Source organism: Stegostoma tigrinum, chromosome 6 (genome assembly GCF_030684315.1).
Source record: "Stegostoma tigrinum isolate sSteTig4 chromosome 6, sSteTig4.hap1, whole genome shotgun sequence".
Lineage (NCBI taxonomy): Eukaryota > Metazoa > Chordata > Chondrichthyes > Orectolobiformes > Stegostomatidae > Stegostoma > Stegostoma tigrinum.
The window spans coordinates 29,807,688-30,096,045 of NC_081359.1; the positions used below are offsets into that span (position 1 = coordinate 29,807,688).

Sequence of the window (288,358 nt, forward strand, 5' to 3'; positions counted from 1 at the left end):
TCCATTGCAACAGACCCCAGAGTTTAAAAACCAGGCAGGAAAACACACTGACACTTCATCAGAGGCTGCACTGAGAATGTTACCCAGCATGCTTACAAAACATCATGAAACAACAAACCAGTTTGGCGAGCCAACCAACCTCAATAGTTACACAATGCTTATGAGGTTCAATGAATGTACAACAGAAACACCTTTTCATAAAGGAAAATGCATGAGATTGAATTCTGAAGCATATCTTTCCATTCTTGCATTTCATCAGCCTATTATCCTTAACAATAACCATTTAGCTGTATCCCAAAAGGCAGTCTGCTTCCACGCTTGTTTCCTAATGTTCATCTTACTGTTATTCATTGATGATCGTTTAACAATGAAGCAAAAAACAATTATTTAGAATGAACTGTATTTCACCTTTTAAAGAGCAGAGAAAAATTAAGACAACAATGCTATAAAGATGTTATCTATCATTTCCAGAGGGCCACTTCAAAATTTCACTCATGAGTGGCTTTCTCAACTAACAGTAATTCACATCAGTGGAGTTGATGGAGTAGCAAGTTGCCCTGAAAGAAGATGGGTGAATTTCACTAAAGTGCAGAGAAAAAAATAGAAGATGCTAAATTAATCATGTTCCAACCTACGTGTTCCATTCTTTTTGAGACACTCAAGAACATATAAAATATTCAGGGGCGACTTTGGGGGTGAAAGCAAGGAAAGTTACAAAAGCTGTTTGAATGAGCAAAGTATTTTTGGCTTCCCATATCTGCAAAGACCTGGGAATTAACAGGGAAATGGGAATGCAAGATCAGTGGAATGATTACAAACAGCACAATGCCCTGTTAAAGATAGCACATATCATTATCTCTAGCACACACACATTACTTCTGTCCAAATGACTGAGTAAAAGAAACTGCGTATCCAGAACCTGAATTGAAGTTTATCAAATGTCACTTGTTCTGTTTGTGGATTTTCTTCTGTGCTCATGCACCTTGAGCTGGCATGGACGTCACAAATCGCTCTTTAGAGTACATCACCACTTGAAAGGTACTGAAATTGTGAGCAATAATTTAAGACAATTCTCTGGTATGAATGCAATATATATCCAGATTTTCTTTTTGGAAGAGTTTGTCTTAATGCTGATGATTTATTAACTATTGCGCGCATTTCTGTTATTTATAAGACAGTTCAGACATAGGAATTACGCATAACGGTGGCTCAGTGGTTAGCACTGCTGCCTCTCAGCACCAGGGAACCAGGTTCAATTCCAGCCTCGGACGACTGTCTGTGTGGAGTTTGCACGTTTACCCCATGTCTGCATGGGTTTCCTCCCAGAGTCCAAAGATGTGCAGGCTGGGTGGATTGGCCATGTTAAATTGACCGTAATGTGTAGATTAGATGGGTTATAGAGGGCTGGGCGTGAGTGGGATGCTCCGAGGGTCACTGTGGACTTGTTGGGCCGAAGGGCCTGTTTCCACACGGTAGGGATGCTATGATTTCTATGATTACATATTTTCCCCATATTTCTACCTTGCTCCCACCCCCACATCACACCTATGCAAAAGCAGCATGTAGGAAATAAGTAGCCTGACTACTGCCAATTCTTCTCTCGTCACCTGCAAGGACTTGCACACATAGGTCATGGTGCCACATAACTTGGTCTTCCATTCTTAATCCCACAAAAAGCCTCATCGATACATTTTGCATTCTCAGGCCATACAGCGAAGAATGCAAATTAGGAACTTGATCTAAAGACAGTTGGAGCAAACAGCCCATTTATTGCCCTTGCTATAAACACCTTCAGAAAAAATAGTTATGGTTTTCAAATCTACTTAATAAATGAAGAATGCCCAATAATGTTACAATCATCCTTGTACAGGAAGAAAATAAATTGGTTCAGCAATTTATTTGTGGGAGGGTATGTGCCAGATTTCAATATTTGTTAGTGAACTCTTTAGTTATATCTGGTATAGTCTGACAATGTACTTTATAAATAAAACGTGGCTTTTCAATAGTTACAAACTCCAAATCTATCGAGTGCCGCAGCACTATAAACCGACCGTCCTGCTCCAGGCTCTCAAAACAACTAAAAGCCAGCCAACTCCAGTCAACATTCCAGCCTATGCACCACCCTTCAATTATACAACCAATGCCATTTACCTCTCCTTCACATACCTTTACTTACCTAGCTTCCAAACATTTCCCATGTCATCCAAAGAGCCACTTCCAATCCTATACGTTTTTAATACTATCTCTCCATATACTGAGAATTTTTTTCACGGTGATAGGCAAGAATTCAGTACAATCGACAAGTAGCATGAGAAAGAGCAGGGAGACAAAGCTCAAATAAAAGTCATAGACGTAGGGAATTGGATAACACTTTGAATTAGTATGAACTTATTACAGACAATTATAACATTCAACTCATTTAATACAATTTGATATGAACTGCGATTTTCTTAATACTGGATTATAATAAAAGCTCCTCCAGCATAGTATTACAGTAATATTGAGTGGGCGTTTAAAGCCGTGTAGTATGTGAGCTGAAAGGTTTGGAAAAAATATAGCTGACCCAGAAAGTATTTAATTCTTGAAATTGCCAGGTCTATTAAGGGCTCAATTAAATAATTGCTGGCTATGAAATGTTCCAGAGTTTTGATTTTAATTAGTTGCACTCTTGATAAATTAGAAAAGCAAAAGAAATCATTAATTTATTCAAAATTGACAATGTAATTTTAACTATAGCTGTGGCAAGAATTTATAATACAACATTAGTTAACAGATGTGAGCATTGCAAATGCAGCACAAAATCATTTGTTAATATTCCTTTTTAAAGTGAAAATATTCTCCAACCAAATATTTATGTAGACTCAAAACAATTCAAGGAGTGTTTCTTTTTTAATTGAAGAAATGCACTATTCTAAAACTGTATTCTTTATTTAGACAACAATTAAGTGAATGGGAGCAGATTCAAATACCCTCTTTACATTCACCTCTAGTTCAACGTTCTTGGTGGTATTGTACTAATTACTTTCATAGAATTAAACTGTCAACATGTACTCCTTCCATCACATACATGCAACATTGCATTGACAGATACGCACAACTTTAATTAACCGATCTAACATACATTGCATGAGTGCTGTGGCGAAAGTGTGTGATCAAGTTCTGGACAGTTGGCAGAATGGAATGGCCAACAGAAGCATTTCATTCCATATATGGGAAAGGGGGCAGAGGATGGAGGCATTGAAAGCATGGTGTCCATCACCTTGTCTAAAAATTCCTGCAATGAGATCTCAATGACAGCAGTCATAGAGGTGTTTAAATAGATTATTTGTTGCGAGGAAAAATCATAATATTTCAACCAATCTTGATGTATTAAAAAATGATTTAGGACTGGCTAAGTTAATTTCAATGGATAAGGAAGGGAGATTTGCATTTATTTAACACATTTCAAACATTCAGGGCACCTGAAAGAACTTCATAATCTATTAATTCCTTTTTGTAGTATATTTCTGCAGGCCAACAGATCAATAGCCCCCCAATTAAATAACATCGATATAAATGAACAGATTTTTAAAACATGTGATGCTAGTTGAGAAGTTAATGTCAAAGTTACTTCCCCATTCTGCAAGCATAGTTAGAGAAACATCCTTCATCCAGGCAAAGCAGCTCATGGGACTGGTGTTTAAATGCTTCTTTGAACAAACCGGTAATCCGTTGAAGTGCCACCCCAGACTACAAGTTCAAGCTCTGAAGGTGGAATTCGACTTTTCAAGCACAACTTTTCGACTCTTCAGTCAAGCTAATATACCAAAAGAAAGCCAGATTGGGCAGCTGGCTGTTGAAGCAACGATCCTCATTAGGAATCAGCTGTTTGGATGCATTCTATGAAAAGAAACACAGATTCACAGATTCATAGAAAGAGCTCCCAATTTGTCTTAATTCTTTAAGCAATGAGAATGACATTAGTTTGGTGATATTAAAAACAGAAAATGTTTGAAATTCAAAACAGGTCTGGTCATATTTGTGTAAAGAGAAACAGAATTAATAGTTCAGGTCTAATAAACCAGCACTTCGATTTCATTTCAAACTTCCAACTTGTGCAGAGCTTTGCCTTTATATTAGGTGGCATTAATCAGAGTTTCCAATGGTCAAATCTAGCACAGAACATCCCTGAAGCATCTCATACGGCAGCTTTGGAATTGGAACAATTTTTCCTAATTTAGAAAGCAAATTGCGCCATTACAATTCAAGTGAATACATTTGTCACTAAAATTCTCAAGGAAAGCATCAGAGGTTGGCATGCCATTTATGTTTGGTAGGAACATTAGTTTCCTATTTTTGAGCTATTCCATGTATTTGCATTCAGTGTCATGACAAGTACAAACGACTAATGAACAAAATCTCTCAATTCTCTTTACCTGTAGAACTGGACGGAACACTAATTCTGAAGGCTCTATGCCCAAAACGACAGCTTTCTTGCTCCTCTGATGCTGCTTGGCCTGCTGTGTTCATCCAGCTCTACACCTTGTTGTCTCAGATTCTCCAGCATCTGCAGCTCCTACTGTCTCTGGAAAACTAATTCCTGTCAGTTTTCTGATACATCACAAACATATCCTGAATTCTTCATACCACATCTACAAAGTGACTTCTGCTTTAAGATTACTGTGAAGCTCTACAAATCACTGTCTTTCAAATAGAGGTCTGAAAAGACTCATGAAGTAGTAACTTATACATCAAATTTACAATAACAATCAGCAATGTGACCAGAATCAAAACGTTGCTTCATTTGTTCAGTATTAGAATACATGTTCTCAGCCTGCATGCGTAAAAATGTAATAAGAAAACTCTGAATGCTTAACTTGAAACTAACAAAATGAATTAGAGGAAGATTGCGGGATAGATACAGGCGAAGGCTGAAATTAGATCCAGTTAATGGTTAGATCATAGAGCAAGAAGAAAACACCACGGTGAGTATGGGGTTGAAATGGGAATGGAAAAGCAGAGGCAAAATATCAAATGACTGTAACATCAGGATCATGTTTGCAAGCAGCTGTTTAGACAGAATAGGAAAATACAGGAAGTACCAAGCAAGGGATAGTTTTCCAATACAGCACAGACTAGCTAGTAATTAATGAGAGGCTAGATTAGACAAAGTATATGTGAATCGCTCTTTCACTGAGTGATAGCGTATTTATGGCTAGAGGAAATAGTATGGTACAAAAAATAGCAAAGTACTGGGGACATTAGAGATCTGAAATAAAAACAGATAATGCTGCAGAAACTCAGATCAGACAGCATCTGCAGAGACAGAAACAGAGTTTTGAAAGGGAGTCAGACTGGATTTGAAATATCAACTGTTTCTGTCTTCACAGATGCTGCCTGACCTGCTCAGTTTCTCCAAAACATTTTTTCTCAATTTCTTTTTTAAATTGATAGCCCCAATATTACTTTCCTCCCAAATATCAAGCTCAATGCCTTCTACTTTTATGGAAACAAGCTTTATATTTATTATACATCCAGATGATGAAAACAAATACAATATTCTACTAACGCCATTATTAGAATCATGGCCACGTTTAACAATGGGCTGAAAGAAAGGAAATTTACTCGCTCATTTTGGTTCTTAAAAAAACAAGAATATTCACTTTATAAAGTAACATGCTACCACCACTCATGTCCAGTTTCAGATATCCTTAATTTGGTGACCTGCAATTTACAAAGGTAACATCACTCATACGTGTCTATTTCTCCAAGGTCGAGCAGCACTGAAAAATCATTATTTTGACAGCAGGTCCAATTCTTCCTATTGAGAAAAAGTGAAAATTGAAAGTTAGGTATGACAAACAGCAAGTTGAAACACATTAAAGCAAAACAAAATCACTCAACATGGCTAACTTTGACAACAGGCTAGTGCATCCCCAATTCTGTTGGAGTGTGTACTAAGTGGCATATAACTTACAGTCAAAGAGTCATACTGCACGGAAACAGCCCCTTCGGCCCAACTTGTTCATACTGATCCAGTTTCGTAAACTGAACCAGTCTCATTTGCTTCCGTTTGGCCCATATCTCTCTAAACCTTTGCTATCCATGTTCTTGTGCAAATGTCTTTTAAATGCTGTAATTTTACACACCTCTACCATTTCGTCTTGCAAGTCATTCCATATACATACCACTTTTTGTCTGAAAAAGTTGCCCCTTGGGCTCCTTTTAATTGTTTCCCATTCACCTTAAAGCTTACGTTTGGACTTCCCCTCCCTGAAGGAAAGATCTTGGTCATTCATCTTATTTATGCACCTTATGAATTTATAAACCTCTATAAGGTCACCCCTCAGCCTCCTATGCTCCAGGAGAAAATGCCACACTCTACACAGCCTCTCCTTAGAACTCAAAACAGCCTCTGTAACATCCCTGTAAGTCTTTTTTGCACTATTTCCAGTTTACTAACATTCTTAAAGAACATAAAGGTCTCCAGAATTCTACACATTACTCCAAACTTAGCCGTTAACAAAGTTTTGTACAGTGGTAACATGTCCCAACTCCTGTACTCAGTGCTCGGACCAATGTAGGTAAGTGTGCCAGTCACCACCTTCACCACCTTGTCTATCTGTGATGCCACTTCCAACTAACTCTGTACCTGAGCCCCTAGGTCTCTTTGTTCCTAGGGTCCTGCCAGTAGCTGCTCATTCCTTGGCAGATGATCCCCTGCTACCCTGTCAGCTTTACAATTTGAATGCAATTGAGAATATTTGGCCCTTTGCTGTATTTTGTCATATCATTTTCTCCCATTCACAACCTGTTTTATTCTGGGGTCAGTTTTATTATGCTTTTCTTTTCCATTGCCTTTTCATAGCTTCGCTGATCAGATCAATGAATGTCATCAAAATCACATCTGGGTGGTCGGTCTGAATGATGCAAGAATACGCTACCCAAAAAAAAAAAGAGTCCTACAAGTTTTTACATTGCAGGTCACTTAGGGTAAACACTGCAGCCACTGATCCTTGTGAAGACAAGCATTAAATGTTGATTCATCTTGCTTTAATGACATTCCAACATGAACTGACAACACAGTATGTTCAGAGAAAGATCACAGGTACAGTTGCACAAGGTTCCCCAACCACCAATGACAACACAAACAGACAACTCTAAGGGCATCAATGGCAATCTTAGACAGTGTCTGTTGTGAGGTTAATTTGAGAGTTCAAACCAGAGAAGAGTCTTTCAAAATTAGTGGTCTCCCATTCAAGTCTGAGATACAGACTTCTTTATAGAGTCGCTAGCCTGTGGAATTCTCTGTGGATTCCACAACAGTGGAGGCTGGTCATTACACACGTTAAAGGTTGAGTTAGTTAGATTTTCGATCAGTTTGGGATTCAATGGGGAGCAGATAGGAAAATGAAGTTGGAGTCACAATAAGACAAACTGTGATATTAATCAAATGACAGACAAGGCTCAAGGGGTCAAGTAGCCTTTTCCTAATCCTAATTCTTGCATTTAACCTCTTCAGCCATAAAAGATAACCCACAGAAGACAACAAAGTCACTTACATGCTCAAATGTTAATGCTCAAATTTACCATCTCCACCATCCAAGTGAAAAGCACTGGCGATCTGAAACAAAGATGGAAAACTGAGGAAGCGCCCAGTAAGACACCATACACCTGCAGAGAGAAGAGACAAGCTAACGTTTCAGTTGTAGAACAACTCAGAAAGTGAAGCTAAATAATGGAAGCAGATTGAAACTTTCAGAACAAGGATTGTACAATCTGGAGCAAAGATATATTTCTGTAAACAAACTGGATGAACTGAAAACAGCAGGAATGAATTAAATGTTTAGAGCATAATCTCAGTTTTCTAATGGATACCAACATTTAGTTATTAAAGAGAAAGTTCTAAATAAATCAGAAGTTTATTTTTTATAATGGCAAAAGTTAAGGAACAACAGAAAACAGTAGCAACTCCATTAGCTTAAGCTTTCCATTAACCTAACTCTCAGCTCACTCCATTCACCTCCTAACCATTTTGCTCACTTAGCTACATTGGCTCCTAGTTCACCAAAACCTCGGTTTTAAAATTCTAATTTTTGGTTTCAAAGACTTCCAAAGTTTCAGCCTTCTGTACTTCAAAGTTTCTCTAGCCCTACAATTTCTGCAATCCTCCAAAACTGGCCTTTCATGTATGCGCTTTTTAAATCACGATGCAATTGGTAACCATTGCTTCCACTGCCAGAGCCCTAAATTCTGATATTCCCTCATCAATCCCTTTCACCTTTTCACTAGTTTGTTGACCTTCAAGTTGCTCCTTAAAAACTTCTTCTTGTACCATATTTTGGTCATGTGTTGAAGGTGATCCCTTAAGTGGCTCAGTGTCAAATTACATAAGAACATAAAAACTAGGAGCAGGAGTAGGCCATCTGGCCTCTCGAGCCTGCCTTGCCATTTAATAAGATCATGGCTGATCTTTTTGAGGCTCAGCTCCACTGACCCACCCACTCACCATAACCCTTAATTCCTTTACTGTTCAAATATTTATCTAGCCTTGCCTTAAAAACATTCAGCGAGGTAGCTTCAAACACTCCACTGGGCAGGGAATTCTACAGATTCACAACCCTTTGGGTGAAGAAATTCCTCCTGACCTCAGTTCTACATCTGCTTCCCTTCATTTTGAGGCAATGCCCCCCCTAGCCCTAGTTTTACCTGCTAGTGGAAACAAACTCCCTGCCTCCACATTATCAATTTCCTTCATAATCTTACATGTTTCGATAAGACCTCCCCTCCTTCTTCTAAATTCCAATGAGTATAATTCCAGATTCCTCAGTCTCTCCTCATAATCCCACCCCCTCAACTCTGGAATCAACCAAGCAAATCTCCTCTGTACCCCCTTCAGTGCGAGTATATCTCTTCTCAAGTAAAGAGACCAAAACTGCACACAGTACTGCCCAGGTGTGGCCTCAGCAGGACCCTATACAGCTGCAGCAAAGCCTCCCTGTTTTTAAACTCCATCCCTCGAGTAATGGCAGACAAAATTCCATTTGCCTTTTTAATTACCAGCTGCACCTGCAATCCCACCTTCAGGTGATTCATGCACAAGGACACCAAGCCCCTTTGCACAGCAGCATGCTGCAATTTTTTTACCATTTAAAACAAGGTCCATTTTGCTGTTATTCCTACCAAAATGGATGACCTCACACTTATCAACTTTGTACTCCATCTGCCAGACCATTGCCCACTCACTTAGACTATCTGTACCCCTCTGCAAACTTTCAGTGTCTTCTGCACACTTTGCTCTACCATTCACCTTAGTGTCATCTGCAAGTTTTGACACACCACACTTAGTCCCCAATTCCAAATCATCTATGTAAATTGTAAACAATTTCGGTCCCAATACTGATCCCTGAGGCACACCACTAGCCACTAACCACCAACCAGAAAAAAAACACCCATTTACCCCTACTCTTTGCTTTCTACTGGTCAGCCAATCCTCTATCCATGCCACTCCACTACCTGTAATACCGTGCAACTTTATCTTCTGTAACAACCTTTGGTGTGACACCTTGTCAAATGCCTTCTGGAATTATATTTGATAACATTTCTAAGTTGAGTCTTGGAAAACTTTGTATAAACATTAAATGTTGAAACAAAACAGCAGCACATTACTGAATATAAACTGAAAATCAACCATGACCAAACAAAACTATGACAATACTTAACAGCACAAAAATATTTACATTAGACTGTCCTTCAAAACTAAATTAATGCTGTCATTATTTCCTTAATTAAACTTACTACTAGGTAAAAAAGAGTAGTTTGCCATTTTGTCTGGCTTGCATGGCATTAGAAGGTCAAGCAAGAGGTTGCGCCACTGGCTTTTAATACACAAGTTCATAAATGATGTCCCACTGCACAATGAGTTTACTTAAACCTTGATGGAGCAGTCAACCCATTGGATCACAACCGGTGAGGGAAATTCAGTCACCCAGATTGCCCTTATATAAAAATCAACACCAGTTTCCATAAGAGGTTTCAAAAAACATGTCAACAAGAGAATGCTAGATGACCCTCAGGAGATTTTATGGCAAACAAAATCATAAGGTCAGCATATTCTGGGAAAATAACGGCTACATTAATATGCACATTCATTGTCAGATGCATATCCCAGCTTCTGCAGCTTGCACATTGGCACAAATTGCTGGACAGATTATTATATCCAAGAAAATAACAGCTCAATTATGTTCACTGATCTTTTAAAAAAATATCGGTAACCTAAAATTGAACATCTGTTGACGTTAGGATGAGTACTCAAGGCAAGGACCATTTTAAGGGGCATGTTTTTTCCTGTAATGCCACTCAATTTCCCCAGCCCAGAAAGAAAACAATTGAAATATGTACAGCTGCCCATACTGGCAATAAATTGCTTGAGATTTTTAAAAAAGATATCTTTTATCTGTCAGAATCCAATTTCTCACCTCTTTATTTCTCTTTCTCTACTTGATTTGACACCAATCCATTATTTTTGCTCCGATATTTTTCTAGTTTGTTTCTCTATTCTTAAATCTTATCAGCTAAGGAGGTAGTGACCTATGGGACCACTAGTCCAAGGTCCCAAATGTCCAGTAGACCTTGTCATATTGTCATCAGATTACAGTTCCAGCAATTTGTGGTGCAAAAGATTTGAGGTGAAGGGTCAGGAAAAAGATATTAAAATAGGGAATGTTCCAGTCAATTAGAGGCCGTTATATGCATATATTTAACATAAAACACTGTAATATAGCCTCCTGCACTGCCACAATGATGCCACCCGAAGGTTGCAGGAACAGCAACTCATATTCCGCCTGGGAACCCTGCAGCCATACGGTATCAATGTGGACTTCACCAGTTTCAAAATCTCCCCTTCCCCTACTGCATCCCTAAACCAGCCCAGTTCGTCCCCTCCCCCCACTGCACCACACAACCAGCCCAGCTCTTCCCCCCCACCCACTGCATCCCAAAACCAGTCCAACCCGTCTCTGCCTCCCTAACCGGTTCTTCCTCTCACCCATCCCTTCCTCCCACCCCAAGCCGCACCCCCAGCTACCTACTAACCTCATCCCACCTCCTTGACCTGTCCGTCTTCCCTGGACTGACCTATTCCCTCCCTACCTCCCCACCTACACTCTCTCCACCTATCTTCTTTACTCTCCATCTTCGGTCCGCCTCCCCCTCTCTCCCTATTTATTCCAGTTCCCTCTCCCCATCCCCCTCTCTGATGAAGGGTCTAGGCCCGAAACGTCAGCTTTTGTGCTCCTGAGATGCTGCTTGGCCTGTTGTGCTCATCCAGCCTCACATTTTATTATCTTGTAATATACTGGTATTTGACCACAACAGATTGTAGGCTACAATAAACTAGTTTTCAAGTTAAATATGCAAACTACAGCCTCCAGTGAGAATATACTTTTTATCTGCTTTACAAAACATTATTGCTTCACTACTTATTACAAATGATCATGCCACCAACTCTGGTTAGAACCGCTTGCAATTGTAACTGCACATGAGCCTTCTCCAGACAATGCAATAGACAGCAAGAAGGTCATCTAGCAAACATTATACAGTTACTGTAATGTTTATTTTTCAATTTCATTGACATGTGTAACACTGTTAGCACCATAAAAAGGGAAGCTAGATATGTCTGAGGAGACAACATTTAATTAATTCGATTTTGTTTGAGCACACATTAAAACAAACAAATCCTTTTAGCCTTAACAAGGAGATGTATGGGGATGTAAATCTCTCAGCAAAAATGTGCTCATTATCGACAACAGTGATCTATGAGTTCATGACAGAACAGTCACTACTGATGTCTACCAGCACTTCATACTTCCAATTTCTGGTAATTAAGTCATGACATCCTTGTTAGGATCTCTAATTGCTGCTAGCTAATTAAACCAACTGACATCTTATGCTGAAAGGCAGGGTGACAGAGCAGGAGCAATTTTTAGCACAAGTTTTAATTACAACTTGCCTCAACAATGTAATGATACTGATTGAAGGCGAGGTACAATATCAGCACAGGTACAATGAAAGCCTTTTAACAGGGACAACTCCGCACTGAACAAATGTTTTCTTCTGTAAAATAACTTCCATGAAGAAAGCGCCTCTAACAGTAAGTTGAAGACCAAGTGACAAAACATAAGCTAGCCTATGTTTGTCACTTTAGGTAAAATCAAGAAAGGGTGTGACGCACTTTGACATAACATTTGTTGTTAAATGTCCTAAATATTTTACTAGAATTGGTTAGCAAAAAGAGGTGATATCATATCATTCTCAAAACATTTTAAAAAGTCATAATTGTCTGATTTGCTCAAGACATCATGAGTATTTCAAATTGAAGGATAAACCTCTTGAAATGATTTCCATATAATGAAATATAAATTGAATTTATTTGCACATACTAACAATAAGCAAACAAAACGCAACAAAAGCTGCACCCAAACACCAAAAAATGCTATTGGGTCTTATTTGACACCATTACATGAATCATCCATCCGGTAAGTGAGCAAAATTAAAAATTTAAATGCTGGGTTCCACTTCATAGATGCCACTGTCTTGGAATTCAACGCTTTAGAAAAATATTAGTACGAAGGAGATTCAGTTTAACTTCTGCTATTTATGGCGTGACTTCTCCACAATTGTGGATGAAGTTTATATGGATTACTTTGTATCAACAGTTTACATGCTTTAATACAGATCATACGAAATCTGTATTGTAAACATAATACCTGCAAACACATTCCCCCAAGGTCACAGTGACATCATTCTATAGATTATGGTGACTATCATGCTCATGGATGTTTTTAAAGTTAAGGCTTGGTGAGATGCACAGTTTGGCTAAGCCACACGCCATAGTACCCAAGAAACCAAGGCGTAGAGCTGGATGAACACAGCAGGCCAAGCAGCTTCAGAGGAGCAAGAAGGCTGCCCTTTCGGGCCTAGACCCTTCTTCAGAAATGTCAGCCTTCCTGCTTCTCTGATGCTGCTTGGCCTGCTGTGTTCATCCAGATCTACACCTTGGTTATCCCCATACGCAATAAACCTCTTGCTTTCCAATCGGAAGCAGATCATTTCCACTAATCAGTTTTTGTGCCTCTACATTACTTTCTGATGTCTTTGAAAAAAAAATCTATCCGTGGATTCCTCTTTGCCACCATCTATCTGCTGCCCATTGGCGATGCCTTTCAAATATGTGGCATTAGTTTCAATCAAATGCTGCTAAGATGCAGCTCTGTTACTATTTTTAAAGCTCATTTGTTCATTGTGTTGTTAGATCACCTGTTTCTCGTATGTTCCTGTATAAGCCAAGTTTTCCTCCAGTTAATTGTTTGTGACCATGTGCAGCCAGTCAGAAACTCAGTACCTTCATCAGCATATTTAATGTCTACCTTCCACTCTTTACCAAACCAATGTACACAACTTCAGCATTGCACTTGACCCCAATGTGAGCTTCCGATCTTTATCATTTCCATAAGAGTGCCCAATTCCTGTTCCATCACAACTGTGACTCAAGGCATATCACTTTGTCGTTTAAGAAGGGCGAATGCAGAAAACCAGGGAATTAAGGACTAGTTAGCTTAATATCTGTGGTAGAGAAATTGATGGAGTTTATAATCAAAAAATGGGTAGCTGAACACATTGAAATTTCCAGTCAATCATCAAGAGCCAGCATGGATTCATGACCGGTAGGTCACACCTGACAAAACTCATAGCATTTTTAGAAGACGTGTCTGAGGTAGTGCATGGGAAATGTCTATGGATTTTGTTTATATACGCTTCTAGAAAGCATTTGATAAATCTCACGTGAGACTGTTAATTAAAGGAGAAGCCTGCAGAATTGAGAGCAAATTACTTCTGTGGCTGGGAAATAAGTGCAATGGCAGATGACAGAAAGTACAGAGGCATTCAAATTGAGCAGGTTCAGCACCCTTTTCTGGAGTCGCGACAGCTTTCCTCGCCTCTCTCTCGCCTTCTGAACACCCTTGAGGACAAAGAACCTCTTGATGTTCTCCTTCATCATCTCCGACCAGTTGCCCGGAGACTCAAAGAGGGGTTTCACGGTTCTCCAACCAGCATACTCCCTCTTAAGCTCCTCGATGTTCTCTGGGGTCAACAGAGTCGTGTTGAGCTTCCACGTCCCCTTGCCAGCCGGCTGGTCGTCCTGTAAGTGACAGTCAGCCAGCAGGAGGCAGTGGTAAGAGAAGAACACTGGCTCGACCCCGGTGGACCTGACCGAGAACGTCCGTGACACAAATAGGAAGTCTATCCTTGAGCGAATAGACCCGTCTGGCCGCGACCAGGTGTACCTCCGCTGTGCTCCGTCTGCAGGGCTGCTGAAGACGTCGAGCAGCTTGGCGTCCTTCACCATGCCCATCAGGAATCTGGATGAGACGTCCAGTTGACTCCCCCCACCCGCTGTCCCCACGCCGGATCTTCCATCTGCATCGATGATGCAGTTGAAGTCTCAGCCTAGGCTGACCGGCCTGGACGTAGCCAGCAGGGGTGGAAGCTGCTGCAGGACGGCCAAACGCTCACTCCGTACCGCTGGGGCGTACACGTTCATCAGCCTCAGGGGAGCGTTCCTGTAGGTGACGTCAGCCACGAGGAGGTACCCCCCCACCACCTCCTGAACTTGAGAGATGGTGAAGTCGCGCCCCCGCAGCAGAATAGCCAGGCCCGAGGAGCGACCATCGTTACCCCCCGACCAGATTGAAGGCCCATAGGTCCAGGCGTCGGGCCATTTCCCGTACCTGCCGAGGTGCGGTATCCCGTACTCCTGCAGAAACAGGAGGTCTGCCTTGACGGTGGTCAAGTAGGCCAACGTGGACACACATCTTGCAGTGGACTTGACGCTGCGCACACTAATGCTTGCAACTCATACCCCCATTGTGGGCAGTGACCGCAGTACCCTCCCCAAGTCCAAGGTCCAGCCCCTCCATCTGTCCCTTCATGCCCATTGCCCGGGCTAACTCCTGGACGCTCTCCGGGCTCAAGAAACCGTCCGTGCTGCCTTCTGGGTGGCATCCCCCCGTCGGGGGTACGGAGGCAGGAGAGTCCGTCTCTGAGTCAGGCTGGGGACGCGCTGTTTCCTCCTTCCCACCTGGAAGTTGTCGGAGGGAGCCTCAGGACGCCTCCCATCACCTGGAAGTGGGGTGCTGCTTTGCTTCTCCATTGAGATCTTTAGTTTCTGCTTCGGGTGGGCCCTCTCCGAATCTTCCTCGTCAGAGGAGCTCTTATACCACCCCCTGTAGCTGCCTCTTCCTGCCTGATGGTTGTGGTTCCTGGGCCCGCCGACGCACCTTCCTCCTCACTTTCCGGACCGTCGTCCATTCCCCTAGGTCGCCTGTCGCTGCCTCCATCGAATCCGGGTTGTTGAGGGGGGGAGTGGAGCCTGGAGGGGTGCTTTGCTGACCTCGGGCCCATCCTGCGGGGCTGGGCCCAGCTGGGCCCTCCTGCACATTAGTGGGGTTGTTGCAGGGCCCTGGTGCCTTCCTCTCCTCCGGAGGAAGGGCTGGCCCTGCATTGCCCCTGCCGGCGACCTGGGCGTAGGTGTTCCCCCGCCGCGGGCATGCCCTATAGAGGTGGCCCGCTTCCCCGCAAAGGTTGCAGCTTTTTTCTGGTGGGCAATCGTTTGCAAGGTGTCCCTCCTCCGTGCAGTTCCTGCAGATGGTGGCTTTGCAGTCGACCGCCACGTGATCTGACCTACCACAGGAACGACAGACTTTAGGTTGCCCTTCGTAGGTCAGGTAGCCCTTGCTCCCGCCGATTGCGAAGCTGGACGGTGGGTGTACTATGTTCCCGTCCACGCCCATCCTCAGCGTCACCTTGACCTGCCTCTTACTGGTCCAGATGCCAAAGGGGTCCATGATGTCAGTTAGGTCCCATTCCACCTTCACTTACCTTCCAAGGAAGGTCAGGACATCAACTGCTGGCACATGCGGGTTGTATGTGTACAATCACCATACGGCTCCCCTGCGCTGGCATCACGAACAGCGGTCGATAGAGAGAGGGGGCCCTCACCTCCTTTCTCCTTGAAAACCTCCAGGAAGCGCTCGCAAAGCTTGGCACTCCTGAAGGTTACATCGTAAAAACCTCCTCCGGAGAAATCCCGCAGGCAGTAAATGTCCGCAGCAGCGGACCCACAACAGTCCAACAGGACCCTCTTCACGAAGAAGGTGCAGTCCACAGGTGCACCTTCATCCACCTTCTTTACAGAAACACGGATGTTCCGGACCCCCTGACCTGGGGCACGAGCACTTGCCGCAGCCATCGTTGCAGGTTGGCTGCTCCCCTAAACCAGCGTTAGGCCAAAGCCAGCATTAAGACCCACCGGTTGCAAGGGTGCACAGCCAACCTGACGTCTTCCTTCCACCTCCAACACAGCGCTCTCCTCCTCTCAGTCCACAAGAGAGTGGGTCTTTATTTTGTTCCAGATGTAAGCTGGTTCACTGAGCTGGAAGGTTTTTTGCCAGATGTTTCATCACCATTCAAGGTAACATCATCAGTGAACCTCCAGTGAAGTGCTGGTATTATGTCCCGCTTTCTATTTATCTGTTTAGGTTTCCTTGGGTTGGTGATGTCATTTCCTCTGTTGGTGGTCATTTCCTGTACTTTTTTTCAGACGGTGGTAGATGGGCTCCAAATCAAATGTGTTTGTTGATGGAGTTCTGGTTGGAATGCCATGCTTCTAGGAATTCCTAGATATTCTCAGAGATATTAGGAAGCAATTCTACATACAAACTGTGGTAGATGTTTGGAATTCTCTTAGCAAATGGCAGTGGATGCTGGATCAGTTGTTGATTTTAAATATGATATAAGCTTCTGTTAAGCAAAGGCACTCAGAGATATGGGCCAAGGCAAGACATTTGGAGTTAGACCATGATCAGCCACGTCTGATCAAATGGAGTAAGAGGTTCAGCAGCCTATTCTCATTTCTAAGAGATAATGGGAACTGCAGATGCTGGAGAATCCAAGATAATAAAGTGTGAAGCTGGATGAACACAGCAGGCCAAGCAGCATCTCAGGAGCACAAAAGCTGACATTTCGGGCCTAGACCCTTCATCAGAGAGGGGTATGGGGTGAGGGTTCTGGAATAAATAGGGAGAGGGGGAGGCGGACCGAAGATGGAGAGAAAAGAAGATAGGTGGAGAGGAGAGTAGAGTATAGGTGGGGAGGTCGGGAGGGGATAGGTCAGTCCAGGGAAGACTGACAGGTCAAGGAGGTGGGATGAGGTTAGTAGGTAGGAAATGGAGGTGCGGCTTTGGGAGAGAGGAGGGGATGGGTGAGAGGAAGAACAGGTTAAGGAGTCAGAGGCAGGCTGGGCTGGTTTTGGGATGCAGTGGGGGGAGGGGAAGAGCTGGGCTGGTTGTGAGATGCAGTGGAGGGGAGGGGACGAACTGGTGCAGCTGGGGGAGGGGATGAACTGGTCATTTCTATATTCCTTACACATGACCAGCAAAACCCATTAGCCATGCTCTTGTCACCCTAATAATGAACATTCCAGTATTTTGGCTAGTGATTCATCCTTAATGCCCAAGTCTGTTAATTTCCAGCTCAGCCACAACTTAGCTGTCCATATCTTATTCTGTACTTTCACTTTCCTTGCTCATTACATTGGATCCTGGATCCCCAACACCTTGAATTCATGCTTGAACACCATAATGGTTGCTCCATCTCTGAAAGCTTCTCTGAGGTTATAGCCCATTGATAAATTTTCTCCAATTCTGGTCTCTTCCGCATTCCTTTAACTTCAGCATTGATATTCGTGTGTCGAGTTACCCAGGGTCCAGAATTCCTTCCCTGAACCTCTTTACCATTCTCCACAAATTTGATGAGCTTGAGGGACCGTGCTCTTCCTAGTGCTTCCTTCTTGGATTCGGGATCAACTTTGTGAAAATAGGATGCATGGTTTTTAATTACACACCCATGTAAGCCATTTGATAAAGAATAAATCATTTTTACTTAGTTCACTATCCAAAACTTTCGGTATGTAGGAACATTAGGGCTGTTCTTGTTGGCAGGAAAATTGTGTCGTGTGATTCCCATCAAATGAATGAACATTACTATAAACTGCTTCATGTGCTTTTAAGTGGGAATAATGGTTATGATTGATTTCATCAGGAGATTTGTATTTGGACTGATTTTTCCTGGTAACACCTTAATTTTTTTTCTTAAAATGTGATTATAATTACTGCTTGGTGTAATTATTCTCAAGATCAATAGAATTTTGTCTTGCTGTGACTTCTAAAAGACTGGAAAATCGAAGGTTTTCAAGGAGATCTGTAGCTCAAGTTGCGGGTGTTGAGGTTGGTTGACTTGCCGAGCTGGTTTGTTGTTCCGCAGACCTTTCATTACCGTGCTTGGTAACATCCTCAATGCAGCCTCTGACGAAGCGTCGGTGTGTTTTCCTGTCTGATTTTTAAAGTCTGGGGTCCATTGCGATGGATTGCCTCACTTCTGGGTTTCCTCCGTAATGGAATGTATAGGGGGTCGAGTTCAACATGTTTATTAATAGCCTGTTCTGTGGAGTGCCATGCTCCCAGGAATTCTTGTGCTTGTCTCTGCCTAGCCTGTCTCAGGATCTTGGTGTTGTCCCATTCGAAGTCATGGTTCTCCTTGTCCATGTGATTGAGATGAGTGAGTATTAGAAGGAAACTAACAAGAGCACATGAGCACCAACTGGCTACAAAAAGACACGACCAATCCTCCCTCATCTCAAGACGCTATGTATTGGTAAAGACAACCAGTTAGCCTCTCATAACTTCTCATGATGTACTTGTATAATCAAGGCATATGCTGGATCAACATGTTAGTTTTCAAGATTAGAGTCTCCTGTTTTGTTCTGGTTCTCTAATCTTGACCCAATTTGACAATAGAATTATGTAAATAATCTAACAAGATTAGACAAAAACTTTTTTAAAACAAAATCACAGTGTTGAATATTTAATTCAAAAACTATAATATAGCACAGATGTTGAAAGCTTTGAAATAACCAAACTTTGCTAATGCAGTTGTCACTGTTTGTAATGTGTTCATCACAAGCCAGGAATCCTGCAGTGAGTAAATGGTGTCCTGACTTCCCAAAGCCTGTCCACCATCTACATGACATAACTCAGGAGTGTATTGAAATATTCCTCATCAAAAAATACTGCAGTTCTGGAAATCAAACAAGAATTAGAATTGGTTGGGAAAAACTCACCAGGTCTGGCAGCATCTATAGAAAGAAAGCTGAGTTAGTGCTTTGAATCCAGTGACCCTTCTTCAGAACAGATATTTCCACATGCCCAGATAACTGCAGATCAACAAGACTTAAACAATTTGACAGTGTCAAGGCACTGCTTAATTAGCATCACATCCATAAACATTCACCACCTCCACTACGCTTGCTCAGTAGCAGCAGTGTCTAACATCTCAAGAAGCCCTGCAGAAATTCACCAATATTCCTTTGAAACCTTCCAAACCCACGACAATTATTGTCTGGAAGGATAAGGGATTTAAGGGAACATCATAACTTGCAAGTTCTCCACCAAACCACGTGCAATCCTGACTTGGAAATATATCACCATTCCTTCAGCGTTGCCGAGTCAAAATCCAGGAAATTCCTCCCTCATGGCATTGTGTGTTGACTTGCAGCACATGGACTTCAGAGGTTAAGAAGGTAGCTCACTACCATCTTCCAAGGGCAACTAGGGGCAGGTAATAAATGTTGGCCCAACTAGCGATGCCTATATCACATGAATTAATTTTAAAAGCGGCAGTTGGCTATATTGGGTCTGTTATGCTAAACATTTTGAATTACCCTGGAAGTCATTTACTATGCGTTCAGTAAAACTGATAAATTTTAATGATCCATCTTACAGCCACTGCATTTCACAAGCTGTATTGACAGCGGTAAAATGAACATAAATACTTACAAATTACCCAAATGAAATCAGAATTAATACTGACTGTGTTGCAACATTATTTGGTCAAATCTAATCAATTGAAAAAATCTTTTTCTAAGTTGCTGGTAAAGTTTCTTCAGAAGCTTGAAAAAAAAGTTACTTAATTTTGAAACTGTTATATCAGAATTAATTCTCCAATCTATTCAATACACAAGTTAAGAAATTATAGATTGATGAAACACAGTCAGCCTAACATTGGATCATTTACTTTCAGTAAATCAGCTTCGATTTGCAATGACATTAATACCTCACTCACTTCAGAAGCTCAGAAAACATTCTAAGATAAATGCAGTGATAACGGGAACTGCAGATGCTGGAGAATCCAAGATAATAAAATATGAGGCTGGATGAACACAGCAGGCCCAGCAGCATCTCAGGAGCACAAAAGCTGACGTTTCGGGCCTAGACCCTTCATCAGAGAAGGGGATGGCGGGAGGGAACTGGAATAAATAGGGAGAGAGGGGGAGGCGGACCGAAGATGGAGAGTAAAGAAGATAGGTGGAGAGAGTGTAGGTGGGGAGGTAGGGAGGGGATAGGTCAGTCCAGGGAAGACGGACAGGTCAAGGAGGTGGGATGAGGTTAGTGGGTAGCTGGGGGTGCGGCTTGGGGTGGGAGGAAGGGATGGGTGAGAGGAAGAACCGGTTAGGGAGGCAGAGACAGGTTGGACTGGTTTTGGGATGCAGTGGGTGGGGGGGGAACAGCAACTCAGATTCCGCCTGGGAACCCTGCAGCCATATGGTATCAATGTGGACTTCACCAGTTTCAAAATCTCCCCTTCCCCTACTGCATCCCTAAACCAGCCCAGTTCATCCCCTCCCCCCACTGCACCACACAACCAGCCCAGCTCTTCCCCCCCACCCACTGCATCCCAAAACCAGTCCAACCTGTCTCTGCCTCCCTAACCGGTTCTTCCTCTCACCCATCCCTTCCTCCCACCCCAAGCCGCACCCCCAGCTACCCACTAACCTCATCCCACCTCCTTGACCTGTCCGTCTTCCCTGGACTGACCTATCCCCTCCCTACCTCCCCACCTACACTCTCTCCACCTGTCTTCTTTACTCTCCATCTTCGGTCCGCCTCCCCCTCTCTCTCCCTATTTATTCCAGTTCCCTCTCCCCATCCCCCTCTCTGATGAAGGGTCTAGGCCCGAAACGTCAGCTTTTGTGCTCCTGAGATGCTGCTTGGCCTGCTGTGTTCATCCAGCCTCAAATTTTATTATGCTTGAGGGTGATCTCAACTTCATTTGAGAATGTATGTTTATGTAGTAAGGTATACATCAAATACAATCAGCATTTTTAGTGAATTCCTCAGAGTTAGAAGATGATCATTTTGACAAAAACATGCAAAACAGGACTGTATCACAAGTCACGTCAAAGTTCCTTGAAAGATTTTGAGAAGATTTGACTTCATTACCTATTCTGATGCAGGAAGGCTGTCGTGGAACATTGCAGTCATCTGCAATCCTACCGCAAACTTTGTTCAGAACTCAAACTACTTGTGAAAAATATCACAACCATGAACTTCGACACAACTAGCTACTCTCAAGCCAGTGCATATATATTAACGTTTGCCAGTAACAGGCCAACACTTTACATTCAAAAAGCTGCCAACAAAAAAATGGTACCATTGCTATCACTACTTGTTTGGGAAAAGTAACTAAAGTCAAAGAATGAAATCCTCATGGTACGCAAATTCCTTCCATCAAATTAATAGCTTGCGTAAGTTCTTTTTACAATTAAAAGTAATTCTAATTGGTAATAGCATTGTCAGACAGAATGCATCCGAAGAAATTTGTGCTATTCAGGCCAAGAAATGTTCTCATGAAAACACCACCAGTTATTAACCAATCATACAGTGCGAAAAACTTCTGAGGAAGGGTCACCAGACCTGAAGCATGAACTCTGATTCCTCTTCACAGATGCTACGCTTTTCCAGGAACCACTGTTTTTGTTTGATTTACAGCATCTGTAGTTCTTTCAGTTTTTAATATGAAAAGGTTGTTCTTTACCACAGTATTCTTGCAAATGTTCTGATGAACATAAGACAAAAAGCTTTGGGAGAATATATCATTTATCAGCAAAACGTTCGTTTTGTTCTACCATATATCTATCTTCGATTTAGATGATTTGAATTAGCTTTGTAGGTTGTTATTTTTTGTTACAAAAAATATTGCCTGAAGAATAGATCAGATCAATAGTGGATGAAAACTATAATAAGTGAGGTTGGTGGTCTTCCGTCATGGCTGTTATTGGCCTGAAACTTTAAACTCTATTTCTTTCTCCACCAATGCTTTCTGCCCTGCTGTGTGTTTTCAGCATTGTTTTTTATTTCAGAATCCATCATGCCCAGCATTTTGCTTTCAACTCACCACTACAAGATAGGCAAACATGGTGGTTTAGTGGCAATGCCACTGGACTAGCAATCCAGAGTCACAGGTTAATACCCCCAGGGACACAGCACTAAAAACTACAATAGCACACATTAGAATTTGAAGTCAATTAAAACTGCAATTTATCGAAGTTGAAATCGAAAGCTATCATCCATTGGCAGGAAAAATCTTCTGGTTCATGGATACTATTTGGGGAAGGTAAATTGGCCATACTTACCTGATCTGGCCTACATGCAAACACAAATCCACAGCAATGTGACTGACACTTAAATACCCTCTGAAATGACTTAGCAAGGCACTCATTGCTGAGCACTGCTTAAGAGCAATTAGGGACGGGCACTAAAGGTTGGCCTTCCCAGAAACATCCACTTCCTTTGAAAGTCGTCTTAAAAATGAAAGCAAAGCAATGGTAAACAACTATTTGATTAAGTTAATTTTCAATTTTTTCTACATATTTCTATTTTTGCATTTTAATTTGCTTCTTTTTTTAATGGGTTGAAAAGCCAAGGAGAGAAGAGGGGTACTTAATGTTTCCCATGTATCTGTCTCCTATTTATAAAAGAAGCTGGCCACCAACTTCAAAAAAATCTCAGAAACCACTGCAGATTTTAGGCTTAAAATTAGAAGAAGGGAGGAGAAAAGAAGAGCAAGAGAAAGGTAGAGAAGTGGTAGCAACAGATTGGTTTGTATTCTCCAAATCAGAGCAAAAAACTTGAATTGCTCAAAAACTACAAACTGTCGTATTTATAGCAACTAAAACAGGGAGGAATTAATGGAGAAAACAAGATAATGTATCCTGCACAAAAACAATATGTATACACCAGATTCAAATGAATTGCTGTGCCTCATATCTTATGTACTGTTGCCACTAAAACCACTGAGTATCTCAGTTTTATCACCGTATTGCAGAGAACTTTAATGCTCTTTCACCTAACCAGCTTGCTCCTCTAATGTGCATTAAAGGCTTCCAATCTTTGAAACAAAATCTATGCCAAAGCAGTGCAATCCTACATCACTCATTTGTTATTTATTTTGGTGTTCCATGCAGATCATGATGCCATTAAAAGATACACACTAAACTCAAGCTCCAACAACTATATTTCAGAGTGATTAAACAATTCCTTTATTATAGGGGGCGGTACAGTGGCACGGTGGCTCAGTGGTCAGCACTGCTGCCTCACAGCATCAGGAACCCGGGTTCGATTCTACCCAAAGGCTGTGTAGAGTTTACACATTCTCCCCGTGTCTGTGTGCGTTTCCTCCAGGTGCTCTGGCTTCCAACCACCGTCCAAAGATGTTCAGGCTAGGGTGGATTAGCCATGGGAAATTGTCCAGAGTTCAGGGCCGTGTAGATTAGGTGGCATGCTCTGAGGTTCGGTGTGGACTTGTTGGGCTGAAGGGCCTGTTCCCAACCTGTAGGGATTCTATGATACCTATTTTAAAAAAACATTTCCACAGTTAGTGTCAAGGTGACATATCAAATTGTTGTAAAATAACATTAAACTAAAGCACTAATACATCTATCAATAAGTAGCACATGACTAAATACAGGTGTGGAGCATATCTTACATATATTCAAAATGCAATGCTCACCCATGATGGGTGTCTTCCTTCCAAAGGTTTAAAGCCACAGACATTGGGGTTTAAAACAAAACTCCTCATCCATCATTATTAATCTCACACATTACAGATATCTCATCCATTCATCTTGCAGACACAAATTAGCAATCCAAGAGTTTTAACAAATGAGCCTCTAAACATAAACTTATTAGGTCATATATTTTTACTGCACACTGCGCTGTGATCTCCACAGAATTGCTCTTGTCTATGTGTGCTTTCTTGTTTCAGGTTATTGATGAAAGTGAACTAATCACATTTTTTTAAAATGTTGTCTTTGGGGAGAAGTGCTTTAAGTCGATGCAGGAACTAAACTGCGGAATGAATCCATGCTATCAAATGCCAAGTAATTTCTGTTCAACCACAAAAAAAATTTTCGCACTCAATATTCGTAATTATGCCCATACTTAATATTAAAAAAGCGGCAGCACAATTTCTTTGAATGTTCTATTTGTTATGACCTCCACAGACACTTGAAATTTAAAGAGAAATTTAAGCATGCACCAACTACCTGACGAGCCTTGCTACAAAATACTGCATTTTTAAACAAAAATAAGCTTCACCACATATATTTTGTTTTTAAAAAAGAGCAAAGCAAGTGCAGCGAACTTGCAATTGTTGTTTGTGGAAATGCTCCTTCCTGTTTAGGTCTTATAAGACACATTCTAGGGGTGCTTTGCATGCAATACTGGCGTACTACCTCAAAGCTCTGGAGAATTAATAGCAAGGTGCCTTGGCAAGATCCTACAAACCTAGTGTCAAGAAAGATGGTTCAACAGCAGACCCTCTCCCAAGCCACATCACCCAGCATCAAGGTACTAATCACTCCGAAACAGCTTTGCTGGGTGAGACAAGCCATTCACATGCCTGACGCCAGAATTCCAAAGCAAATGCTCGACCCAGAACTTGATCGTGGCAAGATACTGCGAGGACAGTGCAAACACCTTGAAGGACTGCTAAGCTTCCTGAAGAGGTCAAGCAGAGCAGAGTCCGCTGGCTTGTAGCTGGCAAAGATAAAGAAATCTCATTTGAGAAGACTTTGAACATAACTAAAGAGGTTGTCAGCAATGTAGAAGCAAAGTTGAGGCACAATACAGATTGCACAAACCTCTGGGCAACCGATTTACCCAACCTTTCAAGCAGCACTTGTCCCATATGTGGTAGAGTCTGCAGAATGCACCGTGAATTTATTAGACTTCTCAGAATCAATCAAACCAAAGGAACCAATTTACTCAGGATCAGGGATGACTGAAAAAGAGAGAGAAATTGTAACTTCAATTCTTATGAAACTACATTACGACACTGTGAATTTACATTTGTAAACAATAAAGCAAAATAAGTTTACCAATTTCGTCAAAAATCAAAACTTTTGCCACAAGAAATATATCTCATTGTCCTTAAGAAACTGCAGATTTGTAGATTTTACTGTCTTCTTGTACATGGATGCTTGTGTCCTTAGTTACTAATAAGAACCTTTTTTGGGCACAGGCCAAATTACCACTTTTTGATCAATTAAAAAAAAATTTTGACTTCCAAGTTTTTTTATTCAATAAAAACAAAATTGGTAACCATTTATAATGTGGCAAAGATGACAGGTAGCCAAAATGACTGTAGAAATCAACAAAGAATGATGAAAATAAAAAATGGAGAATGGAAGAAAATTAGCAAGACAAATGAAAACTGAAGTTTATACAAGCTTATAGAAAGGAAAAGGGGGCTATAAAAGTCTCTCCTTACAACATAAGATGTGATATCATCCCCACAGCTTTGCACATCCAGTTAATAGTTGAAAGAGTGACACATCAGGATTTCATGCATTAAGGTGTTTACTGTAACAATAGCGTAAACACATGATTAATTGAACAACACTTTGGTAGGCAACTTACTCTTAAACAAAATAACTGAATACTCCGTTTTTATTATTAACCCAGCCAAACACTTCACAGGGATACACTATAGTAACTTTTTATATTTTAGGGTGTCATGTAAGTAAACATTTACCTTTACTTCTAGTTTAAATTTACTAAAAAGCCTGTTTAGAGCCTATGATGAGAAAAAGATCACCACACCCAAAAAGGGTTTAAAATATGTAACTTGTTACTAACAACAGAGGTGCAAGAATAAAAGCAAAAAATAAATTCCATTTCTCTCAATCGGTAACATGATTCACAAAAACGTAGTATGCAGGTAGAGTGTATAAATTAGGAAGGCAAACAGAATGTTGGTCTAAGTGTAAAAGTAAGGAAGTTTCGCCTGTTGTGTTGGGCTCAGAAGAGACTGTACCTATGGTACCGTGTTAACAATTTGGTTTTGTTAGTCATGAAGAAAGTGGCACAGCGAGGTCCACTGATTGCTGGGATGAATGGGTAGTCTTATAAGCAAAGCGTTTGAATCCACGCTTATTGAAGATTAGAAGAATGACACATGACCTTACTGAAATATACAAAATTCTCAGGAAGCTTTTTCCTTGAGATATCTAGAACTGTGAGCAGAGTTTAAAAATAAGGAGTTATCCATTTAAAACAGATGAGGAGAAATTTCCTCTTTTACAGTTATTCCCCAGGCAACAGCAGAAGTCAAGTCATTCAGTCAAAGCTGAGTTAGACATGTTTTGATGGACAAGAAAGCCATGAGCCAGATCAATTAGTAAAACAGCTTACTACTGCTTTGTTCTCACAAAGTTGCAATTTTTTATCTCAAGCTACCTGCCTTGACAGGACTTTTGCTGATCTGAATTTGTCCTTTGGGAGCTTAGAAACAATGATCCAACTCAAGGTTTGGATTTAATGAATGAATCCAAAATCATTCAATGAATCCAAATTTGAAGCACTCATGAATCTAAGACCTGCAGAATTATGAAGTACAAAAGATTGATCAGAGTAACCCAGCCATCTCGTCCAAATAAGAAGTCATTCCCACAAAAGCAAATCTTGTATTAGCATCGTAGCTCCAATAGCATTAACTCCAATATTGCCATCCAAAATTGAGTTTTTGGCCAGTTCGGTTGCTGGTTGGATACGGCCAGTTTTCTCTCCCTGCTATCCAACATTTACTGTCTGTGTTTTGGGTGGGTGAGGGTAGGGCGGGGGGGAGGGGGGCGTGTAGGGGTCTGAAATGGACGATGACAATGCTCAAGTAATATTTCCCCACCATTGTAATTAGGGTGTTACATACAGCCAGAACACTGATGATTTGATTGATTCTGACATTTGCTCATTTTGCTAACAGGGGTCCAAATTTTAATACTCTTTTCATGAAATGCAGGAACTGCTGGCTACGTGGCAACATTATTGCCCACTCCAACTGTTCCGAGCAATGTAGTAGTAAGCCACCATCTTAACTGCTGCAATCTACATGGATTACCAGTTCTCAGAATTGTGTTGATTCAAAAAAAACGAGTGACTTGCCAGGCCAATTCGGAAGCAATTTAAAAATCGACTATGTTGTATCTTGGAAGCTATGCATGGGCATCAGCAGGGAAAGGTGGCATAAAAACCGAAAGAGCTGTGGATGCTGAAAATCAGGAACAAAAACAAAGTTGCTGGAATTGAGGAAGGATCACCGAACCCAAAACGTTAACTCTGTTCCTCCCTTCGCAAAGGAGACAGTTTTTCTTCCCGACAGGATATTGAACTTTCTCTGCTTTTTATGGCAATCTGGTTGTATCATGGCAAGGGTTTTTAAATGCCATTTTTATTTAAAATAACAGAATTTAAATTCTCCTCCTGTCATGTCGGGCTAGCTCAGCTCTGGATTGTAGTCCAGTAACATGACAACAATACAACCATATCAACATGTGCCAATGTTAATAAGATCCTTGTAAATGAGTGAAATCAGCTCCTTTTCAAGATAGAGAAGATGAAAGGTGGTCCTGGTCAAACTGCCTATGTGCAATTTTTATGTTGTGAAGAGGTCTGCCAATTCCCCTGTATTTGCAAACTTTCTTGGGTATGGGCACCCATAAACCTACGCATTAATCCAGTATTTTGTCTCAGTAAGCAAATTAAATAGCAAAGTCAAAATTTTATTGATAAAATGGTGGGTGATCACATTGCTGACACTCATCACATTATCATGGCAACGACAGACAAACAAACAAATAAGCAGGAAGAGGCACTTCAAGAAGCCAAAGAAATCTGAAGAGAAACAAATTTCTGATGTTATCCGCCAAATCCTTGATCCACGAATAATTAAATGCTTACCATAATTTTTAATAGTTTACTACAAAAAGCAAAAGTAGTTGATTATGTACCACCTACCACTAGCTACCAATGCAAAACTCTAGCCAGATAATCTCAAAATTTGTGAAAACCTATACATATTTAGGTAACCCAATTTACATTCCTATACTAACACTCAAACACGAGTTGAGTGTTCATATTTTCAAGAAGCTAGTGCCCTAAGTCCAACACTTATAACCCAGCGACCCTGTGAAAACCATCTTACATAATATGCTTGCTTATGCTAACCAAGTTAATACAAGGCTTAATATAATAGCTGAAAACAAAAATCAGACAGCAAGTTGGAAAATGCAAACTAGTAATTATATTGCAACATTTATTTGTAATTATAAATCCGACAAATTTGCACATATGCATTTTCCTTGTACTGCTGGTGAATCTGTGTACAAGTTAAAAGTTGCAATTCACCTATCTGCAATTAAACGCACAAATGATATTTATAGTTCAATCAGAAATAACATCAAAGAGATCACAGATATCTTGATCTATGAATTTAACTGCAGATCATTTAATCCAATTTTACTACTAAATGACTGCCATTAAATCTTAAAACTGAATGATGCAGAACCACGTAGAATGTGTCAGAACAAAAAGTAACACTTGCTCCTTATAAATTTACAGATGACACCAGACTCCAATATAAAAAGTCTATTTCTGTTGTGTAAATAATACTGATGTTCAAAACTGTCAAATCATCACAATCCTGCAATTTTCAAAGAGTGTTTTACAAAATCAATTTGAAGATTGTGATTATTAACCACTAAATGTTTTGATTAATAAATTTAGTCTCCTAAGCAGTGAGTTACCCAAACATGAGTGTAAATTTTTTTGAATTTTAATTGTGATTGGGTCTACCACATAGGCCTAATTTAGCCAGAGGTGAACTAGTACTAAGGGTTAGTTAGACTGAAGTAAGCAATCCCTGGGTGGGTATGGGGGTAAAATAGGTGTCTTCTCTTTAAAAGCTACATGCAAGACAGCACAAACCAAAGCGAGCATAAAGGGGGTTGTCATAATAAAGAATGAAAACAAAGCAAATCAAATTTTTCACAATTAACTTACGAACAAAGCTGACAGGTTTGGTGCTGAGCATTTTCATTTCTTTGCTCAAATGTGGTTATCCGTCCTCTTTTATGCAAATGTGATGTGACAGGAGATGCTGGGAGCACTCAACCAAACATATCGTACACAACAGGGGCTGAAGTCTTGCAGCCAGACTAGCGGATTAAGTGCAGTGAATACTGTTGGACAAATGACTTGAGCAATGGCGAAGAGCTCATAAAGAGATTTCCTAAAATCCAGGGGAGGAGTGCAACAATCCAATTAACATTGCCTTGATCTAAGCTAATTCTAAACAATGGAAAAGTGACACTTAGTCACTGAAAAAATACTTGGAGGATCTGGCATTTACATACAAACTGAAAATTATCACTAGGTGCCAGTTTCTAAATTTGCTCCCTATGGAATACAAAGTAAAAGACACTACGAACTAAATGTAGAACTCAATAAAAAGTAATGAGCTCATATAAAACATGGACTGCTACAGGCTTACGTAAAACACTAGCTTTCACTTGACAGAAATAAAGTCTCCAAACGCAAGTGTACCACAGTAATTCAGCTTAAGAGGCGGGTACAATAACATTTAAGACATTTGAGCAGGTACATGAATAGGAAAGGTTTATGGGAATATGAGCCAAATGCAGGAAAATGGAACTAGTTTGGTTTCGGAAACCTGGTTGGCATGGATAATTTGGGTCTAAGGGCCTGTTTATGTGCTAAACAACTCCATGATCAACCATTTCATGGAGGAGAAAAATTAGAGGATGATGTAAAAATGCTATGACAGAATAGAATCCCTACAATGTGAAAACAGGCCCTTTGACCCAACAAGACCACACAAACCCTCAGAGCACCCCAAAATCTAAACAACACGGGCAGTTTAGCATGACCAATCTAACTAGCCTGCACAACTTTGGACCATGGGAGGAAACCAGAGCACCCAGAGGAAACCCACACAGGCACGGGGAGAATGTGCTAACTCCACACAGACACACCTGAGAGTGGAACCAAAACAGTATGTCCCTGGTGCTGTGAGGTAACAGTGCTAACCACTGAGCCACCATGCCGCACCTATATAATGACACCTATTAAATGGCACCAATGCAAAGATACAAGCCTAATTGAAATGTGCAACAGAACTCAGAGACAGTTGTACAAACTATATGCCATTTGACCTAAACTGATCACTTTGATTGAAAAATAAACAGCATAAGGGTACGATCTATCTTTAGCCGCCATGGATTTTACAAATTGCAGAGACGCTGGCTGGGCCAGTGGATGTTCCACAAGAAAATATTCTCTGAAAATGGTACTATTAAAGCATGACCAATATCCAAATAATAGGGATTGCTGCACAGTCAAACTTTGCATAAAATGCATAGAAACGGAAAACTCAGTTGGTCTATGCTAATGCACATGTTCTACACAAAACATTCTCTCCTTCAGTATATGTTCCCACTCTGATCGCTCCTCCCTTGTACATCTGAATTTGGCTTGTACCTTTTACAGATGCGCAAAACTTATTATACCATTCATAAAACCATCAGTTCTTTCATTTGAAAGATCTTAAACCAGATGCTAGGAAAATCATCTGTTCATTGATGTTTTCTCATGGCAATTTGATGCAATGTTCCTATTCTGCAACACTTGTACGAAGATTGCACATTTATCTTTGAATGAGTTTTTTTGATTCAAGCTGTCCCGTTTCTGTGGCTTTTTCTTGACGCCTGCTTTTGAAATTTAGGAAAACGTCCTGTAAAAGCAAAGCTTTAGAATTACATTGAAATTACATGGCATTTGACTCAACTGATCAATAAATTTGAAAAATGAAGGCAATTGTACCATGTATCTGAATTCTCTCTCAAATCTTGACTTTTGTTCATTTATCGTCTTTATACTTCAGGCACAGAGTGGGTCTAATGCCACGTGGTTTGATGGAGAATGCATTTACAAAAGCAGTGGTTGCAACCTGGTCCAGATTTGAAGTGACAGGGATCCCAGCAAATTTTAAGGGTGGGAATGTGCTTTTGAACTCTGTTGGTGCCTACCGATGTAATTGGTAAAGGGAAGTCACGGTGTATCAGGGATGCACTGTTATTTTTTAAAATCAACGAAGTATGTTAGTGTCGGATAATTCGTGCCTCTTCTTGCTCGCAAAGGGGTTCTGGTTGCAATTCATATATGCCAGCGATTAATTTCAACAAGTTCACCACTCTTCCTCTCCTCCGTTTCTTCCATCACCTTTAACCTCTGCTCCTCCACCCAAGGTCTTGTGTCTCACCAATATCTAGCATCAGATACCTGAGCAGAGTTTGATTACTGAAGAGTATTGGTGTCTGGAGAAATCACCTTATCCAATAGACATCTCTTTCAGGGCTTCAACAGATAAACAAAAAGCAAATGAAAATTAAATGATGTGGAATCAAGTTCAAATACAAAGGGTATCAACAAATTAGATTTAACAGATTAGTGTGGAATAGACTGCCTCGAAAGGTAATGAAGGCTGATAAAATAAAATTTTAAGAAATAGAACTAGTATTTAGCATAACAATCACTTCAGAGATTGTTTATTCTGTTTTTAAAAGCTGGGACTAACCTGAGAGCCGAAAAGTCTAACGCTCTTAAGTGGAACAAAATCAGTAAATCCCTACAGTGTGGAAACAAGCCCTTCAGCCCAACAAGTCCAAAACGGCCCTCACAGCTTTGCACCCAGGCCCATCTCCCAATAACCCACCTAATCTATACACCACTGAACACAAGGGCAATTTAGCATACCAATCCACCTAGGCTGCACATCTTTGGAGTGTGGGAGGGAACCAGCGCACCCGAAGGAAACCCACACAGACACAGGGAGAAGAAGCAAACTCCTCACAGTCACCCAAGGGTGGAACTGAAACTGGGTTCCTCGCGCTGTGAGGCAGAAGTGCTAACCACCAAGCCGTAAAATTGTAAAATGTCAAAGCTTGACGAATCAGTTTACGAGAATAAGTCAACAAAACACATTTGTAGGTATATGACTCTACTTAAAATATATCAATTATATGCCATTTTGTATTGCACATTAAAAAAAGGAGAACTGGTGGTACTATAACTATCTTTGAAGACAAACAAGACCACAATGCACACAAGGCTAAATGCAAATTAGGGTCTGATAATCATGACCCTTAACCAAGATCAGAATTCAAAAACAATCTGGACGTCATCCAGCTTAGTCAAGTTACAAAACTCAATCAACGTAAGTTTGGACATTGAGTCAAACTCTACATTGCTATTGTGCATCAAGTATTAAAACTAAATTTTCATGGAAAGGTCAGCAGGACAAACAGGACAAAGAATAAACACCCACAGGGGAGAAGCTGTTTCATTCATACTCTCTCATACTGACTAACCAAGAGGAAACCCAAATAAATGTTTTAATTTTAGCAATGTAACTCTTACCTATCCTGGAAACAGTCAGCACTGGCGCTCAGTCTCAGATTCCTGTCACCATCTGAACATTTCATACAAATTTCATGATGCATAAAACATACCTGCAAAAATAAAAACGGCAGTCAACTCATGTTTGTATTAAGCTCTTGAATGGGGAGAAGCACAAAAAATGAGTAATTGACACACTGTAAAAAAAAACTACCTTAGTTCTCCTTGTGCTAAAGAAATACTGAGAGTATCTTTAAACTGACTGATGAGGAATTATTTGAGGCACGTTTGGATCTGGGGTTGGAGGGAACCAGGAGAGGGGGAAGGCAAGAATTGATCCCTAAAATAAAAGGCAAAAGACATAAGTTTCTTTTCTTTGTAAAGGAATCAAAAAAAGAGTTTGAGATAAAGGTCAAGCAATAAAATGGGCACAAAAAGGATCTCTTCTGATATCTAGTTCCAATCTACCTATGCTGACTGGTCACTTTCCTTAAATTCTAGCAACTTTACAGTACAGCAAATCTTGGACCTGTTGCAGAAACAAATACAATTTACTATTCAGAGACCAAAATAGCATGATTTTACGTAAGGCTTCATTGGATCAAGCATCATTGCACAAGTATCTGCATGCCAGGTCATACCAATGTTTGAATTCCTATTACTTTCCTTACATTCACAAGCATTCTCTTAGCATTTCTGACGGTACTCACTGGATAACAAAACCTGGAACCTCAACTTATTTTCTCTCTCAAGCAAAACTCAACTCCACAGCATAGACTGTAAATCTCTATTGGAATATTGTTGGTTCATGGATATCAACTGTGCACTGAATAAATTCATGTCATCACTGGCCATTTTCCAATCCTTTACGATGCTTCACCCCTGTAACAATGGCCAAGTCATTTTAATCCATAACAGCTTTGTTTCTATTTTCAAGTTCCCATCGTTCTTCACAAAAATATTAGCAAAAAGCTTCTTCTTGAAGTTGTTGGATCTATTTTTCTACTTGCATAGCTTCACACATCTTTTCTCAACACTTTTTCGCAAAGAAAAAAGACACAAGTATTTCTGCAATAACACATGCTTCACTAACCTGAGTTGGCTGTAACATGACTGATTAATAGTTGACGCTGTCTGGATGACGCAAACTTTCTACTGTACAGTATAGTGATTTTCTATAGTGATTTCCCTATAACATGATTTTATTTTGCATGACATCATACAAGAGCACAACTATTGTGTTACAGGAGAAATACACAAATCTCGGAGCAACTGATTTTAGTAGTTATGGCAAAGAGGAACCTTACAGATAGCAGCTGAACGAAAGCCGGCCTTGCTCCTGCTGCCCTTACCTCTTCTAGTCTACATGGAATACTAGAACCATAGTAACATGATTCACTCCTAACTAGTCTCTGAAATGGCCTAGCAGGTCAGTTATCAAAAGTTCACCACCACCTTTAAAAATGCAACTATGGATTAGCAATAAAATTGCGGGCTTGCTTGCAATGTTCACATTGTGAAAGCAGAGGTTTTTCCTCCTGAGTCCCTGAGCCACTTTGATGCACTCAACAATGTTTGTTGGGTCTCCAGTGGTTGTCTGGGAAACAGTAGCGAGTATAGTAATTTGTGGTTCCAAGCATCCGCTTTTTTTATTACAACTTGATGAATTCTTATCCTCGCTAAGATGCATTGGTTAGAAGAGGAAAGCAATTTTTGCAGATTGGAAAAGTCAGCCCAATGCAGTATACCATGTCTTATAATGGCTGAGACAGCAATCTGCTTATTTAAAGATCTATTGCAATTACTTTCCATATAGAATAATCGGTTACTTCAAGGTAACCTCTGCAAGACTTCACGCAGCACTTTATTTTGAAAGTCATTCATTGTGGACCCAAGACTCCTTGAAGGTATCTCATGGACAAAGGCAAATAACAGTTACGAAGTTAGTGACAGCGCAAAGCAGTCATCATTAAAACATCCAGTGGGAAGTCAATGAAATAAAGAATAGATATTGGAAATAGTTTAGAATTTCCCCAAACCAGTCAACTGATTGTGTAAATGCTTTGTGTTACAAAAATACGCAGTGTTTCCTAAACAGTAACAGTGACAAGATTAAAATAATACACAAAATAACCGTTACTTTTTTTTGTGCGTTTCTATCCAAATTTATGGCATGATCACCAGTAGACAACATTCTTCCCTTAAATGAGCCTGATAAAATGCTTCTGAAAACAGTATCTGTCAAAATGCTGTGTATTTTCAGTATTTTACATTTTTATCATATCTAAGTCCTAGGTCTCACTTTACCGAGCACCTCTTAGATAGAAATTTTAAACATGCAAACTTAACGTCTGTGACACTGTGGTTAGCACTATTGTAACACAATAGCAGAGACCTGGGTTCAATTCCAGCCTTGGGCGCCTGGGTGGAGTTTGCATGTTTTTCCTGTATCTGCATGGGTTTCCACTAACTTCCTCCCAAAGTCAAAACAAATGCAGGTTAGGTGGATTGGCCATGTTTAAAAATTGCCCTATAGTGTCCACAGATGTGCAGGTTAGGTGGGTTAGCGCTGGTAAAAATTCCATGTGGGGTTTATGGGGATGGGGAGAGAGGGTAGGTCTGGGTAGGATGCTCTTCAGAGAGTTGGTGCAAACTCAGTGGGCCAAATGGCCTCTTTCTGTATTGCAGGGATTCAATTATTCTATTTCTCGGAAATATTTGCAGAAGCAAGACGTGTGTCGCCATGACAAATAAAAACCTGTTCACTGCAGCAGATAACCACACAGTAAGCCAAGTGAAACAACTAACAAGTAAAATTAAGAAATCCAACAAGTTGTTCCAGTACAGGAATGCTGATAAGTTTCTCCCACTACATTCGTTAACACGAATCGTTGACACTCATTGCTACTCTAACGTCAAAGTTATTGCTACTGGTTGAATAACAAAAAGTTAGCCAAATCTTATAACACATTGAAGTTCCACAAAGTAACAAAAGACAATGCGCATTAAGCAGTAGAATTGTACTTACCATCACCCCTTTGCTGCAAAGGAAACTTTCTTAAGTTAAAAGAAATTGAATTGGTCAAAGCTCTTTTGTGACTGATTTTGGTGGGGATTTGGAATGGTCTGTGTTTTTACATGTAACCAATTCTCTTTTATATTACATAGTTTTTTTTTCTTTTTATATATATTAGACCATTCCATTTCTTTATTTTTTTTAAACGTGTCAGAAGTCAAAAAGACTTTTGACAGAGCTGTTGTACAATGAATGTTTAAAATCAACCCTCAAGTAAAATACATACACAAATCCAACAGAAGAAAACCAAGGCTAATACATAGTAAAGCCTAAAACAAACTATGCAAAATAAAGGTATACATAACTTTTAACAAACAAGAGCACTTTTCAGTACTTCGCAAATTCTCTGCTTTATCGCAAAGCTTAGAATGTCTCAGTTTTTCAAAACATCCACGGAGATTCAATGTCAACTTTCATTCCATAACAACATGGAACCAATTATAGTAGTTACATTGAAATGTTCTTAGTTTGGTCAGATCATATGACCAAATCAGTAAATTACAGATAAAGTCTTGGTATCCTTGTTAGGCCAAGTTCAATGAACATCTGTATACCAAGTTTCACAAAATGAATTTTTAAAAAATGAATTACATACATGCCTCCTGCTGCAACTAAAGCCGTAATTTCATTTCACTTCTTCCAATTGGGTACAGTAGCTCTGTAATGAGTTGCTAACACTCTACCCCAAACAGTGCTTCTGAACTATTACAGGTAATTCACTACAATCTTTAGTACATTAGTTTTTCTTTTTAAAAAATCACATTATGATTTAGAATGCAGACAGCATAGCTTTCTGTAAGTAAACATTGGTCGCTCTTTGATCATCTTCGCCATGAACGTGGTTCGTTATCATCTTCTTCATCATCATCATCTTGGAGCAATAAGTCATCAATCAAAGGCTCTTCCTGAAACTGAGTAGAAATTCTTCCATTAAAATAAAGTAAATTTCACTTAGAAGTGGTACATACCAATGAACTGCAACAATAACTGATACGTATGATGTAATTCATGTATATTAAGACTTTTTTCAATTATATTGAGACTTTTTTCCAAATCTCCAATGAGAAAGCACATTCCAGGAGCATGCAGAATTTTTTTTATTTACAATCCCTTCGAAGGTTCCCTCAAAATCTCATACCATACTGACTTGGCACACATAGTTGTTCCTGGGTCAAAATCCTGAACTCCACAACTGCCTATACTCCCACGTGACAACTAAAAGCCGTATGAGACATTGGTGTTTCAGCTATAAAAGATATTGTTGGTATTTGATTTCCAAAGCAACAAAGGCAATGAAAACTGACCTGCACATGAAAATCAAACACCACAGTTTGCCAACTTGAGGCCTTTGCTACTTGAGAACAGTGATGGTTGATAAAACACAAATTCCATTGATTCTTAACTGCCCTTTGGGCAATTAGGGATGGGCAACAAATGCTGGCCTAGCCAGAGATGGCCGCATTATATAAATGAATAAAGAAAAAAAAATGTTGAACAGTTCATATGCCAGGCACACAACTACATTAAACACACAAAGCTAAGACTAAATTGAAGTAATTGTCTGCACTCTGATTCAAAGGTTTTTTTAAATAATTCATTATCTTGTGCAACAGTACTGTGTTTTGCAAAGGTTATGCTCACTTCATTTAAAAAGGAATATGGCCAAATATTGAACCATCTGACAGATAGTTGACATTTCAATTAGATTTTGCAAAAAACAAGTGGTTTGTTAATATAGAATTTGTTGAAGTCTGAAGCTTGCTTGGTCTATTTGACGCAATAGATTTTCTTTGCAAAGATCACAATATGATTTGCTAATGTAGTTTCAAAGAAGCTATCAGCAAAACCATCTCTAAAACTTGCTTTCGTTCTTCCTGAAATTAATATTGCTGAATGGCAAAACCCCATGTTAAGTTGGGTAAAGTTTTTTCCTGATTTAACGTCCTGGTAAGTGTTAGTTAATGAAATTACTTAAATACATGAAATGCATTCTTGGATCCTTATGCGCCATATGAATTAAACCATGAGGAAACAGTCAAAAAGGTGGTATGTCGTTAATCTGACAACAGCTAGCAACATCAAGGTAATAATCAATTCTGTATGACACCGAGGAGCCATTGCAAAACCTGAGCTAATTGGGGAATTCAAAAGATAAACTCCCTTAAGGTCAGAGTCAAGCGTGACAACAGTTTCACAACAAGGCAGTGATTGAAAGATGAGGGAGAAGTAAAAGTGAATGTCGTTGAGGCGTGCAGAAATTGATCCCACACAATACTGGCTACGGACAGTGTACGGAAGGAAAGGGTGTGGTGGCAAGAATGAATCTTCCCATAATGACCACACAGGAAGAAAAAACATTGATCTAGACAGTCTCTGCTGATCGCTGGACAAGTTAAGAGTGGAACTAAGGGAGGGTAGCCCCATTAAGATAGAGAATGGAGTACAAATGCTAAAAGATATGACACAGTCAAACATGTTAAAGGCTGCAGAGGAGTCACGGACTAACAATAAAAATCACTGAAGTCCTAGTGGGCCACTGGAATGCCTTCTCATTAAAGAGAGATAACTGGTAGTGTCTTAACCTGAGGGTCACAATATCTCATGAAAGGAGAGAAGTTGAGGACAGTCTTTCATGGCAACCCCAGCTGGTACAGAAAATGAATGCACAGCGCTGATGTCACTCTGCATTGCAGCCAGAAATCGCTACACTTTGTCCAAAATTAAAATACAAGCTCAAAATAGTCCTTTGATTGCCTCTTTGTGCTGTCTACCTTCTGTCCTTGGTTACAGTGTTCTTTAACTCCCAAGTCTCCAACCAAATTTTTGATCAACTGCTCTAATATCTCTTTCTGTAGGGCAATTTTTTTTATTGCTGATATTTTGTCCTGTTAAAACACCTTAATAAATTTTACTGTGTTGGAGCTTTGCTGCATTTGAAAATATAAGAACTATGGCTGTGCACTTCTCTGTCACACTTCTCCCAAGTTTCTCTAGAGGCTGTATTTCTCGACTGTGTACTTGTCTTTCAATTTATCTTGTTCCCCCATTCACTCATCAGCAGATGAGAGTGCCATTCACACAGGCATCACAGGTCAGCTAAGAATGTGTACATACAGGGCAACCTAATGCAGTACTGTCATGTAGAGCTGTCTTAAGTTCTACTCGCATTTTATCCTCACTAAACGTAATCAAACAGCAAATTCAAAACAGTGACTCTAAAAGTGAAAGCAGAATTATTCTAATAGAATATGTACCTCCTCTTCATCTGCCTCCACATCCTCAGGTTCAGTAGTTGCGGTGGCAGCTCCAGGCTTAAACCATGCAAGTTGAAGGTCCTGTCCTTTGAAGCGAATTCCATGTAAAGCAGCCTAAAATCCACATTGCACAAAGAAAAGTCATACCCTCAACAAAAACTACTTCAAAATGCAAGATGACTAATTCTAATTACATAGGTTATATAATAAGTTCTTGGAATAAATATTCCAAGTTAATCAGGATCTCCAAAGTACCAGAAACAAGGATGGTCTTAGTAAATGGCATATTGATTGAATATGCAAAGCATACTGTACAATACAAACTATAACAAATTGTTTACTGCTCTAACCATCTGGAGAATTAAATGCAAATACAACTAGTTGGCCACTAAAACTGAATGCTGCTAAAAAAAATCCTAGAGAATGCAGTTGATATTTCAGAAGCTGAACTAAGTAGGTAAAGGCATTCTATTCCCCTTTTTTTCAAACTCATTTTGACACTTATAAAGAACATATAGGTTATTAAACCAAAATATGCTAAAGGAAAGAGAAATTTCCAAGAGACAAGAAGTGCACTTCCTCCATCCAATATGCAGACACAGAGGGAGGCCCACTGAAGGAAACAAAAATACTGAGCTATTTATTACAGAAAGCAGAAAGATGATCCAAAAGTTGGGAATATCCTATTTTTATCTTTGTGGTAATCAATGTACCTACTTCTGATAAATTTGTAATTATGTTCAGTAATATTAGGCTAGAAGCTGCATTTTATCAATTTTATATTCATGGGAGTCAATGGCCAGTGGTGTTAATGCTAAACTATTCATTCAGAGACCAAGTAATGTTACAGGGATCAATCCTGCCACAGCAGATGATTGAATTTGAATTCAATAGACATCTGAAATGAAGTACTGAATGATTACCATGAAAGTGTTGTTGTTTGTTGGAAGAAAAATGCCTTTTTGCTAATGTCCTTTAGGTAAGGAAACTACCATCCTTACCCTGTCTGGCCTACATGTGGCATCTGACCCACAGCAATTTAGGTGGCTCTTAACTTCCCTTTGGGCAATTAGTGATGGGCAATAAATGTTAGCCTAGCCAAAGACATTCACATCCCACGAATGAATTTTAACTAAATGTCCGTGGTAGAATAGCAACAAAGCCATTAAGAATTTAAAAGTAATCACAAATTTGTTTGTCCATAGCTAATATTATGTAGATTGACCGTCCGGCTGCAGAATTTTTAATTTTTTTTTATTCGCTCGTGGGATGTGTGTGTCACTAGCTGAGCCAACATTTATTACCATCCCTAATTGCCCTACATCGTCAAAACCAAACATGGAATGCAGTGTGATTCATCAGGGATAAGAAACTAGTTCTGAGGAGAGACTGAGATACATGCATTAATTCAGCTGGAGCAGAAAGGCATGCAGGAGATTCGGAAAGTACTAAGAAACATTATTCAACGTCTTGATACCGAGTTCTTCAGATCCCAGAACATTTTTTTTTAAATAAACATTGTGTATTCTATTTCTACTTGTACTCAAATATGAGCATATATAGATTCAAGTCTGTATATCTGGATATGGAGGGCTGTTATGGCACTGTGGTAATGTCCTCAGCTCTGAGGTGGGAGACCCAGGTTCAAGTCTGACCTGCTCCAGGGACGTGTGTAGTAACATCTCTGAATAGATTTATGAAAAAAAACTGCACCCGGATAGCAGTAACTGTTGAAAGTAAAAACATACTTTGAATCTAGTACAAAGGAACCACATCAAAAAAATCATATTTACAATTCATTGACCTAGTAAAACAAATGTTAAAGCAATTTAAAGAGTAAAAAATTAAAAATCATGATTTTATTCTTTCTTGTTATTTGAAGACTAAGACTTGTAAGGGCATCTAAGTATAAAACAAAATTTGTAAAGCCTGAAGAGAAAAAAAAAACAGGAAAAAAAACCTGCAAAATGCAACGATTATGGAGGAAGAAAGCTAGCTTTAATGTTTCAGGTCAGAGATTACTCCTTAGATTTGCAAATGTCACAGATGAATAACTTGCAAGGAGGAACAGATTCAGGGAAAAGGGTGCAAGGGATGATTAATGGCAAAAGTGATAATGGTCTGATAAAAGAGAAATTAACAATACTAAAGACCTAGAGGATGTGCAAGTAGTTACAGCAGAAAGCAAGTAGTACAGCCAAGAAAAGAATCACCTCCATTTTATTGTGGAGGGGAGGGGAGGGGACGAGAAATGAAAAGCGAGTTCAAGGCATGAAGAATCTAGTAAGCCTACACCAATAATCAACCTACAATTTTCTGTCAAATGCTGAAAGCAGTAGTGCACTCATCCTACATTATCGATACCTTCTGTTTGGAACAAAATGGGAAGTGTGACCAATGTCTGAACTTGTAAAACGTGACCAGTGTCTGTTAGAAAGATAAAGTGTTCTTCTTGAACTTATCCGAAGTTTCCAGTCAATTGCTATTTCAATTATCCACAGCACTGTTTCACATAAGTTCAAGAAAGGATTCTTCCAGACAGAGTTTCCCTTTAGGTGCAATCACTTGTTCCGGTACCAATTTAAGCATTTATCATGAATCTGGTGTTTGTGTGCGTGTTCAGCAAACTTGTGCCGGTTTAATCGAGTGCCAGTTAAAACAAAGTTTGCTGTACTGTTAGATTTTATTTACATACTACTCAAACAAGTAAAATCTTCCATGAACCAGTAGAATCCGCTAACATTTTCATCATGCATTTTTTGGCAGAAAATTTTCCTTGACACATTTAGAACATAGAACATAGAAAAGTACAGCACAGTACAGGCCCTTCGGCCCATGGCGTTGTGCCATGGATTAATTCTAATCCAAACATAAAATAACCCAACCTATATTCCCCTCAATTCACTGCTGTCCATGTGCATATCCAGCAGTCGCTTAAATGACTCTGCTTCCACGACTACCACTGGCAAAGTATTCCATGCACTCACAACTCTCTGGGTGAAGAACCTCCCTCTGACGTCTCCTCTATACCTTCCTCCTAACACCTTAAAACTATGACCCTCATAGTAGTCAATCTTGCCCTGGGGAAAAGTCTCTGGCTATCGATTCTATCCATGCCTCTCATAATTTCTGCGTTGAACTGCCTCAGTTTTAATACTGCTAAAAATGATTTAACATGGAAAAAATATTTAAACTGGACTGCCACACATGAATAAAATAATGTGTTACGGACTTCTGAGCAACATCGTAGTTTGTTGGAATGCAGTTTTAAAGTTAAACTAAGACAGAATTAAAACATGCCTAATATTGGGAAATAATAAGTGTGAAGCTGGATGAACACAGCAGGCCAAGCAGCATCTCAGGAGCACAAAAGCTGACGTTTCGGGACTAGACCCTTCGTCAGAGAGGGGGATGGGGTGAGGGTTCTTGAATAAATAGGGAGAGAGGGGGTGGCGGTCCGAAGATGGAGAGAAAAGAAGATAGGTGGATATTGGAAAGTCCCCACTAATGTTGTTCTACCACTCCAAAAAAAAACTCAATATCGTTCTTTTCTTGAAGGCCACCAGCACATGCATTTAGTGAAAATTCATCAAGGTAACTACATGGGAAGAGAACAGATTGGTTTCTGGCCTGCATCAGAATGGGGGCCAAATACTTTTGTGCTGGTAAGGCAAATTTTGGTACTATACCAATAACTTGAATACTTTTTTTCTTTCCACTTGGTATTTCTTGCATTCTGACCTGAATATTTATTTGCAGGTGCCACATACTTCTGTACTGAGCACTAGGAGTGAATATTGGTCAATGCGGTGCCAATCGAATTGACAGCATTGTCCAGGATTGGGTCAAGCTTCTTGAATGTTGTTGTTCATTCATCCAGACAAGTGGGGAGTATTCCATCACACACTTGACTTGTGCCATGCAGATGCTGGACCGGCCTCAAGGTTCAAAAGGGAGTCACTTGCTGCATTCTTCCTGGTCTCTGAATGCTCTTATAGCCACAGCATTTATATGACCAGCCCAGTTCAGTTTTGTAGAGTACAATATATAAAGTGGAGAATCAGCTGTACACAAACAAGGTGCTAAGGCTCTGCATTGTCCGATGTAATCAGAATGTGGCCGGATGGAGCAATGGATTCAGTCATAAATTTGCTTTACAGTGGAAAGTGGAAACAACGTCTTCAATTTTCAGTGTCCAGCTGGAGAAAATTTTAAGCCATCGAGGATGGTACCAGACATGTAGTTTAATTGACTGGAACATTACACTTTTTTTAAAGAATGCAGGTGAGCAGATATTATGAACACAATTTCTGAATAAGCAACACTACTATGGGGAGCAAACTGAATTAATCAAGCAGAGGAATTTTTAAAAAGCTGGCATCCTACTCTCCTCCCACAGTGATACATCAGAATGAACTAAACCAATTTGCAAAAGATTGCATATCAAATTAAACTAATTTTTGAAATACATGAATGCCACTTGAGTTACCGTCCTAGCTACAAAAAACAAGAAAAAAGAATGGTGCCTCCTTCATCCCAATATTTACAAAATCTGTGCACACAACCCTGAAACTATATTTTGAGGTATTTTACTGCAACTAGAAAATACAGAGCAATAAATTAACATTAAAAATTTGGAGTAAAAAAATACTGAAAACCAAAATCTTAAGTTAAAGCAAAAGCGAAGCAAATCAACATTGACATATTAGCAGAATACCAGTACTGTTGGTACAGTCATAAGATTTATCATGCAATAAAGACTAGTGAGAGAAATGCAGAAATAAGTACACTTTTAATGACAATAGTGGAATATCACACTCCCCAGGTACAAATTTTGAATTTTCAAGTTTAAGCTTGTAGTAAATTTGATAAGACCCTGCTGTACATACACTTATGTATTTCTCAGACCACACCTTGAATAGACTACAAATGAACTCTGTCCAGCAAAGTTGGCATTCCTGTATTACAACACAACCCTATCACACAACCAAACAATAACATAATCCAAATGGAGCAATAAAGGATTGATACGCAAAGATTCAAGAAACCACTCATATTATTCTAGTGTACACCAAAAATAAAGTCACCCTCCAATTTATTAAAGAAGCATTCACACCTTGCTGCTAAAAATGTTCACATGTTAGCCATGCAACAGATTCTGGAGAATCTAAATGAATACATGATAGTAACTTAGAAAAAACAGTTTATAATTTCCACCATCTTTTCTAAACTGAAATGATACCTTACTACTCAAGTTTCATGGCTATAAACCATCACAAACAATGAACTACACAATGCTAAGGGAGGATATGTAATAGTGAAACTGGATGAGCTCACTAAATTGCCATGCATGTGCATTCACTGTCTGAGATCTATTCATAAAATGAGTGATCAATTTAAAGATTAGGCAGCTCACTTTCACACACAAAGTAATCTTATATTTACATTATTAAAAATCATTTACTTACAGCCTCTGCCTCTGCCCTTGTCTTGTAAGTAATAACTGCATGGCGAGAGCAGTCATCAATCTGACAATCCTCAATTTCACCAAATTGCTTAAAAAAGAGAAATAAAGTCTTTAACTATTAAAATTTCAAATGCTGATTTTATAGTCACATTTTCAGCCTATTTATTCAAGGTAACTAAATATGGAAATGTATTCATGAGAAATAAATATGCTGCTGGACATAAACTGAAAACCTGCATCCAGTGAAATACTGCACTTGAATAAGATTTTAAAATAACTCAACTGAATAAAAAGGGGGCTCATACATGACTCTAATTAGCACACACTATGCAATAGTGACATATTTCACCACAGACATATATAAGATACATGGATACAAATTTCTTTACACTAGGCTTTTTGACAAGTATTGGCTTCTAGGCTATAGAAAGCACCCGCTGGAAAGGATGGGCTGTAGTGCATTTGACTGGAGATTGCAACATTCAATACAGGTTCTTAAAAGAATTCTTAACAGACAGCAGCTTGTCATAAATGTTTAAATCATGAAGGCGACACAGAAGGCTCCCACAATGACAGATTATATTCATACAGCATTTGAAAATAGTATAAAGCTCCAAGGTACTTCAAAAGAGCAATATCAAGCAAAATTTGACAGTGAATCACATAAGGATATGTTAGGGCAGATGGAAGATGGAATAAAATCTTAGTCAAAATGGTAGATATTAAAGGAGAGTTTTAAAGCTAGACAGGAAATAAAGAGAGATTTAGGAAATGAATTCTAGAACTTGGGGTGAGGCAACCGAGTGAAGTCAAATCAGGAAGTGCTCCTTTTCACTGCATTCAATCAGACCATACAAGTTTAATGCACAGGAGGCCACTTGTCTATCATATGAACCCCCACCACAAGATCAAGACAAAAATCAATTCCATTTTCATCTGAGATAATGGGAACTGCAGATGCTGGAGAATCCAAGATAACAAAGTGTGGAGCTGGATGAACACAGCAGGCCAAGCAGCATCTCAGGAGCACAAAAGCTGACGTGTCGGGCCTAGACCCTTCATCAGAGAGGGTGAAGGGTCTAGGTCCGAAACGTCAGCTTTTGTGGTCCTGAGATGCTGCTTGGCCTGCTGTGTTCATCCAGCCTCACATTTTATTATCCATTTTCATCTTCCCTCTTTACTGCCACGCAGCTTCTTCTCCTTCCATTGTTTATGTCTGTTGTTACACTTTCTGACTTTGGCTATCTGCGGTAGCAGTAACGGATTAACTGAGCACACCATAAAAACTTGCTTTGTCAAATATAATTAACTAACATTTATTATTTATACCCTAATGTTGGAATTTAAATTGTACCAACTCACTTTCTGCAATCAAAATTTCTGAAGGTGATAATGCAGAAAATATACTTTGAACAAGTTCATGCCACCAGCGAGTATATGTAGCTTGGTACAAATGTTTTAAAACAGCCTCCTTTCAATAAGTTGGCTTTGATAGAAGAGGCCCTACATATTTATTCCCAATTTTCCTGGTTGAGGCTCCTCTGAAGTCTTAAAAGTTCAGAATTTACATAAAGAGACTACCCAAGACAGCAGTGTGGCTTCATTTATTTATCTCCCAATTGCAGATTAAGTTAGGCATCCTATCAGTCATTAATGGGGCTATCAGGCGGACTGCTCCAGAACCCACATACTTTTTTCATGATCTTACGGGATCAGGCTGCCAACAGCTGGAACAGCATTTATTGCCAACCTTAGCGGCCCTCAAGACAGCGATGGTAAGCTGCTTTCTTGAAGTGCTGCAGTTCATTTGCTCTAAGTACATCCACAATGCCATGAGGGAGGGAATTCCATTGAAAAAGCAATGAGATTCCCTAAGTCTGGATGGTAAATGGTCGGGAGAGGAACTTGCAGGAGATGGTGTTCCTCTGTTTTTGCTACCGTTATTCTACCACGTGATGGTGATGGTAAACGTGACTATAGGAAGGGATGTCTACACAGGCTTCATAAATTTCTATAGTGCATCTTGTAGATACAAATTATTGCTGTTACTCTACTTTGGTGGTGGAGTATAAATGTTTGTAGATGTGCCAATCAAATGGACTGCTTTTTCCTAAATAGTGTTAAGGTTCTTCAATTGTTTTATGAGCAGTGCTCACCCTGGGCAAGCGGGGTATGTTCCATCACAGTCCTGACTTGCACGTTGTATATGGTGGACAGGCTTGGCGGAGTCAGGGCATGAGTTACTCAAAGGTGGGTTCCTTTTCTCTGACCTCCTCTTCTGTTTATTTACCCATATAGAAAATCTATTTATATGGCTACTCCAGTCAATTTTCTGGTCAACGATAACACCCAGGATGTTGATTGTGGGGGGATTCAGTCATGATAATGCCAGTGAATGTCAAGGAATGCTGCCTAAGAAGCCTTAAAAGGCAAAGTGTGAGACACAAAACTTGAGACTCCTAAGTTACCTTAAAAAAAATCTATTTTGTAGAATAGTTTATGGCTCAACAGACCAAAAAGAGAAACAAAAACAAACTTTAGGGATTTCAGTCACGATTCTTGAAGCTATCCTCGACTGACAAAGCCAACTCTTGAGAGAGAATTAATTTTGAGAATAAAGCCAAGTCCTTTCGACAGGACTGGTTAGAAACTTGAAGTACTGTTGAATCAATATTTCTCACTCATGGAAGGAATAAACACAGTAGGAATAAGACACCAAGTATTATTTCATGGAAGTAACTTCAGAGGGATTTATATATAGTGTCAAACTGATAACACAAGAGCGGGAGCAGAACTTATTCTACGCACAAAATCCTTATTGGGGAGGTGGTGTTTTTTGTATGTGCGTGCATGTGGGCGCCAAGTGTGAAAAGGAAGACTTCAATTTCCTGAGTGGCACCACGTGTCAGAGACAACACGGACATTTCTATGTTGCATAGATATACTAATTTAATGGCGATCAGTGATTTAATGCTTTCGAAGAAACATGCTTTAACAATAAATGATTCTGAAAAATAATTTACTAGATACATTGTTATAAGCCAATTGTTCAGTTTCTGTATAACTGTGAACAGCAGCTACAGAACACCTCTGGAATATCAAAGATCTATTAGTGCTAGTAAAGATGGAGCATTGCAAATCACACAAATGGGCTTGACGATTGAAATGCCCTTTCCTTATTTTGTATAAGGAATCTGTAACTGCGTGCCAACAAAAACAGACCAAGAACATTACAATCAAGATATGTATGACAGTTTCTTGCAACTAATTCACCATCTACATTGATGCTGCAGGAAAATCCCTCAAGAGGCACACGTGAAATCCGTATTCTTGCATCAACCACAGAATTGTTCCAGTGTTGAAGGAGGCCATTTCATTCAATGTAACCACAGTGGCACTCTGAATGAGTATCGACTTAGTGCCATTCACCTGTCTTTTCAAGACAAGCCTTATATTGTTTCCATCCACAGTAACTGACTGCCTTCTTGAAAGCACTGATTGAACTTGCCTCCATCAAACTTCTAGGCTGCATATTCCAGAACATAACACTCAAAAACAATTTGTCCCAGTGTATTTGCTTCTTTTGCAGATGACTTTAGACCTGTGCCCTTTAGTTCTTGATCCTTTCATGACAGCTTTTTCAAAAATATGTGCCTTTGGCAACCTATCCAGCATGACATGTTATCTAGTACTTGACGCTAACAGTTATTTTTAAATGACCAAAGAAGTTTGAATGCACCAGATACATTTTTGCCAGAAGCAGGGTAGAAGGTGGCATTAATAGAACATTAATATCTTGCGACACAACACCCAATAGCAGACATAAATCTGAGGCAACACCCAGAGTTGGCAAGAGCATGAACAGACCATATAGCCCATCAAGCCTGCTGTCATTCAACGAAATCGTGACTGATTTTGGGCTTCAATTCAATTTTCCCACCAATTTCTACATATCAGTCTCCTCTCTGAAGCACCAAAAATGTATTAAGCAAGCCTTAAATGCATTCAATGATGAAGCATCCACACATCATCTGGGGTGGAGAATTCCAAAGATTAACATCTGAGTGAAGTAATTTCTCCACCTCACAGTCCAAAATGATCATTCCCTTGCCCTGGCACTGCATCTGTGTTTTATTTTGCCCAACCAGCAGAAACACTCTGTCCGTGACTATTCCATCAAACCCACTGGAATCTTGGGTTTTACAAGCTTTAAGAGTACCCTGATTTTTTTTTCTAAACTCTGAAGAGTACAGGCCCAACTCACTCAGACTCCCATCGTGGAATCACCTTCCAGGAGCCAATGATGAATTTAGTGAACCTTCACTCTACCACCTCCAATTTAAATATACTTTTCCTCAATTAGAGATAAAACTGACACGCCATTCGAGGCATGATCTCACCGTAGCCCTGTAGATTTGTAGCAAGACTTTAATATTTCTGTTCTCCAAACCTCTTGCAATCAAGGCCAAATGCCACTTTATTTTTAATTGCTTGCTGTACCAGTCAGTGCTTACAATTTTCCACGTTACACTTTACTTCTCAAATAGGTTGCTGGAGAAAAATTAAGCGCCAAGATATGTCAAAAAATCCTGCATGCCTAACTTCACAGCAGCAACGAAGACCAGAGAGCAGATTCTGAGGAAAGGGAAAATAACTCTCACACAGGATAATATGCAAATGATACTGCGTGCAAGAAAACTACCTAATCTAAGAATAAATTCTCGTAAATGCTGTTACAGTGGTTATGTAGGCAAAAATCTAGAGATGCTGTGATAAATCACCACAGTCAATAGGCTTTGTAAAACCTGTCTTCATAACCTATACTTGGTTCCTAACAGGTGCTCCTTAATCTAAGACTCATTTTACCAATCTCAACCAAATATAGCTGGAAGAGGAAAAAAATCTGACTGATGCAGTAGGGAGTATGTGTTCGATTTATGTGATACTAAGACATGAATGACATCCTACTGCGTAATCCTATACTCTTTTGGTCATGATCAAACACATGGACAAGTGAATAAGATCAGTCTGTATCAGCATAACTTCTAACGTGCTAAATGAATTAAAATATACCAAAAGTACATACTGCAAAATGTGGCAGGACTTCATCTTGGTCACTTTCTGAAAATCCAGATATATTCAATGATTTTGGGCGATGGTCCACGACAGAATGAAAAGGTGCACCCCGGCCTCGTCCACGATGCCCTCTACCGCGACCTCGATGTCCTCCTCGTCCCCTAGAGTGGTGTCCTCTTCCACGAACTGCGGAAAGGATCCCGCGTTTGGCAGCCTGCAACATGAGTGTCAACGCATTACATAATAAGACATAATGTAGCAAGTTTAATGTTGATTATGAAAACTATAGCGCATTACAAAAACTCAGATCCTGTTTTGCAAACAAGGGAACTCTTCAAAAACATTAGAACTGTTGAGAATTCGGCAGAGCCCAAAGCGTGAAGTTAAACAAAAGAACTGCAGACACTGGAGATCTGAAACAAAAACAGAAATTGCTGGTGAAACTCAAAGTCTTGCAATAGCTACAGGACAACGCAGAGTTAAGTTTGCTGACCCTTCAATAGAACTGGGGTTATGCGACCAATTTCAGTTTTTGTTTCAGAACTGGGGACAACTGGAGCAGCAAGAAAATCTTAGGCTAGCTAAACAAAAAGTGTCAGGAAAAAAAAAATTTATTTTTCGTATCAACGCAAATGGAATGCTGCATTTACGTTATTTGTCCGAATTTATTTAAGCATGCACAGAAGTGGACATATTTTCCAAAAAATTTAATAACTATTTTTCCTCAATTTAGGCACAAAGTCAGTAATTAACCATTGTGTGGGAGGAAAACATTTGGCTGACGCTTCAATGAAATGTTTATCAGTCATGCACAAATAGGTAAATCAGCAGAAAATAACTGATTCAGATTACTTGCTGCAAAATTAAATGCTCTATTAACAATCCAATCGACATCAAATGCAAATAGAAAAGAAACGGAAATATAAAGGATGCAGTTTTATTGTAATAAAAGCCAAAAGAACTGTGAATGCTGTAAATCAGGAAGAAAAACAAAGGTATTGGAAAAGCCCAACAGGTCTGGCAACATTTGTGAAGGGGAAAAAAAAAAGTTAAAGTTTCAGGTCCAGTGACAATTCCTCAGAACAGGTCAGTTCTGATGAAGGGTCACAGGACGTGAAACGTAAACTCTGTTTTTACCTTCACAGATGCTGCCAGACCTGCAGGGCTTTCCAGCAACTTTGTTTTTGTTGCAGTTCTATTATGTATAAGCATCACGAATGAGGCGCAAGCATTTCAAAATTGTGCTCAGATGTTAAATTTCACAACAGTATCAGTTTGTCAGATTCACAGTACGTATGTTTAAATGTTGTAGTCATACCAGCAGAGAAAAGAATAGAAAACAAGTATTATAACAAAGTGTGAAGCTGGATGAACACAGCTCTGATGAAGGGTCTAGGCCCAAAACGTCAGTTTTTGTGCTCCTGAGATGCTGCTTGGCCTGCTGTGTTCATCCAGCTTCACACTTTGTTATCTTGGATTCTCCAGCATCTGCAGTTCCCATTATCACAGAAAACAAGCATTATATGGTTTTCGAATGATCATTTGGAACTGGCAGACAATGCTGCCATCTCCTGTTAATCTTGGTCAGTGCTGCCAGTTTCCTGTTTTTACTTTTATACCAATTCATGGTTTGAGACTGGCGACATGGTGATTGTGATGTCAGCAACGAATTCTATACCCAACAAAGCAAGCAGAGCTTGTCGTTGAATGTTAAGCATAACACCGTGAAGCCTCATCTTAGCAACTTTAATTCGGCCTCAGAAGCTTGTAGTTTACATATACTGATTTCATGCAATAACAATACTGGATGCGTATATAACTGCATGAACTTTCGGAGTATTCCTTTGACCAGGCATTTTGCCAAATGCGTAAGAACATTTCGGCAAATTGTCAACCAACAGTAAGCAAATGAGCTTGACTTGGAAGTGTTTGTGTTTTATTCAAAGGAAGCCTTAAGGCTAACTTTATAAGAATCGTAAATCAGACTGAGAAATGCAAACTCCAATCCAAATGAATGAAGTTTTTGAGTTGTACAGGTTGGAAACATACTTATATATCAGTATGAACATGAATGCATGCAATTTCTTAATACCTCAGAATTACTGTTGTTATTATTATTCCTACCTCTAGCTGAAGCTCATTGTACTTTTTTCGAAGTCCAGTGACATCTTCTCCAGCCTGTACTTTCTTATACAAGTCCAACTCCGTGTCTAGTAGTTCTCTTTGCATCTAATGAAAGAAAAATTCAGTATTTGCTTAAATCCAAGTAACTGTCTAACTGCAGAACTGTAACTCACTTATTAACCTATGCAGAATTCAAAATTAAGTGGCAAATGAGTCAAAACATGAAAAATTTGAAACAAGATCTGAAGTTTAATTATGCTTTACTTTGGTTATTCAGTTTATCCATAGGCATTCTAGTGAAAAAGAAGGTTCAGCGTTGGGCAGAACTGTCATGACAATGTTCCCTGGTGAGTTTTCTACAGGTTTCTGTGGAAATGTTCAAGGAGTGAACATTATGATGAATAGTTGTTTGGATTGTGGGGGTGGGAGAGTCAGATAAGAATGCACAGCAGCTAAATTTACCAATGACACCAAGACAGATAGCCAAGTTAAGCTGTCGATAGGTTGCAGAAAGTGCATAAACAGACATAGGCAGGTTAAGTGACTGAGCAGGATGTTGGCAGATGGGCTAGGATGTGAGCAAATGTGAACTTGCCCATTATGACAGAAAGGGTGGAAAATCAATCCATCGTTTAAATGAAACAAGATAGTCGCTGGTGGTGATCAAAGTTAATACACAGGTAGAATAAATAATTAGTAAGATAAATGTAATGCTGTCATTTACTGCAAGGAAAATGAACGTAAAAGTAGGGAAGTTTGAATGCATTTGTACAGGGCTTATGAAACCACAGCTGGAGTGCTCTGTAGCAGTTTTGTTCGCCTTATTGAAGGAAGGATGCAAAAGCTTTGGAAACAGTTCACTCAACTCACTCCACGTGACAGAAGTTTAACAAATTAAGCCTGCACACATCAGAGTTTAGAAGAATAAGAGATGATCTTCCCGAAACACAGAAGATCCTGAGGGTACTGGATAGGGGAGATACCAGCAGTATGCATCCTCTTATGGGGAGACTAAAGATCTCCCATCTTAAGACTCAGATTTTTTTTTCCTTCAGGGTTCCTTAAGGCATTCTCTTTCTCCAAAGATAGTGGAGGCTAAATCAAATGTATTCAAGACAGAATTATATAGGGTCTTAACAGACAAGAGTGTCAAGGACTTTGATCTGCAGACAGGAAAATGGAGGTGAGATCACAGATCAGCCATGATTTTATTGAATGGACTAGTAGCCTGGAAAGGCAGAATAACCCACTCCTGCAAATACACTATTATACTTTAAATCAAAATTCTCAACTCGTAAGACATTCAAAAAGAATTCATTAGTTCATAGGTCAGCGCAACATCGAGGGCCGAAGGGCCTGTTCTGCGCTGTAGTGCTCTATGTTCTATTAAACTTTTTAAACTGTTAACATTATTTCATTTTTGAAAACCAAAAATTTGTTATCTAATAACAGGACATTCAAAACGGCATCAAATTAAATACAATACCTGTGCTTTGGTTTTTACTGTTTTGGGAGCAGTAGAGCCTGTTCCACTTGCTTTGAGTTCATCTTGTAGTTTGGTTATACTCTTGGTTAAGGCTTGCAATGTTTTCATAATTTCGGTTTTGTCTTCTGATTTCATCTTTTTGTTTTTCTCCAGCTTTGATATCAAAATCTAAATATTGATTCAAACAGTTAAGAAACTGAGTACCCTGGATCCAACTTTCGCAGAGAGGACACGTTTTATTAAAAACATGGCAGAGATTCTCAACATTACAAACACTCATACTCATGAATAAACTCCACCTGAATCATACTGGGACCCAAGTCCTGGCAAAGCGTGTAACTAAAGCTGTGGGAGGTGAGTTCAGTTGCGTGAAAATTGTGAAAGAAGTTAAAGAGGGGAGAGCTCAGCAGAAGTTATTGAAGTTTCCAGAACAAGTAACAGGACAAAGAATATGGAAAAGGTCAGGAACCTAATTTCAGGCACAGCAGATGAGGGGATAACTTTGAGAAGGAGGGCAGTCAATGCCGGGCTGAGGGTGTTGTATTAAATGCATGAAACATGATAAATGAATTTGCAGCACAGATTGAGACTGGCAGGTATGATGTTGGGGTTATCACAGAGACAAGGGGTTAGGTCTGAGAACTAAATATCCAAGGACACATATTCTATTTAAAGGACAGACAAATGGGCAGAGTTGTCTTGTTAGTAAGAAATGAAATTGAATGGATTAGAAGTAGTAAAATGGAGTCAGAATGTGCAGTGTTTGGGAACAGCAAAAGGGAAAAAGAAAAGACTCTGAAGGAAGTTGCGTACAAGCTTCCGAGCAGTGGTCAGGATGCGGAAAAGAAAAGAAAAATCGGGAGACAGTACCTTTGCAACTTGTTTTTTCTATTAGAAAAATCATGGAGTCTTAAGTATGCAGGTGGATCGGCAAAATCGTGTTGATGGTGAGTCTCAAGAAAAGAAATTCATGGAGTGTCTACAAGGTGGTTTCTTTAGAGTAGCTTGCGGTATAGCACACTAGGAATCAGGCAATTCTGGATTTCCTGATGTGTAATTTGATCAGGGGGCTTAAGATGAAGGCATGCCAAGTGGGCAATGACAATAATATGACAGAATTCACCTTACAATTGAGGGAGAAGCTGGAATCACGTGTAACAGCATTTCAAATGAGTAAAGTTTACTGCAAAGACATGAAGGAGCAACTGACCAGAGCTGATTAAAACAGGGGCCTAGTACGGAAAAGGGTGGAACAGCAATGCTAAGCATTACCAAGGGTATTCAAGAGACACAACAGAAACTCAAACCAAGGTAAAAGAAACATACTCAGGAAAGGACAAGGTCACCAAAGCTGACAAGGGAAGACAGGAGCAGCGTAAAAGAGGAAAGAAAAAGCAAACAATGTGGTGAAGATTATTGGGAAGACAGATTACTAAGAAGCCTTTAAAAATAGCAGTAAAGGGGTGGGGGGGGGGGGGGGGGAATGAAATATTACAATAGGCTAGCTGGTAATGTCAGATATTTAAAACACTTGCAATCATCCCTAAAATCTAAGAGCCAACAGTGGACACTGGACCACTGGACACTGAGCCTGGAGAAGTAATAATGGTCCACAAACAAATGTTAAATAAGCAATTTGCATCAGTTTTCACAGTGGAAAACACTACCAGGATACCAGAACTTCAATGGAGTCACGAAGAATAGTTCAGCATAATGGCCATCACTCGGGGATGGGGGGGGGGGGGGGGGGGGGGGGGGGGGAAGGTGCGAGGGAAGCTGAAAAATCCAAGGTGGACAAATCACTTGGACCAGATGGACTACACCCAAGAGTTCTGAAGGTGATTGCTGAGGAGATTTTTTAAGAGGCATTGGTGGTAATCTCACAGGAATCACTGGAGTAGGGAGGACACCAGAAGACTGGAAAATGGCTAATATAACACCTGTTTAAGAAGCAAGAGAGGCCCAAGACTGGAAACAGTAGGCTATTTAGACTAATCTCAGTCATTGGTAAGATTTGAGAGCCAATTATTAAAAATGAAATTAGTGTACTTGGAAGTCCATGGTAAAATAGGGCTGAGTCAACGCAGCTTCATCAAGGGGTGGGGTCGTGCATGACAAATCTGTTAGAATTATTTGAGGAAATAATCAGCAAGTTAAACAAAGAAAACCAGTGTACATGATCTATTTGGATTTCCAGAAAGCTTTCAACAAGGTTCGGCACAGGAGGCAGCTAAAGATGCCCATGGTGTTATGGGTAAGGTACTGGCATAGATAGAGGATTGGCTGACTAGCCGAAGGCAGAGACTAAGGATAAAGAGGACTTTTTCAGGATGGCAGCTGGTGTCTAGTGGAGTTCCACAGGGTTTGTGTGTTGGGACCAGAACCATTCACGTTACACGTTAAATGATCCAGACGTTGCTAAGATAGTCGAAGAAAAAGGCAGTATCAGGGATGGTGGCAGCTCCGAAAGGACATGGACAAGGTGGGAGAGAGGGCAAAGAAGTGGCAAATGGAATACAATGTGAGGAGGTGTGAGGTTATGCACTTTGGTTGGAAGAAGAGGTGAAGATTACTTTCTACATGGGGAAAGTCTTCAGAAATCTGAAGCACAAAAGGGACTTGGCAGTCCTAGTTCAGATCTCTTCAGGTGAACATGCAACTTCGGGTGGCATTTAGGAAGGCAAATGCAATGTTAGCATTCATTTCAAGAGGTCTACAATGCAAAAGCAAGATACAGCCTCAATAGTACATAAGGCTCTGGTCATACTGCTTTTAGCATATTGACAGCAGTTTTGGGCCCAGTATCTATGGAAGGATGTTGCAGTTGGTTGGCTCGCCAAGCTGGTTCGTTATTCTGCAGGCGTTTCATTTCCATGCTTGGTAACATCCGCAGCGCAGCCTCTGATGAAGTGTCGGTGTGCTTTCCTGCCTGGTTTTTAAACTCTGGGGTCCGTTGCAATGGATTGCCTCACTTTTGGGTTTCCTCCATGGTGGAACGTATACGGGGTCGAGTTCAAAGTGTTTATTAATAGCATGTTTCGTCAAGTGCCATGCTTCCAGGGATTCTTGTGCCTGTCTCTGCTTTGCTTGTCCCAGGATTTTGGTATTGTCCCAGTCGAAGTCGTGGCTCTCCTTGTCCATGCGGATTGAGATGAGTGAGTATTGGTAGTGTCTTTTTGTAGCCAGTTGGAGTTCATGTATTTTTGTTGTCAGTTTCCTTCCTGTTTGTCACATGTAGTGTTTCTCGCTGTCTCTGCAGGGGATCTTGTAGATGACATTGGTCCTGTCCATGGCAGGGAGTGGGTCTTTAGTTTGGGTGAGCACTTGTCGTAGGGTTGTGGGCCACGATGGTGCCCTGCAGTCATTGAGGTCTTGTGTTGAGTTCTGATGTGTTCCTGATGTAGGGTAGCGTAATGAGTGTGTCGGGGCATGCAGAATCTTTCTAATGCTGTTCCTGTAGGCATCTCCTGACCCAGATCTTTGGATATCCATTATCCTTGAACACTTGGAAGAGGTATTCCTCCTCCTCTTGGTGCAGTTCCATGTTGCTGCAGTGTGTGGTTGCCCTTTTAAAAAGCATTCGCACACAGCTTCGTTTGTGTGTTGGGATGCCGTCTGGGCATCAGAGTGGCACAGAAGCCCACATCAACCCTACGACAACTGCTCACCCGAACTAAAGACCCACTCCCTGCAAAGGACAGGACCAATGTCATCTCACAGTCTCTGCAGGGGATCTTGTAGAAACACTACAATCGGACAAACAAGAAAGAAACCAACAATAAGAGTACATGAACACCAACTGGCTACAAAATGACATGACCAATACTCACTCATCTCAATCCACATGGACAAGGAAAACCACCACTTCAACTGGGACAATGCCAAAATCCTGGGGCAGTCTAGACAGAGACGTGCACGAGAATTCCTGGAAGCATGGCACTCCACGAACATGCTATTAATAAACACATTGAATCGACCCCGTATACACTCCACCACAGAGGAAAGCCAGAAGTGAAGCAATCCATTGCAACAGACCCCAGAGTTTAAAAAACAGGCGGGGAAACACACTGACACTTCATTCAAGACTGCACTAAGGATGTTACCAAGTACGGTAACGAAATGTCTGTGGAACAACAACCAGCTTGGCGGGCCAACCAACCTCAACACCCACAACCAGAGTGACAGATCTACTCCAAAACCTTAAGGAAGAATGTGATGTTGGCAGGGTGCAGAGGTGGTTTACAAGCATGATCCAGGGGATGAAGAGCTTGTCACATAAGGAGCAATTGGGAACTCTGGGTCTGTACTCCACGGAGTTTAGAAGTTTAGATGTGTATTAGAAGGACGAGGGGGGACCTCATTGAAACTTACAGAACACAGTGGGGCCTGGATACCATGGACATGGAAGATGTTTCCACTAGTAGGTGAGACTAAGACACAAAGACATAGCTCAAGGGTGAAGGGATGCCACTTTAGAAGTGAAAAAAAGGATAAATTTCTTTAGCCAGAAGGTGGTTAATCTGTGCAATTCGTTGCTGCATAAGGGCTACGGAGGCAATGTCATTGACTTTATTTAAGGCAGAGACAGATAGGTTCTTGATCAATGAGGACATCAAAGGTTACGAGTAAAAGGCAAGAGAATGGGGTTGAGAAATATGAGTCTTGATTGAATGGAGGAGGAGATTCTATGGGCTCAACGGCCAAATTGTGCACTATATCCTCTCGTCTCATGGAATGTGATCCCAGGCATGGGTGCAACTTTAAAGACTTCACGTCTGCATGTTTTCTGTATTAACAAATAGCTATTTTATAATGTGTCCTGTACTGCGATCCAGGCTTCACTTGATCAGACTACTCACGGTTTCCTGATTTTGCACGTCTACATATTCAGTTTATTTAACTTTTAAGAAGTCACTGCATAATTTTAATGAGCTGGCAACAATGAACTGGCATATTGAGTTACTAGTATGAGACCTTTCATTGGATGGGATTAATTTTGTTATCATATCTTTACATCAGAGTTTGGTAAGTGGACAATGAGAAAATAAATGGTTAGACCTGTAACTTTGATTAATCTGCTCATTTTATTCTGAAAATTAGAGGGTTTAAATCGAAATCAAGTAATGGGGCCCAGGACCTTCAAAGCTCCATAAAGGATTTGAATTACTAGACAGCTATGACACTAATTGTGTTTCTCAAAGATGATGTAATTAAGTCAGTATTTAAGTGCCAATCAAACATAAATGATGTTTAAGTGATGCACCTCAACAGGGGTTAGATATGCATTAGCCAAATGGCATGTGTGGTACAGTAGTAATATCTCTGCCCTTGAACCAGGATGCCATCTCTCCAAAGATGCTCAATAAAATTTCTTAACAGGTTGATTAGAAAATATCTATGTATTAGCTGAACAGACAAAGCATGTGATGTGGAACCTTGCAATTATCTATCAAAGTGAACAGTTTTGACAAAATTTCACGAAATATTCATTTATTTAAACATTCTACTGTTCTAACAAGGCAAGAGAAGTAACTCCTCGGATTTATTGTTAAAAATCACATATGGATTCGTCTCCCAATCTGATTCATATAATAACACAAGAAACCAAAAAAGAGGCTTAAACAACCAAATGTTTAATTGAATTTCATATTTTTGCTTTTGCTCCTGACTTCCTTGGCAGAAATGGCATATCTTAGAATTCACTCCTGCTACTTCAATATTATTTTTGATGTCTGAACTTTGGGTGCCAGAAAGGCAAAATAAAATTTTATTTTAACTGGACACCAGAAAAACCCTTTATGTCTCAGTTGGACCTGCCTGACTGATAGTAACTTTTCCAGAGATTGGTAAACACTGAATCCCACCCATCTAGAATCTGGAACAAACTCAAGAATTTATCACAATGGCAAGAAACCTGCTTCTCAGTGAGAAAGCTGCCATCTAAAGCAATGACCCTATTTAAAACACCAGTGACTAGTAGGGGTCTCCAGAAATGTCTCTTTCCATTTGTAAAGATTTGGCAATAGAATTTACGTTCGAAGAGTGGAATGTTATTCTTGTCAGCAGGACCAATACTACACATTACTGTATGCCGAAGAACATGGTGAATAAAAAAGATTCACGGGATTAAGTTTATAATCAATTTGGGGGTAAAGAAAATAGGGCACTTGCTGCAGTACAAAAGAAAATGGTCCTTTCAAAAAGACAGTGATTTAATGCCATTAAGAATTTTGTTCCCTTTACTGTCCAGATGGAGTTAAAGAGCACAGTGTAAATATTTCAGAAAGATACAGACTCAAGCAATTTGATTGAGGTCTATTAAAAAAAATGAAGGGAATTAGATTAGATTCCCTACAGTACGGAAACAGGCCCTTCGGCCCAACAAGTTCATACCGCCCCTTGAAGCATCCCACCCAGATCAATCCCCTATAACCCACACACCCCTGAACACTATGGGCAATTTGGCATGGCCGATCCACCTAGCCTGCACATCTTTGGACTGTGGGAGGAAACCGGAGCACCCGGCAGAAGCCCACGCAGTCACGGGGAGAATGTACAAACTCTGCACAGACAGTCGCCCAAGGCTGGAATCGAACCTGGGTCCCTGGTGCTGTGAGGTTGCAGTGCTAAGCACTGAGACACCGTGCCACCCTAGGTCTGGAATGTTGAATGAAAGATGAATGCTCAAGCAACAAGTGGCTTATTGTCAACGATGTACACCACGGAAACAGAGCATTCGTCCACACTGACCAGATATCCTAAATTAAACCAGTCTTATTTGCCAGCATTTGGCCCATATCCCTCTGAACCCTTCCTAATCATCTACTTATCGGGTGCCTTTTAAATGTTGTAAATATACCAGCCTCCACCACTTCCTCCAGCAGCTTGTTTCATACACACACCACTCTGTGTGATAAAGTTGCCCCTTAGATCCCTTAAGTACTTTATTCCTAGCAATTAGTAAAACGTTGGAACGCATTATTAGCATGTGAAATGCGACTGTGTGACTACACAATTTAGGGTGTTGAGAATTTCCTGCACAAGACACTGAATGCATCATAGATGAGGTCTGAAATGAAGAAATGTGGTTAGTGTGCAGCGCTAGACTAGTACTGATTTGCTAGAGGGATCGGATAGAGATTTTTCATACACCCCAACTGCCTTCACACAGAGCGCTTTGGACTTCTGATCTGGTTTCCCATTCCTTTTATACATGTGTATTTCCTGTAATTACATAGGAAGAAGTGTTTTGGCACGATGCATATAGCACCATGGCTTTATCCATCCAACACTTTTGTACATCCCTGCAACAACTTCAGTACATCATTATATATGTAAATGGAAATTCATCTGTCCTGAAAGCCTATTATTCTGCATACAGCAACTGACTGATCATAGCCAGGTTGCACATGCTTAACGCGTAATTATCCACTCAAGAGGCAGTTCACAGGGACACTGGTGCCACAAAATAGGCATAAATTAATGAAAACATATCATGTAATTTTTTTGATATACAGGTAAAAAGGACTACATGTGTATTGACAAACTACATTCCCTTGTAGAAGTGGAGGATTGCACAGACAGAAGTATCTCAGCACTGAAAAGAATGATCAAAAGCACAGAGAGCAGAGTTTCAACAGATTGATCTCAGAAAACTAAAAATAGATGCAAGACTAAATACCTTTTGTGTTTCAATGTGCTTTTCTAAAATTTCTCGTTTCTTTTTCCGCACATCCTGCTGAAGTCTAAGTGTATCCTGTAAAATGATACAATAAGTTTAAAACCATAAAGGGCTGAAACATAAGCATGGACAAAAACAATACTCCAAAGTGAGGTCGATAAGGAAAAGGTGGGCATTTTTTTGAGAATTGGTTGGGTGTGTGGTGGGTGTGCAATAGGCAACTATTTTGGAAAATGTTTTTAAACATACATTTTAAGTCACGTTTAGAAGCAGGTTACCATATACAATGTGGTCCTTAGGTTCTAATGTTACTTTCATAACATTACTCAGTAGTTTAAGTCATCTTAAGGAAAAATGCTTAGCTGTTCAAGCTAGTAGTGTACCCCCAAAATGGGAAGTCTAAATCAGACTGTGCCATTTCTCAATGTGTTCTCTTTCCAAAGGAAACCTCTACTTTCTGAGCCACTAAAGCAATGTTGTCCAGATATAATTTCCATTCACGTGGCAGATATTAACTTGGCATAAGCCAGAAATAAAATGAAGACAGTTCCAGCTTCACTTAGAAAAACTTCAATTCACATTGTTTTAACGTGGAGATTAAATAGGGGCAGGACACCATAGATCACTGCATATGAGTAAGCATGACGTGCAAGGCAACCCCATTTTTCCAGTGTCAAAAGTCAAGCTTTTGCAATTACTTGAGTACAAGTCAAATTCCCTTCTCCGTTTAAAAAAAAACACTCTACTCTCATTGGTAGTCAAATTTCAATTTTTCATCTCGGAACTTCGTTTTTATTTACCTTCTAATGTAGGTCAGTGCACTGATTATGCAGCGAGCAGTTATGAAGAACACACCCAGAAGTTTCCTAGACATACAGCACCAGACACGCAATACAGAAATGGGTATACCAAGAAAAGGAATGAAGTACAAAGTGGCTTTTCAAGTCAGAAGTTGCAATATTCACTAATTTGTCAACTAAATGTGCTCCCAAAAAGCTACTGCTGGAAGGGAAGGAGAAGGAGGAATCAGCCCTGAAAAAAAAAGTTCAAGGCCAAATGCGAAATAAGAACTGGGTCCAGCTTCTGGCCTGATCTGGATCACAAATAAATGCAATGTTATCACCAAAAACCATTAAGTGGGTTAAATCAAACAAACAGTCTCTCAGAGCTTTCTTCAACTATTTCAAGTAATTGTCTGAAGAAACTAAACAGTTTAGTGTGGTCGCAGAAGATCAAGACTACTCAGACTGCCAAAAGGACCTGTTTCCAACTTTTCATTACTACAGCAATGACTACCCAATATGTCACACTGGCAACATGGATGAAATGTCCATGAATTTCGATATGCCTGACAGCAGCCAAATTGTGCAGCAGAAATGATCAAAACACCAGAACACTTCCCTCTACATTACAGATTGGCAGCTACCCACATCTTCACCAATGGTTTATGTTTTATACCCAGTGATAAATGGATCATCCCCCATTTTTGGAAGCTTCAAAAGATTAACTTAGACACCACAATCTACAGTATTTAATTTGCTAACATGCAATTGATTATATTGTTAAAGAAAGGAAAATGGTAATTAATAAATGAACTTGAAATCAAAAGCGTGCCGTTGATTTTAGGCAAAAAAAAAAGCAGGAGCTGCTGGCAGCTTAGAAATCCAAATTCTTCATTTTCGGCATAATATCAATTTCCTATCCTGAGACACTGTATAGTCATCTGCTCAATAGTACGTCGATAAATTTCAAAGCATGCATCTGTCACAATCCCAACAAACCTGTTTTTTTTTGGGCGTCTCTGTAGAATCTGATGAAACAGGGCCAAATGTTTTTTGCGCTGCCTTTAGGGCAGCTGGATTGTAGACGGTTTTTGTAAGGCCTGTTGTAGTTGATAACACCTGCAGCACAAATATAGTTATTTTCCATTGTAAAAGGAAACAGGGTCAAAATTAAAACTTTGTTTCACAAATACAGCAAATTATTGTAGCCAAGATAATATAAAATGTCACTATAATGACAAATATTTTGGAAGGTTAACTATCTGGACAGCTATCTCACATGATATTGGCAACTACACTTCTACAAGTAGGTTAAAATTGGTTATGGGCATCAAGTTTGTTTTTGCATACACGAAGAACAAGAAATAACAGTGGGTAGTAATCATGCATCAGATTTGCATTAGCATAACGTTCAAAATAAAAATGAAAACAGTTTTATTTTGTGAATGCCAATGGCTCCACCAGTAGTATAAACTAAATTCTACCTTTTCAGTCGGAGCAGGTTCTAGGCGCTTAGTCACAAAGCCAAGCCGATCTCTAACCGACAGTTTACTTGAATTCTAAAGGGAAAAGAAAATTAAACATCATCAAGGACAGAATACTCTCTTTTTTTCAATGAATGTTCAACACCCATTTAGTCGGCTTGGCATACAGACTCCTTTGGAAAATCTACTAATTCACAGATTCTCCCAATGACTCATCAAATTGATTCACAAGATATACCATGTGTGTTTAAAGGGGACTGGATTCAACCATGATTTCGGTCCTCTGTCTTCTGCAAACAGAAATGCATTATAGATATTTGGGTAAAGTACTGGAGGATGCTCACTTTTTCTCTTTTTAAATACTTATTTCTTCACAGTATGTGGTATTATTGGCTAAGCCAACCCTCATCCCTATCTGAACGTCAAAAGAAGGTCCTAGTGACACACCCTCTTGAACTACTGCAGTCCAAATGGTGTGAGAACAACCACACAGTACTGCTGAGGAGAAATCCAGGATTTTGACCCAGCAGAAGTGAAAGAATAGTGATTACAGGTAGTTCTCTTATAACGTGATAGTTGCGTGCTTGTGTGATGTTGCATTATAGGAAATGGCCATGAAAAATCGTGTTATAGGAAAATTGCTACATCTGTACATCAGAAAGTTTGCGTTATCCAAAGAGTGTCCACTATTCCTCAACCGCGTTACAGCCAATTTGCATTAATGGAACATGTGTTATAGCAGAACTACCTGTATTTCCAAGTGTTTGTGCCTTCTCAGGGAACTTGTGGATGGTGTTCCCAATCACTTTCTTCCCTTGTACTTCTGGGTGGTAGAGGTTCAGATTTGCAGGGTGACATTAAAGAGGTTGTGTTGACTTGATGCAGTCTATCTTGGAGATGGCACACATTTCCTTCACTATCAATGCCCAGTGACAGATATGAAAGTTGAAGGTGATGGATGGAATGCAAAAATTAAGCAGGCTATTTTATCCTGGATGGTGTCAGTTTCTCAAATGTTGTTGGAGCTACACAGATCTTTGTAAGCATGGAATACTCAATATCATTGCGCCTGCAGAGTGTGGACAGGCTCTGGGAAATCAGGAGGCAAGTTAGACTGCAGAAATTCCAACCACAGTATTGATAGGACTAGTCCAGTTAAGTTCACAGAAATGTATCCCAGGAAATGAAGAGCTTGGTAAACAAAGGGTCAGACAAGCTGGCATCAGAAAATAAATGTCCTTATGTGGTAACTCTTTCTTTCCACAGATGCTGCCCAATCTTGAGTGTTGAAAGCATGTTTTCATTTCAGAATTACACCAACTGCAGTATCTGCATTTGGTATTACTGAATAGTAATGGCAGTAATATCACCAATTACTGCTGCAACTCAACCAACACACATCCTCTAACTTCACCACAGATCACCAGTCTTCAGAGTGCTTAAGTACCATCATTCATTTCTTAGTGAAATCACTTCAATCAAATTTACTGTTCAAATTAAAAATATTAGTATGGCAACTTCTACTTATCTCATGCTTCAGGAAATACAAGATCAGATTATCAAAAGTCAAAGGTTAGCTTTAAAGACTGTTTGAAAAGAAGCAGAGAGGCAGGGAAGTGAAATTCTGGAAGAAATACACAAAATTCAGTCCTTCCTAAGCAGCTGGAGGAGAAGTCATCGTCAGTACAGCAACTGAAACTGGTAATGTTTAGAAGGTCAGAATCATGTCAGTGCAGATGTATTAGAGGGTTGAGAAACTGGAAGAGCAGATAGGGATGATTCATACAAATAAAGAGTTTGATAGGTTTGAAAATCTTAAAGAATTGTTGCTTGGCCAGGAGCCAATGCTGATCAGCAAGCTTGGGCTAAGATAGAAATTGGGAAACAACCACTATTCAACTGGAATAGTCAAGCCTAGCACAATGCCAAAATGTTGCCATCATGTCAGATTAAACTGGACTTCTGGCAACTAAAAAAAAAGGAACTTGTAACTTCAAAGTATGAAGAAATTTGTGGTCCCAGGAAAGAAATAAGTTATGCAGCAACTTTTGAGTAAATAACTAGTTGGCAAAAGTATTTGCAATGGAGAGAGCAGCTCAGCACAAAAGTCCTCATGAGAAAAGATAAACAAAGGCATACCTTATTTTGTAATAATTACAATCAGTGAAGTGGCCACCAAATATTTAAATAACTACTGTTCCAAAGAGAGATATATGGGTTATACTAATATGTTCTGTGGGGACTGGATGAAAACCATATACCAGAACTAGTCAACTCCATCAGAAACAATACTTGCATTATGAATTAACAAAGATTTGGGATGGATTTTTATGTACATACCTGAATGTTGGCTGCAGGAATGACCTGAGTTTGCGAGGGTTCAACATTTCCTTGTGGTAGGGGCCCTAGTCTATCCTTCACAGATTGTTTGACTGCTGTGAAAGACGATGGCGTGACTGGTTGCTGTAGTCCACAAGCCACCTTCAGAAAAAAAAGTGAATTGAGAAGATGCCTAGAAAATAAAGACCCTTCTATACACCAACTTCAAGTTTCAAATCAAATTTAAATATTATTATTGCCATTATCATAATGTAACAGACTAATTGTTTTAATGTAGAAATATCTGTTGACATGGAATAATTGAAAGTTAACAACTCTGTTAAATAACCTTGTGCCAGATTACCAGTTACAGCCAACTAGAATTGCACTATTAGATTGCAGTAAATTGGTAAAGAAAAAATCATTTTATACCTTTCCTTTGGCACATTTTCCTCGAAGCAAAGAATACTGGTACCACTGTGGTCATGTGACCTCCAGAACCATTAGAGATATTGATACTTATAAGCACTGGATTAAAAACTCAAAACGTGGAAACCAAATTTAAACCGAGCTGGACTCTTCAGTTTGCAAACTACAGAGCTGGAACAGACAGTCTTTGTGTAGCCAGGCCTTGGACAATCTACTTCTCAATGAAAACAAATAGGCCTGGAACTGCCTGGTCAAGTATTAGAGGCCATATTGTTTCAGAATGAACCATTGTTTATACTTCCAGTGAGCCTTGTGCCAGCGCTATGGTTTTAAGAGGTACATTTTGTCCTTTGTTTAGAAGAGAGGCTTTAAGGTAGAGATCCCGAGCTGTCTATTGAAAATTCGTAAACAGCTTGAGGCGCCTTGGGGATCTTTTCTAAAACTGGAACAATAGAAGCAGTCTGAATAGGTATGGTCAAGCTCCCACAGAATGAGGATTTTTAGTTTTAGCTTTCAGCAGGTGCTGTTGGGATCTTGAAGACGTGAAAGTGGTTTTTTGATTCTCTCAGTTATAGCTAAAAGCTGGGGGCTGTCTTCCTTCTGCTGGAGTTGAAAAACAGAGTCTGTTTTTCTCAATTTGCCTTTGTCAAGGGTGTGTTTTTGGGCTGCCACTATATTGGAACAGTTAGTGTTTAGCAGTTAAATAATTTATTGGTAACAAGGTGTAGAGCTGGATGAACACTGCAGGATAAGCAGCAGGAAAGCTGACATTTCAGGCCTAGACCCTCCTTCAGAAATGGCAAGGGGAAGGGGGTTCTGAAATAAATAGGGAGAGAGGGTGAGGCAGATAGAAGATGGATAAGGGAGAAGATACATGGGGAGGAGACAGACAGGTCAAAGAGGCCGGGGTGAAGCGAGTGAAGGTGAGTGTAGGTGGGGAGGGTGGGGAGTTTTGGGGGGGGGGGGGCGGTGTGGAGAGGAGAAATAGGTCAGTACAGGGAGGACGGACAGGTTAAGGGGGCAGGATGAGACTGTCAGGTAGGAAACGGGGGTGGGGCTTGAGGTGGGAGGAGGGAATAAGTGGGAGGAAGGACGGTTTAGGGAGGCGGAGACATGCTCAGCTGGTTTGGGGATGCGGTCAGAGGGGAGATTTTGAAGCTTATTAAGTCCACATTGATACCATTGGGCTGCAGGATACCCAAACAAAATATGAGTTGCTCTTCCTGCAACCTTCGGGTGGCATCGTTGTAGCACTGCAGGGGGCCCAGGATGGGTATGTCATCTGAGAGGTGGAGGAGGAGTTGAAATCATTCGTGACTGGGAGGTGCAGTTGTTTGTTGCAAACCGAGCATAGGTGTTTCACAAAGTGGTCCCCTAAGCCTCTGCTTGTGGAGGAGGCCACAACGGGAACAGCAGATAAAGTATACCATATTAACAGATGTGCAGGCGAACATCTGTTTGATGTGGAAGGTGTTCTTGGGTCCTGGGATGGGGGTGAGGGAGGTGGTGTAAGGGCAGGTGTAGTACTTTCTGTGGTTGCAGGGAAAAGTGGTGGGGCTGGTGGGAAGTGTGAGCAGACAAGGGAGTTAGGGAGAGAGGGGTCTCTTTGGAAAGCCACTAAGGGTGGGGAGGAAAATATGGCTTTGGTAGTGGGGTCAGATTGCAGATGGCGGAAGTGCCAGAGGATGATGCGTTGGATTTGGAGGTTGGTGGGGTGGTACATGAGGACTAGGGGGATCCTGTTTTGGTTATTATTGCAGGGAGGGGGTGTGAAGGATGAGCCGCGGGAAATGCGGTCGAGGGCGATTTCGACCACTGTTGAGGTGGGGTGGCGATATTGCAGTCCTTGAAAAACTAGGACAACTGGGATGTCCAGGAGTGGAATGCCTCATCCTGGGAGCAGATGCAGCAGAGGCAAAGGAATTGGGAATAGGGCATGGAATTTTTGCAGGAAGGTGGGTGGGAGAGGTGTATTCGAGGAAGCTGTAGGAGTCGGTAAGCTTGAAATGGATATCGATTTCCATTCTGTTAAGTTTTCCAGTTGAGTTACATTATTTCAATTTCTTTTTATCTTTTGTTTGTGTTTCAAATAGAATAGGAAAAAAGCGTGATTTGCTTCAAATCTGTTCGATTGATCGTTCAAATTGCACCTGGAATGCAACACTTTACACAACTTTAAAATAAGAAGTAGTTAGGGGCAAGTCTACCTTCTAAATATATTTTGAGGGGATTTAGTCTGGTCACGACAACCTGCTTTGTCAGAAGAATGTTCCACAGGCTGAGTGGTACCCAGCCTAGTAGAAGGGCACAAAGAGAGGAATAAAAGAGAATGGCCTGGAGCCCAAGCTCTCTCTGCTCTTTGCACTTGTCTCAACTGCATCTCCAGACAGATGCCTTGGTGAGATGACCTGAAAAGCAGAACCAGCTCCAGACCAAAGGGGAAGCCCCAAATCAATGCCTGTAGATCCTGAAACATCAGCCAACTCTCAAATACTGAGAAGCAGCCTGTCACAGCCTGACTGAATTGATATTATCAATTTTTTCAGACAAACAATTCAAATACGTTGGTCAGGACTTGTGGAGAAGGTGTAGTGAATCATCAGAAGAATGTGCAGAAATAGGTAGTGAGCACAAATTTAAGACTGTTTACTGAAGTGTCCTGTTATGCAATTGACAGAGTCGAATAGAGATTAATTAAGGAACAACAGCAGAGTCCGATTTGTTTTTCCTTAAGTGTTCAATAAAGCTGTGTTGGAACTTCCCTGAGCCGCCTTCTATTTGGTCGATCTGACTACATAACGCACTAGGGTCAAAAGGGGTTAGGGCAAACTGGTCAAGTTTAGCCAATGTACATTTACCCATTCCTTTCACTTTCTTACATTAGCGTCTCTGGGTACTGAACTGGATCTGAATCCTTGTTCACACACCACTGAGGTGGCAAAAAAGGTGTATGAGAATTTTGACTCAGCCAATAACGTCTGCACTGAGGTTTGGGTACTTAGAAGAATGACACAGGCCTGGGAGAAAGATGTCCGCAATTTAGAAGACCCTAAACACAGCAAGGGAGGCAAGATTAGTCAGATGCATGCAGAAAATATGGTGGTGAACCCTGTCTGTCTCAACCTCACAGGCACCAACAACAACATCCTGTATGATCGAATGAAGGGAGGTGCAGAAACAGGGGAAGCTAGCACAGGAGTTATCTACCCCTAAACATCTCTCCCACAGCGAGTGGTAGGGACCTGCAGCAGAGAGGACCGAAGTAGCAGCTGCCACAGGGAAAATGTTATACTTGTAGGCACTCCAGAAGGCACCTCATCAGCAAGCACTACGAATGGAGTGAGAACAGAGAGCCTGAACATTGCCACTAAAGGGATTAACAAGATCCACTACAGTAAATTTAGTGGGGGAGATACCACACTCCAGCCCCTTGTATCCTCATTTGGATACATATTCCAGAGTATGACAGTGCCAGGCCTCTCCACTTTAAGTTGCATAGGATAGATCAACCTCAGTAAATCGACCCAAATTGCAGTACCCACAGTAGCAACCAGCCCAAGACCATGATGCGAAGAGCTCCATGAACAAAATATTTCAGAGTGCTGGACATTAGCAAACTTACTTCACAGGCAATGCCAGTACAAATTTGCTTTTATATTCCAGGGCCAGCAAACACACGAAGTTGTTTGCCCCAGGGTTTTCAGAACTGCCTCTCTATGTTTCATCAGAGACTAGTTAAAGGATTGAAAACGTTTTCCCAACTGGAGTGCTTAACATAACATGTCGACAACTTCCTCTTACAGACTGATACGAAAACATTACATTTACGATTTCTGAAGCAACTATTATAGGCCAAACCAAACAAGTTACAAATTACAAGGTCCCGGTCCCATACTTGGAAACCATGATCGCTTTGCAAAGGTAGAATATGCTGGAATACTCCAAGCTAGGAGGTAACAAAAGCTGAAGCATTCAGCAGCATGAGACCAAGTAGAGTGAAGCAGAACAATTAGAGGTGGAAATAGGTAGTCCTAGACACATGCAAGGCGAATTGAAAGCTCATGTTAGGATCAGAGATGACATCACAGTTGTGAACGGATTGATTGTTGTCCTACTTCCTGGCAATGGACTGTGTTAGTAGTTAGAGAAAGGAATTTGGAGCTGGAACCAAAAATAGTAACTTTATTCTTGCCAATATTTAATTGGAAAAAAATTCTGCTCATCAAGTACTGCATATTGTACAAGCAGTCTAATAATTTAGCAATAGTGGAGGAATTCAGTGTTGGAGGAGAGGTCAAGCTGTGTGTCATCAGCGGACATGAAAAGTAATTTCATCTATGAATCAAGTCACCGAGGGGTAATTTGTAAAATAAGGTTTAGTCCTTGGGGATACCATAGGAAACAGTGCAGCAACAGAAAGAATAACCAGTACTAGCGGTTCTCTGGCTATGATTAGATCGATAAGAATGGAACAATGACAACAGTCCCAGATAGACAATAGTGGAGAAGTGTTGCAGTGGGACGGTTTGGTCAATGGCTGCAGAGAAACTGCGCAAGATATACAGGGAAAACTTAACTTTGGTGACAATCATACAGGATACCATCTGCAAATTTGATGAAAACTGTTTCAGGACTGAGACTGTGAAGAAACCTGATTGGAGGGATTCGAACATGTACTCCTAGGATTGTAAAGGCGAATTTAGGAAGGGACAATGCACAGAAGGATTTGAAAGGGAGGGTGATGAGACAGTAATTAGCAAGAACGGAAGGGTTAATGACTGCTTTTTGGGGAGGGGCAATGTTGACAGATTCAAAGGCGAGAGGAATAGCACTGAAGAGTAAAGTGTTAACAATATCAGCTAACTTGGGGGTCAGAAGGGAAATCTAGGTCATCAGGAGTTTTGACAGACTGAATGAGAGAACTCATGGACAAGATGAGCTCAAAGAGGTCATGAAAGAGTTGGAAAATAAATTTGAGAAATGGTTCAAGGACACGGTGAGATGTTAATGGGATAATATCCCATTAATTGTTTTGCTCCTTATTTCTTACACAGGAGTGTGTGGAACCTGCCTTAAACTTCCTGCCCGAATAGGATAGGGTGGGAAACGTTTGTATAAGTATGAGACTTCTGTGCTTCTGTAAAGGGAAAAAACTTTTGTGAAGGTATGAAACTTCTGTTCCTATTGAAGTGGCCACGCCAGTGATGTTGGTTCAAGCCAGACACTTCGGCGACTTGAAATCGCATCTTGTCATTATCAGTCACTCGTGAACGATCAATGCTGTATCCTGCTCTATGTTCCAAATAATTGTTTTATCTATCAGCCAATTCATAGAGTATAAAAAGTGGGGGCTCTCTGCTGTTTGGGGAGAATCACTTATGAAACTCAACGCTCTGTGCTGGGTTGAGTACTGTGATCCTCCACAGCTTGTACTTGCTTAATAATAAAGGCTTGTGTTTTTGTAGCCAGGTCAGTGTCTTGTTATTGCATCAAGTTCGCAAGGGTCTCCGAAAAACAAACCTAACAACTGCAGAGAGATTCATTAAACAAAGTTTGGCAAGGCGGGCTTTGAGAATGGACAGAAGTGAAGAGACAAATGATTGGATTTTCTCAATCTTAGTGAAAGGTACTTAAATCACTTTTACTCGTCAGAAGCAATGATGGAGGGGATGGGCAAGACGGTTTATGAACATAGAACATAGAGCATTACAGCGCAGAACAGGCCCTTCAGCCCTCGATGTTGCACTGACCTGTGAACTAATCTAAGCCCATTCCCCTACATCATCCATATGCTTATCCAAGGACTGTTTAAATGCCCCTAATGTGGATGAGTTAACTACATTGGCAGGCAGGGCATTCCATGCCCTTACCACTCTCTGAGTAAAGAACCTGCCTCTGACATCTGTCTTAAATCTATCACCCCTCAAATTTGTAGCTATGGCCCCTCGTAGAAGCTGACATCATCATCCTCGGAAAAAGACGCTCACTGTCCACCCTAACTAATCCTCTGATCATCTCGTACGTCTCCATTAAATCCCCTCTTAGCCTTCTTCTCTCCAATGAGAACGGACCCAAGTCCCTCAGTCTTTCTTCACGAGGCCTTCGCTCCAGATCAGACAACATCCTGGCAAAACTCCTCTGCACACTTTCCAAAGCTTCCACATCCTTCATCTAATGGGGCGAGCAGAACTGCACACAATATTCCAAGTGAGGCCACACTAGCGTTTTGTACAGTTGTGCAGCACGACATCATGGCTCTAGAACTCAATCCCTCCACCAATAAAACATGATGTGCAATTAAGAAAACCTGGGTGCTATTGCTGCAATTCAGCAAGATCTTAGAATAACGAGTAGTTTTAGTAGACTAGAATAGGGCACAATAGCATTTTAAGTGGCCCAGTCAGACTGAACAATGATGTTTGTGTGCCATATCTTTTCAAACCTACTTCCCTTGGATTAAAGTGAATAGGGACAGGGCCTTTGCCAAGGGAATGGTCAAAGTGAGAACGCTATTGTATTTGAGGACCCAGGCATCAGAGGTCAAGGTTGAAGACATGGTTCAGTAAATCAGGAGCTGCAAAAATAATACATTGATTGGGGGCCAAAGGTTAGTTAACTGGCATTTGGTGTAGACAGTCAATGAATTGGAGAATTGCTTTCTCTATGGATATTTACAGAAAGCAGGGCTGAGGTGTGAAGGAGAATGTGGATACTGGGGGATTAATAAATTAGTCAGATATGGAAAGTTAATCAGTGCAAGAAGGGTACTTTTGAAAATAAAAAATGAAAAGGCATTGGAGGTCAGATGCAAAGTGGGCTCTTGCTATGTTAAACAATCCTAATTTGGCTCCTTGTGGATGCTGGTCCAGCATTTAAAGTTACCTCCAAATGGCAATATCAGCAGTGCCCAGAAGATGCTGCTTGAAAACTTGCTAAAGGATAAAACAGGAAGTTTCACGCTGCAGCTGAATGTACAGCACCTGACCTCAACGGTACTTGATGCACGTATTGAAATATCAAAACTGCAACATTTTAGATTTTTTAACACCCATATCTTTGTGTTGATCAAAAAATCACAATGTTGATTGTTAGCAAACAGATTGAGTATTTTCCTTGAGAAAGGTATCAATGAGTGAAACACATATTCGGTCTACGGCATATCAACAATGTTGCTATTTTGAAGAAAATGAATGAAACAACTACTATTTTCTTGAGCTAAAATTCCTAGTAGCCTTGTTAACATGATCTCTTCACACTGCAAATTATAATTCCTCAGAGGCTGAATATAAACTTTAAGTGCATGTTTCCACTCGTTTTCATACTGCTTAAGCTACAAATATTAACTTGAAGTGTCTGTTTCCCTGCTGCATGACTGACTCAATTTGATGTTATATCTTCAAAATTACTGACCAAATTTGGCAACAAAGCAATAAGATCAGCACCGTCCAAATCACAACCAGGACAAAGCAACAGACTATTAAAAATACAATGGGGCCAAGTCACCTGGGTTTAAAGGATAATTTACAAAGCCGAACATACCCAACACTCTTTTATCTATCCAAAGGGCACAGGCTGTTTTTGACAGAATCATTTAACTTAACAGCAAAAGCAGCAACAATAAGATTGCAAGCTGCAGAAAGTGGAACGTGGGAGTTTTGTGGAAGGAGAAGTTGAGGGAAGAAGGGTAGGATATTTTGCTTTCCAAACTACATCTGCAGATCAGCACAGACTGGAGCAGACCGATGCCGCAGATCTGCAAGTCATGCCAGTGCAATATCACCGGTAAGCAACTGGTTAACAAGTTTCTCTTTTCTATCTTTCTGAATTGTTTGCAAATTAAAGGCTAAATAAGAGAAATATTTTCAGATTGAAAACTGAAGATCAGTAGTAAATTGAAAATTTAATTAAATAAAACAAAACAGACATGTAAAGCCAGGCAACATGTTAGGAACTGGAAGAGCGCCACTAAGACTCATACTGATTACATCTGTAGGAAACGTCGGTTGCTCAAGGAACTTCGGCTCAAAGTTGATGGTCTGCAATCTGGGCTTCAGAAACCGCAACACATCTGGGAAGTGAAGAGCTACCTGGACACTAAATTTCAGGATGTAGTCAATCATTCTCCTTTGATTAACCACCTGGAAAGTGGTCATTGGGCAGGTACATGAGGAAGCAGCTCCGAGTGAGGCAGGTGAAGCGATCCAGGAAGTAGCACTACAGTACCCTCAGACACTGTCCTTGCCCAACATGCTCCAGGTTATTGCTCTTGGATAGAATGAGCAAACTGACCAGTACCATGGTGGTGGAAACCATTCAAATGGGGTTGAATGGGTGGCCAAAAGATGAAATGCAGTCATAATCAGGGACAGTGTAGCTACAGGAACAGACACTGGTCACTGTAGCCAGCATCAAGTGTCCCAAAGATTGTTACCTACTGGTGCTAGGGTTAAAGATCTCTCATTTGTACTGCAGAACAATTCAGAATGGGAGGGGAAGGATTCGGTTGTCTTGGTCCATGTCAGTGACAACTATATTGTGAGAATGAGGAAACAGATTGCATTGGGGGAATACAAGCAGCTGGGTATTAAAATAGAAAGCAGAGACATAAAGGTAAACAAAAGGATTACTATTGAGCCACAGGATCACTAAGATGAACAAGCTAACTACATGGCTCAAAGATTGGTGCAGAAGAAACAGGTTCAGATCCAATGAACAGTGGCGTTAGTACTGGAGAAGAGGGAGCTATTCCACTGGGTTGGGCTTCACTCGTATAATGCTGAGACTAGACTCCTGGCAAATCATTTAAATAAGACAATAGATGGGGCTTTAAACTAACCAGTGGGTGTAGGGCTCAGTTGCAAGCCTACTTTAAGGAGAATGTAGGAGTGCAGGTTCGTGATGAGGCCAATTGTTTCCAAATAATGAAAGGAAGAGACAGAGCATGTGAACGCCATACTGCACTAAAGAATCAAACAAGAGTACAGAATATTGGTAACAAGATAAACTTAAGAGTTTGCATCTGAATGCGCAGAGCAATGGAGTTAATGAGCTAACAGCATAAATAGAGACAAATGGATATGATTTGTTGCCAGTTACTGAGATATGGTTATTGAGAATTGATTTTCCAAGGGTACTAGTCAATGTTTCAGAAGGATAAACAGAAAGGAAAAAGGTGGTGGTGCAGCCTTGTTAGTGAAAGTTGAGATTAGTCTTGTACTGAGAAATGACTTTGGCACTGAAGATCCAGATGTAAAATCAATCTGCCTTATCATATAAAGTAGCAAGGAAATCTAATCTATAGATCCTCAACAGTAGTTCCACAATAGGTACAGAATAAACCAGAACATACTGGGAGCTTGTAACAAAGATACAAAGATTTTAATTTGCACATCAACTGGATTAATCAAACTGGGAAGAGTGATCTTGAGGGAGAGTTCATAAGTGCACTAGAGATTCTTTTACAGCAATATGGGGAACCAACTGGGAAGCAGGTTAATGACATTGGCATGAGAACAGATTCAGCGATAAGTGAATTGGGCAGGAAGATTAAAACGTAGGATTGTTGATGAATAATGGCAGACATTTAAAGAGAATTACCTACACTTGCTCCCAGTTCTTATGTTATTTGATTAATCAATCCAAAATGCTTTCATTTTATTGTTATAAAGAGGGGGAAAGACAGCATTATCACAGGCTACAGGGTCATGGCTTGCTGGATGTCCATAACTCTGCTGTGAGGAGATTGTCAAGCAAAATATAGATGATACAAACTGATCCAGATAAATGGCAGGTTGTCACTGAAGACCAGAATTACTGGAGGCAGAGCTTTTAAAAAGGACATCAGAAGGAGAAAGGAGATTCAGAAAAGTTGGCTGGTTGACCAAGTGCACACTTCCTCAGCAAGGGCCTTCATTTCCAGCCAGTTTGGGAGAGGCTGCCATACCAGAGTTGGGATCCTGATGTTCAACGAAGGTTTGAAGACCAAAGCACAGACCATCAATATGCAAGATGGAAGGCTGTCACAACTCTTAAATAAATAACAGTATAAGAGTGTCTCTTATTTTAGGTCAAATGTTTACCATGAAAACCAATGAGGCAGGTCAGAACCGTGTATAGGGTTGTACCGGAAGTGAGTAACTGGACATATTGAAAAAAATTCAAGTCTGAAATTAGATTATCATTAATATTCTCATATTAAATCTTAAAAACTGTTTTGCTTTGCTTGCGACAACTAAATTAAATAGGAGAAAGACATTATTTGTACCTTTGGATTTGCAGCCGTCTTTTGCTGAGAATTGCATTCTCGATGCCAGTATACTTTGATGAATCGATTATTAAGAACTGCTTCTGTACTTGAGATTGCCCTCTTTGCTTCTTCATGAACAGCAAACTGAATAAGGGCACCCTCTAGATCACCTTGATAAGCAACCTTAACAAAATCAATCAATATATTTAAAATTAATTTGCTTCCTTACAAATCACACTTACAGCAATCAGAAGTCAGTTTTTCCAGCATTCTAAATCAGCAGAACCTTGCATAATCTCAACACTCAAGTACGTAACTTGACTACCTAGGGTGCATCTGTCAACAGTGATTTCTTTCCCTTTTCTGGTTACAACACTAGATGTGGAAGCTGCCCTCTTAATGGACAAATCCCTTGTCCTTTTCCACCGCTCCTGTTTACATTGTGACAAAATCATGCATCAATTAGTAGGCATGGACAGCCCATACTGCAATGCCTTCCAACTTTAAACTGAGGCCAAAAGAGATTGGAGGGTAACAAAATAAAATGTTGGAAGGCTTGCAAAATGGAACTGAAATTATAAGCCACAGCCATCTTTGCTAATTCAAACAGGTATATTGAAGGTCACAGGGCGCCGGGAGGTTGGTCACTCACAGTCTTGGCTAACTGTCTTACAAACAAAGCCACCAACATCTGATTGACTGGTAATTCATCTTATTGATGTTTATGAGATTCTACTATAATATTCCTACAAGTCAACAATCTTCATTATTTTGTGTGGTGTAATAGTGCAAATGGTCTCTTTTTAAGCTGGATATAAAATTGCACTGTTCTAACTGTCGTAACCTGGACACAAAGCTCACTATCACTAAAATGACTCTAAAGACAAGTGCTGAACTCCTGTTGAAATGGTTGTTGTGATGTTCCTCCTTCTGTCACTTCAGTAAATGGTTTTCACCAGTTTAACAAAAAAAATCATTTTTCATGATTGAGGTAGCAAATAAATGAACCTCAAACATATTAAGCTCTCATTAGCTAACAAGAACAATCCATAACCACATTGAATACTGCATGCTATGTTTTAAGTTGCCACATGGTGGAGAATGTTTTTAGCGGCAAGGACAGTACAATGTTACAGAGGCATCTGCTGGCGTTAAACTACTCATTCAGCTAAACAGTTCATTTAACACACACATGCATGCACAAATGTTACATATGTGAGAAGTACTATGCATAATACTTTGGACTGCTTTAAAAGATTGTTCAAAAATTGCCTAGTTTTTCCATTCAGCCTCCGTTTTGGTCTAAACAACTTATTTTGAATTAACTTCATTTTGAGAACAAAGAAGCAACTTCAAAAGTTACTTCCGTGTATATAATGATGCACCATATTATATTCTTAACCAACAGGAGTTCTGTCAATGAGAAATACGGCAGTGTAAGATGCTTTCTAATGACAAACAGCTTTAACAAACACACCTCGTTTTCTACATTTAAGAAAGGGAAAAAACACATTTACCATAAAGTAACTTCAAGGGTCTTCGTGTATTCTGAGACATGGAATTAAAATAACCATGCAAACAAAACCACAATCTGACAACCCAAATAGACTATTTTCCACTTTGAATAATCATCTTTCGGGCTGCTTTTACTTCAATGATGCCAGAAAACACGAGTGTCTGCATTCTGGTCGGTGTAATTTGCTGCAATAAGCAGCATGCAGCCATTGTTAGCAATAAAGATGTTTTTGAAACTTATTTTGTGACAGACAGCTTTTTTAAAATAGCTAACTTTATCATAATAAATCAAGCGTGAATAAAAAAAGTCCAACTTCATTCTAAATGGGCAAAAAGTAAACGAATAGCTATACCAAGACATTATACTCATAAAACTTGAAATGCCATGCTAGGTCTTTGGATTCCTATTTCAAAATGGTCTCAAACACCTTCATTATACAAACCCATTTGACTTGCTCGATGCAAAATACATTTAAGTCACATGGTTCAAAATCACTTAACACTCAATTCATAAAATAAATTAGGAACTGATACCAAAAAGCATTAAATCAACAATACTTCCAAAAAATCTCAGTTAACTTTTTTTTCATAAACTAGGATACAATCACTCTTCAATAGTGTTGTGCAATTCTTGGCCAGCAGCAAGGTGACTCCAACTAAATTAACAGAATTAATGTACTACTTCCTTTTACAAATAGAGCTAATCCATGTGACTTCTGCCAAATTATCTTACTTGTTTATGGCAGGGAAGAATTTAAGGATCTTGAACACAAAATTACTACATGTGGAAACAAGAAGAAAATATATAGCCAGCGTTTATCTCAGAATTGGCAACGGTGTTACAATAAATTGCAGGTTTCTTTGAGGAATGATGGAAAATTGCAGTGGATATATTGTAAACAGATTTCAGGGATGTCTCCTGACAAAATACAATGACCGATTGCTACAGGAAAACATAATGGATTTAGAAATGTGGGACAGATTGCCAAACCAAGTTTAAAAATTGGTTAGAGAAAATGGAAAAAGGTTATGGTTAATATTTCAAGTGTGGTTACCAATGTCTCTCATCGATAAGTTCAGATTTTCAGATTCAAAGGCAGCAGCAATTGCAAGTACAATTATATCAAGAAAGAGATACACAAGGATTAAATGCTCAATTTGGAATTGGTCTCATGATGCGAGGCATTACTCAATTGAACACAAGCACAGTTGCCATATAATAAATATGCTCATAGCACCATCTACAGGCGCAAAACACAGAATGACTTCCTAAAGCTGGCATCATTTCAAGCACTTAGTCAAACCCTGAGAAAATTAATAACCAATACAGGTAAATAAGGTCTCAAAGTTCACTGCAGGAACTTGATGAGTTAGGAAATCCAAGCAGATCAGCAACTGATGATTCACTGGATTTAGAATTCCTGATTCTAAGAAGGTTGTAAGACTATGATACAAAGATTACAGAGACAAGGAGAAAACAGAACGAGACTGGGTCGTGAAGCCCTTTAGACCTTTTTTGCATTCTCACCTGCAGATTTACAATTGTTCCAAATTTGCTGAAGTGCTCATTAAGTTTGCTGATGTTATTTAACTCCTGTGGAACCCTCCGAAGTTCAAGCTTGGTGTTTTCAACCCCGTATTGTGGTTTCTTTTGAAATCCTTGGTTGTTGGCCTTGTTGAAATTTGACCTGTTGATACAGACAGACAGATTATGTTAACCTAAATCGCTATTAAAAATTAACAGCAAAATGCACATTTTGACCCAATCAAGATCTGTGTTAATATTTCCTAAGGCTCAAATGTCTTTGGCAATTAGGTATTCTGCTTGCTTGAATCTCCTAAACTATTTAAAGTAGTGAGTTACCAGAACTACCATTTCAAAACTGATTTGCCAAAACAGTAGAATTTGTGCAGCATTCATTTTACATAGCAGCAGTGGCCTGATTTAAATTTTAAACAATCAATTTTGAAAAATTGCTCCAAGAAATGAATTCCATTGTTAACATACACTGAGGAATCCACTTCAATAAAGCATTCAACTTGAGAACTAGTCTTGGCTCAAAATGGATTGAAAATTCTAACATGTAGATGCGCTTCACAGATTGTCATGAATATTTCGAAAGCAAGAATCACATCACAAGATTGCAGAGTAATGGAAACAAAGAAACAAAACTAACCACAATATTCCATCACAAATGGTTTGAGACAATTACTATCCCAATGTAAATTCACAGGTCCTGTGTTTCTAAGGGCCACATTGTTTGAAACAAGGCATATTAACTTGATGATAAATGAGTGATTGCAAGTTATACGTCATAGAATCCCTACAGTGTGGAAACAGGCCTTTTGGCCCAACAAGTCCACACCGAGCCTCACAGCATCTCACCCAGACCCATCCCCTTATAACCCACCTAATCTACACATCCCTGAACACGACGGGCAATTTAGCATGGCCAATCCACCTAACTTGCACATTCAGTATGTAGGAGGAAACTGGAACACCCAGAGGAAACCCACGTAGACATGCAGAGAATATGTAAACTTCACACAGACAGTTGCCCGAGGTTGGAATCAAACCTGGGTCCCTGGCGCTGTGAGGCAGCAGTGCTAATCACTGAGCCACCATGCCACCCCACATTAAGACAATATTACTGAAACGCTCCTAAATAAATAATTAACACAAATAACACATTGGTACATTCAGCATTTATGATCCTGAGATCTCTTGTCAGTCTAAAAATGAAGTCAACATGGTGGAGAAATGAAGACTAATTGCACAAAGTTCCAAACAGATACTGGCAGAATCTTAAAACCGAACACACCATGCTCTCATAATCCCTGTTCTTCTGCAGTCAGGAAGATTCTAACATCTGTGGGTAACAATTACCCAACTTAATTTACCTCCATGTCTCAACACTTTACTGACAATATGACAGAACATGACCCTTTTGCTCAAAAGGGTCATGAATCGTTGGAATGTTCTATCCCAGAGCATTACAGAATGTACTGTGTACTACTGACTATATTTAAGACTTTTGCTGCCTTACGGAATCTAGAGCCGCAAGTTCACTGTATTTCACATATTCCCTTTCACATATTTTCATTCCATATAAGGCAAATTACTCTTTCAACAATATTTTTAAAAATGGTGGAAACAAAGGAAAGAACATTCTTGTTTTACTTTAGCCTGCAAATTCTCTACTTACTTCAGGTTACTGCTTTTAGATTTTGAAAACAAGCTATGGAGCTCAATCCCCATTTGTTCATTTCCAAGAGGGATTGTTCAGTGGGCAATATCTATCACTTTGGCAGATACTCCCCCACCACGTGTCAGGATACTTATAGAACTATAGCACAAATATCAGCGTATAATGTAATTGAATTAGACCAACTAATTCATCAGAGTGGCTCAGCAGTTGCATGAAATGGTTCGACCATCAGGAAAAGGTGACATATTTTCATTTTTAAAAAAAGAAAATTCAAAGTTCAGTCACAAGTTTGAAATAAAGTATTTAATGGAAAAATATAGTGAGGCCAAGTTTATTCAAAAAACAAAACATTAGAGTTAGCAATAAACTATGTCAAACAATTGAAATTTATGAACAGGTTAATGGCTTCTACACCTTCTTTTAAAAAAATGTTGCACCTAAAAATGTGGAACTGTTCTCAGTAGTTAAAGATAATAACTAAGAAAAAAGTGAGGCTCAAAAAAATTTATTATACAAAATAAAATGGATATGCCAGAGAGTGTCAAACTCTTAATGCACAACCACTTATTTCACCAGATAAACCTTAAGGAAATTTTACACTGTTACCCCAACTTATTGAAAAGATCAGTGACAGGAAGTTTACAAAGTGCATTTTGCAATACCAAGAAAACTACTAAGGGGGTAACAAAATGCAAGAAAAAAAACTGAAAACCAAAGTTTACTTGTCAAACCAGGACCTCTTTGCAGGCACTCCTTCAGCAGAAGCCCCAATTGTACGTTTCCTGGACTCAGAATCCACCACTATTCTCATGTTGTTGTTGTTGCTAATAGGTTTTTCGGTTTTCACAGTAATATTTACAGCTAGAATGTGAACAGATAGAAGAAAGTTTCAAGACCAGAACATAATTCATTGAAAACTTATGCAATATGCCACCAAGTCTTTTTCATGATTTAGATATAGAAAGGTTTCAGATGCATGGGAGGTGGTCATTAAAGATGGTAACTTGTGTTTATGTCATCTTTAAATACACAAAAAAACTCAAAGCACTTCAAAGAGTGTACTCAGATACAAAGAGATATTGAACTGAAGGAAAGCTGAAGGAGGATCAGGAGAGTAGGTTGTATTAAGCAACTTAAAGGAAGAAAAGGAGATAGTAGAATGGAGAAGTTTAGAAATAAAATTCCAAAGCTGAGGCCATGGCCAGAAATGGTGGGGTAAAGGCAGAACTGAGAAAACTGAACTGGCTTGAATAGGACTGATACAGAGTACACACGAGAGCTACCAAGCTAGTGGAACTTACCAAGATGGGGAGGAAACAAAACATGATAGGTCTGAATGCAAAAAAAGTCTTAAAAGGTGGTTCGGGGGAAGCATGAGCCAATTTATGTTCACAAGTATAAAGTGATGAGTGTGATGAAAGGTACATCATTTATGTATAAATACCATTTTTGGAATGTAAATTTCAAAACAGAGGCAGATGAGTGCTATTTGCTTCTTTGTAGCATTTTCTTTAAAAAAAAAGGTCGAATATTCCAGCATTCACATACTAATGAGTATATCCAGCATTTCAGAAAACAGATAACTACAGATCCCTGTGGTGTACATGGAAATATGTTCATAATTCTGGGTTTAAAGAGGTAGGATAAGAGATGCAAGGCCGTTATTTTTTCAACTCAGAAGAATCGAGGATTGTCTTTAGTTTTAATTCAATTCAGAAAGCAGAGTGGAGTGCAGACCTAAATTTAGTTTCTCTTCAAAGAGTACTTCTTTCGGCTGTTTAGGGGACCTGAGTTATCGCAGCAAAAGGGTTTAGTTTGTAAAACTTCCAAACCAGCAAGTTTGGTTAGAAATTTACAATTCTTAGAACTGACAAAGATCAAACTCTTACATGTGGAAAAGTTTATGCCGGCTCACTTAGAAAGAAATTACTGAATTGTCTCCACAATCCAAGGCAAGAAAACGTCAACAATCAGTTAAGTAATACATTAAGAAAAGTTGAGACTGGTGTGTAACTTCTCTGGAATTATGCCTGTGTAAGTGTGAGGAAACAGGTTGAACTTTGATTGCATGCAACTTTTGATTGCTAACTATTCACTATATTTAGATTGTTGGATCTGTTTTTTTTGTACACTAAACTCCTGTTGTTAAAGGAAATCTCTAGCCTTGTAAGAAGCCACAACTTTAATTAAAAAAAGCATATGATCTATCAAGTCGCTTTTCATCCTGGAATTAGAAGGGTCAATTAGTACCACCAGCTGGTATCATAATATGGCAAGAAGAATTTGCCACACATTAGAAAACAGGTGGATGTTAAGGATGTTAAGTTAGTCCCGAGGTTGCGAACAGATTCACTCGAATAGGATCACAAATTGATTTGAAAGAGAAAACTGTAAATATAAAATGGCTATTTGTATATGTAAAGAAACATTCACATGTTGGGTCTTTAAAATGAATAATAATACAGCATGTATCGATCTTGTTCATAAGAATGAGCATTCACAGCTCAGGCATTTGTAAATTGGAGACCATCTGTCCTAAAATAATCTACCTAATAATTGGAAGGATATGCAGTACAAAGCTCAACAAGCCATCAACGAGGATGCCATTATTAGGGTCGAGCTTTGACCAGTGATTGTACTAAATTAGGTAAAGGAACAAAGGCAAATGCTGCTTATTACACACCACTAAGCTGGGCAAATAGGATAAAAACACGTCAACACTGGAGCAGCCAGAGCTGATGGAGATTTACAGCTGCAGGTTACCAACATGCACATAAAAAAATGAAAATTGAGGTTATAAGTCCTTAAGAAACAGCGGATCATTGAGAAATAGGAAAGGGACCAAGGGTAAACATTTGTCTCCAGACAGTGCAGGGAAAAAAAACCTTGGCCAAATATATTTAAACTGCAAGTCATTTAATGTATGCAGAGTCCCAACGAAGTCTCATTCTGTTGGACGATGAGGCAATAACTTAAAGGAAGTGCAAGGCAGAAACGGGGAGGTAGTTTGCAAGGACAGAGGGCACAAAAGGTATTTTAAGATCAATGTGAGAAACTTTTACAATTAATCAGTTTAGTGGGAAAGGAGTCATGCAGACAGAAGTGGGTCTCATGGACAAGCTCAGCTCAGATGGCATTTAGGAGACAGCTAAGAAGGATGCTCATGGTTAGCGCACTTGGGAAAGTGGAAGGGGATATGACGTAGAGGTTGCTAAACAGAGAGTCTTCATGGCATTGAGTACAAAAGCAAGCAACTTACAGTGAACCTCAACGACACCATCGGTTTGCCCTCAAACAGAGTATTGAATAAATTCTGAACACAATGCTGCAGGAAAGTTGTGCAAGAATTGGATAAAAGGAGGAAAGGATTTCAGACAATGTCTCAGAGGTGAGAGATTTCAATTCTGAAGATAAATTGTGAAAGCTGGGTCAGCACCCTCTTCGGAAAAAAAGGAGCTTGAGAAGACTTGTCAATACGTTCTAAATCATGAGGGATCTAGGTACAGTAAATAGAATAACTGTTCCAATTAGTAGAAGAGTTAACATCAGAGGACATCTATTTGAAGTGAACAACAAAAGCAGCAGAGATAATCCAGGGAAAATCTTTACTCAACTAGCAGTTAGAATGGGACCACATCAAGCAGAGTTGAGCAAATTCAATTGTGACTTGGAAAAGAAATTAGCTGAAGATGACATTTGTCTGTGGGTATGATGAAGTGGCAGTGGGACTAAACAAGCTGCTCTCAAACAAACACAAGTGATGAGAGATAGTAGGGAAGACAAGGACTAGGAGCCAAAAAGATGGTAATGATGAGTGGTGTGAGAGTCAGCGTTCCACGTGGAGAGAGAAATGAAGGGAAGACGAAAGAGAAGGAAACTTCAGTTAGCACACTGATGTGATGGCTGCCATCACAAAAGAAAATGATTTGTTTTATGTAGAGAATGAGACAAGAAAGCAGAGAGGAGGGAGGCTAATACAGTGAGAAACTCAGCCTCGGGGTAAGGGTATTTAGGATAGAGCAATAACTTGAGTTAAGAGTCAAGCTACTGCATGGAACAAGACAAGGTACATGAGGAGCAGTTACTAAAGAAATAGAGGTAAGACAACAAAGTGTGATTTGATGTTGATAAAACCACACAATAGAACCTTGGGCAACAAAGGTAGTACGTGAAGTCACACAGGCAGGTTGTCACTACTCTCAAGCACAAACAACTAAAATGCATTACATTACAAGAACTCAAGTACCAGTATTGTAGGGTATATGATTTTTATGATTCTGCCTAAGGAGAGCAGATTTTTAGATCTAATTCCTACAGTACCTCGTGGTGGCAGATCCATATCTCCAGATGTAAGTCCAATTAAATTAGGTCTTTGGCTGTGTACCCTGTGTCTGTAAACAGGTCTTGAAGTACTGGTTATACTTGGTGCTTCAGGATTATATCCATCAGTTTCATAGGTTTCTACAGTCAAAAACAAACAAGTGTCCAAGCCTCATTACTCTGTAGAGATATTCAGTTGTAACCAAACCCGCAATTATGTAACATGTTTAATTTAAGGAACACGCCAAGTCATTACGAAGATGGGGGGGTATAAAGTAAGGCAAGAAATGGATACTGAGGTGTGCTTACGTTAGGAGAGGTAATTAAAAAGTACATCTGCACAAGTGGTAAGGAATTGTAAGTGAACAGGGAAAAGTTCCACAGAGTTGGGCTGGGGCAAGTAAATTGCTGCCACAAACGCCGAGGACTGAATATACAGAAACAGAGTCTGGAAAGGATACATTAGAAAAGACAGCTCTGGTGAAATAAAGTTCAGAAGTTACAAAAACAGGGAAAACTAGAATGGGATGCTTGGAAGGGAAAGGTAATCTGTTACAATCAGCAAGAACACTTCAGACATAACACTAATTTCACTTATAAATTCTCCTGATTCTTGTTAGCTGATACTGGTCAATGAATAGGCACATCTTCGGGGAAGACCCAAATTTAAATTAGGTGTAGGTCTCTCCATCAGCATAAATCTGAATGAGATTCAGATGAATGACTATTTTCTTCTAACCTCGTGATGACACAAAACAAATCCTTGGCATTAACAGAGTATGCATGCGTATGTTTGTGTAATGAGTACACACTGTAATAAGATAGGTGTAAAATATGAAGATAATTTAGAGTTGGGGTTCAAGTTTTTGTTAAAAAGTATATTTTTAGGAGAGAAAAATAAAAATTCTTCCACTGGTACAGCTAAAGATGATAAGCAACAGTCACAGTCTTTTGGCAATCTGTGGGCAGGGAGAGCATTTGCCATTGCTTTTCGGCACAAAGTACCAATTAAAGTTTACAATAAATCAACAGTCAGCATATTTTTTGGAACAGCACCTCCCACCCTCCCACCAAGTCAAATTGCATGCAATGATATGCTGAATACTTGCAAACTTAAATATTCAAATTATTCTTCCTTTCTAACTTTTGGCATTAAACAATTTAATTGTGCTCTCAGAATCTTATGTTACAAAATTCAAGCATTACTGGCCTCCCTCAGTTATCTCTTATTTCAACTCTTATATGTCTTGAAAATCCAAGCTTACACTCACCATGCAATCGACTAAAGTTTTAACCATGATATCTATGCATAGCACAGATCAATTCAAATAAACATCACAAAATATTAATACCCTAGCCATCATGACAGCATTGAGATACTCCAAATTCCCAAATACAAGAAAATAGACAAGTCACCTGGCAGGCTGTGGTCACTTTTATAACAGTGATCAGTTTAACAAGAAGCAAAATGTTCAAGCTTGCAGAATGAATTCCAATAAAAGTCTAACTGTAATAATACCTCTTTAATTATCTTGTATCTTGCAAAGAGTCAATAAATATTGTATCCTATGCCAAAGGAGTGATCAATTTACCAAGTATATTCAACCATACCCTTTTCTACATATCATATACTGGATATGGATGGTAACAAACATTGATCTCATTCTCCTGAGTTTGATTACCTTTCTATCTGGAGTGATAAGAATTCCACATTCTACTCACAGCTATTACTGCACATGACCCACTACAAATGTATATGCTGTCATATCTCTGACCACAAATTTCTGGTGCATTCTCTAAGGTCCAGTTCTGATCACTGGGCAAACCTCCAACAGGTACAGATTCAGCTCTCCTATGTTCAGATTTCCATCCCTTTGGCTATCTTCATGACTGGAACATTAAGGAATTTCTTACTTCTTTAGTCCATGTTTATACATTACATCATAAAACATTCCCCTGGTCTCAATGACAGTTGAAACAAGCTTCCTCAAACCTTAATTCAGGTCAACAACCTCAAATGCATCATTTGAAATATAAAACAAATAAACAGAATGTCTTATTAACATTGGCCTTAAAAAAAAGTCTTTGACAGATAATTATTCTACCTGCTGTATATGGAGGAGGCTGTGGTGCAGGAGGCTGGTGATGAATTACAGATGTGACAACAGGAGGCACTGAGCTAGTAATTGAGCTTGGGGGTGCATCCAATCCAGGAGGTTGAAGTGGTGGTAAAGGTGGTGGGGGACCTACTAAAAGCAAAATGACAAATTTAAAATGCCAAGTCTTCTTCAAGTCTGCAAACCAGCAGTTTTTAGAAACAAAATACTGCAACAAAACACTGAGATCAAACCTAATTCCCATCAAGTTTCAAAGGAAAAAAGCAAACCTGTTATTTATATAGCACCCTTACAGGCTCGCATTGTTCCTCTAGCACTACATAACCAGTGATGTGATCATTGTTGAAGGCAAACAGAGCAACCAAATTTCATACCTTTATTCATTGATGGGATGAGGGTGTTACTGGCCAGGCAGCATTTATTACCCATCCCTAATTACCCAGAGAGCAGTTCAGAGTCAACCACGTTGCGTGGGTCTAGAGTCACATATAGGCCAGGCCAGGCCAGGTAAGGATGGCCATTTCCTTCCCTAAAGGACATTAGTGAACCGGATGGGTTTTTCCTGACAATGGACACTGAATTCACAGTCATCATTAGATTCTTAATTCCAGATACTTATTGAATTCAAATTCCATCTGCTATTGAAAAGTAATTGATAACCACTTGATAGCAGAAAAACACACAAATCTTTTACCCGCACTTAGGCAGGCAGAAAAAGAGCTTGAGATTAACCTTTCACTTGAAGCATAGGGGCACCAACAGGCTAGCATTCCCTCATTGTGTTTTACTTAAGATAATGCACTTGTTCAGGAGTGGGACTTGAACTCACGAAATTAAAACTCAGCCACTAGCGTGATACCACTGAGTCAAGGCTGAAATACTGAAGCAGCAATATTTCTGTTAAGCAGTTATATAGATAGCACATTTTACACAACAGATTCTGGTTGAAATTCAGTATCTTCGAGACCAAATTAAAAATACATCTTGGCCAATGTGGGTCCTTTTTTGAAAGAGGAAAAAAAAATTGAAGTCACAGGTCATCCAAAGGAGTGATGCATTTATGGTGAACCTAGCCATGCCTTCAGTAGCATGGAGACAACTGAGGGTTACTTTTCTTAAAGACATGAAAGGGCTATGATTTGAGTGGGATGCGCACCTGCTTTCTCTACTAGACAACAATCTTAGTCTTATCAATTGCACTGACATTGCAAATTGTGAAAGAATTCAACTCTTTTGTATTCTGTCTGTAAAACAATCTCACTCCACAGCCAAAACGTATCAGCTCTTTTAAAGAATAATGCTGCTGAAGGCTTTTGTCACCTCCATCTACTATGTCCAAGTGGCCATTCGTGTGTGGAAGCCTTGACAAAATAGTCAATGGGTTAATAAAGTGAAAAGTGCTTTAAAATTGTGTCTGATCTTGTCTCAACTGCCATTTATGCATACAGTTAGCAAATGAGCCTGAACTGTCAATTTGTTTTTCTGCTCCTACCGTCAAGGATTCTGAGGTTGATTTTAATGCAACTATGTCAGCAGAGATCAGCCAACCTAATTACTGTCCATCAGAAGAAATTCTAATGTCATAGTTTAAAATATCTGCAAGCAACTCAGCACAATTAGGATAAAGACACAACTTCGAATTTAGAAAGGAACTAGTTCAAAAATTGCGGAAGTGTAACCTTCTAAAGTACATGCAATAATTTTAACAAGGTGGGAGCACACTGAAATATGCCAGTACAATTGTTCTTGCAGACAACATCTCTAAAACATAAATAAAAGCCGAAAGAATTGTGGATGTTGTATATCAGAAACAAAATGAGAACGTATTTCATTTTTCACATGGGGATCCGCAGCCCTCCAGACTCAATACCAAGTTCAATAATTTTGGGGCCTGAACTCTCCCAGGTCCTTGTCCCCAACCACACACACAGGCCTTGTTATCACAGCCTGCCATTACACACTACTTACATCAGCCACCAACAGTCTCCATTTACAGCTGTTCACCTTCCTAGTCAGATCATTATCCACTCCTTTCTCTGTCCAAATGTTCTTCTCTTTCTTTTGAGCTCTATGCCCACCTATCATTTATTCCAGACCTCCACTGCATTCCCCCCCCCCCCCCCCCTCCCCACCCCCATCCCCATCTTCTGCAAATAACAGACATTTTCCTAGCTCCCGTCAGTTCTCAGGAAGGGTTACCAGGCCAGAAACGTTAACTCTGATTTCTGTTCACAGATGCTACTAGACCTGCCAAGCTATTCCAGCAACTTCCATTTTTGTTTCATCTCTAATACATGTTGGACAAGAGCTTAATACCCACAATATATGGTGAATAAGAGTTCTGTACTTATTTTAACATTTTTCGAAACTCAAGCATGAATGGAAAGCTCATACTTTACCTGCAACAGGAGGCAGAGTGGGTGGTAATGGTCCAGGTGGAGGGACTGGAGGCCTGAGATTAACAGGTGGAGGAGCCAGAATGGGTGGTGGAGGAGGCAGGGGGGCAGGATTTGGTCCCTCAACTACTGAAGACTGTGAGGGGAAAGGCAGCATGCCTGGAAGATTCACATCTTCTACCACTACTGGATCACTTCCGTGGTCAAACGGACACATGTCACCTCTCATACAGAAGCCCTTTTCTGAAACACACAAAGTAAGGTGGCATAAAGCAAATAGAATCAACATATCAAATCAAATTTTTGCGCCAATCTGGAATACATATTCAACAATACAATACAGTAACAGCCTTTTAATGGGACACCACCACCACGTGCGCTCCCCACTGTTGTGAGTGAAACATTTCCTTTATCCAGCCATTCTTGTTAAGCAACCACAACAAAATGGGGGGAATGAATTGATGGCTGTCAAGTGCAGCATTTCACTGAATAATGCCATTAACTAGCATATACCGTATTTCCACACTGCTTTAGTTCACATTTCCTCCACAAACTTATTCTTGTTTTAATCTCAGGACGTCAAATTGAGTTAGCAGCATTGTTACAGCATTTAAATTTGGCATTTAAGTGGGGTGACAATCTTTTTAACACTGCAACAATTCTGCATTACCATCGTAGTCTCGACACCGCTTCTTTGGAAGTGGCCCCCTTCCATATGAACTATGATCAATCTGGTCCTCATGGTACTCTGACCAACTCTCTGTAGTTGTGTTGCCATGGTGAGCTGGTGCGATGACTGTGATTGCACTACTCAGAGTGGGAACAGGATAATGGCCAGATGTTAAGTTTGCCACAGTATTGGGAGTGTAGCCACTTTCTGACGATTCTGTCCTGTCAAGGTCATACTTGGACTTCCCTGAATCCCGCTCTGAAAGAACAAAGGAATCAATATTATTGTGAAGGAGTTAGAACATTAATTTTTACAAAACACTACAAACCAAAGTAACAGAAATGTCTATATTTGAGATTTTAATTTAAAAATATTGTTGCACTTGTATTTATCAAAAATTAAACTATGCAACAGTATAAACAACAGCGAGCATTTTTCATTAAGTTGACAGTTTTAATGAACTTTCCGGAAGTGCCATTTGCACCAAAAACACTAATCTCATTACACAATAATAAATATGTTCTAAAATGAACAAAGTTGGTTGTACCAAGTCACTTGGCAGCAGGAATTTGAATATCATTTGAAAAAGACATTTTGCCAAAGCTCTTCATCTTGCACTGAACAGAACAAATGCAGCAATATCAAATTTTAAACGATCACAAAACAAAAGGAGTTGATCGGCAAGTTAACTCTGGTCGTTAGGTTGTTGCCATGGAGAACATGTATGAAATATACACTCTTGACACTTCCTGGTCATTCATAAAGCGTGCAAGGCTTCAACATATGTCTTTTCGTAGAGATTGGATCCCAACGAGTGAATGGAGCTCACTTGCCAACCAATTGGAACCCTTTTTCCTCTGGCATAAATTGTTATCATTTGCAACTGGCATTCCTGCATTTGTTCTGATGGGTGTAAGATGCAAGGCTTCAGTAATATGCCTCTCTTTTCAGCAATCCACCTATGGAACTAATTGCTGAACATTAACTACTGAATGCCAGTCAGCCAAAATAACGCGGGCTGATGAACGAAAGTAGAGAACAAAAAGCAAGATAAAATGTGAACTGAGAAATTTTTGCATCTAACATCGGCTGAATACTGTTGCCAATGACAAACAATTTTTTTTAACCGGCTTCTTTAGCCTTCAAATTCACCGAAGTCAATTCTCAAAATTTGTTTCTCTCAGCTGTTAAATGTATCATCACTGCTTTATCATGCATCTCTTTTTAATTGTTCAGTTAAGACTCTGAACAGATCTTTTAGACAATCAACAGGAGTATAATGACTAAATGGTCTCCACCTGAGCTCCATCATTCTTTGAATCTACTTGAAACGACATCCCTTTCATCTTAAGATTTACGCCACATCAAGCACTCACCTCAAATAAGTATCACAATGGAAAAGTATAGTTCATGTTTCAACTAGTGAACTCAGAAGTCCATCTTTTTCATTGAACTAATTTTCAATTTTTGTACAAAATAATTTTGATAGCAGAAGAGCATGTGTTAAGTTAGTAAGAAATGCACCAGCTGTAATTTTACGCACGTAATATGACTGCAATCAGTGGGACATCAGCAAATCTACACCATGTTCATAACACAGAATGCTAAGACCTGTTGCATTTAAAACTGCATGGTCAACATAGAAGAAAAAAGTTTGCAAGATATTTCAAGGGAGAATTGACAACAAACCTTAATAACACATGACTAAATGCTTGGGCAAGATGCTTGCTTTAAAGAGTTTTAGGGAGGAAATAGAAGAATTTAAGACCAAGGCAGCTGAAAGGCACAGTCACCAATGATGCAGCAGTAACAATGTAGGGTACACTAGAATTAGTGAATTGCAGAGACCTTGGAGGATTGCTGGGCTGAAGAAAATTAGGAATGACAAAGGGTAAGGTAATGGAGGGATTGGAATAGAAGGGTGAAACCTGGAAAACTGAGGCCAGTGGAGGTCAGGGAACACAAGTGTGATTTGAATTTGATTTAAGTTTGGTTATTCGCAACAGGTTTTTGAACAAGTGCAAGTTTATGTTGCACCGCAGGTCCCTCCTGCACTAAAAGCATATTTACATTGAGAAAAAGACACACAGTCACTTTAAAATATTTCTGCAGCTTGTGACGTAATTTTGCACCATTTATCAAAATATCATGAAGAAGTGATAATGATTTTGAAAACCACATAGTCTTTTGTACAATATTTTTAAGTTAAAAATTTTAGGCCTTGCCACAGCAAGTAATTAAATGAATTTGAATTTTTAAATAAAATTAATAACACATTATAGAGGTCTAAAATGAAGATCCTCAACATGTTGGGTTATCATCAATACCTGCCTGCAGTCACCTCGCTGAAAACGAGCTTGCTTATTCTTCTACACTATAAGCATCTCATCAACTGACCTGGATTACACTGTATCAGGGGTTATAAAGAACAAACTTACATTCTGCCCTTCTACAAATGCACAATGCTGCCAAGCTATTGAATAAAAGTTTCAAGCTGAGAAAGCAAATAATTTCACAATAAGATCGCTAGAAATTATGGGCAGGTTTCAATAAAAGCAAATGTTTTGTATACATTTACATGGAAAACAACTACTTACTGCTCAAACTCATTATGAAAAGGCCATTGAGGATGCTCACTTTCTTTAAAAAGAAACCATGTGTAACCAAAGAGAATATACTCATCCAATTAAAAGCACGGTATGCTTACTCAATAAACCAAGTCCAATAAGATTCAGTTTTCATTTCAATTGAATACTCAAAAGCCAAGGACTACCCTACAGTATTCCTTTAAGTGTTCACAGACTTAATCATATATCATATCATTCAGGGCCACAAGTTAGCAGAAAATACTGACCCAGGGTCATTTTTAAATACAAAGCTCAAGACTTATTTACATCTGAAGAAAACTACCTCTGCTTCTACTCCTGCTTCTGCTCCTGTCCCTGTTTCTTTCCTTACTCCAACTGCGACTCCGACTTCTACTGTAGCTTCGGCTTCTTCCTCTTCTTCTGTTGTATCTGTCCCTGTATGAATCTCTCCTTGATGGATATCGGTCGTACTCCCTTTTACGAGAACGATCGTTTTTTCTGTCATCGCGGTTTCTAAAAGTTAACAGAAACTGTAACATTACTGAATAATAATCTGACTGCTCCCCTGGCCTCAACTAAAAGCTATGCGCTCATTCGGCAACTATTCGAATCTAGCCGATTATGCACTTTCCTAATCCAGCTAGACTAACATTCTTCTTGCTGAATAGAAACTCCATGCAGGTTTCAGAACGACACTCTGATAGGCTATTTCAAGGTTCATTTATTATATGACACACCTAATCAGTAAAACAAAGTATTCTCACTGTTTGTCATCCCAGATTTTTTAGCATCCAAGATTTGACAGAATGGTAACATATTAATTTTCCCTCAGATTCACTAATTCAGTTCTAAGGTAAATGTGTCATGTGTGCTGACTCACAGGCAGCAAAATGCCTCCAAGTTCAGCCAAGGTAGCAACAGCCACATTATTACTGGACTAAACGTAATTTGGCTTTTGGAGGGATGGATGAGATAAAGGGAATAACGTTGGGAGAATAAGACAGGGATTCGTGTCCCAGCTTAGGATTCACTTCTTCAGATAATACCATGGATGCCATCAGTCTTGGATTTTCGGCTGAGGTAAAGTTTGACACTTCTATTTATACATTAACAATAGCAAGACGTACACTCCTCTGTAGTTGAGACACAGTGTTGTGTATTTCCAATATTTTCTGTTTGTATTCCTGGGCTTGAGCAAGAGCCTTTTTTATAGCCAAAGAGTAGCCCCAGATATTTTAAAAGCTTCATATGATTTGAAGCATTTAATTTGTGTAAAAAGAAACCATTTGTATAGACATCCTGTCTGGAAACAAGGAGTTTGCAACACAATTGGGACCAATGAAATCATAACTACAAATCAGTACATTACAGAAGACGGTGAAGAAAACAGATTGATAAATTAACAAGTAAAAAATAACACTGCCCTCAATTTCAAATATTAGAAAATGAACTCAGCCCCAACCTTTCCAAAGTCCCTGCCACTGTAAGCACATAGCTCGGAAAAGGCATACATGGGTGTTGGGTACACACAAAGGAACAAGTTATCCTTTGAACAAAGGGTTATTATCATACTTGTGGTTAATCAAGTATGACTTCCACACAAACATAAAAACAAAAATAATTGGCAAAAACCAAAACTGGGTACATTGTGAGCATAGGAGAATTCATTTTGGGGAATAAGGAAATGGTAGAGAAAGTGAAAAAATACTTCGCTGTATCTTTACAGACAAAAATACTATAAACATCTCAGAAGTAATGAGAATTAGGAGGCAATTAACTGCAGGGTATCAATTAAGTTCCTTCTTTTTAAAAAAGCTCCAAACAAAAAAGCAATGAGAATTAGTATATCAATCTTCTAGACACGATGATCACCTCAGCGTGTAGAACAAAGTAACTGCAGAGATTGATGAGGACCAGTTCATGTACTTTCAAAAATACAGTAGAATGGGACCTGTAAATCAAACGGTAGCAAATATTCGCTCAGTTTGAAATAAGGAGAGATAAATAAAATGAAGATCCACTTACATGTACTATGTGGAATGTTATAGTTCCAAGTCTGCAGAATGCAAAAAGCTAGGTAGAAAAAGAGTGGAGGGGTAGCTGCAATGACTCTTCAAGGGAATTCGGTGAGGCTTCGTGAGTGGACAAGAAGTTGGCAAATGGAAAATAGCGAGACATGTGTTTTTGTCTGTTTGCTTGGAAAAACAGAATTATGAAGTGTTTCATAAATGTGAAGAGACTAAGACGTGTTAAACTTCAGAGGGGCTTGGATGCCCTTGTTTAAATCACTGCGAGCACAGAAAGCAATGATAACAGAACATGAGTAAAGAAGTAAAGAGATCTTAGAGCAATTACACAGAGTCAAAGTGGATCACACCTGGGGTACTCTGCACAGTTCAGATCTCCATTTCTAGGAAAACATGCTTACAATGAGGATTGCAATAAACTTTCAATGAACTCTTCCACAAAATTGAGGTTGTCTTATGAGGAAAGATTAAACAGACTGGACGAGAGGTGATCTCAGGCAAACAAATAAAATGCTTACAGCGATCAACAAGTTAACTACAGGAAGAATGTCTCCCCAAGGGATTGTCTCGAACAGGGCTAGAGTCTCAGGAAAAAGTGCAGGCCATTTAGCAGAAAGAAGAAATATCTTCAGAGGTTGGTGAATCCTTGGAAATCCGTTAGCATAGCTGCCTCAACAGCAAGGACCCAGGTTTGATTCCAGACTGTTGACTGCCTGTGTGGAGTTTGCACATTCTCCCAGGTCTGCATGAGTTTCTGCTGGACGCTCCAGTTTCCGCCTTTGGTTCAAAGGCATGCAAATTAGGTGATTTGGCCATGGTAAATGCAGTATTACAGGGATAGGTTGGGGAGCTGGGTCTTCATGGGATGAAAACTCAATGTGCAATACAGCCTCTTTCCACACAGTACAGATTCTATGATTTTATAATTCAGAGGGCTGTTGAGACTCAGCTGTTGACTACAAAGAGACTGGCACATTTCTACATATTAAAAACATCAAAGTACATAGGGGTACTGCAGGAACATGGGGTGTCGTAAGTCAGAATGTAGTAGTCCTGAAAGGCAAAGTGGAATCCAAGGACTGCACAGCCTACTCCTGCTCCTATTTCACAGATTCCCTACAGTGTGGAAACAGACCATTCGGCCCAACAAGTCCACACTGCCCCTCCGAAGACCATCCAACCCAGACCAATTCCCCTACCCCTGCTTTCCCATATCTAACCCATCTAACCTAAACATCCCTGGACACTACGAGCAATTTTAGCACGACCAATCCACCTACGCTACACATTCTTGAACCATGGGAGGAAACCCAAGCAGACATGGGGAGAGGGTACAAATTCCACGCAGTCACCCGAGGACAGAATCGAACCCGGGTCCCTGGCGCTGGGCAGGCAGCAGCGCTAACCACGGAGCTGCTGTGCTGCCAAATTCTTTAATTTTCTTCTTTCCACGTACTTGGGCAAGATCATGAATGATCAGTAGCACAAAATTAAGTGGGATAGGTTCTCTGATCTACACTTGGCTAGAAAATATCGCACCAGCAGGCCATATTTGCAAACTTCAAATTATAGGTCACGGATAATCTACTCCTTGGTATCCTAAGAGTGGTCTGAGATGCTCGTGCGTAACTTTTAACTACAAGGATACCACGACTCTTGAGAAAGCACTGATGTCTTGAATTGATTTTCCAACTGACTTTTGAATATTGAATAATACATTGTCATATAGCAGGCATTTTTTTTCAAAGTGTACATTGAATGCAAAAGGCAATTTAAAAATCTTGTCTTTCAATCGGTAAGATTAGTCACTTAGCAAAATAAGGGAAAACTCCTATGTTCTTGCACATGCTCTACATAATCCATTGTACCAGCTCATGTGTACAGCAAATAAATCATCTTCACACAAACATATTTGCTATAGTGTTGGGGTTTTTAAGAAGACCTCATCACAATTGAAGATATACACAAATTTTCCTCTGCCTGAATTTCTTGGCATGTTTCTATGTTTCAAGCTGAAGAGATGTCATTGCTTTCTTTTACAATTCAATCATTCATACATTTGCTATTTCTGAAAAAAATTTCTGAACTTCATCCATATCAAACAATTGATGTCAAACACAAGTGATTAATTTGAAATGGAATAGCATGTTTTGCAGTGATCTCTTAGATGTATAGGTCAAATGGGAAGAACCATATAGTGAAAAGTTTGAAGTATTTAAAAAGGACAAGCCCCTTCAAGCATATGGAAAATGACTGAGAAAAAATGTAAATATATAAACACCATCACTTAAAAAACCCTGATCAGAACAGCATCTTAGGAGGGTGGCAAATTTGAATGGATAAACCTTTGGAGTCAAAATAGTGACAAAAGTAGTCCTCAAGGACAACACTGCAAAAACAAACTGCTAACAGCTTACAGAACGTCTTAAAAATTTACCAACTTTAAAACAGCAATTACCGGTTATCTCTGTGTCGTGATCCTGACTGCAGTGGGCTGTGATTCAGCCTCCTTGTAAATTTTTTTTCCCGATCATCTTCATCTTTGCTTCCCTATTTAAATGAACCAACACTGAAGCTGAGCAACAGGAAATATTTGTATTTATTTGGCTAGAACATTTAGCAAATTTTAACAAAGAATCAAATTCTGTAAAACATACCTCTTCTTTTCTATCCTCTCTTTCTTGCCGTTGTGCAGGCTCAGATTTTACATTCACGGATGCCAATTGCTCAGACTGAGGTAGGTAACTCTTTGCAGTTATAGCTTCAAAAAGCTTTTCTACAAATGTATGGGTGTCTGAAAGGAATGACAGCAATGTTGCAATATAGTTTTAAGGTATAAAATTCTGCAAATCCAACAATATTTCAGCCTAGAGATAGTAGGAGCTGCAGATGCTGGAGAATCTGAGATAACAAGGTGTAGAGCTGGATGAACACAGCAGGCCAAGCAGCATCAAAGGAGCGGCAAGGCTGACATTTCAGGCCTGGACCCTTCTTCAGAAATTTTCTGTGCTCATCCAGCTCTACACCTTGTTATCCCAATATTTCAGCCCAGTTTAAAGTGCAAAGTAAATAAGCCACTGAAGTTTGAAGTTAGTTCTTTCATGTAACAGACAAAATGCATTAGTCCATTGAGTGGTTCTATTCATAATCTTAGTGTTAGAATGCATTCCACAGTTTTCAAATCCACAGCCAATTGTAAAAGTTCAAAACCAAAGTAAAATTATATTCAATTTCAATTTCTTCACGTAGTAAACTGTGAAAAGATCAAACACAGTATCAATGGATACTCAGCTCAAGGGTCAGTCAAAAGTACTCTCACCTCAGAGCTCAGCAGCAGGGATATATTAGAGTATTCAATTCTGCTCCACATTCAAAAAGAAATGATCTGCCTATGGTCACAGCTTCACCTTCCCGTCTACACCTCAATCTTGACTTCTTCATCAAAAATCTAACCCAGCCTTGAATAAATTTAAAAATCCAGCATGCACTACCTTTCAGGAAAAGAGTATTCCGCACTAAAACCTGGCTCAAGTCTCTCCCTGCACAAGAGGAAATATCCTCAGGTTATCCACCTGATCCAGTTCCCTCAGGATCTCGTTTTAATATGGTCACGTCTCATTCTTCTGAACTCCAACGGATACAAGCTGAGCCCATCACCCTTTCCTTACAATATAATCATCAATGTCACACATCAGTTGAGGGAAACTTCTACAAACTGCCTTAAAAACATTTACATTCTTTTTCAACAAGTCCTTTTTCTCCATATTTCATTCCACTGGCAATAAGTGACAACATTTCATTTGCCTTCATAATCACGTGTACCTGCAAATTAACTTTCGTGAACTAAGAGGCACAATCCCCTAACCTCAGTTCTATAAATTCTCTCCATTTAAATACTACTTTGCTCAGCGGTTAGCACTGTTACCTCACAGTGTCAGGGACACAGGTTCAATTCCACCATCGGATAACTGTGTGGAGTTTGCACATTCTTGCTGTGTCTGCACATGTTTCCAACGGGTGCTCTGGTTTTCTCCCACATATCAAAAACAGTGCAGGTTAGATGGATTGGCCATGGGAAATGCAGGGTTACAGGGAGAGAGTCTGGATTTGAGTGACATGATCTTCAGAGGGTCAGTGGGGGCTTGGCGGGCCACGTGGTCTGTTTCCACACTGTAGTGACTTCATATTTCCTATTCTTCTTGTCATTTTCCCCATATTCTGCATCTGCTACATTTTCACTTATTCGTATCAACCGGATTCCCTGTGAAAGGGGCATAAGGAGTGTGCACAATGTGCATGCATCTTATCTTTACATCGTTAGAAAATATAACAACCACATCTTTAATCCCTTGATCCAAAACACTGATATAAATTGTAAATAATTGAGGGCCCAGCGTTGATTCCTGCGGCATACCACTTGAAACATATTGCCAACGCAAAAAAAGAACAAAAACAGAAATTGCTGAAAAAAACTCAGCAGGTCTAGCAGCATCTGTGAGGAAAAAACAGAGCTAATGTTTTTGGCTTGGTGACTCATCAGAACCAATACATTTAAATCCACCCTATGCTTCGTATTAGTAAAGCAATCCTCTATCCATGGGTATAGATTATCTCCTACAACAGGTCATAATCCTTGAAGCAACACCTCTCAAATGCCTTCTGGAAATCATGTACAGTACCTGTGCCGGTTTTCCTTTATCTATGCAACTTGACACTTCCTCAAAGAACTCCCGACAAATTAGACAAACCTAATTTCCCTTTCACAATACCATGCCAATTATGCCAGACTGCATTAAGGTGTCTAAACATAATCTCATTAATAATTAATTACAGCATTTTCTCTACAACAAAGTTCATGTTTATTGATCGCATTTTCTTGAATAGAGGAATTACATTTGCCTTTTTCCAGTCTGATGGAACCTTTCCAGAATTTCAGGAATTTTAACCGTTACAAGCAGAGCATTTACTATTTCAGTGGCCTCTTCTTTTAAACACAAAAGGACGAAATCCACTGGGGCCAGGGTATTAGAGATAATGGGAACTGCAGATGCTGGAGATTCCAAGATAATAAAATGTGAGGCTGGATGAACACAGCAGGCCAAGCAGCATCTCAGGAGCACAAAAGCTGACGTTTCGGGCCTAGACCCTTCATCAGAGAGGGGGATGGGGGGAGGGAACTGGAATAAATAGGGAGAGAGGGGGAGGCGGACCGAAGATGGAGAGCAAAGAAGATAGGTGGAGAGGGTGTAGGTGGGGAGGTAGGGAGGGGATAGGTCAGTCCAGGGAAGACGGACAGGTCAAGGAGGTGGGATGAGGTCAGCAGGTAGCTGGGGGTGCGGCTGGGGGCGGGAGGAAGGGACGGGCGAGAGGAAGAACCGGCCAGGGAGGCAGAGACAGGCCGGACCGGCCCTGGGATGCAGTGGGTGGGGGGGAAGAGCCGGGCCGGCCGCGTGGTGCAGTGGGGGGAGGGGACGAACCGGGCCGGTCTTCAGTTTGAATAATTTACTCTGGATCCTTTACCTGCCCATTGTAATAAATTCCTCATTCCTTTTTAAACTTCTAATTCATTATTATTTCTGGGATGCTAAATTTCACTAGTTTGCCCTTTCGTCTAATCTATTTCTTAAGTTCAATGCTATTGCCCTTATTGCTCATTATAAAATTTTTTCAAAATTGACCACCAACCCCAACACATTAAAAAGAGAAATCAAGAATACCAGCCTTTCCTTATCAGCACTTCAGCAGAAACTTGCAACGCTTAACAACTGCTGACCAATGCCATGGATAAAGCCCCATTTGGACAAAATAAACTTTAAACCACCATATAAAAGTTGCAAAACATCATGAAATTAAGCTTTTTTTTGCCAAAACATTTAAAACATCTTGATCTTTCCCAGTTGGCCAATTTACCAAGATCAGACTGAAAATCGAGTACAAAGTTGGATATGGACATAAACCACAGGATACAAGCACTGAATGGACATTGTAAAATGTAGCAGCTTACGTATTACTACACAGATAATATAGCCACTAGGTGCAACATTATAAAACATGAAAAGTCAACTGAAAGTATAATTACAAGCAATTCCAATGATCACATTAAACTTATTTTTAAATTAGATATTAGGTTGCAGCCAATTACTTAGCTTATCAGCACAGACCTGCTGTCAAGTCTAACACTTGAGGCTGTAAACACATCTGCTTGGCAGTAGCTAGCAGCTGCACTGCAACCAAATCCGAGGATCACGAGCTGGTGATATATTCACATGAATGAATCAATCAAAGTGCAAGAAGAGACCATCAGGTGCCTCAAGCCCATCATCCGTGCAGTAAAAATACAACCAAACCCCCAGCTGCAAAATTACCTGGAATACTCAAAAGAAAACAATCATGCAAAGTCAGAAATGTCACTAGGAAATTCCTTTCCAGATGCCCAAGGCAATTTAAAAAAATGCTACCAGAGACTGAACCGACATAAACACTTAAAAGATAACTGACAATTTTGCCTTCTATACAGTTACTATCCTATTCACTCAAGAATCTGACAAGCCTCTTTGCGAAGTGCTGCATAAAATTTCCACCAACTTTACGTTCAAAGAGCATGTCTCAAAAGGCAAGTGATAATGAAGGAGATACTTCCAGACACCTCTCATAACATATTGCTGTTTATTCTGTATGTATACCTGCTCATCTCATCATCCCAATTTTTCCAAATCTGAGTACATACAAATCCATCATTTTAACGGCATCTTCAATACAGTGAAAGTACAATCCACTTGGGAATTAAGTTTGAAAAACTGAACAAGATCATTTGCATTGCACTTTATTTAAAGGATGTAGCTCCACATGGATGACAAGGAAACTAAGTAGGGTTCCACAAACATAACAGGGAGGCAGCAAAATTACATCTTTATGGTCAGACAGAACTTGAATGCACAACAGCTAAGCCATAATATGCAGGATATGAACATACGTTGAACTCATTATCGTAAGGAACAAGTCATACTGGGAAAGGTGAGTGTACAGGTAAATGGAACATCATGATGAAAAGAAGACATCAATTCTGGTGACGTATATGTAGTGGATCTCGACTGCATATGTCATGATTAAAACAAAACTTGAAGTTAAAATAACGAATAAAAAGTACAGTAGAGTAGCAATCTTTACAGTATGTGAGACTGCATTTAAGGTAAAAGATAAATGGGCTCATAAGCAGCTTTAGGCATTCAACTTCAGTAATGTGCTAGATAAATCTGTAGAGGGATTGCAATAAAACTCTATTCTGCTCAAATACAGTGCCTTAGTTAAAGTAGACGCCACTATTCAACGGACAGGCCAGAATGATACTTCTGGTCTATTAATCATAAACAAGTCAAGTTTTCTTTTATTCATTCATAGGATGATAGCACTGACCAAAAACTTGTAAAAAAGCAAAATAAAACCTATAATTTCCCAGTTCCTTTGACCAACTTCCCAACTTTAGAGAAAAAGAAACAAAGACTAGACTACCTACCTGCCAAACAACTCATGGTTTCCATGTGATAACAGTTTATTTTTATCTTTTCCCACTTCAGCATGTTTCATACCCGTCCCAGTATGTTTCACAATATTCCCAGTCTGTTTCATACCCCTCCTGGCTTACTACACACTAATTCCAGCTCATTTCACACTTCTCCTGGTCTGCATCAGTAGTGAATCCCGCTTCATATTCCTCCTGGTCTGCTTCATAGTGATCCTAAACTTAAATGACCAGAACCTCAAGCTGCATCTCTTCTGATATGAGTTGCTTACAAAACCATCAACTAATTTGTATTTGATCTCTACAATGTAGAGAAAATTGTACCAAAAGTGGAAATTATAAAACATTACACAAAGTGCAAGTGAAGTAACAAGTACAACCTGAACGTTTCATGAATGGGACGTTCCCATTCCTCCACTTGCACAGCAAGATGCCTTGGGAAGCAAACAGTGAGTATCATGGAGGGAAATTCATCCCACCAAATTCACACAGTATTAAAAGGAGTGAGTCTGGAGTAGATGTATTTGGGGTGGAAACCGGTGAAAATGACAGAAGAAATGTCGAACAAGGAGACCAGAGCAATAAACAATAGGGATTTCGGGGATTGCAATCACGTTTCTGGAATGGGGAAGGAAGAGGGAGTAGACATGGTTTTCAACCACAATGCAAAGAAATCCTGCGTTGAAGAAAAGGCACAATGTAAGTCTTGGTATGGAAGATTATTTCATCAGAATTGATAGGACAGAACACAGTATGAGACAGTAAAACTTACAATGAATATTGATTCACTCCCATGCTGACTGCATTTTTTGGCCAGTAACTTTTGCCCAATTACTTTTACATTTTCATTTATATGTCCATGAGATTAATTTTTGATTTCTGCACATGCCTTGTACCATCTTCCTTATTGTTTATTTAATGCCTTCTATCTTCCAATCAATCACAGATCTATCAATTTCTTCTCTCAGTCTTGTTAATAAACTAGTCCATCACTAAGCACTCTTAAGTTCTGCTCAAAGATAGTCAGTCAATCTGACAATTCATGTTACTCTTCACACAAATGCAACAAGGCTTGTGTATTCTCAATATCTTGTGTTATTTTGGACTTTCTGCATCTGAAGTATTTGGCTTTATACATATTCAACACATAGATACCAAAATAGGAGAACATCTCCAGATATCAATTCATGGCACCACAGATTAAAAACTAACACTTTCTTTTACTATACCTTTCTGCAGGAAGACATCTAATTGGTCAACACACAGTGCCTTCAACTCCTTCTCACTTTTATCCTTTTTCACCAAAGCAACAACATATTTAGCAAGTGCGGATGGATCTGCATCACATCTGCAACAGAAGAAAGACATAAAAATACATCAAGCTACAAAATTTAAATATAATTATGCTTTGATCAAAAATGTGCTTAAATTTGTTGTGTATATTTTTGCGTTAAAAGGTTGGAAATAATTCACTTTAACAATTAAGATAAAAGTTTCAATTTTGAAAGGATCACATTACACAAAAGTCTCTGATTGCCAGCTTTCCCTCTTCCCTCCCCAACCACAAAGTCATTGTTCAAGTTCCAAATGCTTCAGCCATGTGTCATGACTGGTTTGAGTATCTTGATTAAAAATATCTACATGAAAGTACAACATGCAAGTGTTACAACATGGGTTGACATGATATATTGAGAGTTGGCAGATACATGGAGTCTTCAAATAGTAACAGCACAGGAGGCTAAACAGTCCATCGTGTCCTTTTGGTTCATTGCTAAAGAAACTCAACTTCTCCCCCGCCCCATTTTTTTCCCCCTCATAGCTCTGTAAGAAAGTGGTCCTGATAAAGTCTGGCATGCATTGAGTCAAGGACAGGGTGCTGTATAGATTTACAGATAGTTGCAGAACAGGAAACAAAGGTATAGAAGTTGAGGGAAGCAAAAACATGTTGCTTTTTCATTTAAACACAGGTGTCAAAGATAAAAGATAATGCCAAGCAAAGTATAAAAACAAATCGAAATATGGCAGCTCAGGGCCAGTGATGATGTTCAACATCAATTGTGAAGTTAGTTGACCACTACAAACAGAGCTAAATCTCATTCAATAAGATCTAACTGTCATACAAAAATTTACATTGTGAGATTAACAGCAAGCGCGGAAGTTCTTGTTAACTTGATCAATGTCGATTTGTGTCTGGGAGCGATTCCTTAACAGGATACACTTGAGAAGCAACGAATCAATCACAGAACCAATGCCTCGGTGCCAGCCTTATTCTGAATGCATACAAATTTATGCAAAACACTTCTCGAAAATTCAAGGAGAGACTGAAAACATGAGAACGTGCAGAAATGATAGGATACCAAAAATCCAAAAGAAAAGCTTAAGAAAAACTGGTAAAGGTCTTGACCATTCTAAAAAGTTTGTAGAGGGCAACATGGTGAAATAGCCTCAATTTATAAGCAAATCAAGACTAGATGTAATAATGGTAGGACAGCCAAACAAAGATCAAACATAATTTGAGAAATCTTTTTACAGAAAATGATGAAAATGTGGAATGCATAGCCATGTTGAGTGACTGAGGCAAATGGCATTGACTCATTTCAAGGAAACCTTAATATATATGCAGGGAGAATTAAATCTAAAGGAAATTAAGACGCAATGGGAAGTAACTTGTGTGGAATATAAATACCATAATACATCAATTGGACCAAATGACCCAATACTATGCTGTAAATTCCACATTGTTGTTCTCTCACAGGACTTAGGCATCACTGGATGAACAGCATTTATTGCTGGTCCCTAGTTGTCCCTGAAAAAGTGATGAACTGTCTGCTTGAGCCATTGCAGTTGTGTGCTGTGGGTAGACCCACAATTCCAGGATTTTGACCCAGCAACAGCAAAGGAACGACAAGTCAGGGAGGTGAGTGGCTTGGAGGGGAACGTGCATGTGGTGGCATTCCCATGTGTCTACTGCTTTTGTCCTTCTAGATGGAAGTGGTCATAGATTTGGAAGGTACAATCTCAGGACCGAACACAAACATTGAATGGTGGATTGGATCATTTCAAATTTTGTCTGAAAAGCCATTTTACCAGCCTAAAGAATAGGGAAACAAATCAACTTCAGCAACTCAAACTCTGACTCTCTGTCTGCTCACAGATGCTGAATGCTATCCAATCCTATCAAACCACGTGCACCAATTTGACTTTGATGGGAGAAATTACAATGATAATCAATAGTGATAATTATTAATAGCCTTTAGATGCATCCATTATCACTTATTAGGATATCATAGGCAAGGAGGTAATGGATAAGGATGACAATGAATGTTCACTCAGAAATACTAATTATAACAAACATGGAAATGTTAGGTAGGAATTGTGTTTTCAGTTGCCTGCTGTCCATCTGTAAATACACTTCAAATAAGGGTGCCTGATAGCATCAGCTCTTTTAGTTTAGTTTCAGGATGCGAAGTTAATTAGAGTGAAAACAGGACAACGTCTGGTATGCAGCTATTGCAACGTGCTTTCCTTTTACTCACAACAACCTGGTTTGACAGCCACTGTAGAAAGCACCTGGCAGACCAAAATAAACTTATTAGGATTACTTGGTCAGATATGCTTTGTCATTTTGTCCATCACTACTGAGTGCCAGTATTGTTAAAATGCTCTGCTGTATCACAAGCATTTTCCCACCAGCTTATCCCAATGTCATGCTTGATAAAAATTCTAAGCCATCTGTCAATTACCTAGACTTTGAGGTTCTTGGTAACAGTAAGGGATAATATTGAATCCTGAAGGATAAACAGAAATTTAAAATATAATGAATTCCAACACTTAGAAAATGGTAGCTAACAACTGGTGATTAACACAAATTATGAGGCAAATTAAAAATGGAACAAAATGAAAATAAACATGTTTCAGATTCATTCTTCATTAATATAAATGAGGAAATACATAATATAGTTTGGTGCATTCCATTTTTCAGAGCTTTGTAAGCTATTGATTTAAACACATTGTTCCACAGGTGCCCTCGAAACCAGTGTCAAGTTCTACGATGACAATATCACCATAAGTTTCGCTTTTCAAAATGGACGAATTTAAACAACAGATTATTAGAAATAAAACCCCTCATTTCTTTGCCTGATTAAATCTACACTAGTTAAGAAAGCAGACATTTATTTGACTTCTAGAAGTAAATGTTATTCAGTAAGACTTTAGAACAAAGATAAACGTAAAAGACAAAGTTCAAACTCAACAGTACAACTAATGTAAACTTACATAATTAGTCAATATGGCTGGACCAATAATACTTAAATACATGACGGACAGTTTCTACTAACAACAGGGAAAACCAAAAATCTGCACTGGATTTAATTCTGCTGTGGTAGATCATCTAGCACAGCTGTATTGATTAGAGACTTAGCCCTGAACAAATAAGCTCAAAACAATTTGTCCACTAGTTTATTGAAAGTAAGTGAGTAATGCTGCAGTGAAGGAAAGAGAGATGCAAGTGCACATCTTTCTTAACAACAAATGACAGAGAAAATGGATTAAAGTTGTTGAAACCAAAAGATGAGATAAATAAAGTCAAAGACAGGGAATGATTGGTTTAGGAAGAAAAAGGGGGAAAAAAATTTTAGTCTTGAATCACTTTGAACAATCCACAACCATTTATTTTAGTTATTTTCAGTCATCTTTATGTCATTGTGATCACTTAGCACATCCTTACAAGAGTTTGTACTTGTAATTACCAGACCGAAACATCTTTTACAGGTTTAATTCATACGCACTATGAAAGGAGCATTGATAGCGTCCCTAGCTCTGAGCCAGAAGATACAGGATGAAATCTAGCTTGTAGCAAGAGATGCGTCACGTCAGGTCTGAACAGGCTGATTAAAAGTATTTTGCCCACAACCACAATAGTTTCGGAAGGGTCTGATCTCAAAAGCTAAACAAACTTTGATGTGGCTAGTACTTGGACAGGCGTTCACCTGGGAAAACCAGGGGCAGAGTTTAAAAGAGTCTTGTCATACATATGTGTCACTACCTCTCAGCTAGAAGGTCCAGGTTCAATTACTAGCTGGCCCAAAGGTGTCATCACATGCCCAAATTGGTTGCAAATATTCCAACTTCATAAAAATGGTAAGGGAGACAATAAAATACCCTTTGCATAAAGCCAACAGCACAGCACGCAGCTCAGACAGTAAAATTTGAATACAGGGGGCCCCCAATTTACAAACATCTGATTTTCAAATGCAATCCCACACAGGTGTATAATTTTGAATATCCATCAGACAAACATTTCATTTAATTATGAATGACTGCTTTATATTGCTCTGCATTGTGTTCCAACTTGTGTATAGATCAACTTGAGAACATTTTCGGTAACAGAATTCATTCACAACCCTGGGGGTCTTTGTATTCGCATATAATCAGGTATATCCCTTGCTGAATGGTGATTTATTTTTGCATAAATAACTACTATCACCATTAGATTCATCGTTAATTTGGTAGTAACATCTGACCCAAGTTTCTATATAATCATATTATCTAAAAAGTACTAGAATCAGTACTAGTCTCACGCCACATTAGGACAATGAGGCTCACCTACAAAAGTTGACCAAATGGAGCAAGAGTTAACAGCATTAGTCAAGAAGTACAGTTGAAGAGCTGTAGAGCACAGAAACAGATCCTTTGGTTCAAACAAAAACCAAAAGAACAGCGGATGCCGTAAATCAGGAACAAAAACAAAGTTGCTGAAAAAGCTCAGCAGGTCTGGCAGCATCCCGGAGGAGAAAACAGAGTTAATGTTTTGGGTTTGGTGACCTGAAACATTAACTATGTTTTCTCCTCCACAGATGCTGCCAGGCCTGCTGAGTTTTTTTCCAGCAACTTTGTTTTTGTTCCTTTGGTTCAACTCATCCAAACTGACCAGATATCCTAAATTATCCTAGTCCCATTTACCAGCATTTGGCCCGTATCCCTCTCAACCCTTCTTATTCATGGACCAATCCAGGTGCCTTTTAAAATGTTGTAATCGTACCAGCTTCCAACACTTCCTCTAGCAGCTCACTGCACACACGTACATGAAAAAGTTGCCCTTTTAGTACCTTTTAAGTCTTCCTCCTCTCACCTGAACCCTTTGCCCACTAGTTTTCGACTCCTCTGCCCTGGGGCAAAGATCTTGGCTGTTCACCCTATCCAAAGACCTCATTTTGTTATAAATTACTAAGGTCCACCTCCAACTCTCCAGGGAAAATCGCCGAAACTTATTCAACATCTCCCTGTAACTCAAACCTGCCAACATAACATCCCAGCTCCTAAACTCAAAACACTGACCACTAAAGGCATGTGTGCCAAATGCCTTCTTCACTCCCCGTCCACCTGGGATTCCACTTTCAAAGAACTATGAACCTGTACCCTACAGTCCATTTATTCAGCAACACTTCCCAGGGCAAGAGAGGCAAGCATCCCTAGTATAATCTCAACTGAAAATGCAGCTTACCGGTTTATTCTTTCAATACTTTTCCTCTGATGAAAGCCTTGTCCCTCGGTCAACTTAAAATGCTTTACCAATATATTGTCGCAGATGCCATTAACAGAAACAATAAGACAAACGTACATGAATAATATGAATACTTCTTTAAAAAAAGGAAAATTATGAGAGAGGAGAAGGGAGAGGTTCAAGACAGAAACAAACAAGACAGCTATAACAGCAACACAATAAGTTGCAAGTCAAAGTTTGGGCAGAGAAAGAAACAACAGTAGGTCAAGAGGAACACAAAAATCAGCAGGAAAGTAAAATTTGTTAAACACAGAAGTGCAACTTAATATCCTATGCACAAATCATGAGCAAAACTTACTGCGTACTGTACGATTCATAAAGTGCCTCCAACAATTATAAAACACAAACTCTTATTCCTCAAAAGCAAAAGAAAAACCTCAATTTTGGCACTATTTATGATCTGAGTCATGTGCCATTTAAGTTAAAACGTCAGGTTATACACAAAAGAAACAAAACAGCGTGCAAAACCTAAGACTACAGCAAGAAAACTACACACTATTTTGACTAAGTTCAGTCAAGTTTTCAATGTCATATTTCTTTTCTAAAAAGTGTACACTGAATAAGTGTAATTAAGTAATCAAAGTCTGACAGAACAAAGAAACCCCAAATGCTGATGACTACAAAGAAAACTAATATTTCAGGAAGCTGGCTGAGTTGTGAACTAGATATCAAGAACAAAATAAGACTACTTTAATTCTATTGACATGAACCTAAAATAAATGTCTCCAGCAATCGATGGCAGCTAGCATAACCACAGCATCAGGAGTAATCTGACCGAAATTCTAATTTGCACTCTAGAAATAAGAAAATAGAAGGCTTCTGAGGAAAACAAATATCAACGATGAACAGAAGGGAAACGGGTCGAGTGAGCAAAACTCTTGTCAATTGCCACTCTTCTGTGGAAGGAACAAGTGAAAGTGAGAACAACGAGGTAACTGTGGAACAAGGAATGAAGGATACAGGTGTTCAGCTCTGGATCAAAGGATTAAGTGATACAATGGCACAAAGTAATGATTATCTCAGGAAAATGAAGAATTTGAGGCATATGATGGAAGGAAATATTAGCTTAAAAGTATTTGTTTTTAAATTTGTTGTTAGTACGTACACAAAATGGGCAAGGTCAATTTACTGCCCCTTTTCTAGTTCCCCGGCTTAAGTACTGGTCAGCCTTCTCCTTGATCAGCTCTTGTTCTTGCAATAACGGTTCTTTGATAATGGGCTTTGGAGCGGATTCTGACAATGACCAAGGGAGTGGTCATTGACATCCTCATCAGGATGGTGAGGGCTGAAGAGGAACCTGGGATGCAATGACATTCCCACAACGTTACGACCAGTATGCTTCTTAGTAAATTGCTATCACAGGATTGTCGGTACTGTCAAAATAACCATGATAAGCTGCTACAGCGCACATCATAGTTGATCAGCAATCAATGTTGTGTTGGGGGAAAACAGGAAACAATAGAAAGCCACATTATCCCCAACTCCCACAGTGCCACTACAAGGACATTTTCCCAAAATAGTATATACAAACATACAAATGTCCACAATACCCACATTTCCCCTACCACTGACAACATTTTGCATCTCCTCATTTTTAAGCCCAATTTTATATCTCAAAAGAAAGTAGAAAAAGGGAGGAAAATGACATCAAACAAAGAGAATGCAGAAAGGCAAAATAGAAAAACAGAAACAAAGTTAGCAGGGATAATTAAAAGATTTAATCTATAACTTATCATACACAATACCATGGAAGAGCAATCACAGGTATTAAGAATCTTACTTATGCAAGCACATGCAAGTCAGTTTTTGTAACCTGTCACAAGAAAATGCATTTTAAAGCCATCTAAGTCTGGTGCATTTTGCAACCTCGATGGAAACCACACTATTTGAGGAAATATACGTTGGCAATTGGTTCTGCCAGTATCAGCTGACTTGCTAATGTAAATGATTGGATCTTCATGATTGCAGCAGCGATCCTTTTTTTAAAGTCTTGTGTGGGGTCCCTGGATTGACTACTTGTGCATCATGCCCACGAAAGGCAAGAGTAGTAAAATTAGTTTTACAGTTTTGTGATCCCATTGTTAAAATCTGCCTTTTTGAAGTGCACAGGTCTCACTGACATGACCTGCAAAATGGAGATCCGTATTTTCAGTTGATGTTCTACACATCTAGACAATCATGGGAAGGAACACCATAAACAGGGCGGGAAGATGGAGAAAAAGATACTAAGACAAGTGTCAAAAACAAAGGTCAGGATGCAGTAGATTAAAAACATTTAGTGAAAATATTGAAGCAGATCTTGGAGATGGTATAACTTTGCTTTTAAGACATGAAATCTATTCAGCATGTGGTTTTTGAGAACTGTGTTACACTAAGTATAATTCATGGTCTGTTGACTTCACCTGCCACAAGAAATGACTAACTGAAATAGTGCACACATTGAGTACTTACTTGTAGCCAACTAAGAAGTTTAAGAGCAGACTTGATTTCTTAAAATAATTGTTCAGGTTCAAAGAAATGAAAGGGGAAGGCATTATCATGTAAGATAATAATCAACTACTTTCAAGCAAAATCACCTACAAGTTGACAAATGTATGAAGAAATCAGGGCCCACGTAGCACAGCGGTAGTGTCCTTACCTCTGAGCCAAGAGACCAAGGTTCAAGTCCCAACAGTTTGATTAAAATAAACACTAAAAACTTGGCTTAATGGCTTCAAGCAGGTATTCGATGAATATTTTAAATAACAAGGTGCAATACATGTGCATCAACAACTCGGCCAGTGGATAGGCTTCAAATATTATAAAATGCAAATTACAACAGTCACTTAGAAACGCATTTACACTGCTAAGGACAAAAATTGTTACTTGCCGCACAAATCAAGATTAAAAACCCTTGTAAATCTCATGATCACGTGCGAAGAGATACTGTTGAACTGGACTACATCGCAGGGGAAGGCTTCTCGACGTTCAATTCAATGTTGCTGCAGAAACGCAACTTGTTAAAAAAAAAACACCCTCCAATCAACGTACAGGTATCGATGAACATCTCAAGCGTATTCAATACTGTGCAATGGAGAGTGAATGCTTACGACACATCAGCCAAAAAAGTACTCACCATGTGCCAGCAGTGTTAAAAATAGATATAAACAACGCACCATCCTTCAGATAAAAACTTGAAAATGATCGACATGTCCGAAATGTTAAGGGACTAAACCAATTTTGCAGAACTACAGCCGACGAAATACTATTGCTGAATTCTGAAGTTGAGCGAGTTTTGTTTGCAGGATCACCGATTTCGTTCCCTTGACTATCCACCACCTCCAACCCTCTTCCCCCAAAATGAACTACAATAACTCTGCAATAACCCCGTGGAATCTATCTCCTTTAACTACCCGGATATGCACTGAGATCGTCCAAACTCGCTGGTACTTACATAGGTTCCAGGGTCTTGGTGAGCCACGACTTGAGGGCATCGAGATTTTCTATCATCATTGTGACCAAGCTTGGAAAGGGAGAAGGTTTTTTTGGGGGGCGGTGGGAGATAACAGAGGCCGATCGGCTCTTGTCAAACACTAAACAATTTGTTGACGAGGGAGGGGGGGGGAAGCAGGAAAGATCGGGACGGAGGAAAGTGGCAAGTGGCGGGGCAGGGGGATGCTTTATGACCTAAACGAACTGGGGGGTTGTTTCGTCTTCCCCCTTTGGAGGGAGAAGGGGGTGGGGAAATCAAAGACCGAACATCGAAACGAAAGGCTCTTTACCCCCTTTCTAATAACGAAAACAAAAATTTACAAATAGCAGCTGCGGCTCCGGATGCTCAACGTGTCCACACACACGACCAGAGACAGGGCCTGCAAAAAATATTTTAAAAAATATCTTTTTACTTTAAAAAAAACGTACAGGCCTGCGCAGCACGCCAACAGTGTTAAGAGTTTGAGACTTTTTCTTTCCTTTTTTTAAAAAAAATCGTTCCGCCCCCCACTCGCAAGCGTCAGGAGTATTTCACCAGCTGGGCCCAGGCTAACTCTTAACATTTCTCGCTCTTGGCGAGAGCATTCAGAAAATGGCGGCTTCCTACTCTCGGCCCGCACACATATCTCGCGAGGTTTCCTGCTGGCTGACTACGGGGGCGTGGTGAGAATGTGTGTGTGTATCGATCCATCTGGAGGACGCATCCAAATTTCAACAGGCACGCGCACACACACACACACGCACACAGACAGTGAAGAGCCTGGGGGAAAGGAAGTGGGATAGGGGATGAAGGGCTAGTGGAAAAGGTGATGTCGAGAGAGGAGGTGGGGAATAGGGGATGAAGGGAGGATGGTGTGTGAGCAAGGGGTTGAGGGGCGTAAGGGAGTCGGGGGAAGGGGTGATAGCAGTTGAGGCAGAGCTGTGGGGAGAAGGGGAGATGGCAGGAGTCGGGGGGAAGGGGAGTTGGAGGGGTGTAAGGGGAAAAGGGAGATGGGGAATCAGTGGAAGGGGTGGCGGAACGGGGAGATTGGAGGTAATTAGAGGGGGGAGTGTGGGGAAAGGAGTTGGGCACACACATGGGAAGAGAGAGGGGTGGGGAGAACGGTGATGGGGTGACTCGGGAGAGGAGTGGTAGAAAAGGAGGGGCGTATGGTAGGGAGATGTCCCCGGTCAGAAAAGTCAAGGGGAGTTGGGAAGGGGAATGGGGGAAGAGAGGAATGGGGGAAGGAGAGTGGGATTGGGGAATGGGGAGTGGCGTGGGAGGGGAATGGGGAGTGGCGTGGGAGGGGAATGGGGGAGTTAGGGAGGGGAGGGCAGTTGCGTAAGGGGAGATGGGCAGGGAGGAGTGGGTGCAAGGTGGAGAGGGAAGTGTGGGAAAGAGAGAGGGGATGGAGAATGAGGGAGACAGGATTGTGGGAAAGGGAGGTGGAGATGGGGAAGGGAAACAGTATTGGGAAAGAATACAAGAGAGTGGGTTTAGGGGAGGGGTGAATGCAGAGGGGCAATAGTGAATGGGGAGTGGGGGAAGGGCAGTTGAGGGGAGCGCTGGAAGGGCAATTGATGGATTGGGGAGCAGAGATGGGGAAAGGGAGATGGGGGGAGTTGGGGAAGAGGAGGGTGAGTGGACGTACAGGGGAGTGGCAGAATTTGAGAGTTGGAGAGGGTGAGTGGCAGAAGAGGGGAGTGGGGGAAGGGGAGAGGGAGAGGTGGAGTGTGAGATGGGGGTCGCCGGAGAAGGGAGATGAGGGTAGTGGGGTCAGGGGCTGGGGGAAGGGGAGTGGTGGATGGGTAGATGGGAATGGGAGGTAAATGGGGGAAAGGGGAATGCGAAAGTCCAGAAAGGGGGAGGGTATAGGTGGGAAGAGGTAAAGGTGTGAGTGGGTAGGGAAGAAAAAGTGAGGGGAAAGGGTAAAAAGGTAAAGGGAGGGGGAATGGGAGAGGGCAGTTGGGGAACAGATAGGGGAGAAATGGAAAGGGAGGGAAGCAGGGAGTATGGAGGAAGATGGTGGTGGAGAGGGAAGGAGGATGTGAGGAAGAGGATGGGAGTGTAGGAATGGCAGGGAGCAGTGAGGGTAAAGATAGACTGGGGACAGGAAAAGGGAAGGATGTGGATAGGGCAAAAGGGACTAAGGTAAAGGTATGGGGAGGAGGGTAAAAAGGGTTGGGGGTAAAAGATTTGGTTAGGGATAAAAGAGTGCGAGGGAGAAGGTGGTGTAAAAGGTGGAGAGTTGGCTGGGGCAAGAACCAGTAAGGGTGAAAGGTGGGTGGGGTTGAAGAAAGTTGGGTGGTGGGTGGTAAGGGGGCGTCAATCATCAAGGGGAAGTGAGATAAATGAGAGGGAGAGGTGTGGTGCTGGGAGAGAGGAAGGCGGCCAGAGAGGGGAGGATTAGGCAGAGGGTGAGGGTAAAGGGGTTGGGGAAATTGGGAAAAGGAGGAGGGAAAAGATGTCAGGAAAAGGACAGATTTAAAGGTGCAAAGATGGATAGATATCCAAGGACCTGCCATGGTGGGAGAGAGTAAGAACTTTACTGGTGACAACCAATAATAAATGTGAGATTGTGATGGTGCACATTGGCAGCTGCAGTACTGGTGAATAGAGGGTCAAAGACACACAGATTAATATAAAAAAGCAAAGTAAATTTTTTTATTGTTCTGAATCGCTATAAAATGCTTTTGTAGTCAGTGTTATGTTTGCTTTTAGATTCAACCATTCTTTTTTTTATTCCTCTCTCAACAAAGTTCCCCTTTTCACTCCAGTTTCCTCTTTTGAAGATCACAGTTTACATTGGAACCGTGCTGGAGATATGTGCAGATTCAAAGTCTTCACATAGCTAATTCTTTTTGATGTGCACATGTCATCAACTAAGTTAAATCTTTTTGCACACAAGCCCAACATAAACAGAAGCACACTGTAAGTGACTTCTTTCATATGATTGATGTTGCAAAATTTGCTCTCTTCCGAGCAAGTAGTGATTTACACTGGATAGCAATTCCACAGGTGCTTCATTGGCTCTATACCATTTCAAATTTCTGCTGTAGTGTGATGCTGAGCAATTTCAGCAGGATATTTAAATACAAGGCTGTAATTATGAAGCACTATTAACCATAACTCAACATGCCCATGTGTGCACTTCCAACAGGCAGCATCGTACAGTAAAGAGCAGCACAAAGCTGGCTTCATTTTTGTCCTCTTTGCTCACTGGTACCAAGGGTTGTTACAGACTCTTTGCTTCTAGTGCAAACGTTACTTACCCTTGGATGAAATTTACAACTCAGGAGAACACAAAGTAATATGTCATAATTGAGCTAATTGACTTTGATCATAGATAAGATCAGCTAACTAAGCACAAAGCAAGGTTCCATGATTGCAGATCTCCATGAGTAATATGATATATTTAGTTAGAGAAACATAAAAACAGGAATAGGCCATTCAGACCCTTTGAGCTTACTTCAATATTCTAGATCATGGCTAATCATCAACCTTTTCTGCTTTATGTGAGTACACCTGCTAATATATATGGACTTTGCATTACAATCTCCTTCTTAAAATAGTTAATTGTTTCACAAGGCTAGATTTTCTTGGCATTGGCAGCAGTGCAGCAGAGTGAAACTGCTAACCAATATTTTGATCTGGTTTGTTACGCCAATCCATTTTCCTTCAGACTTCAGTGTAGAGGCCTTTCACCAAGCTTGCTGCAACAAGACAGAAACTTTTGTTTATGTGAGAGACCACGCCTGAAGTGCTGATCTTAAACATCTTGGGGCCCAGGTGTCTGAAAGCATAACTGCCAGAGGAATGAAGCAATTGTGAAAGGCAAAATATGCTAATGTCAGAGGAATGGCAAGTTTTCAAGAGGCTGCAGAAAAGATTAAAAAGAAAGGGTTAGGCAACAAAATTACAATCTGGAATTGGAAACCACTGCAGGTCAGGGAATGAGTGAGATGTAGCTTAGGAAAAGATACAAGAAGCATGGTTTAGTGATTTGAATTTTTTTAAATGCACAATGGATGAAAGACAGAACAAATTTATTGTGGAGGTTATTTTGCTCTTTATGCTTCTAATTGTTACATTTGGTCTGTACTTGTTGGTGCACATCACATACAATTTTCCTGATTTTCCAGTTTTCCAACTTAATATATTGAACCTTGTATGTCAGGGGAGAGTTTCTGCTCCAATCAATAAGAGATTGTTGAGTTGTTTCAGGTCTTGAGCAAATCTTACCCACTGCTTTCTGAAGGCAATGTTTCATCCTGTAACTTTCTGTCAGGTAAAGCATTACCCATCCACAACAGTCACAGAAGTTGAGATATTTCTGGGACATATGCTAGTCACGGAGAGTAATATTTGGATTCCATTTGAAAATGCAGAGCAACCTTGATCCGATTGTTGGATGCACATATGAACCAAACACGTGGTCTGCTTAGTGAAGACAACTGACATTTATAGAACACTAGTTATATAGCCAAACATCCCAAAGCATGATCAGACAAGCCCTGAGTATAATCAGTTGTAGCATTTGAACCTGAGTTAAGGATTATTGTTCCTAGTGAAGCAATGCCTTGTTTTCAAAATTCTGTCCCTCGTTTTCAAAGTCCTTCGTGGCCTATTCCATTCCTACATCTAATCTCCAGCAGTTTCTCCTTATCCTGCATTATATGTTGGACAGGCATTGTGATAAATTTAAAAATATTCCAAAGAAGTCACTTTAGACTTGAAATGTTAACTGTTTCAATCTACAGAGATGTTACCAGACCTGCAGAGTTTTTCCACCATTTTTGGTGCTTATTTCAGTTCCCTAGAATTTGCAAAACCTTCAATGATAAAGTCAGAAGTCACCACACGGGTTATAGCCCAACAGGTTTATTTGAAATCACAAGCTTTAGGAGAGGAGCCCTTTCGTCAGGTGCACTTGTCGGATGGGGCCGCGTTACGAACGCTTGTGATTTCAAATGAACCTGTTGGACTATAACCCTGGTGTCGTGTGACTTCAGACTTTATCCACCCCAGTCCAACTTCGGCTTCTCCACATCATGGCTCCGTTCAACAACAAAGGTGTTGATGAAATAGAGCTTGTTGTCAGCATTCAGTACAACCTATTATTAAGTTGCTGAGGGTCACTCACGCAGACTGAGAATTAGGAACGAGCTGAAGATCCTGAGGGATGTCAAAGCTTAGACTGGGAAGAGAAACCTTTGCAGATGTTTCTTTGGCTCTATGAGGTTTGGTAAGAATTGAATGTAGGAACTGTAGTCCCATTCAGAGACGATAGAGAGGCATTGGGGCTAGATGTCATCTGTGTAAAAGCCTCTGGACCACATGAAAGGTCATAGCCATTTTTGATATAATTTCTGACTTTGTTAAAAGGCGTTTTAGCAATGAGGTGAGGGCTGAAGCCTAATGGAAAGAAGTTTTGGGAAAGTTGAAACAGACATTGATTTGGAAAGAGATAACACGTTGAAAGACTTCAGAGAAGAAAGGAATGTTTAATTTTCCAGCTGCAGCGGGTGACCAAGCAGGAGACTGGGTGAACCCGAAAATAATTTTTCTGAAGGAGCCAGGAATCTGAACCGACATCACCCATCAAAGAGAGAAAAAAAAGTTTCGTGGATCTTTCCATTCAGAACCAACTGCTAATCTATCGTTTGCAATTTTTTTTCCCTTTTTAAGGATGTGGTTTGAGATGGAGGAGATTTGTCGCTCTCTGGGGTAATCACTACCTCGGGGAGCAATGTTTCCAGCAGGGGAACTCCAAAGGAAATCGCTGACAACAGCAACATTTTCTCAGTCACGGAACATTTGCTACCCCAGCTGGAGCTTCGCTGACGGGTTGACGGCGAGGGGGAGGGGCCTGGGGCTGAAGGGCGTGGCCAACGGTAAAGTGGGCGGGGCCCTCGGAAATGCCCCACTCCGGCTCAAGGGGTGGAAGAGAGACGTCACAAAGGGCCGTGTCGGCTGATTTCGCGCAGACGTAGAGCCGGGAGTCTGTTCGCTGGTGGATTTGTTTTTTGTTCGTGCCCTTTGATCTGTGGGTCGTTGATTTTCGAATCGCCGGGGCTGGGGATGGTGCGTGTACAACAGAGACACATTTGATTAAGAAGAAAAGGAAGCAAGGTTATTGGAGGAGGTGGAGTTTGGGCGGTAGGAAAAGGAGCCCGAGCGCGACTAACGGACGTGTGTAAGGCGGACGCCCAGGCAGCGAGAGACAGCAATGGAGGCCTGCAGCCGCTACCAAGTGGTGAGTTCACCATCAAACAGGCGCCCATGACAGCGCAGACACACGGTGGGGTGCTTTACTTCCACGCAGTGCGAGACAACGCACGTCCCTGGATCGAAGGAGCCAGTTCACCCCGTGCCATGTTTCAGCTTTGCTCTTCGATGCCGTGCCACCCCATCTCCGTAAAGGTTTAACTTAACGGTCCCTACCCTCCTCTGTTCCCGGAATAGGATTGCACGTCTTGATCGTGCTTCCTTCTGATTTTTCTCCTTTTTTTTGAGGGCGGAGACGAGGTCAGCCGCCCCCGCCGTCTACAACTGTAAATGTAAGAAATGCGCCCGTGTCCATCGTGTTTACATTTTGTTTTGTTTCAATAGTAGGATATTTTACAGTGTCTATGTGTTTTCTATCCCCGTCGGTGCCAATCCCACTGCACCGAGCACAAGTGACTGGCTGTCAGTGTGGGTTTTTGTGGAGGAGGAGATGCGACTGGTTGTGTGTGTTTTTAATGTGCCTCTTGAAATCCACCTCCAGACAGTTGCAAGCTGTAGTTCGGCAGATGACAGGTGGTGCATGGGACTGTACGCTGCACTGACGGATCAAGTTTTGTTGTCTTGTCAGATTTCTGCTGTGAAGACAAAATATCACAAGCTAGCCTGTCACTAATATGAATTTCCTGTTTGTAGAGAAACTGCTGGAAAAGAATTGTAGATTTGTTTGTCTTACGTAGTTAACTATGTACTTTAAAGTCATGTAAAGTAAATGTAACAAGCTTTTACATACACCTTCTTTAACTAAGGAGCTTGGTGACCTTGTCCTAAAGGATCAATTTTAACGAAATGGCTCACTCTGTTGCTCCATCTGGAGAATTAATGGATTTTAAAATTATTTTATTTGGTGATCAATGAACTAGAGTAATGTCATATTAATGTTGTTAATTGACATTGAAAATTAATGTAACAGGCTGAAACGAATTCAATATTGTTCGTAGCAGTAAAATTCACCTTAGTGTTTTAGTACGTAGTACCTTTGTCAGATGTGTTCGGAAGCAGCAATAATTGTCATATTTATGAAATCTTCTTGATTGTGTGGTTGTTGAATGCTTTCCCAAAACCATTCTGATCTATTTTCATTTGGTTCTAGTTTCCGTCTATATTTGTGATGATGGGCTGTATCATTAGCTTGTGAAAACACTCAAACACCTCAGTTATGGGGTTGACAAAAGTAGTTTCTTCATAGAGTGCATTTAATGGAAATAAATATTCTAAAGTACTGGTCAACATGCATAAGGAAATGGAATGCTGCACCTATTGGGGAAATATTGTCAGAATTATTAAAACCTTCTGGAAAAAGACTGAAGGTTCTGAAGGGAAGTGTGAGAAGTGAAGTGACCGAGTCTTTGAAAGGTATTTCAGAGAGTTGGACTGAGGTGACATATTCTTTTGTCAGTGATAAAGTATTGGGAATTCACAGATGACTAGGGTCAAAGGAACATTGTGATTAGGAAGGATATATGGCTCGTGAGATTGACTGACAGAATAGTAGAAGAAGTAATTAAATGATTTTAGAAGAAAAATGAGTTTTTAAATTTAAGTGCTGGGAGCCATTGTTGAGTGATAAGGATGAAGATAGCGAATGCGCAGGACTTATTGCAATTAAGATGCACGTGTGAAAGTATTGTACAAGTCAATGATTTTAAGGACTATCAGTGGAAGGCCAGTTAGCACGCTGTTGAATATAGAAATGACGGCTGTTTGATGTTTTGGTAGGAGAGGACAGGAGATGAGTAAATTTTTAGAAGTGAAATTAAGGGACCTTGCGGATTGAGAGAATAAGGAATCAAACTGAGCTGAGGGTTGAATAAACAACAACGATGTAGGTTGTTTGCTTGACTTGAGAGAATAGTTCAGGTAGAAGTGGAATGACAAGCAAAGACTGTTTTTGGTTTGCAGACATCTTCCTGTTTGACTTCAGTGTGAAATTCATCTGGCATTTCTATTTATAGATACCGTTATGCTTGAAAGTTGTTTATACTTTGTTTTAAAAAAAACCTGAAAACTAGCATAAAATCGTCTTAATTTTCCAACATATGTAGATAGGCCAACAAGGGGCGAAGCCACATTAGATTTGGTACTGGGTAATGAGCCTGGCCAGGTGTTAGATTTGGAAGTAGGTGAGCACTTTGATAGCGATCACAATTCTGTTATGTTTACTTTAGTGATGGAAAGGGATAGGTGTATACCACTGGGCAAGAGTTATAGCTGGGGGGAAAGGCAATTACGATGAGATTAGGCAAGATTTAGGGAGCATAGGATGGGGAAGGAAACTGCAGGGGATGGGCACAGTAGAAATGTGGAGCTTATTCAAGGAAAAGCTCCTGTGTGTCCTAGATAAGTATGTACCTGTCAGGCAGGGAGGAAGCTGTAGAGTGCAGGAGCCATGGTTTACGAAGGAGGTGGAATCTCTGGTCAAGAGGAAGAAGAAGGCTTATGTTAGGATGAGATGTGAAGGCTCAGTTAGGGCACTTGAGGGCCATGAGGTAGCCAGGAAAGACCTAAAGAGAGAGCTCAGAAGAGCCAGGAGGAGATATGAGAAGTTGTTGGCGGATAGGATCAGGGTAAACCCTAAGGCTTTCTATAGGTATTTAAGGAATAAAAGAATGACGAAAGTAAGATTAGGCCCAATCAAGGATAGTCGTGGTAAGTTGTGCGTGGAGTCAGATGAGATAGGGGAAGCGCTAAATGAATATTTTTCAACAGTATTCACTCTAGAAAATGACAATGTTGTCGAGGAGAATACTGAGATACAGGCTACTAGACTAGGTGGGATTGAGGTTCACACGGAAGAGGTATTAGAAATCCTTCAGAGGGTGAAGATAGATAAGTCGCCTGGGCCAGATGAGATTTATCCTCGGATCCTCTGGGAAGCCAGGGAGGAGATTGCCGAGCCTTTGGCATTGATCTTTAACTCGTCATTGTCTAAAGGAATAGTGCCAGATGACTGGAGGATAGCAAATGTGGTTCCCCTGTTCAAGAAGGGGAGTAGAGACAACCCTAGTAACTATAGACCAGTGAGCTTTACCTCAGTTGTTGGTAAAGTGTTGGAAAAGGTTATAAGGGATAGCAGTTATAAGCATCTAGAAAAGCACGGTTTTGTGAAGGGAAGGTCGTGCCTCACAAACCTAATTGAGTTCTTCGAAAAGCTGACCAAACAGGTAGATGAGAGTAAACCAGTTGATGTGGTGTTTATGGATTTCAGCAAGGCGTTTGATAAGGTTCCCCACAGTAGGCTATTGTACAAAATGCGGAGGAATGGAATTGTGGGAGACATAGCAGTTTGGATCGGAAATTGGCTTGCTGAAAGAAGACAGAGGGTGGTAGTTGATGGGAAATGTTCATCCTGGAGACCAGTTACTAGTGGTGTACCGCAAGGGTCGGTGTTTGTCATTTTTATAAATGACCTGGATGAGGGCGTAGAAGGATGGGTCAGTAAATTTTCAGACGACACTAAGGTCAGTGGAGTTGTGGATAGTGACAAAGGATGCTGTAGGTTGCAGAGAGACATAGATAAGCTGCAGAGCTGGGCTGAGAGGTGGCAAATGGAGTTTAATGCGGACAAGTGTGAGGTGATGCACTTTGGAAGGAGTAACCGGAAGGCAAAGTACAGGGCTGATGGTAAGATTCTTAGTAGTGTAGATGAGCAGAGAGATCTCGGTGTCCACGTACACAGATCCTTGAAAGTTGCCACCCAGGTTGACAGGGCTGTTAAGAAGGCATACAGTGTTTTAGCTTTGATTAATAGAGGGATCGAGTTCCGGAACCAAGAGGTTATGGTGAAGCTGTACAAAACTCTGGTGCGGCCGCACTTGGAGTATTGCGTGCAGTTCTGGTCACCGCACTATAAGAAGGATGTGGAAGCTTTGGAAAGGGTGCAGAGGAGATTTACTAGGATGTTGTCTGGTATGGAGGGAAGGTCTTACGAGGAAAGGCTGAGGGACTTGAGGCGGTTTTCATTAGAGAGAAGGTTGAGAGGTGGCTTAATTGAAACATATAAAATAATCAGAGGGTTAGATAGGGTGGATAGGGAAAGCCGTTTTCCTAGGATGGTGACGGCGAGCACAAGGGGGCATAGCTTTAAACTGAGGCGTGAAAGATATAGAACAGATGTCAGAGGTAGTTTCTTTACTCAGAGAGTAGTCAGGGAATGGAATGCTTTGCCTGCAACTGTGGTAGATTTGCCAACTTTAGGTACATTTAAGTCGTCATTGGACAAGCATATGGACGTAAGTGGAATAGTGTAGGTTAGACGGGCTTGAGATCGGTATGACAGGTTGGCACAACATGGAGGGCCGAAGGGCCTGTAGTGTTCTATGTTCTATGTTCTATGTTCTATGTTCTATATTTTAGTGCCATTAGCTACTCTTTTAAACTGAAAAATCACTGTATCTAATGTTTGCTTGTTTATTCAAAGCTGTAGTTTTAACAAGAGTTCTTATCTGCTTGAACCTGCAACAGGTCAACCGACAATCAGAGTCCTGTAAACTCTTGTCAAGAGATCTCTTGGTCTTTGCTAATACAATGTGTTCACCTTGTAGTGTTGTATTAAATACAGTTTTTCCTTCAGTGCTGTCAAATACTAGACACAACCATTGAACCTTGTGTTAAGTAAATTGTGGGCTCAAATAGAGAACCTGGATTATAAATGCAGAGAATGGGAATTTTGTTTAAGTATTGGGTATTCCACTATTGGAAACCTGGCACGTTTCAACTTAATTCACTGATTCTGCACCTCAGGTTTGCAGATCAATTTGAGAAATGTAGCCGGTGCGTTTTCTGCATTCAGGAATTAGATCAGTTGCCCCTTTTTTGTAATACCACAGTTGAGATTTAATAACCACTCACAGCCTAAACATTAGATCTTCGTATTTGCAAGTACATTTGATTTGTTGGGATGGTTGGCTAGTATTTGTTTGCTCCTAAACCCAATGGCCCAGATTTTACAGTTGGAATGACAATGGATGAATGACAGCGAAACAGATAGCATCATGATTTAATTTTCCTTAACTATCTATCTTTATCCAGTGACTGTTAATTTTATCCAGGATCATCATTTGTTAAACGTTTTACTGCCACCAATGTTGAACTGTTTAGCCTGAAGTTGATGCATTAATCCTTGCACTTTGTCTTGAACAAGAATATAGTGCTTGAAGTTCTTCAGTCCAAACGTGAGAAGTTTGAAGAATATGGGTTGCGCTTTTGTAATTTCAACACTTCCCTCAGTATCTTTGAATGCATTCCATCCCCCTTCGTGATTTATCAACTTTAAGTGCAGCTGACCTTTCAGTGCTGATTGAAAAATAGATTGAGGAGGTATCTCACCAGCCCCTCTTTTTCGGATTTGTACAGGTACAAATCAGCCCTGGCTGTTGCCTCTGTGCCTAAATCCTCTAGTGGTCCTTCATCTGCTCCACTTCATCTCTTATTACCCTTGTATTATTTATGTTGATAGAAGACTTCGGGTTCCCCTTCGAATGCTGCCTCCTTGTTATCCCCTTGTTTCTTACTCATTTTTCATTTCCTTGGAGTTTTCTACATACGGATTGATTCTCATTTGTATAATTAAGATGACACCAATTCAATGCACATTTTCTTTTCATTTCATCTTATTCTTTGTTGTTTTAGTCATACATAGGTTTTGTTGTCCTACTTTTCTTCCCAGAAATATGTCTTGATTGTACTTGCAGCATCTTCTTAAGATAGCACATTATTCTATTAGAATTTTGACTGCACTGTTTGATTTCAATTTACTTTGGCTGGATCTGTTTAAGTCCACTGAAATTCTGTCCTCCAGGAGCTGTTTTGACTGTGGATTGCTCATGTCCTTTTATGTGGCTAAGCAGAAACTTTTGATATCATGATTGCTGTTCCTTGGATGTTCCCCTACAGACATTTATTTGATTCATTCTCCCAAGTTTGGGAGTTAGAAATACCTTGCTGAACAAGTATAGATTACACCAAAGAAATAGATTAAGCAACAATGAGGCTACTACCCATAAATTCTTAGATTGATATGATTTCAAATTTCAGTATTGGTTATACAGTGCAACCACATATGTTTTGATTAATGTATTGATAAGTAAAATCTCTGCCTCAACAAATTTCTTCGTATTTTCTTCGTATGAATAGATTTGGTCTCTACTGTGGCCAACACGCAGTTCAGTGGTAAAAAATCATGGGCTCATGTTATGATAATTACAGGCCTGTCAGTTTACCATCTTCCTGGGTAAGGTTTTAGAAGCAATAATTGAAATGAAAGAACAAGATCACCATTAATCCCAGGACTTCCAGCAGCAACCCCAGTTGCTAAAGGTGGTGGAGATAGCAGAGGGCTTTGCTATAATTTTCTGATTTTACTAAGACATGGATGGGTGCTAGAGGATTAGAGATTGGCATTTGTGACACCCTTATTTAATGTGGGATTAGCAGGGGAGGCAATGGCCTAGTGTTATTATCACTAGAGCATTAATCCAGCAACCTAGGTAATGTTCTGCAGACCCGGGTTCAGATCATGTAATGGCAGATGTTCAGTTTGAATTCAGGTAAAAATCTGGGCTTCAGGCCATGGAACTCTTGCTGATTGTTGCAAAAACCCATCTGGTTCACTCATGTCCTTTTAAGGAAAGAAATCTGCCATCTTTATCTGGTCTGGCCTAGATGTCCCTCCCAACCCATAGCAATGTGTTTGACTTTCAACTGCCATTTAGGGACGGACAGTAAATACTGCTCTAGCCAGTAACGTGCATGTCCCATGATTTGAGCAAAAAAAAATGCAAGGATAGCCCAAGCAACTGCACGCTTCCTAGTTTCACCAGTGAAAGCAGAAATCCAGGCATTGGGGGTAAACAGGCAGTTGGAAATGCTTGAGTTAATTGAGGATAGCCATTGCGGATTTGTAAATGTCACGTTGTGTTTGACTAATGTTTTTGATGGAGGAACTCAAAAGATTGAAGAAACTGCATTGGATGTTTATATGGGTTTTAAGAAAGCCTTTGTCAAAGTCAAGGACTAGTTAATAAAATTGTGACTCTGAATAGAAAGATGAATGGCAGCTTGGATTTGAAGTAAAAGGACAAAGACAGAAAACAGCACATTGTGATAAATGATAATAAAATGTGAGGCTGGATGAACACAGCAGGCCAAGCAGCATCTCAGGAGCACAAAAGCTGACGTTTCGGGCCTAGACCCTTCATCAGAGAGGGGGATGGGGGGAGGGAACTGGAATAAATAGGGAGAGAGGGGGAGGCGGACCGAAGATGGAGAGTAAAGAAGATAGGTGGAGAGAGTGTCGGTGGGGAGGTAGGGAGGGGATAGGTCAGTCCAGGGAAGACGGACAGGTCAAGGAGGTGGGATGAGGTTAGTAGGTAGATGGAGGTGCGGCTAGGGGTGGGAGGAAGGGATGGGTGAGAGGAAGAACCGGTTAGGGAGGCAGAGACAGGTTGGACTGGTTTTGGGATGCCGTGGGTCGGGGGAAGAGCTGGGCTGGTTGTGTGGTGCAGTGGGGGGAGGGGATGAACTGGGCTGGTTTAGGGATGCAGTAGGGGAAGGGGAGATTTTGAAACTGGTGAAGTCCACATTGATACCATATGGCTGCAGGGTTCCCAGGCGGAATATGAGTTGCTGTTCCTGCAACCTTCGGGTGGCATCATTGTGGCAGTGCAGGAGGCCCATGATGGACATGTCATCAAGAGAATGGGAGGTGGAGTGGAAATGGTTTGCGACTGGGAGGTGCAGTTGTTTGTTGCGAACTGAGCGGAGGTGTTCTGCAAAGCGGTCCCCAAGCCTCCGCTTGGTTTCCCCAATGTAGAGGAAGCCGCACCGGGTACAGTGGATGCAGTATACCACATTGGCAGATGTGCAGGTGAACCTCTGCTATGTGCAGGTGAACCTCTGCTTAATGTGGAATGTCATCTTGGGGCCTGGGATGGGGGTGAGGGAGGAGGTGTGGGGACAAGTGTAGCATTTCCTGCGGTTGCAGGGGAAGGTGCCGGGTGTGGTGGGGTTGGAGGGCAGTGTGGAGCGAACAAGGGAGTCACGGAGAGAGTGGTCTCTCCGGAAAGCAGACAGGGGAGGGGATGGAAAAATGTCTTGGGTGGTGGGGTCGGATTGTAAATGGCGGAAGTGTCATCCCCTCCCCCCACTGCACCACACAACCAGCCCAGCTCTTCCCCCCCACCCACTGCATCCCAAAACCAGTCCAACCTGTCTCTGCCTCCCTAACCGGTTCTTCCTCTCACCCATCCCTTCCTCCCACCCCAAGCCGCACCCCCAGCTCCCTACTAACCTCATCCCACCTCCTTGACCTGTCCGTCTTCCCTGGATTGACCTATCCCCTCCCTACCTCCCCACCTACACTCTCTCCACCTATCTTCTTTACTCTCCATCTTCGGTCCGCCTCCCCCTCTCTCCCTATTTATTCCAGTTCCCTCCCCCCATCCCCCTCTCTGATGAAGGGTCTCGGCCCGAAACGTCAGCTTTTGTGCTCCTGAGATGCTGCTTGGCCTGCTGTGTTCATCCAGCCTCACATTTTATTATCTTGGAATTCTCCAGCATCTGCAGTTCCCATTATCTCTGATTGTGATAAATGGTTGTTTTTCAGACTGGAAGACAGTATGCGGTATTGTTGTTCCCTGTGGGTCATTGCTAAGACCGTTAGTTCTTGATATGAATTATGGTTTGAATACAGAATAAAATTTCAAATTTTACAAGCAAATGTGACTGATGGGGAAATACGAGTTGACTGCAAGAGGGGATAAAAAGGTTAGCAGAATGGGAAAGCAAGTGGCAGAAAGGAATTGAGAAACAAGTGTGAGATGATGTATTTTGGCAGAAGGAGTAGGGCGAAGCAATATAGATTAAATGGCATAGTTCCAATGTGTACAGGAACTGAAAGGTAGAGTCACTGTAGTTCTACCGGACGATAGGACTGCTCTCTCATGAGAGAGATGACCGGTGGTGGTTCAACCCAACTCTCACCACGCCTCAAGCAAGGGGAGAGGTTGAGAAAATGAATTCATGGTAACCTTAGCTACTGTGTCAGCGAGCGATGATGTTGGTGGTGTTCTGCATCACAAACCAACCATCCAGCCAACTGAGCCGGTGGACCCTTCCTTCTAGAGATTCATGTGCAAAAGTCTTTTGAAACTTACAGGACATGTTGAGCAAGCATTGTCAAAGCATATTAGATCTTAGGTTTCATATTTTGTAATATTGAATACAAAAATGGAAAAGTTAAGCTGAGCTGTATAACCCTCTGGTTGGACTTGAGTATTGTGTCCAGATCTGGTCACAGTGCAAGTACACGAGAAGGTGCAGAGCAGATTTATCTGAACAGATTTCCCAGACAAAGGATTTTAGCTGAGAAGATATCTGGTGAAGCTGAGCTTGCTCTCATCAGAGAGAAGGAGATTGAAGAGAGATTTGATAGATTATGGGGTTTGGTTAAGTCATTTGGCTGGATGGTTAGTTTGCAATACAGATTGACAAGTTCATTTTCTGCATCAACTGAGTTTCCCACAAAGGTGCCATCGTCTCAACCTGCTAGCCTTTGAGATAAACTATTGACCTGAGATCGACTGTGCCCTTGGGTGTATGTGTAAGTCACCTTTATGCTGTTTTGAAGACCAAGGAAGTTAGCCCCAATATCCTGCAAAGATTCATCCCTTGACCAATATGAGAAAAAACAGATTAACTAGTGGTGATCATGTGACTGCTTTGTGGCAGCTCACCATGTCGAAATGGGTTGCTACTTCTCTTGAATTAAAAGTGACTAGGTTTCCAAAGGCTATCTATAAAGTACTTTGGGGCATTAAGGTCATTATAAGGTCTTACATAAGCGCCCATCTAACGTTTAATTTCCAGAGAGTAGGATTTGCGTGGCGGGGGGGGAGGAGGGGGGAAAGAAAGTGCATCATCTCTTAACAGCCCCAAGCTGGAAGTTCCTCTTCCAAACTATTTTTAAGTCTTGCTGGAAAATGTGGGCATGTCTGTGGTATTTTCCACTGGGTTTTTTTATGGATGTTAGTGAACTGGAAGAGGTGTACTTGCTGAGAGACAGTGACAAAGAAATTCCCAAGTACTTCTCAGATTCTAGTTGAGAAATAGCTGTATCTGATTGAAAGTTTCTTTGAGAAAGAGTTAATTAGCGTATCGTAGAGAGTATGGCAAGCAGGAAGCCAGGTAACATGAAATAAGTGCAGAAATTGAGACTTTAAAATGTTTAGTTTGATAATTTGCAACATAATGTGCACTGTTTAAATAGGAATGTTCAGGCTATTGATTTGTTTTTTTACTGAAACATAGATGACAATCAAATTTTTCAAGTGCAAGTTTCTTTTTTTATTGTGAGCATCAAAATCTTTCTAAATTAACGAATGGACATTTGAAGATCTATACTGTTGTGCCTGATACTATATGTCCATCTAGATAATATTAGATTAAACGTCTTTTGTTTATATCTATTTTCTGTTAAGAAAAAATGCCTACTTTCCATATTAAAGCCTTTCTCCATCCTGGTTTCTTATTTCTTTATTAATAGTATTAACTTAGAACATTACAGCACAGTACAGGCCTTTCGGCCCTTGAAGTTGCACCAACCTGTGAAATCATGTTGCCTTGAGAATCTCCTCCCACAGGTTGCCCAGCACTGATGTCATGCTCGCCAGTCAAGAGTTATCTAGCTTTCCCTTACTACCTTCCTTAAATAATGGCAACATGCTAGCCAACTTCCAGTCTCCAACATCTCACTGGAGGCTATCAATAATACAAGTATCTCAGCAAGGGGCCATTCAATCACTTCCATAGGTTCCCACAAATGCCTAGGATATACTTGATCAGATTCCAGGGACTTATTCATTTTTTTTGCTGCATTTGTAAAATTGTCTTGTTTTTGTTACGCTAATTGGCATTTGTACCAACACTTTTCAATTTCTTAGGACCATAGGTAGTGTACATTTTGAAATAATGGCTGAATTATGTCTTTGTGATTTGTTCAGCTGTTCTACATTCTGCCATCCCATTTCATCTGAAAACTATATTCAGGATTCGATCCAGTGTTGCTCTTTTGATATATTGATTATTAGCAAATCTGTGGATTTTACATAGTATAATCTGGACAAATGCGAGGTGACAAATTTTGCAAGATTAAATTCAGGTGTGAATTATACAGTGAATGGCAGAACTCTTAGGAGCATTGTCATATAGAAGGATCTGGGTGTACAGCCCAATAGATCGATCCCTGAAAGTGGCAACAGAGATAGATAAAGTGATCAAGAAGGCATCCAGCATACATGCTTTCATTGGCAGGGTCATTGACTATATTATTGGTAAGTTATGTTTCAGCTGTATGAAACTTTAGCTAGGCCACATTGCATGCAGTTCTGGTCTCCATTATACCAGAAGGACATGGATTCTTTGGAGAGGGTAGAGTGAAAGTTTACCAGGATGTTTCCTTGTCTGGAGGGTTTTAGGTATGAGGAGATGTTAGATAAATTCGGATTGTTTTCACTGGGAAGACCAAGCCTGAGAAGGTTACCTGACAGAGGTCTACAAAATTTAAGAGCCATAGGGTGGACAGGTCAACAGGTGAGAGGGGCAAAGATGAGGGGAGAAGTGCAGAGAAAACTGAAACAGACCCTTTGGTCCAACTCATCCATGTCAACCACATATCTTAAATTAGTCTAGTCCCATTTGCTAGAATTTGGCCCACATCCCTCTAAACCTTTCCTTTCATGTACCTATTCAGTGCCTTTTAAGTATTGAAATTGTACCAGCATCAACCACTTCCTTTGGCAGCTCATTCCGTACACTTGTGTGAAAAAGTTGCCCTTTTAAGACCCTTTCAAATCTTTGCCCTCTCACCTGAAACCTTTGTCTGGTTTTGGACCTTGGCTATTCACACTATGCATGCCTGATGTGAATTTTTAAACTCCTGTGTAGTCGGCCCTGAGCCTCACCCTATTCAACCTCTCCCTATGGCTCAAACTCTCCAATCCTGGTGACATCCTTGTGAATCATTTCTAAACCGTTTCAAGTTTCACAACTTCCTTCGTATAGCAGGGAGACCCAGATTGAATGCAGTATTCCAAAAGTGGTCGAACCAATGTCCTGTACAGCTGCAACATGACCTCCCAACTCTTATCCTCACTGCACTTACCTATAAAGGCATGTGTACCAAATGCTGCCTTTACTACCTTATATACCTGCAGCTCCTCAAGCAGTTATGAACCTGTACTCCAAGTCTCTTTGTTTGATGTTAACTGAGTCATTAACCACAGTTTAGAATAAATTATCATCATGTGTATCTGGTTTCCAGTTATATGCTGAAAATAAAGTGAGAAACTGAAAAACAGCCTGTGCAGAAAACTGTGCCGTTTGTTTTAATAGGAAATTGATACAGATTGAAAGTTTGGATCAGAGAGGCCATGTCCAATCATCTTCGCTTTAATCAAAAATAAACATTACCAAATATTACACCATATATAGAACAATTGTTTTATGTGTATTCAAATATGTCAAATCTGTAATTTCAAATTATTTTCATACTTTCAGGGGGTCATTTAGCTCAGTTCAGTGGGTGGCTAGTTAGCAATGCAGAGTGACATTGACAGCGAGTGTTCAATTCTTGCATGAAAGTCCTGCCTTCACAACCTTGCCCTTGCCTGAAGCATGCTGACCCTTAGAATAAGCTCGCTGTCAGTTGTATCTCTCTCTCTCTCTCTCTCTCTCTCTCTCAGCCCGGTGGTGGTGACTTCACCTTCTTGTTTTTATGCACTTTTGGGCAAGTGAATGTTATGCTACAAACTGTATAACGCATAACTCCTGAAGTTGTAGTATCATTTTCTTTTTTTATTCAAGCTCGCATTTTGGAAATTTGTGTTGTGCATGATAAATCAATATTTAAAACAAATTTGATTGCAAATTACCAGTAATCTTGAATGCATTTACATCAATAAAACAGAGAGATGTGTATCTATGAATTGTATCTTTCAGAAAATGAAGTTCCACAATGAGTGAGCGTAATTGAGAGCACGTGGAAATTTTGACGGCCTCTAACGTGGGGTTGAGAATCGATGAACTTGCATGGGCTTACTGTCAAGTAGGGTTTCTGAAAAGTGTTTGGAGCCTCAAACTTTCATTAAATTTGATAATAATCTGCAAGAATAAATAGTAAATTGCATATCCAAGTCTGCAGACTGTCACTAAATTAGGAGTGACAGTGGATAGTACATAGGGGAGCAGGCAGTTGTAGAGGCCATTTGCAAATTGAGAATGGGGAAAACTATGGCACATGGAGGTCAATTTTGGCAAGTGTGAAGTTTGTTCACTTTGGATTTAAAAAACACAAAGTATTGTCTCAATTGTAAGAAGCTAGATACTACAGAGCAGCAAAAACTTTTGGAATTTTAATTATAGAAGTGATTTGAAGGTAGTGGTAATGTATGATAAAGGAGAAGGTTGACTATTATCTCAGCCAGTCTGAAGATGATGGTGAGGCAGTCGTTGAGAGACTGACCAAGTCAGATAACTCCAGATTTATAAAGTAGCAAGACATATTGACCTTTGGAGAAAGAGCAGTTCAGATTTACCAGGATGATATTAGGTAGATGTTAAATTTTAAAGATAATTACATAAATTTGTTCCTTGATTCTGGAAGATTAAATGATGACCTGATCAAGATGTTAAAAGTATTTGATAGATTAAATGCAGAGAAACCATACCGATGGAATCAAGAAAAGCAAGGTATAATTTTTAAAATTTATAGCTGCGCCATTTGGGAATGAAATCGGGATGCTTTTTTTTTACACTGTTCAGTACAGAAGAGAAATTATCTCCCAAAATGTGGGAGTTGCTGGGCATATTCCAAACTAAGGCATTTATTTGGGAGCTGTGTCATACCTTAGAAGAAAGCTGAGCAAATAGAGTTGGGGTTCAAATCAGTCATGATCTAGTTGATCAGAGCAAGCTCGATGGGAACCTGAGTAAATGATTCAGTCCAATGACCCTCCTATTCCTATTCCTATTCCATGTTATTTATGCATCTGGAACTGAATTGGCAATCTTAAATTTTGTTTTTGCTAATTATATGCAAATGAGAACACACCTAAATGCAGGAATTAAATAGGTGCTTCATAGACCCCATTTCCAAGTAAATGATTTGAAGTGCAATGAAGGAGCAATTCTTAGTTTAACACAACAGAGATGTATGAAACCCTTGGTTTATTTTCACACATTTGATGTAAAAATAGCAAACCATTACACTTGAGATTAGGGTTCTATTAAGCGTGAATTACACTTCTACTCTGGTTAAATGTCATCATTTGGTTTGCTGTTCTGATTAGTCATCTTACTTGGCATCCCATCATGCTTTCCTTTGAAATGATGCAGTTTCCACTCTAAAGCTGCAGTAGTTTAGTGAGTATGCTGATGGTCTGACCAAAAGTGGAAAGACAAAATGTTTCTCTCAATTTTTGGAATTTGGATGTTTAGAAACAACATGATAGTTACGCTTTATAACTAAGGTTTTGGACAAAACAGATAATACTGACTCTTTTCTATCAATTTTTGATTTTGACTTTTTCATTTGATTGCAAATGATCACCAGATTTTGGTGCAACTCACACTTCCTTGTCTAAATGCATTATTCTTCTGACATGTTATTGCATTTCCATTCGAAATGTTTTCTGGGTAAGCAGTTTCTCCTCCTTTGTAGTTCTACCCATGGCCACCGATCTCATCCCTTTATCTCCTCGTGGTAAAACGTATTTTTTAAACTTTTGTTCGCTAAGGTAACTGTTGCTACTTTTTTTTGGAATAGTTTATATAGGAGTTCCTTTTGAATTTTGGTTTATCATCTGTAGCTGGGGGATTGAAATGGTCCAGTATATTGTTAGTGGCTTCTGTGTTGCATTGTTTAGAGTAGCAGAATATGTTGAAATGTTAAACTTAGCTGCAGTATGTTTAAATTCATAGCTCAACTTCTTTCTGTTGCTGTTTTTGGGAGGAACTGGAGGAAATTCTTTTTAAAGTGAAGAATGGACACTGTCACCAAAAGCACAGAATGTTTTGGCTTTCTGTACTGGCATAATTGATATTTCACAATTTGCAGTTTATTCTGCAAAACAAACCCATGTTAATTTAGCTTCAGCCTAACAGGAAGTGGCTTTTGCAGCAGTTGTTGGTCAACTCCAGAATATTCGAGAACAAGCCCTGCTGTACTCAAAATCTATTTTAGTGAGCCCTTGTCGTAGTGTGTAGGCACTATGGTACCACTTCTCACATGTAATTGTTACATTATGATTGAATGGTGCTATCATATAAATGAAAAATGGATTAAAAAAAACTATCATTTGAACCTTCTCCAGGCGAGAGACAAGGACATCTAGGTCTGAATCAGCCTCAGCAGAAAAGGAGCATTGTCAAGATTTTGCTCGATTCATTATTTCGACTATCTTGGTGCTCAGTTTTTGCTTGTTTAAAGGCATTCTTTGTTGAAGTGTATATGTATTGTCAACATTGTTGCTAGATTAAGAACAAAGTCAACCACATTCATATGTTTAATTGTTGATAAAGCAACGTTCTCAGACAAATATGTACAGTAAATGAGAATGAGTTGTATTAAACTACATTTCTGCCTTTAATAAGATCTGAATATCTATGTATGTATGAAACATTGTTTCCATTATGTGGCATTTTGTTGGACTTGCCCTCTTTTTCAGTGTGATGATGAGTTACTGGTTTTAAACATTTCAAAAAATGTTATTGGGCCTTTTAATAAAGCTAGACTTTAGTGCTTACAACACAGCTTTATCTGCTGTGGACTTTTCAGTTCACAGCTATGTAGAACAGCTTGCTAAACTGCTCAGAATCTCAAAAGATAAAATTAAGGCAACTTTCTGCTTCACTCACTAACTTAAAGGGCTTCCAGAGAACACTTAGAAAGATAAGGCCAGTTGTTCATGGTCACTGGGTCAACATCCTGGAACTTCCTTTGAATTGTTTTGTATCTATATACATCAATTTGTTATACTGTTCTTGATACTTGCTCTCTTACTAATATCCATCCTATTAGTTGGTCATTCCATTTCTTGTCCATGAATTCATCTAACTTTGAAGTCAACATACAGGAAATCAACCCTGAACTTTGAAATTTCCAATTTCTAGTCTATGCTTTATTTTAGCTTCAATTCCTTCCATAGAGTGTCTGTATAAGTCTTTTTGTTACTTTATTAATTCTTAACTCCCGTATTTACTTTCTCCTTGAAGCATACATCCAAGCTGTGAGTGAAACGTTTAAATTAATAAATTTAAACTTGTGTTGCTGAAAAACAAAACATGCTTTTGAAAATTGTTGTCTTGCATTCATCAGGCCCGACGTAAGAAATCAGATTTAAGAGAACAACAATTTACATTACATTAGAAACAGAATGCTGATTAGTTGGTTGGCAGACTCTGGACAGGGCATTGGCATGGGAGTGTATCAGGGAACAGTGGTATCCAGATTTTGTTGAATTGAAAGAGCACAAGGAATGACTAAAATTCCATCATTTCTGTTATCTGGACCCTGTGTAAGAATACGTGTAGCCTCGAGCAAATGCATGTGAGCCATTCAGGAACCCCAATTTGTTAACTTCAATGAGTTGTTTTGTCACTGTTGACACGCTCTGGATTCTTCATTAAATGTGATATAATTGCAGAATCACTATTAACTTTGGATGCTGTTTAAAAGAAAACATGGACTGGTTTCATATGCTTCATATTCAGACTAATGCGACTACTCAGAGTTGTGCTTTTTGATATAATCCACCAGATGTGCCTCACATATGATATATCGGACATAAAAACTCATAGACCTCATTTGTGTGGTGGGTAGAACATTTGTTTGGCTTGACAGCAGTATCCTGTTCTTAGAAAATACATAGTAGCAGCATGAAAGAATCACCTTCCCTTGTTTTCAAATTTTTGTGATGTTGCGCTTACTAGAGTAAATTAAGGTAGATGATCATCTTGCAGAGCCTAAAGTGCCGTTGTTTAGGCGGTCTGGTTGGTGATTGATGCAGCCTAGTCTCCAGTAAGAATCCTTTGGGCACTAACTTCGATGTTGGAGACTTAGACCTGATGTTCTATAATTAACTAGACAGTTACCCTATTCTCCTAGTATTTTTGGTCAGGCCTAAACTCTAACCCTCCCTACATGCCTGACTGTTCAACCTGCCCACTCCCATCCCACCACCCCAAACTCATAGCAGCAAATAAGTCTTTAAATGTTTGAAATAGTTTGGAATACAAGTCACAGCAAACTTTAAAAAATCTTACTGAAATGCTGCAGGCACGTTGATTTTGAGTGGAGTTACTTGAGTTAGTAATGTTCAAAGGAGGCATGTACATATACCTTCTCCTCAACATTGCTGCTTATGGAATACAGAAAAAAATGCCTTGTTTTAAGACAGGACATTCTGGTTGGAAAGTCAAAAGTGAAATGCCTTTTTCTTTGTGGTCAGAGGCAACTGCCGCGTCATTTTACATAGTGTGGAGCTGGAGGAAGACAGGAGATCAGGCAGCATTAGAGGGGCAGGAAGCTGATGTTTTGGGTCAGGACCTCTGAAGAGCCCCAACCTAAAACATCAGTTTTCCTGCTCCTCTGCTGCCTGGCCTGCTGTGTTTCTCCAGCTCCACACTGCGTTAACTCAGACTTCAGTATCAGCAGTTTTTACTATCTCTGCCATGACATTTAGCTGATTGGTTTGGATTTTTCAATGTTATCCAATGTAGAATGGGATACGGCCATCTCTAGGAGAAAGCTACCAATTAAGTTCTCTCGACTGAACTTTCCTGAGCTTTTAAATAGATTATGTATTGATTTTTGGACTGCACATTTTAACGTGTTGTGTTCATATTATTTTTCTTCTTCACAGCTTTAGTACAAACAAGCATGTTAGATACATGAATAAGCAACTTGGCCCTGCTCCGCCATTTGATCAGAATGTGGCTTATTACGGCCTCAACATTACTTTTCTGTCTGCACCTATTAACCTTTGATTCCTTTGTCAATCAAGAATCCGGCATTAAAAATTCTGAGTCACTCTGCTTCAACTGCTGTTGGGTGAAAAGACTTTCAAAGCCTTGCCACCCTCTGAGGGGGGAAAAAATACTTCATTCCTCTGTCTTAAATGGGAGACACGTTATTGTGAGTGCTATTTCTAGTTTCTTCCATAAGGAGAAATTTCCCTATCTACCTGCTGCAGAATCTTACATTTAAATAAGATTATCTTTCATTGTTCTAAGATTGAATGAGTGCAAACTCAAACTGCCTAACTTTTCCTCCCAAGATAAACTTTTCATTCTTGTAATCAGTTTAGTGAAGCTTTTCTGAAAAGTTGTTAATTTAATGTCCTGTTGTCCTGTCTTCAGTAGATTCAAACTGTACACCATGCTCTTACCAATGCCCCTCATAAAAATTTCACTACTTTAATGTTCTGTTTCCTTCTCATTAAATACTATTCCGTTTGTTTTTCTGATCATTTGCCGTATCAGCATACTAATTTGTTGTAAATCATACACAAATGAGCCTATCTTCTCCTGTACCACATAATTCTGAAATCTCTCTATTCATGCTTTCACAAAGTGTACTTCATCTTGCAAATGTTTTCCCACTCACTTAACCTGTCTGTATCCCTTTGCTGACTCCTTATATCCTCTGTGTAATTTAATTTTCTACCTGATCTTGGTATCATCAACAAATTTAGCACCATTCACTTAGTCTGTTCGTTCACGTAATTGCTATCAATTGTAAATTGTTAAGGCCCCAGTCCCTGTGACATAGTGCTCGTTACAGCCCGCCAGCACAAAATTAACACATTTAATCTTAACTCGCATCATCCAATTATCTAGCCAATCCTTGACTCATGATAATGTTACCCTCTGCACCATGAGCACTCAGTTCATATACATTAGGGTGTACCCCTTTTAAATGTCTTGCTAGAAATCCATGTACACCACATCTACAGGTCTCCCTTTATCCATGTTGCTTGTTCCTTTCGCAGAGGATGCTAATGAAGTACATGAACAGAATTTCTCGCACGCCGGATAAATTCCAGTGTTGACTCCACCTAATTGCATTAAGATTTTCTAAAATCCCATCTATAACCATCTCCAAGAATAGATTTCTTCCATTTAACAATGACAATTGTCAGCTAATTGATCTGGTAACTCCCTTTTTTAAAAATTATCTCTTTTTTTTGAACAAAACAATTATATTCACTATTTTCTCACATCAGTGGAAAGTTTTCAGAATCTAGGAAATGTTGAAAAATTAAAGCCAGTGCATCTACTATCACAGCAGCCACTTATTGTTAGGTCCTAGATCCTTGGAACTTGTCAGCCTTTAACTTTTAACAAATTTCTCTGTACTATTTCCCTGATGATTTATTGTTTATATTACTTCTGACCTTCCTCTCTTAATTTACAAGTATGTTTGTGATGTTTTTATTTTTGTCTTCTACACTGAAGGCAGATACACAGTATTTGTCAATATTTCTGCCATTTCCTTATTTCCCATTATGAATTTCTCGGACTCTCATTCTAGAATGCCAACATTCAATTTATTATTCTTTGTTTCCAAAAACTTAACAGAAATTTTTGCTATCAGTTCTTTTATCCTTTCAGCTCGCTATCTCTCAAACTCTGACTTTTTCCTCATTACGTTTTAATTGTTCCATGTGGTTTTAAATTCTGTGCATCCTAGTCTTAATAGAAACGTCCTCCTTTTTTTTATCTATTTAATACTGTTCTTAACTTCCTTAGTTAGCCACAGATTTTGCATCATTCTGAGACAGTCTATTTTTTCACTGGAATGTTTTGGATATTAGTTATGAAATGGGCATTCAAATAAATAGTTGTTTAATAACTCACTATTAAATATGTTTAAATGTTTGCCACTACATCGCTACTGCCTTATCTTTAACTTTATCTCTCAGTTCATTTCATTCATCTCTTTTCTCCTTAATGTTGTTGTTCTCTTTATTTAAATGTAAAACTACTGATCTTAAATCCATACTTCTTAGCCTTAAATTGAATGGAAAATTAAATCATACAATCTAAGTTCAATCTGCATCCTCTCCACCTGTTGTGTAAATAATTATTGCCCGTGTAAGTTTGGTTTCCTGTCTTCTAATCCTGATGAATGCAAGACGACAAGATTTGACTTTGTCTCTTCAGCAATGTTTAAGTTCTGTACTATCAACCAATTATTTGTATACCTGAGGCAAAGGTACAATAAATGACAAACTGCAACATAGTTAAACTCACTGGAAAGTTTAAGACCTAGCAAACCACACCTTGAACTTCTCTGAAAGTGTATTAAAACCTGATATCTTTCCAGTCTTAATTTGTAAACACACTTACAATGTTAAAGTGAGATCCTGTCTGACAATTGAGCTTGATGTGGTAGGAACTGCCAATGCTGGAGAATCTGAGATAACACGGTGTGAAGCTGGATGGAAGCTTGTGGACCACTTTGCGGAACACCTGTGCTCAGTTTACAACAAACAACTGTACCTCTCAGTTGTGAACCATTTCAACTCTTTCTCACACCCCAACTCCTTGGATGACACGTCCATTCTGGGCCTCCTGCTTAGCCACGATGATGCCACCTGAAAGATGCACAACAGCATCTCATATTTCGCTTGGGAATCCTGCAGCCCTAGGGTATCAATGTGGACTTCACAAGCTTCAAAATCTCCCCTCCCCCAACCACATCGCAAAACCAGCCCAGCTAGTCCCCTCCTCCCTAACCATTCCTCCCATCTCAAGCCCCACCCCATATCCTACCCACTGACCTCCTCCAGCCTCCCTGACCTGTCCGTCCTCCCAGGACTGACCTATCCCCTCCATAACTCCCTACCTACATTCATTTTCACTGGCTCGAACCCCGCCTCTTTGACCTGTCTGTCTCCTCTCACCCTATCTTCTCCTTTATGGACATGTCATCATTGGGGAAACCAAGCGGAGGCTTGGAGACCGCTTTGCAGAACACCTCCGCTCAGTTCGCAACAAACAACTGCACCTCCCAGTCGCAAACCATTTCCACTCCCCCTCCCATTCTCTAGATGACATGTCCATCATGGGCCTCCTGCACTGCCACAATGATGCCACCCGAAGGTTGCAGGAACAGCAACTCATATTCCGCCTGGGAACCCTGCAGCCTAATGGTATCAATGTGGACTTCACCAGTTTCAAAATCTCCCCTTCCCCTACTGCATCCCTAAACCAGCCCAGTTCGCCCCCTCCCCCTACTACACCACACAACCAGCCCAGCTCTTCCCCCCCCTCCACCCACTGCATCCCAAAACCAGTCCAACCTGTCTCTGCCTCCCTAACCGGTTCTTCCTCTCACCCATCCCTTCCTCCCACCCCAAGCCGCACCCCCATCTACCTACTAACCTCATCCCACCTCCTTGACCTGTCCGTCTTCCCTGGACTGACCTATCCCCTCCCTACCTCCCCACCTATACTCTCTCCGCCTATCTTCTTTACTCTCCATCTTCGGTCCGCCTCCCCCTCTCTCCCTATTTATTCCAGTTCCCTCTCCCCATCCCCCTCTTTGATGAAGGGTCTAGGCCCGAAACGTCAGCTTTTGTGCTCCTGAGATGCTGCTTGGCCTGCTGTGTTCATGCAGCCTCACATTTTATTATCTAGGCATTTGTTGAACTTCCTTTGGGTGTTAACCTGCCTGGTGAAATATGATAGGATTCAGCTTCACGGCTCATGTATACAAGAACTGCCCTAGGTTTACGAAGGGTATATCCCTTTAAAGACGGTTTTATCTATAACTGGCAATACACAAGTAGCCAAAGGTTCAAGCAAGCTTCTCCAAGCATTTTTAATTAATTAATTAATGTTCTGGTGTCATTGGTTTCAAACTAACCATGGCGAATGGTGGAGTTTGAATTCAGTAAAAATCTGTTTTAAAACTCTGATGATGAGCTGGTTCGCTAAGTCCTTTAGAGAAGGAAAGCTGCCATTCTTACCAGTTCTGTAACTCGATACCCAAAGCAGTCTGCTTCACTTTTAACTGTTTTCTGAAATGATCCAGCAAGCCTTTCAGTTGTATCAGCCACAAAACATGGAATGACATCAAATGGACCACTTCTCATTGACTAAAGAATGACAACAGCAATCTCAGGTCTGTCAACCTGACTGGCATCTGGGGCCTCATGCTCAAATTGGGGGACCTGTCTCATAGACTAATTAAGCAACTGCCTGAGTAGCCACCCTCTCAAACTCCTACTTTAAACACAAGGTCTCAGAAAATACCGTCACCGTGCCTGAGTGTGCCCTGTTCCAACCACAGACCCAGCACAAGTGATATGAAATTGCCCTGGGATTCCTCAACGTTGACGTCCAGCTCTATGAAGTCTCATGGCATCAGGTGAAACATGGGATTACACCCTGTAGGTGAAATCACAGAGGGTGGCAATGCTGCAGAATTTACCTTGGTTAGGAGACTCCAGTGACTATCGCAAAGAATGGCTCAGCAGTGTTGCTGAGCTGGCCAAGTCCAAGTGTTAGACTGAACCTGTGATGGGTAATGAGAAAACCAGCAAGACGGAAAACATACTCAACCTCTCTGTCTGCAATCTGCCTTCTGCAAATTAATGACATTTTCAGTAAGAGTGACCATTGCACAGTCTTTGTGGAGACAAGTCCTGTCTTCACGTAGAAAATGCCCATCTTCTGTGTCCTGTGCCACTATCAGTACGAAATGACCGAGCAGTCATCAAGTGCTGTGAGTCATTAGCAGCTTAGAATTGTATACCAATATAATCTTCAACCTCATGTCGTGCCACATTCTACTGTGACCAACAATCCTGAGCACTGATCCTAGTTTACCGAAGAATAGAGGAGGGCATGCCAGGATCATACATTGCTATAAATGAGGTATCAACCTATTGAAGCAATAAAACAGAGCTACTTCCTGCTTATGCTGTTGAGCACAGAAGTGGTTGGGGTAAGCAACTCCACAACCAACTGATTAGATCTGAGCTCTACTCATCTAGTTGTGAACAGTGGTAAATAATTAAACACCTTACCAAAGGAGGAGGCTTTACAACTATCATATCCTCAATGATAAGGGAACCATGCACGTCAGCGCAGTAGACAAGGCTGAAGCATTCACGATAATTGTTAGCTAGACATGCAGAGTGACTGATCGATCCACTAAAGGTCCCTAGCGTCATAGATGTCAGTCATCAGCCATTCCACTCATTCCTCCTGATAGCAAGAAATGACTGTAAGCACAGGATACTTCAAAGCTTGAGACCTGACAATGTTCCAGCAATAACACTGAAGACGTTTTGCTCCAGAACTTGCCACAGCCCAAGCCAGCCTGTTCTGTCCAGCTGAAATCTAACCTAACAATGTGCAAGATTTCTCTGGTGTGTCGTGTACACCATACACAGGACAAATCCATCCTGGTGCATCATTGCCCATCAATTTAGTTCCAATTATCAGTAAAGTGATAGAGGGTGTTGTTAGTGGTACTATCAAGCATAAATTACTTATCAATAACTTGCTCACTGACACTTAGTTTGCATTCTGCTCAGGCACCTAATCTCTTAACTTCCAACCTTGGTTCAAACGTGGTCAAAAAGGCTGAATTCTGGAGGTGAAGTGAGAGTGACTGCCTTCGACAACAAGGTCATATTTGATAAAGTGTGGCTTCAAGGAGTCCTGGCAAAACTGGAGCTCATGGGAATTGGGGGAGAAGATTAGAGGGAAATCTCTCCACTTGTTAGAATTTTACCTTGTACAAAGGAAGATCCTTGTGGTTCTTGGAGGTTAGTCATCTCCCCAGGAGTTCCTCAAGGTGAGCCACCTAGACCGTACTGCTTCATCAATGACTTTCCGTCTATCATAATGTCAGAAGTGGCGATATTCTTTGTGCTAAAATGCAGCAAGACCTGGACGATGTCCACCCAAACCTGTACAAGTCACAAATAACAATCATGCAGCACAGTACTGAGCAATGCCCATTCAAGTAAGAATCTGATCATTGATTGGAGACAGAATCCAATTATTGCCTCTTGACATACAATGGCATTACCATCATTCAATCCCCAAGCATCAACATTCTGGGAGTTACTATTGACTAGAAATTGAACTGGACTTGCCATAAAAATGCTGCGGCTACAACAGTCAGTCAGTGGCTTGAATCTTGGAGCAAGTAACTCAATCCCTCACTCCCTAAAGCCTGTGTTCCCCTTCACAAGGTGCAAGTCAGCAGTGTGTTGGAACAGTCTTTACTTGCCTCTGAGTGTAGCTCCAGCAACAATCAGAAAGCTTGATACCATCTGAGACAAAGCAACCTTTGATGCCACATTCTGAAACATTCACTGTCTCCATCACCAACGCTCAGTAGCAATACGTACTATCTCTAAGATGTGCTGTTGAAATTCAGCAAGTCTCCTTAGACTTCTAAAACCGCCACTACTATTGAGGACAGTAGATACATGGGCACACCACCACCACCTGCAAGCTTCCCTCCAAACCAGTCATTGTCCTAATTTGGAATTAGATTACCATGCCTTCGCTGTCACTGGGTCAAAATCTTGGAACTCACTCTCCAATAACATTGTGACAAACGGGTTGCAGTGGTTCAAGAAAGCTGCTCATTACCGTCTTCTCGAATCCAGCTATGATGGGCAATAAGTGCTGTCTAAGCCAGTGACATCCACAACCCATGAATGAATTTTTAAAAATGTCATTTGAGGCAATCCAAATGTACCACTAGTGTCCGAATATGTTCTCGTAAAATTCATGAACTTAGCAAGTCGTAAAGTTCATTTCCATTTCACCCACACACGTATACGCAAAGTAATTGTATTGCATACCATAGTATACTGTATAGGAACAGAATTCAGTCGATCAAGTCTGCTTCACCATTTGTGACCATGCCTGATATGTTTGTCAACCTCCATTCTCCAGCTTTCTCCCCAAAACCCTTGATCCTCTTACTAATCAGGATCTTACCTATCTCTATCTTGAATACAGTCAGTGACTTCGCCACCGCAGCTTTCTGTGGCATTGAGGTCCACAGATTTACCACCCTACAGTTAAAGAAATTCTCCCTCATTTCATGTCCTCTCTACAGGGTTGTCCTTTCACCAAGACTGTGTTCATGGGTCCTAATCTCTCTCAGCTGTGGAAACATCATCTCCCACGTTGATTCAATCTACCAGGCCTCTTTGGTATTCTGCAAGTTGAAATGAGATCCTCCTCCATCATCCTTCTACATAAGACAACAGACTCAGTCTTCAACTGCTCCTCATGTGACGAGCCCGTAATCCCCATGATTATTCTTGTAAGCCTTCTTTTGACCCTCTCCAAGGCCAGCACACCTTTCCGTAGAAATGGCGCCCAAAATTGCACACAGTGTCGTAAATGCAGTCTGACCAGAGCCTCTACAAATTCAGAAGTACATCTCTGCTCTTGTATTCTAGCCCTCTTGAAATACACGCCAACATTGTGTTTGCCTTCTTAGCTGCTAACTGAACCAACACATTAACTTGAAGAGACCCTGAACAAGACACCCAAGTCCCTTTTAGCTCCAGATTTCTGAAGCCCCTCACCATTTGGTTAATCATCTATGCCTGTTCTTCCTGCCAAAATGCATAACCTCACACTTTTTCCCCCCCCCCCCCATTCTATACCATCTGCCACTTCTTTGCCCAATCTTCAAGCCCCTCCAAGTCTTCTGTTGCCTCCCTGCTTCATCAACACTACCTGCCTCTCCACCTATCTTTGTATAATCTGTAAACCTAGCGATAACGTCCTCATTTCCTTTATCCAGATTGTTGTAATCTGAACGGCTCTGGTCCCAACACTGATCCCTGCAGAACTCCACTACCGCCCTGAACAAGACCCCTATATTCTCACTCTGCCATCTGGTCAGCCAGTCCTGCCTCCATGCCAGTACCTTGCCCCTTACACCGTGGCTACTTATTTCAGAGCCTCCCGTGTGACACCTCGTCAAAGCCCAAGTATATCATATACTTTTGGCCGTTGTAGTGATTAGAATGAGGACCGGTCAGATTTCATTGATAATGAGATCCTTAATTGGGGCTGTTAACTTCGGCCTGTCAAGGAACCCTGGCTGACAGATATAAATAGGAGATTTAGAGCATCTCTGCATTCTAGGGGCTGGCTTTGAGGTAGTGGGTCATAGCCCGCAGACAGTTCACGCACAAGTAAAGGGTTGACTTGGTAACAGGATACTGGCTTATGTGCGGTTATTTTGGTTCTCCTTCGACTAACTTGTTCATTACCAGCTCAAATAATTCTAATAGATTTGTCAGACATGATCTCCCCTTGATGAAGCCAGCTGACTCCAAGCAAACGTGATGAAAAATAGAACATACAGGGCAACCTCATCCTCTATGATGCTGACTCTGATCAAATAATCAGTTACTGTTTTTGTTGGAACTTCTTAAACTGCTAATGGCCACACATTTTGAATGTGCACAGGCTACCTCTTAAGGTGTCTTAAAAATTGGAGCAACAGGTGAAGTTAACTGTTCTAAGTGTTTGCAGCTCGAGGAACTTTAGATCCAAGTTCAGAAGTTGGAGTCTGAACTGTACCAATTGCGGCAATCAGGGAAGGGGACAGTTACCTGGACTCTTTACTCCCAAGGATGATCGCATCCGTCCGATTATGTAATTAAAAACTGGTCTGTGATCAGTGACAGGAAGGTGTGATTGCAAGTAAGGTATATATGGGAACCCAGGAAGTGATAGTCGAACATCTTTGGCACTTCAGTTGCCCAAAGAGGCTGTTGCAAGCTATGTGGAAAATATTGGGTATTTCAAAGAGGCTGAGGAAACTGACCAAGTCACCTGGGCACAGGAAAATCTCAAATCATTCATGGCTCCTGTGGGGAAGAAATAAGAACATTGTAATGCTTGGGGACAATATCATTAAGGGGATAGGCACTGTTCTGTGTAGCATTGAGCAGGAGTTTTGAAAGTTAGGCTTGCTGGCTGCCTGTTATCTGGTTCAAGGACAGCTTCTCATAACTGGAGAAGAAGTTCGAATGAAAGGGGGATGTTGATACTAACAAGAATGATAGGAATAACAAGGAGATTCTGCTCAAAGATTTGAATGTTTACCAGCTAAATTGAAAGAAGAAACTTCAGTTTAATTATCTCTGGATTACTACCTGACCCATGGACAAATTGGCATAAGGTAAATTACGTTGGAGTTAAATCAGTGGCCTAAAGATTGTTTGGGGCTATTGGGTTTCAGTTGGTGGGACACTGGCACCAGTGTTGAGAGGTGTTCCAGTGGGATGGGCTTCACTTGAACTGTGCTGAAGAATCAAAATAACTAGGACTGTAAAGGGCACTTAAAACTAATTAAAAGAGGAGCAGGATTAGGGAGAGGGGCAATGAAGGCTCACTAAGCATGAGATATGACAACATTACAAGGCAGCTATTTTGGAAATCAATACCCAGAGTGGGACAGGAAGGAATAGTGAACAAACATGGAAAAACAGCAGTAAACGGGATCCAAGGAAGAAAAAAAAAGGTAAAAAGGCAAAAGTAATTGCTGTTTACTTGAATGTTTGCAATGTTTGGGACAGAATATTTAGCTGGAATTAATGTTGCAAATATAGGTTAATGGGCTTGATATTCTAGGCATCATAGAGACATGGTTAAAAAGATTAAAGCTAGGATCTAGGCATTCAGGAATATGTGACTTTTCAAAAGGACAGACATGAAGAAAAGGTTAACATTATTATGTAAGGAATATGTATTATAGTAAGAAATGATCTTGGATTGGATGATGCAGAGTCCATATGGGTGGAGGTAAGAAATAAAAAGGGGAAGGAAAGACTCGTAAGAGTAGTTTGTAGGCCCTTTGAATCCCTGTCATATATGATATCTGTATGAATCGGGAGATAATGGGGCAAGTAACAAAGGCAATATGTTCATGATGGGTAAATCACATAAATTGGGAAAATGAGACTGACAGAAGTTGCAATGAGGAACAACAAATATTATATTTGGGACAGCTTCCTGGAACAATGTCATGTGGATCCAATCAGAAAATATATTGTGAATCTCAATCTGACTGTTTTTCATTTGATAATGTGTAATAAGGTAAGTTTAATAAACAACTTCAAAGTAAAAGATCCCCCTAGGAAACAGTGACTATGCATGGTAGAATTTAGCATTCAGTTTGGGAGGGTGCCTGATAAATTTATTTGTGTTCTTTTGAGGAGGTAGCAAGCGGAATACATAAAGGGGAAGCAGTGAATGTAATATATTGGGATTATCAAAAGGCACATGATAATATACCACACATTAGGCTTAATAAGACCCAATAATGTTGAAGCTATATATCAGTATAACTGATATAAAACAGACTTGGAATAAGGTGAACATTTGCAGGATGCCAGTGTGTATCTGGAGGAATCCCACAGGAATGAATGTTGGGACCACAATTATTTACAATATGTATTAATGGCTTGGATGAGAAAAATGAAAAACTATCACTGAAAAATGGTTGGGAAGGCAGGTGCTCAAGACAATACATTATCTGCAGATGGATATGGACAGGTTAAGGAAGGGGTATAAAATTGGCATTTAATGTGGGAAAATTAGGTTATGCATTTCAGCAGGAAGAAAAGAAGACCTCATTATTATTTGAATAAAGAAAGATTATAGAAAGCTTCAGCCTGGGGAAAGATACTGAATGAGTTCTTTGCATCCGTGTTTACTGTGGAGAATGATATGGAAGATAGTCAACATAGGGATATAAATAGTGACGTTTTGAAAAATGTCCATATTACAGAGGAGGTGGTGTTGTATGTCTTAAAAAGTATGAAGGTGGATAAATTCCTGCAACATGGTCAGGTATACTCTAGAACTCTGGGAAGCTAGGGAAGTAATTGCTGGGCTCCTTGTTGAGATATTTATATCATCTTAAGCCACAGGTGAGATGCTGGAAGACTGGAGGTTGGCTAATGTGGTGCCACAATTTAATAAAAGTGGTAAAGAAAAGCCAGGGAACAATAGATCAATGAGCCTAACATCAGTGGTGGACATGTTGGAGAGGATCCTGAGGAACAGAATTTATGTGTATTTGGAAAGGCAAGGCCTGATTAGGGATAATCAACATGGTTTAGTGTGTGGGAAATTGTGTCTCATGATCTTGATTGAGTTTTTTTGTGAAGAACTAACAGAGGATTGAGGGCAGAGTGGTGGATGTGATCTGTATGGTCTTCAGCAAGGTGATTGACAAGGTTTCTCATGGTAGACTGGCTAGCAAAGTTGGGTCATATGGAATTTAGAGAGAACTAGCTATATGGATACGGAACTGGCTTAAAGGAAGAAGAGACAGGGTGGTGGTGGTATGTTGTTTTTCAGGTTGGTGGCCTGTGAGCAATGGTGTGCCACAAGGGTTGGTGCTAGATCCGCTGCTTTTTGACATTTGTATAAATTATTTGGATATGAATATAAGGTGTATATTTAGTAAGTTTGCAGATGACACCAACATTGGAGGCATAGTGGACAGCCAAGGAGGTTAGCTCAGAGTACAAGAGGACTTTGATCACATGGGCCGATGGGCCGAGGTGTGGCAGATAGAGTTTAAATTAGATAAATGTGAGGTGCTGCCTTTTGGAGAGGCAAATCTGGCCAAGACCTATTCACTTAATGGTAAAGTTCTGGATAGTGTTGTTGAACAAAGAAACTTTGGGGTGCACGTTCATAGTTACTTGAAAGTGGAGTCACACGTAGATGTTAGTGAAGAAGGTGTTTAATATGCTTGCCTTTATAGGTCAGTGCATTGAATGTGGGAGTTGGGAGGTCATGTTTCAGCTTTGGAGAACATGGGTTAAGCCTTGATTGGAATACTGTGTGCAGTGTTGGTCTCCCTGCTATAGGAAGGATGTTGTGAAACTTGGGAGGTCTCAGAAAAGATTTACAAGGATGTGGCCAGGGTTGGAGGTTTGAGCTATGGGGAGGTGCTGAATAGGCTGGGGCTATTTTCCCTGGAGCATCTAAGGCTGACAGGTGACCTTAAACATTTATAAAATTGTGAGAGGCGTGGATTGGATAGGTAGACAAGTCTTTTCACTGGGTGGGAGAGTCCAGAACTAGAGGGTATAGATTTAATGTGAGAGGGAATGCTTTAAAAGGAGTCTAAGGGTGCAACTTTTTCACGCAGATGGTGGTGCATGTATGGAATGAACTGCCAGAGGAAGTGGCAGAGGCTGATACAATCACAATGTTTAAAAGGCACCTGGTTGCTATATGAATAGGAAGGATTTAAAGGGATATAGGCCAAATGCTGGCAAATGGGACTAGATTTATTTTGGATATCTGGTCTGAATGGAAAAGTTGGACCAAAGGGTATGTAAATCTCTATGACACAGAAGGATTTTCAGAGCACTTGTACATAAACTACAACAAGCTAACATAGTTTCTGCAGATAATAAAGAAACTAATGGCGTGTTGGCTGTTACTTCAAAAGGAATGCAGTAAAAACTTAGCTAGTATTATGCACTAGTGTGACCACAATTGGAATGATATGAACAGCTTTGGGAGTCCTATTACCTGAAATAAAATATACTGACATGGATGGTAGTCCATACAAGGTTCACTCAGTTGATTCCAGTTACGGACAGACTGTCTCATGAGTGAGTGAATAGTTTTGGCCTTTACTTAATTGAGTGTTGGAGAATGAAAGACAGCCTTATCTATACAAAATTTTTAGGGAATTTAACAGGGTGGCTGTGCAAAAATTCTTTCCCTTTCTGAGGTTAGCGAATCTGTGGAATTCTTTACTGCAGATGGCTATGTCATAGAGTCATAGCTGGTTTGTTCTGGACTGAGCTAGATTTTAAATAGGGATAAAAGGGAAAAGATTCTAGAATGAGGCTGAGGGTTATCATATCAGCCATGATCTAATGAAATGGCCGAGAGACTCAATACACTGAATTGCCTATTTTGACTCATATCTTATGGTCTGATGGTCTTTCATCTTGCCACGTTGCAGCAAATATGCAAGTGCTGTTCTCCACTAATAAGAAGCTCTTCATGCCAAAATACGTTTGTTGCTTATCACACCCACGTTTAATGTGGATGTGAGTTTCAGCATCAATGTCGTGCCAGGTATAGAAAAGATGCCCCGTGGCTACTGGACTGTGTCAAATAATATAGGCTTTTGATCATTTTCAGCAGCAGCATACTAATAGTGCCCCACCATCCTTTGCTTACAAATCTTAGATCGCCATGTTTGAGATTACAGTTGATTTTTCTATTGGACAACATTTACCAAATCCTGACAATGCTAAGAATTAGACCAGAAACCAAATTAAGGTTATCAGTTGGGTTTGCAGGGTGATTCATCTGCACATGCTAAAGGCTATGTATCCTCGTATCTCAGGTCCTTGTTCTTTGCTGGTAAAAATAACTCCTTCAAACATTGCACTTCGTGTTTTGAGGAAAGGTTTGTGGGATTAACAATCTTTGCTGATTCCCACATGACAATGCCCTGGTAAATCAGAGCCTACATGTCTGATCAGTGTTTAATCGGTTAACTAAGATTGACACTGAACATTCCTGCTGCATCTGAATGCCAACTAATTAGCACCATCTTCTCATGCTGTTTGTTATTGTTGCTGTTCTAATGTTCATTTCTTGAGTTCTAGTCCTGATGAGTGAGAGATGAAAAACTTGGATGTAATGCCCACTTTTTTTTGTTTTTGTTGAGTGGGAACACGGGATGAACTAGAACAATAGTCACCTGGGGATAGATGATTATTTCAATTGCTTAGCACTAGTTATTCTTCCATTAATATGATCTGTAATATGTTGTGAATGAAGGGTAAACAATGAAACAATGTTTTGCTTAATTTGACAATCAATAGCCCCTGTTTATTGTTTACATAAACATTGAGGCTGGAGGTTTATCTCTAAACAAATGTTGATATTTTCATTTACTGTTTCTGCAGGATATTTACAAAGGAAACTTGATATATCTACATATCTGACAAAGCTGGCACTTTTTTGTTTCCCATTGTTAGTTGCCCTTGAGAAGGTAGTTCATGAGGTGAACCTTTTCCTTGAACTGCTGCAGCCCTTGTGGTGAAGGTACTCCCACAATCCTGTTAAAGAGCAAGTTTCAGAATTATTATCATGTGATGATTACGGAGTAGTGATATCTAGCTGATGTGGGGTGTCATGTGATTTTTCACGGACCCACAAGGAGATTTGAGTTTCCAAGCGCCTGTTGATGTCCTTTTATGGTGTTAGAAATTAGGAGATGTCACTGATAAGATCTTGATGTGTGCCTTCTAGACTGTTAGAATCAACAGCTGTGATGCTGGAGGGTATGAATGCTTCATCTGGACCATGCAGTGTCAGTCTTCTTGATACCACGCAGCTCTAGAATGCTCTTGTTCTGCACCTTCCAGGCAAGTGGGGAACGTTCTATCTTACTCCATCATGTCTTTGACTTGGCCATTATTGATTGTCGAAACACTTTTGGATTTAGGGAGTTAAGCCATTTATGCAATATTCAGTTTCTAACCAGCTCTGAAGGTCACAGTATTTATGCAACTAGTCTTGTTGAGTTTCTGCCCAAGGGTGAATCTCAGCATGTTGATAGTAGTAGACTTCATTGTAGTAATGTTGTTAAATGACGGTTGCTTCGATTGTCTCCTACAAGAGACAAATCAATGTTGAACACTTGTGAAATGGTTATTAATAGGTCTTATTTGATGGACTAATTCATTATTCGACAAATGAAGGTGTGCGCTCTGCACTTCTCATTGAATACTGCTATAGCTGACCTTTTATGGTAGAGCAAATTCATTAGAGAAGCAGCTGAAGGTAGATGATCAAGGGCTTTGCTGTGAGGAGGTCATGCAGTGCTGTCTCGTGCTTCGACCACAACTGTACTTCTTTATGCAAGGCATGATTGCAGATAGAGTGGCACAGTGATAGCCCTGTTCCTACCTCTGGATCAAGAGGTTCAGGTACCAGAGACATGTAATAACATTCCAGATCATGCTGCTTAGGAAATATTTATCAATGATTAAGGGCCAAAAACAGAAATTGCTGGAAAAGCACAATGGGTCTGGCAGTATCTGTGGAGAGAGATGCAGAGCCAATACTTCTGGCCCAGTGACTTTTCTTTAGAGCTTATTTTTTAGATAAGGGATGCTTGCTTTCATTTTTGACAACTCCTTCCACCAGTTTGCAAGTTATTGATTTCAGTAGCAGTTGGTCATGTTAAATTTGTCTGATTTTATATAGCTGCACAAAAAAGAAGTGCTTTATTATGTAATGGTTGTGCGCCAACCTCTCTGTTCGAAGGCCTGGGCTCCAGCCCCACCTGCTCCAGATGTGTTGTCATCTCACATGTGAACAGATAGCCAGATTGATTTAAAAATATCTATCAAAAAAGGACCTTGTGATGCAGTGGTCACATTCCAACTTCTGGACCAACAGTGGTCTGACTTGCTCTAGCGTTGTCTAAACCGGTCGATTGAAAATATCTATCGTTGAGCAAATTTCCACATTACCTTTTAGATGTCACTATTATAGCTACACTGGAGCAGTTCATTTATTTCTGGGGAGCAGGTCTTCAGCACTCAGGATTTTTAGGTGCCGTAAATTCTATGCTGTACTTAATACACACAGCCATTTCTTCAAATTATGTAGATGGTTTCTAACTGCAGGCAGCTGAGAAGGATCGTCTCTGTGGTATTTCTAGCTAAAAGTTGGGGTCCCTCCAGTGGCACACTGATCACGTCCTCCCTTTGGACCAGGAGGCTTGGGTTCAAGTCCCATCTATTCCAGAGGTGTATAATAACATACTTTCTATTCAATCTGTTTAGATCTATCTTCTAGTTAAAGATACTTTTAAATACTGTATTCTTGTTGATTTGTGTTGTGCTGGCCTCATCATCATCATCATGACAATATTCATGGCACCACTTCCTTTTAATTACACAATTATATGCCATCATGTATCATTTGAATGGTACAAAACTACAGATTTGTGGCCTGACTCATTGTTTTTGGGTTCACCTTAGCTCTGTCCATAGCATGCTGTTTAATACGCACAGAATTCTGTTTAGTTGCTTCACCAGGCTAGCACCTCATAATTCTATCACTGGTAATGGCATGAGCAAGTTTTTGGTCATCAGACAGCAGATGGTGTGACTCCAGTCCAAATGTATTAAATGGAATTGCTTCTGTAATTTTATATGAAGCCATTTTATGTTGTGCAAGAAGCGAACTATGAAAAAGGGAACGAACTGTGTAATGTGCCATTCATTTCTACTTAATATGAAAGAGTAGTGTGATAACAAGCAGATCAAAATGTCTCCCCTTCAATGAAGCAACTGAAATGATCTTCTCCCATTTCAAAATTAGGTGATTAGATGTCCATTAAATTAGATGTTAGTTACCTTAAGGCATTGACAATGTGGCATATGGCTGCACATTAAAGTTGCTGTGTGTTGTATAGCACTTAGTTGTGCAGTTTGCTTGCATTATCCCTTCTCCCCTGACCTGCCGTCATAAACCTTGGAGTGCATGTCTCCCCTTTATCCTGTAATACTATGTCATTAGTCTACCTACATGACAGTAGTTATTCCATCATTTGAAAAAGACATTCTGCTGAAATTGCATTTCTGAGATGTGGGGAGTGTACTTAACTACCAATCAATAACAGTCTTTCTGTCTGTTTTTGCACTCAAAATCAAACTAACACCTAGAGTGAGTGTGACCCTTAATACTGTTAAGATCAAGAGACAAATTTTACTGCCGGGTGAATATGGTCAACTTCTGGCCCAGTCTGGATTTTGGTGGTGGAGGTTTGGTGGCTCTGCTATTGTTCATGCCTGTACATCTGAATGTTATGACCAAGCCTCATTGAACTAGAAGTATAGAAAATGGGAGTAGGGCATTTGACTCTGAACTGGTGCTGCTTCTGACACTCCCAAGATTGGTTTAATTACTTACCTTTTTTACAACAGAAGCTTTAATTCTGTTCCACCATTCATTATGATCCTGGCTGATCATCCAACTTCTTAGCATGTTCCTGCTTTTCCCCCATGTCCTTTTAATGCCTTTACCCCAACTTGCTATATTCAACTCTTTATTGAAATTATGCAATATTTTGTCCTTGATTGCATTCTATGTCCGAGAATTCTACAGGGTTACCAGTCTTTGGGTGAAGAATTTTCTTCCTGATCTTCATGCTAAATGGTCTACCTTATATACTTAGACTGCGACCCATAGTTCTGGATTCCTTCATCATCAGGCATGTCCTTTCTGCATTGACCTTGCCTAGTCTTTTTTGAAATTTTTTAAGATCCGCGCCCCCCCCCCCCCCAATTCTTCTGAATTCCAAGTAAATATAGTCCTAACTGATTTAATCTCTCATCATGCATCAGTTGTGCTATCACAGGAATAAGTCCGGTAAACCTTTGTTGGACTCCCTTTTATAGCAAGAACACCCTTCTTCAGATAAGGAGATCAAAGTGCACAGGTGTGGTCTCATCAAAGCCCTGTAAATTTGCAGCAAAATATCCTGGATCTGTGTTCAAATTCTGTTGCTATAAAGGCCAACACACCAGTTACCGCCTTCACCGCTTGCTGGGATCAAGTGAATTCCTGGAGGAGTGCAGGGCAGTGGGAGTAAAATAACTGTACTTAAAAGGGAAATTAGGAGAGGATAAAGGAGAGATGAGATAGCTTTGGCAAACAGAGTTAAGGATAATCCAAAGTAATTCTGTATATACACTAAGAACAAAAGAGAGAGAATAGGGCCCTTAAAAGATTGAGTATTTGTGTGGAACCATAGTAGATGGGTGAGATATTAAAAGGATATTTTATGTCAGTATTTACTGTGGAGAAGTACCTTGAAGCCAGAGAACTTGGGGAAATGAATAATAAATCTTGAAAAAAGCTCATAGTACTGAAGAAAAAGGCAGTGATCTGTTGGACTGAATGGTTTATTTCCGTGCTATATGACTCTATGTCCACATTTCCCTCATGTCATAGTGGGCTTTAGCGTTTTAAAGCATGAACTGATTCCTAGGCGAAGTTATTTCTTTCTTCTGTGCTGTTGAGTTAATTTAGAAAGTTCATGGTTTCTCACATTGTCAGATCCACATTAGCTCTAAATTTTAAAAATAATGTTTGATATATTATGCTTTTACAAAACAGCAAGTGCTTCTCTATCTTGGTGTAAACAATGCACCTGAAGAAACTGGGTGTGTTTGCTATTGTCCAAGTGTGTGTTAATGGGATAATAAAACACCCTAACCCTAACCCTAACCCTATCGCAAGGCATTAATCCAGTTTAAACAATGTTGCCTTTTGCCAAACATTATATATGTGACCTTCAGTTTTTACAATGGACAAAGATAATCATTAGACTATAGTTTCCATCAGTGTTGAAGTTGCAGCAATCATAGCTGACCTCAAAGAAAGCTGCATTGAAATATCTGGTTATCTATGAAGAGAAATTTGTTCGCTAATTAGAATTCCCAGCTCCAGTATGCAGTTATGTTATCAAGCTGTATAAGGATAATTTTTAAGTAGCCAAGTAGAAAATGAAAAGCATTAATAACAAATTCACTTTATTCTTCGTAAAATCATTTTTTAAAGTTTGGGACATATACTTGGTTTCAAAGTACAGATTGAAATACTGTTTTTGAAAATCTGGTAATTAGCTATGGAGAAATCTAAATGATGTTGCAGAGATAATGGGAAGTGTAGATGCTGGAGAATCTAAGATAATAAAGTGTGAAGCTGGATGAACACAGCAGGCCAAGCAGCATCTCAGGAGCACAAAAGCTGACGTTTCGGGTCTAGGCCCGAAACGTCAGCTTTTGTGCTCCTGAGATGCTGCTTGGCCTGCTGTGTTCATCCAGCTTCACACTTCATTATCTACAAATGATGTTGCAGTTTATTTTCAGTAAAAAAATTTGTTGCCACCTCCATGTTGTTGCTCATACAGTTTAAAAAAAACTTGTACCTTATTGGAAGGAGACTTAAACTGTTACGGTCTTCATTAAATTATTTTAGTGGCGACTGTTTTGAGAAGAGCTTTAGATGGTTGTGTTGAAGATTCACAGCATAGCCTATGGAGGAGTAGACCGTATCTTAGCGTGCACTTGCAATTAAATCCTAAAGTTGCTATTTAATTCAGAGGGGTAATGATGGTGACATTCTGTACAAATCCTGGGCTAGTGTCTTCCTGCTCTTGAATATTTTTCCAAATCTAATAATTTAGGTGCCTTAATGATAAGATGAATTAATTTCTGCAAAAGTTATGTATGTGACCCTTTCATTCAAAGTAAAATGAAATCATGAAGGAGGCCATATGACCCTCTTACTTTTGCCTTGCGGTCAACCCATCTGACCTAGTTTCTTGTGAGGAAAGAAACTAGATCAGAACCTATTGAAAGCTCTAACATCTGGACATAGGAGAAGGCAACTGACCTACCTGCTGCCCACAATTGTGAAAAGTGAGCCCACAGTTGATGTTATAGTGCCAAGCAGTAGAAAAAGACTGCCTTTGGGATGATCACCAAGTGAAGGGCTGGTTACAAGGCCCGTGTTGGAGGAAACAAGGCTTGTGAAAGTTTAGAGACCACAGAATTACCAGATGGATTCTTACAACAAGGAGTTCATTTGATAATGCTTACAAGGTTAAATAAAGAAGTTTGCAGGATGCTGGAAGATTCACCTTAGTGCAATAGGGAAAAGAAACCATGTTAACACCAGGCAAAATTGAACTTCAAAATCAAGTCTGCATGTCTGCTAAGAGTGCAGTATAATGTACAAACACTGAATGAATGGGGTTTTCTGTTATATTAGAAGTTAAGAGGGAACTACTTATCTGTAGCTTACTTAAACTATACGTTAGTTGCCTAGGATATTTGTTACAGTGAAAGTCTTGGAATGTGCAGTCCTGTTGTGTGATCTACTGAATTAATCATCAGGAAATTCATATCTCTCTGGTTTCTACAGTGATTATAGAGATAAGTGCAGCCTAAAAGTTGGTATAGGTCAGTATATACACAACCTAGCATCCAGCAAAGCTTTGACCATATATTGGGAGTGATGGTCACTACTGAACACAACAAAGCAACATGGTTGCAGAGAGACATAGATAAGCTGCAGAGCTGGGCTGAGAGGTGGCAAATGGAGTTTAATGCAGACATGTGTGAGGTGATGCACTTTGGTAGGTGTAACCAGAAGGCAAAGTACAGGGCTAATGGTAAGATTCTTAGCAGTGTAGATGAGCAGAGAGATCTCGGTGTCCACGTACACAGATCCTTGAAAGTTGCCACCCAGGTTGACAGGGCTGTTAAGAAGGCATACAGTGTTTTAGCTTTTATTAATAGAGGGATCGAGTTCCGGAACCAAGAGGTTATGGTGAAGCAGTACAAAACTCTGGTGCGGCCGCACTTGGAGTATTGCGTACAGTTCTGGTCACTGCACTATAAGAAGGATGTGGAAGCTTTGGAAAGGGTGCAGAGGAGATTTACTAGGATGTTGCCTGGTATGGAGGGAAGGTCTTACGAGGAAAGGCTGAGGGACTTGAGGCTGTTTTCATTAGAGAGGAGAAGGTTGAGAGGAGACTTAATTGAGACATATAAAATAATCAGAGGGTTAGACAGGGTGGATAGGGAGAGCCTTTTTCCTAGGATGGTGACGGCGAGCACGAGGGGGCATAACTTTAAATTGAGGGGTGAAAGATATAGGACAGATGTCAGAGGTAGTTTCTTTACTCAGAGTAGTAAGGGAATGGAACGCTTTGCCTGCAACGGTAGTAGATTCGCCAACTTTAGATACATTTAAGTTGTCATTGGATAAGCATATGGACGTACATGGAATAGTGTAGGTTAGATGGGCTTGAGATCGGTATGACAGGTCGGCACAACATCGAGGGCCGAAGGGCCTGTACTGTGCTGTAATGTTCTATGTTCTCTGTTCTATGTTCTATGTGTGAGACTTTTTAATGATCTCTTCATTGAGCAACTGACAGAACTGGTCCTGACCGTGTATGTTGGATAATATATATTTTACTACATTATTATTTATGATTGGAATGATTTGACAATGTTCCAATTACTCTGCTTTAATTTTTTTTTGTTACAACAGCTGCATAATGAGGATGATTCTCCACAAACATCTGATGCTTCACAGCCAAATCTTCCCACAGAGTCTCCTCAAACCTCAACTGAAACCGACATAGCCCCACCACCTTACAGCAGTGTCACAATGGGAGCAACTGCATCAGCCACAGGTCAGAGGTTTAGAAATACCTCCACTTCATTTTTTAATATTTGGGATTTAAGCATTTGTGAAGGGGACAATATTTATTTCCTGTGTGGTTAGCCCTGCCTTCTTGAATCACTGCTGTCCATCTGGTGAGTAGTTCACAGCGCTGTTAGGGCGACTGTCCAAATTTCTCAGTCTGTGACTATGTATGAATGTTGATATGTACTCAAGTTAGGAGAGAGGGTACCTTGACTTTGGATACTAGTGAGCTTCTTGAGTATTGTTGGAGTAGCGCTTATGTATCCAGGCAAGTGTACAGCACTCTCTTGGTTTTTGTCTTTTACACAGTGGAAGAACTTTGGGAAGTCAGAGTTGAGTTGCTCACTGCAGATTTTCCATTCTTTAACCTGCTTTTATGACAGGCCCAGTGAAGTTCCTGGTCAGTGGTAACCTCCAGGACGTGAAGAGTGGGGAATTCAGAAATAGTGCCATGATTGAAACAAGAGACCTGATTGGTTTTATTGTTTTATTTGCACATGGGATGTGTGCATGCAGTAAATGCTGGCCATGCCATTCAGAGGACAATTAAACAACGGCTGTGTTGCTGTCCATTTGAAATTGCATGGAGGCAAGACGAGATGAAGAAGTTACATTTCCTCCCCTAAAATACATTAGTGAGTGAGAATTTCACCACCTGCCGTGGAGAGATTTAAATTCAAGTCCTGAGAACTTTTAGATTCTGGATTACTAGACTAGCTGCTACATCTTCATATTCATGTTAGACTCTGGCTTATTGGTGATGGTTATTTGCTGGCAATTGTCTTGTTGCTACTAATTACCTCAAACATATTATCCAGGTCTTGTTGCATGCAACACAGCCGCAGCCATCTTCATTATCTGAGGAATGGAGAATGAAACTAAATTCTCTGCATTCATCTATGAAATTCCCCACTTTTGGCCTTGCTATAGAGGAAAGGCTATTGATGAAGCAGCAGAATCTAAAAGTTGGCTGGCCTTAGGAGCTGCAATGAGGTAGACCAACGGTGATATCCTGAGTTTTTTGAGAAGTTTCTTTCCCTGTTCCATTTGTCAGAATGGGTAAGATAGAAACGTGAAGCAGAATGTGTCTTGCAACAACTGCAAGGATAGGAACTGAAATTAAAAAAGGGAAGTCCCTGGAAGCGTTAGAAAACAGTGTGCATAGAGGATATAATGGGAATCTGAATGGAACAGTTTAATTTAATGGAGTCAGACTTTATTGATTCTACCTATAATTTAAATTATTTTAATTCAACCTGGAAGTGTATTGGGTTATTTTTTTTTCTATTGCAACTTAGTAAAGAGGAAAATTGATGACTTTGAATATTTACAAATTCTAAACATGAGGTGGCAAATTGTCAATTGTAAGAGAGGATCTTACAGTGCACAGGATAGGAGGATAGTGCTGACTCAAGGATACCTGTAGGCACAATATGCCTATTTTATGCCTTTGTGACTCCACGTACTTGAGTTTCCATACTTGCGAAGGGTAGAATCTTCTTCATGATAGTGCTTGATTAAATATCTGCTTGCTAGATGTGATTCCTTTTCTTCTCGAGGACAACCAAATTATTTAGTATTGTTAATTTTTACCTTTTTAATCTTTGAACAGATGTTCCGATTAGTTACTGTTATCTGTTAGTATTGTTCTGTGAAGTATTACAAAATATCAAATAAGGTAACTGGAATATGTTTAAAATTTTATAATTGGTGTGCACAAACTGATTTAAAGAAGAACTTAGCGGATTGAGAGATAATGGGAACTGCAGATGCTGGAGAATTCCAAGATAATAAAAGGTGAGGCTGGATGAACACAGCAGGCCAAGCAGCATCTCAGGAGCACAAAAGCTGACGTTTCGGGCCTAGACCCTTCATCAGAGAGGGGGATGGGGAGAGGGAACTGGAATAAATAGGGAGAGAGGGGGAGGCGGACCGAAGATGGAGAGTAAAGAAGATAGGTGGAGAGAGTGTCGGTGGGGAGGTAGGGAGGGGATAGGTCAGTCCAGGGAAGACGGACAGGTCAAGGAGGTGGGATGAGGTTAGTAGGTAGCTGGGGGTGCGGCTTGGGGTGGGGGGAAGGGATGGGTGAGGGGAAGAACCGGTTAGGGAGGCAGAGACAGGTTGGACTGGTTTTGGGATGCAGTGGGTGGGGGGGGAAGAGCTGGGCTGGTTGTGTGGTGCAGTGGGGGGAGGGGACGAACTGGGCTGGTTTAGGGATGCAGTAGGGGAAGGGGAGATTTTGAAACTGGTGAAGTCCACATTGATACCATATGGCTGCAGGGTTCCCAGGCGGAATATGAGTTGCTGTTCCTGCAACCTTCGGGTGGCATCATTGTGGCAGTGCAGGAGGCCCATGATGGACATGTCATCTAGAGAATGGGAGGAGGAGTGGAAATGGTTTGCGACTGGGAGGTGCAGTTGTTTGTTGCGAACTGAGCGGAGGTGTTCTGCAAAGCGGTCCCCAAGCCTCCGCTTGGTTTCCCCAATGTAGAGGAAGCCGCACTGGGTACAGTGGATGCAGTATACCACATTGGCAGATGTGCAGGTGAACCTCTGCTTAATGTGGAATGTCATCTTGGGGCCTGGGATGGCGGTGAGGGAGGAGGTGTGGGGACAAGTGTAGCATTTCCTGCGGTTGCAGGGGAAGGTGCCGGGTGTGGTGGGGTTGGAGGGCAGTGTGGAGCGAACAAGGGAGTCACGGAGAGAGTGGTCTCTCCGGAAAGCAGACAGGGGAGGGGATGGAAAAATGTCTTGGGTGGTGGGGTCGGATTGTAAATGGCGGAAGTGTCGGAGGATAATGCGTTGTATCCGGAGGTTGGTAGGGTGGTGTATGAGAACGAGGGGGATCCTCTTGGGGCGGTTGTGGCGGGGGCGGGGTGTGAGGGATGTGTTGCGGGAAATACGGGAGACACGGTCAAGGGCGTTCTCGATCACTGTGGGGGGAAAGTTGCGGTCCTTAAAGAACTTGGACATCTGGGATGTGCGGGAGTGGAATGTCTTATCGTGGGAGCAGATGCGGCGGAGGCGGAGGAATTGGGAATAGGGGATGGAATTTTTGCAGGAGGGTGGGTGGGAGGAGGTGTATTCTAGGTAGCTGTGGGAGTCGGTGGGCTTGAAATGGACATCAGTTACAAGCTGGTTGCCTGAGATGGAGACTGAGAGGTCCAGGAAGGTGAGGGATGTGCTGGAGATGGCCCAGGTGAACTGAAGGTTGGGGTGGAAGGTGTTGGTGAAGTGGATGAACTGTTCGAGCTCCTCTGGGGAGCAAGAGGCGGCGCCGATACAGTCATCAATGTACCGGAGGAAGAGATGGGGTTTGGGGCCTGTGTAGGTGCGGAAGAGGGACTGTTCCACGTAACCTACAAAGAGGCAGGCATAGCTGGGGCCCATGCGGGTGCCCAAGGCCACCCCCTTAGTCTGTAGGAAGTGGGAGGAGTCAAAAGAGAAGTTGTTGAGTGTGAGGACGAGTTCAGCTAGGCGGATGAGAGTGTCGGTGGAGGGGGACTGGTCGGGCCTGCGGGACAGGAAGAAGCGGAGGGCCTTGAGGCCATCTGCATGCGGAATGCAGGTGTACAGGGACTGGACGCCCATGGTGAATATGAGGTGTTGGGGGCCAGGGAATTGGAAGTCCTGGAGGAGGTGGAGGGCGTGGGTGGTTTCACGGACGTAGGTGGGGAGTTTCTGGACCAAAGGGGAGAAAATGGAGTCCAGATAGGTGGAGAGATAATGGGAACTGCAGATGCTGGAGAATTCCAAGATAATAAAATGTGAGGCTGGATGAAGGGTCTAGGCCCGAAACGTCAGCTTTTGTGCTCCTGAGATGCTGCTTGGCCTGCTGTGTTCATCCAGCCTCTCACTTAGCGGATTGAGTTGGGTATAGAGGGCAAAGTGGCAGCAGGGTTTAAGAGGAGAAATTATTTTTGTCAAAAATCGGTGCTTTGTGTTGTTGACGTGTTGATATTTCACTTTCAGATTTCCACTGGTCATTTCCTACTGGGCAGTTATCATAATTTTCCAAATAGAAATCTGAATTTTGAACTTCATAGTTTCAGTTTTTCATGGTATTGGTAAGACCACATCTGGAGTACCATGTACAGTTTTGCTTCCTTTATTTAAGGAAGCATCTACATGCTTAGGAGGCTGTTCAGAGCAGATCTACTAGATTGATACCTGGAATAAATTGGCTGTTTTATGAGGAAAGGCTGGGCAGACTAGGCTTGTTTGCATTGGAATTTAGAAGAGTGGAGAGTGACTCCATTGAAACATAAGACCTGAATAGCCTTGTCAGCAAGGACATGGAAAAGAACCCTACTCTTCTAGATAAGTCCAGAACCGTTTGGGAGAGGGGACAGTGTGTTGAGAAACTGGGGGAGCCTCCCTTTAGGATAGAGATGAGAAGTCTTTCTCTCAGTTGATTGTATGATTATGAAACCCTCTCTCTCATGTGATGGGGGACTGTATACTATTAAGTCAGAGGTAAACAGATTCTTGTTTGGGGTAGGCAAGAATGTCACGCTTGAAACGTAATAGATCACCCATAATCTTTTAGAATGGCAGAACTGTTGAATGGCCTACTTCTGTCCCTGGTTCATGTGTATTTGAAGCATTATTTTAATAAAGACCCAAACATTTTTCCAATTGGATGGGGAAATGCCTTTTTATGTAAGCTATACACAAATACCCTGATAAATCTTAATGATGGTTAAGATTGTATTTCGCAATGGCAACTTAATTTACGAGATTGGTTTGCAAAGCTGCTGTTTTTTCTGTTGGTCTGAATATTCTTGACAAGAGAAAGAATAGAAATATTCTTGTCAAGTTTGTCTGTATTAGGACAACAGGGACTGAAGATGCTGGAGCAAACTTTTCAACATCTTAATGTTGACTGTTAGAAGAAGAAAATTGTTCAGTTCTTTGGAAAGAATGACTTTTCCTCCCTGTTCTGTGCTGATATTTCCTGAATCCCCTAACAATATCAGTTGCGCCCTCCTGGCCTAATGCTGGATCTTAAAAAATGTTACTTTTAGGAATTAGATCAGTATCCTTATGTACGCTAAGGACACCCTTTTCTTCCTCTCTACCACTTCTTGCTGCCAACTCATTTGTGTGCTTTTGGATTTCAGACTAAAACGAGTAAGGGTATAAGAGAGAATGGCTGGAAGTATGTGAACACTGAGTTTTGACAAGCATTTAGGAGGGAAAAGGGTAATTGAAGATACCGTGGGATTTCTAGACTGAGACGAGGAAATTAGTAGGAATAAGGAAATGATGTAAGCATTGAACAGGTTTTTATTTTAAATCTGTTTTTGCTGCTGTTGACAACATAAATAATATCCCAGAAATAGTTGTAAATCAAGAGGTGAAAGGATAGCAGTGTTAAACAATTCCAGAGATATTCACAAGTAGAATTAAAAGCTGACAAATCTCCAGGACATGATTAGCTTCATCTGAGGGTCTTAAAAGAAGAGGCCATGGAGATTGTAGAGGTACTGGTGTTAATTTTCCAGACTTCTCTAGATTCTGGAAAGATCTCATTAGATTCAATAGCAGGAAAAGTAATTTATCTTTTCACACAAGGAAAGAGGAAGAAAGCAGGTAATTACAGGCCAATTCTCTTAACAGCTATCCGAAGGAGAATGCTAGAAAACTATTATTAAGGGGGTTATAGCAGGGCCTTAAATATTCTAAATGCAATCAGGCTAAGCATTGTATGGTTGTGTGAACAGGAAATTGCAATTGAATAAATTGACCATTTTGAAAAAGTCACATGCAACATGGATAAAGAAGAACTTGTAGATGTTGGTATGGATTTCCAAAATGTTTAATAAGGAGCTACATCAAGGTTATTACACAAAATAAGAGCTCATAGTGCAAGCGTAACATATTATGTTGACTGTTAACATACTATTGACATATTATGGTTTGAGGATTAGTTAGCTAACAAGCAGAGAGTAGAGATAAATGAGATAACAAAGTGTGGAGCTGGATGAATGGAGCTGGATGAATGCAGCAGGCCCAGCAGCATCTTAGGAGCACAAAAGCTGATGTTTCGGGCCTAGACCCTTCATCAGAAAAGGAGGATGGGGAGAGGGTTCTGAAATAAATAGGGAGGGGGGGGAGGCAGATTGATGATGGATAGAGGAGAAGATAGGTGGAGAGGAGACAGACAAGTTAAAGAGGCAGGGATGGAGATAAATGGGTCATTTTTGAGTTGGCAAGCTGTAACTTGTGGAGTGCCATAGGAATCAGGTGGGGTCTTAACTGTATCACAATCGATATAAATGACTTGGGAGAAGGGACTGAATGTATAGTTGTTAAATTTGATTGTTTTAAAGGAGGGAGGAAAGTAAATTTGGATTTGGCAAAGTAAAGAGTAGGCAAAAATCAATAGATTGGATAACTGGTGGAAAAAAACAGGAACTTGTCCACTTTGGCAAGATCAATAGAAATAAATTATTAAAATAAAGATTTCAGAACCTTAATAAAGAGAAATATGGCTCTCCTCGTAATGAATTACAAAAAGCTAGTCTGCAGGTACATCAGGAAATTAGAAAGACGAATGGAATGTTGGCGTTTATTGCAAGGGGAATAGAATGTTCAAGTATGGAAGCTTTGCTACTGTTGTCTATACTGATGAGACTGCACCTGCCATGTTATGTATCATTTTGGTCTCCTTGAGAGAGAATATAATAATGTTGGCAATAGTTCAAAGAAGGTTTGCTGAACTGACTCCTGGGATGGGTGTGTTTTTGTGCAGGGAAATGCTGGTCAGGCTGGGCTTGTATCTGTTGGGAGTTCAGAACCATATAACATTCAGAGAGGACTTAATCAGATGGATGCTGATAGTATGCTTTGCCTTGAAGAGATTAGAGCTGAAGGGCACACATTGGTTAAAAAAGGGATCTCCTATCTAAGACAGATGAGTTTTTTTTGGATGGTCACTGTTTTGTAGGGATTTTTCTTCCCTAGAGTGCAGTTTATTTACAGTCATTGTATGTGTACAAGGTTGAGTTCGATTCTTGATTGACAGAATGGGAACAAAACAGAAAGACACCATTCACCACATTGCCTATGTTGGTTTTGTGAAGGTACATTTCATCTACTGTCACTTGGCACCATCTGACTGTGCCCTGCATGCTGTTCCTTTTCATGAAATAAAACAATTTCCTCTTGATAACCTTGATTGAATCCTTACTCTCAGATAATGCATTCCAAATTTTCACCACTCAATGCATGAAATAGAGTTTACTTACATTGTCCAAAGTGTCTTTTGTGAATGACCTTAAATCTGCTCGTTCGTTTTTCACAATCCTTCCATCACTGGAAATAGCTCTTCCCTCTCCACTCTGTCTGGATGCCTCATTAACTTGGAAATCTTTATTAAGCTCCTCTCTGCATTCTTTTGGAGAAGAAAGCTTGGATGTCTTCTTCTTGTGCTACTTGTTCAGGCTAAACCAAGACAGGATCACATTCCTTCAGCTCTGCATCATATTGCAAAAATATTTAAGAAGTACTGTTAATTTCCACCTTTACAGCAGTTCTCACTGTTTTTCTGTCTCCAGCCTTCCTTCCCCATGCAACTAAAATACCTGCCCTGCATTTGTCACATTCTGACTTTAAAGCTGTCCTTACTGACCTCCCACCATCCTTTCCTCAGAAGCTCCAAAGAACAGTTGCCTTCATACTGTTGTGCATTAAGTTTGTTCATTCATTACTTCTGTCGTCATTGACCAATAAAGACACTCTTCTGTAACAGGTAGAATTTAAAATCTTTATCTTTGCCTTCAAATTTGCATGAAAATCTATAAAAACGTATCGTGTCAACCTCATTCCTTTAGATTTATCTTCAATGCATCTGCTTCTGTCCCTCACCACCAGTAAATCTCTGTACCTGCCTACCACCTCAGTTCTTGCTTAAGTTTTCAAGCCTTATCTTTGTGTCAACATTCAGCGCTTTTAATGTGTTTGTCAGCAATAACAACTTGTATTTTTATTGTACCTTTAACATGGTAAACTTGTCACAGGCACAATTCTAAAACAGATTTGATTCTGAGCCACCTAAAGGGATATTTAAGCCAAGAATACAGTTTATAGAGTGCTGAGTGTAGGAAAGGGATGTAGAGAAATTTACAGATGGATTTTCTAAGCTTATTGCCTTGGTAGTTGAAAGCCTGGTTACCATTGTTTATCATTATAATTAGGGGTGCTCAAGAGACCTGTATTTGAGGCATGCAAATATCTGCTGGTGTGGATATGTATGAGATTCTGGAGACGGGTGTGGGACGAGGTCATGGTGGGTTTGAAAGTGACAATGAAAATTTTAACGCTGGTGTTGCTTAACCTGAACGTCAGTGTAGGTTAGTAAAAACGCAGGAGTGAAGGATGACTAGGACTTGGAGTGAGTTAGAAACATTATTGGCAGAGTTTTGGTTATCTGAAGTTTGTGGAGCTTTGAACGCAAGAGGCTGGCCACGAGTATCCACTGGAATAGTCAAGCCAAGAGGTAACCAAGGCACAGTTGAGGATTCCAGCAGTTGATGAGCTAAGGCAGGAATGGAGATTAACAATATTGCCGTTGTGTTAATAAATTGACTCAATGATTGCGCAGATGTGTGGTTAAAAGCTCACCTCCAGGTCAATTCTCATACCAAGGTTGTAGTCTGGCTTAGCCTCAGGTGACTTATGAGAGTGCGTATTGGAGTTGTTGTTTCAGATTTGGAGCTTGTGGTGGAGACTGAAGACCATTTTCTTCTCTTTCTGTCCACAGTTTACTTTGAGAAAATTTCTGCTATTCCATTGATGTCTGATTAGTAGCCTGACAAGGGAGGGGCTGAGAGTTGGTGAGGTATACATCCAGAAACTATTGACTCCTCTGTATTATATTTCCGATGAGAAATATAAGAGAGCTAATGAGAGACCTTTAGGGGCACTGGAGGTAATGGTGGGACCAGAAAGAGAAGGCATTGCAGGTGACTTGTTGCAGATGACTCGTTGACAATGACTAACTGGATAAAGTGGAAGCGGGTGAGAACAGTTAAATACAGCTAATGGCCATGGATTAATGTTTAGATGGATGAGTTCTGGAAAATACATTCAGGCTTTTGGAATGGAAATAGAGGTGGAGATGGGAGACTAGACTGTAAGGTCAGAGGAAGATAATCAGTGTTTGACCTGTGAGGAGAGTAGTGATGACAGAATTGAAAGAAATCGGGATATTATCTGAAGAGAGGGAGAACTTAAGTATTTGGACTAACATGGGAGCCAGGAAAGGAAGGTGGGTTGTCAGTAGTTCAACAAAGCGTAGAATTGAATTGAATTAACTTTTGCACTCAAATGAGTACAGTGAAAAGTTGATAAATCGCTACTTATAATACCATCTTAGGTACAAAGATACCTTGGTACAGCTTCTTCATTTACAGATTAGTAACTAATGGCACCAACGCATCGTGCCATCTTAGATACAGTGTACCGAGGTACAGTCCTTAGTTTCAGAACAGAGAACTGTAAAGATGTGTGTTGCGGATAAATTGAGTTTGAAGAGAGCAACAGTGATAGGAGATGAGCCCGTACTGTTTTGTGCTGTCTTTGAATTATTTTGGTTTGTTGAAGGTGATACGTAAAATTATCATCTTTGTTTTTCCTTTAATTTTCCTGTCACCTCTCTTGGACTGTAATCCTCCTTTTCCACTGCACTCTCATTTGTACCATTTTTTCATGTTGTGCCTCATTTGCCTCCTTCCCCTTACATTTCTCTTTCCACCTCTGTTCGTGCCCTCCCTTTGTTTGCCCCTGTCACACAATTATACCCCCTGTTCTTTATCTCTTTCCGGGATCTTATCTATCTTCTTCATCTTTGCTCTTCTGATTCAGTATCTTGTTTTTTTGCCACTTCATTTGATTCCTTGTCCTTCACTCATGGGTACATGTTGTTTGACCCAAATGGATAGTTTTGTTTAGGGCACAAGATTAAGGAACTTCTTGAAGTGTGATTCCAACTCATTGTTGAATTAGGAGGCTGGAGCTTTACACTGAAATTGGATGTTGCACAGACTTAGGAATTCTAGAAACTGGCAGAAGGTGAAAAAACATGTGTTTCTGAAGCACAGATACCTTGTACTACCACTTAGTAGATTTACGTAAGAAGATAATGCTGTTTTCTAAACCACAAAGACTCCCTGAAAAAGATGGGTATATCTTGTCTCTTTCAACAAAACAGGATAAAACCACTTATATGACATACGTTGAATATCACCTTGTCTTTTATGGAAGAAAAACAGAACTGTATTCTACTTACCTGTGCTATAGATTTGATCATGAGCATGGTGCAAGAGTTCCTCTAACTGTAATAAGAGAGCAAAGAACATGGTTATAGTTTTCTATTCTTGTATCGACTATCAATATTGGAATAATCACATTTTGATATAACTAACATCATCCATTGAACTTTTTAAGCTCCTTACTTTGAAATAGCTTTGTCTTTCCCCCCCACACAGAAGCTTAAAGTAATTGTTAACCCTATCTTCTCTTCCAACAGAAACTGATCTCCCCAGTGATCTTATGCCAGTGCCACCACCTTACAGTGTTGCCACCTCCCTGCCAACATATGATGAAGCAGAAAAAGCTAAAGCTGCTGCAATGGCAGCTGGAGTGACAGAGCCTGGACAGAGAGTGAGAATTATTTTTTAAATGCACAATTTCAAGCTGATGCTGTAATTTTTTTGCTGACAAACAGTGGGTTTACAAAATGATCTGAGGATTGCAAGTTGGGGGTTTTCAGTAGGGTTTCATGAACAGCAGAAAGCTTTAGTGAGTTTTGCTCTTGTAATGATATTACACAATAAGATGTGGTTCTCCACTAATGCCATGAAGCAAGTGCCCCATGTCCTCTGAACAGGTATCCAGTGTAGTAATAAATGAATTTTTAATCACTTTAGTCAGTCTATTTTGATTCAAGCATTTTTTAATATCACAAGATTGACTAATGAGACTGTGTGCATATTTCTTTCAGTTGTTGAAGTCCACCGAAGTATTAATTTTTCTTGAGCATAGCCACACTTGCAAAAAGCATTGATCTGTCAAGGCTATTTGTCCATCCTTTGAAAACTTGAATGGCAATACATTGTTTGATATCTTATATTTAGTCTGTACTCATTTGTGTCACTGTATGTTATCTTGTGTTTTTCTGCTTGGACACCTGGACAGTTTAGGGAGCCTAGGAATCTAATTGATGAAATTCTACAAGGTACATCTCAGGTACAGTTCTCTCCTACATATATAACTGTGGAGTGTTTGCATTACAATTTCAAAGGTGTAGTTTGTACCTTTTCCTTGTTGGATGCCGTTCACTTTTTTCAGTTTGTTATGCTGTCTTCAGTCACAATTACAGTTATCAAAGGTGTTTTCTGTTGCAGATTAACCCTTCCATAAACAGAATCTGTTTTTGAATAAAATATCTTCTGATTGATATTGACTTTCTATTTGAATTTATACTGTCTCTGCTAAAATGATCAGAGACATTCAAGAAAGTAACTTGGCTTAACTAACATCATTGTAGCTTTTGTGGAGTGGAGGAGACCCTAAAAAATGGCTTTACAAGTGGCAGTAGATCTAAAGATTTTTGGATGTGTATGATATATGTTACCTTTTTTCTTATTGTTCAAACAGAAAACACTTCATTCTTTCCTTTTTCTTTATTAATTGAATAATGTTGAAGAACTGATGTTTGTGAACTGAAGTGTTTTAAATTGTTTTGAGAAGTCATTTATAAACAAAACTGTCTTACAATCTGAATTTCATAGCAAATGTGGAAAACTTGTAGCAAACACTGATAGAGGTTAAATTACCAGATCGGCATTGATGAGAGCTAGTTTACCTGTCACAACATGCAACACAATTATTGCATGACTATGACTATGTCTCAAACACAACAATGATATAGTACAGAAATTTGTAATGCTTGGTATGCTCAACCAGGTATTAAGGAAAAGAAGAAACCAATGTAGGATTATTTACATTCAATTTGAATTTTCATGTTTTAGATCAATAGTCTATCTCCTTAACCAATGAGTTTTAGGAATTAAAAGAATCAGAGGAACAATGGAAGAGGAAAGAGGTGACTCTTGGTAAATCTGGCAGAAATATAGTAATAAGGAGGGAAATTTGATTTGGCTTCGGTGGGAGTGTGGTGGGGGCATCATCTTTCTTACTGGTTAGGTCTGTCCAATACATTTCAGCTTAATTTTTTTTTTCTCTGCTGAACTTGCTGGAAGGATGAGTTTACAACGACTTGATGAGGACACTTAGTCAGCGGGGAACCTAGTGAATGGTGGCATCAGCATTCTTTCTGCTCGTCCAATGAGATTTAAGGATTGAAGAAGAAACAAGAATAACAGAAAAGGTGAATCCAAACATCCAGTCAAGCACAGGGAAGCAAAATTAAAGTTTTGTTATAAGAAACAAAGGGAACAAAATGAGGCAAAGTAAGAAAAAGAGAAAATTTGGTTGAATATTTCTAATTGTACCCTTTTGTGGATTAGAGAGATTACTTATTAGATCATTAGAATCAAACATATTTAGAAAGCTATGCTCACTGATAAAGTTCCAACCTATCTTTCTGCAATGATTCAGTATCAACTGGGTCAGAACTTTCATTCCATGTCAGCAGTACAGAAGGGATTTTGCAATCTCGACGTGAAGTGTCCCAGATCTTTGGATGTTTTTGTTCAGGTGGTTGGGTTTGTGGCAGTTGGTGGTGAACAATGAGAGTTAAGCCCACAGCTCCCAGTATGAGTTTTGATCCCGTCTAAAGGTTGTTCATTGCAGAAGTGGGTTGTTACAAAGGTCAGCCATGGTGCTTCAGCACTTAGTTGTGTCTGTGCCAAATATAATAAGTCAAAAAACAGTGCTGGAACTCTTTCACTCTACCCTCCACCTGCTTCTACGTCTCCATGTTCAATCTTTGCCAACCCATGTCAGCTCATATTCTAATCACTCCACCTTGGCCCCTTCTACTGTTCATGCAAACCTTTGCTCCACTATACCTCCTTTGCTCTTCATAGTATCTATGCCAACTTAGTACGACATGTGCCCTGCCCAACACCCACTGCTGTTACACCCATTACACAAGTATCCACCTTGCACTGACTATGTGATAAATGCTGAGAGTCAATGAAACTTTTATGTGCCTGTTGATGAATTCACTATTTTTAAAAAAATGGTTCTTGATAAAACGTGTACACTACATTTAACATGATTCCTTATTAAACACAAGCATTTATATTCATGGCTCTACTTAAAATTCTTGGAGCTACCAATCCAGCTGTGTACTAAAAGGCACCTCAACACGATAATGATGGGTCATGAAATCAGTCATGCAACATTAATTCTGTAATGAAACCCTGCCGACTTCTGCCATCAGATGAAACAGAATGGCAAGCACTGATCAGTCCTTTAACATTATAGACAGTCCTTTTCAAAAATTTAAAGGACAAAGGATTTAAATGCTTTGATAGCCCAAAAGCCTCTGACAACTTGTGTGTATGCATGTCTACTTAAAATAAATACCTTTCCCTATGTATATCCAGATCATGTCTAAAATGGTTTTTTTTTCAAAGAAGTATGGTAAATATAGATCTTATTTTGATAGATCTAAAGTGTGCCCGTCATATTTTGGAAATCCCACAAATGAAAATTTGATTTGACTGCGACTTCACTTCAATATGTGTAATTAATGTGAACTGTGGATGTTCAAATTTCATTCTTTTATCTTTTGCCCCCTTTTCCTGTGTAATTACCACAGGGTCATAAAAATAACAGGAAGATTAAAGGTGTGATGCTCTTTGTGAGGCAAACAACAGACTAGCAAATTTGCAGATTCCTGGCATCGTCCTCATTTTTAAATGCCTGTATAATTTTTCAAAGCTATTTTGTTTTTGTTTATTTGACAATGTACAGTAATGAATTATCACCGTAGTATTTCATTTAGTACAGAAAAGTTAGATGGTCTCTAAGCAGCAATTCATAATTTTTGAAAGGAAGTGTGAAGGTTTGATCTATCATTTGCATTATAGAGTTGGGTGTATGGGTTTACTAAAATCTAAGTTATAACCCTAGATGATATTGCCAAATTCAGTATCATTAGCCTTTATTTATAAAGTAGACAAACTTTGAAATCCAGTTCCTTCCCAAGAGAATAAAGTCACAAGGTTCCATGGATTTGAGCAGACAATAAACAGTAGTAATAAATTGTATAACATTCACAGTTGACCTGAGTAGATGTGGAAAAAACATACACCATGCTCAAAGTCCCACAAAACAGATCACACTGCAAATGTGGTTGAAACAGGTCCCACAGATTCCTCAGTAATCCTGCTGCCTTAAAAACACATTCATAGACTCTGCTTCCACCAACATTTTAAAGGAAGAGTGATTCAAAACATGTTATTGCTCTGAGAGGAAAAAAAAAGCCATCCATCTTAAATGGGTGATTCATTATTTTTAAACATTTGTGACTGGTTCTAGATTCTTCTTTAAGAGCAAGCATCCTCTCCTTTCCACTATTATCAAGAACCCTCAGGATGTTGCGTCCCACTCAAATCGCTTCTTATTCAATGGATACAAGGGTAGCCTGTCCACCCTTTCATCAGTCAATATTTCCATTCCAGGTATTACTCCAGTGCACTTCCATCCTTACTCCCAACTTTTGTGTCATTAGCAAATTTAGTAACCATGAATTTGCCAAGTAGAAAATTACCCATTTTTGCCTACATTCTGTTTCCTGTTAGCTAATCTTCAATCATAGCAACATATTGCTTCTGGGTCCTGCATTACTTGCAGACACCCTTCGGCTTTTTCACATACAGCTCCACCAAGCTGGTACTACTGCTGAGATAATGGGAACCGCAGATGCTGGAGAATCCAAGATAACAGAGTGTGGGGCTGGATGAACACAGCAGGCCAAGCAGCATCTTAGGAGCCCGAAAGCTGTCGTTTCAGGCCTAGACACTTCATCAGAAAAGATTCCTGAGCTCCAAACACTGCTCAGTTACACCACAATGTTTGTGAGCTTTCAATCTTGCTCTCTTTGCTGCACTGAACTACCAATGACACACAGCTTCTTCTGAGCCCAAACCTTAAAACATAGCTGCCAATTGACTCCTAGAATTTATTTCTGAACACTGACTGCATTAATCTATGCAACATCCCCTGATTTCTAACTGAGCCCCAACCGCACAGAGCTAGCTCCCTTCTCAGTAGTTCAGCTAAATAGTACTTCCCTGCATGGAGTCTGCATCTGTCTTTCAACTCCACATAATGCTTTGAACTGCTCTTCAGTGACCCTTGAACTGCTTTGAGTGACCTTTTGGAAACTTGCCAAATCCTACTCCTATTAGAAGGCAGAACTGAATGTGACGAGTATATTTCGGAACACTAAGTTCTCTGAATGTATGCCAACAAGTACGACCATTGTAACAGAGTGCAAAATGGATTCCAAAAAACATCTGACAATCTAGAATCCTTAAAGCATTAAGCTAAAATTGGTTCCTTGTCATAACACGAAAAGGACAGCTATCAATGTCAATAGGTTGAAACTCTCATAATTTAAAAGCCTAATCCCTTTAAAAATCTATATCGCTGCTCAAAACATACTCTAACCTCATGAAATTAATATAGCATTAATTGCATTTCAGTCCTTTTGCATTGTCTGAGATTGAAGATCATGTTGTTGGTGGGATTCTCTATCACAATCAGTCTATAGGTTACATATTAGGAAAGAAGCTGCTGAGGATTCAACAAATGCTGACTTGCCCCAAATGATGAAAGCATCTGTAATGGAGATGTGCAATCTTATTCTGGTGACACTTATGACAGTATCAAACTTGACTAATTTGGCTTTCTCTGGCAGGGAGTTGTGGCTGATGGGATCATTCATTGGAGTACAGAAATTTTGCATCAACTCGAGGTCAGGCAGCATCTGTAGAGAGGACAGCCAAGTTAATGTTTCACCTGTGGAGTCTTCAGCACTGGAAGATATTAATTATAAAAGTATTCAAAATGAAACAGGAAATGGGAAAGACATGCACTTCTATGTTGGAACATTGTAGAACCTTAAATGTAGACGGATTAGAGAAGAAATGGGATGGAGAATCGACATAAGTGACTGGGAGCTAGTGGTCACACTTATGGATAGTTTGTGCTGTTCAGCGAAGCAGTCACGCAATGTGTGTTTGGTTCTATAATGATGATTATATGGACATTATATGGATAAGGTTGTTCTTGTAGAAGTGAATGCAGTAAGCTTGATTAAAGTTGACCACAACAATGATGTTTCAAAAGGAAGGAGTGTTTAGCAACCTAAATAGTGGGGTGGTAGATGTGAATCGGCAATTGATGGATTTTGTGTGCTTGAGCATAAAACATGATGTCAGCTTACAAAGAAGCACAAAAATTCAACATCTTTGCTTTCACCTTCTGCTACGTATCAAAAAAGGACAAAGTTGACTACATATTGTTACCTTTCAGAATCAGGATTATGGCAGAAAGTAACATTTAAATATTTGTATCTCAGTGAAATTATAGCATTCATTGAGCAGAATTTAATTTAAACATATAGAAAATAAATGTGGTTTATGGATTTTTGTTTTCAAAACAAATTTCAAGTAAATTAAAGTATGAAGCAAGATGGTAATAGAATGTTAGAAATTTGTGAAGATCTCATGCTGCCGTTTGCTTTTGAACAAGCAATGTATCTAATGTTTTGAATAAAAAATGTGCTCCACTGACTCACCTCACTAAATTGTGGCTGTCATAGTGGCTACAATAAACTCCCAGGTTTGAGTCCTAGTTCTCCCAAGAGAAAGACCTTTTCTCTTTAAATGGAAATCACCCCTATTTTGACAAACATTTGAGCAGGCTGGACATTGACTGACTTGAATACAACTGGTATTCAAGCTGATTCTAATTGGAATATGGCCAGTTTTAATATGAATTCTAAACAATTTCTTGCTTTTTGCCTTCATTTGCAAACAGACTGCAAATACGCAACTGGCAGCTGAAGTCTGCTCTAATAGGAAAGTACGTATGTACATTAACATATTGAGGAAGAGATCTTCTTTTCTGTGAAAACAAAGCATCAAATCTTCCGTAACTTGCACCATAGGTTAAAACCATAGATCGTAAGTTGAAAAGAACTCAAGTCTACAAAAACAATGCAACTGACAAAAGTCTTGATGAAGGCATCCGTTTGGTTGGTTTAAGTTAGTTAGAGAAGGACATTCAGATGGAATCTTGTGTGCAACGGCTTAAAAATTAGCCTTTCTTTGGGCACCAAAAAATTCAAACTTAGATTGACTGACTACTTTATGTAGCTTGATTTAAAATTTAAGACAGTTGGTGACAAAAGGGTAGGTTTTACACTAACGTGACTATTGTATGGGAGGTGGATATTTGACTGAATTGCAATCCAGGAGATATTTATAGCACCAACAAAAAAAGTATCTACTACACTTCGTCAAAACTTTGAACTGTCCACCAAAACAAAACCATGGATGCTGGAAATCTAAAATAGAAAATCAAAATCTGGAGGAAGTCAGCAGGCGTGGCCGCATCTGTGGAGAGAAAGCAGAGTTAACATTTGTTTCTTCAGAACTGATTGTAACTAGAAAAAGATTGCTGAATATATATTGAAAGTGTGAAGGGGTAAATGATAGGTGGAAACGGAGCCCAGCCACTGCTGTTTTCTCTGTCTGGACTCATTTCCACCTATTATTTACTTCTCTACTGCTCCATCGTTAGCATATATACCAAGCTCTTCGTAGCCACAGTCAGTTCTGAGGAAGGATCACTGTTTTCTCTCCATGGATGCTGAGTTTTTCTGGCAATTTCAGTTTTTGCTGTGGTTGAACTGTCAATCCCTGCAACGGAGGATCTTTTTGACCAGTTAATTAGACAATAAGCCTGAGCACTGAGGAAAACAGTAGTATGGTGCACAGTACAACAAAGTTTTCTTAAAATCAAATTAACATTAAATTCGTAATAGTTTATTTTTCTAGTGATGCAAATTGCCAAAGCTGACTGTCATGAGAACTCTGTTTAAAATTCTTTCAAAAAATATGAGCATCATTGGATAGATAGCATTTATTGTCCATCCCAAAGCCCAAGGGAGGTTACAGTAAACTGCCGCCTTGAAATGCTGCAGTCAGTGTACTATAGGTATACCCAAAGTGCTTTTAGAAAGGGAGTTCCAGCACCCAGCTGCAGTGAGCGAACAACAGTATAGTTCCCAAATGCACAGAAGAGTGAAATAATGAGTTAAGTTGAGTTAAAAATTAAACAACATATTCTGTGCTTAAGATCAATGTACACTAAATAAAAGGTGACTTTTGCCTCCAGTCTGACTTTGTAAACTTTTGTTGGTCATCTGTCTTCTTGAATCAGTTGTTGAGTTCCGCATAACTGGAGAAGGCAAAAAGAGGGATATGATAGACTCTAGAGACCTGGCAGAACAGCAGCAGTCTTCTGAAACAGAAAATGAGGGCTTTGAGCAGGAGGAACATCACCTTTTGCATGATGCATTGCTGGGGTGTCATGTGTAATAAGCCAGATAGGACTTACTGGCACCTGCTTTCAATAGATGTGAGCAAGGTGCAGTGATCATTCATTGACTGTTAATCTTTTGCTCAAAAGAGAAACAATTCCTGTTTGTTCCCTATTTGTTGTTTTTTTCCTTTGCTGTTGTTGAATAAAAATTTCAACTGTTTTTGAAGGCTTTCCAGAGTGTGGTGCACCCTCATTGAATTATAAGAAAATGTTATGCTATGCTGGGCCTTAGAGAAGGAGGAGCACTTTGCATTCCCTTAGAGATGGTTCTACCAAGATGTGTGAAGATTTAACCCTTGTAGCTGTGGTTACTGTGAAGCTGATCATGTAGGTGATGTAAAACAGCAATACATACAAAATGTGCACATGTATTTGCAATGGAATGTCACCAATGTGCTCTTGAAAGTGTTTTTTTGTTCCTGTCTTTCTATATGCACTGTGAAGGGCAGCTTCTTCTAGCAGTCTTTGACCTAGAACATGGCTGGGCTTTATATATGTCGCCTATACTAGGGATCCCAAGGATGGTGAGTAATTAGTGAGTGAGGGTCAGTTTATGTGGATTGAAAGCAAGTAGTTCTAAGGATGACCAGAAAAAATTGCAAAAAGATCGTAACAATTTGCAGACTGAGTATTCAAATAGTAAGTGAGTTCTGACATTCGTAAAATTTATGGCAAGAAAAAGGGTTTTATTTAGATTTTAATTTCTAAAGCGTGTAGGAGAAGCAAGGAATTTGGGAGTTCTAATATGTAAATCACTAAAAGTAGTGACATGTTATCAAGGCCATAAGGAAGCAAACAAACCAGCTGGATTTAGGTCTAATAGAATGTAAAAGTAAGGAACCACACTAAATGTTTATTGAATCTTAGTTAAACCATAACTGGAATGCTGCTTGAAATTCTCATCACCTGTGTAGAGGCATTGAATGTACAGCTAAAATCTTGCGAGAATGATACTAGAATACCACATGGCAATGGATAAGATGAGTCTCTTAATTAGGTAAGGGTGAGGATGAAATAAAGAGGCCTTTAAAACTATCAAGATTTTCAGAGCAGAAAGACAAAGTCTGCACCATTTGTGGCGGGGGTGGGGGGGTAAGAGGCGGGGAGAGCAGCACTGGAGGTCATCATAATAAGGTTGTCACTAAAAATTCAGATAGAGAATTTGGAAGAAACATCTTTACCCGTTGAGGAATGTGCAGGTGGAGCACGCTATCACAGCAAATTGTTGAGGTGAGTGTAATAGATGTAATCTCAGAGAAGCTAGATGTGATAGAAATATAAACATAGTTATATTGATAGGGTTAATGAGGAATGAGAGGAGATGGCTCAAGTGGCGAACAAATGCCAGTGTTGCCTGGTCAAATTGAATGGTATGTTAGTGTGCAGTATATCCTGTGTAACATCGAAAAGTAGGTTTATCACAAAGAACTCAGCATTTCAAATCTGTCAGTTCATCACCTTTGAATTGCAAATGGTCATTATTTTTATTCTTATACCTACTAAGCAAATTTCATTGAGTAAATATATTCTGCCTACTTTAAGAAGAGCCTCACTAGTTTTTTTTAGCTCTAAATAATTGCAGACAAACTTGAGGCCGAAAGGAGCTCAACAAGAATTGTGATTCAGGGATAAGAAAGAAACAGAACAGTAATTCTGTAACAGTGCAGCAGCTGAATGTCATATCAAATATGGCATAGAATTTGAAACCTAACTTGTTTAATTATATGGAAGGTTACGTTTCCAAATAATTCAGCTTGCATTTGTTATACATGTGTTGTTAGGCTGGAATTAATTTAGGTTTTTTGGTGCATCAGCCTTGACTCACTGAATGATACACTGTCCGCTTTTAAGTCAGAAGACTGTGTTCTCTTCCCATTCCCTTGCATGTCTTCTTGAGCTTGCAATTCAGTGCATTACTGGGTGAGTGTTTCCTGTCAGAGATGCCATGATATTAAATTGCGATTCATTCGGCCCTCTGAAATGGACATAAAAGTTCCCAGGATACAGTTATGAGAACCAGGGCATTTCTTCTGTCTTTGTCCTGGCCAATATCTGTTTCGAGGTCAAGATCTGGTCATTTTTATTGCTGGTTGAGCAGACCTCGCTGCAGATTAATCATGTCTCCCTATACTATAATTGTAACTGCAGGTGCCCAGTTTCTGTTCTGGATCTATTCATAGGAATGGAATAGAAATCAGATTGCGCCAAAGGCAGGAAGGAGTCAAGTTTTTCTTTGGACTTTTTAAAGTAGCATTGGTAAATGATCCTCTTCAGGTAATGAGAGGCTGAGACATCTCCAAGTAAAGGATGAATCTTTTAAATTTAGATTTTGCAAATAAACGCTTGTGCGTGAGTGGATTTGCTACATTTGGAAATTATGAATTAAGATTGGAAATGATTACCTTAGGAGAGATGGGTTGACAAGACCAAGGCATTTTGGTGTCTTTTGAGGTCTACAGCACAGAAAAAAGGCCCTTCAGCCCATTGAGTCTTTGCTGGGCAAATACAATCGTCTAACTATTCTAATCATATTTTTGAGCACTTGGCCCATATCCTTGTATGCCTTGGCATTGCAAATGTACATTTAAATACTACTTAAATGTTGTAAGGTTTGCTGCGTCTCCCGCCCTTCCAGCCTGCGAGTTCCAGATTCCCAAAACCTCTGAATTTTTTTCCCTCATATTCCCTGTAAACCTCCTGCCCCTTGCCTTAGATCAATGTCTCCTCGTCACTGAGCTCTCTGTCAAGCGAATAAGTTCCATCCTGTCTACCCTGTCTGCGCCCCACATAATTTTATATATCTCAATCATGTCCTCCCTCTACTCCAAGGAAAACAATCATACACTATCCAATCTCAATTCATAACTAAAACTCTCCAGCCCAGGCATTATCGTGGTAAATATCTTCTGCACCCTCTTCAGCATAAACACACCCCTCCTTAATGTAGATTTAGAGTTGCACACAATACTCTAGCTGTGGCTTAACCAGCTTTTAATGCAGTTCAAGCATCATCTTCTTGCTCTTAAATTCTCTGCATCAATTAATAAAGGCAAGGATCCCATATGCATGTTAACCACTTTATCTACTTGTCCACTGGATCCTTAAGATCATAGGACATGAACTTCAGGGTCCATCTGATTCTCAGTGCTTGCCGGTGTCCTACCATTCCTATTTCCTTGCTTTATGCTACTCAATTGCTTCACCTCACACTTAGCTGGAGTGAATTCCATTTACCACTGATGAGCCTGTTTATATCCACCTGTATTCTGCTTGTCCTCCTCACTATTTACCACTTAGCAATTTTCGTATCAGCTGCAAATTTAATGATTAATAGTCCCATACATATATACTACAAACAGCAAGAACCCCCAACACTGTTCCCTGCGAAATCCCATTGGACCCGACACAAAAACACCCCTTGACCATCATCATCTGCTTCCTGCCACTTTGCCCATTCTGGACACAATTAGCCAAATTTTCTTGGATCCTGTGTACTCTTATCTTTGCTACCAATTTTCCATGAGGGATCTTATAAGAAGCCTTTCTGAAGCCCAAATAGACCACATCAAAAGCTTTGTACTCAATTAAACACCTGGTGACATCTTGGAAAAATGCAATTAAGCTGGGGGTTAGACTGACCTCTTGTTAACAAAACCACACAGATTGTTCTTGATTAATCCCTGCTTGTCCCTTAGAATTGCTTCCAAAAGTTTCTCCTCCAGCATTTTAGCTTTCCCACCTACTAAATCTACTATGCTACAAGAAGTGATTACATGAACTTAGCATACTTTGTGAATATTGTAGCATTTACAACCGCATAAGCAGATGGTCTCAAATAAAATTCAAGCTAATGAATTTACAACATCAACAAAATGCTAAATTAGAAGTGAAAGCACTCTGTAAACTTTGTGTGTATAACTTAAGAAATGTTGGATAACAAGGTGTAGAGCTGGATGAACACAACAGGCCAAGCAGCATCAGAGGAGCAGGAAAGCTGATGTTTCGGGTCTGGACCATTCTTTAGAAATGGGGGAGGGGAAAGGGATTCTGAAATAAATAGGGAGAGAGGGGGAGGCAGATAGAAGATGGATAAAGGAGAACATAGGTGGGGAGGAGACAGACAGGTCAAAGAGGCAGAGGTGGAGCCAGTAAAGGTGAATGTAGGTGGGGAATTAGGGAGGGGCTAGGTCAGTCCAGGGAGGACAGACAGGTTAAGGAGGCGGGATGAGGCTGGTAGACAGGCGATGGGGTTGGGCTTGAGGTGGGAGGAAAGGCAGACAGGTTAGGGAGGCGGGGATGAGCTGGGCTAGTTTTGGGATGTGGTCGGGGAAGGGGAGATTTTGAAGCTTGTGTAGTCATAATTAATATCATTGGGCTGCAGGGTTCCCAAGCGAAATATGAGGTGCTGTTCGTGCAACCTTTGGGTGGCATCATTGTGGTACTGCAGGAGGCCCAAGATGGACATGTTGTCCAAGGAGTGGGAGGAGGAGTTGAAATGGTTCATAACCAGAGGAGCAGTCGTTTGTTGGAAACCGAGCGTAGTTGTTCTGCAAAGCAGTCCCCAAGCCTCTGCTTGGTTTCCCTGATGTGTAGGAGGCCACATTGAGAACAGCGAATACATCAGATGTGCAGGTGAACATCTGTTTGATGTGGAAGGTCTTCTCAGTGCCTGGATGGGGCTGAGGGGGGAGCTGTAGGGCCGGGTGTAGCACTTCGTGCGGTTTCAGGGAAAAGTGTCGGGGGTAGTGGGGCTGCTGAGGAGTGTGGAGCGGACAAGGGAGTCATGGAGAGAGTGGTTCCTCCAGGAAGCAGATAAGGGGAGTGAAAAATGTCTTTGGTAGTGGGGTCGGATTGCAGATGCCGAAAGTGTCAGAAGATGATGTGTTGGATCCGGAATTTGGTGGGATGGTACGTGAGGACGAGGGGGATCCTGTTTCGGTTGTTATTGTGGATTAGGGCTGTGAGGGATGAATTGTGGGAAATGCGAGAGATATGGTCTAAGGCGTTTTTGACCACTGTGGAGGGAAGTTGCGGTCCTTGAAAAGCGAGGACATCCGGAATAGCCTGGAGTGGAATCCCTCATCTCAGGAGCAGATGCAGCTGAGGCAAAGGAATTGGGAATAGAGGATGGCATTTTTTGCAGGAAGGTGGGTGAGAGGAGGTGTTTTCTCGGTAGCTGTGGGAGTCGGGGGATAGGCTTGAAATCGATATTGGTTTCCAGATGGTTGAGGTCCTGGAAGGAGAGAGAGGTATCGGAGATGGTCCAGGTGAATTTGAGGTTGGGGTGGAAGGTATTAGTGAAGTGGATGAACTGTGGGAGCGCGAGGTGGTGCCGGTACATTCATCGATGTAACAGAGGAAGAGGTGGTGGATGGGGTCAGTGTACCTTTGGAAGAGGGATTGTTCCACGTATCCTACAAAGAGGCAAGCATAGCTTGGGCTCATACGGGTACCCATGATCACCCCCTTTGTCTGTAGGAAATGGGAGGAATTGAAGGAGAAGTTACGAGTGAGGGTGTCAGTGGAAGGGGACTGGTTGAGCCTGTGGGACGGGAACAAGCGGAGGGCCTTTAGGCCATCTGCATGTGGAATGCAAGTGTATAGGGATTGGGACATCCAAGATAAAGATGAGGAGTTGAGGACCAGGGAATTGGAAGTTTTGGAGAAGGTGGAGGGCGTAGGTGGGGAGTTCCTGGACCAAGGGAGAGAAAATGGAGTCGAGACAGGTGGAGATAAGGTCGGTGGGGCAGGAGCAGGTGGAGACAATGGGTCGACCAGGGCAGTCAGGTTTGTGGATTTTGGGAAGGAGATAGAAACGGGCGGTGCGGGGTTGGGGAACAACGAGGTTAGAGGCTGTGAGTGGGAGGTCCCCTGAAGTGGGAGATGATGTTTTGGTGGTCTGGGTGGGGTCATGCTCAAGAGGACGGTAGGAGAAGGTGTCAGAGAGCTGGCATCTGGCCTCTGCAATGTAGACAGTCCACAGGTTTTATGGTGAGGTTGGGATTGGAGTGGAGGGACCAGAGGGCTGCACGTTCTTTGGAGGAGAAGTTGCAGTGCGTGAGAAGGGTGGAGAGGTTGAGGCAACTTCAAAATCTCCTCTCCCCCGACCACATCCCAAAACCAGCCCAGCTCATCCGTGCCTCCCTAATCTGCCTATCCCTCTCCCTGACTATCCACTTCCCCCCCATCTCCTACCTACCAGCCTCATCGACCTCCCTGGACTGACCTATCCCCTCCCTAACTCCCCACCTCCACTCACCTTTACTGGCTCCAACCCTGCCCCTTTGACCTGTCTATCTCCTCTCTACCTATCTTCTCCTTTGTCCACCCTCCATCCACTCTTTCTCTATCTTTCTCTCTCATTATTTCAGAATCCTCTTCCCCTCCCCAATTTCTGATGGAGGGTCCAGACATGAAATGTCACCTTTCCTGCTCCTCGGCTGCTTGGCTCTACATCTTGTTATCTCAGATTTTTCAACATTGGCAGTTCCCACTATCGATGAAGAAATGTTGTTTACAAATAGATAGTAAATGATACCACATTCATTTTAAGGAAATGTGTTTTAAAAGGAAAAGATTGCACTCTTATGTCCAAATAAGTCTCTTTCACAATTTTTCTACACTGTTATACAATTTAAATTGCTCTATTGCATTTAATCTTTTTTCTAAAAACAGAGAGATTTTCTTTTAAGTGTTAAAACATTGTAACTGATGTTTTGTTAGTGCCTTTGGGGAAGATCTTTCTGCATCATCATATCCTAGTGACATTGTAAACAGCTGGAAAATTTCCTCTTGATTACTTTTTTTTTCTGTAAATGGAAATGGAATCTTTTAGAATGCCTATATAATTTGATTATAAATAAGAACTGTGAACATGTCACTGTTTCCAATGTTGCAAAAATAATCTCCATGTCATTCCGAAAAATTTCATATTCTTCAAATAATTTCTCAGCTAAAATGACTTTGTCTAAAGTTTAAGGTGATATGTTATTGGCTATCATACAAATAAGGTACAATGTGGAATGGTGTGGAAATTTTAGTAATGTGAATTTAAGCTTTTTCTGATTATAATTCAAAACTACATACTTTTACATAAAGCATTGTGTCTCCTTACAAATGTAGGAGGAAGACTTCCCACCACGAGATGACTTCAATGATGCTGACCAACTGAGAGTAGGCAATGATGGCATCTTCATGTTAGCATTTTTTAGTAAGTCTACATCAAGTTCTTGTGGTTTGGTGTTTTATTCAATTAAGGCAATAGAATGATGTCATATTCATTCAGCAGTTTGAACTCTCTAGAATGCATATAAATTTTAAATTTGATTTCCCATTTGAAATTTTGCGTAACCAGTGAATAGATTGAGTGGATGAAAGGATTTCTTAGGATTCTGCATAAGGTAAATAAACAGTGGCTTAGAGCTTAAAATAATACCTACAACGCTGTTTTATAGGCTTTGCTTACCATATTTGCTTGCACCAGTGGAATATAAGCATTGCTGGCTGGTGAATTGCTGTCTTGAACCACTGTCGTTTATGTACTGTAGATAGATCCACAGCGCTATTAAGTACTGTTTCCAGGATTTTGACCTAGAGACTGTGAAGGAACAGCGACACATTTCCAAGTCAGGATGATGAGTGGTTTGGAAGGAAACTTGCAGATGGTGGTGTTCCCAAGTATCTGCTGCTCTTGCCCAACTAGGTGGAAATGATATGGGTTTGGAAGGTATTGTCGAAGGACTTAACACTAACTTTGAATAACGGACTGGATCATTTTGTGACAGTTAAGCACGAAAGAATTTCGACCAGTTTTCTATCATAATTACTGATAATGGACTGAATTGCACCTTCTTAGTACTTCCTCCATCAGTGTGCCTGTTGGGATTACCGTTTGCAACAGTGTACAAATAATGTGCAGTTTGACTATCTAACGTAAATGGTTTGATTTTTGGCCCATTAATAACATCTGAATGACCTGCTTTTTCTTCTTTGATTTTTGCTTTTAACTAACCATCTCTATTTAAACAGATTTAATAAATAAATTCAGTAATTTTGTGATTATTACATCTAAATCTTTTCTTTTGCTCTTTTTGAATATTTTCAGTGAGCGTAAAACATGGTTATGTATTGGACGCATGACGATTTTTCTGTTCATCTTGTACAATAAACCGTTCCTCATATCTGTCGCTGAGATTCTGGAACAACTAACCTTGAATTACCATTAATAGAAAAAGCTAATTAAATTTAATTGGGAAAAAAACTTGTTTGGTAATCTGTATTAGAAATTTATTTTTTTCCTTGACATCTTTTCAAACAGTGTTACTTAGCCTTGAATACTATACATCACAGAACTTTGTTGATTCCAAATTCTCTACCACTGTGAGCTTTTCTGAATCTGTATTGGCCAAATCTTAAAGAACTGAATTAAGTTTCCTTCCATTTTTTTCCCCTCGGGTGAATTTGCAAAGCAGTCATCTCCTCTGATATCTCAGATTTCTCAGTTCACAAATCACTCCCATTGTTTCTCTTGATTCCATCTAATGAAAGTGCATTTCCTTTTGTAATATAACCCAAAACTGAACACAGCACACTAAATGCACTGCATAGGGCCTAGCACATGTTCAAGTCAGTCTCCAGTAGTATAATTATGTGCCCTTAATTTCTCTCTGCTGCTGAATTATAATTTTAACAGTCTATATATCAACCACTCCTGTGACTGAATGAATAAGTTCTGAGAAGTAGCAAAACAGGAAGATTTAGAGAAGGAAGTACTGCAGAACAGGACTCCCAATGGGCGAAAGCTGTGCCACCAGCAATAGAGATTGAGTTTGCAAAGGAGATCAACACTTAAAAATGAAGGACACAGAAGTAAGTTGCAGAGACAGGGTACGGCAAGAAACTGAAGATGGGAATGAGTGTTTTAAATTTAATGCAACCAGGAGCAAGTTTGCAAAATGGAAATAGTTGGTGAAATTAGACTTGGTGTGGAGCAAGAAGTTTGCAAACTTTGGAACCTATGGAACATAGATGAAGAAAAGCCAGCAAAGCAAGCATTGGATTAGTAACGTCCTCAGGTGGCAATGGTATGGATGAGGTGCTGAGGTAGGATGGAAATGGACGGTGATGCACTAATGCAAGTAAATGATCTCTTTACAAGATGGGTTTTATTTAATCTTTCGACTCTACATTTGTCTGAGCTAAATTCCATGTAATATTTTTTCTGTTCCACTAATGTAACTTTTCATTCTTTTATTGCAAATTGGTTAGCTGTCCAGTTTAGTGTCATGTGCAAATTTGGCCCTTTTTATGATGTTTCCGAATATATCTATAGGCTTCGCGAGCTTAAGAGCTAGAGTCAAATAAAGGACAACAGATGTCCTTGCCTAAATAAATTCTGTTTTAGAAATTGACTCTGATACACAATGAATTAAACGTTCAAATTTATACTGTGAAATTTTGCAGTTACATTCCATCCCCTTGTAACTGTAACTTGAAGCGCTTGATGTTTTTGGACAAATCATGCCATCGTGTGGAAATTTGAAGAATTGCCGTGGAGGTCTTGGAACGCATATACACCTAGCAAATACTTGAAGTGCTGTTTTACTTTGTTTTCTGAGGAATATTATGCTAGATACAGCTTTTATGACTTTTTTCCCCTCCATTCAGGTAGTCTTCAAACATGTAGTAACTTGGGTGTCGTGTTTAGCAACACTCATGCTCTAAGCTTCAACTGCTTGGCTGGCAAGTGATAAAGCTGAGGAACTGCACAGTTGGGACGATCACTTCTTCAACTTTTTAGAAAGATCTCTGATTTGAGCATTACAGTTCCTTGTCTAATGTGGCTATGTCCAACCAGATATGTTTTTAAGAGGGAGATTGCAGATCCTTAAGTGAGGCTTTTGGTTCTGCATTTGACAGGACGGCAGTATTGTCTTCTGTTATTTTAATAAATGGGGGAGATTCTTTCATGCCATCGGTACACCTGGTAGCTGACATATTATTGCCTAGTTCGGAGGGTATCTCTCTCGCAACAGCTCCTAAAGACGCTGCATAAAATTATTGTACCCAATATGGATTGCGTTGAAAACGGGCCCGTGTGTATCTGGACATCAATCTTCTTCCACTCCACAAAGGTATATACTGGAAATCTGGATGAATTGTCCTTTCACTAGACATGAAAGCTTCTGTACTCATTCTTGATCTGAATCAGGATATTACTGAAGCACTACCAAGAACAAAAGAAAGATATGAAAGGAACCACTCAGTTTACTGTGGTGGTTGGCGATCTTGCCTTCGATCTCTCAGATTTATTTTGCTGCAGAATCTTCACATAAAGTTGAAGTTTGACTCATGACATTACAATGTAAGAGCAAGCCATTGACCCAATCTATGCATAATAAGTGATGTCACTGCTTCTTTTTCTTTACCTACCCTCACATTGTTTCATATTTTCAGAAAGCTAATTATTTTAGATGATTCCATTGCAGTCTCAATATCACAGTCCTCTGGCAAAGTTGTATTCTATTTTGTGAATAATAATTCTGCCTTCCGTTTGTTCATGTAGTTTGTTCATGTAATTCTGACAGATTTTTCAAAATTTTGATTATGATTGATGTATGGAATATTTAACATCAAACATCTTATTGATGTGCATGTTGTGTTGCATTTTATGCCAGCACATCGACCTCATATACTGTAATACAAATACCCTTTATCTCTTGCTTTGGTGAAGCTCAAATTTACCTGTGCCATTCAAATGCTTGTTAAACGTCTTTTCTGTCAGCCTGAGGCCATTTGAATCTCATCACTAATTCCTTAATTTTCTGCGTCTCTTCTCCATTCTTGTTTCCTTTTCTTTCAGCCTTCACTTTATATCTTTCTACAGTTGCACTTCTTGCCATGAAATTTCTTGTTTTTTTAAAATTGGGTCTCTCTCATTGCGTAGCTCCCTCCTCACCCCTTCTAACTTGCCCCACCCTCCCCTACATATTGTCCTACCCTGAAGCCACTCTGCAGTGGGTTTCTTACATGCCTGTTTGGGTTTCTTGCACCTCTATTACAGTTGTGCCCCCTGGTAATAATCTGGAATGTGTCTGCGATCGGTTTTTCTAATAGGGGAGAGTGTCATGCTATATGACACATTCCAATAGCAAACATTCAGAGGGAAGGTTAAAATAGTATCAGAGATAATGGGAACTGCAGATACTGGAGAATTCCAAGATGATAAAATGTGAGGCTGGATGAACACAGCAGGCCAAGCAGCATCTCTGAGATGCTGCTTGGCCTGCTGTGTTCATCCAGCCTCACATTTTATCATTCAGATGGAAGGTCCTTGGTTACAATGCCTGAGGCTCAATGTTGTTTAAAAGAGATAAAGCAAGTAAGATCACATCAGATGCCAAGTCTACCTTTGGGAATAGTTGGTTATTGTCCCTCAGAAAACAGCTGATGTAAAACCGCAAAATTGTAGACATCTCAATTTGCTTTTCCCCTACCCCGTTACTCATTCTTTATTTTTGTTTACGCACTTGCCCTCCTTCACAGTTGCTTCTGTTTCTCACACTTCTCTGCCTGTCCCATGTTGTTTCACTATTTTTCGACCTTCATAATTTGCTTCCTTACCCATTCTCATTCTTATTTTTTGGTGTGTGACCAGGGATATACCGATTATCTTGCGACAAGGGCTGCTTGACACCCTCTGCTTAGTGAGAATGTTACCCATTATTGATCTCATAAGTTAGCTTACTGTCTTGTTTCTTGCCTTGGCCTCAGTAATCACTTCTTACAAATCTGAGTCCATGTTGGACTGCCAAACCACTGTACCATGTGTATTGTGAAGTGAATTGCCTTGAATCCTGCAGCACGTACTTGTAGAGAATGTTCCTTCATAATGTAATCAGCAGTCTGATCTGGTTACTGTTGTCACATGCTCAGATGTCCTCCTGATTTGCAGTTGTGAAGAGGATATGATATCCTTTAATAGAGTGTGTTGATTCTGTTCTTTGCTTTTTGATGGAGGTTGTAACCTAGAGGCACTAATGTTTGATCATGCAAAAGATCTTTTACACATTTTATGTCAGACCAGAATTGCACCATTTGGAATCTTCTGTTAAAATATGTATCACTAAAAGAATTCTCAGGCCTCAAAAAATGTGTATGATTTGAGTTTTACCTTCAATTTGTTTTCTTCATTCTTTCTTAGGATGAACACATCACCGGCTGGGCCAGCATTTATTGCCCATCCCTAATTTCCTCTTGAAGTTGTTGGTGAGCTCCCTCTTGAGCCACTGTGGTAAATGTAGTTTGGCACACCCCTGGTGCTGGTAGGAAGAGAATTACGGGATTTTCAACCCAGTGACAGTGATTAGAGAGAGAGTTCCAAATCAGAATTGGCTTGAGGGAAATTTGCAGATCATGGTGTTGCCATGTATCTGCTGCCCCGGGCCTTTACAGGTAGTAGAGGTTGTGGGTTTAGAAGCTACTGTTGAAGGATTTTGGTGAGATGCTGCACTGGCTCATACTGCAGCCACTGTCAGTTGGTGGAAGGAGTGAATGTTTAAACTTTAATGCTGTAAGGCAGTGTTTCCCAAACCTTTTCCAATTATGACTACAATTCAAGGCTTGAAAATTGTTGTGACCCCTCATTATGAACTGCAGTGGGTGTATGGAGGGGGCCTATGTAAACATGGGCAAGTGAGATGATGGCCGGAGCTCCTTGGGTGGCCATTGATGCCCCTGAACACACAGCCCCAAAACTCCGGCTTGCAACCCTACTTCGATTACTTGGGATCCCTATTCCAAGGTTCAAAATAATGTTTAATTAAAAAGTGACATCATAAGCAAATAGTTGTGCTTTGTGATTATTTTGTTCATTTTATCTTTTGAAATTCAGGAAATTTATCAGTTGTTTTAAGAACTTGTTAGTATTGGTAAAATTTACTGAACATAATAAAGCTTAGTGGGAGTAGCATGGTTTATTAACTAAGTTATAATTAAATAAAACCAAATTAATTATCTCATAATAAAGATGGCAGGACAGGTGATTTGTTGTAACTGCAGGGTATGAGAATTCCTGGATACCAGTGTGATCGAGGGCGTGCACATCTGCAGTTTTATGTGTTCCAAATTTGACCTGGAGACCAAGTTATTCTCATTCTCACCTATCATGGAAGTAAGGATTACTAGGACTCATTGGTTGCAATGGTGTGGCTGCCTTGTGATATGATCAGCTGAATTTTTTTCTATGGCTAAGGACAGAGTGTGTGACTGTAGGTGAAGCATATAGCATGACCCAGAAGGTACAAAGAGCAAAGAAAAACAAACAAACAAAGAAAATTACAGCACAGGAACAGACCCTTCAGCCCTCCAAGAGATCTTCTGTCTAAACCTGTTGTCTGCTTTGTAAGGGTCTGTATCCCTTTGCTCCCTACCCATCCATGTACCTGCCCAGATACATCTTAAAAGACACTACCGTGTCTGCGTCTACCACCTCCACTGGCAACACGTTCCAGGCACCCACCACCCTCTGTGTAAGAACTTTCCACACATATCTCCCATAAACTTTCCTCCTCTCACTTTGAACTCATGATCCCTTGTAATTGAGACCCCACTCTCAGAAAAAGCTTCTTGCTATTCACCTTGTCTATACCTCCATGATTTTGTAGACCTCAATCAGGTCCTCCCTCAATCTCTGTCTTTCTAATGAAAATAATCCTAATCTACTCAACCTTTCTTCATAGCTAGCACCCTCCATACCAGGCAACATCCTGGTGAACCTCCTCTGCACCCTCTCCAAAACATCCACATCCTTTTGGTATTGTGACCAGAACCGTATGCAGTACTCTAAATGTGGCCGAACCAAAGTCTGATACAACTGTAACATGACCTGCCAACTTTTGTACTCAATACCCCGTCCACTGAAGGAAAGCATGCCGTATGCCTTCTTGACCACTCTACTAACCTGCGTTGCCTCCTCCAGGGAACAATGGACCTGAACACCCAGATCTCTCTGTGCATCAATTTTCCCCAGACTTTTCCATTTACCACATAGTTTGCTCTTGAATTAGATCTTCCAAAATGCATCACCTCTCATTTGCCCGGATTAAACTCCATCTGCCATTTATCTGCCCAACTCTCCAATCTATATATATTCTGCTGTAATCTCTGGCAGTCCCCTTCACTATCTGCTACTCCACCAGTCTTTGTGTCATCTGCAAACTTGCTAATCAGACCACCTATACCTGCCTCTAAATCATTTATGTATATCACAAACAACAGTGGTCCCAGCACAGATCCCTGTGGCACACTGCTGGTCACAGGTCTCCAATTTGAGAAACCCCCTTCCACCACAACTGTCTGTCTCCTGTTGCCTAGCCAGTTTTTTTTTATCCATCTAGCTAGCACACCCTGGCCCCCATGCGACTTCACTTTCTCCATCAGCCTGCCATGGGGAACCTTATCAAACTCCTTACTGAAGTCCATGTATATGACATCTACAGCCTTTCCCTCATCAACCAACTTTGTCACGTCCTCAAAGAATTCTATTAAGTTGGTAAGTCATGACTTTCCCTGCACAAAACCATGTTGTCTATCACTGATAAGCCCATTTTCTTCCAAATTGGAATAGATCTGATCCCTCGGTATCTTTTCCAGCAGCTTCTCTGCCACTGACGTCAGGCTCACCGGTCGATAATTACCTGGATTATCCCTACTACCCTTCTTTAAAAAGGGGACAGCATTAGCAATTCTCCAGTCCTGTGGGACTTCACCTGTGTTTAAGGATGCTGAATTGGAGGAGCCTGTGTCTTTTTAATGTTCTAACAGATTCAAGATTCTTGGGGATAAAAGCAGCGGTCGCAAGGAGATGCATGAATTGATCATGGTACCACAGTACAGGAAGTCACTCGAGGAGACAATTAATCTAAAAGTTATGGTAAAAGGGAGGAGATAGAAATAGTTCTTTTGCAGCTGAAGAATGAGGCCCTAGACGACTGTGTGGTCTATCCAGTGCCAAGGTTTGGGACGAGTGCTCTGGGCTGAAGAGAAATTATCGTGGAAGAGGAGAATCCAGTGGCCAAAGTGTAATAGGAAAAGACAAAGTTGTGAACCTAAGGGTATACTAACAGATAAAATCAAGTTCAAAAAGTTGAAAGACAGAACTTAAGACTGTGTGTTTGAATGAACATGGCATTCATAATAAAACAGATTATTTGCACTATAAATCACTATATGATCTGATTGCCATTAGAGACATAGCCTCAACATTACAAAGTCTGGGTTCTGAATATTCAAGTGTTGCAGAAGGAATGGTAGAGGAATAGGTCTGTTAGTTGAGGATGACATTAGTGCAACAGAGTGAGAGGGAGAAAGATGAGAAGTAGTGGAGGTAAGAAATCACTTGGAGTGCTTTTTAAACTCTCTAACATTACTACACCATAGGATAGTTATACGTAATGAAATAATGGGGCCTCGTGAGAAGGTACACAATAATCATGGGTGATTTTAACCTGCATGTATATTGATCTGGTTAGATTGCCAAAGTTATCCTGGATGATGAGTCATAGTATGTTTTCAGGAAAGTTTTTTTTTCAAGAGCACATTATGTAGAACAAGCAAGAAGGCAAGCTATACTAGATCTGGCACTGTGCAATAGAGACAGGATTAATTCATGACCCCATTAAAAATGGTGTCCCTAGGTAACAGTGACCTTAATATGATGAGAATTCACATTCAGTTTTGGGGGTTTAGTGCAGTGGGAAATGGTGAATATAAAGTTACTGTTTTCAATGTAAATAGGGGCAATGATATGGGCATGAAGACAGGGCTATCTAAAGTAAGCTGGGAAATTAGTTTAAGGTACTTGGTGTCCCAGATGTTTCCATCATATAAGCCATCGATTTGGGGAGGGGACCAAATATAATTTTTCAAATTTGCAGATGATACAAACCTAAGTAGTAATGTGTTGTGACAATGATACTGTGCGTTTTTTCAAGAGTTTTTGGGCAGGCTTAGGGATTAGGCAGGTGTATGGCAGATGGAATATAATGCGGAAACATGTGAGGTTGTCTACTTGGCCAGAAGAGCAAACGTGTGGAGTATTTCTTAAATCCTGAGACATTGGACAGTGTCGATGTGCAAAGGGACTTGGGTAGCTTTGTCAATAAGGCTAACATGCAGGTGCAGTCAGCTTTTAGAAAAGCTAATTGAGTGCCTTTATTTCAAGAACGTTTGTGTACAGGAGTCATGAAATTTTGCTTCAATTGCATAGAAACATGGTTAGCCCACACTAGTAGTAATGCTTGCCATTTTGGTCTCCTTATCTCAGAAAGTATATTGTTGCCATAGAGGGAGTACAGCACATGTTTATTATACTTATTACTGGGTTGACGGGACTCTTATGCAGAGAGTTGGGGCAAACTGGGCCTGTACTCCCTAGAGTTTTAAGAATGACAGGCAATCTCATTTGAAAACTACACACATTTAAAAGGATTGACAGGATAGATGCACGTACAATGTTTCCCCGGTTGGGTCGTGTAGAGCCACAGGATGCAAATTTTAATAAGGGAGATGCCAATTAAGAACTAGATGAGAATTATTTTACTTAGATGTAATATCTTTGGAAATCTCTTCCCAGAGGGCTGTGATATCTCAGTTTTTGAATGTATGTAGAGGTTGATAAATATTTCAAGTACTTCTGAGGGTTGTGGGTCTTTAGACCTCCCTTCCGAAAAGGTGGTGGAAGCAGAGTCATGGAATATTTTTAGGTGGATTGATTCTTGTTAAGCAGGGGATGAAAACTTACCAGAAGCGCACAGCAATTTGGAGTTGGGAATCACAAACAGATCATGATCTTATTGAATGGCAGGCAGGCTGAAGGGGCCAAATGGCCTGACTCTCTTCCTAATTCAGTAGTTCAAATACTTGTGTATTTGTATGTTCATAATTGTAAAAGCTACATTCTGGTGAGAAAGAAAGACTTGAAGGGAATGCTGATCCTTCTCTGGTTATCTAAGAAACTTGAAGATAGCAGACTGTAAGAAAAATACATATTTCCTCAGTAATGAAGGACAGATCAGAAAATTCAGCAGAATACACAGAACAATAAAGAATGACTAAAGGGTTACTCAGAAGGGAGAAATTAGAGCAGGAGAGAAAACCAGCCTAATATATAACAGGATAGGAAGAGTTTCTGCAGTTACTTAAGAAAGGAAAAGACTGGGTAAAGTGAGCATTGGTATTGATATTGGTGGAGTTTTACATGGTTAATGTCATTGAATGTTAAGGAGAGATGATTAAGCTTCTCTTGTTGAAAATGGCCATTGCCTGGCATTTGCTGTAAATGTCATTTATCAGCCCAATGCTGAGGTCTTAAAGTTCTTCATGGATTAGCAAAGTAGTGAAGTGTTTGCACCATTTTTACAGGAGCACATCAAGGGGCCAACTATTCAACAGGACTAAGCTATTGTACACTGCTAACAAAGTGTGGAGCTGGATGAACACAGCAGGCCAAGCAGCATCTCAGGAGCACAAAAGCTGAGCCTCTCTGATGAAAGGTCTGGGCCCGAAACGTAAGCTTTTACGCACCTGAGATGCTGCTTGGCCTGCTGTGTTCATCCATTATCACTATTGTACACTGCTAATTCTTTTGTACCTCTGATTATTTGAATTCATGTAATGAAGATATTTTCCAACCTTTGTTTGGGATTGCGGTCAATCCACAATTGATCCTCAGCTGGTCTTTCTGCCGCGCTTTTCAAATGTTTCCAGTATTTGAAGCTGCAGCGTTTGGTGACTCCAGGTTGCTTGGATTATGGTTCATTCCTGATTGGTTTTCTGCAAAAAGACCTGGATATTGCTGCCGATGGAAAGTAGTGGTTGTTGTCTCATTTCTGTTTGGGCAGAGATACCAGTAATTGAAATATTGCTTCATCACTTTTAAGTCACTGTACAAGATGCTGCTGAGATCCACAGTGTTGATTAGCTTGACAGCAAGGGTCAAATTATCTGCAAAGGCATCCCTCTTATAAGTGGTGTGAGGCACGTTCCCCACACGGATGTTTAAAAGATTTATTTCCCCAAACAATTGTTTTAAATGCAATCATTGATAATCCTTGTTATGTCTCCAATTACTAAGCACCGAAGAAAGGGCGTGCATTCTTGCCTGGCATTGGTAGCTTTCAACAAAAGACCGTGCTGTCTTGTTGTGTCACTTATTAATGAAAGGTTAATGAATGCAGTCTGATCATTTGTTAGTAACAAATATCAATGTAGGTGGTAAATGGTCAAGTTCGTCAACACAGCTCCTCCAAGTTTGAAATCAGTTTAATCCTTAGAGAGGTTGGGCTCCACCTTAGGGAGTCTGGCCAAGAGGAGAGACAAACAATCTGTAAGAAGTAAATAGAAATGTAGTCAATAACTGGCTGCATCTTCTGCAGGTTTCCCTGGCTTGAGGATGACAATGATTTTACCCTCCCTCCAGATTGATGAAATGGTGCCAGTTGCTTGGATGTTAACAAAGCATGAACTAATCACATCCATTTGGTCCCATGTTCTTCAGGACTTTAATATAGATGTCAGCGATTCCTGGTGCTTTTCTTGCTAAGGCAGAAACTGTAAAACAGTGGAAAAAATTGAAAGATATACAGAGGGAATGGAAGCAAATTCAAATATGAAATGACAGATGCGAGATTCAGAAAAGTAATGGATAAGAATGGATAAGAATTAGAAACAGAAAATTATAAGCAGAACAATGTGAAAGAGGAATATCCTTTTAACATTACTATGGTGCCATATATTACTGTGAAAATTAATGTGGCACTTACTTTCGGGTTCATTGTAGAATGGCAAAGAAGTTTGTTAAATTAAAAGTGAATTAATTGATAATAAATGATAATTCTTGCATTTTCCAACCTGGTTTTCTATTAAACCTGAAGTTTACTGATATCAGTCAAGTATTAGTATTACAAGAGTTCTACTTTTAAAAATAGATACTTCCTAATCACCCTATTCGAGGATGTTACTACACACCTCTGGACCAGATGAGACTTGAATTTGAGCCTCCTGGCTGAGAGGTAGGAACACTACCACTGCAGCACAAGAAGCCTTCTGCCCTTTTATAAAATGTCATTATCCAGCATGGTGATAATCGATTGTCACTTAACTTCATGGAATATTGTTGCTGAATTAGATCACTGGCTTGCCAGTGTGGACAATGTGAGAGATCTGGAAACAGACCTGATGTGAACACAAGCACAGATCCTCAAAGTGAAGTGGAATTGAAACTGTGTGCCTATTTTTTGAGGAATAGGTGTCTTCGGTTAAAAAAAAGGCTTAACTAATTCAAATAGCATGAAGGAATGTTACATTTCAGGGGGTATTTGGGTAGGGTTTATACTTGTGCCAAAATATTGAAGACTTACAAGTATTTATTTTGTTTCTCCAGTGGCATTCCTGTTTAATTGGATTGGCTTTTGTTTGTCATTCTGCCTCACCAATACCATAGCAGGCCGTTATGGTGCAATTTGTGGATTTGGATTGTCTCTGATAAAATGGATCCTGATTGTACGGGTAAGAGGAAGTAAATTATTTTGTTTCATGTGTGTTTATAAGATCAGTACTGCTGTTACAAAATTTTGGTCTTTTTAAAAAAAAGTTGTGCCTGGAAAAATAATTTGAAGCAGTTTACCTTGCCCTCTGTCTACCTGTTTCACAAACCTTTCAATAGTTTTTTTTTCCATTTCCTACTGTGTGTTTTCTTTAGTTTAACGCTGATCACAAGGCTCTTCCCTTTATAACTTGCTCTGGAATGGTGTTCAGTCTGAATATTTCTCCCCAACTGAGGGTTAAGTTCTGTGTTTTTGGTCGGCACTCCAGGTTATGAAAGTGACACTTAAATTTTAGGATAAGGTGAGAGTAACTGCTTGACACAAAGGCAGCAATATACCAATTGTGCTTTGATGGAGTCCTGAAAACATTGAAGTCACTGGGAATCAAGTGGGAGGTGAAATCTCCCCACTGCCTGGGGTCATACTTGCCATAAAAGAAGATGCTTGTGATTTCTGGGAGCCCCTCATCTGACCACACAAACATACATGCATGGGTTTGTTAGGGTTGTGTTCTATTGGCAGACATTTTCTAGTGTTTAGTAGCGCAGAACTGGTGTATTGCTGAAATAGTATATGTTTCATCTTACATTCATCAGGACAATTCACTACAAATAGTACAATTAACAGAAAGTAATGTTTATACTATATGAAAGGAAGGTGCTGATAGAGCAATTAATGCAGCGCTTAATACACAAAGGCCTGTTCTTTGTAGAATGAAAGAACATGTACACACACTGCACCTGTTTCAACTCAACAGAATGGGCGACAACCATTCTCTGGTTCATTTTTCAAGGCAGAATCAAACTGCCTTGTTGACAATGGTCAGTTGTCATGGAATGGAGCCTTCTCCATGGCAGTCTACCAATCAGACAGTTGCCAACCAATTATTATTATGCCCTCATGGAGTATAAATGTTTTCTATCTAATCTGACATTTCTTATGATTTGTCCTTAATGAGTGCTTCAATAACAATTTTTGTACATCTTTAGCGACATCATCAGTGACCTTCTGTCCATTAGGAAGTCAGGTTGTTTGCTGATTGCACAGTATTTTGTAGGATTTGATCTCCTGAAATACTGAAGCAGTCCATGCCTGAGTGCAATAGATGGAAGAATATACAGCTATGGGCTGATATGTGGCGTAATACTCGTGCCAGACAGTTCTTCAACAAAAGGCAATTTAATTTTCTTCCTTTGACATTCTGTGACACCATCGCTGAATAGCCCACCATCAGCATCCCTGGAGTTACTGTTGAGCAGAAATTGGCTGCACCAACCATAAACTTTGGCTCCATGAGTGAAACACAAGCTGTGAAGTCTGGAGTGAATAATTCACTTTCTGACTCTCAAAGTCTAACCTTCCATCTACCTGACACAGATCAGGAGCAAGGTGGAACGCTTTCCACTTGCCTGGATGTTATGGCTCCCACACCAATCAAGAAGCTCATCCACATCAAAGACAAAAAAGTCTGTTTTATGGCACCCATCTACCACTAGTAAACAGTGGCTACAATGTGTATCATCTATGAAATGAACTGCAACAGCTTGCCAAGACTCAATCAACACCAACTTCCACACACACAACTTATGCTACCAAGAAGAACAAGGGCAGCAGACATGCAGGAACATCACTGGCTGCAGGATCCCTTCCAAGATATGTCAAATTCTTGGAACCTAACGCTGGGTGTACCTCCACCACTGGGACTTCAACAGTTCAAAATGGCAACCCACCGCCACTTGCTCAAGGATCGGTCGGAATGGGCAATATGTCTAAGACAGTGATGTAATATTTCCATGAATGTATTTTTAAAAATCACACACATCTGGTCTTGGAACTATTATCACTGTCTGTTTGCTATCACTGGATCAATGTCTTACCAAACAGAACTGGTGGAGTACCTGTGCTTAGTGGACTGTGTCAGTTCAAGAGGGTGACTGCCACATTCCCAATGGCAGTTTGGGATGGGCAGTAAATGCTGACCTTGCTAGCGATGCCATGAACAAACAAAAAAAAGTCAAGATTTGTGTGATCCAATGTGAAAAACTGTAGTCACAATTTCCATATAATGTCACAGATTGTGGAAAGAATGATGAAGTGTTGAGCATGTGACAATAACTGTGATTTTCTTTTTTCCCTTATTCACTGGATGAGGGCATTGCTGCTAGGCAGTATTTTTATTGTCCATTCCTAATTACCCAGAGGGCAGTTTAGAATCAACCACATTGCTGTAGGTCTGGAGTCACATGTAGGCCAGACCAGATAAAAATGGCAGTTTCCTTCCCTAAAGGACATTAGCGAACCAGATGGGTTTTTCCAACAATCGACAGTGGATTCATGGTAATAGATTCATGGTCATCATTAGATTCCTAATTCCAGATATTTTAATCAATTCAATTTACAACATCTGCCACAGCAGGATTTGATCCCTGGTCCTAGAACATTTATATGGGTCTCTGGATTAACAGTCCAGCGATAAGACACTAGGCCATTGCCTCCCCAATTGATGAAATCAGACTTAATTGTGGATCAGTATGAATGGCTGCAAAAGGAACAGGACCATGTTTTCATGGTCACCACTACCCAGGAGTAATGATACTGCAAAGTAAGCAGCTGTCGAATTCTGGCAGTAAATGCCATCATTTTCAGAAGGCCAAGATCTGATGACAGCAGTTACAGAATTCCAACAATGGATGGCAGTGTTGTGGAAGGTATAAAAATTTTTTTGATGTCAAATCAAAATGTATTTCTTAGGAATTGGTGAGGGTTTTATTAATGACTATGTAGATTGAAATTTCTGAATGTAATATAAGTTACAGTTAGTAAATTTACTTACATTTTACAAAGTACTTCTGTGATTGGAGAAGAAGAACCCTGAAATTCAGGGAAGCCCAAAGATTTACATTCACGAACATGTATAATCAGGATTAAAATATATTATAATTTGAGTACATCACAGTTATGAAATGGATTAATCACTCATCTTACTGAAGTAGGTGCTACCAGTAATAAAATTAACAATTCAAAAGTAGTGATAAAAGTTTTGTTTACAATTACAGTATTTTTACAAATTTCATTGAAGTAATATTTTAGAGCCAAAGAAAGTCATCAGGTTTTTGTGGTTTGTTGAAGACATATTCTAAATTTCTGTCATCATCTACTCAAATAACAGGGCTAAATACAGGACTGAATGTTTTATTGCTCCATCACTTATCAGAAAAAGGCTTGTCTTGTTGTTTTTATTGTGTTGCAGCATTTTTGTTTATACCAATCTTTTTCTTTCAGTCTTGTGATATGGATAAAAGCTTTGTCACAGTTTGATACACCTTAATGTCTTGCTAGCTTATTTCACAGGGTTAAGTCTCAGCCATGTCACTGCAGCTCTGGCCATGCTAAGATTTCCTTCTTTAAGTCATTTTACTGATTAATTTTTTTTACATTATTGTGAAAACTTTGTCATTTTTACAGATACCAGTCTTTTACTTGCAGGTTTTATTTTAGTGCTAAATTCAGTGCGCATTCTGATGTGGTGAGTTTTAACCTGTTACTTTCTAGATTTTTTGTGCAGCCTCGGATTATTCGTACAGTAATATTATTACTTTACAGTTATTTCTTGTTAGCTCAAGTAGGTGCTTCATAGTCAGTTTCCTAACTCTATCAACGATGTTGGTACTGTTTTGAATATGTACATTTGTGAGCAGTTTCTTCTCATATATGGTGACTGTTTTGCATGTATCTGCCTTTGTTTGCCATCAGCTACATTTTTTTGCTGGTGTTGAACTAACATTGGATTACATTCTTAAGGAATAATGTGAAGGGCAGTTATCCTTTTCATTCTATTATTGATATCATTTCCACATGGGGGTGAAAAATAATTGTTTCTTTTGATGGCTTCTCTTGAGATTTTCTCAAAGCTACGTTTTGATTTAAGGAGAATTCCTATGTCATTCGTACTAACTCATAGATGATAACATCACGTAGTAATAATATTGCACTTGTTTTGACATGTTGGGTATTTATAAACTCTTAGAAGCAGAATTTGAAAATTCATTGCCATCTCAATAACTAACACTCTTCTGTTAAACTCAAGAGTACAACACAGAAAATATTGATTTCCTAGACACGACAGCATTGAAGTTGACACAAGGAAACAGGTAGATTCATCAACAAGTCAAAGGGCAAAAGGTCCAGTCAAGGGGAAAAGGTTCCCTAGCAATTCCCTCACTACCACCACTCACTTCCCTAACTGCTCATTTTTTTCCCTTCAGTTGCTCGTGAAACTATCAGTAGCAGCAACTACATAAAGAACAGTCTGCAATTGGAGGAGCAGCTTCCCACAAGTTCAGTTCATTCTGTAAGTGGGTGATTTTCTCTGACTGATACCTGGAATTTTCTCAAGCATTTTTGAGGCATTCCATTCAAATTTCCCTTTCTGCTGCTCATCATACAGGCTTTTGTTGCCCATTTATTTAGGTACTGATATGTTGAGATGTAATTGCATGGGTCTCTGCTGTTTGGATCAAGTAACTATTCACCATATCAAAGTGTAGATAATAAGTGTTACCAAGGCTGTTACATTATCAAGAGCATTACAGCCAAATCTGAATTTTCTCACACAACAATTTAAGTCAATATAAGTCATTGGATCATGGCCAGGAATGGGGAACTAACTATACTCAATTTCTGACCCAATTGAAATCAACTCACTTAACACACACCATGGCATTGAACCTGAGATCTCTGATATGTATAGCTTGTTGCAACTCCCACTAACCTTGGCACTTGGTGAGTATATTTCTACTTTGTCTTACTTTCTGATTTTATAGCTTTTTTTGGCATCATTTGACATTTGGGGCATTCTAACCACCCCCAGATGATTCCTGTTGAAGTACGCAAATTAACATGCTGTCTGTATCATAACCATTGCAATTTTCTGCTCAACACCAGCCATCAAGTTGACCAGTTTATCTATCCTCTAGTGCTGATGAAAGGCTAACATTGTTGAAAAATGGGATATATCCTCTGCTGTGGCAGACTCATGGCGGTTATCCGAAATGCATATTTTGCTGCAGGTGCACAAAGATCGCAGCACGTACTTTGTTTAGTTTCCAAATCTGTTTAAAATGTATCCCAAGCAGATGGTGGTAGCTCCACAAAACATTAGGAAGGATATCCTCACTATGATCACAGAACTTTGTCTCCGTAGGAACATTGTGGTAGTCAGTTCATCTAATGCACTCATGGACCATATGCTTCAGTACATTGAGAATTCAGTGCCCAAGTCTCTGGATTACCAGTCGAGTGGTTGTAACATTATGATATCACGTGTTCTGGTCTAACATCCACTCAACAAAGCACACCTGTTTGAACTTTAAAATTGTATTTTGTATCTTCAGGAAGGTCCACCCACGTGTTGAAGTATGAATACGAGACAACTGTCACATATAAGCTCTGTTTAGTACCTTTGCAAAATGCCCGTGAACCTTAGAATATAGAACTAAGTTGTTTCTGCATTGGTTTTCATCTCTGGTTCATCAATTGTTTCTTTTGTATAAAGCTTATTATTAAATATCTGTAGTGTCTTGTGAACTGGAGACTAAAATCCATTCTTCAGTCTCTCTCGCTTCCTGAAGGACATTTGAAAATTAAATCCTGAAAGGCTTCTTTTGGACTCCTAATTAGAACCCCATTTCTGTCCATTGTGAATTTGGAGCTGCCTCTGTTCAGCTTCATTTTACCCACATGAATTCAAATGTTTGTCATGGATGCCAGAATAATGAAATTGAAGTATCAGTTGTCAAAAATTGCGACGTTGTGTCTTCACCTGACACTAGAGTTTTACCGTGTGTTTTTGTCAGTTCACAAAGAGTGCAGTCCACATAAAGAAATTTGAGGTTTGGATGTTTATTGAAATAACTAACTACAACTTGACTTACCCTCTTGTCTCATCTAGAATGCTATGTTTATTTCTGGTCCCATCATATAGTGGAAGACATGATGTTATTGTGTTGCTTAATTTGCAACATCACTGGGAAAGATTTGATAGACCAGCTGGCTGGTTTCTGTTTGTGTTTATTGTGTTTGTACCTAGTGTGTCTGCTGTTTTTGACAGGAGTTTCCCTCTTCTGTATGCTTAGTAGGTTTCATAGGATGCTGAGTTAAGATTTTCTGCTTTGAATGGATGTCATCCTTTTGAGGAGATGTCTAGTACACTACATTCTAAACCATCCAATCTCTTGATCTATTATCTGGTATAGTAAAGGCTAAACTGATTTTTGTTTAGATACCTCTGGAAGCCTTGCACATCAACTCCATGTGAAATGATACCAATTAATAGCTGATAAGGCTTAAAGTGACAAGCCTTTATATCTTTATTTTTCTGTAATTTTGTGGACTGAAACTGGAAAGAAAACACTGTTTTAAAAGCCAAGGACAGTGGAAGGGATTGCTGCACTTTTTAAAAGCAAGCTATCAATGCTTATTGCAAGTGCTGTTTATACTGTTGCTTGTTGCAACAGTGAAGACAGGTTATGGAAAGGACCAGCGCCGAGGGTGTGTGTAAAAAGTGGATTTCAGCTCGAAGAAAAAAGCTGTACAGTGTTTGTAATGATGACCAGTTGTGGATGACAAGGTCATTCATTTTGCCAAAAATGGGTAACTGAACAATTTGTTGTTGTGAGCGAGATAATCAGAAGCCTTCAGAGAAGTGGCCTCTCTGTTTATCTCTCTTGATCTCTCTTGATCTTTCTGTCTCTCTGTCTCTCTCTCTCTCTCTCTCTCTCTCTCTCTCTCTGTCTGAATTTTTTTTCATGTACATGAAGCTTTAAGACAGTTTATTTTTATCGTCCAATTGGTGTAAGCTGTGGCTTTTAAACAATAATCAGACACTTTATAAGTTATTCTGTACCTCCTGCAAGCAAGAAAATGTCTGGAGAAGAGAGATTCAAAGTAGCAAGGACACACAATCTCTAAAAGGATCGTCTCAGTGAACCTTGTGGACAGAAACCGTTGAGTGGTCTTCCTGGGTTTTCACTCCACCCTTAACGCCGTTTGTATTGTGTCTGTTTACATGAATGTTTGGGGGAATTTTATAAAGCGGTTAAAGTTCTAAGTAGTAGAATTATATATTGATGATCTAGGACTGTTTACCTGGAGCTAGAATCTATTTAGTTGGAATAAAAAGTAATTCTTGTTAAGTACTGAAACCTCGTACATTCTTTCTCTCAACCTGAGTCTAAAAAGTAAAGTAAATTGAGGAATTTTCCTTACTTTTATGATATTTTTAATTTCTGATGACACTAGGAATAGAGGGCCAATTTTCTCGTGCACCTCCCCAGTGAGGCGTGACAGAAGAAGGTTGTTCATTTTGGTAATGTTTTTCGAATGTACGATAAGCACACTTGAAATTCAGTTGTTATTGAAATGTTTGGATGATAAAGATATATTGCACTTTTATTTTATAGATTGCTTCTGGGGAAACAGCTTAAAGTACGTGACAGCTATTACTAAATGGGCCTTATTGGAACAATGAAATGTCAATATACTTGCATGTTTTAAGATGTATGGCAGAACAGAAAATAATTTACAGTGTTGTCAGTAAAATCTTGGGTTGGACTTTATGGATCACACTTGGTTTGTCTGTTCGGTTTCACAAGTGGCTACAGTTGCCTTCTGTATTCATTTTTTTCATTTAATTTGATGATACTTTAATGTTATGGTACTCCAGTTGCAGCTTTTGGTACATAATAAAATGTGGTATTACTATAAGGAGTCTGACAAACTCCTATGGTTGCATTTAAATGGTTGCATAGGAAATTTAGAAGTAAAATAATTTGAAGATCCTGAGCAGAAAATGTAAATGAAAGCATAATAAAAATATAAATACATTTGGGTCAAAATTTTGGATTGTTTGGGAATATGGGTACTCTTCACCTACCGAAATGAATGTGATTTGTGGGCACACATTGTGTCTTAATCTTGGCCAACACCATTTAAATAAAGGCTGAACAAGAAGCATCTTTTACCAGTGCTTGAAGTAGGCATTTGTTGTATGAAAATAAGGGCTTTAAGAATGTTCTTAGTCTCTGCAGCAACTTCTTGAATTTCTCTGAGACCATGAGTGTCAGAGCTGATTCACCTGCACAAAATCAATACTAAGCGCTACTTTGAAGATGAATGGAAAATACTTAACACAGTCTCAGCACTCCTGGGCCTGAGATCTCTGACCTCACTTCTGCCTCCGAAAATTCTCTCTCACTTCCAGCCTTGAACCATTCTCTTAGACCCACTACTTCTCCACACTTTGAAAGGCTGCAAACTTCCTAACTCATCTGTCACTGCAAACCTTATTACGATAACTAATTCAGACATTTTTATGCTGCTTGGCCTGCTGTGTTCATCCAGCTCCACGCTTTATCTCGGATTCTCCAGCATCTGCAGTTCCCATTATCTCAGACATTTTCTATCCTCTTATACAATCCCTCATTGGTTCTCTGCCAAAGCCTCCAAAGGATGGAGACGCATCCTTTCCTCCTACTGAATCCCAAAATACAGCTGAATCACTTAACTGGCAGTTGGATGACTTTCTCATTCGTGTTTGTAAAACAGCAAGGATTTTCAGAACTCCACATTTGAGTGCAGGTGTTTAATAGTTTGCCCGGAAGGATTCCTGCAATTAATGCACCCGTTTTTCTGAACCTTTATTTCATAGATCTGCAATGTGGTATCTCATTAACATGTTTCCTTTTTGAATATTGATGCTTATGGCCTGGTTCCTAGGAAGGCACAGTATCTGTTCTCTATCTGTTACGGTCCTATGCTCAAATGATCTTTCAGGGTTTCTCATTTCATGAAGAGTCAAATAATCACAGCACAGCCATTAACAAGAACTGAAATTCTGTCTTCAAGTTCATTTTAGCCATGTTGAAATCTGCTCGGAGTTGAATCCTGGAGTGTGTAGTTTGAAAAGTAAAGCTTTAATGAGTTTGAGGCCTTTATGGCACCGGTATCCCTCGCTCTTTATCAGTGGAGAGCTTGAGGTCAAACACTGTTCTTTCAGGAGGTTTTTGTAACATTCCACCCTGACACCAGTATACTAATATGGATATGGCATTAATATCAAGAACAGTAGAATGCTGTATTCTTGTTTTAAAGATTTGATTTTGTTTCTGGCTGTCCGTTTATGTTATGCAAGTAGTAACAATAAGGTAAAGCAAGAAAGCTGACTGGCTATCGTCTCAATAACAAAAGGAGTTACATATTATAGCAAAACATTTGTACATCCTCTTCACGGATCTGTGATCTTATGCACTAATTATTTCTGTGGTTGAAATAATTGGAGCTGAAGGCAACACATCTGTAATGTTGGCTGCATGCAGGAAACATTGGTGCACATTAACCAAATTTTATTTGAATGCATTGTTTCTATATTTTTATTGGGGAACATTTGTTGCTAGTCGTCTCTAGTTTAAACAACATGGAAAAGGTACTGACAAAGTAACAATAATATTACATTTTAATGGGGGTGGAATATGAAGTATTAAATCCCTATTGGAGAACCTTGAGGATTGTGTTTTAACTATCTGCCATTTACAGATTCATGATATTAGTTTTGTGTCACTCTTTGGTGTAATGCTCCAGGTTTGTCTACAGTAATGAAATACTGCTTCAAGCGATTTTTTTTTCATGCCAACTGCACTTTGAAAACCCTAGAATTGCAATATCTTTTCAGATGATAAAAAGTACTTTTCTCTTCCTTTGTCAAATGATGCTATGTGAAAACTGAGAAACCTTGGTCCTACCATGCAACATGCCACCAAATGACTTAATTTCAACATTTTTCAGTACTGTGTCCATTTTAAGCATTATACTGTAACTTATTGCAAAAAGTGGAAAGAAAATCCTCTTGTCAGTGTGAATATTTTGTAACCTATTTTTCTCTTTCAGTTTTCTGATTATTTCAATGGTCATTTCAACGGTCAGTATTGGCTCTGGTGGATATTCCTTGTTCTTGGTAAGCTACTTTTTTTTTCAACGATCAATTTGCTTTTAACTGAGGAAATTGTTTGTTGAAAGAATATATACATCTTCCATAATCCAAATGATATTATTTTATAATCTGCTTCCTTACTTTTCAAGTAATATTTCATTTGGCACAAATACATAAGTTGAAAATGTCTGTTTTTAAGCTTATTTCGATCTGAATCTTTACGAGAGTTGGAATTTTTTATTTGAGGACCAAGCCTAATATCATGTGTTATGCTGGAAGTATTTATGCTTGAACGTTGTTCGAAGCTTTGTTTAGTCTCTCCCCATCATCCACAAAAGAGAATTGGCTGAGCTTTGTTATGCACATGAACACAGTGTTATTGTCTAAACATTTCAAAATGGTTTGCAAATAATTTGATTAAAAGTGAGTATTTAATTACAATTATTTTAAATGTGCCTGTTTCATGAGCCTGAATTCTAGAATGGTAGTTTTCCATCTTGAAGTCTCGAGTTCTAATTTGAGTTAATAGAGACGGTTCAAGCTTCCTTGTGTTGATTGATGTTTATCTGTCCTTGTTTGAAATTCTAGAAGAAGCCTTATGTGTCAGAAGAGTATAGTATTTTTAGAAAGGTTGGGAACAGAAGTGGTATCTTTTTAAACATGCCAATTGATGTATTTTCCTATTTTATGGCCATATAGACCTTTCTCAAGCAGTGCGCTGATGAAAATATGCTGTAATTGTAGCATATTTATCTACAAGGACTTTAATGTTATTTACAAAGTTGGAAATTGATCAAGTGGTTCTCTAAGATTGTTTGGAAATGGATGAAAATAGAATCTTCTATTTTGTGAATAATGGACCACAAGTTAAACTTCAAACATTGTGTGCAGTTAATATTAATCAGAATCTACTTATAGTTGTATAGTGTTTTGAAAATTGTTTTGTTCTTCAGCATTGGTGACAGAATAGATGGACAATATATCTTCAGTGCAGTATGTGCTTTTGAGGAGCAATTTAAACTTACTACATGGAACCTGCTGGAGTCTTATTGTGTTGGTCTCCAAACAGAAAAGGAAGTACTCCTTAGCATGCTTGGATTGTGGTTCCTATTATACGAACATGGTTTGGTGTTATTTTCTGTCCCAGGGGCTCAAAGTGATGTTAAAAACAGGCTTCAAATCCCAGGCAAAAGGAGATACACTCCTTTTGAGCTTTCCCCAGTATAGTGCTCCTCTAAATTTTCTGTTGCAGTTCCAATTAAATGCTATGATTTTCTGAATGAAAGTAATTTTTGGATGACTTATATATGCTAAATGAGGATTATAGAGCAGACAAAATGATTTTGCAAGTTAAGAAACTGTTATATGGCTTCCCAAGTTTTTGAGATGTATTTATTTAAAACTCTTTTTTTCGTGCATTTATGTATTTGTAGCAGGTACGTTTTTTAAAAAAAATTATTTAAAAAATATTCACCTAAATTCTGTGGGTAAACCTCCAGTGGAGGCCTGAACGTTATGTTGGATGCAAAGCACTGAGGAAATGGAAAATGAAAAGAAAGTTGTGTGTTTAACGCTGCTGTCCCATTTTTTGATATCTTTTGTAAGAGTTGTTATGAGAAATAAATAAAAGAAAATTTGCAGGTGCCAGAAATCTGAATGAAATTAAATAATTCCACAGAAACAAATGCCTTCAGATTTATGTACTTACCTCAGATTCTTGCTGCCGCCTTCTCATTAGGAAAAAGTAAAATGAAGAATTTAGTTGCAACAGAAGGCATGTGTATGTGTATCAAATCTACAACTTGTAGTTGAGATCACTTGAGCATGTGGTGCAATCATTGCGTAATTTTTAATTTTTCATATTGGAAATGAGCTGGCAAAATCAGTGTTTTGAAGAAGTGATATAGTGGACAATACCACAGCTCATGAAATTTGGTGACAGTAATCCAATTGGAAGTCTCATCCATTCTACAAAAGTGTCACAGCATGTATTATTACAGATTTGTTTCTTTTTTCATCCTCCACCTGTGGCAACATACTGCATAGCTCAATCTCTATAACTAGAGTTGGCACTCTGGAAATACATAGCACTTAAGTTAATATCTGGAGGTTGTCAGACAATGAATTACGTTGACATGTAGAAATGATTTTCATTTGAAATAAGACTATTTTGCCCATTTATTTCCTACTTTGGATAATCTGAGGGATTGTAAGATTTAAAAGCAAATTTGTTTGCTCCATTTAATTAGTTGTCTCTGATTACCTTTATTTATGTAATAATCAGACTTGCGACAAATATTTTCATGAGCTGGGACCTTTAAGTTCCACACTGATAGTACTGCTTCGTTATTTTGACACTTCTGTAATTTTTCGGCCACATAGCATTTTGGGAAGTTCTGACACAATGGATGTCATACAAGTATAATTTTTTTTTGTCTTTTACCCTTGTAAGCCGGTGGTTGAGTTGTTTTGCCTCAGATACGGTGAGAATATTAATGGAGCAGAAAAATTGCTTAGAAGTATAAAAAAGTAGATAATGGGCTATGAAGAGAAGTTGCCAGGTCACCTGAAATTGCTTTACTTTTCACTTAGGGTCCCATGAAGTCTTAAACAGACATATCCGTACCTTTGGAGCAGTCAGCAAGATACTTCTTCATGTAACTAGTGAATTATATAACCTGGTTTACAGAGAGGGTGGGCATATTAATTCCTGTGGATGATGTATCTATTTGCTACTGCTTCTGTTGCAGTTTTGTCAGTGGTGAGGCTGGCATCAGGTGGACTGCCCACCACTGGGCCACTCATGCTCCAGTGAGCACATCAGGGTTTTGAGGTGAGGGGTACAAGCAATGATACTTATAGCTGGGAGAAAAATTAAAGAATGCCTTAATTGAGTGTTGGATGTGAGGAAGAAAGATGTAAATACATTGAAGATATTACTAGATTGATACCTGGATTGAATGGTTTGTTGCACATATAATGTTTGGGCAGATTGGGCTTGCTTCCAATGGAATTTAGAAGAGTGAAGGCTGACTGATTTTGAAGGAAATAAAATTCTGAACCGACTTGACAAGATGGATGTAGGAAGGATTTTTCCTGTTCTGAGTGAGTCCAGAGCTAGGGAACGCTTTAAAAGTTGCCCTTTTGGGTCAGAAATAAGGAGATACTATTTCTCTCTCAAAATTTGTGTAACATTTGAAGTCTTTCCTTCAAAAGGTGGTGCAGGTAAGGTCATTGAATATTTCTAAGGCGGAGTGAGATTAATCGTATTGCTTATCAAGAATTTAAGGTTATTAGGCATAGGTGGGAATGCAGAATTCAAAACACGAATGGATCAACCATGATCTTAGCCTTGATGAATAGTGGAGCAGATTCAAGGGACCAATTAGCCTACTTCAGCTCCAAATTTGAATGTTTACAAATTAAGCAGGTAAGTCCTTTTGAGCTGCATTGTACGGAAAAGGGTGAAGGCTTTACGCTTTACCCACTATCTTTCATTCTCCTTAAATGTGGAAGTGGTGCCAATAAGATGCATGTTCAAACAGGACAGGCTGAAAAATCAGTCCTGGTGGTGGTGGGGGAATTTTTAGAAATCAGAATACAGGATAAAATTCGTTGTCACTTGGATAAATGTGGGCTAATGAGAATTGTTCAAAAGTGAATTGTTTGACAAATTTGATATGAGTTCCTTGGTCAAATAATAGAGGGTTAATGAGGTTTGCATGGTTGTTTGTGGGGAGCCAGTTAGCTGGACAACTAATTTACAATGCAGAGTGATACAAACTCTGTGATCAATTTGTGCATTGGCTTAGGTTACCATGAAGAGCTTTCCTTCTCACCCTCTCCCCTCGCCTGAGGCATGGTGACCCTTAGGTTAAACCACCACCAATTGTCTCTCTAATAAGACAGCAGCCCTAAGTTCCAGTAAGATTATGCCAATTTTACCTTTATGTTTGGCTGTACATGTGGACTATCACAAGGCTTCAGTAAAGTGTTACATAATAGAGTTGTCAGCAAAATTGATGCTCATGAAATTAAAAGGGCACTGGCGGCTTAGATTACTATTGACTGGAAAAAAAAGCAGAAAACAGAGTTGTGGTGAATTGTTGCTTTTCTGGTTAGAAAACTGTACATTATTGATGTCATCCATGTTGCTCTCTCTGATTCGTATTAATGTCCCCAATTTGTCTGTATGTGTGTAGCATGATGTTTCCTGAAGATCAAAATATGGAAAGTGAATATAAATCAAACAGTACAATTTCAAAAGGAGGTCTAAGAACTCAGAAATCCAATTTAAATGCACAAAGTTTTAAGGATAATTGGATGATTTGAGGCTGTTTCAAAACAAAAAGCATCCTTGGCTTTACAAATGGAGTACGAAAACAAAGTCATTATTCTACGCCTTTATAAATCATTGCTTAGGTTTCAGCTAAGGTGTTGTTTGAAATTCTGGAGCCACATAATTAAAGGTTATGATAATTAAGGTGAATGCGGGGAAGAGTTATCGGAACAATGCCTAGGCCAATTTTGTTGATCGATAATAGAGGCTGCAAATGTCCTCCCTACACCAGGGGAGATTAAGGGAAGATTTAATAGAGAAGTTCAAAGTTATTTTGGGGTTTTGACTGAATAAATAATGAGGAACTGTTTGCACTGGCAGAGATTCAGTAACCAGAGAACACAAGATATGGAATACTTGACAAGGAAAAAAAGGGGAGATGAGAATGCTTTATGCAGTGAGTAGCCCTCTGGAATGCACCGTATGAGTCTTTTGGAAGCAATTGCAGTGGTAATTTTGAAAAGGAAAATTGATGGCTACTTGAAAAGAAAAGTTAGGATTGGTTAGCTTCATTGGCTGCCTGACTAAAATATGATGCAGAAACATGCCAGCAGTGTGGGTACAAACTTGATGACCGCCTCCTCACATCATTGTGGATCAAGGTATCATAAATCATGGTGAATAACCCTCCATGATTGCAAAGGAACCTACGTAAAGAAAGAGATGTAGAAGAAAAGCAGGGAAGTAGTATTAATTGAATATTATTCCAAGATCCAGCATATATGCAATGTGCTGTATGAATGCTATTTATGAAATATCATCTACTCAAAAAATATTTGATCTGGCAATGTGTTTGTGGAATATCAAAACAAACTTCGGGGGTGTGTTACAGACACTGCCAGAATCAGTACATTAGATTTGTCATGCAGGTTCCACTCCCAACAGCACTGTTTACCTTCCTACATTTCTGTCTGTGGTATCCATAATGCTGCAAGTCCTAACTAGAACAGAGGAGCAAAATCCTGGAATCAGGAATTTAATATCACTAGGGAGTTACTGCTGATAGAGCCTGTTATACACCCATTTTTGATCAGATTTTTCTGACGGTGGAAGCCAAAAGCTGGAGCTGCTTGAGCTAAGTAGGATCAGGTGGTGGGCAACATTTGACTTACAACTTGCATTCGGTTTCTTTATACATATATGTACTGGGAAGAAAGATAAACTAAAATAGATTGCAATTTGACAGAAAAAGGAAAAATCAAGCTCATTAAATGCAAAAAACAAAATCAGATACTTTATCATTGTGGCGTTATTACCATTACAGTACAAACTTCAAGATTCAAGGAAAAATTTTCAAAGCATTTCTATGGCATTATATCCAGCAAAATACAGTTATTTTTCTTTTATAAATGTATTTACAATTTAATTCCACACATTGTCAAAAGAGTACTCTTTCCATCAGCTAAATTTTGAGAAAACATGCAATGAATCATACTGCAATTTTATTAACCTACGAATCACAACATTATAGAACCAATTTTACAAACTTGGTGAAAAGACAACACCAGTAAAGTGAGGGAATAAATGAAAATAAAGATTTCCATTGCTAACAGCTCCTGCAAAAGGTTTACAAAATAATTGACATTGACTACTTGTGTAGTGGCCATTATAAGTCATTATTGATATAATGTAGCATATACTCCTACAATTTTATTTTAAAATGTTTTACTTGGCAATTGGAAGCTGGGAAACTCTTTTTTTCAAATTGATGGTTGTCCTTAATTGGTGAGTCATCTCATCCCTGTTTTGCTTAAGTCAAAACATCAATCTCGGTCTTGATAAAGTCTGGACAATTTAGATAACATTCCTGAAAGTAAAGGTAGATGGTTGAGGGGTTATTTCAGCTTATTCAGATATGCAACACTGCTCAGCTAAGGTCAGTGTCTTTCCACAGCGTGATCAGGATCTTGTGAGAGTTCAAAACAAAATGAAGGAACTGGAGGCAATAATCAGTACTGAAAATCCTTTTAAAGTAGGAAAGCATAAAATATGGTTACAGAGAACTCGATTGCTAAGTAAATTCCAGAAGACAGCAAGGGGAAGATGGCGAAAGTGGAGTAATTTGTATTAATTAAAGATTGTGTAATGTTGGAAAAACAGAATGTACCTGGCAGTAAGATAGATTCTGGATCCAAAATGATTGAGTTAAAAGATAAAAGGGGATTCGTTGCTTTGATGTCTTTCCAATTGGTGGGAAAGATTACAAGAAGAAATATGTGCACAAATTCAAATTCATGAGCAGGTATAGAAGAATAACCATGGGCAATTTCAACGAGCTCCCATGCAAACTAATAGAAATTAGTAGCAAAGGAGAAAAGGAAACCAGATTCTTAGTGTCTACGTGACTCAATTTTGAAGCAGAACATATAAAGTAAAACAAGAAAATAATCACTTAAAGGAAAGGAAAATACTGCAAATGCTGGAGGTTGGAATAATAGTGAAGTGCTGGAGAAACTCAACAGGTCTGGTAGCATTTGTGAAGCAAAAAGCATTTAACATTTTGAATCTAATGACTCTTCAGTACTTGCGCTGATAATCCAAACCTGCTGAGTTTCTGCAGCACTACTTCAACAAGTCTTTGGAAAGAATCACCGCTGCATCTTGTAATGGATAAAGAAAAAATAAGGCGACACGGTGGCTCAGTTGTTAGCGCTACTGCCACACAGTGCCAGGGACCTAGATTCAGTTCCACCCTCGGGTGACTGTCTGTGTGGAGTTTGCACATTATTCCCTTGTCTGTGTAGGTTTCCTCCAGGTGCTCTGGTTTCCTCCCACAGTCCAAAGATGTGCAGGCTAGGTGGATTTGCCATGCTAAATTGTCCGTAGTGTTCAGGGATGTGTAGATGAGGTGGGTTATAGGGGGATGGATCTGGGTGGGCTGCTGTGAGAGTCGGTGTGGAATTGTTGGGCCGCAGGGCCTGTTTCCACACTAGGGATTCTATGAACAAAAAGTGAAAAAAGAGCAGATATGTTTGGATGAAGAATGTCAAAATGCTATTAAACTGGGAAAAGAGCAAATTATGAAGAAGTAAACATGGAACTAATGAAGATAATCCTGGATAAAAATTGAAAATCAGAGAGGCTGATGAAGAGCAAGGATTCCACTAATAGCAAAAATCAATTAACAAGCTAATTATGTGGCATAGAGAACAAATGAAAAAATTGAATCAATAGGAGAAAAAAAGTACAAAAAATGTCTTGGATACCAAAGGAAAAGAGAGCAAAGTGGGAGGGGGGGGGGGGAATTTAGGGAAGAGAAGTAGGAATAGGCCCACTTAAGTATGGGCAAGGTAAACTCACACAAGCAATGACAGAGAAATGGCAGTACTACTTGGAGGTGCGTCATAACATGTTCAAACAAATTGACTTAAAAAATATTTTACTGAAGAAAACAGCAATAGGGGAGAAAAGAACGATATTACAGTTGAGATAAATTGGGGGGAAAAAAATAGTCGATGAGCCTGTATTCTTCATTACTTTCTCTTCCACTGCTGGTGTTTGACAAGGTGTTTCCCAAAACTCACTTCCACAGTCATGTTTCCTTTCTCAGCAACTGCTCAGAAATAACTCTGACATGCATCATGTGGATTTGAACTCAAGTTTCACCCTTTTGTGTTTCAAATCCACCCAGGATTGCAAGTATCACCAGGGCATCAAACGTTTTTCAGACTTCTGCACCTGCCACATCTGGCGATCCATGATCAACACCCTGTGCCGTCATACGTGCACTCGACTCCACTCTGCAGCAACATCAACTCACCCTCTCTCAAAGCTGTGCTGATCCCAAGTTTCACTTCATCCTTCGCCTCAACAAAAAACTTTTCTCTTTCTTTCAGGCATCAAGGCCTGTAAGCTCCAGCAGCTTATGGAGTCCAACATCCATCCTGCAGACTGTTCCTTAGCATCCACCCCTTTCAAGTCCTCAGATACCATCGTTTTGTCTCCCTGAGGCCACACCCCCCCAACCTCAGCCCTTGCCGTGTTTTCACCATACCTCTTCTCTGAGACTGAACGTACTGTTGTCAGCAGAGGACTCCGCTTTATCCACTTATGCCCCCATCTTAATGATTTTCAAGCTTATCTTTGTTTCCATGCTCACTTCCTTGGACAGGACTCTTCTCCTCCTACCCCAAAAAAAATGACGTTCTGCTGATCCCTTCACCCGCCTCCTATATTCACCCTCCACTTGGACCCCTTCCCCTGGCCTTTTACCTGTCCTCAATCTCTTTGTTGAAAACTGCCGACGTGACAATGGCCGTCCCAATTTCTCTGCTCCTCTCACCCACTCTAACCTATCCACTGATGAAATTGCTGCACTTTGTTCTCAGGTCCAACCCTAACTTTGTTATCTAACAGGCTGACAAAGGTGGTGCTGTTGTAGTCTGGCGCATAGATATTTACCTTGCCCGAGACTCAGTGCCAACTCTCGGACACTTTTTCCCACCAGCTTCTGGACCATGATCCATATCTGAACATCAAACCATTGTTGCCAGGTCTGTCACTGACCTCATTACTTCTGGACATCTCCCCCCTCCTACCTCCCCCAATTAGCTCCAACCTTGTAGTCTCCCAAACCCAGACAACCTACTTCTACTTCGTTCGCAAAATCCACAACCAGACTGTCTGGTAGGCCCATTGTATCAGCCTGATTCTGCCCTGCCGAGCTGATTTCTTCCTACCTTGATTCCATCCTCCTCCATTTGGGGTGGCATGGTGGCTCTGTTTTAGCACTGCTGCCTCACCGCCAGTGACCTGGGTTCAGTTCCGCCCTCGGGCGACTGGATTTTGCATGTTCTCCCCGTGTCTGCATAGGCTTCTTGCACATGCGCCAGTTTCCTCTCCCAGTCCAAAGATGTGCAAATCAGGTGGATTGCCATTGGAAAATAGAACATAGAACATAGATAGAACATAGAACATAAAACAGTACAGCACAGAACAGGCCCTTCAGCCCACAATGTTGTGCCGACCATTGATCCTCATGTATGCACCCTCAAATTTCTGTGACCATATACATGTCCAGCAGTCTCTTAAATGACCCCAATGACCTTGCTTCCACAACTGCTGCTGGCAACGCATTCCATGCTCTCACAACTCTCTGCGTAAAGAACCTGCCTCTGACATTCCCTCTATACTTTCCACCAACCAGCTTAAAACTATGACCCCTCGTGCTAGCCATTTCTGCCCTGGGAAATAGTCTCTGGCTATCAACTCTATCTATGCCTCTCATTATCTTGTATACCTCAATTAGGTCCCCTCTCCTCCTCCTTTTCTCCAATGAAAAGAGACCGAGCTCAGTCAACCTCTCTTCATAAGATAAGCCCTCCAGTCCAGGCAGCATCCTGGTAAACCTCCTCTGAACCCTCTCCAAAGCATCCACATCTTTCCTATAATAGGGCGCACAGAACTGGACGCAGTATTCCAAGTGCGGTCTAACCAAAGTTTTATAGAGCTGCAACAAGATCTCACGACTCTTAAACTCAATCCCCCTGTTAATGAAAGCCAAAACACCATATGCTTTCTTAACAACCCTGTCCACTTGGGTGGCCATTTTAAGGGATCTATGTATCTGCACACCAAGATCCCTCTGTTCCTCCACTCTGCCAAGAATCCTATCCTTAATCCTGTACTCAGCTTTCAAATTCGACCTTCCAAAATGCATCACCTCGCATTTATCCAGGTTGAACTCCATCTGCCACCTCTCAGTCCATCTCTGCATCCTGTCAATGTCCCGCTGCAGCCTACAACAGCCCTCTATACTGTCAACGACACCTCCGACCTTTGTGTCGTCTGCAAACTTGCTGACCCATCCTTCAATCCCCTCATCCAAGTCATTAATAAAAATTACAAACAGTAGAGGCCCAAGGACAGAGCCCTGTGGAACTCCACTCACCACTGACTTCCAGGCAGAATATTTTCCTTCTACTACCACTCGCTGTCTTCTGTTGGCCAGCCCATTCTGTATCCAAGCAGCTAAGTTCCCCTGTATCCCATTCCTCCTGACCTTCTGAATGAGCCTACCATGGGGAACCTTATCAAATGCCTCACTGAAGTCCATATACACCACATCCACAGCTCGACCCTCATCAACCTTTCTAGTCACATCCTCAAAATACTCGATAAGGTTTGTAAGGCATGACCTACCCCTCACAAAGCCGTGTTGACTGTATTTGATCAAGCCATGCTCTTCCAGATGGTCATAAATCTTATCCCTCAGAATCCTTTCTAACACCTTGCAGACGACAGACGTGAGACTTACCGGTCTATAGTTGCCGGGGATTTCCCTATTTCCTTTCTTGAAGAGAGGAATTACATTTGCCTCTCTCCAGTCCTCAGGTACGACTCCAGTGGAGAGCGAGGATGCAAAGATCTTCGCAAGTGGCGAAGCAATTGCATTTCTCGCTTCCCAAAGCAGCCGAGGACAAATCTGATCCGGGCCTGGCGACTTGTCAATCTTAATGTTTGTCAAAATTTTCAGCACATCAGCTTCGTCTATCTCTATCCATTCCAGCATGCACACCTGCTCTTCAAAGGTTTCATTCACTACAAAGTTCGTTTCTTTCATAAAGACAGAAGCAAAAAACTCATTTAGGGCTTCCCCTACCTCCTCAGGCTCCACACACAAGTTCCCTATGCTATCCCTGATCGGCCCTACTCTTTCTTTGACCATTCTCTTATTCCTCACGTAAGTGTAAAATGCCTTTGTGTTTTCCCGGATTCCTTCTGCCAAGCCTTTCTCTTGCCCCCTCCTGGCTCTCCTCAGACCATTTTTGAGCTCCTTCCTTGCCTGCATGTAATCCTCTCTAGCTGAACTTGACCCTAGCTTCCTCCACCTTATGTAAGCTACCTTCTTCCTTTTCACTAGAAGCTCCACCGCTCTCGTCATCCAAGGTTCCTTAATCTTACCCCTTCTTGCCTGTCTCAGAGGGACATATTTACTCATCACTCCCAACAACTGTTCCTTAAACTGTCTCCACATGTCTATAGTTCCCTTACAATGGAACAACTGCTCCCAGTCCATGCTTCCTAACTCATGTCTAATCGCATCATAGTTTCCTCTTCCCCAATTAAATATCCTCCCATTCTGCCTAATCCTCTCCTTCTCCATAGCTATGTAGGATTACAGTGACGGGGTAAATCATAGTGGGATGATTTTCGAAGGGTCGGTGTGGACTTGATGGGCTGAATGACCTACATCCACACTGTGAAGGGATTCTATGATTCATCCTCTCTCCACTTGGCAAGACCCTGCCCACCTACCACCATGATTCTTCTGATGCCCTCCACCATATTGAAAGCTTCCAGTTCCCTAGGCCTAACTGCCTCCTGTTCACCATGGACGTCCTATCTTACCCACCAGGATGTCTGCGAGCTCTTGGGTTCTCCAGGGCCCTGAACACTCCCCATCCACCACCACTCTCCTCCACATAGACGAACTTGTTCTGTCACTGAACAATTTCTCCTTTAATTTAGCCACTCCTTTGACTTGGCAGAAGTGAGATATGGGCACACGCAGGGATCCCAGTTATGCCTGCCTCTTTATGGGGTCTGTGGAACAATCCTTGTTCCAGTCTTACGCTGGTCCCCTCCCATAACACTTCTCTCGAGATGTCAACGACTGCTTCAGTGCTGCTTCATGCTTTTCCCAGGACCTTGGAAAAATTTGTTCATTTTGCCTCCAATTTTCCACCCCTCCTATAACTTTTACATCACCTATTTCTGACACTTTCCATCCTTTCCTTGACCTCTCTGTATCCATTTCAGGAAATAAACTGTCCACTGCCATCCACTATGAAGCTATTGACTCCCATAGCTGTCTTTACAACTGCTCTTCTGACCCCATGCCCAGCAAGGACTCTATCCCATTCTCCCAGCTCCTTTGCCTGTGTCACATCTGTTCAGATGAAGTCACTTTCAAAACAGTGCTGCTGATAATGCTTGCTTCTCCCATAACTGTGGTTTCCCATGCACGTTTGCTGACAGGGCCCTCAACCGCATCTGACCCATCAACTGTGCTTTCGCTCTTGTCCCTTCCCATCACTCTTAGAAGCATGATTGCATCCCTCTTGTCCTCACTTTTCATCCCATCAGCCTTCACATTCAAAGGATCATTCACTGCCATTTCAGACAACTCCAGCAGACCGACACCATCAAACACACCTTCCCTTCACTCCTCCATCTGCATTCCCCCGGAATCGTTCCCTTTAGGACACCCTAGTCCATTCCACGACCACCAACCCCACCTCCCCCTTCACATGGTGCCGTCCAATTTAGCTGCAGAAGGTGCAACACCTGCCCCTTCACCACCCAAGAACCTAAACAACCTTTCTGGCTGAAGCAGCATTCCCCCTGTACCTCCTTCAATCTTGTGTATAGTATTTGTTGCACCCATGTCACTTACTGTATATTGGAGAAACCAAACGCAGACTGGGTGACGCCTTTTGCAGAACTCCTCCAATCCGTGCGCAAGCATGACTGTGACATTCCCATGCCAGTTATTTTACCAGCATCCTGCTAACATGCCCACTTGTCCTTGGTGTGCTGCAGTGCTCCAGTAAATCACAGTACAAACTGGAGAAACAACAAGTAATCTTCAGACTAGGCACTTTGCAGCCTTCTGGACATAATATTGAGTTCAGCTCTTGCAAATTGTGAACGAACTCCCATTTCTTCCCTTTCTTTTAGCTTTACTTGTATTATCCTCTGTCACCATATCTGCCCTTCCTTCCTCCCACCTTGGTAGAAGTGCCAGCTCTTTCAAGTCTGGGGGTTAGACACACCGTTGTTCTGCCATTCTCAAGTTGTGATCATTTAATCTGAACTGTCAACATCTTTTCTCCACCTGCACCCCCACTATCTCCCCACCTCAACAGTTGCATAAATGCTGCATCCTCCACATTTCATTTCAGCTCTGATGAAGAGTCGTCTTGACTCAACATTTGCTTGCTCTCTCCACAGATGCTGTCTGACCCACTGTGATCTTCAGCATTTATTGCCCTCTACTATTTTTTCCTCATGTGTTGTCTACCTTTTTCTTCAGAAAGCATGTTACAGTATTTTGCTGATTTTTTGGCACCACTGACATCGTTGCAGATCAAACAATGATTGTTGCATAAAATAGTAAGATTTTCAGTACAACTATGCAGCAGGCTCGAATGTGGTTTTATTTGAATGTATTTGAAGTTTTGAGTCTTTGTGCTATTGGCCTTTGGTAATTTCAGCTGCAATAGTACGGAAGCCCTGTAGTACCAAAAACAAGAGGATAGCCGAAAAATTGCCACACCAAAGGGAAGGAATACCATAGAGTGAATTATGCTTGTAATGTTATAACTTCAACATGATCAGAAAGGGAAGCAATAATATTTGAGAGAAGAATCCTAATTATTAATGTAGATATATTTAAACTTGTGATCATCTTTTAGCATTCATTTACATTGTGTATGAGTGTAAATCTCTGAAAATAAGAAAATTGGATAAATGCAAATAGCAAAATTTTAAGATAAACTTAATAGTGCAGCCAATAGAAAAGTGTGTTTAGTAAATCTAATCTTCATTCATAGGATCCTAAGAACCTCTTGACACTCTAGGAAACCTGCATAAGTGTTATGTTATGTAAGTGTTATGGACTTCAGTAAGGCATTTGATAAGGTTCCCCATGGTAGGCTCATTCAGAAGGTCAGGAGGAATGGGATACAGGGGAACTTAGCTGCTTGGATACAGAATTGGCTGGCCAACAGAAGACAGCGAGTGGTAGTAGAAGGAAAATATTCTGCCTGGAAGTCAGTGGTGAGTGGAGTTCCACAGGGCTCTGTCCTTGGGCCTCTACTGTTTGTAATTTTTATTAATGACTTGGATGAGGGGATTGAAGGATGGGTCAGCAAGTTTGCAGACGACACAAAGGTCGGAGGTGTCGTTGACAGTATAGAGGGCTGTTGTAGGCTGCAGCGGGACATTGACAGGATGCAGAGATGGGCTGAGAGGTGGCAGTTGGAGTTCAACCTGGATAAATGCGAGGTGATGCATTTTGGAAGGTCGAATTTGAAAGCTGAGTACAGGATTAAGGATAGGATTCTTGGCAGCGTGGAGGAACAGAGGGATCTTGGTGTGCAGATACATAGATCCCTTAAAATGGCCACCCAAGTGGACAGGGTTGTTAAGAAAGCATATGGTGTTTTGGCTTTCATTAACAGGGGGATTGAGTTTAAGAGTCGTGAGATCTTGTTGCAGCTCTATAAAACTTTGGTTAGACCGCACTTGGAATACTGCGTCCAGTTCTGTGCGCCCTATTATAGGAAAGATGTGGATGCTTTGGAGAGGGTTCAGAGAAGGTTTACCAGGATGCTGCCTGGACTGGAGGGCTTATCTTATGAAGAGAGGTTGACTGAGCTTGGACTTTTTGCATTGGAGAAAAGGAGGAGGAGAGGGGACCTAATTGAGGTATACAAGATAATGAGAGGCATAGATAGAGTTGATAGCCAGAGACTATTTCCCAGGGCAGAAATGGCTAGCACGAGGGGTCATAGTTTTAAGCTGGTTGGTGGAAAGTATAGAGGGGATGTCAGAGGCAGGTTCTTTACGCAGAGAGTTGTGAGAGCATGGAATGCGTTGCCAGCAGCAGTTGTGGAAGCAAGGTCATTGGGGTCATTTAAGAGACTGCTGGACATGTATATGGTCACAGAAATTTGAGGGTGCATACATGAGGATCAATGGTCGGCACAACATTGTGGGCTGAAGGGCCTGTTCTGTGCTGTACTGTTCTATGTTGTATGTTCTATGTTGTTTTAGCAATAATTTGGTATCAGTTAGTTTGAGCCAGTGGGATATATTGTCAAGAACAAATTCAAGTTGTATGGCAAGCTGTAATCTTAGTTGCTGGAATACACTAAATTTCGTTATTTTAAATTTAAAAAATCAGAATTGTTTTAAAAATAAAATGTGTAGCATCATTAAACTTAGCAAATTTTAAACATTTTTATTGATACTGATGTGAACTTTGAATCACTTCAGTATTAAAAATAAATCAGGATTTTTAGATTAGTGGCTTGCCTAATTGTTGTAGGTCTTCCGTTGAAAGATGTTTATTTTCTTCAATCCTAGAACTGCATCTGTTTTTCCACTTTAACTGCATTTCTAGAACCTTTCAGGACTGTACTAAATGTTGCCTTTTTTTTGTTGTTTTGTTCTAAATCTACTACTGGTTTATTTTACCTTGAAAGAATTGAAATTAGCTCACTTAAAATTTGCCTTGCTATTAGCTGCATCACTGCCAATGAGCGAAGTCAATCAGTTTGATGCCAGTGAGAGATTTAGCTGTATAGGTACTAGTGAGAAAGAGCAATCATTTTGATGACAATAGAAAGGTTTAGCTGTCAAGTAAAGATTGCAGGTGGAATTGGAAATTCTGTTTTTACACCTGTTTTAACCTTGTGAAAATTTGAATGAGAAGATTTGTCAATTTCAACACCGCGGTTAATTTAAGTTCTCGTGGTAGGATATATAAAATCCAATTCCCATCTTTAAAACCAACAGGAGCTTATGTAATTTATTGTGATGGAGAGAGAGAAGTAGGAAGTTGTGCTTTCAGGAGGGATTAAGTATGGTAATAGAACCAGATGTTTATATTGTTGTTTCGGTTCTGATTTCTGTATTTGAGTGACTGTCTAACTACATGATGATGTGGACTTTTTGACTAAAGAATCAAAATCAGTGGTTTTTAATTTGTGTTCATTTAAGTATTTTGTCTTTTTCAGGATTGTTCTAAAATAATGCCTTAATTTTTATTTTTGTGTTTCCTTTTAGGACTGCTGCTGTTTTTCAGAGGTTTTATCAACTACCTGAAAATCAGAAATATGTCTGAGAACGTGGCTGCGACACACCGGACCAGACTTTTTTTCTTGTACTAGAGGTAATGCTTCATTTCAGTGGGTATACCAATAACAATTTGAGCACTGCCTTGTTTCTATTATCATTTATCTGTTTTTTTTTTAAGTCTTCTTCAGATCAGTCTGTTCAGTATGATTGAAATGCATTTCTTCTGAAGTCCATTGCTTGTGTCCTGATTACATTTGTGCCAGTTGTGACAAGGACATTGCAGATGGAGAAAATGTGGGACATGTAATGGTTGCATTGTGACCCTAAGAATTGTATTTTTGATCACTTCTGTTCAGTTATGTCTGTTGGTTTGAAATATTCTGATGAAACAAATGTCATGGTTTCTAAACTTGAAGTGGAATGTTGTGTGCCATTTCAAATCCTGCCCTGTGGAGTCAGATCCAACATGCCTTTCCGCTTAGATATTGATCCCAGGCTTTCGCAGCAGTCTGTCACAGTCTAATATTCGTACCTATATGAAAAAAAATTGCCACCAACTCAATGTAAGCAAAATTGAAACTGTGCTCTACTGTAGTTTCTGGCCTTGACTCATGAAACATGAAAACGTGAGTATGCAATTTAGCCTGTGAATTCTGCCCCGCTTTTCAGTTCAATGATAGTCGATTATTCGACACTTTAGTGCCTTTACCTACCCCATCCCCATAACTCAGTCCATCATAGATAATCAGAAATCTACAGTCTTTACCTTAAACAAACTCAGACTGAGCTTCCATAACCGTCTGTGATACAGAATTCCAAAGATTCAATCTTTTGTGTTTAAAAAAAATCTCATCTTGGCCCTAAGTGGTTTTCCCTTATTTTTTAAATTGTGCCCATTGGTTGTAGATTCTTCAACTGGGGAAACATCTTACCTGCATTGACTCTGTGTATCCCTTTACGTATTTTCCAAGTTGCAGTGAGATATCTCTCTTTCTTCGAAGCTCTAGAGAATGTAAGTCACTGTTTTTCCACACGGTCTTCGTTGAACAGCCTTGTCATCCCTGGTATAAGACTAGTGAACTTTTGTTGCACGCCCATTGTGGTCATAATATTTTTTTCCTGAGATAAGGAGATCAGAATTGTATACATTATGCCAGCTTGGGTCTAACAAAGCTTGTGCAGAATTGAAGCAAGATTCACTACTGCTCTCAAATCTTCTTGCAATAAAGACTAACGTTTCTTTAGCCTTCCTAATACCTTGCTGCATCTGCAAGTTAGCCTTTAGTAACTTATCCATAACCACACTTAGGTCCCTTTGTACATCTGTATTTTGTAACTTCTGCACATTTGTTTCTCCCACCAAAGCGGTTAACTTTGCAGTTTTCCACATTATATTTCATCTACCATGTTATCGCCCAACCACTAAGCCTGTCCAAATCATCCTGAAGCTACTTTACATCTTCCACACAGCACACATTCCCTCTTAGCTTTGTGTCATCTGCAAATTTGTAAAGATTACTTTTGGAGCCCATCTCCAAATTATTGACACATACCGGAACCAAAGTACTAATTCTTGCAGTACATCATTAGGCACAATCTACCAATGCAAGTGTGAATTTCAATCTGTTTTTTGTCTGTTGATTATTTGCTAATCCATGCCATCACATTATCCTCTCTTCCATGTGTTTTATTTTTTCTGATAAGCCTCTTGTTGTGGCCATCTGAAAATCTTTGTATATTATGTCTATCAAATCTCCTTTTATCAGTTTTGTTAGTAACATTTTCAAAGACTCCAAGTTTGTCACCCACATTTTCTGATTCGTAAGTTCATGTTATCTATGTGCAATCAGATCATTATCATCCAAGTAAGTTCATTTATCATTTATAATATTATGTAATAGATGCTAACAGGTTCCCTACTGTCATCAAAGTAATGACTCACGTAAACATATGCAGCTGAGTACATTTCTTATGTCTGCTCTGCTCCAAGAATTGCTTTCTTGTATCCCTATGTTACTCAATTCATTACTTACTTAACTAAGTCACGTTAAATAAATCAATACTTGCTGCTCCTGCTATCTCAACACCTGAGTTTGTATCATGAGTTGACTACTCATTTTCTGAAATATTGTTCTTGCAGTTTATTTTTAACTTATCCCCTTGGGATACAGGATACAAGATAAACTCTGGTTCTGCTGTTCTGAGCAAGGTTTAATATGTTATTGTAGCCAATGTCTTCCCTTCTTTTAGAGTCATAAATGAAGCTAACGTATTACCTCTTGGCCATTTCTTTTCCATTGGGAATATACTGTGGTGACCAGAATTGGATACCTTATTCAGTGAGATATTGACCTAGTCATACCTACATTAGCATTATCAGACAATCATCACAGTCATCCCACCCATTTTGTATCCAATCTAAGTTGAACGTTTTCCAAGCGGAGGCTTGGGGACCGCTTTGCAGAATACCTACGCTTGGTTCGCAATAAACAACTGCACCTCCCAGTCGCGAACCATTTCAACTCCCCCTCCCATTCCTCAGATAACATGTCCATCCTGGGCCTCCTGCTGCGCCACAACGATGCCACCTGAAGGTTGTCAGAACAGTACCTCATATTCCGCTTGTGAACCCTGCAGCCCAATGGCATCAATGTGGATTTCACAAGCTTCAAAATCTTCCCTCCCCCTACCGCATCCCAAAACCAGCCCAGCTCGTCCCCACCTCCCTAACCTGTTCTTTCTCTCACCTATACCCTCCTCCCACCTTAAGCCACACCCCCATTTCCTACCTACTAACGTCATACCACCCCCTTGACCAGTCCGTCCTCCCTGCCTCCCCACACTGCAGTGCCTGTGCTATTGAATGCCTTTAGGGAGGGAATTCCAGGATTTTGACCCAGTGACATTGAAGGACGGGTGATATATTTCCAAGCCAGGATGGTAGTGGCTTGAAAGGGAACTTGCAGATTGTGATGTTCCCATGCATCATCTGCCCTTGTCTTTCTAGTGGTGGTGGGCTTGGAAGGTGCTGCTTAAGGATCTTTGGGGAATTTCTGCTGTGCCACTTGTAGATAGTACGCACTACTGCTACTGAGCATCGGTGGTGGAGGGAGTGGATGCTTGAGGATGTTGTGTCAGTTGAGCAGGTGGCTTTGTCCTGGATGATGTTAAGCTTCTTGAATGTCAAAGCCGAACCCATCCAGGCCAGTGGGGTTTAATCGATCACACTGTTGACTATGGCCTTGTAGATTGTGGCCAAGCTTTGGGGAGTCAGGAGGTAAGTTACTCACCACAGTTTAACTAGCCTTTGACTTGCAAAAGAAGCAGGGCAGATATGAGAAAATACCTGTTCACACAGCCAGTAGTTAGGCTGTGGAATGCATTGCCTGGAAATAGAACATAGAACAGTACAGCACAGAACAGGCCCTTCAGCCCACAATGTTGTGCCGACCATTGATCCTCATGTATGCACCCTCAAATTTCTGTGACCATATACATGTCCAGCAGTCTCTTAAATGACCCCAATGACCTTGCTTCCACAACTGCTGCTGGCAACGCATTCCATGCTCTCACAACTCTCTGCGTAAAGAACCTGCCTCTGACATTCCCTCTATACTTTCCACCAACCAGCTTAAAACTATGACCCCTCGTGCTAGCCATTTCTGCCCTGGGAAATAGTCTCTGGCTATCAACTCTATCTATGCCTCTCATTATCTTGTATACCTCAATTAGGTCCCCTCTCCTCCTCCTTTTCTCTAATGAAAAGAGACCGAGCTCAGTCAACCTCTCTTCGTAAGATAAGCCCTCCAGTCCAGGCAGCATCCTGGTAAACCTCCTCTGAACCCTCTCCAAAGCATCCACATCTTTCCTATAATAGGGCGCCCAGAACTGGACGCAGTATTCCAAGTGCGGTCTAACCAAAGTTTTATAGAGCCATAATGTGGAGCCAGATTCAAACGAGGCATTCAAGAGAGTATCGGAAGATTATTTGGATAAATATAATGTGCAAGGATATGGGGGGAAAGCAGGAGATTGGCAGTAGGTAATAATGCTCATTTGAAGACATAATAACCAAATAGCCTCTTTCTGCATTGTAACAGTTCTGTGATGCTGCAATGTATGAAGACTGACTAGGCAGGCAACATCTAAGGGGATATTGTTTAAAAAATCTGAATTGTTCAATTTTTTTACAAACACATTAGGCCACTGCCAGCTTATATTTGACTGTAAGTTAGGGACAGGTTTGTGTCATGGGGTCCAACAGCAGGTTTGAAGTGTGAGGAAGCATTGACCAGACTAAGTTCTGAAGGATTTTTTTGGACTCCTTGAAAGAGCGACATCGCAATGAAGTCTTCAGTCCCCTCAGACTCAATCACAGCCCCAGTAAATTTGGATCATTTTCATCACCAATCCTCCATTTCCCTATACCCAAATTTCAATTCTGATCATGATCTGCCATCACCTTCCTTCCTCATAGCAGCATTGATTTTCTTGGCCCCACAGATGTGATTGCAGTCTGCAGCCTTCGTCCTCCACAGGCTTCCCACCACTGCATAAGGTTGCCTATATGAGGCCTGTTGTTAAGATTGGCAGAAGGTTCACATTTCTTACCTTGCTCTCAGAAAATTTGTCATTCCCAATTATTATCAAGGCTATGGGCTTATAGAAAATACATGATATTTATAAATGATTATTTTTAATTCGAAGCCCAATCTCTCTCAATGGTCTGCTTTAATTGCATTGACTATTTTAAAACTTTTATCTTATATTTTAATTTTTGAATAGTTTAATTCTCTGTTTGACAATTAATTTTTATGATATGCATACAACCAACAGTACCTATTCAAGTTTAGGAACACCCTAGAGACAAATGCAACGAAGTTCTTAAAAAAAGTTAAGTTGGGATCATTAATCTTTAAGTGACTGAAAATATTTCAAACCATTCATGTAATAACAACAGCTTGTATTTACACAGAGCCTTTACAGTAACAAAATAGTCTATGTTCCTACATCCCAAGGTGTTTCATTGGTGGCATTGTAAAAACAAAGTAAACTGAGACATAAATGGACATATTAGGACAGATTTCCATGTGTTGTCAGAGGTAAATTTTAATATCTCCTTATGTAAGTTGATGTGTTTTATGATGTCTGCATGACACACCTTGGGATATGTTATTACATTAAAAGTGCTTGAGAAATACAGATCAAATAAAAATAGAAAATGCTGTAAAAACATAGGTTTGTCAGTACCCGTGGAGAGAGAAACAAACTTGAACTATTAACCTTGTTTTTCTAAATCGATATGCTTGGATGATAGATTGGGGCTTATGGTGTGATGAATGTGTAGTATTCATAGCCCAGGCTTATATAGAATTAATAATTCTTTCAGTAAGCATCAAAAGATTCATTACATAGACTGAATTGTTCCCTGTTGTCATTTTTTGCCTCCAGAACAGTGTTGTTGAAGATTAGGCGGAAAATTGGGAAAAGGAAACTATTCTAAAATGGTTAATTTTGTAATTTTATATCTTTCTTCCAGTATGTGGCTAACGAGGAACTCGAACATTCCTTCCTAATGTGAAATGTCCAGATGTTGTGCTTCAAGCTGCCAAGTTATTTGGATGTAAAACTACTGAAGAATAAATAATTTAAGATATGGCAACAAAATCTAAGTGGAATAATGAATCTCAAGACACTTCATAAAATGGGCCGAGTTCCTGAGTTGCTAGATGCTGGAACCTTCCCCTTCAAATTTAAGTCCAGTGATCTTTTCAACATATAAAGGTTCTAATCTACAAATTGCTACAGAAGAAATAAAATGGAGCCTTTTTTTTTGAACCCTGAATCATCGATCAAACATTGACATTGAAATATGTCTGTGACTGAACACCCAAAATGCTTCAATGTCCCACCTAACTAGGGCGTAATCAGTTGATCGATTTGATTTAAAGCAAACTGACCTATTTTTAAACTATTTAAAATGATTGAGATTTAAAAACAGCCTTTTTCTTGCTAAATTGGAAATATCTGAAGAACAAGCATGTAATTTACTGGAATTAGGATTAGACCTGTATTAAATATCTTGAAATGCCTTTTAAAAGTTGCAGAACACGTAGTTCCCTTATTTGTATGGTTTTCTGCTTTTGAAATTGCTTTGATTGCTTATTCTCAGTGCCCAGTCTACAGTGACTATTGCATGACATGAAACTGGTAACAATTTCTTTATTGGCTGAACTATTGCTTCGGATTGCTAGAGAAATATAACTGGAATTTAATTTTAACATTGTGGTTGTAAATTATTTTTTACACCAATTATTTCTGTGTTCTGTTTAAAGTAATCTAACAGTCAAATGATGGAGTTAGAAAGGATTGTTCATTTGATTCTGTGCTGATTTTCCTTTCTTTTAAAATTGTTTCTGTTGAACTAGCTTACAACTAAAGTATACGTAATGAAGAAAATCAAGTCTCATTTGAAGCCAGTGATGGTGGCTTCAGTTATGATTTTACAGAGATGTGAAACAGTATCCTGTACTTGTAAAACTTGAGGATAAAAGAATAAATGCTGATTTAATAATTTGATTTTGTTTTGTTTTCACCAACTCATTATAGGAAAATGAACTTCTATTTAGTTTCTGAATTTAAATAAAAATATATTTAAAGATTTTTGTAAAAATATAGTGCTTTGTATTTATCATCTGAAAAACATTAATTCTTTCATTTAATTACATCTTGAAGAAGCATTCTTGGGTTTCTGCATCCAAATTTTGGAAAATGTAGGGTCATAAGAAATAGATGTGGAGTAAGCCATGCAGTTTGATTTATTGCTGATCTACTGCAATAATACTTTCTTGCACTATCTACATATGCCTTGACATTTTAATACGTACAAGTCTATTGATATCCACCTTGAACATACTCAACAACTGAGGCATAACAGCTCTCCAGTGTAGTCTGTTCCAAAGATTCATCACTTTGAGTGAAGAAATCCCTCCTTATCTCAATTGTAAGCGGCCTTATATTTCTGAATGCCATCTCCTATGATTTTTCTGAACTCCAGAAAATATAGATTCTTTAAATTTAATCTTTCCTCATTGAATGAAACCTCTACCCCAGGAATTAATTTGGTGAGCCAGCAATGCACTCTTTCTATGGCAAATGTACATTTCTATAGGGAACGAGACCAAAACTGCAAACAGTATTCCAGTTACGGCCTCACAAAGGTTCTACATAGTAAAGTTCCAGGTAATAAGACATCTTTACTCCTATACTCAAAAGTACTCTAAAAGATGACTCTAACAAAAGATGACTCATCATTTGCCTTCCTAGTTGTTTTACCTGCATTTAGCTTTCAATGACTCCTGAGCAAGGACACCCAAGTCCTTTTGATGTTCAGCATTTCCTAGCCTCCATTATGGGCAGAATCTTCTCAATCCCTGAATGACATGGGTAATGGTGTGAACCAGTTGGAAAATATGTTGATATTTGAAAAACACAAATTTCCATGTCAAGAAATAGTTGCAAGTCTGGCTTCTAAGATTTGAACAGTGAAATGTGAATCTTGCCCATGAGTCGTGAAAGTTAGTCTTGCATGAATTTGTGTGCTATTTGTACCTAATCCCATATCAATGATATGCAGTTTCCTATTCTCCCACAACCAGATAGAAACTAGATGGTGATAAATTGCTAACATAAAAGAGTGATTACTAGCTCACTACTTGCTTGATTTGCCTGGGCCTCCATCTTGGACAGCAGTCATCAATGTCTCTGGATACTCTCCATGGTAGCAACTGCCCATAGACTCGATCTACAGAGATTATCATTGGCCAGCCTTACTGCATCATGGCACATCTCCAACTCTATTACAACATGTTCAGTGTTGTACTTTGGAGCACAGGAGAGTTGGCATGGAGGCACAAACACCAATTTCATGGATTAGACCTTGATCCATTTCAGGGCTTCTTGCTTTCTTGGTTGGGGCTCTAACAGTGAGCCTCCTTAGATGCCATATCACCTCCATTGGAAGGAATCACTGAAGGGAAGTAATGCTGTTAGTCAGTCAAGGTAGACCACCTTCAGTCGGGGTTGAGGTAGGTACCAGAGTCATAAGTCAAGAGCATTGTTTGTTACCATTCCAGGGACTTGTACACGATCAGTCAACTTTGAGTGTTGACAGCCAGGAATCCATTCTGCTACATTCTGGGGAGTGGGCCACAGTCTGTCCTGCAGGTTTGGTTCAACCAGTCTGTGGATTTATGGGAAATCAGTCAGGAAGCTGCATAGATATCACTTAGGGGTCTGCTCGCTCATTAGCCACTGCTCTGTCCAAGTTGGGGCATGGGTCATGGTCAGTCCAAAAGGTCTGTCTACTGAAAGATGAGGAATTATCAGGTCAGTGCTGAGGTGTGCATGTTGGGAAAGTCAGTTTTGGGGATTGGAGACAGCATGCTGGGATGCAGTAGGATAAATGTGAAGATGGGGGAGATCTACATGTGAGGTTGGGAGACAAAAGAACGCAGGAGGGAAAGGTATATTACAGAAGAGGTGCCATTAATGGTCTCTACTCCAGTATTGATAACAAGTTAGTACATGACTACTCTGTATGCCTGGGGGTCACGATAAAGTGAGAGCTGAGCAGTTTGGTTACAAAAGTTGGTTGTTAATGTAGGAAGATCAAAGCTGATGGGATTGACAGAAGGGTTGGGGGTAGTCTTCCAACCTTCAAATCAGTTTGCTGCATACCTGTGACAAACCTGCCAACTGCTGTTATTACTGATGGAAGGTATGCATTTTGATGTTGCCAGGATGACTTCAAATGCATTTCAGTTTTGTCCAAATGTAACCAAAAGAGTGAATTGTTGTGGTGAGCTAAGTGATTGATATCAAAGCAGCATTAGCAGCTCTACCAGAACCGGTATTAATAAGAATTGAGACGAAACATCCATTGGTTGGAATTACACATAGTATAAAAAGCAGATAATGACTGTTGGAAGCCTATCACTTCACCTCCGTAGCCCAATTCGAGTTCTGCAAACCAACTATCTTTAGCTCCCTCAATAATCTTTCAGCATCATAAAATCAGTTGCATACTGTTCACTTCAATTTATTCCTCCAAGTCCCAGGTAGTTCACACTTCAAGATCTGGACACCATTCAAGTTAAGGAATGGCAAATAAGTGCCGGTGAATGACAGGTGCCAGCCTATAACAACTCGAACAAATGACTGTATAATTAAATTCCCTTGTCATTCAGTGGCATGGTCATCCTCCAAATCCCTCAACACCTTAACAGGCATAAGGTTTGCATTGACTAGAAACTGAATTCAACAAGCCATTCAAATGCTTTAGCTACCAGAGGTTAGGTATTCTGCATTAGGTGAACAAGTTCCTGAGTCTACACAGACTCTTTATCATGGATAAGTCTTGAGCCCAGAATGCCATGCAATAATCCCTATTTAGCTGGTTAAGTATTACCAATCTGCTCTGGCTGTGTTGTGTCCCATGTACAAACAAAAAAGTAGGCAGATTCCTACCTGAATGGCTGTAAATTGGAGAGGGGAGTGCAGCAGGACCTGGGTGACTTTGTGCATCATTCGCTGAAGGTAAGCATGCAGGTGCAGTAGGCAGTAAAGAAGGCAAATGGTATGTTAACCTTTGTTGCGAGAGGTTTTGGGTATGGGAGCAGGATGTGTTGCAGTAGTACAGGGCCTTGGTGAGACTACACCTGGAATATTGTGTGCAATTTCAGTATCTTTTTCTGAGGAAGGGTGCTCTTGCTTTTGTGGGAGTGGAGCGAAGATTTATCAGGCTGATTCTGGGGATGGGGATCTGATGTATGAGGAAAGATCGAATGGTTGGTTTTGCTCAAGTTCAAATAAATGAGGGGGATCTCTTGAAGATTTATAAAATTCTCACAGGTCTAGACAGCGTAGATGCAGTGAGAATGTTCCTGATGATGGGTGTGTACAGAACCAGGGGTCACAATATGAAAATTTGGGTAGATGATTTAAGATGGAGTTAAGGAGAGATTCCTTCACCCAAGGAGTGGTGAGCCTATGGAATTCATTACCACAGGAAGTAGTTGATGCCAAAATGTTGAAGGTATTCAAGAGGTGACTATATATAGCACTTGGGGTGAATGGGATTGAAGGTTATGGGGAGAAATGTTTCTATGTTTACAAGATGCACTGCTTCAACTCATGAAGACTTTTTCAGACATGCCCTTGACTTCATGCTCACTACTGCCTAGAATAGGATTGTCCAAGTGTTTTGCAGGGGGTAGATTCCTTCCAATATTTCACACCTAGGGGGATGGGGCAGTGGCAACATTTCAGCAACAATAAATGTGAATTTCTCAAAACAATCAAGACATTAAATTGGTAATTTAAGCGAGTAATTAATAAAAATGAACATTGAAAGTTCCAAACAGCAGAGGTAATAATTAAAAAAAAACTGAAAGGCTGCAGATGCTGGAAATCTGAATCAAAAACAAAAATTGCTGGAAAATCTCAATGGGTCTGGCAGCATCTGTGGAGAGAATTCAAAGTTAGCTTTTCGGGTCCAGTGACTCTTCTTCAGAACTGATGGTAACTAGGAAAAGAGATAACAAAGTGTATAGCTGGATGAGCACAGCAGGCCAAGCAGCATCAGAGGAGCAGGAAAGCTGACATTTTGGGTCAGGACCCTTCTTCATACCTGAAATGTCAGCTTTCCGGCTCCTCTGATGCTGCTTGGCCTGCTGTGTTCATCCAGCTTCACACCTTGTTATCTCAGATTCTCCAGCATCTGCAGTACCAACTATCTCTGTAGTTAGGAAAAGCATGGGTTTTATGCAGAAGATAGCATGGGGGGAGGGGGTGGGACAAGTGTAAACAATAGTTGGTGATAGAGTCATAGAGAGAGAAAGACAGTTGGAAAGGCAAAAGGGTGACCAAAGACCAGGATAGGAGACTGAATAGCTGCAAATCATAGAATCCCTGCAGCGTGTAAATAGGCCCTTCAGCCCAACAAGCCCACACTGATCCTCAGAGCACCCACCCAAAACCATCCCCATATAACACACCAAATGCTCAAATCCCTGAACACACTGGGCAATTTAGCATCACCAACTCACCTAGTCTGCACATCTTTGGACTGTGGGAGGAAATCAGAGCACCTGGTAGAAACCCACACAGACACAGAGAGAATATGCATACTTCACAGAGACAGTTGCTTAAGACTGAAACTGAACCTTGGTCCCTGGCACTGTCAGCCATCAGTGCTAACCACTGAGCCACTGTTAGCAGTTGACAATGGGTTGGGTGTGGCAGCAGCCTGTGTGGTGACAAGGCCTGGTGTATAGGGGTGAGGGAAACCATGGTGCTCAAGCCCTAAAATAGTTGAATGTGATATTAAGTCCAGAAGGCTGCAAGATTTCCAACTGGAAGATGAAATGCTGTTCTTCCCGCTTGCACCGAGCTTTGCTGGAGCACTGCAGCAAGCCTGAGATGGAGATGTTGGCCAGTGGACATGCCAGTGTGTTGAAGTGGCAAGCAACTAGAAGGTAACTTTTGCAGAGAGAACGTGGGAGTTCTACAAAGAAGTCCCCCAGTCTATGCTTCATTTCCCCAATGTAGAGGAGACCACATTGTGTGCAGCAAATGCAGTAGACTAGATTGAGTGAAGTTCAGGTAAAGTGTTACTTAGTCTTGAAGATGTGTTTGGGACCTTGGGTACTGAGGAGGGAGGAAGTAAATGGGAAGGTGTTTCACTTTCTACATTTGCAAGGGATGTGACTGTGGGGATGTGATGGGAGTGAAGGAGGAGTGGACTGGGGTGTCCTGTAGAGAACTGCCCTTGCAGAAGGCTGACATGGGAGGGGAGGGGAACATTTGTCTGGGAAAAAAAAACATGCATTAAAAACCATGCTTTTCCAAGCTACTGTCAGTTCTGAAGAAGGGTCACTGGACCTGAAACATTAACTGTGATTTCTAGCCACAGATGGTGCCAGACCTGCTGAGATTTTCTAGCAATTTCGGTTCTCATTTGTGATAAAATGGCTTGTTGTCATCTTGATTCCAAAGTAGAGCTATGGAGAAACAAACTAGGCCCCAAGTCCTATTTCCAGAGAAGGGATTGGGGACCAGTCTTGATCTAAGAGTTTCGGTTCAACAAATACAGACCCTGCTGCACCTCTAGTGATATGCACACTTCCTGCTCACTGTAGTGGATTTCATATGAAAGTTATAAAACGATGTTTGAAATAGATTGCCTTCAGCTGGATGTCTCCTCATTCAATAGTCTGTTTTGTCAATAGGCTTTTTTCTGGGGTTGTGTGAGGAAGAGAGCAAGAGTGTGTGTATATCCATCTCACACTCAGTCACAGGGTTCATAAGACCATAAGATGTATGACTAGAATTAGGCCATTGACCCATTGAGTCTCTCTGCTATTTGGTCATAGCTGATATGTTTCTCAGTCTCCAGCTTTCTTGCTGCCACCCTTAATCTGCTTGTTATTCAAGAACTTGATGTCTTAAGTGTACTCAATGACTTGGCCTTCACACTCTTCTGCAGCAATGAGTTCAATAGATTACCCACCATTCTCGCATGCACAATCTTCACAGAGCAGGTAATTCAGGGGCCCAGATTAATGCTTTGTAGACACTGCCATAATTGCAGTTGATTGAACTTGGAGTGAATTAATGAAAAAAGAACTATGGAGCTAGACTTGATAATGGTGCAATGAAACCCACCATCAATTGTCATTAAGACCCATCTGGTTCACCAAAGTCCTTCAGGAAAGGGTATCTGCCATCCTTGTCTGGCTTACATGTGACTCCAGACCTTCAGCAATATAGTTGTCATTAAAATACCCTTTGAAATGGCCCAGCTAGGTAATGAACAACAAATTCTTGCCTTGTCATTGATGCCTACATCCCAGGAGAGAGCCATGAAAAAATTCTCACTCCCCTCTCATACACTTTCTCCCTCCATATCCAATGCATACTCTCTTCTCACTCCCTTCTATGTGCCTACACTGTCTAGCCATAAGACCATAAGACCATAAGATGTAGGAGTGGAAGTAAGGCCATAAGGCCATAAGACCATAAGACCATAAGATGTAGGAGTGGAAGTAAGGCCATTCAGCCCATCAAGTGCACTCTGCCATTTAATCATGGCTGATGGGCATTTCAACACCACTTCCCTGCACTCTCCCCGTAGCCCTTGATTCCTTGTGAGATCAAGAATTTATCAATTTCCGCCTTGAAGGCATTCAACGTCCCGGCCTCCACTGCACTCCATGGCAATGAATTCCACAAGCCCACCACTTTCTGGCTGAAGAAATGTCTCCTCATTTCTGTTTTAAATTTACCCCTTCTAATTCTAAGGCTGTGCCCACAGGTCCTAGTCTCCCTGCCTAACGGAAACAACTTCCCAGCGTCCACCCTTTCTAAGCCATACATTATCTTGTAAGTTTCTATTAGATCTCCCCTCAACCTTCTAAACTCTAATGAATACAATCCTAGGATCCTCAGCCGTTCATCGTATGTTAAACCTACCATTCCAGGGATTATCAGTGTGAATCTCCGCTGGACACGTTCCAGGGCCAGTATGTCCTTCCTGAGGTGTGGGGCCCAAAATTGGACACAGTATTCTAAATGGGGCCTAACTAGAGCTTTATAAAGTCTCAGAAGCACATCACTGCTTTTATATTCCAACTTTCTTGAGATAAACGACAACATTACATTCGCTTTCTTAATCACGGACTCTGCCTGCAAGTTAACCTTTAGACAATCCTGGACCAATACTACCAGATCCCTTTGTACTTCTGCTTTATGAATTTTCTCACCGCTTAGAAAAATGTCCATGCCTGTATTCTTTTTTTCAAAGTGCAAAACCTCGCATTTGCTCACTTTGAATTTCATCAGCCATTTCCGGGACCACTATCCCAAACTGTCTAAATCGTTCTGCAACCTCCCCACCTCCTCAGTACTACCTGCCTGTCCACCTATCTTCATATCATCAGCAAATTTTGCCAGAATGCCCCCAGTCCCCTTCATCCAGATCATTAATATACAAAGTAAACAGCTGCAGCCCCAACACTGAACCCTGCGGGACACCACTTGTCACCGGTTGCCATTCCGAAAAAGAGCCTTTTATCCCAACTCTCTGCCTTCTGTCAGACAGCCAATCCTCAATCCAAGCCAGTAGCTCACCTCGAACACCATGGGCCCTCACCTTACTCAACAGCCTCCCGTGAGGCACTTTATCAAAGGCCTTTTGGAAGTCTAGATAGATAACATCCACTGGGTTTTTCCTAGTCTAACCTACTTGTTACCTCTTCAAAGAACTCTTAACAGGCTTGTCAGGCACAGCCTCCCCTTGCTAAATCCATGCTGACTTGTTCTAATCCGACCCTGCACTTCCAAGAATTTAGAAATCTCATCCTTTACATTGAATCTAGAATTTTACAAACCGAGGCTAGTCTAATCGGCCTATAATTTAACGTCTTTTGTCTTGATCCTTTCTAAAACAAGGGGGTTACAACAGCAATTTTCCAATCATCTGGGACTTTCCCTGACTCCAGTGAGTTTTGAAAGATCACAACCAAAGCCTCCACTATTTCCTCAGCCACCTCCCTCAGAAGTCTAAGATGTAGCCCATCGGGGCCAGGAGATTTATCAGTTTTTTGATCTTTTAGCTTTTCTAACATTTTCTCTTTTGTAATGCCTACCGTACTCAACTCTGCCCCTACATACACACTCTTCCTCCCTCGCACACTATCCATTTCCTCCCCTCACACACTTTCTCCCTCTCTCCCACTGTCCCTAACACACACTTGATCTTTCCCTTCCCCCCATTCCCTCTCCCTCTAATGCTCACCGACTTTCCCTTGCTCCTGGTCTCCATCTCCCTGACAAGTGCGTGCACGAGCACACAAATTCTGTCTATGTGCCACTAAAGGGCTCGTTCTTTCATTCCATCTCCCTGGGCCCACAAAGCTGAAACATTTGCACACTTGTCTTGTAGCACCTCCATCCCTTCCTGCCTCACACTGTACTGCATGGGGCACTGGCTGTTGCTGCCCCTTCTTATCACCATGGCCTTCCTGGCCTGCACCGTCATGTTGTGCTCCTTTCCAGACCCTTGCAGCTGCGCAGTCAGTCGAGTGGAAGCAGGGCCACACACAGAAATAATGGCCCCTGGGGCGACTGAAGAGGAGTCACTGGCCTGCTCGCTGTTGGCTTCTTGACTATAATGGGCCATTGTCTCCATGGAAAATGTAGCAATAGTAAATGTCACATTCTGACCCATAAGCCACCCCTTGGAAAAGGGTAACGGTGACACTACCACCACTTGGCCAGTTCCTGTCCAATCACAGGCCACGCTGAATTCGAAATATGCTTCCATTCCTTAATTGCGACTAGATTGAAATTATGGATCTCCTTACCAAATAAGGCTGAGGATCACAAACACTGCAATGGTTCTGAAGATGGCTCACTACCACCATCACAATACAAATAAGTATAAGTTTAGGCAATAAGTGCTGTGTAGTCAGTGATCACTAAAATAATTCCACAGAGGCTGGTATCCATTCACCAAGTCGCCCTTTATTTATATATGCATGGTACTTGACACTAGTCTGGCTTCCTCAGAGTCAGGTCTCAGAGAGAACAGAACCCTTGACACTCCTGCTTATATCTGTCAGCCAGGGTTCCCTGATTGGACCGGGTTAACAGCCCCAATCAGGGAACTCATATTCTATGAGGTACAACTGGCTGACATAATTACAATCACTAAAATAATGACATTCCATAAATTAATATTATAAACATTGTAACACTGTAACTAAAACATAGCAATGGTAAGAAAATTCAATGGTTTTTGTTTTTGCTAAAACGTCATTAAATAATTTACTGATTACAATTACTGCAATCATGAAATAAGTAACACCACAGCAACAGGTGACAGAAATTCCCATTACGGTAACACTATTGCGTAAAGGGTTTCGCCACAAAGTTCACCTTCCATCAAATCTTGCTGTTGTGTACCGAAACACATATTGAAACAGATGGCAACTGTTCATTACAGACACACTTGAAGTATCACAAACTGCATGTGGTCATCTGCAGGGCATTATTTCATCAGTGATGCTTGTGATTTAATGTACCACGGATTACATATATATGCTAAGTAATCTGGATGCAAGGCTTGTATTAGCAAAGTATGTCTATGTGATACCTATATGATAGTAAAAGGCTCAAAGAGTTTTACAGGAGTATTGTCAGACAAAACTTGACACTAAGCCATATAAAAATGTATGAGAATAAGTGACAAAAAGCTTGGTCAAAAATATAGATTTTAAAATGTGTCTTAATAGAGGGGAAAGAGGGATGGTTTTCAGAACTCACGGCTTAAACAGCTGAAGGCACAACTGGAAATGGTAGGCCAATGGGGATGGGAGAGTAGAGAAAGTACTATATTAGAGAGCAGCTGTCATCATGGAGGGGCTGGAAGCCACAGAGAGTTAAAAACACAAGACAGAATGTTTAGATTTCAGGCATTCATGAACTGGGCCTCAAAGTCCTAACATTATAATAGTAGATGTATGAGGCTTGATTATGAGTACATGTAGTATATCAAATATTGAAAACCACTGCTTCACCATATATGGTTAGTGAAGAAAAATTATTCCATTTGATTCTGTTGTGACTATTTGAGCTTAGTTGAACATTCATTCTTTATAGCTGTCCTATTCAACTTTGCTATTCTAACTTATCTGTGCATGATTTAATTGCAATTGTCATGACAATGATCAGACCTGAACGACAAAGGACATTTTAAGCTTTTAATTCCAAAATATGTTTTTCTTAAACAGGACTGCTACAGACAAAGAAAAAAGATTGCAGATGTAGAGATAATGGGAACTGCAGATGCTGTAGAATCCAAGATAACAAAGTGTGGAGCTGGATCAACACAGCAGGCCAAGCAGCATCTCAGGAGCACAAAAGCTGATGTTTCGGGCCTAGATCCTTCATCAGAAAAGGGGGATGGGGAGAGGGTTCTGGAATAAATAGGGAGAGAGGGGGAGGCGGACCGAAGATGGAGAGAAAAGAAGATAGGTGGAGAGGAGCATATAGGTGGGGAGGTAGGGAGGGGATAGGTCAGTCCGGGGAGGAGGGACAGATCAAGGAGACGGGATGAGGTTGGTAGGTAGGAAATGGGGGTGTGGTTTGAGGTGGGAGGAGGGGATAGGTGAGAGGAAGAACAGGTTAGGGAGGTGGGGACGTGCTGGGCTGGTTTTGGGATGCACTGGGGGGAGGGGAGATTTTGAAGCTTGTGAAATCTACATTGATACCAATGGGCTGCAGGGTTCCCAAGCGGAATATGAGGTGCTGTTCCTGCAACCTTTGGGTGGCATCATCACTGCAGGAGGCCCAGGATGGACATGTCATCTGGCCCTCCGCTTCTCCCTGTCCCGCAGACCCGACCAGTCCCCTTCCACCGACACCCTCATCTGCCTAGCCGAACTCGCCGTCACCCTCAACAACTTCTCTTTTGATTCTTTCCACTTCCTACAGACAAACGGGGTGGCCATGGGTACCCACATGGGCCCAAGCTATGCCTGCCTCTTTGTAGGTTACCTGGAACAGTCCCTCTTCCGCACCTACACTGACCCTAAACCCCACCTCTTCCTCCGTTACATTGATGACTGTATCAGCGCTGCCTCGTGCTCCCAAGAGGAGCTTGAACAGTTCATCCACTTCACCAACACCTTCCACCCCAACCTCAAGTTCACTTGGACCATCTCCAGCACATCCCTCACCTTCCTGGACCTCTCTGTCTCCATCTCAGGCAACCAGCTTGTAACTGATGTCCATTTCAAGCCCACCAACTCCCACAGCTACCTAGAATACACCTCCTCCCACCACCCTCCTGCAAAAATTCCATCCCCTATTCCCAATTCCTCCACCTCCGCCGCATCTGCTCCCAGGATGAGGCATTCCACTCTCGTACATCCCAGATGTCCAAGTTCTTCAAGGACAACAACTTCTCCCCCGCAGGGGTCAAGAACGCTCTTGACCGTGTCTCCTACATTTCATCCCTCACACCCCACCCCTGCAATAACCATCAAGAGAGAATCCCCCTCATCCTTACATGCCACCCCACCAATTTCCGGATATAACGCATCATCCTCCGACACTTCGGCCATCCACAATCTGACCCCACCACCCAAGACATTTTTCCATCCCCACCCTTGTCTGCTTTCCGGACAGACCACTCTTTCTGGGGCTCCTTTGTCTACTCCACAGTCCCCTCCAACCCCACCACACCCAGCACTTTCCCCTGCAACCACAGGAAGTGCTACACTTGTCCCCACACCTCCTTCCTCACCCCCATCCCAGGCATCAAGGTACTATCCCCATCAAGCAGATGTTCACATGCATATCTGCCAATGGGGTATACTGCATCTGCTGTACCCGGTGTGGCTTCCTTTAAATTGGGGAAACCAAGCGGAGGCTTGGGGACCGCTTTGCAGAGCACCTATGCTCGGTTCGCAATAAACAACCGCACCTCCCAGTCACGAACCATTTTAACTCCCCCTCCCATTCCCTAGATGACATGTCCATCCTGGGCCTCCTGCAATGCCATAATGATGCCATCCAAAGGTTGCAGGAACAGCACCTCATATTCCGCTTTGGAACCCTGCAGCCCAATGGTATCAATGTGGATTTCACAAGCTTCAAAATCTCCCCTCCCCCCAAAGCATCCCAAAACCAGCCCAGCTCATCCCCGCCTCCCTAACCTGTTCTTCCTCTCACCTATCCCCTTCTCCCACCTCAAGACGCACCTCCATCTCCTACCTACAAACCTCATCCCTCCCCCTTGAACTGTCTGTCCTCCCCAGACTGACCTATCCCCTCCCTACCTCCCCATCTTTACTCTCATCTCCACCTATCTTCTCCTCTATCCATCTTTGGTCCACCTCCCCCCTCTCCCTATTTATTACAGAACCGTCTCCCCATACCCCTTTTCTGATGAAGAGTCTAGGCCTGAAATGCCAGCTTTTGTGCTCCTAAGATGCTGCTTTGCCTGCTGTGTTCATCCAGATCCACATTTTGTTATCTCAGATTGCAAATGTAAACTGAATTGCTTTGTATCAAAGTCCTGTGAGGGACCCATGGAATGTTGCATCTATAGTGTGTCAGGGAAACTTAAAACTGAGAGAGCCTTAAAAGAAGAGACAAAGACCCTTTCCCACTCTCAGCAGAAAGCTACCTCTTGCAGTCAGTTTTTTTGTGTTTTGCCAATTGCAGGAATATGTAAGAAAAACTGATTTTAGCCTGTTTAAGTGTGCTTATTGAAGAAGGGAGATCCAGTGAAAGAATATGGGCTAAAGAACTTAGAATCATGTACACTGGCTTGGATTTGAATTCTAATGTGCTGTGATGGGTCACATTGGAAGAGGCATCCACTTGAAACCCCTGCACTGCATGTAAAAATAATTTCTTATTCTGAGTACTAGAAGCCAAAATGCCAACAAACCAGGCAAAATGAAACAGGACAATGAAGAACTGTCTCATTCTATGCATTGCCAGTCAACCACAATCAAATGAACTAAAAAGCTCAGCTCCATTATAAATTAACAAAATAGATATGGCTTTTAGGTCAAAATTCTTAAAGACAGCAGAATAGGTTGATAAGATGATAAAGGAGGTATACAGGATATTTGTCATTATTCACTAAGGCATAGGGCGGAGTGGCCATGCTAGAACCATAAGCAACTTGAGCTGGATCGTAGCTAGAGTGCTGAATAATATTCTAATGCTTGCATTAAAGAATAGTTATCACACGAGAGAGTGCAGGGAGGAAATTTATGAGTTATTTTGTTTGTATAATAAAATTGAAGCTATGAGAAAGGATTGGGAAGGCTGCAAGAAACTTTTGAGACAGGAATTAACATATTGTAAGGTTCAGGATGATGGTAGCGAGTGACGAGTATCAATCCGGGCCAAGAAAAGTCAATTGGTGGAAAGCTGACCTCAATGGGGCAAGGATGGATATGGGCAGGATTGACTGGAATGTGAGGTTGGTGGAAAAAGCTGTTAACTGAACAGCAAGTTAACTCCAAAAAGAGATGGTTCAGGTGCAGTCAAGGAATATTGCCTCAACTGGGAAAGGTAGGACAAGCAAATTCAAAGCTCCCTGGATGGCAAAGCAGGTAAAAGTGAGCTAATGAAGTAAAATTCAGGTGCCAGGTAGAAAATAAAATTGAGAACCGAAAGCTTTACAGAAGATTTAGAAGGCAGGTGAGAAAGCAAATAAGAGAAAGAAAGATGAATAATGAGAAAAGACTGGCAGACAAAGTAAAGGAATGTCATAAAGTTTTTCTATAGGTACATAAATAGAAGGAGAGTGGTTAAAGGACGATTGGGCCCAATCCTAGACAAAAATGGGATTAAAACATGACCAAATTGTTAAAGGAATAAGTGGCATCTATCTTTACCAAAGAGAAAGATGCCACCCAGGTCACTGTGCCTGAGGACGGATCTCTGTCACTGGATGGACTCACCCCCCCAGTCTCTTGATGCTCCAGGAAGTAAAGTCCCAGCCTATTTAACCTTTCCTTGTAACTCAAGATCTCCAGTTCCAGCACTATCCTTGCAAGTTTATTTTTTCTCTACCCTTTCAATTTAACAACATCTTTTGTATAGCAGGGTGACCAGAATTGTACACAGATTTCCAAAATTGGCCTCACTAATGTCTTGCACAGCCACAACATGATGGTCCCACTCCGTTTTCATTGCTCTTGACCAATGAAGGCAATTGAGCCATTCATCTTCTTCGCCACTCTGTCTACCTGTGATGCCACTTTCAAAGGAGCTATGCACCTGCGACAAGGAACTGGGACTGGAAGAGATGCATCCAAGCATTTAAAGGAAATGAATGTAGAGATGAATGACCACTGGCAATATTCTTTCAGTTTTCCCTACAGTGTGGGAGTTGCCAGAAGACTGAAAAGTTGCAAATACTGCAGCCTTGCTCAAGAAAGTTTGGAAGTGTTTCTTATTCTGATATAATATTAACGATCCGGATCTTGGCTCAGAGGAGGCAATTTCAAAGTTTACAGATGACATGAAACTTAGACATCTTGTAAACTGTGATTAAAAACACTGTGGAATTCCAAAAAAACACTGATAGGTTGATGGAGTAGGTGGTAAATGACATTCAATACAGAGAAGCGTATTTTGATGCACTTTGCTAGAAGAACATTAAAAGACAATCTAAAATGGTGAGTATTATTCTAAGGGAGGGGCAGAAGAAGATGGACCTGGGTGTACGTGTGCACAGAGCATTAACGGTAACAGGGCAGTTCAAGAAAGCAGTTAGAAAAAAAATATACAGTATCCTGGACTTTATTAACAGTGGTATAGAGTACAACAGTAAGAAGGTGATGTTGAACTTGTACAAAAAACCTGGTTAATGCCAACTGGAGTATTGTATACAGTTCTGGTGCCACATTATAGCAGGATGGGAATACGTTGGAGAGAGTGCCAAAATGATTTACTAGAATGGTCTGAGAAATAAGTAACTTCAGTTGTGAGGACAGATCGAAGAGGTTGAGACTGTTCTCCTCAGAGAGAAGAAAGCTGAGAGGAGATTTGAAAGAGGTTTTCCAAATCATGAGTGGGTTGAATGGAGTAGATAGGGACAGGCTGTTCCTACTCATGCCAAGATCAAGAAACAGAGGGTACAGTTTCAAAGTGATTTGCAAACAAAGCAAATGCAAGGTGATAAAATAACTTTTTCACACAGTAAATGTTAGGGTGTGGAATATATTGCATGGAAATTTGCTGGATGCATGTTCATTGAACCCTTTAAGAAGAAATTGCATGATTATTTGAATGGAAATAATGTGGGGAGAAGCAGGAGATTGGCAATAGGTAATGATGTTCATTTGAGCAAGAATAAGAACCAGCAGCAGGAGCACCCTCTAGCCTGCTCTGCTATTTCATATGATCATGGCTGATCTCACCTTGGTTTGAAACCCTACTTTCTAGCCTCCTGTTCCCCATAACCTTCTAACTGGTTGCTAATTAAAAATATGTTGATCACCTCTTTAAATTTATTCAGCGCCTGGTCTCCATTGCTCTCCGATATAATTAACCCCACAGTATCATGATTCTTTGAGAGAAGTAACTTCTCATATCTGTTTTTAATCTGTCACCCCTTAGCCTAGACCTTTGTCATCTTGTTCTAGATTGCCAGACTGGGAAACACCTAAGCTACGTCTACTTTGTCAATCCCCTTTAGCTTCTTATATATCTCAATTGCATCTCATCTCATTCTTATAAACTCTCGCAAGTATGGGCATAAAATGGTCAACCTCTCCTCATAAGACAAGCATTTCATCTCTGGAATTTACCCAGTGAACCTAGTGCAGGACCAGTGGACATGATGGACAAAATGACCTCCTTCTGTGTTGTAATGCAGCTATGATTTCTGTGGCAAAATGGAGTTTGAAGGAAGAATTGTTGGCAATGTGTAAACGTCTGAAGGGGAGGGATGGAGCTGCAACCACTCGGATGAATCATGGTGTTTGATCCTTCTCCTGTTTTTGGACTTGTTATTCCCCACGACCTCCAATCTCCAGAAATTCACTCCTGGGAAAGACAGTTATGGCAGATAACCCTCATGCAAACATTTCATGGTAACTTGCAAGATGATGTATTAAGGGTTCAACAAGCCTGGATGGCTCTCCTTCAGTCGGCACCTGTCTCAATGAAAACCATAGACCAAACAGCCATGATCTGTGTTTGTAAATTTCTATGATACAGTATCATTTTGTGACAAACAAGAAAACAATTATATTGAATATGCTTGTTTTATAATATTACATCAAACTAAATAATAAGACATTGTTTCTGTCTGTAGTTTCTGGTGAGTGGCTTGAATTGGTGAGTGGAGTATGCGCAATTGCTTCTCTTACTGGACCCTGGTCCCTGGACTCCCCAGCTTTGCGTCCTATCCCTGGCTGCTGACATATCCCGACCAAACTTACTGCCCCCTCCCCCTCAGCTCCCACCAGTCTAAGGGTAAGCTGTGGGAAGGGAGTGGATGGTCTAGGCCTGAAACGTCAGCTTTTGTGCTCCTAAGATGCTGTTTGGCCTGCCGTTTTCATCCAGCTTCACACTTTGTTATCAGTGGACGGTGGCTTTGGCTTGGAAAGTGGTTTTTGCATAGTAAGCTGGAAAGGGCATAACGCATTGGGTGACACGGGGTGAAGGAGGAAGACTGGAAGGAGAGCAAGATGTGGTGACGTACATGGGAAATGTTTGGCTTCAGATGAGGATTGTATGAGAGGAATGTAAGGAATGAGATAAATATGCACAAGAGGGATACCGTTGTAAGGGCAGATGGGAATGGCTGGGGATTTAAGGTAAGGAAAAGTTAAGTAGTACTGTTGCAATAACAAAATTTTCACTGCAGATTTTTTTTCTGCTGTCTTCTCATGTTATGCTACTTATATAATGCAGTGTAGTATTAGGCTTTTAATTAGTCAGATTTAATTCCAGTTGAAGTAAATGATTTGAATACATAAGGAGGAGGATAGGGTTAATCCAGTTTCTTATCTAATTATAAGCAGTTTCTTTGGCCATGCTGTGGAAGTCTGAAATTTCATCACTGGGAACAAGGGAATTGGGCATTATTTTCAAAGACAAGCAATCATTTCCAGATGTGTCAAGTGCTGAGTTCCTTCCATGCTATTTCCTGTTAGCCTAGATTGGACCAGCTGCTGCCATGGTTTGGGGACATCTAGCCAATATTTTCCCCTTCCATGAGCATGGAAAAACTTGCAATGTCAGAGTGATTTATTGTCTCGAGTTCCCAGAACTTCTTGATCATCTGGGATCTTAGTCTGACTTAGAGCATAATGGCTTTGCACGCTGCATAATAGGATTTGGTTATTCATTCATCATGTGCGTGTCATGTTGTTTGATATAAAGATGATAGAGATTTGATGGCAAATAAATGCCATTATGTTTAGGATTTTCTCTTGTTACTTTAAGTATAAAAAGGAAGCCAGAAAACCGTTTCAAAGTGGAATAGTTTCACAAATTGACTTTCAAGTATTTTGGCGCCTGAATTAACATAGCACTTCTTTAAACCCCCATTGTGTTTTATACCGTTCCTACAAAATGCATCTGTCTACCAGGTGATTTTATGATGTAAGATCTGAGAAAATGTTTTGAAAATGTACCTGCAATGTTCGATGCTTTCAAGATTTCAATCTGTCATTCCTGACAGGTACTAGCCAGAAATATTGACTGTCTGAAAGAATATTGTTCCAGAACTGTACCATATTTCTTTCTTCACATTAGACACATTATTAAAAAAAGGTTGCCTCTTCTTTCCTAACTTAAAGGCCTTTCAGATTATTGTTTTATTTGACATTCTTTTGAGCGCTGTCTAGTCTTCAGCATAGAAAAAAGAAATGTTTAACTTACAAAGCAGCTCTTAACACTGACAAAGGCGCAGCTGTGGTTCAGTTGCACGTCAACTTATTTCTGCACAAGAGGCTTATTTGAGGAGACAAATAGGAAAATATTTATGCCACATGTCTGCACTAAAAATGTGGAATTATTCACATGCATATTAGGTGATAATTATTAAACTTCAAAAATTGAAACAAGTTGTGTTTAGGATGAAGAATGTTATTGAGGGTAATATTTAGACTTCAGCTGGGGAATTTTCATGATGGTAGCCATTCACTTCTGGAAAATAAATAACAGGGTTGCTTTTTACAAATTTGCACTCTTGGATGGAGCTTTGCACACTGGAAAAGCATATTGAGACTTCAGGTGATGGAACGGATATTCGTTTCCACAATTCCTTGTAACATCTCTTGCCTGAATTCCTGATTTCTATTCTTGATATACAAATCTCCGGAAGAAAGCTGGATTAAGAAATCCTGATGCCTCTCTAACTATCTGTGGAACTCATTCTCTGCATGAGCACATGAAAAGAAAGTATGAAGAAATAAGCCTTTAGTATATTTACACATTACATTAATAACAATATGTCACTATATACTATGCTTGATCTGTGAGATCTCCAATGGCTGGAGCTCTCAGGCACAGCACATAGTGGTCTATGCATTAATATGTTGCTGTTCTGGAATGGAAAAGACAATTTGGAAAATCTACCCAAACATATGAGAGTCACTTTCTTGGCTCAGTAATTCTACTATTACCTCTTAAGTTATAAGGCCATTGATTTAAGCTTCACACATGGAATTTGAATACTTAATCCAATGGAAGATCTCAATGTCGTACAGAGAAAATGCTGCATTGTTGGAGATGCCATCCTCCAGATTAAACACTGAGCTCGGGTGACCATTCATCCAGCTTATACCAAACAGCTCTGTTTGCAGTCAGTGTGGCCTTTGCCTGATCTAAAAAGTGACAGTGGATCCCACCACTGCTTACCATGTTATAAAGTTGTACACCAGAACTACCAACATATTTTGGGTAGATTTACTGGCACCAGTTCTTCCAGCTGGTATTAGTTGGCCTATTGATATCATGCGAGGCAGGATTTTCACACAACGCCTTAGACAGAAGATAGATTCTGACTTGAGTAAAGAGTAAAAGGTTTATTATATATTACTTATTAGCTAGTTACGCTATATATAAGATATATGATGGTCCCTGTGAAATTGTCAGGTACATTTTAAGAGAAAAGTAACTCGTACATGGAGAACTTGTGTAGGATTCTATCAGGCACTGGTTTGTTCCTCCCAAGAACAGCCCCTTGTATCCTGATGGGCAGATTTTTCATGATATTAGTTAACCCTTTCAGATCCTAACTGCCTTATACAACATACCTTTATATCTAATACTTTAGTGAATCTACCTCAGTGAAGGAAGAGCAGGGCCTGTGCTCATTTGTTTCCCTGACTGCTGAGACATGGAAAGCAGAAGAGGGATTTCGTATTTTCTTTCCTTGGGAAAAGGAAATTGGATAAATACTATGAAAAAATATGACCGGGAGACGGAGAAGAAGTATGGGAGTGGAACCATTTTGAATTGCTCATTAAACGAGTCAATGTAATAGGTTAGATGGTCTTTCCTCCCCATACTATTTTAATATTTCCACCAAAATAGATTAGTATCCATTCATTCACCTAATTGCTGTTACCAGGAACTTGCTATATACAAATAATATGTAGAAATAACAACATTTACTGTAAATCAACTTGTGCAAAATATAGTTGCAGGATGTGATGTGTGTCCTATAAATGGAAATCTTTAATAAGCTGTAATCACATGCTTTCTGAATAATATTTCATGCAAAGTTGAATTATTTACACTTATAAATAATTTTGTGCAGATACTGGGTAATTGATAATACCATGCAACTCCCTCATGGAACTCCTTATTTCAGATCTATTCATTAGCAACATAGATGTGGAATTAATTACATTTGATTTTCTAAAGTCGCCACAGGTATTTTTTTTTAGTGAAAAACAGAATGGAAAATATAGCATTTGCTCAAATGAGGTTAACTTTTGCCAACCTGAAGTGATTAACACCAAAGTATTCTTCAAAACCAGCCTAGTTTTGCGGTCAGCGATGTACAGATTCAAGCCTTTCATGGGCTTTTGCAGTCAAAATTCCTGTCAGCCAACCATCCAAAAAGTTCAGCAACTTCTTCAGGGCATGTGGGGCCTGTGTAAACTAGACAAACAACAAGGATCGCCTTAATCATTCAGTGCATGAGCAGTGTGGTCTGCACTAGACGTGTTAGTTATTTTAATACAACAATAAATTTATGTTTCAAAAGAAATTAAAGATTAAAAAAAGTTCAAAGTTTTATGCAATTTATTTGATTTCTTCAATCTCCAACAATAGTTCAAGCATGAGCAAATGCAACTCTGCAATTTCATGTATAAATGTTCTGTGCCAGAGAGGTTGCTATGTAATAATTGAAACTTATCACAACATTAACAGAATGAACAAATTTTCATTTGATTAGGGTGTTTAGTGCATATTGCTGAGGTTAGTACAAGAAACTTAAGCTTTTCAATGTATTTGAAAACATTTTTAAGGAAGATGCCATTATTGTGTAGTTTTAGAGGAATAAGCCATCTTCATAGAATCCCTACGGTGTGGAAATAGACCCTTCAGCCCAACAATTCCACATTGACCCTCGGAGTATCCCACCCAGACATCATGGGAATTTAGCATGGCCAATCCACCTAGTCTGCACATCTTTGGACTGTGAGAGGAAACCGGAGCTCCTGGAAGAAAGCCACACAGACAATGTGCAAACTCCACACAGACCATTGCCTGAGGGTGGAATCAAACCCGTACCCCGGCGCTCTGAGGCAGCAGTGCCAACCACTGAGTCACCGTGCCATGCCAAACAGCAACTTCCCAATTTCTGTACGTGTACGGTCTCCAAAAGTTACTATCTGACTTAAGTGGTGAGCATTAATGTAAATTCTATTGCAATGTGCCCCACAGTATAAATCTTCCAATCTGGTGAGAATCCTTACTTCTGACCCAGATCAGACAAAAGGCTGCACCGTTACTGAACTGCAATATTTGGGTCAATCTTCCAATGAAGGATCCTGCAGAACCCATCAAGCGCAGGAACGAAAAAGTGCAGGAAATGTCCATGCAAGCAGTACTCACCTTCTACAACACTGGCTGCTGCATTCTGATGAGGGAGCAATTTAAATGCCCGAAGCAGCTTTGAAAGTTTATGGAGGGAAGATAATGTAAAGTGTATGGTAGGTAGGTAAAGGACAAGTGGTGAGGTTGGATGAGTAAAGTGAAGAAGGGTAAAAGGTGGTTGGACTTGTGGGTAAGGGTTTAGAAAGGCAGGTGGCTGAATGAGTGAGTAGGGTAGCAGCTGTAGGGATGGGTACGATGGCAGGTTCAAAATGAAGTAGGAAAATGACAGGTAAATAACTGGTTAGAATGACAAGTGGGGGTGGGTGAGCAGCTAAGACGGCAGAGAGGTGATAAATTAATGTTTTAGGTAGATAGCTTGGAGTAGTTGGATGGGTCAGATTGGGAAATTGGCAACCCAGAGTGATAGGCAGGTCAGGTAGGGTTGATTTTAAGGATAGTTAGATTGGATCAGAAGCGTGGTTGTGTCTGGGTGGGGTACCCTGAGGGTCAATGTGAAACGGAAGGGTCTGTTTCCATACTGTAGGGATTCTATGAAGGTGGCTTACTCTTCTAAAACTACACAATAATGGCATCTTCCTTTTTCAAATGCATTGAAAATCTTAAGTTTCTTGTACTAACCTCAGCAATATGCACTAAACACCCTAATAAAATGAAAAATTTGTTGGGAGAGTATATCAGATTGGATAATTTGCATAGTCAGGTTGAGGATAGGTTACAGCTGGGAAGATAAAGGCTCCAGTCCTAGAGACTGATGTCCTCCGCCACTTTTATGGATTGAAATTCTCTCCCTTCCTCCATGGTTACATCCATACCTCAGACATCCTGAGGTTCCAAACTGCCCTCAATATTCTGGAGGCCCATGACATAATTGACGTCACTGGAATGCCTTGCGGTCTGGAGTAATGCTGATTCACTGGGAGAGAAACTCTGCTGGGCATGGCTCTTCACCCACTGCATTCCTGATTAATATAGTACCCCTTCAGTCAGCTAAATAATTTCAGTATTAATTCCACCCATCCAAAACAAAGCCACCTCTCACTCTGAATGGTACCATTGCAATATGGTCTGCCAGGCTTCCTTGGAAGAATATGATTGACTTCACTTTTACATGAGGATCGGAGTACTCAACCTGTCACCTATCAACATCTCCCCGCTGTCCTTTACTTGTGCCACCGTGAGATTTCCATCGCTTCTGTTACCAGTGAGTTTCTTTAGCTTACATTGATCCCATCCTTATGTCTACTGATTTTTCCACTCCCTAACTGAAATGAGGAACACCCCAAAACCTCTTCTGGTGCTAATCCCTTCCATTCTCAAGCCAAATTGCACCCTCACTCTTCAAATCCACCCAACAAGACCATATGCTCCCTCCTGAGTTGTCTTCCCTTCACCCTGGCCAACAGAGACGGCCAACCTCCTGCTCCTTGTTAGCTTCAGGCCACGGGGAGTAAATGCTGATAGCTTCATCATTTATATTTTTTTGAAGCTGTACCACAATAAGGCTGTCCCAAGCCAGCAGCGAGCCTGCCTTTTGAGGATGGAGAATTTAATTGCAAAAATTTATCCCCATTATTAAGATTATGTTCCTGCCCAATTAATTCCCCTGCTTGCCATTCTTCTCCCCTCCTCTGAAATAGGCATATTCCACCTTTTTAAAAAATCTTTTGGGCATGAATAACAAAGGTCATCGATCAATAAAATTCATGAAAGAAAGACATGTTCGGGTAAGGGTTAACTGGTCCTGGAGAAAGTAATGATAATAACTTGGAACTTAATGGGGCCAATTTTTGCTACATGATTCACTGATGTCCTGAAAATAAATGTTTTTTTCCCAATTCAGACTAATGTCAGTGCCCACCCAGAAGGCACACCCACCATCCCTTTGTTCTAGTCTCTCATCTCGTTTCCTGTGTCCTGCAATAGAAATTGTCGATTAATGACCTATTTGCATAAGACCTTGCTTGTTTCTTTTGATGCAAAGTCCCAAATAGTTGCAGTGCAAAATGTCACCTCTCTGTGCACGCACAATGTCAATGCTTGCAGCTTATCTGAGAAGCAGTAGCTCGTGGGAGTGCAATGCTGACATTAGCTATCCTGTGCTAGTAGAAACATTGTGGGTTTTACACCCTGCTGCTTGATGGCTTGGTTTCAGCAGCTGAAATGAATAGTCATGCAATGTTTGAAAATAATGACGAGAAAAGTATTCAGCGTTACAAGGGACTGAATTTGCAGAGTCAGGCCATTTCCCAGTCCACAAACGTGTCCCAGGTGAAAGTGTCCCGGGAGTTGAAACTTTTGTTCCAGGTTGCTGGGTGTCTCTGGGAGCTAGGATGGGCAACCCTGGAATCAGTGTGGAAGTTTACTGAATGCGTAAGAAGTTGATTTAGGACTCTGGCACAGTGTCCAAAATTTGTAAATAACAACAAAACATAAAACAACCCTCCATTCATCACCTCTCAACCCTTACACACTCCCACCTGCCAGCCCCAAAATCTTCCCATGTCCCATCCACGCCACCCTTTCCATCTCATGTTCTGAACTCATCCCAATGACCCATTATGCCCTCCATGTCAACCTATGCCCTTATGCTTATCCCCAAAACCTCCCATACGCTTCATGAGAGTCTGTTTCTCTCTACCAACCCCAATGACCCTCTGTGTTAACTTTGTGTCAACTCATGCTGAATAATGACTCCCCTCTTGCACACTTTTGCCCATGAACTTACAATTCTCGCTCATTCAGTTTCTATGGCAGACCTCGGTGTCTGCATCGGGATGAAATAATGCAAAGTTTCAAGCGTCTATACCAAATCACACTATATTGAAAAACTCCCATTCATAAAAAACTTAATATATTTTCAATCCTTTTAATATTCAATACTTTAACACTACAAATATTTAATTCAGGTGCATAATTCCATATAACAATAAGCATTGAAATTCATAGTCCCACTAGAAAGGGTCTATGGCAAATTGTGGCTGTCAATCCAACTGGGAAATGGCAAATGCTGTACTAAGATGATAAATGGTTGTGAAATGAGCATCAATCCAATAATGGTATCCCTCAGGCTAATATCAGCTGAAAGAGTGAAATAGTGATTTTTAAAAAACTCTCCAGGTACAGTTTTCAAAGATTTATAGATCTTTAAATGATTTGACCACTTGACAACTGCTTTTGACAATAGTTCCTCCTCATAGCTACTTGTGACAGTTGCTTTTGACAGATCTGTTGACAGTTCCGATGAGCTTGATAGTTAATGAATTTATGCAGTTTTCAAGAACATTCATTCCTCCTTAGCACTCCCTAAAAGGCACCTAACCTGTTCAAGATCTGTCCCAGGGCCATGAGAAAATGAATACCTTGCTTCTTCAAAAGTCTGACCTGGCTATCCAAATGAATCTACATAGTTCAGATTTGCAACCTATCAGATCTAGTCTCTGCAATTGATATTTCCGGACACACTAGTCACCAAAAGAGGGCATGAATAGATGTAATTGCTAAATTGTATGGGCAGCAGGCAGCATTAACATAGAGTTGTAGAATCAAATATTTGTACAACACAGAAACATACCCTTCGGTCCACCTCATCCACACCGACCAGATATCCCAAATTAATCTAGTCCCAGTTGTCAGCATTTGCCCAAATCCTTCTAAACCCTTTCTATTCATGTCCCCATCCAGATGCCTTTTAAATGTTGTAATTATATCAGCCTCCACCACTTCCCCTGGCAGCTCATTTCATGCTCTCACCTGACTCTACATGAAAAAGTTGCCCCTTAGGTTCACTTTAATTCTTTCCCCTCTCACCTTAAACCTATGACGTCTAGTTGTAGAATCCTGTACTCTGGGGAAAAGACCTTGCTTATTTACCCCATCCATGCGAACCACACAAACGGTGGATGGGAGAGAATCATGGCTGCTCCATATTTTGAAGCTTTTTCGGTGTTGGAGCTGATTTTCTCGAATTCATGAAGCAGTAATTACTGTTTATGTCAGTTTTGCTTTGTTTTTGGAAATTTAAAATAAAACATGACCCACTCACATTCCTGACTTTGCACAACGTTAGGTGTGATACAGGGGGCAGGGCTTGCAATTTTTATCTACATCTGTTACTAATGTCACGGCAGAGAGGCTCTTGGCCACAGTGAAAATGTTGTGTGTGTGTGTGTGTGTGTGTGTGTGTGTGTGTGTGTGTATGTGAGTGTCTGTGTGCATGTGAGTGTCTGTGTGCAAAGTGTGCCTCTGTGTGTGTGTGTGTGTGTGTGTGTGTGTGTGTGTGTGTGTGTGTGTCTGTGTGTCTGTGTGTCTGTGCATGTGAGTGTCTGTGTGCAAAATGTGCTTCTGTGTGTGTGCATGTGTGTATGTGAATGTCTGCATGTGTGTGTGTCTGTCTGTCTGTTTATGTGTGTCTATGTGTGTTGTAATTCTAGATATTTTATCATTGGATGAATTTCTCAACCAAAAACGTGTTTGCGATCAGGTGGCCAGTTTGTTTCCTGAAACTGGGTCAAAGACTATGAACTTGGGAGTCCGGAGCGAATTTATGTTTTCAATCATATTCTGAAGTCAAGATTTTTAGCCATTTGAAGAGTGATGTGATTGTTTGGGAACCTGTGAATTATAATTGTTCTTTTAAAAGAGCAACATAAGAAATATATATGCATTATATATTTCTAAGGACATAGGAACAAGCTTTTCAGCCCATACAGCTATTCCTAATCTGCAACTGAAATCAATTATCCTTCAATTAATCCATAATTCTTGGAACACTTATCTCATATGCAAGAAAGTACTTTTCTGAATCTATTCCATTGCATCCTTTTGTTGGTTGAATCATCACAATTGAATCATCTTGTGATCTTTTGAGTTCAAATCAAAATGAGTTAACATAATTGGTACTAATTAAATTTTAACATAAAAGATCTATATGAACTCTAAAAAGATAGTAGAATGATGGGGAAGTGAGTGACAAGCTCTCGTAATGGTGTCAGAAGCTCATTCTATACATGAACTACTCTGTGTAAAAATGTTGCTCCTCATGATTTTTAAAAATCTTTTTCTTCTCACCTTAAAAATATGCTCCCCAGTCTTGAAATTCCTCCAAGTCAGGGAAAAGGCACATGCCATTCACCTTACCTATACCCCTCATAGAATAGATGATCATACAATCCCTACAGTATGGAAATAGGCCCTTCAGCCCCACAAGTCTCCACTGACACATTCCTCTAAAACCCACTTAACCTACACATCCCTGTACACTACGGGCAATTTGGCATGGCCAATCCACCTAGCCTGCACATGTTTGGACTGTGGGAGGAAGCCAGAACACCCAGAGGAAACCCACACAGACACAGGGAGAATGTGCAAACTCCACACAGACAGTCACCTGAGGGTGGAATCAAACCCAGCTCCTGGTGCTGTGAGGCTGCAGTGCTAACCACTGAGCCACCGTGCCACCTGACCAAGTTAGTGATGATTTTACAAAATTCTATAAGGTCACCCCTTAACCTACACTCCATGGAAACATACTTCCCAGCCTGTTTAGCCTGTTTTACTCAAACCCTTCCTTCCTGGCAACATCTTGGTAAATCTTTTCTGAAACCTCTTCAGCTTAATATTATCTTTCCAATAAAGAGAGACCAGAACTGGACATAGTATTCCAAAGGAAATGTCACCAATGTCTTGTACAAATTTAACAGCACATCCCAACTTCTATACTCAAAGGCCTGACCAGTGAAAGCAAGCATTCAAATGCCTTCTTAATCATCCTGCCTACATGTTATGCAAACTTTAAAGAATTATATACCTGAACCTCTAGGTCTCTCTATTCTACAACACTAATAAAACCCTACTTTTAATTGTATAAGCCCTGCCCTTGTTTGTTTTGTCAAAATGCAATACCTCGCATTTATCCACATTAAACTCCATCTACCTGTCCTCAGCCCATTGACCCAATTGATCAAGATCTCTTTGTAATCTTAGATAACATTCTTCACTGTCCACTATACCTCCAATTTTGTTGCCATTGCAAAATTAGTAACCACACATTCTAGGTTCTCATCTAAGTCATTGATTTAAATGTCAAACAAATGTGGATACAGCATAGATCCCTAGGAATTACACTATAACAGGCCTCCAGTCCAAAAAGAAACAACCCTCCACCAGCACTCCATTTCCTACAGTTAAGCCAATTTTATATCCAGTTGGCAACTTACCCTGAATCCCATGTGATCTAACATTATTAATTAGTCTACTATGTGAAACTTTGTCAAAGGCCTTACTAAAGCCTAAGTAAATAATGTCTACCACTCTGTCCTCATCACCGATCTTGGTTACTTCCTCAAAAAACTCAATCAAGTTTGTGAGGCACCATTTCCCTCACACAAAACCATGCTGAATATCCCTAAACATACCTTGTCTCTCCATATGGATATAAATTTTACTTTGAGTGTCAAATGCAATAACGTACTCACCACTGAGTCAGTCTCACAGGTCTGCAGTTCCCAGGCTTCTTAAATAAATGTGAAATATTAGCCACTATCCAGTCATCTGCCACCTCACTCTAGTTATAGATGACACAAATGTTTCTGCAAGGGCTCCCATAATTTCCTCCCCAACTTCCCACAATGTCCTGGATTATTCCTCTATGACATTGGTACTTATTCCATATTTATGTCTTTGTCTCTTTTCAGGATTTTCTTAATCAGTAAGCTGTTGCCATTTCCCGTACAAAACGATCTTTTTAATTGACAATAGTCTTAAACATTTTGGAGATTGAATCTCAGTTAACATTTCAAACTATGCAGCAACAGCTATTTTGATTTTCCACCATGATCTGAAATATTTCTCTTGGAAAGCATCCATTCTGCTGTTTGTTTCATGCTTTGAAGCTTCTAATCAACTCTAGAGCTTCAATATTTTAGTCCAAAAACTATGCGCTCAACAGGTTCCTTTCTGATTGTAGGTGAGGAATTCTCACTGGATATTGCTTTAATAATCTTTGTTAAATAGTACAGGTTACATCATCCTTATCCATCATCATCCTTTGAAAGTAAAGCGATCAAGAGAATTTTGGCTGACTTAGCATAATTCTGGATTTTCATCTGTACCAAAACCTTCCAAGATGCAGTATCTTATTCACCAGTCCCATGTTCGTTCTGCTGAATAGGTCAATTTAGCTATTTCTAATTGTCAAATTTAAGAGATTTTAAGGTTAACAGTGATTAGCTTGTTGCGCATCTGCTATATGTGCAGTTTGAAAAACAATATTCACAAATGTTCCATAAGGTCTTAGTACTTGAACATAACTTCAGAAGTCATTTTCTCCTCTGGGCATCAGGAAAATATTGGTGGTTGCAGATCACCTACCTTTAATACAACTTGATTGATTTTGCTTTCAACTGAAATCATGTGTATAAAAGCCAACAAACCCACAATGCCAAGGTTACTGACAAAGAGTTTGCTGCCCAAATATAAAAGGCATTATCAGCTGGATTCTAACTGGACTCTATGATACATTCATATGATTATGATTCAATTTGTCACCTGGTTGATCGCTGTCTCTGAGGTAAACATTATGAACTCTTCATTCATTCCAGTTCTTCACGGAGGCGTCTCCCTTACAGTTGATTTTACATTTTGAGTTTGAGCTGGTTATTTGACTTCAAAATGTTGGCCAACTTGAATAACATGCTCAAGATTCTGGGTAGGCATATCAAACATAAAATAGTAACAAACTGTCCCTCACAATGACAGTCGATCAACAGCTATCAACATAATACTTTACAAAGAAACACACGACATTAATCTGATGCTGAACTGAATAATTGATCCCAACTCATTGTTGCTGAAATCATACCCTTGGCATTTATCTCGAACAGAATGTTATAAAGCAACAAGACAAGCCATCCACCACAGAGCTATTCATTTCAAATGCACATCTAATCAAAGGTTATGCGAACAACAGAGGTCCTAAGTCACTGCTTTACGAATAATATTCCCAGTTGAATCCGTTTTAATGTCTCAGACTTCATGTGACTCTTGTGCGAAATTGTAAAGTGTGGGTGGTATAAGAATTTTTAAGCATGGGGAGGATGAGAAAGACTCTGTTGTTGAGAGTTAGGGAAGTTAGGGAAATTGATGAAAAGGCATGGTTTCTTCATCAAAAGTGAACACCTATCTACGTACAAATTTTATTGAATGCTGCAGCTGGGCCTCAGAGAGCAGGCCAATAGGCCAAGCCAACCAACATGAAAAAAAAGCACACATTTATAGCGACCTTGCAGCTGTCAGAAATGAGTTTGAGCTCAAAGGGAGCTCATGCTGCCTTGGTGCTTGTGACCAAGAAAATCTCATCTTGTGATCCCAAAGGGAGAGAAGACCCATCATTTTGTTTTGTTCCAGCCTACTGCCTATCAAAATTGATGGATATTTAATTTTATACTTTAAGTGAGCCTCACTACTAGCTAGTTAAATATTTCTCCTTTGTATCTCTGGCTGGGGATGTCTACACATTAACCATGAGGTTTTCCTGGATTACCATTCCTCTTAGTCTGTAGTTCCTTTGTTCACCTTTGCCCCAGAATAAGTCTCTGTCACTCTCTTCAGGACAGTAACACATTTTATTTACATTTTTGCATTACAGTTTACTGAATACCACTGTCAAATTTAATGTGTGAAAGCTCTCTCTTTACATGGTTCTTTTCACGTTAGATTGTTCTGAAGAAGGGTCACTAGACCCTAAGCATTAACTCTGAATTCTCTTTACAGGTGCTGCCCAACCTGCTGAGCTTTCCCAGAAACTTCTGTTTTTGTTTCTGATTTACAGCATCTGCAGTTCTTTCAGGTTTTCTGAAGAAGAGTCACTGGACTCAAACACTAAGTCTGTTTTCTCTCCACAGATGCTGCCAGACCTGCAGCACTTTCTGTTTTTCTTGCAGATCAATACCTTCCCATTGAACATGAAATTTCATCATACTTTATGATCATATGTGATCTCAATTGATCCTTTAATTGAATAACTGTTGCCTTAGATCTTCTGCCTTTTAACCAGTCTTCCTGACCTGGTGTTAAACTGACATTGTTTTTACCCTATGTCTCTGTTTCCTTCACTTTCTTGTGGTAGCAAGAGATTATGTCTGGTTTGAGATTGCAATTTATCACTGGGGCTGGTATTTCTATTTTCAATCTTTTTCCCATGAGTAACTGCTGGCGAATATCCATTATTTACTATTGTTGCTCTGTAGCTGAGTAATACTAACTCCCAGACTGCATTCTTGGCCATTACCGCAATTACAGTCACGACAGTCCTCTCTCCTTCTTCATTTGACTGAGGATGAAGTGAAAAACTTGTCACGTGGTTGATAGCTGTCTCTGAGGTAAACATTCTGAACTCCTCATTCGCAAACTGCACCTTGCTATTCAAAACTGGTCACTTGTGGAACTATGCATTGCAAAAATTCATTTCAGTTCTCTAATTCTGAATCTGCTATTGTAGTATGAAGTCATGAAGGTTTGATCCATCTTGATTAGTGATCCTACAGAGACTAGTTAAGTCTTCCCTTTGAAGTTTAATAAATCTGTGGTTAGCCTCTCCCACGGTCATCGTGGAAATTTTGAAGATGCTAATAGTTCCGTCAGCACTTTGACATGTATGACGTGAGCTACAATTTTCTACTTCATTTGAAATGCCATGCCACTGTACTAACAGTTGAACACTTGCTCTGCCTTTCCTGATTCCTACATGCTCACCATAGTGACTTTATAGAATCTCTTGACTCATTGACTCTGGTATAACCATTTTACGGCCAGAACTAATACGTCTTCCCTAACTCTTAAATATTAGTCTAGTTTGTGATACCTTTTCAATACTGCATTTGCAGGGCAGTATGTCAAACACATGCTCAAGCAGTGATCAGTAGCATTTTTGCACACCTCGTTTGTTTTCTGAGCTGCACAATTTTCTCTCAGTTTCCCTTCAGTTTCTGGTAATGTAAGGGCAACTGCAATTGAGTATTATTTTGCTTCTTTGATGAGTTTTAAATATTCTTGGTCAAGCTGATCCACTGTGGCCCTTGAAAGCATACCAACCATTAGTTTTGTAGTGGACACTCTGACCATCTATTCCACTCAGTGTCCCTCTCTTTTGTCAATAGCATTTTAAAAATATCAAATACCATTCTGGTAGTCATCCTTTGTATCTATTTATTTGGAAAGGTAATGAGAATTGGAGGGAGGATGGTTGTAATTGATGTTTGAAACCTAATGAGCCTTACACAACTTTACCCTATAAATGTCCATCTTCAAGAAAGACAGAGACAAGAACATGGCTTATATCCTGAACAAGGAGGAGCCATCCATCAAACACTTCATGTGAGTCTGAGAATGTCCAGCAAGCAGATACCTTATGTAGGCTGTGTGCTTGGAATTTGTAAGAAAATAGTTCATGGCTCAAACCAAAGATGGCTCAGTGAATAAGAAGGATTCTCAAGAAGGAGATAAGCCAACCTGGTTAACCAGGAAATTAAGACAACATCAAATTGAAAGAAGAAAAACATACAATATCTCTAAGACTAGTGGTAAGCCTGAGATTGGGTAAATATTAAAAACTAACAAGGCAGTACCAAAAAAATTAATATAGAGGGAGAAGATAAACTTTGAGTGTACCCTCTGAAGTAATATAAAGATACACAGCAAAAGTTTCTTTTAAAAAAAGGAAGAGACAGTCCAAAATGAACATAGGTCCATGAGAGAATAAGGTTGAAGAAACATCGAGGAACCAGAAAATGGTAGTGGAATTGAATAAATTCTTTACATCAGTCTTCAAAGTAGAAGACACATTGCAAAACTACTAAATAATCAAGGGGCAAAAGGGGGAGAGGAAATAAATACAATAAATATCTCTAGACAAAAATGGTTAGGTAAACAAATGGGGCTAAAGATGCCTCCTAGATCTATTGAGTTTCAAAGTGGTGAGGATGACACATAGTCTGTAGAGGGGTATAGACAGGATAAGCGAGTGGACAAAGACTTGGCAGGCATAATGTACCACAGGAAAATGTGCGGTTCTGCACTTTGTCAGAAAGGACAGAGCAGGGGGATTTTAGAATCCTTGTGTATGATTCACAAGCACTAACATCCGCATTCAGGGAGTACTTGGGAAGGTTAGTTAAATCTGGGCCTTTATTTCAAAGGGATTGATGTATAACTGTAGGGAGGTTTTGCATAACCTCCCTACAGTTATATTACAGCTTAATATAGTGAAGAATTTTGCATTCCTTATCAGTGGAAAGATCTACTGGCATTGGAGGCAGTCCACAAAGTTCCCTAGACTGATCCTAGGTATGGAAGGGCTGTCTAATGAAGAGAGGTTGAGTAGGTTGGGCCTGGACTGATTGGAGTTTAGAAGAACGAGAGTCAACCTGTTGAAACATACATGATTCTTCAGAACTTGACAGGGTAGGTTTGGAGACGTTGCTTCCCTTTTTGGGAGAATCTGGGACCAGACAGAATAATCTCAGAATAAGAGGTCGCAAGACAAAGCTGAGGAAGAATTTCTTCTGTCAGAGGATAGTGAGGCTAGGTCATTAAGTATATTCAAGACTGAGATAGACCAATTTTTAATCAGTATGGGAAACAAGGGTTATGGGGAAAAGGCAAGAAAGTGGATTTCAGAGTTATCATATCAGTTATGATTTTATTAAATGGTGAGCAAACTCGATGGGCTGAATGGCCTATCTGCTCCCACACTTTATTGTATGGTTTCCTGCCATATTTTTTATGAGTCATGGGGAAATGAAATAACATGCAAACAGTGCACAGTACAATGTTAAATATGGCCATGTCTATGTTTTGTAAACTATATTGACATTTGCCAAAGGACTGCACATTCTCCACGTTCAACTTCCCATCTAATGGTACAAAGATACATGGTGCTTAGCAACATTGTAAGAATAAATGAAGTATGACCGCATTCACCATGTCTCTTCAGATCAGCAGTTATCTTCCTCACTGTTTTTAAGTTTGACAATATTCATTTTTACTGCTGCTTTACCAGGATGGACTTGCACCCCTCGTCAGGTGCTGGTATTCTGCTGCAAAACAGACCACTCATTTCTCCAGAAGTTCTGATTGTAGGAACTCCAAATCGTTTCTTGGGAAATGCATCATTTTTGACATTGTTATTACTGCATACATTTTTCTCTTGACATTTTAAGATGTTCAACTGCTTCTTGAGAATTTCTAATGCGAGATAACACAACTATTTGTTTTGGGTGTTCAATACCAGAGATGCCACGACGTAACATAAAGAGGTTGGAATTGACATTCATTATAACATGGCTAGCCTAAAAGCACTGCTGGCACATGTACCAGGCACAAAGCAGTACTCCCACTGATAGAGAGATGGTATACATCATTGATGCTATGAGCAATGATTAGTGTTGGCCAGTATCGGACTCAAGAGTGGCGATGAAAAGTTCCTGAATTAATAAGAAAAGCATGTGAGTTCAGTAGATGCTACGTTCATTAGATTTCAGATGAAGAGGAACTGCACTTCCTTGAAGTCAGTCATCATTCACTAAACTTGCTCCAGTCTTGTGAGCACATGGAAAGCAAAGGGGTGCCAATATAAACCAAGAATTTGTTTCAAATGCAGAGATTGAAGGACAGAAATAGAGTTACCCTGCAGCCCAATGGTATCAACGTGGACTTCACCAGCTTCAAAATCTCCCCTTCCCCCACCGCATCCCAAAACCAGCTCAGTTCATCCCCTCCCCCCACTGCACCACACAACCAGCACAGCTCTTCCCCTCCACCCACTGCATCCCAAAACCAGCCCAGCCTGTCTCTGCCTCCCTAGCCTGTTCTTCCTCTCACCCATCCCTTCCTCCCACCCCAAGCTGCACCTCCATTTCCTACCTACTAACCTCATCCCACCTCCTTGACCTGTCTGTCTTCCCTGGACTAACCTATCCCCTCCCTACCTCCCCACCTATACTCTCCTCTCCACCTATCTTCTTTTCTCTCCATCTTCGGTCCACCTCCCCCTCTCTCCCTATTTATTCCAGAACCCTCAACCCATTCCCCTCTCTGATGAAGGGTCTAGGCCTGAAACGTCAGCTTTTGTGCTCCTGAGATGCTGCTTGGCCTGCTGTGTTCATCCAGCTTCACACTTTATTAACTTTTCAAGCCCAGTGTTTTCAGCAGCCCATGTATTTGAACACAATCTGGAATGCAGCAGAAGTGTCTGTTATTAGACCAGGTGTTGCATCTACCAGTTCTGAACTTTTGTATAGTGGCTCAGTGGTTAGCAATGCTGCCTCACAGTGCCAAGGACCTGGGTTCAATTCCACGTTTGGATGACTGTCTGTGTGGAGTTTGCATGTTCTCTGCGTGGATCCCCTCTGGGCACACTGGTTTCCTCCCACAGCCCAAAGATGTGCAAGGTAGGTTGATTGGCCATGCTAAATTGCACATGGTGCCCAGGGATGTTTAGGTTAGACATGGAAGAAATGCAGGGGTAGGGAATGGCTCTGGGTGGGATGCTCTTCAGAGAGCAGAGTGGACTTGTTGCGCTGAGTAGCCTGTTTCCACACTGTAGGGATTCAATGATGATAACAAAATGGCCATATAAGAGATAGACCTCTACTTTTCACTTATAAAGTCAATAACTAGAAAGCACTGCTGGTCATATCTACCCTTTATGCACTGATCACCAAAATGCATCCAGACAAAGTCCTTCCATCATGATCTGAATTATAGACAAAAACAGAAATTACTGGAAAAACTCAGCATGTCTGGCAACATCTGTGGAGAGAAATCAGAGTTAATGTTTCGGGTCTAGTGACCCTTCCTCAGAACTGATGGCAGCTAGGAAAAAGTTGGTTTTATTGTGTGTAAATTGGGGTGGTGGGACGGGTAAGGAATAAATGATAGGTGGAGACTGAGCCCAAACAGAAAGAGAAACAGTTGGATAGAAAAGGGAGTTGATAACGGTCAGCCTAAGGGAATGAACAACAGTTAATGGGAACTATAGGTGGCTAACAATGTAATAACAGACTATGTGGTAACAAAGCCTAGTGGGTTGAGAAGGAGGAATGCATGAGGAAGGTGTTCAAGTTCAAAAATGTTGAACTCAAGATTGAGTCCAGAAGGTGATAGAGTTCTCAAGATACGAAAAGTTCTGAAGAAGTGTCACTGGACTCGAAACATTAACTCAGAATTCTCTCCACAGATGCTGATATGATTTTTCCACCAAGTTCTACTATCTTAATTATTCTTAGTTCCAACTTGCAAAAAAAGTTTTGAACAGAAGTTTTTAGAAGATGTTTCAAAATGCGACCGAATTGCTCGATAAATTATTGATATATGATTGCATTAAGTTTTTAACTTGAAAATTCTTGTGTAAGCCTGAGCTCTGATTGAACATATTTGCTGTTTGAGCATGAGCAGGACATATTAGGCTTGTCCATTTGGCTGAAATAGTTTTGTCCAAGTACATGGCAGAATCTCGAGTTGATTACTTTGATTATTTGAAGAAAAGCTGGAGGATAACTTTTGCAAGCTTTGTTCAAGTTTTGTTTTACTGTGGGTTTCCTTGAATGTCATCAAACTGCAGTACGCAGGAAAATTATGGGCAGTGTTCTAGGCCAAGCACTCAGATCCTGTGTGGACCAACTAGTGGAGGTATTCAATGACATCTTCACTTTCTACCTCCTCCAAGCCAAAGTCCCCACCTACTTCAAGAAAACCCACCATCATCCCTGTACCCAAGAAAACACATGCAGGGTGGCCTTAAAGACTACCATCTAACAGCTCTGACTTCAATAATCATAAAGTGCTTTGTGAGGCTGGTCATGGCCCACATCAACTCCAGTCTCCCAACCTGCCTCAATCCCTACTACCTACTGACATAACAGGTCCAAAAAGGGTGCCATATCCCTAACCCTGAACACATCCCTGGAACATCTGGACAACAAATACATCTACTTCAGACTCCTGCTCATTGACTATAGCTCTGCCTTCAACACCATTATCCCCTCCAGACTGATCTCAAAACTGTGTGACCTTGATCTCAGCTCTGCCCTCTGCAACTGGATCCTTAGGTTTCTGACCCAATCAGTGAGGACAGGTAACTGCACCTCCTGCACAATGACACTCAATAACGCTCAACACCGGAGCCCCACCATAGTTATGTCCTTAGCCCCCTACTATATTCCTTTTATACCTATGACTGTGTTGCCAAATTCTGAATAAACGCCATCAACAAGTTCACCGATGACACCACCATACTGCGACAAATACCTAACCACAACGAGTTAAAATACCGAAGGGAGATAGAGGACTTGATGATATGGTGCAGTGAAAACAATCTGTCTCTCAATGTCAGCAAAACTAAAGAACTGATCATCGACTTCAGAAAGAAAGGAGAACAACCTCCATCTACATTAACGGAACTGAGGTTGCGAGAGTGAAGAGCATCAAGTTTCTTGGAGTGATGATAACTGATGACCTGTCCTTGATTTCCCACGTAGATGTGACAGTCAAGAAAGTACAACAGTGCATCTTCTTCCTCAGGTAATTTGACATGTCCATAAAGGATTCTTTTACAGATGCACCATAAAAAGCAAACTGTCTGGGTGTATAACGGTCCAGTATGGCAACTATGCTACTCAGGACCATAAGAAACTACAAAACCCGGTGTGCGCAGTCCAATCCATCATGGAAGCCAACCTTCCATCCATGGAGTCTATTGACTTTGTTTGCTGCGACCAACATCATCAAAGACCCATTGCACCCTAGTAATGATCTCCTACAACGTCTTCCATCAGGTAGAAGATACAAAAGCCTGAATATACACACCAGCAGGTTCAGGAACAGCTTCTATCCAGCTGCTATCAGACTGTTGAATGGACTCTATCCTTACATAATGTAAGCTGTATGCCCTGAAGTTTTATTGATCTGTACATCCTTTGCTTCGTGTGATCTTTAAAAAAAAACTTTTCACTGTACTTTGGTACATGTGGCAATAAATCAATCAACTAATGCTTACATGTACACAGGCTCAAAGTTCCAAACCATTGTTGATACATTCTTGGAGGTGATTGTGAGAATGGGTTTTAGGTTAAATATCTAGAAGAATGAGATCCTGTTCCCACAACTGAGCATTGCCCTTCAACTATCAACATCCATGACAAGACACTCAACATGTTTGAATGCTCATACCTTGAAAGCCTCCACTTGGTTGGAGCAGATATTGCCAATGAAATTCAACAACACTCTCCAACAAGCCAGCTCTGCTTTTGATCATTTGAGGAAAAGAGTGTTTGATGACAATGACATCAATTCCAGCACTAAGTTCATGGGCAATGTGAAACAAACATCTCAAATCCCTAGCGAAATATCATCAGTAATTCCTCCCCGAATCCCACAAATCCAGTGGTAGGATAAGCACTCCAATATCAGTGTCCTTTCTCAGGCCAACAATCCTAGCATTGAAGCACTGATTACAGGCAACTAATTGTATAGGGTGGACTATTTTGCCCACAAGCTGGATGCAACACTCCAAAAACAAACTTTCTAATTCCGAACTGCATTATAACAATGCTTCAAGGATGTCCTTAAAGTTTTCAGGAACAATATGCAACTCCTCCAGTGTCATATGGGAATCTCTCACCCATAGATTTCTGAACATGCTGAATATGAAAGTGACTCAGATGGGCAGCTAGAATTCTCGACCAAGAAGTTAGCTATTTCCACCTTTGTGAATCCTTTGATGTGGCCTCTTTTTGACATTTCATTTAAGCATTACAATCTCTGCCAACTTTTAGTGTGTATGTATGTAACACAGACAGACAGACAGACATACACACACAGACACACACACACTATTCTTTGTGCTGTAACCTCTGTATGAATTAATTGTGATCTTGTAGGTAGAGTCAATGACAATAGGAGCAATGCGAGGAACCAAGACTTTATAACTCTTCTCCATGCTCTGAAACTTGGCTGAGTCTACACTGAGATACACTGTTTAATTATTCTTTTTATTCTATTAAATAGCACTCAGTTCTTTATCATCCACACTTCATTGTTTGAACACTGTCTAGAAACATCAAACTCAAATAATTGACAGTGAAAACTTACCGCTGACATGTTTGCTATCTGCATCGTAACAGGATGTGAGTGTTCCCTAAGCAAGCTGTAAATATTTTGAACAAGTTGGAGAAGGAGGAAACACCACAGGCTAAGTTTTCTTTTCTGATACTATGCATCACAGCGAAAAGCAGGAGGGGTTCCTGCTTCGGAATTTCCTGCACATTTCAGTTCTGCTCAGCGTATTGTGTATGAATTTGTGTGTATAAAACCAAATTTTTTGGATCAGAATTTCCGAAGCCTACTGAAACCTTCTGGGCACCAAACTTCAGGTGTCATTTTTAAAAGAATCCAGACAGCACTCTACTCTCTGTAACCCAACGTGGCTCCTGCTCATTATTCCTGTCTACCCTTGGAGATGTCAGAGGCCAGGCAGAAAGGAGCACCATGTTGTCGCAACAGTCACTTAGAAGTTGCATTTGTGCAGAAGGGGAGGGATATTCTGTTCCCTAGGAATGACAAAAAGAGGCCATCCAAACTGAGAAGGGCAGTCTGGGCAGCACTGGCTATGGGGATCAGTGGCCATCAGCAGCTCAACAGAGCCTGGCTCCATTGCTGCAAGTGAATGAGTGATTTGCTGTGCTCTGCCAGGGTCTGTACCATTATCTCCTTCATGTTTTATGTCCCAATGAGTATGTGTTTGCCTTGTAAATAAGGTTCCAGCCTTGTCAGGTGTGTGTGCTAGGGAAAAATTGGATCGATAGCCACAATCTGAATACAGAAATATAGGTGTGTTTCACCTAACCAGCACTTAAATAAGAACCTGGAAAAGACATTGATGGTACACTATCAAATAGAAGATTTCCTTTATCCCCTGCCATGTTGTGAGAAATTGTTGCTATAAAAGGGTAAAGAAGCCAAACATGTTGTTAAGTAGGGGGAGGGGCTAAACAAGCAAGAAAGAAATCCTGGACTTCTAGTCCTTTTGAAAGCTTCTCATTGTAGACCCTTAAGTAGATCAAAATAATGAAACCAATTGGTTTCCAGTCACCAAAGTGGTGTACCAGCTCTTTAAAATTTATTACACCCCCAATAGGGGTAATTATACCTCAAATAGGTAACCCTCTATTTCTACTCTACCAGTTCATACTGGTTTAAATCTTTGGTCAATGATCCCTTAATTATGATTTTCCACCCCTCCTCAGAAGGAAGCCCCAACTGAAAGAGCAGTTGGAGGACAGTATCTTTGGCAGTGCCACTGGGAGAACTGGTTGCCTCTGATACAGCAGAAAGTACAGCTGGTAGGGCAATTAGACAGGCACTGGTATCCAGGTAAGACTGCGATTCCCCAGGATCAGGCTGGCAGGCGCTGATGAGAGGGAAAAGGGATATCATGTTGGGTAGGGTGGAAGTCTTTGGTGTACAAGTAGACAGGGAAATCTGTGGGGAGCAGCCTTCAACTGACACAGGAGACCTGGGGAAAACCACCCCCTACCATTCCATCCCATCCATAAACCCCCAAATGCTTAGCCCAACCCTCTGTCCACTGACCAGCAACTCACAATTCCTAACCAACTGGCTGCATAGGACAGGTGGTGGAATGAAGCCATGGGCAGATTGTCTGACCCCTCCTCCAGCTACTGGTAAAATTGAGGTGGCTGTGAGGGGTAGGGGTGGAGGGTGTGAAAATGCCACTTTTGGAGAGGACCCTATTTTTCAGATCTGCAACCTGCTTTTGTATGTGTAGAAAATCCACACCTCTGGCACTTTCTATAAACTACATATACCACTGCAGAGTAACAGCAGCACTAAGTAGGTCTATGAAGAAGAAAAGCGAACCAAATAGATGATATTTCCTCCTTTCCTGAAGCTTTTACCCCACTCTGCTGTTCTTAATGTGAACATCCTGTTTGTCAAGCAGTCATATGCTATGAAGAAAATATCAAAAATGTCTGTGGTGAGTTTTTACTTTGGGGCTGATGATCCAAATATGGTGCATGGATAAGAAATTGGCAAGATTTCTAATACACAAGAACACATTAAAGGAACTCACCCAGTGTTTGGACAGCTGAATCAAGCATGAGAAACATTTACATCAGAGAGTCACTAAAAGAAGCCCAAAGAGACCACGATTCTGCTCAATGTTCATCATCATTCCATTTCTGGTCTTATAGTTTCTTCTGCACTTTGCCCTCCTCTCCTGGTCTTTCAGATTTCTGTTGAGATTACACATTTTTATAAAGGAGTACCTTAGCTGAACTTATGAAAATTGAATTTCACCACCCTTCCTCCAGACTACCATGGTAACAGCTTAAGCTATTTTGGCTTGTAAGGCTAATGTGGAAGCAACTGTTTAAAAGCTGATTCTTGTCTAACTAAAGATCTTTTTGCCAGCACTGATTTCCAAACTTGAACAGTTTAATGTTGAAGTTTAATGTTTTCAGCAGATCATTATTCAGGCTACCAGTGCCACAATAGATTGCTCTGTTCTTATTGTTTAGTTATCATTTTACAGTTTTACTTTATCATTGGTGATTAAACAATCTCTCACAGTCTATGTGGGAAAACTCAGTCATGCAAAACACATTGTACTAGTCAGCGAAGGATATTTCAGGAATCTTTGCTTCCTGCGCTGTCTTTGCTCTGGCCCTGAAGACAATGATTCATGTTGTCACATAGTTCTACACTCATTGACTGTCTGATGGTAATTTGCCCAGACGGTCATTCCTGTTGCTTAAACGCAAAGTGTTGAGGAGCTCTTTAACCATGAACACAGTTGACCTCAATGCTGCACCCATCTGGTGTCCTTGCACATGCACTCTAGTACCAGAAAGTTATTGGAACAAGTGAGACCAGGACTGATTTGTTTTTCTTCCTTTGCCTAAAGAACACAGTTCCCAGTGACTCACAAACTGGAACCAGCTAACTGGGATTTTCTCAGATTCAGATTTTCAAATGCAGTCGGAACCTGATACAGGCAGTATTTCAAAATTGCCGTTGTTAGGTTGCCCCAGGATCCCCATATCTCCAGGAGAGTTTGAAATTGTGAAAATTCTGGTGAGGGGTTGGGGGGTGGCATGAGGGCAGTGAGCTTAAGGGGAACGGAAGACACATTCACGACCAATTGTTGACTCATTTCTCTCCATGAGGAGCATTTAAAGGGCCAGTTAAGTCAGGGAAGCAGCCTTAGATAAACATTTTAGCAAACTTGAACAGTCAAGAACACATTCATTGGAATTTTTGGAAGCCAAGTTAATTCCTTGGTCCATTGCTGAAAGTTATTAATTTGTGGTATATGGTACACATTACCTTTTATTGTTTCAGATATAGTAGGAACTGCAGATGCTGGAGAATCTGAGATAACAAGGTGTAGAGCTGGATGAATACAATAGGCCCAGCAGCGTCATAGGAGTGGGAAAGCTGATGTTTTGGGCCAAGACCCTTCTTCAGAAATGGGGGAGGGGAAAGGATGTTCTGAAATAAATAGGGAGAGAGGGGGAGGCAGATAGAAGATGGATAGAGGAGAAGATAGGTGGAGAGACAGACAGACCGGTCAAAGAGGTGGGGATGGAGCCAATAAAAGTGAGTGTAGGTGGGGAGGTAGAGAGGATATAGGTCAGTCCAGAGAGGATGGGCAGCTCAAGGGGACGGGATGAGGTTAGTAGGTAGAAGATGAGGGTGGGACTTGAGGTGGGAGGAGAGGATAGGTCGAAGGACAGGCTAGGGAGGCGGGGACAAGCTGGGGTAGTTTTGGGATGCGGTTGGCCTGCTGTGTTCATCCAGCTCTATGCCTTATTACCTTTCATTGGCCTGATTGGCCCTCAGGCTAAATGAATTATCCTCATTGTCATCTGACGAACTGCTTGTTCTCCTTGGCCAGGTAGCAGTATGCTCCATCATGACTGCTGCGTGCCTTTGCTGCTGGTGTCAGACAGCAGTTCCTGATTCCTGGATGTTTTTGGCACCTCTAATTAAGCATCAGGCTTGCCTACTATCCAATTAGGGGCATTACAGTGAAAACAGTGTGGGATCGGGACACAGAATTAACCTGGGTGTCAGTTTCTCAATCCTGTTTTGAAAATCCGGCTCCTAAAGCATCTGATTTAGTTCCACAGCAAGAAAGTTTGTTTACTCAGCCCTGTGAAATTTTCCTAAGAATGCTTCAAATCTCAGTTGACTGTGGCGCCTTTAAATTAATATTGACTACAACATGATAATTTTTACACAATTCTTGAAGAGAAGAGTGGGTCTAAGAGCACCATTTTAAATCAAAATAAATGCAAATATGTGGGCACGAAAGCCGCTAGCTGATGTGAACTGAGATACTCTGTTAGGGGACAGATCAACAGAGAAACAGACATGTAGTGGCTCAGTGATTAGCACTGCTGCCTTGCAGAGCCAGGGACCCAGGTTTGGTACCAGCCTCGGGCTGTGTGGAGTTTGCACATTCTCCCCGTGTCTGTGTGGGTTTCTTCCTTGCACTCTGGTTTCCTTCCAAAGTCCAAAGATGTTCAGAGTAGGTGCATTGGCCATGTTAAATTGCCTGTACTGCCCAGGGATGTTTAGATTAGATGGGTTGGACAAGCGAAATGCAGGGGTGGGGGAATGGGCCTCTGTGTGATGTTCTTTACAGGGGTGGTGTGGACTTGTTGGGCCAAATGGCCTGTTTCCATACTGTAGGGTTTCTAGTTCTGAATAGCTTTATTATTGATCTACAGAAAATTGATAAGGGGAAAAACTATCTGTGTTTAATTGAAGAAGTTAAGGAAAACATCAAGCTTACGAAAATTTAATACAATTACCCAAAGATGAGTTGCAGATCAGATGGCTGGACAGACAATATAGAACAACAATGAATGACTAAAAATTAATCAGAGGAAGAAATTAGAGTATCAGATAAAGTGAGCTAAAAGTATGAAAATAAACAATATGGGTATCTAGAGCCATAGGTCCTTCAGCCCATGAGGTGTGCGCTGGTCAAAACCAACCACCTAACTATTCTAATCCCATTTCCCATAGCCCTAAAAACCTTGGCATCACAAGTGAAAACCTAAATACTTATTTAATGTGTGAGGGTTTCTGCCTTATAGCCTCATTACAATAGCGAGTTCCACATTGCCACCATTCTCTGGATTAAAATTATTTTCCTCACATGCGCTCTCAATCGCTTGCTCTTTACCTTAAATCTATGCCGCTGGTCATTGATCCATCCACCACGTGGAAAATGTCCTTCCTGTCCACCCTATCTATCCCCTCATAATATTTTACATCTCAATCATGTCCCACCTCAGTCTCCTCTCCAAGGAAAAAAAGCCCAGTCTATCTAATTTACCATACTTATAAAGGGAAAAGACTAAGAAAAGTACATGTTCATCCTAAGGAAAGGAAAATTTTGAGTTAATGAAGAATAGTACGTAAATAGAAGATGGAGTGAATAAACATGTTGCTTCTGTCTATGGGGCAATGGATGCAAAATAACATTTCAGTAATATCTACTAATCAGGAGCTGAAAGGGCGAGAGGAACTTTGAGAAATTAAGGTATTTTCTAATGAACCTATTCAGATGTATTATTACACGCCTCTGGAACATGAGGGACATGAACTCAGGCCTCCTGGCTCAGTGGAAGGGACACTGCCACTACACTACGAGAACCCTCACTTGGTGAAATTACAATTGTTCAGAAAATGACACTGAGCAAACCAATGGAGTTGTGGACTGACAAGTTCTCTGGTCCTGATGGACTTTGTCCCAGGACCTTAATAATGATGGCCAATGAAGTAGTAGATGTGTTGATAATAATTTTCCAAAATTCTCTAGGTTTGGAAAACTTCCATCAGACTGAAACATAGCAAATATAAGTGCTTAATTCAAGGGAGGGAGGCAGAAAACAGGAAACCATGAGCCAGCTAGCTGGATATCTGTTGTGGTATAGGTGTTAGAATTGATCGTTAAGGAGGTGATAGCTGAGCGCTTAGAGAAACTGGAGCTGATGAGGAAGAGTCAGTATGGTTTTGTGAAAGGAATAGCATGTTTAACAAATTACCCTTGAAAGGTGCTACATGAAAGGTTATTGAGGGAAATAAAAGCTCATGGTGAAGAATATATCATATAAGCATGGATGCAATATTAGCTGGCTGGGAGAAAACAGAGAGAATGCATAAATGGATCTTTTTGTGATTGACAGGATGTCACAAGTGGAGATCCATAATGATCTGTGCTAGGGCCTCAGCTTTTTATAAATTACATCAATGGCCTGGATGTGTGGAGAGAAGGTACTGTAGCTAAATCTGCTGATGAAACCAAGATAGCTATGAAAATATGTTGCACAGAGGACTCAAGAAGGCTGAAGATGGACGTGGATAGATTGAGGCAGCGAAAAAAATCTGGCAGATGGCATATAATGCGGGAAAATGTGAAATTTCTCACTGTGGCAGGAAGAAATAAAAAGCAGTATATTATTTAATTAATTATATCGGGAAAGCTTGTATTATGGTTTGTGGCACTGTGGCTCAGTGCTTAGCACTGCTGCCTCACAACATCAGACACTTGGGTGACACTCTGTGTAGAGTTTGCACATTTTCCTTGTATCTCTGTGGATTTTCTCTGAATGTTCCAGTATTCTCCCACACTCCAAAGATGTGAGGTTAGGTGGTTTGGTCATGCTAAATTGCCCACAGCATGCAGAGTTGTGCACAATTGGCGGATTCGTCTTGGGTAAAGCAAAGTTAAAGAGATTAGATAGGGGGATGGGTTTTAGTGGGATGCTCTTCAGAGGGCCGGTGTTGGCTTGATGGCCAGAATGGCCTGCTCCCACATTGTAGGGATTTTCTGATTATTCTGAGGCACAGAGGGATCTGGGTATTCTGGCGCATGAGCTACAAAATTTAGTATGTAGGTGCAGCAAGCAATGAAAATGGCTAGTGGAATGCTATCCTTCATAATGGAAATGGATGAGATGGAGGGTAGGTTTGGATGTTATAATTCAGTAATACAAGATATTAATGAGGCTACATCTTGAATACTATGTGCAGTTTTGGTCTTATTTAAAAGAAGATGTAAAGAAGTTGGAGGTGTTTCAGAAAAGGTTTAGTGGATTGATACTTGGAGAGGAAGGTTTGGACAAGTTGGGCATGCTTAACAGACATTTAGAAGAGTGAGGTCTGACTTGATTGAAGTGTATCAGATCCTGAATGATCTTGGCAAAGTGGGCTTGCAAAGGTAGTTTCCTCTTGTGGGTGAGTTCAAAAGTAGAAGATGCTGTTAGGGTCACTCTTTTAGGACAGAGCTGAAAAAAAAACTCAATTTCCCACAGAAGTGACTTTTGAATTCTTTGCCTCAGAATGCAGTAGACAATAGTTCATTGGATATTGTTTACTGTAGATTTAGATAAACTATTGTTAAACAAAGGAATTGAACATTTTCCGAAGGTAGTTGGAAACATGGAATTCAAAACACAAACAAATCAGCCAAGATCTTAGTGAATGATGGAAAAGATTTGAGGTGCTGCAAAGCATACTTCTGCTCCTATATGTTTGTATGTCTGAATTTACTCAGAAAAACACCTTATATTTCTGATGATTAATGCTACTTTAACTTCTTTTCATTCCTTGTCATTCTGACTGAAGAGCTATTTTCTATAAAGTTGAATAAATATTTATGGGACAGAAATATTTTGTTAATACCCAAAAGCTTTCACCCCCATCTAATTAGCTTCAAACTTTTCAGTTTAGTGGGTAAGGGGGGGAACATTAAAGAAGGGATGTTAGTTCAGTGCTTACTTGGGCCAGCTATTGTTTACATTGATTTCCACCTCCACCTGTTTTATTTTAATGTTCTGGCACAAGTTAATTTGTTGGAAAGGTCAACACAAGTTTTGGTGCAAGGTTCAGGAAATTCTGGGTCATAATTGTGAAAGATGTTTAATTATCCATAAATAGATACGGATAAGGAAAATGTTTGTGGTAAGAAAGGGAAGTTTTTCTTTGCTGTGTATTCGAATTTGTTTTTCAGTCAATATGTTACTCTTCCACAGAAAAGGATGCACTACTTAGACCAGCTCTGGCTAACCAAGCGGAAAAAGTAGTCAAGCTAAAAACAGTGGGAACCATTAGATACAGTATAATTAGACTGAAAAGTAAGAACAGAAGGAGAAAGGTTTACTAGAAAAATTAGCTCACAGTGAGCTCTCAAAAATGCTAACCGAAGTAATAAATAGAAAAGAATTGCAAATTGATCAAACGTATATATGAAGTATATTTTATAAAGCATATGAAATGAAAAAAAAATTGTACTTATATAATGCTTTCCATAATTATAGAAGGTCTCAAATTGCTTTATATTCAATTAAGTATTTTGCAGCATATACTTGCTATTGTAACATAGAGTGTGTTAAAACTTGTGATTCTGTCACTGAGTAGCAAGTTTGGAACAAATTTAAAATGTTTATATTTTTCAGTCTTCTAACCTTCTTAACTTAGATTATTTTGGCTCTCTGCCTTAGGTGACTCACTTTGGTAAATCCCAACCTTGAAATCGAGATAAACTTTTGGTGAAGCAGCTGAGAAACAAACTGCAAACCCTCTGAGGGATAACATTTTGTTTGTAGATTTAAACCCTCATAAAATCGTGTATTTAATATTTAAAAGTAAAAGAACATCATGACAGACTTTGCTTTAGGTTAAAAATATGGTGTTATTTATTTACAATAAACAGCCCTCCACATAAGACATTGATGAGCCAAAGTAACAAAAAGGAAATTATAATTATCAGAACTAAACTAGTCATTTAAGAATAGCTTGCAAATAAATGCAACATTTCTCCTTTTGTGCCTGAATATCATTTTGATGATTACAAATTCAGTATTCTGCTGCATACATTCTCTGTGCTCAGTGAAAGCAGCCATTTCTACAAGTGGGTTCCATGCACATCATGTGACGTTATTTCATACTTGTCATGTTTTTGTCCATGACTTGAAAAGATGATATTGTGCTGACTTCCCAAACTGATGCAAATCATGTGGTGCAGATGCATCCACTTTGCTGTTAGGAAGGATGCTTTAGAATTTTGACCCAGTGACAGTGCAAATGTGTTGCCATCAAGAGAGCCATTGTACATGCCCCTGCTCTTACACTCCATGTCACCCTGACCATTATCCCAAGACAGAGCCCAAAACGCCTAGCCATGGATCAGTATATCCCCCCAAAAAATAGAATTCTCTTTGCTGGCTGTCCAGTAACCTAATGGACATATACTCCAAACACTCAAAATGTTACAAAAATTTCCTTTCTTTGTGTAAGTGCCAGAGATCAATTGTGGTTAGAAACAATCTTTTTTGGCCAGATATCTATTGTTCCATATGTATTACTTGCTGTGCTCAACTATTCTGTGATTCAATCAGTGCACTCTGCTGAAAATGGGATTCTAAATTTTCTGGAATGGATATACCTATCCTACTGCTCACAAGTGTGAGGTACAATGACCTTGGTTTTCACCGTACATCCTACTTTTATGACATAAACACAGAATAAAAAGGATGTTACTGAGGCCAGGTTTAAGGACCCTAAAGTACAAGGTAATGCCAACTACATTTTGTAATATTAAAGTGTGTTTTACAGCCAAAAATAGCAGTAGATGTAAATGTCGGAGAGAAAGAACCATGGAAATTCACAACTTAAGGTGGAAAAGGGGCTTTTAAATGGGGAACTAGGCTAGTCAAAACAAATGGTGATCTTTTGTGATTGCAAAGATAATGAGGGGTTGATGATGGCATACACAGCAAACCATTTCTTGTGGATTATATCCCAAACTGCAGGCACATTTTGTATTTATTCCACTGATGAATACATAAGGACAGTGCTTTAACAGTCAATTTCAACTCTACTGGAGAGTGCTAATGCTCATCTATGTGCTAATATGACTGAGATTCTCATGTTGCAAGGGATTAAGGTACCCATGTGTACCATTCTGGGTTTGAATGTTAACATGTTGTGAAGGTCACATTTGGAGTTCTGTCCCCTAGTCCACCCTGTGTTACAGATAAAAAGTCCTCTCACACTCAAGTGCAAGAAACCAGATCGCTCACAAGTCACAACATTGGAAATCGGACAAGAACTCTCTCATCCTAAGTGCTAGAATGTATTCACTGTCAAATGGAATCAGAACTTTGAATTTCAACCAATCTGTAAAAGTATATATTGGGAAACCATCTGATCAATGGTAACATCAATGCCACTAGAAACCTTTACTGCAACAGGTAAAATGTTCAACTATCCACTCTTGACCAACAGATAGATAAATGTTATTCTTTTAAAGAGTATGTCCACTATCAAAGTTTAATGCAAACAGCAAAAAATAATATTGCACAGAATAGAAAGTGTAATTTTTACAAATTATATGCCTGAAACTGGTACAGGAAACAGGATATAAGAAAAAGCCCAAAATTATCTTTTTAAATTCCTTCTTCCAAGTTCGCCCGGATAATTTCACTATAAGCCTTGTCAGGTTTCTGTATTCAAATCATTCCAAGCTGTAAAATGCAACTCAAGTTGCAGTTGCCCTCTTTAGCTGGTAAAAGTTAGTATGTTGTGTGAGATATGTAATTTTTACTTCATCAAATAGCCCACAAGAATAAAGTAACAAATCTGCTTTTCTATTTCACTTCATTAGCAGAATTAAATGTGAAGGCCATCAATTATAACTATTCTTAAATTATTCATCATTAGGGATATTATAAAGGATGTATTTCTTCTATGGGCTATAAGCAAAAATCATAAATCTACACATAAATTGATATAAAATTCCATGAACTACTGTTCCACTGTGCACAAGGGTATTCTTCGTACTCCAAGCTTGGTTAGTTATTCATTACACTGCTCCCACATATACAATTTGCTCCTTCTGCCTGACACATTAAACAGCATTCTACAACCTTAACCAAACTGCTATTCATCATGTTCGGGTGCTTGCAAGCAATTGAATTGTGGGGTTTTCAGACCCATGTCTGACCATTTATTCATAATCAAAAGTGGGGAATCCTGATTTGATCCCCCTTTACTTTATAAAGTCATTCTACACGAAGGAGCTGTCAGGAGATCTTTAATGTTTGTAACTTTAAGAAACATAGGAAACCTACATCACAGAAGGCTATTTGGCCTTCAAATTCTATGCTAGCTGAAAAGGAGACAACGCAGTGTGAAGCTGGATAAACACAGCAGACCAGGCAGCATCAGAGGAGCAGGAAAGTTGTCATTTTGGGTTGGGACCCTTCTTCAGAAATAATGGGGAGGAATGGAGCTCAGAGAGAGAGAGAGGAGGGCTGGGGCTGAAGAAGGTAGGTGGGACGATCGTAGGTGAGTTCAGGTCAACAGTGGTGGGGATTGGTCAGTGAGGTGGGAGGACTAGATAGGTGGGAGAGAAGATGGACAAGTTATGTCAGTTCAAGGAAGAAGCAATAAGGAGAATTGGACATGGGGTATGGAGAGATTTTGAAACTAGAAAAGTCAACATTGAGACCATTGGGGTGTAGGCTTCCAAGGTGGAATATGAGGTCCTGGTCCTCCAGTTTCTGGATGACGTCATGGTGACACTGGAGGAGGCCCAGGATGGACATGTCATCCATGGAGTTGGAGGGGGAATTGAAATGGTTCATGACCGGAAGGTGCTGTCTTTTGTCATGAACAGAGCGCAGATGCTCTACAAAACAGAGTCTCCACTAAGGCCGAAGGGCCTGCTTCCACACTGTAGGGAATCTAATTTAACCCCACCACTCTGGCACCTTTCCCTGCAACCACAGGAAGTGCTAAACCTGCCCCAATGCCTCTCCACTCACCTCCATTCAAGGCACAAAACAAACCTTCCACATTAGACAGAGGTTCACTTGCACATCTGTCAACTTGACCTTCTGTATCTGCTGATCCCAATGTGGCCTCTTCTACATCAGTGAGACGAAGCAGAGACTCGGAGATTGCTTTGGAGAGTACTTGCACTTTGTTCGCGACAAATGACAACACTTTCCGATCATGAACCATTTCAACTGCCCCTGCTACTCCCTGGGTGACATGTCCAACCAGGTCCTCCTCCACTGTCACAATGAAGCCACCCACAAACTGGACAAGCAGAGCCTCACATTCTGCCTTGGGAGCCTACAGCCCAATGGCCTAAAGATGGATTTCACCAGTTTTAAAATCTCCCTGCACCCAGCCTCATTCCATGGCCAACCCTCCCTCTCATCCACGCCTCCTTGATCTGACACAACCTGTCCATTTTCTTTCCCACTTGTCCACTCCTCCTATCTCACTGACTAATCCCCACCACTCCTTACCTGCACTCACCTATCACCATCCCAGCTACCTTCCCCAGCCCCACCCCATCCTTTCTCTATTTATTACTGAGCTCACTTACGTCTCCCCATTTCTGACCTGAAACATTAACTTTCCTGCTCTTCTGATGCTGCCTGGCCTGCTGGTTACCCCTCCAGCTCCATACTATGTTATCTCTGACTCCAGCATCTGTCGTTCTGGCGATTTCTGGCTGAAAAGGAGATGTTTGGCTGTTCAATCTCAGTTTCTTCGTCCAGAGATCTATTGGCTAAGATGCTTCAAGTGCATATCCAATAATTTGTACTGAAAAATGTGAAATCTTTTCCATCCTTTCAGGAAGTGAGCTTCAGACTCTCACTACCCCCTAGATGAAGGAGTTTCTCCTTAAGTCTCTTCTAAATCTACCACCAACTAGCATAAAACCATACCTCTTGATTATTGACCTGTCTGCTGAGGAGAATAGGTCCTTTTTATCAAGGCTAGGGAGACATGTCATTGGTCTTGATGTTTGGCTTATTTCTGACCCCCTTATCCTGGCTGCTACTTTATTCTCCTCCTCATGTCTTTTAGGTTTGTAGAATTGAAAACTATGGTTGCAGTTGAGTTGAACTGTTTCATTTAGCTCTATAAAGCTTCTCCATTTCATTTCTTTATATTCAATACCAGTATTTATAAACACATCAAAAGCACTGATTTCAATTTGATATTCTTTGTCTTGATATACTATGTCTTTGTCAGAAAATTAAGCACAACCTGGTAATTCTTATTGTTCAACCAGCTCTGCTTCTTTGAACTTGTACCTATACAATATGGAGGCAACAACATCCAAAAGACCTGATCTCAAAGGCACTGCGAACATCAATCCTAAATACAAATGACAATACCTTGAACCACCAATGACACAAGCTATTGATACATGACTGCTAGGTTTATTTACAAGTTTAAAAATTGCTAAACTTTCCAATAATTTTTTGCCAACCTTTCATAATGCATCTTTTTTTTGTCAAGTTTTTTTTTATCTTGCCTTCATTAGTTATTTGCAAAATGCAAATATAAACAGGAACAATTTTATACTGCATGAGAATAGCAAACTGATTAGTTGTCAAGTGGACTGCAATAGGTAGAGGTAGGTGAATGTACTAGTCTAACTGGTCAGGGGGCAAAGCATGTATACTTTGAGGGGAATGTGGACGTTTGGTTGGGAAGGTCTTTCTTAGCATAGAGGTAAGGAATTGAGCAATTTGCTTTACCTTAAATTGTGTCCAGCAGCCTTAAGCTATGTCTAATGTGAAGATATCTCCAACAGAAACAGTCCTTACATGTGTCTTGAGGGTCCCAACATAAGGCAGGAAAATTAGGAGAAACTGGGAAATGTAGTGCATTCTATTCAAGGAGTAATTACTGTTGGGATTGTCTATCTGCCAGGTTGGCTGCGTTGGACTTTGATCACCTGATTTTTAGATTACTTAGGCAATGCGACCGATGTCCACATAAAGATAATGACACCAGTGATTAGTGCTGTTTGCAAGCCCACTCCTGGCTGCTGCTCGCTATCTGCTCTCTGAAGACCTTTATAAACTGATCTACCTAAAGTCAATGTCTCCTCAACCTCCTCTATTCCAAAGAGAACAAACTAATGTATCAAATCTTTCTTCACAAAACATAATAATCACAGGCCTAAAAGCACACAGCAATTTTGTCTGTGGCAGTTTGGACATCGATGGGAATGAACTGGGATTCACACTTTCACAGAGGGAGATGTAAGGAAAATATTTTTCATCCAGAGGGTGATGGGAATCTGGAACTCACTGCCTAGAAGGGTGGTAGAGGCAGAAACCCTCATAACATTTAGGGAGTACTTAGTTATGCATTTGTGATACCAAGGCATAAGAGGTTATGGGCCAAGTACTGGAAAATGGGATTAGAATAGTTAGGTGTTTTGTTTTGACTGGTGTGGACACGATGGGCTGAAAGGCCTTTTTTCTGAGTTGTCTCTGATTTCATGAAAACAAAACTGTGTCAGCTGAAATTCATATTAGCAATTAGTTAATCTGTCAAACCACTAATAATCACACAATGGGACACAGATAGTAACTTAAAGCACATCCCCCACAACATCATGATTAGTGCAAGTGCATTGATGTTTGAAATAGTAATTATGTTGAACACGATGCTGCTCTTGTTCGGTGTCAGGCTCTGTATTTCATGAAATGACAGAGCAGGTTGACGAATGGATAAAAATTGTATTTTAAGGGAGTTTAGACTCAGATTTGTGCCATTCTGGTGACAGTAAATTTATGTGCTGTTCTGAGAGCTTTCTGTGTGTGCAACACTTATCCCTCCAGTCTGTTTTGTTTATCAGTTTACATTACTGCCAGTGTGCTTATAAGTGCTTCCCGTCTTTAAATGATTTGACAAGGTTAAGTGGCACAGATGATGCACAGTTGCACACAGCTCTGTGTCGTTTTTTCTGTTTGTGTTCTTAAGTAGATCCCTGGCAATAACACTGATAGGAAACCAAAGTGCTTATTTTAACAATATGTCTTGAGGTCTGGTAAGATGTCCTGATTATGTTTTAGAACCTGGATTTTGAAAGAGTTTACTTTGCAATGAATGAACTTAAGGTTCACAGAAGAGGCTTGTTTAACAGGGTATCTTTGCTCCCATGAACTTTCTTCTTTCTACTATTTCAAAGATACAATGAAAATATGTTTACATACATACATAAGTCCCTAAAACAGTTCTGTTCGGCACAGTGGCAAACAGAGAAACAAACATTGAAGTTTGGGTCTATCTAGGAAACAAACCAAAGGCATTTCTTAATCATACAAGACTGTATTTACATAAATTTGAGTTACTGAGAGTTGGTGGGGTTGGGGCGGGTGGGTGGAGAGTGCAGTGGTGCAGCGATAACTAGGCGGACCCCCATTTAACTTTGGCCAAAAGCCCTTAGTGGTCTTTTCCCACTGCACTGCTGGTAAAGAAACAGCATGTGGTGAAGGAGACAAATAGCATGTTGACTTTCATCGTGAGAGGATTCAGGAACAGGAGCTGGGATGTCGTGCTACAAATGTACAGAGTGACCATACCTGGAGTATTGTGTGCAGTTTTGGTCTCTTTATCTGAAGAAGAACAATGTTCTCACTATGGAAGGAGTGTAATAAAATTTTACCTGTCTGATTCCTAGGATGACAACACTATGTATGAAGAGAAACTGGATCAATTGGGACTGTATTCACCAGAGTTTAGAATAATGAGGGGACATCTCATTGAAGCCTATAAAATTCTAAGCGGGTTAGACAGAATAAATGCAGAAATGATGTTCCTAATGACCAGGGAGTCCAGAACCACTGGTTACAATCTAAGGATATGGGGTCTGCCATTTAGAACTGAGATGAGGAGAATTTCTTCACTCAGAGAGAGGCATGTCTGTGGAATTCTCTGCGCAGAAATAAGTTGAGGCCAAAATGTTGAAGGTTTTCTCTAAGGAAGTATATACAGTTCTTAGGGCCAAAGGGATCAAAGGGAGAGAATGGGAACAGGGTACTGAGCTGGATATTCAGCCATGAACATACTGGATGGCAGAGCATTCTTGAAGAGATGAGTAGCTTACATTGTTTCCTATTGCTAACTGATTAGAAAATATATCTCTTAGGATGTCGAGGCCTTGGATATAATGTAGAAGTGATTCACCAGGATGACTCCAGCAATAAGGAATATCAGTAAATTTGAGAAATTGAAAAAGCTGGGGTTGTTCACTTTTGAGTAGATGTGGTTAAATGAACATCAAATAGAGGTTAACAAAAGTTTGAAAGATTTTGTTTGGCCAGGCAGGGGTTAACTCTTTTCCCTGTCTAATGGCACAATGAACCTAACTTCATGGATTGAAAATAATTGACAAAAGGACTAGATGGAAATTGCTGAGAAATCTTTTCAACTGGAAAGTTGGTGGAATTACAAGTTTTTGGAACTTATGAAAGGCAATGGGAGATGTATTTGGAGAGAGCTCATTTGCAGGTTCATTGGGCAAAACTGAGATGTGGCCCTGACTTGGACTACTCTTTTGAAAAGGTGGCAAAACAAGTCAAATAATCTCTTTCTGTAGTGCAACAATCTATCATTCTGAGTGACCATTTGTCTTGCAACATCTGGCTCCAATGTAACAGGCCAAATGCAAAGAAAAAAAGGTCTAATTACCAACTGGACGAGGGATTGGACTTCTTTTAATTCCGTGCCTTTACCAAAAGTTAACACATTTTGGATAATTTTAATACCTCAGGATATAGCAAAGGTCTGGAGACAAAATCCTCTTTCTAGAGTTAAATGTGAAGGAAAATCTTATCATGCTGCCCCACAATTGATTTTTGTTCACAATACTAGATAAATGTTACTAATTAATAAGGACTTTTTGTGAAAAATATATAGCTGTTAGATTTAAACCATTTATCAGACCACTTTGTTTCATTACAGCAGTTAGAGTTTAGCCCACTTGAGTGATTACTGCAAAGTGAAAGGCTGATAAATGTAACTTGACTAACCATTTGCAGTAAACTTTTTTTTAAACTCAGGCACATTATGTGGTGAAATAATCAAAGGGAACGAGTGCAGGGGAAGGTCCAACACAACTGTATTGAAAATTTTATCAGCAATAAACAACATTTTTCAGACTCTACCATTGTACTTTAATTAAGTTTTATCAAACTCTATCAATCTCTTCTTTAACAGTCTTAAATCTCTAAGTAAACAGTCTCTAATCTACACTCACTTCTGAGGATTCGCTACATCCTATCCACAGGTCCCTGCCAGTGTTTTTGAGCTGTTTGACTGAAAAGACTGATAACACTCATTTAATCAGGTTGGGAAAGGCTGTTCCTCATTCTGAAAGTTCGCTGCTATTTCAGGATCTGTAGTCATTGATTTGGGCTTCCCCTCATGTCTAGGGCTGGTTCTGGTCTTTAGATAATTTCGCTGAGGTGTCTTCTGGGTCTGGTCAGTCTGATGACGCTCACCATGATGTACAGGTAGCTGGAGATGCTGTGCAGCTCAGCTGCCAGTCAAAGGTGCTCTCTGGATACATTGTTGAAGAAGGTATGAGAGCAGAGAGAACTGGGGCTTCAGTTGCCCTTTTTAATTCCCTCTTCATGGTCTTCATGAAGATTCTGTGTCCAATGCTAGTATTGGGTGGGGCAGGAAGATCCAGTGAGGTAACAAGGTATAGAGCTGGATGAACACAGCAGGCCAAGCAGCATCAGGGGAGGAATATTTTGAAAACTTTACAATGTCGTCTCACATGGGCAACACCTTAGGTACAAAGTACCTGAGTAAAAATCATTGATACAAAATAGAAAAATAAAGGGAAACAAAGTTACATTACCTTACAATCATTCATAAATCAGAAAAATATCATAGAATAGAATAGCCTTTATTTAAATAAGAGTTAAAGTTAAAAAGATATACATTACAGTCTGGTGCAGAGCTGAATGAACACAGCAGGCCAAGAAGCATCAGAGGAGCAGGAAGGCTGACGTTTCAGGTCTAGACCCTTCTTCAGAAGATGAAGAAGGGTCTAGGCCCAAAACATCAGCCTTCCTGCTCCTCTGATGCTGCTTGGCCTGCTGTGTTCATCCAGCTCTACACCTTGTTATCTCAGACTCTCCAGCATCTGTACTTCCTCCTATCTCTGATCCTATAAGGTGATTGCTTTCCATTCCCGAAGGTCACAGAACATGATTTTGAATCTTCAACTGTTGAGCGCTGTTGTTGTTATGCTATGCCTTCAGTCTGCCACTGACCTGGGGGCCACCCAGTCTGTGAAACATTCTTCGAACTAAGCAGGTTCATGTAAACAATGGTTCATTCTGAAACAATGCGACTGTTAGCACCTCACCAGGCAGTTCCAGGCCTGTGTGGTTTTAATGGGAAATGGATTGTCCAAGGCCTGGCTGCATGAATACTGTCTACTCCAGCTCTGTGGTTTGCAGATTGCAGACTCCAGCTGGGTTTAAACTTGGCTTCCACATTTTGAGTTTTCATCCACATGCATGAAAGAATGTCAAAATTTCAATAACAATTTCGGATGCCATGGGTCACTTGACCACATGATCCTCTATCGTGAAGTTTTCTGTAAACATCACGTTCAAATTTATATATCTGGCCAATAATGCTTCTCTGCCATTCTGTTATTTTCAATAAACTATCTGATATACAAGAGCTAGCATGATTCTAGGATAAAATGAACAAAAATAATATTGAATTGCATCGATAAATAATTGCCAAGCACACACAGGCCTGGAGTTTCTATTTTGTTTTATGCTTATCCAGCTCATCATTGATCAGCACAAAAGATGCAGGAATTTCAAATGCGCATTTTCGTACATTTTGTGCTGGTTTGAGAACCATCTCCTTTGAACTTACCCCATGCATTGGGATGGCCACATGCATATATTGAATTTTTACCACCATTGTGAACTTCTGCAAATGGTGCCTGATTGTGGGTCTTTAAGTTGGCTTAATAAATTAATTTTACTTTATTCAAAAGGGATATGATTTTATCAGACCCTGGGTGATTGCAGTAGAGGTTTGAAGAGAAGGACGCAGCGAAGTGGGTGAAGTGAGATAAAACAGTGGGAAAGTTGATGAGATGGGTCCCCATTGCTGCCTCGTGGCTGGGCATGTTCATCAAGAGGATGAGCTCTGAGGCAGATCATCTTCTGCTTCAGCCAGAGGCTGATTTGTATGATAAGGAGTCTATTTACAAGTTATTTCACAGAGCTGCTGTAGGCCACCCTGCTGCTTACTTGTGGCATTATCAGAGCTGACCTAAGGCCCGGAAGTGAGCCGACCTCAAATGTCAAAGAAACATGGTTACAAAAAGCATCTCCTGCAACCCCATTGGCTGCCTAAATTTTAATTTTTGCTTACTTTTTCAAGGATGCTTGGAGAAATGCATTCGTATTCTGATGCTGTGACATATCACAGTTATGTTACTCTGATGCAGTTTATAAGCAAAACCCATTAAAGCCTATATGTAATTCTTGATTCAGAGGTGTACTACTGGAAATATCTGGAACTATGGTGCTGTAATAAGCTACTGTAAGAAAATTGCAAGGAATCATCTCGAGCCACAGTCTGCAACTTTGTACTGCTGGATAAGTTAGGGTGGCTTTGAATTTTCTAGTCCTTGGTCTTGTGGGGATGAAATGTGATATGAGGCAGGATTAGAATGCCTCCAGTCTCAAATGCTAAATTTTAAGATAGGTGCAGAGTTAAACAGAAAACCTGAACAAATAGGAGTAGCAATTCTGGTATCAATGCTGGGAAAATGAGTTCAACAAGTTACATAGCAGCCTAGATCTCACTGAGAATCAGAAAAACCAGGTTGGAGTTTCATGGTCTTCAGTGCATATCTGAACCCTCTATTAATGTTATTTATGAAGGGAATGCGCTCAATATCAGAGGTCAAGAATAGAGGGAGAATATTGATCAATTTGTGAGTGCAGTGAAATATCTGACTGAGTCTCTTGAGTTTGGACAACGGAAAGGTGATTGCATCAGAGATAGGTTGTCTTAAGAAGAATGGTACATTATTTAGAGTGGATCAAAATTGTTCCTTACCTACTACAATGAAAGGAGCTAACTGTTTGGTGAATCTTTACTAAGTGATTATGGTCAATCCTACTCTTAACATATATATTTTACTAACTTTACAGCAAAAGTATAAAAGAACCACAAATCAATAGATAATGTAATTAAATAAATAATGAAAACACATTAGGATGGCAGGACAATTGATGTGTCTTAGTCGCAGTATATGAGGGTTCCTGGATGCTGGCTTGGTCCACAGCAAACACATTTGAAGTAAGAGTTTGAATTTCAAGCAACTTTAGCCCACTGTCACTGAGATGGACCCTGAACAGGCACCACAGTGCATAATGTAAGGGAAATGTTACATGCATTCCTTGTATCAGATGCCAGTCACAGCTCTCAGGGTTGGGCTGTCTGATTTGCTCAGTGTTCAAGGACAGGAGAGTGTGACTTTGAGTGAGCTATTTAAGCAAGAGTTTAGGTTTTGCAAGTTCCCAGCAGGATTGCTGTTCTTTCAGTTTGTCAGGATGAGTGTGTGGGCTGCAGATTGAATGAACTACCTAACAATGGCATCTTGGTACAAAAGTCATTCAAGAGGGGACAGGAAAAAGGAATGTAATGGTAGAAGGGGACAATATAGTGAATGGAATTGATGCGGCTCTCTGCAGCAAACAGCATGAGTTCAGATAGATGTATTGTTTGCCCATTGCCAGAGTCAAGATATCTACTCAGGGCTAGAAAGGAGCGAATAGTGAGGGGGAGTGGATTCAGTCATCATGGTCTAGGCAGGTATAAACAACACAGGCAGGACAAGGAAATGGGTTCTGCACAGACAGTATAGAAACCAGTTGCCAAATTAAGAAGCAGAACCTCATTGGCAATGATCTCTAGTTTATTACCTGAGACACATGCAAATTGGCATAAGGCAAATCAGATTAGAGAGGCATAGATTCTTTGAATAGCTTGATCTGGAACTAACCAGATAACAGGCTATACCAGACTTAGTATTGTATAGTGATTGGATTAATTAATGATCTCATAGTTGAGACACCCCTAGGTAGTAGCAATAATACGTTTGAATTTTACATTCCGTTTGAAGGAAAGAGGCAGAATCTGAGATATTTTGAAAATATTTAAATAAGGGAACAATGAGGCCTTGAAAACAGAGCTGGCTAAAATGAATTGGCAAGTGGATTCAAAGGATAGGTTAATTGAAATACA

General features: G+C 40.3%; 2 protein-coding genes across 11 annotated transcripts; one reads left to right on the top strand and one right to left on the bottom strand.

Moving 5' to 3' along the window:
- Positions 1–23,477: 23,477 nt before the first annotated feature.
- On the bottom strand, positions 23,478–113,110 carry rbm26 (RNA binding motif protein 26). 8 transcript variants are annotated; one of them, XM_059646512.1, is made up of 26 exons: positions 112,465–113,110; positions 103,699–103,817; positions 97,608–97,744; positions 97,409–97,500; positions 93,246–93,436; positions 90,336–90,593; positions 89,669–89,908; positions 87,258–87,401; positions 85,153–85,293; positions 81,555–81,693; positions 79,152–79,311; positions 76,127–76,291; positions 65,455–65,595; positions 63,115–63,189; positions 62,630–62,749; positions 60,849–60,923; positions 53,168–53,335; positions 51,682–51,786; positions 49,568–49,771; positions 44,483–44,569; positions 39,015–39,128; positions 32,706–36,671; positions 31,110–31,643; positions 25,705–25,796; positions 24,720–25,215; positions 23,478–23,783 (listed from the first exon to the last, which is right to left on the bottom strand). In XM_059646512.1, exons 1-22 carry the CDS (start codon positions 112,521–112,523, stop codon positions 36,582–36,584), a joined length of 3,024 nt encoding a protein of 1,007 aa, XP_059502495.1. In that variant the 5' UTR covers positions 112,524–113,110; the 3' UTR covers positions 23,478–23,783; positions 24,720–25,215; positions 25,705–25,796; positions 31,110–31,643; positions 32,706–36,581. The 8 variants fall into 8 exon arrangements, with proteins under 8 accessions (XP_059502495.1, XP_048388656.1, XP_059502494.1 ...); XM_048532699.2 differs by lacking the exon at positions 25,705–25,796; XM_059646511.1 differs by having other exon boundaries at positions 24,720–25,796.
- Positions 113,111–118,425: 5,315 nt separating this feature from the next.
- Positions 118,426–229,039, top strand: ndfip2 (Nedd4 family interacting protein 2). 3 transcript variants are annotated; one of them, XM_059646515.1, is made up of 9 exons: positions 118,426–118,738; positions 157,969–158,113; positions 168,662–168,795; positions 169,330–169,380; positions 183,847–183,934; positions 196,166–196,290; positions 206,271–206,337; positions 222,449–222,554; positions 228,000–229,039. In XM_059646515.1, exons 1-8 carry the CDS (start codon positions 118,712–118,714, stop codon positions 222,550–222,552), a joined length of 741 nt encoding a protein of 246 aa, XP_059502498.1. In that variant the 5' UTR covers positions 118,426–118,711; the 3' UTR covers positions 222,553–222,554; positions 228,000–229,039. The 3 variants fall into 3 exon arrangements, with proteins under 3 accessions (XP_059502498.1, XP_059502499.1, XP_059502500.1); XM_059646517.1 differs by lacking the exon at positions 118,426–118,738 and adding an exon at positions 133,488–133,559; XM_059646516.1 differs by lacking the exon at positions 169,330–169,380 and having other exon boundaries at positions 118,429–118,738.
- Positions 229,040–288,358: the final 59,319 nt, after the last annotated feature.

Bases quoted from the DNA above. Each gene is read 5' to 3' on its own strand.
- rbm26 (XM_048532699.2), bottom strand. From the start codon at position 112,523: ATGATGATAGAAAATCTCGATGCCCTCAAGTCGTGGCTCACCAAGACC. The intron at 85,294-87,257 runs GTAGAATAATTA...TTTTGACTGTAG, and splicing joins GCCTCCTCCATATACAGCAG to AAACCTATGAAACTGATGGA. The intron at 60,924-62,629 runs GTTTGTTGGGAT...ATCATTTTACAG, and splicing joins AGACGCCCAAAAAAAAACAG to GATACACTTAGACTTCAGCA.
- ndfip2 (XM_059646515.1), top strand. From the start codon at position 118,712: ATGGAGGCCTGCAGCCGCTACCAAGTG. The intron at 118,739-157,968 runs GTGAGTTCACCA...TTGTTACAACAG, and splicing joins CCTGCAGCCGCTACCAAGTG to CTGCATAATGAGGATGATTC. The intron at 169,381-183,846 runs GTACAGTTCTCT...TTACAAATGTAG, and splicing joins TTCTACAAGGTACATCTCAG to GAGGAAGACTTCCCACCACG.